Source organism: Eulemur rufifrons, chromosome 16 (assembly GCF_041146395.1).
Source record: "Eulemur rufifrons isolate Redbay chromosome 16, OSU_ERuf_1, whole genome shotgun sequence".
Taxonomy (NCBI): domain Eukaryota; kingdom Metazoa; phylum Chordata; class Mammalia; order Primates; family Lemuridae; genus Eulemur; species Eulemur rufifrons.
In genome coordinates, this window is record NC_090998.1 from 80222803 (window position 1) to 80503233 (window position 280431).

A 280431-nucleotide genomic window follows, 5' to 3' on the forward strand; every position below is an offset into this window, starting at 1 on the left:
TGGTGCACTCTACTTTCCTGCCAGTTGAAACTCACCTTCCCTAGAATCTAAAATTGTGGAGTGTCACAATTGAAGATGGCCTGAGATCACCATGCTCCGTGAGCACAGGTTTCAGAGAGGCCTTGCACACCCTACAACGCCCCTACAAGTAAAGCAGTTCCACTTTTATGTGACTTATATATAGCTTTCTTCTTTAGATTATTAGGGAGCTGGGGGTGGGGAGCAGAGGCCCAGGAATGGCCAAAAACTGTTTGACAACCACTGATCCAACCATACTTTTACCGATGAGATGCTGAGACCCAGAGAAACCGTGCGCAGCCACAGGTGACACTACTGGACGGGATGTGGGTGGCGGAACTCAGCTTCCCTCTCCCTAAGCTCAGCGCTCTCCTTCCTCCCCACAGCCCCTGGCCCAAGGCCCACATCCCTGGCATACATGGATTTTAGCTCTAGATTTCCTTAGGGTGTGAAATTTCGTTTCATTTCTCCCCCTCTCCCAGTGGAAGATCTTTCGCAGTCTCACCATGTTTTTATCAGTTTTCAACAGCCCAAGTTCTGAAAATCTAAAATCTTATTCATTTTGCATTTTTTTTTTTTTTTTTTTTTTTTTTTTTTTTTGGAGACAGAGTCTCACTCTGTTGCCTGGGCTAGAGTGCCGTGGCATCAGCCTAGCTCACAGCAACCTCAAACTCCTGGGCTCAAGCGATCCTCCTGCCTTAACCTCCCAAGTAGCTGGGACTACAGGCATATGCCACCATGCCCAGCTAATTTTTTCTGTATATTTTTAGTTGTCCATATTTCTTTCTAGTTTTAGCAGAGAGGGGGGGGGGGGGTCTCGCTTTTGTTCAGGCTGGTCTCGAACTCCTGAACTCCAGCAATCCTACCACCTCAGCCTCCCAGAGTGCGCGGATTACAGGCATGAGCCACCGCGCTCAGCTGTTTTGCATCGTTTTATTGAAACTCTGGATACAAAACTGTCGTCTGGACTGACAACTTCCTTAGCACCTTTATTCTACACCTGTGAGGGATCAAGCCCACAACTAGAAACAGCTTGTTCCAATTAAAGTGTACAAATAAAATCCAAGTCTTTCAGATGTCAGCGATTGTGGAAGGCAGAGTCCAGGCCGCTGACCTGAATATGCACCCTATGGGACAGCAGATAGGTCGGGGCCTACTCAGAGGAGAATGCAAAAACATCCCAGGGATTTAGCTTTAGGTTGCATCTTTATACAAGGAAAATTACATCAGAACCAACCAAGCCACAGGTTTATAAAGAGAGAACACTCAACAAAGCCTCTTATTCGTGTTGTCCAGACCCTGTTGTGTCCCTTTCTCAGTCAGGCCTATTATTTGCTGGGATCCTAGCCCTGAGGCACAGACAAGAGTCCGGAGGAAGGGGGGGGGGAGGGGAGAGGAGGGGAGGGGAGGGCCCCCCCCCCCCCCCCCCCGCCGCGGTGTGTGTACCTTCTTAGAAATACTTGAGATTTATAATCAGAAAAAATAGATTCAACTGCTGGCTTCCTCACTTCGCAGTTAAGGGAAAACCGTAAACCAACCTCCCAAGGTTGTTAGGACCACATATCAGCTGTATGCAGGCCTTACTGTAGCAATGAGCAAGGACTCAAAAACCCAACTCCAAATTAGCTTACACAGCAATTGGGCTTTGTTGGCTGGTGGGCCTGGAAGACCCAGAGGAGGGAGGTTTCAGGGTTGACTGTTCTGGGGCTCAGTGACACCACCAAAGACCTGGTGTCTTCCCACTCTGCCTTCTGAGGGCTCCAATCAGCCTACAGCAGATTTCCTCAGGGACATAAAGTGGCCTTATCACTCCCACACTTCACACCCACATAGCGCAGGAAATCTCACGTGCCTGGTCCCTGCCTTCAAAATGTCAGAAGTGCCTTTCCCGTCCCTGCGACACCAGTCCACCTCCCACCCACCGGGAAAAGCTGGGCAGGGCAGGTCTCAGACGCCCCTCTCTGCTGCCCTCACAGCCCAAATAACTTCACTCCACATCATCAGGATTTCTGCTGAGCCAAGTCCAAAGTTCTGGAAGCCCCAGAGTGTCTCGTAAGCTCGTTCACTACTCCGAGAAAGAGAAGCAGGCCCTGTTTCTGTCAGAGGAACAGCTTGTTACTTACCCTTGGATGACATCCCATGATGGGAACAATGCCAAATTTCTAGGAAACAGCCCCAAAAAAGAATGTGGGGCAGATCTGATAGTGAGTCCACCAACATCCACCATGACAGGCACAAAAAGGCAAGTGATGAAAAGGAGAAAAAACCAAAATATCCACAGGAGGAGTGAACGAGATAAAGGTATCAGCAAAATGAGATGTCAAGGATTTAAAGATTTTAAACACATACACTTAAAAAAATAAATAAGGTCTTCAAACTATCTATAAGTTTATCCAAAACCCAGTACTGAATTGACTTCATACACTCCTAACTCCGTATTTCCTTTCCTTAAAACATTTCCAGCTTTCCCAGTAATTCGATTACAAACAAACATGTGACCCACAGCTTCTCCTTGTTCTCAAGGAGGGAACTCCCTGTGGTGGTGCATGACGGGTCACCTGCTGCCCACCTGCGGCTGTGCTCACCCCCACCTTCCTTCTGGGCTCAACTACACAGGCTTCAGGCTCCAGAAGCAACGGGGGTGTGCTCGCTGGGGGTGGTGTGCTGAGAACCCATCACCTCTGACCTCTTCTCTCAGCGATATCCTTCTTGGGGTCCATTAGAAATTTTTTTTTTAATCCAAGACTTCCTTAATTCCTTTTAGTAGAAATAACCTCAAGTCCCGGAAAAAAGGCATGTTTAGAAAACAACACTGTGGGTTCATTAGAATTTAACACGGCTTTGCGGCTGACTTAAGCACTCAAAACAGATGACGGATAATGAACCAGATGATACAATTCAAACTTTTATTTGGCAATAAGTTCAATAGCACAGAACACATAAAATCAACAGTTAGAATAAATAGCAAATTCACATTAGAATAAATACTTAAGTCTACCTAATTTGCATGTATTATGCCTGATATCATACAGGCGTAATTTGTCATTCCCTTAAACAATTAGAAAACAGTCTTCTAAGTCAGGGGTCAAGCCTGCAGGACTAGAAAAGTACAGAAGCACTGTCACACATCGGGTTCCCCGAAAGCAGACGCCGAGAGGGAGACTGGCATGCAGGTAAGTTTACCGGGAGTGCTGTGGGCGGGCCAGGCCAGGCAGGGGGCTGCTGGGCTGCAATGCAGCCACAGTGAGGCCTCACTGACCCCACGGGGAGCTCTGGAGCTGGGATGGCCCCACAGCGTTCTCCAGAGTTCAGCTGGGGAGGCCAGGCCTTTGTACCTCCACATGAAGCAGTCAAGGCTTATCAGCAGGAAGGCGGGGGTGGGGGGGGACCCGGGCAGGCGGGGTCTTCAGCAGGAGAAACTCCCAAAGAGGGTAACAGCAGTGAAAGGCCAGCCAGCAGCACCCCCAGCAGTGGGGGAATAAGTCCTTCAGTCCCAAGGGTCATCTGGGCAGCTGAGCCCAGCGCCCAGTACTAGCACACTTACAAAAAAAATGCAGTGCAATCAGAGGTATATTCAATTAGTACTCAAGCCTGCAGCTCGAGTACCCACACTGGCCATACACGTAAATATGCCCAGAAAGCAGCTCGGACGGAACACGGCACACTTACTTGGAGCTTCTTTCTCCTACCTGCAACCCACCTATGAGGTTAGTCACCAGCACGCTCTCTGCAAGGGAATCTTGCCATTGCCACGAACGCGATCCATTAGAACAGGGGCCAGCAAGCCACAGCCTACGGGCCAAATCCAGCCCACGGCCTGTTTTAGTAAATCAGGTTGTAATAGAACACAGCCGGACCGTTCCTCAAGTAGTGGCAACAGCCAATGGCCTGCAAAGCCAAAAACATTTCCTATCTGGCCCTTTATAGGAAAAGCTTGCTTGATCCTGCATCAGAGGAAATTCACTCCCTTCCCTTCCCTTCACCCATTCACTGGTAGCGTCAAAGGTGAGCTGAACTTTGAGCCAAGCTCCAAAAACGCTAAGGCAAAAAATAAATAAACAAACTGGTACAAAAGGAAATCAATATTAAGAAGGCAAAACAGGCTATTAGTTGAACAGAGTAATCAAGGAATCCTGCCTCTGGCCAAATTTAGCCCCAGAGCATTCTAGACAAGGGCCTCAAGTGGGTGTTTGGCAGAAAATAAGCATTTGGAAAAGTGGAATTTCCAATATTGAGCACAACCACTTCTGCATAAAAGGCCTTTTGAGAGGAAGAGAGAGGAAAAGCCATTTCGATCGCCTGAAGCTAAATTAGCTAGGAGGCAAGATTACTTTTCATTTCTCCTTTGCAATAATTAAGAGGCCTAGTGCTCTCAAAGCAACTAGTGATTTCATCTGAGACATGCCCAAATCAGTAGCAGGTGGTTTGTGTTACATGGTACCAACGGTGATAGCAGAAAATGGAGCTAAAGACGAAAAGTTTTTAAAAACTAAAAAGAGAGGGGATATGTTAGGAGGAAAGTGTGAGCTCTAAGCCAAACACCTAAAATATTTTAAAAACCAGGTAAAATCACTTGTGCAAGTCCCTTCCAATGGGACCTACTATGGGCATCGTGAGTCTCGCTGGACTGTCATGGCTGGCATGGACTGCCCCGAACTATGATTTTGTGTTCACATAATTCTTAGAAAATCAGTCTAAGCAATATTTAAAAAAAAAAAAAAAACAGTAATTTTTTAAATGTTCAAACTAAAGTTATTTTGATTGCTTTATAAATTGATTTTTTTTTTTAATGATAGAAAACAGATTCACTTCCTTAGTACCAATATGCTTTCATCAACGTGCACACAAGAGAACTGGAGAGAACGAAATGCCCAGTGCAGCGTGCCAGGTCCCAGCTGAGAGCCACGACGACAGTGACAAGTTAAAATCTACCTCAACTGGGCGGGGACAAGCATCATGACTGAGCGGGCACAAGCATGAATAACGAAGTGCGAAATGCCTATGTCCTTCACGTGGAGATGGCTGTGCTATGTCGCCCCCACGACCTGGGTTTACAGCCCTCCAGGCACACGGCCGGTGGGCTCTGGTGTGACAGATACCAGGCTGCTGCCTGCCACACAGCAGGTCTCAAACTGCCACGCTCAACAGCCCGGAGACCAAAACTCTCATCAATAGGAATAATTGTAAAATTCATCATTCATACCCAGAAAAGGTATTTCTCCTCCAAGGCTTGCGTCACCTAACCTAAATATTCACGAAAGCAGGTTTTAAAAGTAGTTCTACTTCATTCTTGAGTAAACAAAACACCCTGTTACTAGCACCTAGTAAACAGCCAATATCTGATTAGATAAAAACCAAGATTTTTTTTTTTAAACAATAACCTGCTTCCTCACTCTGCTTCTCCAAAGCAGACACTCTAAGCCGAGAGCACCAGCGCATCCTTTTAGGACCCGAAACTGGGCGTCACCTGCACCCTCTGAATGCCAGCCTCTGATCACCCTGAAGGTGACAATGCCTAGGAGCAAACAATAAAGAGAATGCCTACCCCATTCCTAAAAGGAATGGCCCACTGTGCCCTACTGTGCTTATAGTAAAACGTAGAAGAAAGAAATAAAGGAGTCTCATTAGGTCTAGAGGGTCACCTTCACCATTACAGTTAAACATAGCAAAACATCACAAGTAAAATCCCATTATAATAAGCAGCATTACAAAGGATGCTATATAACTCACTTAATTTCTGCAATGTGGCAGAAATAGCCTATGCAATGCCAAGCCAGCATTTCATCAGTCGCTGGTCATGATATATTCACTACAATAAAAATGCAGAGCAAGCAAGCCCTCTCCCCAAGCCCCCTCGTGTTCCTACCATTCTTTAGATTTAAGAATATATGCCACATTACCACAGCTTAAAATGAGTTTTAGCAGTACTAGATTAGCCTAATCTGAACAGAAGTATCTATGCAGCATATGCAACTTAAAATATTATTAGCAGCACCATAACTAATAACAGCAGACATTCCGATAGCACTCAGAGTGCAGTAAATATGCACTTTATATTGAAAGATGTTGTAAATGCAGACATAACAAAGGTTTCTTCCCTCCCCCTGCAAAAACAACTATATATGTGCCACTTTCCCTGCCCTTAGAAACAAACAAGAAAAGCTCAATTAGCTAGGTTATTTCTAACTCTTAGCTTGCTTCAATGTCCTTCATCCTCTCCCACCTTATAGAAAACCACCTAAAGAAAACCACCCAAACTCCCAAATAGCCACGAAAGCGTGGCAGGAAAGAAATCTAGGGGGAGGAGAGAGTTGGAGCTACGGCTGAGCTGCAAAGGCCACCTCCCTCCTCCCAGACCCAGAAATGATCACCGCAGTTGGGAATTCATCAGAGAGAAGCAGGCACCTTGTTTGTTTCTCTCCAGACAAGGACTGCTTCTGGTAATGCTCATGTTTTAACAAGACTCCAATTCAACCTAGTGGGTGGCACCGTAGGCATTTCATCACAAGGACGCTTTATCCTGTTTCATTTTCTTTCCTCCAGCGAGCACATTAAACCAACACTCCGGTGGCGTTTCTGGGTTTAATATGCTCCTTGGAGACCCACCACAGATGCTCTGCCTCTTCCAACCCACTGGTTTCTTGCAGCCTTATCCTACCGAAGACTGTTCAGCTAGAGGAAGGCGATTTTAACCACCCTCCTTCCCTGGGGAAAAGCATGAGCCTGCCCCATTGCTTTTTACACCTTGTGTCCTTCCTCAACCGGGGCAGGACGCAGGAAGCACGCACTGAAGATGAAAAGGCCGAGGGGTTGCAACTTCTCTTATTCTCTCTCATGTAAGTCCTTCCAGGGAGGCTGAGGTGTCCTCGATGCAGTGCACCAAAGACAACTCAGCCTCCCTGGAAGGAGCCAGAGCCCTAGTACCCAATGATTTGGGCACCGGCTGCCATTCAGGGATCATTTCTGCTACTCACGGCGGCGTTTTGCCACATGGAGCTCACTACGTCACCAGCTTTCTGCGAGCAGTTTCTCCATGCACGTCACTGTGCAGCTCCCACTGCGCTGCCCCTGCCACTCAGGACATGTTCCATGGAGGAGTCAAGAATCGTTTCAAAACTTGACCCGCTGGAATACAGAGATGGTGTGAATGTTCTCTCCTATCCAGAAAAACTGACGTCAGTTCCAGGACCTTGGTAAACAAACAGGCGGAATCAGAGGTTCAGTAGGAAGCTTGCCCTCAGCCCTGCGTGGAGAGGGTGCGGACGGGCGGGCTGCCAGCTCCTGTCTTAGCAACCCGGGAGCAGGACTCTCCCTAAGGGATCTTTTCTGAAAGCGACACTCAGACCCACACAAAGTCAAGGCCGTCATGCCCACCCCATCTGGGGGGTGGTCGCTGTTTCTGGCTTCTTCCCTGGGGGCCCTCAGCTACTTGGCCCGGGCCTCCTGCAGGCGGGGGGCTCCGAAGGTGGAGGGCATGTCGGACCAGGCAGGCAGCTCGTGCTGCAGGGGAGTCCTCCGGGGGTAGAAGGTGTGGTTGACGTCGTAGTTCAAGAGGCAGCTCAGAGACGCCATGTAGATGTCGGCGAAGCGCGACAGGCGCCTCAGGAAGTAGGTTGGGTTCTGGTCTGTGCGGAACAAGCTTCCAAACTGGGCGTTGAAGAAACTTTTGGTCATTTCTCTGAAGAAGCAATAAAAAAAACAAATCAACAGAGGATGAGTCAAAAAGGTTGTGAAACCACTCAAATCAAAATCACTTTTATTTCAAAAACAGGATTCATGGGAGAAAAAAAATTAGCCTAGAGCAGACCCAACTTCTAATCCAGAAAAGCCTGTCTATCCATCTAACAAAAGGACTCTGATCACATTTGTCGTTCACGTCAGCGGAGAGAACAGTGTCTCAAGGCTCCACTTTCAATTGCACCCCCCTCCAAATTCGCACACACCCCCTTTCCCAAACCAAAGCCCAGAATGTGGGAGCTGCTTCTCACAGTGCACAGGGAGATGTCAATGTTCTCAGAATGGGATCAAGGCCCTCCCTTTTTTTACAAGATTATCGTGAGAATTGAGTAAAGTAAGAGGATTGTTTTATTAAAGAGATGTTAATCTCCCTCATCCGTCACAGTTTGCAACACCTCCCAGCTCCCGGCAGCCAAGGCTAACCCCACCCAAGGATTAAGCCCATGCATGTGCCACTAAGTCACCATCCCCACCACACACACACAGCACGTGCATGCCCTCTGATGGCTGGGACCCCAACACACAGAATATGCTAGCAAAATTGACACACACCATTTGACTGTTGATAAAACAGTTACAAATGCAGCAAAATATAATCATTTACACTGGGTGATAAAGCTGTGTGATGAAAGCCGCTAGCTGGCAGTAGGTAGAGTAAGACTCAGAGCGCCAACACCCTGAGAGGGAGGAGGAAGGATTGAACTCAGTGCAGCCCTGGCTTCTGCAGAACATGAGGAATGGGCTCATTGTCCCCTCCACACCATCCCCTACACACACACACACACACACACACACACACACGTGCGCTTGAGTCAGGGGCCCTGCTTAGCGGCCAGAACCCGGCAACCACTGTTTCCACACCTCAGAGATGGCTGAGCCAGGGGCTGGGGAAGCCCGTGCCCAAGAGGAGAAATGCTCACGCATCCAGTGTCCACAGGTACAGCATCTTTCTCAGGGAAGCATGATTGTCAACAAAGCCCCTTTGGAGCAGCGGCTCCCTTAAGACACATCTCTGCCAAACATCTCTAACAGCAGGCAGGCTTTCTTTACCAGGAAACACCATTTCCTGACTGTGTGCACATTTCTGAAACAGCCAGGGTTACAAGTAAGCACCAGGCTTGTCGGAGCCCTAAGAATTCACTGTGGGTTCAGAGCTCGGTTCTAACACTGTCCTGACAGCCACACTGTGCTGCCGGCATCACCAGCAACTGGGCCACCAGCTCCCAAATGGGAGGGTCACGCAGGCAGGGAGGGGGAATGAGGAGGAGAAGCTCCCTCTCCCATGGCCTTCTGGCAAGGCCGGAGGAATGACAGAGGTGACGGCTGGTCTCAAGGAAATGTCACCTGTCACTAGTGGCAGGTAGCTGATTCTGGATACTGAGGGAGGATTCATACCTGGGAGCTAAGAAATGATGTTTCGAGAGCATGCCTCGGGCTGGCCCTGGGGAACACGAGAGGGCTGAGCACACCCAGGACAGGGTAGGGGGGTCCACCACATTCAAAACAGGCCGCTCTTACCTCATCTCCTTTCTCTCCTTTTTCCACTCCTGCAAGACCAGCTGCGAGTCAGCATCTCTGTGAACCTGCAGGACACAAGCCAATGACTACAACTGTTTCCGTTTGGAATGAACTCATTAGGTAATGAGAATTTTTTAATGGGCAGCGTTTGTTAGAGAAACTTTATTCCTTTAAGTCTCAGAGGCAGGCACTTGCATGAAATAATACATTTTCAGGCTTCCCAATGGAAATCCTGCCTTCTTCACTTAAAAAAAAAAGTTTTAAATGTCCAACATTGGATATGTGGTTTAACAAATTAAGGTGGAATATTAAATGAAGCTATTAAACTATCAGTAAAGGATATGTATAAACATAATGCATATGTATCCACACAAAATATATATGTATAATGCTTGTGTGTAATATATCTGCTATACATATGTATTACATATATAAATATGTACTTAATACATACTGCCTATTACACACATTCTACATATGTGTATAAATACAATGGCACTAGGTGGAAATAGCATGTATAATTGCAAGCATGAATTTGGAAAATAACATTAAAAAATTTTAGTTTGTGCAAGAGTAGCAGGATTATAAATGGTTTTAATTTCTTCTTTAATATTTTATCTTTTTAAGTGCTTAAGAGAAAAAATAATGATTTTTTTGTAGAAAGCAAGAAGGTAGTGCACCTCAATGAAAAAGAAAAGCAGAGAACCTTCTGTTGGGCCAAAATGTCAGCAAAAGGCAAAAAGAAAATGACAACTGCCCACAACCTAACACGCGGAATCTCACAAGTCTCTTTCCAAGGTTCTTGTGGCTAATGAGAAACACCAAAGCCAGAATTAGAGGTGCACATGATCGCAGAGGACAGGTGGGGCTCCCTGCAATTCATGACCACAGGGGTAACCTTAGAGCCCAGAGGAAAATACCAAACAAGCAAACCATCTGCTTTTGACACGGGAGCCAAGGCCCTTTTGTTTATCACATCTGCTCAGAGCAACAGCTTGGCTACTAATGGTCACCTACTCAGGGTCTCTGCCACTCAGGAAGAAACCCTGTCTCAACTGAGCTTGCAATTTGGATTTACGGCCTAATACCACTGGCTACACCACCAGGGAACAGCTACCACTGAATAACCACTGGCTATGGACCACTGGGCACCAGTCTACCGCTCTAGCCCTGCTGGGAGCTTTGATGTAGGTCTATGAGCTTATTTTTAATTCATTTTCACATTTCAAATCAACAAATTATTCACTACAGAATTTAGGCTCTACAAAATACATAACCAGATCAGAAAAGTCCACATGGGACTGGCCACCTGGGAAGAGTCTACCGATGCCGGCCACCCCTATGAACCACAACCGAATTCTGGAATGCACAGCAAGGCCAGATAACAAAAATTACCTTCTTTTGTTACAGTCACTTCTTTAAAACCAAAAATTAGACTCTTCTAGTGAATTCATTAGGCTGGATTCCAAATGACACTCTGGCTCCAAAAAAATCAAACACAATCTCAAAGGACCAATTTTGCTCCTCAGAAAATAGTTCAAACAATGTGCTACATGCTCTGAAAATAATCCCCAAGGGGGAGTTCTAGAAACATCTGACACGGGCTCAAAGGAATAACTCAGACCTTTCCAGGTGAATGCTGAGGAAGAGGGAGTAGGGAGGGGTAACGGGGAACACATTTGGACGTTTTCTTAAATTATCAGCCACACTCCTGTATGTCCGAGTGAACCCGACAGGACTCTGGGAAAGGCACTAGAGCCCAAGCGTTGGAACAGAGCTCAAGGCTCTAGAGCCAGAGTGCCGGGGTCTGAGTCCCAGCATCACCCTTACTTAAGCGAGTCATTCTCTCTCCTGTGCCGCAGGCTCTACCTCTGTAAAACAGGGGTGTTTCGTCAGTGCCTACTCCAGAGAGCTGCCGTGAAAATGGAGTGAATGTCAAGGCCTTGGTGTCCAGAACACAGGGAGTTCTCATTTTACTTCCAAACAGCTTGATTCTGCTAATCACTAACTTTGTGATTCTGGAAAACTCACTTTTCGGTTTTCTCTTCCAAAAAATGGCATGTAAATGTTAATTCCCTTTTCTTCCTTCCCTCACCCTATACCTCATATAGTTCTACAAGTCAACAGATACATTTTCAGCGCTTCCATTCTCTAAAACACACACTTCTTAATTGTCAACTTTTTATACAGGTCAGAGAAAACAAAAGAAAACAAAAACCTGTTCTCAAAGCTAAAATGTAGTGGCACCATCCACATGCGGTTGTGTTTGGGACCACTCCTGGGGTCACAGAGCGACGTCACCTACGGTAAGTAAAGTCTTCGGCTACACCTGAGACCTCTGAACCAGGAAAGCACTTCAGGGAAGTGCTCGAAAGCACGGCCTCGGTTCAAGTCTTGCACTTCAACTCTATGACCTCAGACACGGGACCGCACCTCTCAAAAACCCAGTTTCCTTATTTTAAGAAGAAAAAACCATGCCTACCCAGTCTGGACAGCTGTGACTATTAAATGTGTATGTATACAGCAAGCACTCAGCACAATGTCTGGCACATCAGGAGTACCTATTAGTATTGTATGACATACACATAGACTCTAAGCTATGTTAATCCAGAACTGATGCCTTGTATTTTTAGAAAATCATCTCACAGGCAAGCATAGTAAGGGAAACAGTAAGTCCTCATCAGAGAAGTGCCAAGAACCAACGGAGCCAACGCATAATGGCCCGGGGGACGTGCGGGGCCCCACGCACTGGAATGCGTGCCCCACGTCCTGCCACTTGTAGCCCTGCCTGAGCTCACTGCCCAGCCTCTCCTGCGAGGCTGCCAGCTGGGGCAGGCAAAGCAGGGCCGTGCCCACTTCCAAAGGCAGTGGGCAGGCGTGGACAACAGGCCAGGGACACAGGCTGCAGGTGTGTGAGCCAGGAGAGCGGGCGTCCGTGCCCTTCCCCTAACAGAGTCACACTCATGCCGCGATGGCCTCAGCGCAGGCAAGCTAGACCAAGGGAGAAAGCAAGGTGCCACGTGAGCCTGTGAAGGAAGGAGGGGCCCGGGGGAGTAAAGGGGTCATGGCTGCAACAGAGGGCAGCTTCCACAGGCCAGGAAATGACCGATAAAAACGACACTCCTCACCAACTGTCCAGAACTTGCTGCCTAACTTACAGAAAACAGTAACTGTCACAGAACTGCAGTTAGCTGGCAAGCTGTAGGTAGTGTCTTCAAAATCAAATGGAGGCTGGACCCAGGGATCTTGACTCTTGCTTTGAGACTCTTTCCAGCAAGCCGTGGTGCCTGGAATGGTATTCATTCCACAGTACCCTTCATTTCACAGATGGGGAAACTGAGGCCCAAAAATGGAGAAGTCCCACAGCAGGTTAAAGGCAGAACCAGGACTAGACCCCAACACTGGCAGAACTTCCCAAATGCCACCTCCCCACCCGAGAGCTCCTCGCGGGGCTTCAGCGTGGAAGTGAGGACACCAGGTTTGCACCAACAGGAGTGTAAACGGACACTACACTTACGCAGACCCCACAGAGACGCTCTGAAGGGCTCCAGTGGGCATTTTTAAAGATCCCTTCAGGGAAAATGGCAAAACTATTTTCGGGGCAAAATAACCCCAGTAGTTACTCTATAGTCTACTGAGGACAACTTAAACCACATACTTTATAACAATTAAACAGAAAGTACCTGAAGTAAACGTTGACCAGAGGACTAACTTTGGGCTTAAAGAACAAATGAGAAAAAAAATCCCAAACCTGCATCTGCTCCAGTAACCCGGTCAAGGTCTGCAGCCAAGTCATGGTTTGAATGTACTGCTCCGTGTTCATGATTTTGAGCTCGGATCTCAACTCCGGGATAATCGCGCCAGTCCTCCAGCCGTGCTTTAGGGTCAAATCCTGATTGCAAAGATCACAGAAAGTCAGCATTAGTCTCAACAGAATCTATACCGGTTCGTTACTTTTCCCGGACACAAGAGGCATTCGTTTAATGACTTTTTAGATTGTAATGGTTAGTTATTAACCAAGCTGAATTCGGTGAATTATATTTAATTAAAACCAGTCTGGCCCCAGGCTTTGACCATTTCACCCCATGAAAGTTTCTGTTCTGGAAATAACTGCTGTGACTCACAAACCCCTGCAGAAACACAGAGTCTGGAATCATTAACCGTGGTCTGTGAAAAAACAATGAGGTCAGGAGCAGAAAGAGGCTCGGCCTAAACACTAGCTAAGGTCTCCATTTATTCGGTTCACCCAACGACCTCCGTGCCAGGTGCTCTGGGTTATGGGGCACCAGGGAATCTCAGACTTGGAATGACCATACGACATAAGCATGCATGATCACATTTTCCATTCCAAATATTGTAACCCCATGATTTGGCAACAGACCAGAATATCTAGTATCAGTTCTGTCTTGGAAAATCTAAGATAAATGGTCGTCATACTAGATGGTCATTCATTTTCTCATTTGACAAATATTTATCAAGCACTACTATTTGCCAGGCCCTGTTCTACACACCAGGGATAAAGCAATGGAGAAAACCTGACAAAGCCCTACCCAGATGGAAAATATAGACAATAAATAAGCAAGTGAATGCACGATGGCAGGTGGTAAGAAACACAATGGACAAAAATCAAGCAGAGTAAGGGGGAAGGAACGGGGGCAGGGAGGTTACCATTTTATCTGGGGTGGTTAGGAAGACCAGGCTAAGACAGGGGCATGTGAGCAGAGATCTGAAGGGAAGGAGGGTGAAAGTACGTAAACATGTGGGTGCAGAAAGACTGTGGCTGAAAGATCGCCAAGTGCAAAGGCCCTGGGGCAGGAATATGCTAGGGCGCAGGGACAAGTCTGGAACCTTGAGCAGTGTAGTAGAGGGACAGAGGCAGGAGGTGCCTTCAGAGAGGTGGGCTGGGGAAGGAGAAACCAAGCAGGAAACTTATAGGAACTCAGGCTTTTACTCTGAGGGAGAAAGGAAGGCTTTAGAGTTTTAAGGAAAGAAGTAGTATCTGGTTTACAGTTTTAAAGATTCAATGAGGCTACTACTCACCTAAAGCTAGACTCTTAAGCCCTACGTAAGGATGTCTGCCTTCTTCACTGGTTCAATTTCTTTACGTCTTTCAATATTTCTTTCTCCTATAATGCATGAAAATCTACAGCACATTCTTTTAAATATTCCCAAAGGTGGCAAACTTTCACAGGTAGATTTTATTTATGTTTTTAATGCATTGATAAAAGGAAAAGGAAAGAATATGGTGTTTATTTCTTATCTAAATGGAAAAAGTGTTCTGATGAACTCTGAGTAGATTACTAATTTCTATTATTTCCCCAAAATTGATCTTTCTCATGACTATTATCCCTCCTGTTCTGTGAAAAATGAGACATAAAAATAATGTGGCCTACTCCTAGTTTTTATGAAAGCATCAAAATGGCCTTAAACAAAAGAGAAATCCCTTCATAAGTTAGACTAACATGTCTGTCCCGCAGCAAAGAAAGAGTAAAAAAAGGCTCCTCACCGCCAGGTCGCTGTATATATGGTCACCGAAATACAACACTTTGGAGCCTCTCCAACCAGTAAGCTTCAAAAACTCATATAAATTACCCTGCAATAAGAAAAAAATATAGATATTGTATCATATGATAGATAGAGAACTGTATAACCCACCGTCCAAAACATCTATTTTTTTTAAAACTTTAAAAAATTTTTTTGGTTTATAACTTATTTTAAATATCAAAATATAAAGATGAAAGTATCTGCATGGGAAATCTTCCAGGCCTTTCTTCTACATCAAATGTACTTTTCAGGAAGTATTCATAGTATATACACCTCTTTGTAACTACCTTTTTATACTACTAAACATGCTGTGACTATCTTCCCATGTTGGTATTAATCTGCCCGGTACTTACAGTAGCTAAGAAGTACTATGATCCATTTTTCCAAACCTGGTGTTGGACATTCACCTGATCTATTTTGTAGTAACTTCATGATAAACATTTTTGTGGCAAAGTTTTATTGGCTATATCTTAACTCTCTTAGGCTAACTTGCTAAAAGTGGAATGGCTGTAACAAAGCTAATTTTTCAAGGCCTAGAAAAATATACTTATTGCCAAATTCACCAAGAATGGATCAGTATTAACTAAAAAAACTAACTTCAGTAACATAATAATGGTCAGCAATTCAATCATTCATTCAAATATTTGAGGGCCTTATACAATACCAAAATATATTAAAACTATACCTAAAACACATATAGTCAGGAAATAATTGCTAACTGGGGAGAATAATATGCCATGATTAAATGTTCTTTAAAGAGAAATATCTAAAGTTTATTACTGATATCTTAAATTTCATATACTATGAAAGTCATGCTTCAAATTTTGTTTTTAAAAACTGTTCAACTTGGAGTTAGTTTAGATATTAGCATATTGAAAATACATTGACTTCAGCCTCAGTTTACCATCAAGTTATCAACAGTCGATTCCAGGGAAGTACTCAGAGCCGTGCCAGGCACAGAGTCAGCCTCAATGAATGGCGACTATTAGCGTTATTACTGGTCGCAAAGCAAAGCAACAAAAAGGATAAACCAGTCATGAGATACCTGCTTGTAAATCTGGCCTTTCTGCAACTTGTGGATCTTATCCCAGAGTAAGACACCTTTCTCATTCATCTTTCGGAAAGGTCTAACAACAGAAATGGGAAACATTATGACATGTGGAGTAGTACTGGCCGTCTGTTCCATGAAATACTACACAGTTACCCACTGATGACAGGAAGTAGCCCCTCCACAAACCTAAAAAACCACTGAAACCAAAACTCCACCACCACATTCCCTGGCCTAGTGCAATACACCCCAGTATCCGAAGGTGTCTCCTGAAGAAAAGAATTCCAGAGTTAAATAAATTTGAAAAAACACCATGCAGTATGCATGCCCCTATTTCAAAGTTACTCAGGGCTCTGAAAAGCCCTTGCTGTAAAGAAACCTTCTTTCGCCCAGATTTCTCAAATTTGTTTGTGCAGAAGACCTCCAAGAAAAGCTTTCGGAAATACTACCTCAGTGCATTTATCCGGCTTTATACCTGAAATTCAGCCACATCAGATAAAAAACAAATCAGAGGGCCAGGAGCACTATTTTGTGATGTTAAAGGGGAAGCAGAGATAAGGCCTCATTCCTCACCTTGAGGGTCTGGGTTTGCCACAAGGTAACAATAACCTGTTACCTTAAAAAAGAAGGTAATTTTTTTATCTGATTGTTTTTCTGATTAAAAAACTATAAACTCACTGTAGAAAATCTGGAAAATGCAGAAAAAATATAAGGAAGAAAAGGAAAGTGACCTATAATTCCAGTACCCAGGTATAAATACTTAATATTACTTGTCTTTCAATCTTTATGTAAAATCTGTTATCTTTCTCTTTTTTATGAACATAAAATGAGGATCACTTTGTGTATAGTGATTTATATCCTTTTTCTCGAATATTGTGAGCAATTTCCCACGTGATTACATATTCCCAAGTATATCTTTTACAGCACTAAAACATGCTCACTGCTTTTTTCCCCAAAAACATCATTTTTCATGGCAGCATATCCCCTCATATGGATGCTCTGAATTCAACTAGTCTCCTACTGTGGGGCCTCTAGGTTGTTTCTGGCCTCTATTATAAATAACACAGGATGAACACAGATGGAGGATTATTCAGCTATTATTTTAGGCTTCCAGAACGAAGGCAAAACAGATGTGTGACCACCCCCTGACACAAGGAGAAGAGTCCAGGACACTGCCCCTCCACTGTGTGCAAACCTAACAAGGGAGAGGACAAAGGGGCCCTTCTCCTACCTCACCCTAGAATCTACTAAGAAAACGCTTGGGAGCATTTTGTCAAGGGCTGCAGTTTCCCCCAGTGCCCCACACCTTCTTTCTCTGTCCTGATGGGCAGTGCCTGGACAGCTCTGTGACCCTGCCAGCTGCATGTTTTCCCCTGCAGGCTTGAACCCAAGCTGGGCCCTATTCCCAGGCACTGATGCGGGTGTTTAGATTGTTTCCCTAAACACCAAAAGAAACTAGCCCCAACCCCGAACCAAATTCCTTAAACCCTCATATAAACTCCACCCCCTGGCCCCTGCAAGGCCGACACACCCGGGAAGAACACCCCTTTCTCTTGTTGTCGGCCCAAGGATACGCCGCAGCCCCCTTGTAAGTTCATTCCCCTAATAAATGATTTGGGCCAATCACCCTGGAGTTTAGGGCTTCTTTCTTTGGAATCCCAACTGACCCCATCCTGGGACAGCATGGGAAACTCCCCCAGCCACTGCTTTTGGGGTGACTCCAGCCACAGCTGTAGCTGGGATGAAACAGTGACAAAGCAGCAAGCCAGTACTTGTAGCTATTTTTGATCATGCTCTAGCTTTTCCCTCATTCCCTTGAATCCCACCAAGTATTTTTCAGTCCCTTCGCACAGTTCCTGGGTTTGCCTCTTCTTCCAGGAGTCACCGTGACCGTGGAGAACTGGAACTTAGCATCACAAAAGGAATTTAACGCATTCAACACTAACTGCAGGGCACCACACTCTGGTGCCTTAAATTACCTAACAGAGAGGAAAAGGCTGTTATCAACTACAGAATAGATAAATGTGGGTGAAAGTGTTTCAAAAATAGGCCATTATTATGAGTTATTTTTAGAAGCCTCATGCACTAATTCTCAGCACAATGGACATTTTGGGGGAAACAACTCTTGGTGAACAGGTCTGTCCCACACATTAAAAGATATTTCAGCATCCCTGCCTCCACTTTCTAAATACTAATGGCAACCCAGTCCCTGTTACAACCCAAAACTTCCCCAATTCCCCATTTCCCAAGGCTACTGTGGCAGGAAGATATTGTATAAGACATGACAGAGATTTTCTCCACCTGACGCAAAAGCTGTGTTGCAGAGAAGCTTTGCAAAATCCAATTGCAATTTTAAATTCACCAATTAGAGCTCTATTTAAAGAGATGCCCACCAGGTAGTTTGCTGTTGCTATTATTTTCTTATGCTTCACAATGCATCTGCATCTAAAGACCTAATTTACTATAGGATATTAAGTTTGGATTTTGCATCGCTGTCAATCATTTTCTTAAAGCCTGACTCATAGGTCTGAAGCAGCCCAATTTGAACTGAAAACCATTTCAACGCATGCAAACTGCTATGTACTCATCTCGCCCTCCTTGTAATTACTTGCTAGAAAGGTTAAAAAGCTAAAGCTATAATCTCAGATGCTCATGATTTTGCAACTGCATTTTACCAAGACACACTACATATGTATTCACGGCAGCAAAGGAATAAAATCTAGTCTCTAAGAAAGAAAGTCACTCACCTCCGCTTATCATTAAAGAAGTTTGGCTTCTCGGCCTGAACAATGACCACATCAAACAGGTCCCTCCAGTCTTTCCCAACAATATAACTCATCCCTTTGTCCCTAGGACAAGAAGTCAGCCAGGTCAGTCCAACATTAAAGGAATTGACTATTTTTTCATCTTTTTCTTTCTAATTTCTAACTGCTAAAATAAATGGAATACAAGAAATGAGCCCGAAGCTAGCAATCAAACACAAAACAACTTACACAAAGCTACTGGGGCTATTGGTGATGAGAAACATCTTCTTGCCATGATCAGCCAGTTTGGCCAACACTGCACGGGTCTGCTCAGCGTAGCAGATGTACTTTTCTAAGAGGAAGAGAAAAATTCACACACAGACTCAGCATGAAATCAGTCAATCTGCAAGCACCTACTTAATGGGGAATATGGGCCCAGCACTGTGTTAGGCACAGCGGGATAATACAAGTCATAAGGGAGCTTGGTTAAAGGCAGTACATGGGCACCCAGTGCATCAGTTACAAAGACCCTGCCTCCTCGGTCCAACTGGAAAAAACTAAGTGGGCTGCCACTGCCAGTTCCTCCTACTCTGAGTCAGAACTATGTCAAGTTCTGGGACAAAGAGATGACATCTGAGATGCCAGGATTCAAGGACCCTACACGGCACTCAGAAGAGAGGCAAGCAGCCCCTGCAGCACCTGGAATGCAAAGTAAAATGCCTGCGTGGTTGCACAAAGGCTGAAACGATCTTCGTGACACTCTGGAGCACATACCAATATCTGCTTCGATCGCTCTGTACATAATTCCTTTGATGTGGACGTCTCGAATTGAATCCTGTTAAAAGATACATTTTTCATCAGTAACAGTGTAACTGAGATAGCCTGAGTAGCAGTACAAGTGAAATGGCAGTCGTGGTGACTTCTGTCTTTAGAAATCTGACAATCCAGGCACTCAACAAAATCTAAACTCTGGTCTAGTTATCACAGGCGGCCCCTCAGGCAAAGCGTAAGTTTCCATGGTGATAGTGGTGGTTTCCAATGCACTTTTCAAAAGGGTCACTTGGAAGAGGTAACTTGTGTGAACAATTCTGAGTAAAGTCCCAGAGGATAAACAGTAATTTATATGCAGTATTGTGAACAAATGATGCCAGTTCATCTAGACAGAGGGAGTGATTGCTCTTCTCATCTTTGCACCCATCTCCATCCCTAGACCCCAGCAGTAGATTCTGTAATCGGGAATGAGAGGCAGAGACAAACAGATACCAGGTTCCTCCTTCTCTCTTTGGTATTACCAATAGGCCAAGAACTGTCAATCAGACTGCAGCTCAGACAGAGATGTGGTCCAACTGGCAGGCACAGGAATGGGGAGGAGAGAAAGAGAAGGAAGAGATGATTAACCCTTTGTAGGCTCAGGGGTGTGGCAGCTTGATGCTTGGTGGGTATCAAGCAGAGTGTCACTTGCAGGTGGCAGGGCACAGGGTCTCTCCGGGGAGGCACTCCTAGAGGAATATGGAAACTTTCTAGAGCCAATAGCAAGAGACTGGACTGCAAGCAAAACTGTGCCTAAGCCTTAGACGATTGGTGGGAGATTTCTGTCAAGAGTGGGCACTTCTGGACTGTAATCTCAACCCCAATTACCTTTCAGCACAGGCCTGTTTCAATTTCACACCAGCAGCAGAAGGCAGTGATTAAATGCAAGGCGCACTGACCGGCTTAAAATCAAGATTCTGCTACTTACTAGCTGTATGACCCCGGACAAGTTACTTAACCTCTCTGTGCCTCAATTTCTTTCTCTATAAAATGGGATGATAATAATAGTACCTACCTCAAGGCATTATTGTGAATATGTCGTGAGTTAACATGCATGAACAGTGTCTGGGACCTAGTAAACTCTACATAAGTGTTGCTATTAATGGTAGTAATACTTGTAGTAAAAACTGAACTTTTAAATAAACATCTTGCCTCATGAATGCAAAGTGTTGCTACAAGTGATTCTTAAAGATTTTTAAAGACAAAGCGTCTGTGTAACGAAAAGAACAGAAGCCAAATATTTACATTTAGTTCAGATAATACCAGACTGATGTTAAGAAACTATAATTCATCCTTTATCTTCCTAAAACCCAGGATTTGGGGCAGTCAAAATTTAAAATTAGTCAATAAACATATAATAAAAATATTTTAGTATATAAACATATATCTTTCTAAAATATAAATATTTTAAATAAATATATATTACATATAAGTATATATTTATAAATATCATGTTATATATATATAACTAACATAAAGATATCTTTTAGTATTGAAAAGTTCATACAGCTTAAAGAACGTATATAAACACATGTCAGTATAAATATAAATTTAAATATTTGAATATATAAATACAAATAATGTGTACTGTAAGTGCTTACTGTTTTTGATAGGTTCTTAGAAAGTGCGACTTTAAGAGAAATGACATATAACAAAACCAATTTTCTTCCCCTCATCCACGTTATAACAAAACGATGTAGAAGAAAACAGCGTTCCTCCAGGACCTGCTGTATGCGGTTTCACTCAAAGTCACAGTTACCAAGAACCTACAGACATTAAGGACTTGCTGTGTATGTGGATATAAATGTTTCCATCTGTCTCTATCCCTCTCAGACCGGATTCTTGCATGGCTTCTGCAGGGCCTCAGAGAGCCACATGGAACCTTTGTGGGCAAGAGAGAAAGGTATCCCCTCTGGGAAACTTCACCCTGGGGCATGAACGTCATCTCTTCTCATGAGGAAGGGACACCCCACGCCGTCCCCCCTCATCTCTTTGGGCGGGTGCGCTGCCCTGGCCTTCTGATTAGAAACCCAGACAGCAGTGTGAGCACCATCTTGTTTTAACAAAAAACTTGACTGATTTCCAATTCTCCTGATGTAACAACATCTTTCTTACAATTTTCAAGGTTAAACCGCAAATAGAGATCCCAGCTCAGAGACTATTCAAAGCACCTAACCTAGAAAGGAGGCTGAAGGCTCAGTTACTTCCCCTGCAAAGCTGAGAGAGACACAGCCCCGTAATCTGACTGTCGATACAACCTTGACATCTTTGTACAGGTGAACGGGCTCATAGTCAATGTTGTTCTTCAGGAAGTATTCGTTCACACAGGACAGGAGGGTCATCTCGGGCAGGGAGAAGATGTCCATGAACTGCTTCATGGTGTTTCCGTGAGAACTCTGCGGACAGGGAGGAGGTGCTTTAGAAATGGGGCACATACCAGTGGCAGAGCCACCTGCAACAAAGCACTGGGGACAAGGAAGACTTCTTAGAAGTCAGGACAAGGAAGACTTCTTAGAAGTCAGAAGTCTGAAATCAGACATCAACATTTAGAAGCCTCTCCATTGAAAAAGGAAAATTCTAAGAAAAAAGTAAAATGTTCCCTTGTTCCAGATGTCTTGCTCTAAGCATGACTACAATGTCCACGGAAACGCCCTGATTTCCAAGAGCCTGACCGCCCTGCCCTCCCACTCTCTCATGCGCTCGTCCAACTTCAAGTTCGTGTTCTTTCAGGAAACATAGAGGAAAGCTGGAAAATAGACTATTGCCCATGTGACAGTGTACAAAGCCACTTAACTCTCCTGAACTGGAGCACACCCTTGCAGTCCATATTTAAGCTTAAAAAACAGCCTTTCTCTGAATGCTTGCAATTTATGCAATAGATGCTCCGCCACTTACGATGGTGTTGTATTCTGATAAACTCGTCACAAGTCAAAAGTGCATTTATAAGTCTAACCTACCAAACATCATTGCTTAGCCAAGCCTACCTTAGACATGCTCAGAATACTTACATTAACCTACAGTTGAGCAAAACCATTTAACACAAAGTCTATTTTATAATACAGTGTTGACTATCTCATGTCACTTACTGAATACTGTCATTGACATCGAAATTGCAATGGTTTCACACCATCGCAAAGTCAAAAAATTGTTAAGTTGAACCATCATCAGTTAGGGGCCGTCTGTACCAAGTTTACTGGCTGACTGTACATCTTCCTTTTCATCTGGACAAGGCGAACAAGTGAGTGCCTCTCATACGACAAGAAGCAAAAATTCCGAGAGCAAAGAGAACCACAAAAGTTAGAAAAGCAGAGGTTTCCCTTCAGGCAAAAAGGGTCGCCGCGTGGCCATCAATCTCTGGCAGTCTGCAGCCATGGCTCAGGGGAAGCGACACCTGGGCACCAACAGCCCCTGGTCCTTGCTGAGCCCCCTCCGAGCAAGCAGGGACACTCCGAATGCGGTGGCAAACAGGGCTAGGCACGAGAGAGGTGACAAGAGCCTCCACCAGGCAGGGAGGAAGGGCTTAAGAAAGGAGAATCATGACATACTGGCCCCTCTCAAAACACAATCTCAAATCTCCCTGTCCCTTCCACACGCGCAGGAGGTGAGACCAGCCGTTCAAGCTCCTGTATCTCCGAGGTCATGTTTTAAGAAGGAGAAAGACGGGCTGCTTTAAATAAATAAAGTGCTTCTCATTACCTTTCCGTAAAAGTCACTCATCTGTTCCAAGGGCACGTGGGACCCCTCGTACATGTCAATCACTTCTTCATCAGGGACAACACTGAGGCCTCTGGAAGAATCAGACGGTGTTGTTAAAGAGCTCACCTGGAGAGCAGCGACTTTCAGACCTCTGTCCACTGCTGGGATTTTACAGCTGGGTGCCAGACACTGCTGTCACCAGTGCCACAAGTGAATGCTACAAATAATAGGCAAGACCACAAATGTGCCACAAGTGAATGCTACAAATAACAGGCCAGACACTACTACTCTTACCACTATTACTGTTCTGTTGGTAACAAGAGCAAGAATAGTAATAGCTAATGCTACATGGCATCTACTATTTGCCAGATGTGAATCACACTTACTCCTCAGTGTTCCTAGAAGGGAGGTACGAATAGTCTTCCCATTGTCCAGCTGAGGTAACTGAGGCACAGAAAGGTCATGTACCTTGGCAGGTCACCGAAGTAGAAAGTAGTGGGTCAGGATTAGAATCCAGGCTTTCCGGCTCTAGGGCCCAGGCTCTTAAACTACTAAGGCACAAGCCTTCCTAATGACTTGCTTTGGGACCACTTTTTAAGTGATTTTAATACATTAGGACAAAGAAAGGGTATTTTTATCTCCATCAACATCCTGCTGCCCCCCAATACTCTCCCCTGAGACAGGTGCTGAGGGTGGAATGTCACACACGTGGCTCAGTGGACTAAACCCCGTGACATGAGGCAGGAAGCCCAGTGGCACCACCATCTTGGACAGGGAAGGACCCCAAATGCTTTGTGGCACTGAAAGCCCATTTCCTTATCTGTAAAAAGCCAAAGTAACATCCACCACCTGTCTGCCTCTGGAATTTGCAAATGAATCCAGCCCCTCCGCATACAGCAAAAAAAAAAAAAAAAAAGAATTTTGGAGTCCGTGGCCAGGGTTTCACCCCTGCTTCTACCATCAGCGATGTGAGCAGGTGCTTTCACCTGCTCACCTGGACTTGCCCACCCCAGAGGGTGATGAGGGGACACATCTGCTCTGCCACCCACCCTGTAGAGGACAGATGCTTGAGAAATAGGCACCAATGAAACGGGTTGCTTAGCATACAAAACCACAGGGCCCTTATTAAAATATGTATACAATGTAGTTTATGTCTTGATGTGTAATGTTAATAAAAATATCACTTCAGCTTGGCCGGGCGCGGTGGCTCACGCCTGTAATCCTAGCACTCTGGGAGGCCGAGGTGGGCGGATCGTTTGAGCTCAGGAGTTCGAGACCAGCCTGAGCAAGAGCAAGACCCCATCTCTACTAAAAATAGAAAGAAATTACATGGACAGCTAAAAACATATATAGAAAAAATTAGCCGGGCATGGTGGCACATGCCTGTAGTCCCAGCTACTCAGGAGGCTGAGACAGGAGGATCCTTTGAGCTCAGGAGTTTGAGGTTGCTGTGAGCTAGGCTGACGCCATGGCACTCACTCTAGCCTGGGCAACAGAGTGAGACTCTGTCTCAAAAAAAAAAAAAAAAATTAAAAATATCACTTCAACCGCTTTCCTCCAATCTCCGTCCCCCATATTACTTCTAAAAGTATCCGAGTACATTCAGTAATATTTTGCCTTTGATCTTGATTAAGTTGCTACAACTACTGGCCTTTGAAAATAAAAGCAGCACTGTACTCCCCTTATCTTTGCTCCAGAAATCAGATAAGCCACTGGCACTAAACCAGATCATTCTAGGCAGTGACCTTGGGAAGAGCTCTCGCTGCGTAGCAACGGGCAGGCGTCCAACACTCCCAAGGCTCTCATGCTCAGAGAGATGATATAAAAAGTGGGGAGATTCTGCCAGGTGAGAGTTATTTCCCTGCCTGACACTCAGGCCCAAGGCATCTGGAAGCCACGGCTGCCACCACACAGGCTGCAATTCCAAGGGCCAGGCATCCAAATGTCAGCTCAGAAGAGGCGGTGAAGGCAGTTGCTCCAGTCAGCTGCGTTCCCCAGGAGGCAGCTGCAGCAAACGCAGAGTCAAGCGGAACCGCGACAGGCATGGGCAGATGGCAGACTGCTCTGCCACGTCTGAATGCTGCCTGCACCAGCGCTGAAATCAAACCGAAAGCCCCTTTCTCCAGCCCCGTGTGGGGTTATGAGAAACGGAGAGGTTAAGAGCACAGATGCGAACAAGCCTGCCCGGGGTTCAAATCCCAGCTCCCATAATTGCTAGGGGTATCACCTTGACAAGTAGTTTACCCTCTTTGGGTCTCAACGTCTTCATCCTTAAAGCAGGGAACAACAAGGGTGCCTACTCTCTGACATCACTGAGCAGATTCAAGCTATGACACACAGAACGGCTGGTTTACAGTAAGCGCTGTCAATTCTGTTAGTGGGACTGTGGTGGGAACACTCTCAGCCTTTCTGGGGTAGGACAGACCCCTGCAGTTCTCGGGAACAAGCGAGGTGGAGGCTGACACTTTCTTCCCACCCTTCTCTCATTCATGACGCTTTCTGGGGGGAAAGAGAAGTGAGATTTCTGCGTGCCCATAAAACTCTGGGCACTGTTCCAAGCATGTTTCATCTTCCCATCTACCCCTCGGGCTGGCACTGGAACCGTGGCTGTTTTACAGAGGAGGGAAGCGAAGCTTTCAGGGGAGCCAGAACTTGCTCAAGACCACACACGTGTGAGCAGCGGAGCTGGGGTTCCCACCCAGGAAGCGTGTGTGACACACGCTCGCTCTGGGGCTCGGCTTGCCACACCCAGGCTCAGCACTGATGCCACAGTGAACTCCCACATCCAAACTCTGATCCTCCTTCCCCCCAAACGCCTCGGCGGGCTCCTCCTGCCATACTCCTCAACCCAAGGGACACTTTCATAAATCAGCAGAAGAAAGATGATGATAAGGAGTCCTAAGGATGGTGTGGACCACAGGAGAGGAGACACAGACCCCTGCAGGCTGGCAAAGTGAGGGGAAGACTCACCACCAGTTGGCCGTGAAGGGTGGGTGGCATTTCAAGAAGCAGAGAGGAGGGAAAACTGCATCATGGTGGAACGATGCCAGCAGGAGCAAGTGCCAAGTGTGAGAAAGGAGAACTCAGAGGAAAAGAATCCATGTGTTGTTTTCGCCTGCCTGGTGTCAATTCCCCCTTCATCATATTGGTTCAGGACCAAGCACATGACCCATTCTGATGAGATTCAGTCCTGAGACTCTGGCTGAACCATAGAGAAGCAAAGCTCCTCTGTCCTCTCAACCTGGTGCTGGGGGGATGAGAGCCTGATATTGCCAGGGGTCCCCACATAGAGGGGCCTGCCTGAGAATGAGCCACACAAGAGAGGAAGACAGCCAGGAGAAGGAAAGAGTTATGACAATCATCATCTGGCCCCTGGAGCCAGCCACTCCTGCAAGGAGTGCTGTCCCTGGGCTGTACAAATAAATGTAAGCCAATATTGTGTTTTTGATTAAGCCAGTTTGAGTTGGGTTTCAGTCACTTGCAACCAAGAGTCTTAACCATTCCAATATGTAAAGGAGCTGTGTCTGGAAGAAGAGGAAGCTGAGAGTTTAGAGTAGGTTGATAAAAATCTCAAACCTCAGCCTGAGCCTAAAGCTTGGACTTCATTCAGCAGACAGTAGCAAGCCATCCAGGGTTTCAGAGGAGGGGGGAGTTGGGGGTAATGATTGAGGGAAATTAGTCTAGGAACAATATCCAGGATGGGCTGCACTGCAGAAAACTCCCAGAGCCCAGGGGAGAAGGGCTAAGTGTCTACACCAGAGGATAACAGAAGAAAGAAATGCAGGGACAGAACCAAAAGATCTGGTGAGGATTTCCATAAACATGGACAACCTTGCCTTCCTTATCCCTCCCCCACCGCCACTGCTAGAATAATTTGGGGCAAACATTGGGAGCTATTAGTAAGGAGTGAACAAGGGAATTGTGAAAATTGTCAGAACCAAAATGGAGTCACTAATAATAAGAAAACCCTGACAAATAGAGCCACGAAAGGCCAGGAAAAGCAGGTTCTCACACTTGCATGCCTTATAAAAACTATCACAAAAGATTGCAAAAACCACAACCTTGCACAAAGGCTATCACAATCTTACACAAAAAATAATTCTGCAAGGACATCCGTCCAGCAACTGCCTGCTCAACCTTGGACTGGTGTCACCCTTGTTACTGATCTTTGTGGCCAAGGATAATTACTGCAAACACAATTACATAATCCTCCTCATTTTTTCCTTTAAAAACCTTTGTCTTCCTTTACCTCCCTGAACACACACATAGTTTACTATGGCATGTGTATTCCTACTGCAGTGCTCTATTCCCAAATAAATATCTTTTCTTTTAGAGAGCCTTTGTGTGCTATTTAGGTTGACAGAATGAATGCATGCATGCATGAGTGAGTATCCATTTAGGTGGTTTAGGAAGAGGAAATTAAAATTTGGAATATGTTAAGTATAGAAACAACTTCAAACTGAAAAGCAAGTCTCTTGGGAGTGGTATAATCTTTCTGCAAGTCATTTAAGCCATTTCAAAAGCCTTAAAATGAATAAGCATGTTCACCCAGAAATTTTACTTCTAGAGATTTTTCCTAAGAAAGTGAGACATGTGCACAAAAGTATTCAGTTATATTTAATATACCTAAGTTACTTACAAAATAAATGGAAAGATTATTTTTAATAGTATAGATTAAAACAGATTCATTACCCCCTGGAAAAAAGATATGCTGAGGGACTCCAATTAGCCCTCACCACAGCATGGTTGGCCAAGAGCACAGACTCTGGAGCCAGACTGCCCAGGTCCAAACTCTAGCCCAGGGCAATTATTTGCTGTGTGACCTTGGGCAAGTTACTTAACATCTCTGGGACTGATAATAGTACCTACTTTATAAGGTTATTTTGAGGATCAAATGAGTGAACTTAGATAAAACCCTTATAACAGTGCCCGTCCTATAGCAAGACTCAATATTTGTTAGTCACTATTTATTATTACTAATATTATTATCATCTCCATCTCCTCCTCTTGAAACACCATTAAAATGAGAAAGGAAATGAGAGCAAAGATGGCAATGGATAAGACATCTCAACAAGACGTAGGAAGACAAATGGTGGATGCAAAGAAGGAAGGAGGAAGATGACTTAACAACACTGAGAACAGAGGCCTGCAAAGGGACACCAGCAAGAACTGATTAACTGCCACAGATCTCCAGAAAGGCTCAGCACCACAAGGCACCAGGAAACTACTAGAGGATATGCTCCAGCAAAATGAGGAAGTAAAGCCAGAAAGAGGAAGAGATGGAAACCAGGAAACAGGGAAAGTGACAAAGGGAAATCCCAGGACAAGCAACCAAACCAGATCAGAACAGGAGGGGGACAGTCAATTAAAAAAAAAAAAAAAAAGTAACATAGATTATTGAAAACATTTGAATTATTGGCAAATAAATACATGCTTGACATTTATGACGGAACATGTGGAAACAATCAGAGATACTCACACAGAAAACTAAGCAAACAAAAAATGAAATTATTATTAAATCTAAGAAAAACCAAACACTATACAAGAAGAAAATAGTCACCTGGCTTAAGAGTGAACAAGATAAGTTACCAAAAAAATGAAAAAATGCCTAGGAAAAATACCTAGGAATACCAAAGAAGTAAAAGAGCTCTAAAATGAAAACTATAAAGTGCTGATGAAAGAAACTGAAGAGTATACACACACACAAAAATAGAAAAATAGCCTATGTTCATGGAGTAGAAGAATTAATATTGTTAAAATGTCTGCAGCACCCAAAGTGATTTGCAGATTCAATGTAATTCTTATCAAAATGCCAATGACAGTCTTCACAGAAATAGAAAAAAACAATCCTAAAGTATACTGAACCACAAAACACCCGGAAGAGCCAAAGCAATTCTGAGCAAAAAGAACAAAGCTGGAGGTATCGCACTACCTGACTTCAAAACATACTACAAAGCTATAGTAACCAAAACAGCCTGGTACTGGTATAAAAACAGACACAAAGACCAATGAAACAGAACAGAGAACTCAGAAATAAATTGCATTTACAGCCATTTACAGCCAACTGATTTTCAACAAAGGCACCAAGAATATACATTGGGGAAAGGACAATCTCTTCAATAACTGCTACTAGGAAAAATGGTAACTATGTGCAGAAGAATGAAACTAGATCCCTGTCTCTCACCATATACAAAAATCAAATCAAAATGGATTAAAGATTTAAATGTAAGGCCGAAAGCATGAGACTACTAGAAGAAAACATTGGGGAAACGCTTCAGGATGATGGTCTGGGCAAAGATTTTTTTGGCTAAGATTTTAAAACCATGATCAAAAAAAAGCAAAAATAGACAAATAGGATTATATCAAGCTAAAAAGTTTCTGCACAGCACAGGAAACAACAGAGTGAAGAGACAACCTACAGAATGGTAAAAAATATTGGCAAACTACCCATCCAAGAAGGAATTAATAATCAGGGTACATAAGGAACTCAACAGAAAAAACAAACAAAAAATAATAATCCCATTAAAAAGTAGGCAAAGGAATTGAACAGACATTCCGCAAAAGAAGACATACAAATGGTCGTGTATATGAAAAAATGCTCAACATCACCAGTCACCAGGTAAATGCAAATCCAAACCACAATGAGATATCTCACCCCAATTACAATGGATATTACCAAAAAGACAAAAAAAAAAAATAACAAATGCTGGCCAAGGATGCGGAGAAAAGGGAACTCATACATTGTTGGTGGGAATGTCAATTAGTATAGCCACTATGGAAAACAGTATGGAGGTTCCCCGTAAAACTAAAAACAGAATTACCACATGATCCCACTGCTGGGTATTTATCCAAAAGAAAGGAAATCAGTATATCAAAGAGATATCTGCACTCTCGTGTTTATTGCAGCACTATTCACAATAGCCAAGGTATGGAATCAACCTAAGTGCTCATCAATGGATAAATGGATAAGGGAAATGTGCATATACACATAATAGAATATTATTCAGTCATTAAAAAGATGAAATCCTGTCATTTGCAACAACATGGATGAACCTAGAGGACAGGATATTAAGTAAAATAAGCCAGGCACAGAAAGACAAATATCACATGTTCTCACTTAGATGTGAGAGCTAAAATAAAAGAAAGTGGATCTCATGGTGGTGGTGAGCAGAACGGTGGTTACCAGAGGCTGGGAAGGGTGGTGGGTCGGGGGCATGAAGAGAGGTTGGTTAATGGGCACAAACATAAAGTTAGATAGAAGGAATAATTTCTAGTGTTTGCTAGCACAGTAGGTGACTACAGCTAACAGTAATATATTGCATATTTCAAAATAGAGAAGAGACGATTTGGAATACTTCCAACACAAAGAAATGATAAATGTTTGAGGTGATGAATAGCCCAATTACCCAGACTTGATCATGACACATTACAAGCCTCTATCAAAACATCACATGTACCCCATAAATATGTATAATTGTGTATCCAAAAATAAATGTTTTAAAAGAGTGTACAACACCTCCAGAGTCATAACGTAAATAACGACTGGTACAACCACCAAATCCTGAGATCTTAATGAGATGAGAAGAATGATGGTGAAGATGGTCGGGCAGGATTGGTGAAGAGTGCCAGAGAGCTAAGCCCTCGTCTATCACAGCAGGGACGGTGTCCGGAATTAATAAATCAGGAAATAGAAGAATGAACACATTATTTAGAAACAGGAAGGAAAAAACACCAGAAAAAAAAAATCTAAAGAGCTTAAAGGGTTTGGGTGGGGACTGGGGGACAGAGGCTGCTGTCCCCTGTGATGACTTTAATACCATTTGATTGTAACTGTACGTATGTTTTACTTTGATGAAAAAATAAATGAGCATTAATTTTAACAGTTTGTGAGAGAAGACTCTAAGCTAAGATATGCACACTTTTTTAAAAGTTCATAACCTAGGAACATAAATACAAATCATACTCCTAAATCCCCTCCCAAATTAGAGAATTAAGAAAGGCAAAACCCTCCATTTTAAAAGTGACAAAGATTTCTGGCTACATGAAGTACTTCTATTAATTCTAATAAACAGAGGGCAAAAAGTCTCAACATCCAAACCATCTGACTCCCATGGTGGCACCAAGAACCCTGCTGCCTCACCCCCACGGCCCTCTCCCCCAAGCCTCACCTGGACCCTCCCTCAGCTCCTCAGCTGTCACCTCCAGGAAGCCAGTCCTTCCCCCAGGGTCCACCAGAGACCCCCAGAGTGCTCCCTAACGGTATGAGCACATTTCTGTCATCACCTTTGTCACTGTAGACAACAGCCATTTACTTGTGTAGCTTCCCACCCACACTCCCAGGTCCCTGAGGGCATCCTTGTAAGCCAAACCCTCCACACCCAGCACGACAGCAGGTCCGAAAAAATGCTCTTGGAAGAGCGAGTGGATGAATGAATGAATCCTAATACACACACTCGAGCCCTCCTCATCACTGAACAGTCAGTGGGTCCTAAAACCCAAAGCCACTTGGTTATTCTGGGTGAAGTAAATTTATCTCCTTTTTACTCTTACCTGTAGACAGTTCCCAGCTGGATGTAATGAAAAGCATCAATCTTCATCAATACTGCCTTTAAAAACACAAACATATGCACATGTAAATAACGCACAACTTGCATATTCAATGAACAATCCAGGAGTCATCATGGATCCTCTCAACATTGGGTTGCCCTAACAAGGAAGCACACTGTATGTTCCTGAAAGGCTTGCTTGTTAATTAAAGTGCTGTACAGCTCTTTAAGGAAATTGCCTATCTACAAAAGCCAAAAAAAAAAAAAAAAAAAAAAAAAAGATATGGCAACTGGCTCCTCCTCAAAACACCAAAATGACTAAATGGTACATCCCAAATAGCTAAATGCATTCAAGCTTTTCTAACACGTAGTCTCTTCAAAAAGATTTTACCCAAAGATATTTGAATAATTTGGTTCTGCAGCCCTACATAACATAATTTAAAACCAATTTACCTGTTCAGCAAAGAAAAGCATCAAGAGTGCATTTTATTTTCAAACACCATTACACTGTAGAAAAAAAACATGAGAAGTAAACTTACCCGCTGTACATCATAATGAAGTCCACGAATTGCAAAACTGGGGTCATACTCATACTTCCTGATTTCCACAGGGTACTAAAAAAGAAGGAATCGGTTTCAGCCAACAGCATATGAAGTTCAGGATGGTGTCCTTATCTGGCCCTTGTACACAGGCCGAGGTAGCTGATGTGCTCTGGTGGGAAGGTGGGCTCAGAAGGACAGACCACAGCTTGCACCTCTGCTTCAAGCCCAAGTACCTCCTGGCAACCACGCCGACCACAGGGCCTCCAACCTGCCCCGAGCACAGCTGATCCGCCCAAGCTGAAGCTGGGCCTCATCCCCTTCCCCCTCAACTGCTCACATCTTAACTCTCCTCTCCCGGCGCACCCCTTCCCTGGGTCCCTAGAACCCCAGAACCCTGAGACCCCAGCAACACATCCGCTCCTCTCTTGAGCCATCACTCCCTCCTCTTGTTTTTAAGGCCACTAAAAGGGAGAAGCTGGAAGGTCCCCTCTATTACTAGAAGCGTAACTTTTCCCAAACACATTGTCAACCACCCATTCAGCTCTTACTTGAGCACCTCAATGCAGCAGCCGCAATGGCCCCAACTTGCACAGAGAGACCCAAGGTGAAAATGTTTCATGGGGGGCCCTCCACATAGCCTTCACCACTTTGCTCATCTGGACATCTGGCAGCTCTCACCCTCCACCATGGCCCCCATAGCTGTTGGGTTTCTCAGCACCTGGCTCCCAGTTGCTGCCCCAACACCCTGTCTCAGAACACTCATGACTTCTGCACTCGTGCCTCCCCTGGTGCTATTAAGCCATTCCTCACACTATGACAAATCCCTGTCTCCTCCCTATCTACTGCACTGCTTCCAAGTCCTGTCTCCCTCCCCAAATCTCAGAATTAGAACACCAGCCACCCAGTTGGCAGCACCAACCTGCAGTCACCACTTCTGCTGCTATGACACAGCAGGCCCTGCCGCCCTCATTTTACAGAGGGGACATCAGAGGAACCAATTGGCCTGGGCCACCCGGGTGAGGCATGGTGGGTGGAGACTCAGGCTCGGTCCTTCACCCCTGCTCTCCCCACGCCCCCTGTGCCCTGAAGCACAGGCCTGCGGGACAGAATATCTATTCCTGAGTCCAGGGAGGCGACATCGCCAGGCTCTCCCAATCATGATGTAAACTGCTTATGTAAAAACCTGACAACTACTAAGACGCCCAGGAAACCTCCCTGCACGGGTGCGCTGCTAACTTTTCATGGCCAGGGTCCCATTTGTGCAAGAACATTTCCTGGGACTACCAGGTTGACCCGCACGCAGCAAGTTCTCAAGTCAAACTGCACAAAGCACTGACTCAAATGTCACATTTGGGCTCGTTTATCTACCACCTGCCACGCGTGCCAAGAAATCACCAAACTGGTATTACCACTCATGGGCGTCTCCAAGAATTCTGAACACTGTGTACGGTCCTGCGTTTTCACTGACATACTTGACACAGCTGCCACGGAACCCAACGCCTGAAACCACAGTTCTGCCTACTGAGGAGGGGCCAAGGGACTTCACCAGCTCTGCAATCTCCTTTCAAACTCAGGGGTGATGAATGAGTAAGAGGACAGATAGGAAAGACATATTTAAAATGTCACTGAGACAGGTGTCTTGACTGAGCATCTGCTATGTGCCATACGCTAGACACTTTCTACGGCTTTACCTTCTTTATTCCTCTCTATACCAACAAGAAGGAGGCCGGGCATCTCATGCCGCTTTTCCTGTTGAATAATCTGAAGATCAGAGTCAAGGGATCTGCCCAGGGTCACACAGCTAGAGAGCGGTCAGGTCAGTATTTGAACCCAGTTCTGTGTCACGCCCAGGTCCCCCCTAACCACCACATAATGCATTCTGAGCCAACTCTGAGCCACCACGCTGGACACTCGTCACCCCCAGGGACAGCAGCACCTGCCACCTCGGAGGGGCTCAGTAAGTTTGCTGAAAGGATTCATGGTATCTTAGCTGAAAGCTGGGGCATGGATAAGAGTGTGTACACTGCTGAGAAGTCCGGCATTTCTTTCTTTTAACAAGGTTCATCTGGGCTCCCCAGAAGGGCACAGCCCCGCACACACTCACAATCCCCCACCTCTCACTCTCGCTGTTTTTCTTGGAGAGCCACCCCTGAGAGATAGGCAACATTTATCAAATGGTCCAAAGTCTATAGTAAATGACCCTGAGGACTGGCAGAAGCAGCTAAAAGAGCCTCAACACAACAATTTCATAACAAAGAGCACAGCTCCGAGGCTGAGAGACCAGGTGTCCCACCACATGCTAGCTGAGTGACCCTGGGCTAGGTCCTCCTGTCTCTCAGAGCCTTGGTTTTCTCATCTACAAAGTAAGGATAACAAGAATCCTACCCTTTTGGAAGCATAGATGATTAAGTCCAAAAATGCATGTGGGGAGTCAGGGCAGTGCCCGGCACATAGCACGTGCTCAGTAAAACTGAGCTGCCTCGCTGGACTGAGAACCAGCAGGCCTGGGGTTTAGGAGCCACTCTACTGGCCTCTGCTACTCTCCTACAGGACTCCAGGCAAGTCGCCTCCAAGGCCTCTTCCTTCATCTGCAAAATGAAATGGCGGGCGGGCGTGATCTCTGTGCACCACTCCTGCCCTCAACTGTGATTTCCCCAAACAACCAGCAAGTCAAAGACACCCTCCCGCTGGGCTGCTTGCCGGCACGCTCACATGCGCACACCTGGGAACAAGTGTCACCTCTGGGAACAAGTGTCACCAGGAACGTCCAGCCCAGGAAGCCAGAGCTGCTCACACCAGCCAGGCGGTTACGTTCCTCCCCCGTAGTTTAGGGCTAGATTTTCAAGACTCTTTTTTTGGATTTTCAGGTCTCCTAATGGTGTAGAAACTTTTTCACCACCCAGAAAAACAAAACTCATCCCATGTAAGGCATCATGGAAATAACTGGTATCCCTAAAACCAATAAGAAATATAAAAGATAAAAGACCTTTATTTGAGATTTTTATTAAAATTCTAATTTCGGCTCAGTCGGGTTTCCTTCGGTGCCTGGATTTGCTTCGATCCCTGGTACCATCTGGGCAGGCTACTGTGTGCTGGTAAAGAAAGAGCAAAGTGTCCCCCTGCAAATGCTACAGAAATGTCCCTATGGCTTCAAGCAAAGTTAATACCAAAATGCAGCAGAGAACCCAGGAATCCTCGTGTGTGTATAATTCCTACAGTCCTGCGGCTGGGCCACGTGCCTCATTCCCCGGCAGTTACAAAATCTCTGGATACAGCTGGTAACCTCTACCTTACAACACCGCCCGTGCCTTCCTGAGGTCCAGAGACCTATAAACATATCCATTTTCCAGAGGTCTCGGTTGATGTTTAAAGTAGCCTAAATTATGAGTTTACTTAGAGGCAGGGCAGAAGAACATGAAAACAAAGCTCTCCGAAAGCCACACAAAACACGAAGCGAGGGAAGAATGACCTCATCGGAGTGCTGGCCTTGCACGAAGCGCAGCTCTCTCACTTCCTGTGGAATTCGTGGATGCGAATGTCAAGTGTTTACTGGACCTGCACTTTGTGCCTGGGGCTGGAAATACGGCAGTGAACAAAACTGACAAAGTCTCCGCCCCTGAGAATTTCCACTCTACCGCAGGGAGGCAGACCACAAATAAATACACACAGACCACAAACAAATACACACGTGCAGAGTATAATGCCTCAGTGCATGTTCTGTGAAGAAAATGCAGTACGAGCGTTTGCAAATCTAAAAAAAAAGAAAAAACAAGGAGCAAGCCTCAGGCTGCCTGGGGCAGGAAGGGTGCTCCAAGGCAGAGGAAGCAGCAATGCCAAAGACAAAAGTAGAAAGGTGTTTGGCAGTTCGAGGAGCAGCAAGGAGGCCAGTGTGGCCAGAGCAGCCGGCAAGGGCAGGTAGGAGGAGGCTGGAGGGGACGCTGGGGCCTGGGGCACAGCACAGACTCTTGCTACGATGGAATGAAAACCATACTCATCTCTGCAGTCTTCCTCCCCAAAACCCATAACCCCGTCTACTCATGAGGAAAATGCACAGAGTATCTGACTGATACTCTTCAAAACTGTCAAGGTCATCAAAAACAAGAAAAGTAGGGGAAACCGTTAAAGCCAAGAGGTGCCTAAGGAGCCACGGCAAGCGAATGTCATATGGTGTCCTGGATGGGAACCTGGAGCAGGAAAGGGACATTAGGTCAAAACTAAAAATATCTGAATAAAGTATGGACGTTAGCTAATGACAATGTACCAATTTTTATTTTATGTTTTATTTTTTTTAATACAGGATCTCACTCTGTCACCCAGGCTGGAACATAATCACGATTATAGCTCAATGCAACCTTGAACTCCTCGGCTCAAGTGTGTGCCACCATGCCTGGCTAAGTTTTTTATTTTTTGTAGAGATGGGGGGGGGGTCTCGCTATGTTGCCCAGGCTGGTCACCCAATTCCTGGCCTCAAGCAACCCTCCCACCTCAGCCTCCCAAAGTGCTAGGATTACAGGTGTGAGCCACTACACCTGGCCAATACTGGTTCTTTAGTTGTGACAAATGTACCACAGTAACGTAAAATGTTAACATTAGGGGAAGCTGGGCATGGGGTATTTATATAGGAACTCAGTGTTATCTTTGCAACTTTTCCATAAGCCTAAAATTTAAAATTTAAAACAGAGAGAGGGCGCACAGCATTTGCTGAGCGATCAGATGTGGGATACAGAGAGTAAGGGCTCACAGCCGATGGTACCCTGGGGATCTGAACAGCCAGGTAATCATCAGCGCCAACCAATGAGAAGAGAATGTGAACAAAGGTGTGATTCTCAGAGCCGAAATCGAGAGTTCTTCTACCTATACCTTTCTGTTCCTTGGTGGACATAGGAAATGAAAATATAGATCCAGTTATTACCCAATTTTTTTATTTCCATTTTTGTAAAAAAAAATTGTTCTTGTGAAAAAAAGGGTAATTACAAAGGAGCTGGAACTTTTACATTTGCTTTTTGGAAAGACGCTAAATAGCAGATTTACTGTTCTGTTACTGTGTGTCTCAAAAGCAGATGTCTTTCCATCTCTCCAAGTACATAAAGTGCATTCAGTCTCAGCAGGAAAAAATGGCACTGAACTCAGTGCATCTTGGAAGAATTATTTTGTTAAATCAGAGCAAGAGAAAAATCTGCATAAGCATAAATGACACTACTAATATGCCTGATGTAATTAGTATTATAACATTTCTTTTATCAAAGCAACAAATAGATGTAATGAGCATGAAATTTCAATAATCTTAAATCTAGAGTCTTTTCTAATCATAATGATTGCACCTTTTATTTTATCCATCTATTTCATCTCTCTTCCCCCTAAATTTCATAAATTTTTTATGTTCATAAATGTTTTACTTTCATGAATATTTCATTTTCATCTGAACAAAAAACCCATAGGATGGAGAGGTGTCATCAACCCTACAAGAGGCAACATGGAATACAGGAGAGCACACAAGTCCCTTGGAAACAGGCAGATCTGAGTTGAAATCCTGGTTCTGCCTCCCATTGGCCTGTGGCCTTGATCTAGCAGCGTAACTCTCTGAGCCTCAGTTTCCTCAACCATAAAACAGGGATGACATATATGTGCGGAGTTGTCGTGCAGATTAAAAATAACAATATTCGTATATAGCTAACATTCATTGAGTGTTTTCTATGTGCCAGGCACTTTACATATTAAGATATTAACTCATTTAGTTATCACAATGACACCATGAAAAAGCACTGTTACTAGTCCATTTTACAAAGGAGAAAACTGAGGCCCAGAGAAACTGGGTGGGTTGATCAAGATTACATAGGAAATAAGTGGTGAAGGCCAGGATTTGAGTCCCAGCAGTCAGGCTTAGAACCTGTGCTTTCAGCACCCAGCAGGCAATCGATCGATAAGCACTGCTGTCAGGATCACGGCCTGCTTTCTGTAAGTGGCATCAAAGTCACAGAAAACACGCAGCTGACCTGGGACTAGAATGCCAGCACCAATGCAACACCCCTTCAGCTCCATCTCCCAGCATCTCCCATGGGGTGATGAAGGACAGCTTGGGGTAGCAGATGGGAAGCAAGGGCAGAATCACCTTGTTCTTCGTCTGCCCCCATCTCACGATCTCGGGAAGGGACCACAGTTTAGACAGGAGGGAAGACAGTCTCTTGAGCAAATGAAGACCTGCTGCTGCTGGATGGCAAGTGGCTGGGGGTCTTAGCTCTAGTAAAGCGGCCATAACTAACGAAAGCTGGCTGTTGGCTTAGTGGCAGAAGAGAAGGGTCTTTTTGGCAAATACCATTTCTAAATTTTAGATAAGGACAAAAGGAGTTGCTTAGATCCACTGATAAGCAAAAGCTGAAGGGGATCAGTAAATACATACTGGATCAAATGGTCAGGATCCAAAACTAATGGAAATGTTGGCTGCATTAACAGAAGTATGATATCCAGAACCAGGGAGGTGATGGTCTCCCTCTATTCCGTGCTAGGCAGACCCCACCTGTGGTAACACCTTCAGTTCAAGGCCTCACATTTGGGAGGGACAAACCAGGGCACACACAAAGGAGAGTGACCAGGATGATGAAAAGAAAAGAGAGAAATGAGAATGGTTAAAACAGCTAATAATGATTAGCCTGGGAAAAGAGAAGATTTGGAGGGCATGATGGGCTGGTCTACGCACCAGCCCATTATATGTCTGGTACGCAGACAGTCAGGAATAAAATATTAGTTTGCATGATTTGCATTTCTAGGTTACTCACACCCATCCACCCCCAGCCCACCTTTGCCAGCGAACTCCTTCATGAGGAGGTTGAAATATACCACCTTCTTATTTGTTTCTCCAGTTCCCTCAGGCAGAGAAGTCATTCCAACCACCCTCTGAGCATCCTTAGCTCTCCATTTGGGTGTCTATAGAGGCCTCCACAAGGAGGCTTCATAATTGATCCACATACACGACCAACTCCCCCACGAAGTTGCTGGTTCTCCATAGGCAATGCCTGTCTCCTACTCACCTTCTTTCATCCTCCCTGCTTTTACCGCAGGTCTTGGCACAGACAAGGCACTTACTAAAGGCTTAAGGAATGGATGAAGGAAGAAAAGAGACCAATGGTGAAAACTATGTGAAGGCGGAATTGTTCAACCCATGGAAGAACTTTCCAGAAACCAGAACAGCCTCCTGGGGTAAGGTGCTCCTGTCAGAGATGGAGATTAGAGCCATACTTCTCAGGCTGCTCTGGGGGGTTCTCAAAGGACACTAGTCACACGACCTCTGAGGTTGCTTCTCATCCTGACTCCTAAAATGTGTACTCCAACCAGACCAAAGAACACTAGCGTTGAATATTTTCTTTTTGTCCTTCCTCATTAAAAGCTCTCAGTGTTACTGTGCTTCAGAAGACATTCCAATATTCTTTACTCTTAGCAATTCAAACCAGTATTGAGGGTAAAACACTGCCTATCATTTGCGGAATTTCTCCTAACCACAATTCAATAGGCTGCCACCCTGTGAAGCTCTGGGAGAAACTGTTACTGCTCTGTGAAAAGTGAGAATGCAGACATCTCCTGCCGCATCTCCACTAGTGTGGACCTGGGGACAGTCTTTGGCCAGAGAGACATCTAAAGATTAAAAAAAAAAAAAAAAACTATCTTCCAGATAAGAGTCATTTGAAAATTCAGAATGGAACAAAATCTACTCATTCATTCAGCAACAATTTACTAAACGACTTCTCTGTGCCGGGCACGGGGCCACGTCAGCTCGAGGTTGTTCTAAGAGGAAAGCGGGAGGGAGGGGACTGGCCCCTGTGATCTTACCCGGTGTTCATTGATGAGAAGGTCCCGAGCAGCATTAAATATCAGCGTGTGGAGGTGCTTTGAATAAAACACCAAGGTGTAATCGTAATCGAAGCCGTAGATTTCAATGTCTGACAGGCTCATTTCATTGTTTGAGAAAATGGCATCTGGATTCAACAAGTTGCTCATAATTGAAGGAACCAATTCTGGAAGGAAAGAAGAAAAATACATTATATCACATAATAAATAAGGGTTAGTATGATTTCTAAAAAAAAAAAAAAAAAAAATGAGTAAACTAGAATATAGGATTGATTTGCTTCACCTTGAAAATACGCGGAGTGAAAGAACCCAGTCACAAAGGACCACGTGTGCCATGATTCCATTTATATGAAAAGTACAGAAATGACAAAGCTATAGACACAGAAAGTAGATTAGTGGTTGCCTAGGACTGGGGGGTTGGGGGTAAGTAGGAAGTGACTGTTAATGGGTATAGAATTTTTAGGAGGGTGATGGAAATATTCTAAAATTATGGTGACAATGATGGTTGAACACCTCTTTTGAATATACTAAAAACCAGTGCATGGGGAGACTTTAAATGGGTGAATTGTATGGTATGTAAATTATATCCTAATAAAACTGTTACTGAAAAAGAATATTTAGGTCAAGCATGAAATCCCAGCACTTTGGGAGGCCAAAGCAGGATGACCATTTGAGACCAGCCTAAGCAACATGGCGAGTCCCCGCCTCTACAAAAAAATCAAGAAATCAGCTGGGCATGGTGGTGCGCACTTGTAGTCCCAGCTGCTCGGGAAGCTGAGATGGGAGGATTGCTTGAGCCCAGGTGTTAGAAGTTACAGTGAGCTACGACTGGCCACTGCACTCCAGCCTGGGCAACAGAGCGAGATCCTCTCTCTAAAAAAAAATAAAGAAAACCCAAACAGTGAAGATTCACCAATACTTGCATTGCTTCATTAGTTTCTTTTATCAAAATCAATGAGACAATAACCACGGCTTTTATTTTTCTTTTGCAAATAAGACAGATCTGAGGATGGTAAACAAACAATAATATTTTGTAAAACTTGGAGGCAGGTAGTTCACAAGAGCTGGTCTTGAGGAAGAGGAGAAGCCGGCAGTCCCAAGCTTCAGTATCTAATACCAAAAATCTTCTGGCCTTCCGTGATCAATGGGCCACTGTGAAGGATGCTATTTTCTGAATATGACCACACGGGATTGTCCATATGATGTCAGTAAGGCGGGATCACTTACACAGCGACCAAAAGCTCCACTTTCACAAATGACCTTTGCAAGGGAGGTTCTAACAGCCTGTTTAATTAGAAGTTTATATTTGGAAGTGGTGTTGGCGAGAAAGTCCATCTCCCTTTCTATTACTTGAGAAGACGATGTGAAGCCCTCAAGGAGAAACTGCTACGATGGAAAATCACAACCAAACGGCACATCTTAAAAGCTGCACGGAATTCCCCTGCTGCAGTGAGCGCCCGAGGTGCATTAGTCACCCGAACAGCATCACCTGAAGGCGTGGATGTTTGTCGTCCTCAAAATAAGCACGAGGAGCAGCATCGGAGGCTTGAAAGGTCTCAGCTCCCTGTGCAGCCGTCACATAAAAAAGTTAAGAACGAACATGAATAATGAAAAGAATCAACCACTCACAAAACGCAAAACAGTCTGTCTGAACTTTAGACTCTAAAGCATAAACTGACTGCCCCCTGACTAATGCATCAGTTATGTATTTTCTCAAAGCAGAAACAAGAGCATAAATGGGTACAAATTTAGAAAGTGAATTCCTTTTGTACATAATGGATGATGACAGCAACACTCTACAGTCAGGACAAAGAAACGGAGAGACAGCCCTGATGCTCTGGCCCAAGCTCTGACCAGAACTGGGCTCCGACGTGGCCCCACCGGGCTGGGCGCTGCGCACCTTCTATCAGACAGTGTGGCGCACTGGGAACCCCAGGCACATCCAACAGCTTCCAGTTTTTCCTCTGCTCATCCCACAGAGCACTGGCAAGTGCGGTGAACAACGCATGGGGAAAACCTGTAAGCTTTTTGTTTTGGTTTGGGTTTCTGTGGTTTTAATTGTGGTAAAATACACATAAAATTTACCATCTTAACCATTTTTAAGTACACAAATCAGTGGCATTAAGTATATTCTCCTTGTTGTGCTACCATCACCACCACCCATCTCTGGAACTCTTGTAATCTTGCAAAACTGAAACTCCATACCCACTAAACTACTCATCCTCCCCCTTCTCCAGTGACCACCATTCTGCTTTCTGTCCTGTGAATGTGACTACTCTCTGTACCGCACAGAAGTGGAGTCACACAGTCTTTCTGCATAATGTCCTCAAGGTGCATCCGTGATGTAGCAAGTGTCAGCATTTCCTTCCTTTTTAAGGCTTAATAATATTCCATCATATGTATGTAGCATCTTTTGTTTATCCATTCATCCATCAATGGGCCCTGGGGTTGCTTCCACCTTTTGGCTGTTGTGAATAATGCTGCTATGAGCATGCTACGCAAATACCTGCTCAAGTCCCTGCTTTCAATCCTTTTGAATAAATACCCAGAAGTGGAATTGCTGAATGATGTGGTGATTCCATTTTTAATTTTTTAAGGAGCTAACCTGCTGTTTTCCATAGCTGCTGCACCATTTTTTATTTTTTTAAGACCACCAGGGTTGGGTACAGTGGCTCACACCTGTAATCCTAACATTCTGGGAGGCTGAGGTGGGAGGACTGCTGGAGGTCAGGAGTTTGAGACCAGCCTCAGCAAGAGCAAGACCCTGTCTCTACTAAAAATAGAAAGAAATTATATGGACAACTAAAAATAGAAAAAATTAGCCGTGCATGGTGGTGCATGCCTGTAGTCCCAGCTACTTGGGAGGCTGAGGCAGGTGGATCCCTTGAGCCCAGGAGTTTGAGGTTGCTGTGAGCTAGGCTGAAGCCACAGTACCCTAGACCAGAAAACAGAGTGAGACTCTGTCTCAGAAAAAAAAAAAGAAAAAACCACCATGGAAGAATACCATTCCTTGCCTAAATTTTATCTTTACTACCCACAGAGAGAAAACATGAAAGAAGACAGAACTTCATTCTGGTAGGGAAGTCAGACACTGTCCACCTCTTCAAGGAAACATATTTAAATTATGAAACGATCTGAGTTTGGGAGATAAAGTTTTTGCCAAGCACTTCCTCTCCTTTGAAGTTCAGGAGAACTAACTGACTCCCCCTGCACAGAGGGCTCAACCCTGGCAGGGCCAGCACTGTCTGTCGGAGAGCAGTGTGTGGAGATAATGCCCAGCAGAAACCCATGGCCTGAGTCGTGTCAACGGACAGTCCAAATGTTTTCAGAAAGGTGCTGTGACTATAAATTAGCTCTTGGGCACACAGCACTAGAGACCTCTATGAGTTTACTGAATACACTACTGCTCTCAGCATTATCCCAGGAACCATCGGATAAGGATGGAAGAGTGTAAGCGATGGGTCTGACAAACCGTGGTCCCATAGGCTGCCTGGGGTAAGTGATGGTCGTGGGCACTAGTTGTCTGTGCCTACCCAGCATGGCTGTGCCATCTCATGTTGGTCCAGCTGGTCCCTCTTCCCAGGTACACGGAGAGGATTACAATCCTCCCCCAACTCCTCACCCCCAGCTCTGGTCAGCTCTAGCCAATAGATCTTGGGCAGCCAGAGTGGGGCACACTCCCTTCTCCTACTGTGCCTACTGTGGATACCTGTGTCTACCACACAAGATAAAGAGGCCTGGAAGGCTAAGCTGCCACATGGAGCTGACTGCCCTGGAGAGTTGCCAAAGTCCCCAGTAGATTCTGCGTGAGTCAGAAACAAACTTTGGTTATAGCCGTCTGTCTGTAGTAAGTCATTTTGGTGTTGCTTGTCACTGCAGCATAACCCAGCCTAACCTGACTAATACACCTTCTGTTCCTCTAATACCCTAAATTTCTTCGGGAAACCTCCCCTCCCCAACATCCAGACTGTCTGGTCTCTGGGGTTTCCATTCCTGACTCCAGGGGGAGGCCATGTGACCCAAGCCTGGCCTAACAGAGCACCTGAATTCCCTTACCAACACTGATTAGTTTGGGGCAGACTAGGCCCCCTTCCAGCCAATCATAATCATACTTTCCCTGAAGCCAAAGTGAACCAATGAGTCCAATCAAGTCAATTTGGGGATTTGCAAAGAAGAGGCGCTCTTTTCTTCCAAACCTGGACTTAAGAGGATATAAATCTGGAGATGTGAGGGGCCACTATGAAGAACTTGAAAAAGATGCCAATGAGGAAGAGAGGAAGGTCAAGAGACAGAGAGAAACCACCCAATAACATCACCAGAACTCCTGGATCAGGTCACGCTTGGAGATAGTACTACCTCTGAATTTTGTAATCACATGAGCCCATACAATTTCTTCTTTTTAAATTATTTTTGCTTAAATTAAATCAGTTTGAGTTAGGTTTTCTATGGCTTGCAGCCAAAGGAGTCCTAACTAAAAGTTTAGCCACTCAAAATTCTGACTACAAATTTTAACTTATAACCTAGTATCAAAGGTATTCCCCATTTATATCTTAACTTATCTTTCCACTCTTAAATTTTTCTTCACATGCCCTATTTTCAACAAGATGGGTGATCCACTATTCTGTGTTCTCCAGTATCTACTATAGTTGAGTTAAATCTGCCTGGACTATTCTTTGTCTAATGTCTGTGTATAAACACTCATCAGTATATGGAAAGAATGTCAAGTAAGATTTTCCTTCATATTATGCTGCAAAACAAACACCATCTGAATCAAAGAGTTAATTTTTTTTAACATTAAAAAGGTAGAAGACACATATAGATCACTATTTCATCTCTGAATAAAACATAACTTTCCAAATGTAAAAAAAAAAGCAATAGAATAAATCATGAAGGAAAGTACTGATAGATTTACAATAAAAAAAATTTTTAACATCTGTGCACCCAAAAATATCAGAAACAATAACTTGGGGGGAGGGGTATATTAGACAAAAAAATTTAAAGACAAACAGCAAAGGACTAATATCCTTAATATAAAAAATCCATACAAAAGGAAATTATATAGCTAAAAAACATAAATGTTCAACCATTCTAATTATCAAAAAAAGCAAATTAAAGCAATTAAACACAGTCAATAGTAGCTCTCTCTGAAAGGCAGAATTACAAATGGCTCTATTGTCTATTTCATTCACATGTATTTCTATAATAAGCATGTGCTACTTGGCTAAGAAATAAAAATAAGGCATCATTTTCCTCCTGTCAGATTGCAGCAGTCTTTTTGTTACTAGTGTTATTTGTGTGTTATGTTTGTGGGTATTCTATTCTTGTTTTATTTATAATGACAGAACCCAGAGCTAGCTGGTGCTGGGACCCAGGCAGCCTCGCTCCTGGCTGTTTAATTATAAATCAGCACAAGCTTTCTGGAAAGCAGCTTGGCAATACGTATTAAGAGTCTTTTTTTTTTTTTTTTTTAATATTCATACCCTTTGACCCAGTAATTCTCTTTCGAGGAAATATGCTAAGGAAATATTCAGAGACGTGGATAAAGATTTATATACAAAGATTTTGTTACAGTGATATTAATCAAGCAAAAACTGGGGAAAACATGCTCCATTTAGAGGCCCAAACATACATTTCAGATATTTGAACCCAGGAACCAAAATGTGTTAACAAGAATGTGATCAAATGAGAAGCTGAAAGACACTTGAAAATCCTTGAAGTTCAATTTTATTGATAATGCAAACCACAATCCCAGAGACATTAAGATAGCATTTTTCTTTAGTTAGTTATGATTTTTCCTTTTGGCATATGCACCAGATTTCAAGCTGTTTTCCTAGGAAAAGAATATACATATTTGAAGTCCTAAAGAAGAAATGGAAGGGGGAAAAAATTTCCTAGATGCTTTTAGGGGTTACAAAAAAAAACAGGGGGAAAGCCTCCATTTCCCTACCCCATTTACCACCAAGTGTTCTGAGCATCTCCCCAGTGCTCAATGGACCAAGTTCTTCCAGTGGGTAATAATTATGTGCATTTACTATGTACCAGCCACTACATAAAGCAATGTAGCTGCCACTTAACGTGAGGCACTAGTTATCACGCCCATTTTACAGAGGAAGAAAATGAAAATGCGGTGAGATTGACAGCTCAAGGTCACATTTCTTTGTCATCCATTTCTATGTTCCTAAATCAACAAATGTTACAGCAGAGTTAAGATATTTGTTTTTCCCCTAATTTGGCCAAATCTCAACTTCTCTTTATATGTCATAATATTCATGTAGTTCATGAATACTCACAAATATTCCACGTATTTTATGAATTATTTCATATTTATTTAACATTACTTGACGTTATCTTTTAAAAGTTCACATGTAGATTGAAAGCAGCAAGGTTTCAAAATTTCTTTTAAAAGTATACATAGAGATTGTAAACATTTTGAAAAGTATAGGTACTTTTTGTTTCTATGTTGAGGCAGTATTTATTAATATTTTTCTAATAATAGAAAAATACACTATAAGTGAACTCAAAGTTCCACCCAAATTGGAAACATTTAAACTCCATATCTGTAATTACCAGTGAAGAGAACAAGAAAAAGACAATCCTACTTTAGGTAATTTTCTCTTAGCAACTTTCGCCATGTGCCACCCAGGCTAGGCATAGGCAGTACAGTTGGTTCTGCTATTCATGGTTGTCTGAAAAATGTGGATTTGTTCTAAATGATACGTTAGGGGACAATTTGACCATAATGCAATTTCACATTTGCTTAAGTTTTGGTATGTTATGTTTAGTGCCAACAAATATCATTTGATATAGTTGTGTCCACTTAATATCCATTCTGCTAATAATGAGTTATAGTAAGAGAAACAGAGTTGAGTAGAAAGTGTGACTTTGAAGGCCAAGGCTCAGATACAGACAATTCATAAGAGTGTGATACTATTAGACCTTAGAGATTTAAATACAACTATTTTTAGCCAGAAATTGTTTTCTCCAGTATCTCCAATAACCACTGGGTTTTTGGTCATTTTTACTTCTGAAAATAGTCCAGTGACAGATACTGAGACGAAACAAAGTGTCCAAGGAGGTATCCTTTTCACAGTGAAGGTGGACATTGATGGGGTTATCTGCCTAGCACACTGCAACCTTTATGTAAGAAATGATGCTTCCTCATCTCTGAACAACAAATTCCAGGTTCTTCCAGGACCTGCCCCTCCAGCCGCAGCTGCTGGTCCAGGGCAGAACAGCTGATTCACACGGGGCCACTCCTAGGGCCCTACCTTCCGGGGTGAGTACAGGCCTCGAGCTAAACCAGAATCCTTCCTTTACTTCCCTGTTTCTATAGCTTTATTGAGCTGCAAATGATGTGCAATAAATCGCACAAAAAATATACAGCTCAATGAGGTTGACATATACCATAGAGACATCTGTGGAGCTATTGCCACAATAAAGATAATGAGCAAATCTAACACCCCCAAACACTTCCTCACGCCCTTTAAATTCCAGCCCACCCTCCCTCCACCCTTGCCCATGACACTACAGATCTTTTGGTCAGATTCAATCATGTTTTCTAGACTGCCATATAAATGGGATCATACAGCATGCAGCATTTTTGCAAACTGGTTTTCCTGCTTACTAGACTTCAAGGAATTTTTTCAATAAACACCTACCACACCTACTATGTGCCAGGCACTGCACAGGGCACCATACAGGCAGTGGGGTCTCACACTGATCCCAGGAGGAGACCGAGCAGTCTCCTTAACAAAGGGTCAGGCATGCCCACAGGGGAAGAGACAATTCAACAGGCATTTTTATTACATCTAATAATCTAAAAAGAAACTTTCATTTTTCCATTAGTTTACATATTTTGCATCGTCTCCAGGGAAAGGCAATCCATGACAAATAGAATTACTCATCTGACTAAATAATAATGCACATGACATTTATACTACTCCCACCAAAAGTTAAAATTATACCTCTTATTACCGTGTATTATCTGTAATTCTGACTACTACATAGAAATTCATCACACTTCCTAAAGTTCCAAAAATAAAACTACATACAACTACATTTGACATAAAACTAAATATAGTAATGGTTTAATGACAGCTTAATCTTAAGATAAGTCATTTAGGCCAGGTGCTGTGGCTCACACCTGTAATCCTAGCACTCTGGGAGGCTGAGGTGGGAGGATCGCTTGAGCTCAGGAATTCGACACTAGCCTAAGCAAGAGTGAGACCCTGTCTCTACAAAAAATAGAAAAAAAGTTAGCCAGGCGTGATGGCGTGTGCCTATAATCCCCGCTACTAGGGAGGCTGAGGCAGGAGGATCGCTTGAACCCTGTGTTCCCCAAACCCAGGCAAATGGTACTTGTCCATGGCCTGTTAGGAACCAGGCCGCACAGCAGGAGGAGAGTGGAGGGCCAGCAAGAGAAGCTTCATCTGTATTTACAGCCATTCCCCATCACTCGCATCACTGCATAAGCTCCACCTCCTGTCAGATCAGCGGCAGCATTAGACTACTGTAAACTGCGCATGGGAGGGATGTAGGTTGCGCGCTCCTTACGATAATCTAATGCCTGATGATCTGAGGTAGAGCTGAGGTGGTGAGTGGCTGCAAATACAGATTATCATTAGCAGAGAGGTTTCCTTGCACAACAAATGTAATGCACTTGAATCATCCCAAAACCATCCCCTGCCCCAGCAGTGGAAAAATTGTCTTCCATGAAACCAGTCCCTGGTGCCAAAAAGGTTGGGAACCACTGCTCGAGTTCAGGAGTCTGAGGTTGCAGTGAGCTACGATGATACCACTGCACACTAACTGGGGCAACAGAGTGAGACCAGCTCCAAAAAAAAAAAAAAAAAAAAAAGGATAAGTCATTTAATAAAAAGCAAACATAATTGCTCAAAAGTACATTGAGCTTCAAGGGGAAAACCTCTTAGAAAATTGAGCCATATCAAAAGATCAAATACTAAGCATTATCAAGACTATTTTACTAGAGTACAGAGGAAATAGAAAAGGAATGAATACCAATGCTTTCCACATGCCATGCCTTGGGCATTTCTCATTCATCATCTCCATTAATGTCACAAGAACCCCGTGAGGTAATTACTGCCATCCCTGATTTGCAGATGAGGAAAATGAGGCTGAGAAGTAAAGTAACTGCCTCAAAGTCTACATCCATTAAACTATACAGTGTAGGTCAAATGCTTGGCACAATGCTTGGCACATAGATGCTTCATAAACGTCAGTCCCTTCTTTTTTCTGTTCATCCATTCCACTAATATTTCTCCTAATCAGTAGTTATCAGCATAATCTAGGAAACCTCCCCCGCTTCAGGGGAACTTTGAGGTCAAAACTATTCTCATCATAACACTAAGGCAATGTAGGCGGAATAATGGCTCTCCAAAGATACCCGTGTCCTTATCCCTAGAACCTGTGAATACCGTTACCTTACTTGGCAAGTGGAAGTTAAGGCTGCAGACGGTTTGAGGCTGTTTATCAACTGACTGTAAAATGAGGCGATTTTCCAGGATTATCCTGGTGGGCCCGATGTAATCACCATAGTCCTTAAGTGTGGAAAACGAAAGCGGAAGATTCAGTGTCAGAGAGTTGAGATTCGAGAAAGCCTCAGAAAGCCACTGCTGACTTTGAAAATGGGAGTGTGAGGAATGTAGGAAGTCTCTAGAAACCAGAAAGGGCAAGAAAACATTTTCCACCAGAGCCTCCAGAAAAGAATGCCATCCTGCCCACACCCTGATTCTAGAACAGTGAGACCTACTTCAGACTTTTGACTTCCAGAACTATAAAGACAATAAATTGTGTTGGTCCCTTTAAGCCACTAAATTTGGGGTATTTTGTTACTGGAACAATAAGAATTTAATACAGATCTGCCTTTTTCACTCTTGTTCTCTCAAAAATGTACCCTGGAGTTTGCCAGAGGCCATGTGATATCTGTCTGATATTGCAATAGCCTGAATGCAGAATCAGATCCGAGAATTCATCTGTCTTCTCTGAACCCAGACATCACAGAAATCTGCAAAAATCTGAAACCATAACCTTCTTCTAAACTTATTTTAGAAAATATTTTTCATAAAAAGTATGCCACTTATGTTAACAGGTAAAGGAGATGATTACTTTAAATGAATCAATAAATATATATCTTAAAAACCTCTTAGTTTTAATTTCTAATATAGTCATTATCAATATAATCTATACACAAAAACTCTAGGACCTTCAATAATTTTAAGTGTATAAAACAGTTCTGAGGGCAAAAAGTTTGAAAATTGCTACCATAGCTATGGTTGATATTCTGATATTAGTGGTGTTTCTTAAGTAGATTTTCCTGTTCAAATGAGAACAAAAGAAATATTCCAATCTATTTGGAGATTTACACCTCTACATACAAATTAAAATTGTGTTCAGGTTTATATATCAATAGCTCATCAATTTACTTAGCATGAAACAGTTCCTCAAAACCCTGTAAAGTGAAAAAGATAAGTTACTCAAAGTTAAGGACCAACCCATTAAAGTATAGAAATGTTCTACAAAACCCAGCCTAATCAATCAGCTTCTCTCTGCACTGTCTTAACTATAACATGTAGTAATTAACTTTAAAAAATAAAATAAAAATAAAATGCTATCATTTTCTTCTAAGCACTTCTTAGAAGTTTTTTAAAAAAATTTTTTTTTCTGTTTTCCTTCTCTAAAATATATCTTGTCAATATAGGAAGGACACAGTCAGGATTTAGCTGACCACAAGTTGAACATGAATTAACCCCACGCTCAACTCTTAAGGTGTTCTCACAGGAGTCTGGTGCCCATCACGCAAGAGCCAGTTGATTCCCTCCACTTTCAACCAGTTAGACCACAGGTAGCATCCTATGGCCAGGAACAAATGGGTCACTTTCAAAGGGATACTGACAAATCAGAGTGAAAACAAAGATGAGCTTCTAAAATGAAGTCAAAGGGATGGTGCATTATTGCCATCTCCACGTTTAAGCAGCATCGTATGGAAGGGGAATCAGAATTACTCTCTGTGACTCAGCCATCCAAAATAAAATGGGCAGCCTTGTGATCACACGACAAACTCAGGCACATGCCAGATGGCCACTCACAAGGGCTATGGAAAAAGGGATTCCTTCTCCCAGCAGAGGACTGGATTCCAGGACCTCCAGAGGCCTCTGCACTTGCCAGTCTAAGGTTTTCCTATTCCAGGCATTTCTTTCCTGCCTGAAAATGTGAAAATTACTATTTGGCATGTTTCTCCCTTAAACCTTTTTACTATTTTTATATGGCCACAGCATCATCAACATCATACACCTAAACAAAAGATGACTTTTAAAGAATGCATGACCCTATTTTTAAGACATAAAGAAAAATAAGAAGGTAATATAAAGAATGCCCACACCCCACCATCCAGGTGGGAAATAAAACCTTCAGCCCTCACCTGTGTGCTCCTCTCGTCTCCAACATAACCACAACCCTGATTTTGGTGCTTAGCACTCTCCTGCATTTCTTTTTTTTACCACTTACACGTGTATCCCTACTATTATTATGTGTTTGCAAATGTCTGCAACTTGCTTATTTTTTTTTTTTTTTACTTGACATTTTTCTTGTGAGAGTCCAGATGTTGGTATAAACATGTAGTTCTGGTTCAGGAGTCAACACACATTTTCTATGAAGGGCGGTTCATAAATATTTGGTGTTGTGCATACAGTCTCTGCTGCAACTGCTCAACTCTGATGTCATAGCACAAAAGGAGCACCCCTGCCCCCAAATGGAAACAATGGGTGTGGCTGTGTTCCAATAGAATTTAATGTACAAACAGACATCAGGCTAGAATTAGCCCATGAATTGTAGTTTGCAACCTTTCCTCCAGTTAAAAGTATTTCCTTTTAATACCATTTCAATATTTGTCTGATATTCATAATCTGCCAATTTTCTTTGGTTGGCATTTACCCAAGATATCCTTTCCCATAATCTCAACTTTTCTATATCTTTGTTTTGGGATGTATCTCTTATAAACAGCATCCAGCTGGACTGTGTTTTTTATATCCAATCTGACGATCTTTTAATCTGAGTTTATCATGATTGTTGATATATTTAGAATTATTTCCCCATCGTATTTTATGCTATTTCTTGCATTTTCTGTTTCTTTTACCTTCTCTCCTGCCGATTTTCGACTGATTTCTACATTGTCCATATTTGTTTAGATTTATTCACACCTCTACCAATTTCTTTGTTCTCCATTTTCACTTGCATCTTAGATTTCCCTTGGAAATCTTTTTTTTTCCCCTGATATATATATATATATATATATATCCTTTAGAAATTCGTTTAGTGAGTTGTTTTGGTGGTAAACTCTTGGTTTTTATCTAAAAATGTCTTTACTCTCATTCTTAAATGACGATTTAGCTGGGTATACGATTCTAAATTCACATTTTTCTCCCAGCACTTTGAAGTGATTCTACTGTCTTCAAGCTTCCACTGTCACTGTTCTAAAGTCTATCAGTCTCCCATTCCCTTGTGGTAGTGATAACAACATCGATAATCGCAGTTGATACTTAACGGGGCTTACTATGTGTCAGGCCCTATTTTAAGAACTCGACATGTATTAATTCATTTAAACCTACCAATCTTAGGAGATAGGTATTATTGGTATCCCCCTTTCACATATGAGGAAAGTGAGGCACATAGAAGTCATCTGCCCAAGGTCACATAGCTTCTAAGTAATGAAGTTAGGATTTGAACCCAGATATGCTTGTTCCACAGTCTCTGGGTCTGAATTTTTAATTTTAAGAATTAAAATTTTAATTTCTAGAATTTCTGTTTGGTTCCTTTTAAAATCTGCCTGATCATTTCAATATGATCATAATCCTTGCTCCACATTTTCAGTATCTTTTATTTCTCTAAAAAGTTTTAACACACTGATGGCCACACTAGAGAAAAAAATTTTTTCCTTGGGGCCATGGTGTTTTATTACAAAAATAGAATAAAAACTTCGAAAACAATCCTTTCTAATTTATTAAAAAATTCATATTTTATTGTTTTCTGGGCATGAGTTATATGCAACTTGAAAAGCAGTTCACGTGGCGCCCAGGGTGAAGAGCCATGAGTTACATATGCTTCATGAGGCCCCAGGCTCAAAACTAGCATGAGTTAAATACAACTCACATGGCAGTTAATGTGTTAAACATTCTCAGATGCCACTACGAATATTCTTTACCTAATAATTCCAATACCTAAAGTTCTATTCATACTAATTCCTCTGTCTGCTGATTCTGTTGGTTCTCACCTATGGTGGCTTAAGTGTCTAATTTTTAATTTTGGGTTGTGAGCTCAGATCTGAATGATCTAATCTGGAGAGTCCTGGGAGGCCTGGGTTTAAGGTCTATTCATCCAGGGAGAGTTTGCATTTGCTTCTATCAGGAGTCCCAGGCCACTATCACACATTTTCAGTTAATTTCTCAGCTTGGGATCACCAGATCACACAAGCAGAATAAATTCAAACCCAAACTCACGTAAGGACTAGCCTGTGATTACAAGGTCACAGGAGACTTCCACAAACTACCCCCAACACGCACAGAAAAAAATATCTGGAGCAAACCAAGACAGACAAGCTTCCCTATTGTCTCCATGCAGGAAAGGAAGCACTTTGTGGCCACCAGATGTATAGGAGAGTCTCAGACAACGTGCATGTGTGTGCCCAAAACCTACTCTTCTCTCCTAGCTGGCACAGCCAATCTAAGACCAACAAATGCTGCCAGGACAGTAGCACCTTCAGGGCTGGTCACCGTTCTGGTTTCAGCTTCTTCTTCATTATTAATCCTTGGGATGTCTCCAATTTCTCACAGTTCCATTGTGAATTCCAAAGAAGGTCCTTTGTATTTTATTTCAGCATGTGAGTATTCTGTACAAACAGATTGTTGGACTACCTACCTAGTCTGCCAGATTGCCGGAAGCCAAAGTCCAAAAGAAGTTTTGAAGGATACAAGATATCTGTTTCTACAGGTCTTTAATAGTTCAATAAAGGATTGGTTTCCAAACCCAGCCTGTAAAAATACAAATTCCCAGACCCTCCCTCCATACTTTACAAATAAGAATCTCCAGGGTTAGGGCCCCGGAATCTCCACTTTTAAACAAGCTTCCCAGGTGATTCTGATGTGCCACCAAGTTTGAGAACTACTAAAATTTTTTTTTTTTTAAATTCTACTTGCCTTCAAAGGCTGGCAACAAAATTATCATGTAATCTCCTTTTTACATTTTATCTCCTTTCACTTCCTCTTTACCATACCGGAGATTTACACCCTAATGAAAGAGGAAAATGAATTCTAGATTCCAACTGGTAGATCACCCAGCCAACTCCACAGTAGTTACAGAAAACCTTAACACTCAGCAGCAAAATTCAGGCCCAAAATGCATTATTATTCCAGGCAGGTTTCTCAATCTCAGGTACAAATTTAAATCTAGAAAACAGTCCCCATGCTGAGCTGTGCCTCCATAAGCATCCCATCACATCTCAATGCTTCACCCTTTCTTAAAGGATAATGGAGCAAGTAAATGAGCAATGGGTCGCCAGAAGAGATTGAGATGCTCCAGGAACCCCCCGAAATTACACAGAAAATAGTTTGTGTGTGTGCAAGTGGTATGTGTAATGGGAAAAATGTTTCTACAGACAGAATACACAGCTTTCTCCAGATTCCCAGATGGTCCCTGACTCTATTATTCTACATCCCTGTTGCATAGAAAAAGCACATCTGGTTATACAATTAAGCATCTTTCAGTATTAACATACATTCTTGTTAGACATATTATTAGAACTTCCCATGTATATGCTTTAGAATCTCAAGATAGAGTTATTGCCTCAAAAAAAGAGGCTCCAAAGTCAAATTTGAGGAGCACTAAACCTACTTCCTCCCTCTTGGGGATTTATGCATTTTAAAGGCTCTAATTCACTAACTCTGAAAAGCCCAGCTATAAAGAAGCTTCTTTAATATATATTTTCTATAGTTCTTTAACCACACCTCTCAGAAGATTGTGGAACACAATCTGAGAAATATTGGTCTACTTTTAAGGTCGTCTCAAGAGTCTCTAACCCACTACAGTTCCTTGAGGAACTTATGCTTACTGATATTTATTATCTTAATATTATATATATGATTATTGTCCTTGTGTCTTATGCCTATCTTATACATGTTAAACTTACATCATAATGCTATATACAGTCCCGACTAAATGCAGTACATCATTTTTTATTATTAAGTGCTCTCCACCCAGAACTTTGAATAAACCTTTCAACACTCTATACAAGTTTCTACCACTTCCCACTAATCCCTGTACTTCTTTCTACAACTTAATATATAATAGTTGGTAGCCCCAGCCAAGCAGCCAAACATTCTAAATAGACCAGGCTCCGACATTAATTCTAAAGAACAAAGCAACCACTAGACTATCCAAATAGAAGGCTCGAGAACCCCTCTTGGAGGAGCAGGAATGCTTCCCTTCCGCACCTAACAGGACAGGCCAAGTCTCCAATGAGCACATCTGGAAGGCCAGGGATTGAGTTCAAAGACGACACACACAGCACAACAAAAAGAAAAGATCATACAAATATATCCAGCCCTTAAAATCAATATCACACAATGAGTTCTTAGAACTCAATTTAGGACAAGGTTTCTCCACCTTGGTACTGTTGACATTAGGGGCCGTGTAATTCTTTGTTACGGAATATTGTTCTGTGCACTGTAGGATGTTCAGCAGCATCCCCAGCCTCTACCCACTAAAGGCCAACAGCACCTGTCACCCCCAGCTGTGACAAAAAGATCTTCAGGTCTCCAGATGCTGCCTAACTCCAAACTGCCCCCTCCAACTCCTGTTGAGAACCACTGCTCTAGCAGAAAATTATGGCATCTAACATTTTTGCTAGGGGTTATAAACCAATCATTTCTTTTCTTAAAAATACAAAGATTTTTTTTTCTTTTTTGAGCTGAGTTTGAAACAGGATACATAAACATTATACTTCCAAAAGTCTCAAGTTAAAAAACAGGTAAACATTTCAACTGGGGGACATTCTACAAAGTATGTGACCAGTACCCCCCAAGACTGTCACAGTCATCAAAAACAGAAAAGTCTGAGAAACTGTTAGAGCCTAAAGGAGCCTGACGAGATAGGACAGCTAAATGTGTGCTGTGCTGTCCTGAGTGGCATCCTGGAACAGAAAAAGGACATTAGGTAAAAACTAAGGAAATTTGAGTAAACTATGGATAACATATCAATATTGCCTCAAAAGTTGTGACAAATATACCACAGTAATGTGAGAGGTTAACAACAGGGGAGGGGTGTCAGGTTTATAGAAACTATAAGATTTCCCAGTAAATCTAAAACTGATCTAAAAAATACATTTTTTAAATGTTTTTTTTTTTTTTTTTTTTTTTTTGTTGAGACAGAGTCTCACTTTGTTGCCCAGGCTAGAGTGAGTGCCGTGGCGTCAGCTTAGCTCACAGCAACCTCAGACTCCTCGGCTTAAGCGATCCTACTGCCTCAGCCTCCCGAGTAGCTGGGACTACAGACATGCGCCACTATGCCCGGCTAATTTTTTTTCTATATAGATTTTTAGTTGTCCATATAATGTCTTTCTATTTTTTTAGTAGAGACGGGGTCTCGCTCAGGCTGGTCTCGAACTCCTGACCTTGAGCAATCCACCCGCCTCGGCCTCCCAGAGTGCTAGGATTACAGGCGTGAGCCACCGCGCCCGGCTAAATGTTTTAATTAAAATGGGAAAAAAAAAAAAAAAGGATGGGAGAGAAAGGGTAAAACAAAGAATAAAAAGCATCCCTCCCCTGTGCAGATTTCACTCTGGGAGCGCTTAGAAAGGGAAGATACTGGAACAGATTGTTTGGATTAAGGAAAGAGATCAAATGGCTAGAGAAAGAAAGAAAGAGAAAATAAAATTCTTTTGTCCACTTCCAACTTAGGAGGAAAAAGGATCTATATTTTTATATGAATATCAGTACTTCTTCTGACCTCTCCTTCCTACCAGACACAGCTCAGGGGTCAGCCTTGGCAAAGCATTTCCTGCATCTCTGAGCAGTTACATGCTCTGATGTCAGAGCCCCTGGGGCCCACTGTTTATCCCCCCCCAAGGTGACTGTCACTTATCTCTTTGCCAGACTCCCCATCCATGCAACACTGGTCCACTGCTTGGTACAGGCTGGTCCTCAGCCGCTGTGGGCCCCTCCCTGTCAGACTCATCCATCTGTGAATCAGCAGCCTTCAAACCCACAGCTGGGTGCTTAATAAGTATGTGTTGAATGAACAGAAGTTGGGCACACACATTCATACAGACTTCAGCTAGAGGGGCCAGGAATGGTGCAGTCACAGAATGGGCAAAGAAGGAAAAGTCTGATTGAAGTCCTCACATTTCAGGGTGACAGGGACCATGTGCATCTGTGCTGGGGACATGAGGAGGAGATAGGGTGCACTGAATCCTGCACCTGTAGCACTTGAATACTTACTTACAACACTTAAAAAGACTTAGCCATTATTTAGTGCAGTGGCCTCATTTTACACAGGGAGAAACCAAAGGGATTAGGTGACTTGTTCAAGGCCACACAGCTAGTGATGGCACTGCCCTAAGCAGAAGACCCAGATCCAAGAGCTAAATAACCCATCTCCATCTTTTACTAAGTATGTGTCTAAGAGTGACAGCTATTCAATAACTATTAATAACAGCTACTATCTACTGGGCATCTGCTGGGTGCCAATCCCGTGCTAAAAATCTCCACATTATCCCCATATTATGACTGAGGAAACTAAAGTCAGAGAGGAAAGTAAAGCAGAAATGTCCCCCAGACTGTCCCACACCAAAGCCCAAACTCTGGGCCAATGTTGATCTTCATCACCAGACACTTTAGCCACCTCACATACCAGGCACCGTTCTAAACACCTTTCATGGATGGACTCCTCTATTCTTCACCAGAACCCTATGATGCTGGTACTACTGATGCTGGTACATGCCAATTTTACAGATGAAGAAACTCAAGCTTCATGATCTTCCCAGTTCTCACAGGCAACAAGCGGCAAACCTGGACCATGAAACTGGAATGGCAAAAATTTTGCCTGCAGTTTCTTATAAAACTAAGCATGAAATTACCATTGAACCCAGCCACACTACTCTTGGGCAATGAAAATATATGTTCACACAAAAACCTGGACACAAATGTTTAGAGCAGCTTTATTTGTAATAAGCAAAGACTGGGTGCATCCCAGATGTTCTTTGAAAGTGAACTATGGGTAAATGGTTCAATGTGGTCAAACAGATGGTTAAACTGTGGTACACGCATACCATGGAATATTACTCAGCAAAAAGGAAGGAACACACTATTGATACAATATGTGCACCAACTTGGATAAAACTCTAGGGAATTATATTCAGTGAAAAAAGCCAATCCCAAAAGGTTACATACTGTATGATTGTATCTATATAACATTTTTTGAAATGACAAAATTTCAGAAATGGAGAACAGATAACGCTCCAGGGGTGGGGAAGCAGAGAGAGCATCAGGAGGCAGGTGGGTGTGGTTATAAAGACAGTGTGAGGCATCCCTGTGATGGACTGTTCAGTACTTTGTGATGGTGGACACACAAACCTACGTGTGATAAAACTGTGCAGAACTACACGCATGCACACACAGAAGTACAATAAAACAAGGGGACTCTGATTGTATCAATCTGCACTGGTTGTGATGCTCTACTACTGTTTTGCAAAATGTTAGCACTGGAACGAACTGGGTAAAGGATATGCCGATCTCCCTGTATTAGTTCTTACAACTGCATGTACATATACAATTATCTCAATAAAAATTTCAATTAAAAAAATCTGCCCAAAATCTGGGCTAGATAATCTTTTACAATTTGGTTCATCTCTCAAGATCTGCAGTTCCCAGTGCCTCCAAAGCCAGTCTTCTCTCCACCATACCACACAACAGCTTCAAAAGCCAAAGAAATTAAACTCTTGGCAAAGGGAAACTAAGAAAATAAGCAGCTATTGCATAGAATTCTGCATTGCTGGCCATTTTAAGTTCCTCTGAAAATTACTCCAATTTGGTTTTATTTCATGAAACTGACTTCTAGTCAAAAGATGGAAAATGTGATCAGACAAAATGTTTTCTCTCACCAAATATTCTCTCCCTATCTCTATGTGCCACCTCCAACAACAACAAAAAGAAATCAGTATCAGAATTTTGATTCTGGATCTTCCCTGAACGCAAGCAGCGGCGCCCGTGGATTACCAGTGCCCACATGGAAAGCAGCGTGACACAGGACACAGGACGGCAGGTTAGGGGCTGACCCAGACCTAGGTCAAGGCCTGACTTGAGTCTTGCCTTTCCCGTCTGTAGAACGGGGATGTGGCAGCTCCTTCCCGGCTATTTATTGCAAGAATGCTAACAGACAATCGTGTGCCTGGCCTTAGTATTTACTAGTTCCTCTTTCCGGCTCTCCCGTTTCCCTTGGTAACAAAGGAACTAAGCTCATTTTCTGTTCACCTGGCCACAAAGTACTCGTTCACTCCCCCTGGATCCCCTCCTCACTGAGGATAGCAGATAAGGCAGAACACTCCCGACCTGGGTCTCTCCGATTTCAAACTGCACATCCCACCCCGCCCCACGGAAATCAGATTGGCCTCCGGATACGGCCACCTGCCCGGCAGCCCCGCTCCAGGGGGACTGGGCACCGGTGACTCCGGCTGTTCTGTCATTACTGCAGGTTAGTAACAACACCTAACGGTGCGTGGGGGTGACCGCCTCCCAACGGATGTCTGCGGAACCCCCGGGGCAGCCCGAAGCGCTTTCGATGCAGATTTCGGGCTAAAAATCTCAAGAATGTATAAAACAGCTATCCCAACAGGAAAGACGGGAGTTGTGAAGTTTTGGAGTCGCTCGGCAGAGGCGATGCTGCCTGCGGCTGGGGCCTGGGGGGCCGAGGGTCGCCGGAGCTCCTTGGAGGTCAGCAGCGGGACTGGCCCGGGTCCGAGGGTGCCCGCTTCCCGCCGACCGCGCGGGAGGAGACCTGCCGCCCCAGCGGGAGCGGAGGGGTCCCCAGGTGCTGGGGGCAGGGGGGACCCGCACTCACCTTCCGTGCTTCTCCTCGCCTCCCGGTAGCGCTCCCACAGGTAGCGCTTCATGTCCGGGGCGGTCCCGGGTGCCGTGCACAAGGGCCGAGCTGGGCCCGTGCACGGCCTCCCCGGTGCCGCGGTCCTGCAGCTGCCCCGCAGGGCCAAAGCCGCCGCCCTCGCCCCGGCCCCGCGGGCCACCACCGCCACTGCCGCCGTGGTCATGCCTGCCGCCACCACGCTGCCTGTGGCGCCGCGGGGCCAGTCCTCTGCCCGCGCTCAGCTCCGCAGGCGGGCGGCTCCCTGCGTCGGAACACGTGGCGCTGTGGCCCGGCCTTCGGACCGCTGCGGGGCGGGGCCGGGGCCGGGGACGGGGCGGGACAGGGCGGAGCAGGGGAGGAGTCCGGGGCGGGGCTGCCGCCGGGGCCTGGAGGCTGGGGTCTGACGCCAGCCTGCTGCGGTCACTTTCCGACCCTGATGCGCGCAGGAGCGACCGCGTGGTGGTGCGTAGGCCACATGGAACGACAAGACGCGACGCCGGCGCCACCCGCCGAGCTCCGCCGCACCTTCCTCCTGCCTTCTGTGGCCAGTGGCCTCTTGATCTGGTTTGGCCTGGCTCTGGAAGGTGACCTCTTCTCATTAATGGCCTCTGCAGTCTAGACTTCCCCTGGATCGTGGGGACTGGTCTGGGACATCCCCCAATCCTCACTTTGGATCCGTGAGGGCCCGAGAGGCCCGGCCCTGAGGGGATGGCTGGACCGAGGCCCCCACATGTGGACTGATGTTGGCTGGAGGACCCCAGCCCCTTAACTCCAATAAGTTTAAAGGGCACCTGCATTGCACAGCCTGGAAGACCCAGTACCCCACCCTAGATTCCCATCCCCCAAGAGAGGTCCTCGGGACACGGTCACCCAGCTCCTGTCCCTGCCCAAGTTCCTGGAGAACAGGTTTTTCAGACCTGCTAGGCTGCATCTGTTCTGTGCCATGCGGTTCCACTAAAGCCAAATGAACAGTAACCTCCTCACCGGGAAGCATTTGTGTGTGGACTCAGACACGGCTCCTGCAGGAAAGACTGATGTGGCCCACCCAGAACCCTGCTGAGAATCACTGGACTGCGAGGACTTCCCAAGCTGCCCTGTGGTTACTGCTGAGCAGGGTGCTAAGTGGAATAGGGGGAATAACTCAAGGCTGGCACTCTTCGAGGGAGACCATACTGCCCTGCATGAAATAAGTGGGGCACGACCAACGCAAAGCATTAGTGTATGTTCAAGTTGTGGCCTGGAGGGGTCGGGAGATGTTTCATGGAAAAAGGTGGCACCTGGGTTAGACTACCATTTATTGAAGGCTTCTGTGCACATTATCTGATGCAGTCTTCTCAGTAATCCTGAAAACTGCCATAATTTCTCCCATTTTACAAATACAGTACTCCCTTGGTATCTGCCAGGGATTGGTTCCAGAACACCCCTCTCCCCACAGACTGAAATCCATGGATGCTCAAGTCCCTCATATAAAACAGCACAGTATTTGCATATAGCCTACTCCCATCCTCCTGTATACCTTCAATCATCTCTAGGTTACTTATAATACCTAATACAAAGTAAATGTTATGTAAATAATTGTTATACTGTATTTTCTATTTGTATTATTTTTTATTCTTATGTTGGGTTTTTTCCTAGAATTTTCAGTCCACAGTTGGTTGAATTCAAGAGTGCAGAACCTGTGGATGGAGAGGGCTGACTGTAATAACACTGAGGCTCAGAGAGGTTAAATAACTTTCCTAAAGTCACACAGCTGAGCCCATTCTTCCATTTGGCTTCCTAACATAGTATGTAAGATTTAGTTGGGTGATAGGGAAGAAGGTAGCCAACAAGTAATCCTTAACACTCAATGGTCAATGTTTTATAAATCACTGATAAAATGAGATAATAAAATGCTTAAAACAGCTGCTATCAAATCCACAGGCTCAGGTACTTTAAATTTACTTTATGGTTTTAATTTATTCTAATTTATATCTTATTCATGTTTCAAAAAAAAAGGTTCTGTGGTAATAGTTGTAAATTTTGCTTACATATTAAATGAATTCATAAACTCAAAATAGATAAACTATAGCAATGTAAAAATAACACAATTAGAACTTTAATAACATTATTTCTAGATATTTTTCGATATGAAACACTGTGAGATCAATGAAACCTAGCATAGAAATGTGAATCACTTAAAAATTATTCTTTTTTAACTAAAATCAGTTACAATATTTTAAGGAGCTGAAAAATCAAACCCTCAGATCTTGATTATCACTCCTAAGTGGTTTAGAAGAAAATATCCAATCAAAGAGTTCTAATTAAAGACAAGTGGAAAAAACTTGACACCAAAGAGCCTACTATAATTTTTATTCCTTATCTGTATCATTTGAGGTCTTCAACAATTTTGTTTTGATTTGAGATCTTCTCTTCAAAAAAACACTTCTAAGTTGAACTATAACCTGGGCTATGAAAAAGCCACTTTTCTGATATGAGCTCAGATAAGGATTTCCAAGGTTTATTTGTGCTAAGTGGCGACAACAGGGGATGGCAGTAAATAGTGGTGATCTGGCCTTCTCCACTCTTGCTTTTAGCTAACAAAATCCTTTGCCTTGAAAGCTTTACTAAACCATTCGTTTTACCAAAAGATAAAATCTTAGGGGAATAGTTCTTCTTTTTCTTTGCTGCTTCTTTTCCTGGGCTAGTCCGTATTTCAGCATTATTTGGTGTCTTCCGTTGGGCCTTTTCCTCAGCAGAAATGGAAAGAATGGGTTTCAAGATCTTTTTCCCTTTTGCACGTTTTGACTTCTCCGAAATTGTGTGAGGCGCCAAGTCCGTCGTGCTTTTAGTTCTTTGTAACTTATCCGCGCTCATGCACATTGCAGAGCTCACTGTTTTAGAACTCTGAGCACTGTGGTAGTTTAATTTAAGCAAGTGCTCCCATAATGATGAGCCATTCCTAGAACCCTCAGTATATTGTTGGCTCATACCTTGAGGCCAATACCTCTTGCTCCGAATCTGCTTGATTTCCCCTAGAAGGCTGCAAAAGATCAAAAGTGATCAAGAGGTCATACATATAACATGAAGAACCAGAAGCATGTTTCTTTGGCAGTCATAAAACAGAAACTCACTGTAGGATCCCATGGATTGATGAATGAGAAGATCCCAGGTAGGCTGCCCTTAAATCAAGTGATCTGTACAAATAGCCTACTGCCTCAATCACGATGTGGTGACAAGAGTCATTTGTCAGTAACTGACCTGCTGGATATTTGAAAATAAGAATATTAGAATTTTTAAAAATTACTCCTGACTTCACACATTTAAAAGAGAAGGACAAGAAGGTGGCATTGGAACATTACCTATTGTAATATTCCGCCAAGAACATTGAACCTGAGTCTAATCATAAAGAAACAACCAGACAGAAACAAATTGAAGGACACTGGGGCAAAGAAGGTAGGGCAGAAACTGACTTCGACTCAACAATGTCAATGTCATGAAAGACAAAACAAGGCAACTTAAATGTTCTAGACTAAAAGAAATGCAATACAAGATCTTCAATAGGATTCTGTATTAAAAACTAAACAGCAGGCCGGGCGCGGTGGCTCACGCCTGTAATCCTAGCACTCTGGGAGGCCGAGGCGGGTGGATTGCTCAAGGTCAGGAGTTCGAGACCAGCCTGAGCGAGACCCCGTCTCTACTAAAAATAGAAAGACATTATATGGACACCTAAAAATCTATATAGAAAAAATTAGCCGGGCTTAGTGGCGCATGCCTGTAGTCCCAGCTACTCGGGAGGCTGAGGCAGTAGGATCGCTTAAGCCCAGGAGTTTGAGGTTGCTGTGAGCTAAGCTGACACCACGGCACTCACTCTAGCCTGGGCAACAAAGTGAGACTCTGTCTCAACAAAAAAAAAAAAAAAAAAAAAAAAAAACCTAAACAGCTACACAGGACAGTACGAGAATGCTTGAGGAAATTTGAATTTGGATTCTACATTAGATAATAGTCTAATGTAAAAGTTAAATATCTTGGGCTCGATTATTGTATTGTGGTTATGTAGGGGAATGTCCTGTACGCAGAAGACACATGAAGTAGTACAGTATTTAGAGATAAGTGTCAAGTTTGCAACTAACTTTCAAATGGTTCAGAAAAATATGTGTGTATGTGCCTTTATATATAAGAGAGAAAGAGAACCCGGATGTGTAAAAATGTTAACAATTGGTGAACATCAGTGAAGAGTATACGGTTGTTCATTATACTATTCTTGAAATTTCACTGTAGGTTTAAAAGTTTTCAAAATAAAAAATAGAGAAAAACTTTTGCCAAGTGCTATTGTCAATAACTAAATTATCCAAAATTTGTTAAAAGTAAACATATAATACATTTTGCAGTCTAATTTGCACATGTTACTCATTTATTCATTTTACCCATTTATAAGACTGCTTTTAAGGGGCTGAATTTATACCATTGATTATGACCCTAATGTAAGACAGGTGTGTGTAGGGCATTGCTCTGGATAGTGATGAAGAGACTACTGGGTACATAAGAGCTAAAAACACTGACAGATGACCCAGCCAGTGCCCCTGCATTAATAATAACAGCAGCAAATGTATGTGAGTAATTACCATCTGTCAAAACTGTGTAATCCTATAAGGTATAAACTTCCATCACTTGTCCTTTTTTTCATTTATTCTTTTTAATAGGACCACACATCCACCTGGTTTGAAAATGAAAATGTATCAAAATATAAAGTGAAAAGTGTCTTTCTCTTCTCTGTCCCCATCTGTGCAGTCTTCTAAAATGGAACCACTGACGTTTGAATTTCTAGTGTATCCTTCCAGAGAATTTTTAGTGCATGTTCATTTTACTTGTCTTTTAAAGATGAAAAAACTGAAAGAGGTTAAGTAAGTCGTTCCTGTTCATGGTAGAACAGTCCTGGAACTGCCTCATCCCCAAGTCTGTGCCCTTGACTGCTAGACTAGGCTGCCTCTTCCCCATTCTGGATTGTCCTTCTGAGTACCAGCTGTGGCTTCTGCTTGCAGAGATGTTCTCTCTGCAGCCTTGCTTCATGGGTCACAGCCTGTGTCTCATATTGCCTGCAGCTTTTTCTAGAAATCTGACAGGGCGTTTCAGTTGTTGTCTCTGCTTAGCAATCTGCAGCTATGTTTCTTCTTTCTGAATTATTTTCATGATGTTCTATGTTCTCAGATGCCCCAATCTAGCTCAGCAAAAGGCAATTGTGAATCACCCTGTTCGTGATGACCAACTTGCATTGGCATTAACTGGCCTTAAAAAAGAAAAATGGAGAAAAACAGCATGTGTCATATGGTAGCAAAGACAGAACCCATTCTCAGAGATTCTCTGGCCACCAATAACCAGATTTGCAGGTGTCTGCAAGGCCCTTTAAGAACTTCTGACGCTGAGGGATAGAGATTTTTCACACTGGCCAGTTTCCAGTGCTGTTTGCACACAGTACTTCATGCTTTCTGTCCCCAGGCTCCCTTTTGGCCACACACTTCGACTCCTCAGGCCCCTTTTTCCTGGTGACCCATTCTGGACCTATTCTATAGCCTTGACCTCAGAACTTTCTTGGACACAATCAGACTCTTTCCTTCTGGCAACAAGCAGATGCCAGAAAAAGGCATCCTTGCCTCCGCCCCCACCCTGCCCGACCTTTCCTCAGCTGGTAGCAGCTGGGCCAGCCTGCTCAGTCCTCCCAACTCAGGGAAGAAGAAAGACCAGAATAGGTTAATTTAAATTGCAGAGAAGTCATTGACCCTCCTCCCACTTCAAACCTATGCTCTAGATGGGGAGGGAACTTAACATTTTATTTTGCATTCTGTTCATTGTTTTGTGTACAATATCTCATTAAATCTTCAGACTAACCCCATAGGCAGACTTTATTATACCCTCTCGGTTGGTAAAAAAAAAAAAAAAAAAATTGAGACTCAGAGAGGTTATGTCCACAAGCCCAGAAAATAGTACAACTGGGATTCCAACCCAGATCCCTGGGATGCAAGACCGTAACTTCTAGAAGTAAGAAAAGAGAACACTATTCTCCTTGTCACATTGGTTCTGTGGGAGATTTTCCATAAAAATACCTCTAGGAAAGAACCACCAGTTACATTTTCCATGTTGTACTTGTGGATGGAGCAACACCCTGCTTATTTCCAACGGAGTATAAGTTGGGGGTGAGGCTGGGGGAAAAGTCCCACCAACACTCTTGAAAACCTGTTCTTAGATTTTAAGTAGTAGTTTTCCTAGTCTTACTCCATTATTTTCAGTGCTTAACATTAAAAAGAAAGTGGTATATTTGTTATTTCCTCTGGAAAAAGAAAGGAAGATATTTTATCCAAAGACACACCTCTGTCCTTTTAAGTAATCTTCTAAAGCACACCTTTTCCTAGTCTTTATTCTACTGAAATTGAAATTAAGTCCTGTTTTCTCTTGCTTCATATTATATTTGCTGTCACCTAATAGGTGGATTTTTGCAATGCCATCCTGTGTGAGAGATGTTTACTTTCTCCTGGGCCCACAGCAGCAATTCAGGCAGTTGTTGCCAGGTAACAGTGAAATCTCAGGTGTTGGTGGCGGTCCTCAGGAAGTTTCCCTGAATGAGTCCGAGACTCAGTGGATGCTGCCCAACAATGAACTTCCCCTCTGTGCTGGGAGCAAATAGGATTAAGAAGCAAGGACAATCATAGCCCATTATTCTCTGACCAGAAGACAGGCTGCAAATTTGTAATAAAGAAGGAGAATTCAGCAGTATCTAAAGGCTCTTTGTTGAAAGTTTCCTTTTGTTTGATAGCCAGGCTATGTCTAAAGTTTCTTTGTTAGAGTCTTAAATTCAGTTTGAGAAATTAAGTTCATTTGCTCATTCTTTCAATAAACTCTTGTGTCTATAAACAGATTAGGGAGAAAGCTGTTTACCATTGGTCCCAAATAAAGTAAAAGGTTGCAACTGGATGTCTCCATGGACCCACAATTTCTGCCCTAAAGAAAACAATAAAAGACTTTAGGGTGTCCTCCTCCACCCACCTCCACTGAGTCCATGGCCTAGGCTGGCTCAGATGGACCTGGTTGCAGACAGCAAGTAGCACCCTCTGTTGTCTTCTTCTCCCAGTACCCACAAACTCACTGTGCCAATTAAAAAGGCTGGGCCTGTGCAGACCCCTACCTTTGGGTAGACGAAACAGATTCATTGTTCTCTCTTAGACAGGCTTTTGTCCCTACCACCAAAGTTGAAGGTTCCCTGTGAACTTTGTGTTGCTAAACATAATGGTCTGTTCTCAATCTGGTGGTCAGTTCTCAACACTCTTCTTTTTGGCTTCCATGATTTTACTGATTCTCAGCCTACCTCTGGCGCCATTCTTCTTCTTTTGCTACAAGCCTTTCCTCTGCCCACCTCTCCTTCTTCATTACAAAATTCTCCCAAGTTCTATCTCTTGCCACTATCTTGTCTTGTATTCTTCTTGGTTCTTTGAACCATTCTACTGGGTTGAGCCACCAAGTATATGCTAAGGATTCCCAAATGTTTTCTCTGGCTCAGTCTTCTAGCTCCTAACCACCAGATTCATATATTCTACTGCCTACTGAATGTCTCCCCTTGGATAGGAAATTCAGACTCAACATGCCCAAAATTAGTTCACTGTGGTTCCCACCCCTCCCCACAAACTGTGCTCTCTCTCCTGCAATGGCAACAGCATCATCCACCCAGTTTCACTGGCCTATGGCATAGCCATAAACTAGGAGATGTCTTCGACTGTTCCCTTTGCCTCACCTCCCACATTCAATCAAGCACTAAGCCCTATTGGGTTTACCTACTAAATCTCAAATTCAACTCTTTCTCTCCATTTCTACTATCCCTGTCTTAGTTTACCAATTCCATCCCCCATTTGGCCACAAAAGTATTATATCTAAAACACAAATCTACCTCATGTCTTTAGTGCTGGAAATCCTACAGAAGCTCGCCTGCCAAACCCTTGAGCATGGTAGAAAATATTTTCTTTGCCCTAAACATTACTGATTACTCCAACATCATTTCCCAACCCTCCCCATTCCAGAGTTTCACACCATCCTGATTCACCTTTCCTTGCTTTGTTCATGCTGATCCTTCTTACTTAAAATGCTCTGCCTGAACTTCTTCACCAGATATCTGTCAGCACTCATGGCCTAAATCACTTTCTCTAGAAAGTCTTCCTTGTTGCCTGTGTCATGTGCTTCCCCATGTCCTCTCCAATGTCTGTCACAGTACACAACATATTGCATTGCAGTTATCCTTATGTGCTTGTCTCCTCAAGACCACAAACTCCTAGAGCCCACGAACAGTGGGAAGGCCTTGGGATTTGGGGACAGAGGACAAGATTCCAAGTCCTAAATCTATTACTTATTAGCTGAGAGGTTTTGGAATGTCACTTGGTCTTTGTGAGCCTCAATGATTATAATATCTAATTCATAGGATTCTCTGATCAAATGTACTGGAGCAAGTCATATGACACATCTGCTATTTCCTCAACTTTAAAATTGGCTCAGCAATCTCTACAGTCCCTTCCATATTTAAAAGTTTTCTAAGCTTATGAGGTCCACTTGCCCTTTTCTTGCAACCAATGGCATTCACCAATTTATAACCCATTAAAAATGATTAAACCTACACAACAAATAAAAAGTATTCTCTGTTAACACATACAAACTGGCTTGCTGGATTAACCAGGGCCCTACCCTTCCTCTACAAAACATACTCCCTGATGCCCAGAGCACACTAGATGCCTGCAGCTAGTAAGTAGGTCATCGTTACTCTGCTGACATTCTTCTGTCTCCCACAGCTCAGTTCTAGAATGGCCCAGAGTCGATTGGGTTTGTCAGTCTAATTAGGTATAATTAAGTAATTATAATTATATCTAATTAAGTATAATACAAACTAATAACATATGAGTGTGAAATGAAAAAGAGTTGTTTTCTATGAAAACCAGACTGAATGTTTTGGAAAGACTCAATACCATGAGCTGCTAAAAAAAAAATAAATTCAAATGATGAGTGGACAAGACAACTGCACAAGATTGAAGGGAGGAAAAGGTAGCAATTTAGAAGGATCCTGCATACAGACTGCGTCACAATTGTTCTAAAAGCCAAAACTAGAAATGGTGGGTGATGCATTTTGAGAAAGATGATATCTAATTCCAATCTGAAGACTCATTAAAAAAAGAAAGGGAGACGTTAATCTACATTAAAAAGTTTGTGAAAAGAATGGACATTTATGTTTAAGTTAAAATTAAAGTGTAAGGTGTATCTCTATCACTTACTTGATTTTTAGATTAAGGACCAACTGCTACAGAGAAGAGGGTTCTCCCTGAGCTGAGCATTTTTAAATTAAGAGAAGAGAAGAGAAGGGACTGACTGCCCCTTCTGAGGGTCACCCACGAGAGCCTTTGTTTAATATCTTCCTTCTAAATTTGACTAAGAGGGTTGGCATTTCTTTTTCAAGAGAATCCCAGGGAGAGAGAAGTAACATGATGTTCACCTACCACACTTCATCCAAAATAAACAATTCAGTACAGAACACTCAGCTTGATATAATGGAGTCTGAAAAGCCACGTTTCTATTATTTTCTCCCACAGAAATGGTTTCTCAGGAGGCAAACGTAAAACACTCATCAAAGAAGAGCAATAAGATGGCTCTGTGTCAGAGGTAGCTCGGGACGTAACTCACAAAAACCCTCATTTCATAGTCAGGGTTCCTGCTAAAATCTCTGGAATTGACGTTTTTATTAGGTTAAGGTTTGTACTTGAAATTGGATCAAACTTGAAAGGAGATGAACTATAAAGGATATAATAAACAAAAAGAGATTTCATTTATGAATAAGTGCCTCAGAAAGCTGTGATCAGAAGCAGAAACAAAATTTTTGGATTTGTCACCTCACAAATTGATCATTTTAATATATGATTATGACAGTCTCATGCATAAAATGTGATTATAATTAATATGTGAATTATCGAAAATTGCTGGAAGTCCACTATTTTCATATCCCTTGAAAGATCTATACTGTATTCTACATGTTGATCAAATATAATGATAAAAGATTAAGGAAGGTACCAAGACATTCAAGCTAGCAATTATGACTGTTAATCTGTAACCTAAAATGAGATCTGAAAAGTCAACTAAAGATTATTGTTTTCACCAAGTAAAATTACAATTGGATTGTTTTTCTCAATGTCGTTAGCCTGGAGCAGAGCCATCATTTCTGTTGAATAACCCTGGGTAAATCTTGTAAATACCCAGAAAGAACCTGTTTATCCACTTGGCAGCCTTCCTGCAGCGACAGAGCACTTGTGTACAGCTAGTGTTGTTTCTACTGCTTTGAGGATACAAAGTAAATGGTAAGGCCCCTGCCCCTGGGAGTTGAGTCTGTCTGAGAGGTCAAAATATACACCTTGGAAAGGAATAGAAAATGAGTGTTGTAAAAGTGTCCTTTGTGCTCCTTCGTGACTCTGGATTCATAACATTATTTTAGAATATGATATTAGAAATATCTTGTGAAGACTATGCTAGAAGAATGACTCTAGGGTCCTGCCACCTACCTACTTTGCAAAAACCTTGCACTGGCTTTCAGCTGCTCATATGGTAACATCCCAAATCCTTGACTGGGCCTGGGAGGCCTGTGACCCAGCCCCCCACCCCTCTCTAACATCCTCCTCGTGCACCGTCCCCCCAAATTTGCTCTCTGTACGCCAGCCATGAAAATTCTGTTCCCGCTGCCTGAATGACTCTTCTTCTCCCCCTGCTTTACTTAGTGAGCAACTTCTCACCCTGCAGATTCCATTTCCACATCCCTCCTGAGATGTACCCAATGTATCCCCCTCCATCTGACAGCTCAAAGTCCCCTGTTAGTACTTGTATTTTCCCATGATAGCACTTGCCCCAATTGTAGTCAAGCCATTGTGTGTTTAGTCATCTAACTGCCATCTCCACAGTAACACTTTCCACAGTCACAGTTAAACAAGTGTGTATTTAGTTGTCTGACAGCCTTCTCTCCCAGTGTGGGTTCAGTGAAGGCAGTGTTGGTCTCTATCCATCCTGTTTACTGCTATACCCCCAGGAACTAATTAGAGATTGTCACATAATAGGTACAGTAAATATTTGTTGAATGAATTAATGAATGATCAATTGAATTAATTATAAGAATACAAGTAATTAACATTCAAATGCCCGTAGTAATCAATGCTTGCTTTTCTAAAGCAGGAGGATAAATCTGAATTGGCTAAGGCATTTCCTCCACCACACATTCATTTACTCGGCAAATGTTTATTGAACACCTACTAGGTGCTAGCCACTGTTCTAAGAGTAGGGTGTACAATGGTAGAGAAGACAGATCAAGTCTCTTCTTTTTAGCAAGGGAGACAGACAAAAAAAAAAAAAGCCTAGTGAACAAATAAATATATAATTTTAGACAGTAAAGCACAGGATGAGTATCCCTTATCTAAAACACTTGAGACCCCAGTGTTTTAGATTTCAGATTTTTTCAGATTTTGGAATATTTGCATTATGCTTATTGGTAGAACATCCCTAATCCAAAAAGCCAAAATGCTCCAATGAGTATTTCCTTTGAGCATCACATTGACACTAAAAAAGTTTTAGATTTTGGAGCATTTTGGATTTTGGATTTTTAGATTAAGGATATTCAACCTGTTTAGTACCTTAGGTGGTAATGGGGTAATGGGGTGGGGGTTAAATTACATAAGGTGGAAAAGAAATTCTTCACTGTGCACCTATAGACAGTCTTGATGAGATCTAAATCATTCTGAAGAATTTCCAAAACAGTCTCCTAGATAGAATGAGCCCTTTAGAGGATCACTGGCCCCCAAGGCTTCTTCAGTCTTAAATCCCCACGTGTCTGCGGCACAGGACTTCCTTCAAGCCAGTGCACTGCCTCAACTCTCCCACCACTGCCTGTTTTCCTTCTTCTTCACCCTCTCCCACCCCACCTCCCACCGCCCCCTCTTTCTGGGCACTTTCTCATAAGCCCCTCCTGACAGCTCTCACTGGTCCCCTCCACATTTTGTTTGTTTCTACCTTTGTGCATGCAGTTTCTCCACCCAGAAGTGCCCCCTTTCTTGGACGACTTATGCCCTCCACTTCCTCTAGGGTCCCTCCCAAGAGGTCTTCAAATCTCTTGCTACGGATCACTGTCTTTCTTTATGTTTAAGCATAGGGTATTAACTCTGTTGAGGATCTTTAGGAACTCAACACTTATTTTACAGGTGGGGCCCAGGGACAGACCCAGGCCAGAGAGGTTGTGACTTGCCAAAGGTCACATGGCTGATTATGGCCAAGCTAAAACCAAAATCTAGTTCAGTCCCCTCCAGCCAGGCTATGTTTTAAATCCTTAATGTGTTGTATTTTTTTTTTATTATAGGTTTTGTTTTGTGTCCTAACAAAATGGTAAGTTACTTGAAGGCAGAAGTTACCTTCTTTTTTTTCTGAATCCTTCAAAGCATTTAGTATAGTCCTTTGAGCACAGGGAACCTAGTGTCCATCTATTTGTCTGTCTGTCTGTTACTGCATTTAGAAAAGACCAAAACAGATTTTCACCAATTTAGAAAGTATGTTTGGGATGATATTAACTAATATAGGCCATATGGCATTCATAAAAACCACACTGGGGGACCTAGTGGACCATTTAAAAGTAATAGGCTGCCTCCCTGCAGAGCACCCCAGGATCCTTCCCGGAAGGGAGATAAGCTACAGACAAAGGAAACAAACAGTAGTTTCATACATGAGCCCCCAAGCCAAAGTCACAAAGGCAGATGCAAGCAATGATTTGCAGCGGAGCTGCCATTCACAGGGGCAGCTTCATGCTGTGTGCACCAAGAGGGGGAGGCATGTTGTTTTTCTTTACAGGGTGAATGATTCTCCCAAACCACCCCAAAGCCACAAACTAATCAGGTAAGATAAAATACAGCCTTCCAACGCTGATATGCATTACAATGTATAAAGCACTTAAACTAAAGTCTGGCTGCACAAATACAGTGTAACCATCTGTATACCATAGTTCTCTTATTTCCCCCTCCTCAATGAAAGAATACATATCTGTGACTTCCAAGAGAACTGCTTTGGCAACATTCAGTAACACTTTTACTACAGAGGGCCCAAGACGTCTTTAAAAATGATTAATGGTGAGGAGTCCCAACTATATGTGGCGCTGGCTTATTTCTTATTTTATGGAGTCCACTCAGCCACATTTCTATTTAGATAGAAAATTTCCACTAAAGGTAGGAAACCTAAAAATACTTCTTATATTATTATATTAAAGGACAACTGACTCAGAGGTCTCCATAAACAGTCTACTTTCCCTCCCAACACTCCTGTCTTTCTGAAGTGATAATATTGGTCTGCTCTCACTGTCACCGATTGAAACAAAAGCACACGGTTCTTGCTTTAACAGCTGAATTAACCATCTGCAATGCCCCTGTGAGCCAGAAGTGGGCCTCATGTTAAATGAATCAACTTCAATCAACAGCAGGAGATAGTGGTGGCAAGAAATGGTGGCAGGAAATGACTCCTTAACCACACTGAAAATTGACTGCAAAATTGAAAAATATTATAAAGACCTGTTTAAGAAGTCATAAAAACACTGCGATGGCTACTATTACAGATGCCTTCTCATCTGAAAGTAAACAAATATATTATGCTTCCATCACAGACCAGACACCAAATCTGTTACATAACAGAGTATTATAAGAAGCAAGCAGATTAGATACACTAGTTCCTTTTCCATAAATTTTCTCTAGATTTGCATCTGCATTTTCTGTGTGTAAACAAAATGCTTCATGCACTCAGCCTGGAAACGCTAAAAAAAATGCACAAACATACACTCCTAAATCTATACACTGAAAATACTCTTTCACTACAGATATCAGGCATTTTAAGGCTTTTTCTGCCTCAGCAAGTGATTAGGCTGAAAGCAATCATGTTTTATTGTAGAATGAATGGCAAGCACATGTCATAGAAAGTGGCTGGTTTAGGTCACAGTCTCTCAACCTCAGCATTACTGACATTTGGGGCTGGATCATTTTTTGTTGTGGGGGCTGTTCTGGGCACTGTAAAATGTTCAGCCACATCCTTGGCCACAACCCACAAAATGAGAGCAGTGTTTCCATCCCACCTCCCACCCTAGTTGTGACAATCAAAAATTTCCCCAGACTTTTGTCCTGGCGGGGCAAAATCACCCTTACTTAAAAACCACTTATGTAGGTTGAAATACAGATTGCCCTGTGGCAATGAGATGTGAGGACCCCCAACAGTGTTTTAAAATTTTTCTAGTTGTGGCAATTATGGAAAATGAGAATTCCTGTATAGCCTACTAAAATCAACAAATCTACTCAAGGCTGGAGATGACCAGTCTAGAGGCTCCATCCCTGCCCAGCTGTCCAAGGGCTGCGAGCTGCAGTTTGGCACAGGTCAGTAACCCACTCATCCAAGACACAAAAGCTGCGAAGCTCTGTTCTGTGGGACTCAGACCCTCATCTACCTCTGCTCTCCTCACCCCCTTCCCACGGTGCATGGCCCCTCTCCAGCTTACTGTCCAAGCTTTGTCTGCAGCCTCCAACTCAACTCTCTGTTCTCCTCAATTTCCGAGTTTGCAGCAACAAGCTAATAGGTTACTGGGCCAAATAAGTACCAAGGCAGTAAAACATGAGGTCCCTGGCAAACCCTGGAGAGTAGAGCCCTTCTCCCGTGAGGCCTCTGAGGTGTTCTTCAACAGTGACCCTGGGAATAAATCTCGCTTAACTGAGCCAGGACCAGTGAAGAAGAAACTCAATAGTCACCATAAACTACAAGTAATAATATCAACATTTTGGTCAAAGAAACTCCAAAACAAATTTGGAACTCCTCCCATAAAGGGGAACAAAACAGTAATAACAGAGTCAACAAGTAGCAAGAGGAATAAATGAACAGAACCCCCACCCCTCCTGGTGAAATTGAAAGCCAAATTTTTAAATTTCATTTGAAGTTTTTAATCTTTTATCTTTAAGTAGCTCTGGCCTTCAAACTTCTGGGCCAGGTCTGAGGAACTGAGACCTACATCATAATGCTAAAATTAAGGGTGGTTCCCATGAAAAGCCATCTTGTTATTTCTGGTCACATGTTAACTTTAGCATCACATCATGAACAGGTATGAAAAGGCTATGCCTGTCCAGAACAAACAATTTCTTAAGACAGAATTTGAAGAAAGGGGGCAGAAGGGTGTGGTTGGGCATGGTGCTTAGCCTATAAAAAAATGAGAAATGGGATGGAAAAGATTTTTAAAAGATATCTTCCCTAATAAGGGAAGGTAAATAGGTAGCAAAAAAATAGTTGAAAGTTAATGAAACAGGAGTTGCTTTCTTCAAAAATGGACACTTTTTAAAAAATAAAGTATGCAGGTGAAACAAAGGAAAAGTCACCTGCTTATAAGAGAACTAGATCAGAGCAATTACCTAATTTACACAAGGTATCGCTGAGGCTGACGCTCAGCTGCTTCCTGATGAGCGATGAGTTGGCCAGAGTGTCTGCATTTTCCTTTATTTTTATCACTTGTTTATAATAGTCAATTACTTCCTTCCTCTCGGATCTAGAAAAGAGAAATTTAATTCAAGTTTTGCATGGCTTTCATTCATTCATTCACTCAACAAACTCTCACTGAATGTTGGTGCTAGGACTGGGGAGCAAATATGCGTAAAACTAACCCTTGCCCTCGGGAACTTCCTGAGGTAGGAGGGGAGATGGGAGGGTGAAGCAGGGGTCCACCCAGGAAGGACCTTGAATGCAAACCTAAGGGTTTGGGCATTTAATGATTGAAGAGTTTTCATTAAGAGAATAATGTGACCAAATTTCCATTTGAGAAAAATCTGCCAGCATAGAAGTGTGGAGGATAAACTGAAGTAGGTGAGGCTATAGCAGGGGACCAGTTAGTCCAGAGAAGAACAAACGATGACAGTCTGAGCTGATGCAGTGGCCACAGATGTGAAGAGAGACCTGCTAAAACTTGGCACCTCATTGGATGGGTGGCGCTGATGCTGGGAATGTTGCACAGAGTGACATGAGTAAGCGCTCAAGCTCCAACGCTGGGCAGATGTGGTAGTGGGCACAGAGGGTTTTCAATCAGACTTCCCGGGTGTTAACCCCAGCTCTGCCACTTAAAAGCTGGGCAAGCGTCTTAACTTCCTAAGCCTCAACTTTCTCATGTTCAAAATGGGGCAATAGGCCCGGTGTGGTGGCTCACACCTATAATCCCAGCACTTTGGGAGGCCAAGGCGAGAGGATCTCAAGGCCAGGAATTCAAGACCAGCCTGGAAAACATAGTGAGAATCCATCTCTACAAAAAATTAAAATATTAGTCAGGTGTGGTGGCACACACCTGCAGTCTCAGCTACTCAGGAGGCTGAGGCAGGAGGATTGCTTGAGCCCAGGAGTTCAAAGCTGCAGTGAGCTATGATGGTACCACTGCACTCCAGCCTGGGCGAAAGAACAAGACCCTATCTCAAAAAAAAAAAAAAACAGAAAGAAAGAAAGAAAGAAAGAAAGAAAAAAGGCCGGGCGCGGTGGCTCACGCCTGTAATCCTAGCACTCTGGGAGGCCGAGGCGGGTGGATCGCTCGAGGTCAGGAGTTCGAGACCAGCCTGAGCAAGAGTGAGACCCCGTCTCTACTAAAAATAGAAAGAAATTATATGGACAACTAAAATATATATATACAAAAAATTAGCCGGGCATGGTGGCGCATGCCTGTAGTCCCAGCTACTCGGGAGACTGAGGCAGTAGGATCGCTTAAGCCCAGGAGTTCAAAGCTGCAGTGAGCTATGATGGTACCACTGCACTCTAGCCTGGGCGAAAGAACAAGACCCTATCTCAAAAAAAAAAAAAAGAAAGAAAGAAAGAAAAAAAAAATGAGGACAAGAGAGTTGTGAGGATTAAATGAGAAAATGGATGGGATGTGTTTAGCACAGTGACTGATAATAAATCTGGTTAAGATGTATCATTAAGATGATGCGATGGTGTCTGCACTGGGTGAGATGAGAGGAGCATTTAGTCAGGCAGTGAGTGGGGGGTGTGTCCGGTCTTAAGCACATTGACCCTGGAATGCCAGCGGAATATCCAAATGGAGGTGTCCAATAGGCAGGTGGAGGCGCGTGTCTGTAGCCAACAATAAATACAGACCCAAGAAGGAGATGGAGACAAGAAAACCTCACCTATGGACCAACAGCTGAAGCCCTGGGCACGGGAGGGCCTGAGGTGCTCAGACTGAGACGAGCATAGAGCCCAAAAGGCAAGCTCAAGAGGACGCCAGTATTTGGGCAAGAGGCAGGGAGAGAAAGAGGAGCCCACACAAGAAACCAGGACAGCATAATCAGAGAGGATATCCACGAGGGAGGGCACCTCAGAACACAGCACAGTCTAGTTTCAGGAAGGACCCACACTGTCAAACCCTTCAGAGGGGAGAGACAAGATAAAAATGCAAAGGGACACTTTGGAGACATTCCTGATGGCTTTCACAAGAGCAGACAAAGTGGAGCTGGGTGGGGGAGGAAGTCCAAGGCCAGTAAGTGGGAAGTGAGGAAGTAAAGAAGCTCGACTGTGAGGAGACACTAACGACAGGATGGCCACTGACGGCCAAAAAGTTAAGAAAGAGTAGACGATAATCCTTTCACTGAGAATGTTCCTCTTAAGACATTTTGTTCAATCCTCTCTGTCCTGTTCTTATAACTTTTAATTTTTTAATTTGACCTCATCTGCCCAGCCCTACCCACCCCCCTTCTACAGGGCCCCCAAGTCCCATGGGTCATTTCTGCAGTGCGTGAGCACGGCCTCAGGAGCCCCAGCCACCAAGGCAAAGGATCTACACAGGTCTGAGAGGTGGGTCGAGTTACACAGCACAGTCTCTCCTGGTTTTGACCAGTGAGAAAGAGACAGTCCACTAATGACAACTTTCAACAAGGAGAAAGACTTCTCCATTGTTTCAGAAGGTCCACCGTTGATGAGGCCTGGGGGGAAGGCAACCATGTATGGTCGGGTCCTCCGTCCCTGTGGACCGTCCCAGCAGCACTCAGTGTCCCGTGATTCATGCCCCACCAGCTCTGGATCTGGGGTGGGGCTGCCAGGCGGGAGAGATGACTCAGTGAGTTTGCTACATGTTTAGATTTTTCTTTTGCGAGGCAATCGGTTCTACGGTCAAGCTTTTTGCTTCTCTAAAGAAAGTCCTGTTCTCTGCTCACAGTGCTGGTCTTAAGATGAGAAAGAGGAGGCCTATGTGGTGTCAGGTGCCTCAAGAATCACCTGCTGGGGAGCCAAATAATTCTAACGACTCAATTTCCTGAACTCCTTTGCAGTGTGCCAGGCATTCTGCTAAACTCTTTACACAGAGCATCTGTTAATCCTCATGATAATCTGGTGAGGAAGATGCCGCTATTATTACTGCATTTTACCAATGAGCAAGTGAATGAGATACCCAGATGTTAAGCACTTGCCCAGCTTCTCACTGTTACTAAGTGGCAGGAACAAAATGTGGTCCCGGGCAATCAACCCTCAGAGCCCGCCGTCTCCCCACCACTGCCCGGTGCCTGCTGTTTTACCCTTAGATCCTCCCTGATTTGGGCCACTCTTTAAAAGGTATTTATCTTTTGAATACTTTTTAGCAAGGGTGAATACTGATTTGCACGTAAGTGTTAGGGACCACCAATATTACATTCTTCCTGCAAAAGCCGAAGAGGTCACCTCCCTGGTGAGAGGAAGATGATCTCAGGGAAAGCGGGAAACTGAAATGGAAAAGCAAGCCAGGGAACGTGGAAGGGAGGGAAGAAGAGCTACAACAAAAGCTAACAACGTCACAATTTAACCTGGAGCATCTCTGACCATTCAGTCAGCGGAATCTGCTATGAAAGGGTGGAAGCTGGGCCAAAGGAAGGCTGTGCACGGCTCCCTGTGGACTCACAAAGAACCTTCTCCCATCCCAACCCGTCAAGAGGAGAAGTGGTCAGACTTGGCAGGTGCTCACACTAAGCGGATCCAGAGGGTAATACCTACAATCCTCTTTTAAACTGAGATGCCTCACGTGGGGAGCTGAGGAGAACCCCACACATCACAAGAGAATAAGAGGACTCCTTGAGCAAGGAGGGGCAGCGGGTGAGCACGACCTGAGGCATTGCAGGCTCCGGCCTAAGTCTTGCGAAGAGACAGACCAGGGCAATGTGGGACCAGAAACAACGGCCGTGGCCAAGGCCTGCATAGAGCCCTAAAGCAAGTACGTCTTCCTCGCAAGGCCTGTGAGTGATACTGGGAACATTCATGATAACATCATGCTCCTTTATTCTTTCCCTACTGCCAAAATCTCTACACCACTTGTGGGCCAAGAGCTCCTTCTGAATACATCATGGCCAGTGTCCTGACAAACAGATGGGGACAGAAGTTTCAGGCAGGGAGAGTCCCCCAGGTCTCTGAGCCAGGCTGGGGCCAGAGAAGTATTACCAGAGTTACCCCTATAACCCCAGACCTCCCTGCTACTGGTAGGGTTTTTTTTTGGGGGGGGGCGGGGAGGAGGAGACACATTTCTTGAAATATTTCATAAAAACTTACATTTCACTATCTCCTGGATGGAAAAATAGTAAATCTGCTAAAAATTCCATAATTTCTCCAACTAGCATGTTTTTCTCACCAAACAAGCCTCTCCTGATATTTAAGCTCTCTTGAAGTTTCGTTTTTGCAAGAGAAATGTCTCCAGCAACGAACCTGAAAATAAAGCACGTGTGTTATTTATGGAGCATATTGGCTACATTCATTGTGCTATCAAAAATAGTTCTTATAAAACATCCTTTATTTTGTGTAAAAATCTGTCCTGGAAGCTATAAAAAAGAGCAATTTATAATAGGAAAGACGAAAGAACTTTGCTGTGATTTACAAGAAGACAGTGTATACATCTTTATAAAGCAACTATAGCACTCTTGACAGTTGGGCTGGATAATTCTTTGTTGTGGGGGCCATCCTGTGCATTGTGTAATGTTTAGCAGCATCCCTGGCCTCTACCTACTAGATGCCAATAACAATTCCTCCAGTTATGACAACAACAATGTCCCCAGACATTGCCAAAAGTCCCCTGGATGAGGAGGGATCCAAAACTGTCCCTGATTGAGAACCACTAAGCAATAGAATGGAAATGCAAAAGGTGACCATTTTTTAACCAAATCAGTTAGGTGGGCAGTAGATTAATAGGTGTGGGTTAAGCATATTAAGTATAATAATAAAAGCTAGTACAGAAAATTTTAAAAAGTTAAAAAATTCATATGTTTACATCAGTACACCTTCGACGTATTTCACAGTAGCTTGATCACGGGGATTGTTGCCCAATAACTTGGAAACTTCAGTAGCATGTCCCAAAATGTCATTTCCTTTTAAGAATTCCTCAGACGCTGACTTGGCCAGGTTATACAGCACTCTGACTGCAGGGAATAAATTTTGGCAAAGAATAGGACACTTAAGGTTATTTCCACGAAAGAGTTAAGATGTCAATATACATAGCTTTAGTATCATTTCTTCATCACTGCCTGTAGCCAGGATTTTTCTTAATAAATCAACTCTTGACCTACACTGCATGGGGGTTGGTTTTCATATAAAGCATTTGTGTGTGCACAGCAGTTATAGGCCCAAGGAGCCAAGACAATAGATTGAAACTGAATTCTGAGTCTGTTTTGCAAATAAACAGGTCAGAAATTGAGTGAGGATACGGATGTGGTGAAGCCGGTCATCACCGTGGCAACTGAGTTCTCCAGAAGGCAGCCAGTGGGTCCTGTAATAAGATACAATAAAATGATGCAGCCTTATAACAAGAACACTTCGGTAAGTCCCACAAGCCCAATTAATAAATAATGGACTGTGGCCAGGTGCAATGGCTCACGTCTGCAATCCTAGCGCTCTGGGAGTCCGAGGAGGGAGGACTTGAGCTTACAAGTTCAAGACCAGCCTGAGCAAGAGTGGGACCCCCATCTCTACTAAAAACACAGAAAAATTAGCCAGGTGTGGTGGCACATGCCTGTAGTCCCAGCTGCTTGGGAGGCTGAGGCAGGAGGATTGCTGGTGCCCAGGAGTATGAGGTTGCAGTGAGCTATGATGATGCCACTGCACTCTAGCCCGGGCAACAGAGCAATATTCTGTTTTAATCAATCAGTCAATAACGGGTCGTACCTAGACACACCACACTGCCTTGGGGATTTACTATGCAAAAGCCAAGTAATTTTGCTCCTTTATTGAGAGTTATATATTTTGACAATAATACAGACTCCTAAAAAGTAAAAAGCGTTTCTTAAACCATACTCTGTTATGGGAAGAGAAAAAAGCATGAAAATTGTTTGGGCTGAATTGAGGTCCCTCAAAATTTATATGTTGAAGCCCTCAATGCCTGTACCTCAGAAGGTGACTGTATTTGCAGACAGGGTCTTTAAAGAGGTGATTAGGTTAAAATGAGGTCATTAAGGTGGACTCTAACCCCAAATGACTGGTGTCCTTTTAAGCTAAGGAGATTAGGGGACACACACACACATACACACACACACACACACACACACACACGCACAGAAAAGACCATGTGACGACACAGGGAGAAGGCAGCCATCTGCAAGCCAAGGAGAGAGGTCTCAGGAGAAACCAAACCTGCTGACACCTTGACCTTGGACTTCTGGCCTCCAAAAGTGCAAGAAATAAGTTTCTATTGTTTAAGCCCCTGGTCTGTGGCACATTGTTATGGCAGCTCTAGCAGACTAACACAATAACGTTCCGAGAAGGTGTTATCAGAGCACTGCTAGCAGCACAGAAAAGCAGAGTTAATGCCCTGTGCTATGAAATTCAGGCTTAATTAGGAAGGATTGCCATTAAGTTATCAACAAGCAACTCTTACCATCATTAATGTCCCTAATTCACTGCCCAGGGCCCCTGCACCCTTCCCTGCCCCACACCCAGGGCCTCATGCCTTGTGCTTGGACATAACTGGGCTCCCTGTGTCCCCTCTTACCCGCCATGTAATCCATTCTCCAGACAGTAGCAAAAGTGATCCTAAAACAGACATCAAAGGGTGTCCTCCCCACCCTGACTCCCTGCGATGGCTTCTCCTCACACTTAGAATAAAATCCAAATGCCTGCCTGAGGCCCGAGGCCCTGCACGATCAGGGTCTGGCTGCCTCCTGCCTTTGCTCCCTGAGGGTTCTTTCCATTCCCAGGACAGGCTCAGCCCTCCCCCACCTCTGCACATGCTCTTCCCTCTGCCGGGCCTGCCCCCTCCCTCGCCACAGTGGCTCCTGCAGTCCGTTAGGTCTCAACTTAAATGTCCTCTCCCCAAAGAGGCATACTGACCACTCTTTCACGAGTGCCCCCTCACACACGGACACTCCAACTCCATCTCTTGTTTGCATTTATGAAAGCGTGTAATCATCTCATGGGTTGGCTCACTTGGGTTTTGTGTGTAACCTCCCCTGGAGGGCAGAATTGGTGTTTCTGTCTTGATCGCTGTTCTGGACTCAGCACAGTGCCTGGTGCGTAGCAGGTGCTCAGTAAACACATCTCGAATGTCTGAACCCAGGCTGGAATCCTCACTTCCTCCCCTTCATCTTCTTGCTCAGGCCCTGAATCCCCACGTGACCCTTTCAGGAGACTAGAACCATAGTATGTTCCCACCAAGACTATTGCTAATGACATTGATCCTTCCCAGCGTCCCATTTCACCAGGACCCCTGCCCCACACCGCTGTTGATTTGGCCTCCTTGGGCTTAGCCCGCTTGTCTGTACCACGCCAGTTTGCCTGGTTCCTTGGAACTCTACACTGTGGCCTGTCCAGCTGCCTCTGGAGGGCGAGGCCCAGGTCCCACAGAAGTGGCTCTGGTTCCACCCTGGATTCCCCTGCCCACGAAGGCCCCTCCATGTCTGGGACCAGGCCTGCCTGCATCAGGACAACAACTTGGCAGCTAGACTCCGTATAACAAGGATTAGAGCTTCACAAATGACTAGAAGAGAATCTGTGCAGCAAGGAGTTACCCGGACAGGCTCTGGGGTCAGAGAGGCCTGGCTTGGACTCCCAGCTTCAGATTGACTAGCTGCAGGAGCTAACGTGGTTTAAGTTATTTAATCTCTGACCTTCAGCTTCCTCATCTGTAAAAGAGGGGTAACAACACATACCGCATGGGTACATTTGAGGATAAAAGAGATCATCAGCATAAAGTGCCTTGGACATAGTAAGCATTCAACAAATAACTATCACTATAAAAGTGAATTTACAGATGAGAACTCTAGAGAGGGTCAGTAGCTTGCCCAAGGTGATCTTTGAGCTTCTAGCCATGGTAGCAGATTACAAAACCAGCTTCAAGTCTCCACACCAGCCATACCCAACTCCCCTGTGCGATGCTACTCTGTACCTCTCCCCATCGGGAGGTAAATAAAGCCTGGGGACTTGCTTTGACCAATCGAATGCAGTGGAAGGGGGTATTGTCCCAGTTGTGAGCCTAGGCCCAGACTTCTCCTCTCCCTCTTGGAATCCTGTGAGCTGCCGAGTGAACAGGCCTGGGCCATCCTCCTACAGGATGAGGAACACGTGGCCCACCACCCCTGTCATCTAAGTGCGGCCTTCTTAGGCCAGCCAGCCTCCCTTGCCCTGCCAGCTGATCTCAGACACCTGCCTGAGCCAAGCCCAAATCTGCTGAGCCCACCCCAGACCAGGATAACCCCTCAGCTGACCCACGGATTCATGGGCAAAAATGAACGTTGCTTTAACCCACAGAGTTTTAGAATGGTTTGTTATGCAAAAAAGCCAACTGATACAGCCATGTTAAGCATGACAAAGTCTAGAGTCCTCAGTCTAACTGTAAATCAATAGGTCAGAATTGCTCAATACCTTAGTTTACTGAAAATTTTTTGCCTCTGTCAGTGGTACCACAGCAGTCTCAGGCATCAAATGCTGGAGAATAAAATAGTGGCCACCATTTATCAGTGAGTACTTACCTACCCACCGGGCACCACTCAGTGTGCTTTCCCTTGTCACAACAATATGTGATGGAGATTTATTTCGTCCCCACCTTACCAATATGAAAACTGTGACCCAGAAAGTATAAGTAATGTGTCCAAAGGCACAGAGAGCTAATAAGTGGAGACACGGGATTTGAACTCAGAAAGGCTGGCTTCAGAGTCAAGCTCTGATGTCCCTCCCTTACCACCTAAAGCCTCCTTCTCTGAAGCTCAACCTCACAGGCTATGACATTATAAAAGGGTGGACCAACAGAATGAGGAGCGATTCATGTTCAACACTCATACCCCACCAGCCCTCCAAACACAGCAAGCCAACAAAGCACACGTGTCCATTTCCCTTTTCTCACAGATGGGAATAGCCCAGGAGGAGTCCAGCTGTGTGCAACCCAAGAGGTCATCCCCTCTGCGTGTGTCGCCCTACCTTTCTGCTTCACCAAGTTCTGGCTGTCTTTTAAGTCACTGAGTGAAAAACACCGCAGGTTGGACCATGCTTTCTGGAAATACTGGAACCCTTCTTGAGTCAACCCAATTTCAAGGTACAGCTCTCCAAGAGCATTCTGTACTTTGAGAAGCATCTCCGTCGTGGATCGGCTCTGCACAAAAGGAAGAGGAAACCACTCCTGAGGGGAAACAGCATCAGCACAGGTACAGCCCCCAGACACCCGCCCAAGAAAGGCTCACGCCATGATGAACTTGCGAAAGACTGTAGGCATTACATCATTTCTCAGGGAATTTTAAATATTTATAAAATAATGCTCACGGTGAAATATTTATTGGAAGGCATTGCAAACTGAAAACATTTTTGGAAAATGATTTCACAGGTTGTTAGTCAACGCTAATAAACATTGTTGAAGATGCACATGACGATGTCTTGCGTGTGTTAAAGGTCGCAGAGGAGGGGGAGGATCCTGAATGCAAATGAACAGCTGAACATGCTGCTTGAATTCAAATGTGACCAGAAAGCCACTAACTTTATGTTGGACACATTTTTGCTTAGAGACTTGAATATAAATTCCCCTTACTGGTCTAGCATGTTTATTTCAGGGTGTAGGAGCCAAGAAAAACTTCCCCTTTGCCCTCTGAAGTTCTGTTGAAAAATCAACTGACAAAAGGCAGATTAATAGAAGGTCCAGACTTTAGGCAGATAAGGGAACTTCAAAGAACAACTTTATCCTCTGCTTTGGGAGGCAAGGACGGCCAGGGAGACCTTGAGGCCTCTCCTTCAGTTCAGCATGTCAAAGCACGGTATCTCGGGCATTGTGTCTCTGAGCCCCAAACGAGGGTTACTTAACTTCATTAATTTAAATCACTCCTCTCTCAAAACCTTATCAAGCCATAGGAATATACCAATTGATTATACTCTTTTAAATGCCCAGCACAAGAAATGAGTTAGTGCTGAGTTTTCTTACTGTTAATATCTCACTTCAGAAAACTTAATATTAACAAGGACATGTGGGAGGGAATGTGTTTGGTAACCAGTGAGGCCCTACACAGTGGGTGGCAGTATCATTGTTATTGCTTATGTGATACTTTATGCTATACCACAATGTTAGCCCAGGAAAGGATTGACTGAGCCTGGCTCCCTGGTGTGAATTTAAAGACTTTGACTCTTTCTACTCTCCTGCACCTACTGAAAGTGTTCTTCCACGTCAAACTGACCTTCTGTAGCTTGACCCAGAGTTTTCTCACAAGGGTCCTGCAAACAGGTAATGTCTGCTCTGAGATACCACTCAGCTCTGAAGGCAGCCAGGCACGGTGTGGAACTCCTAGGTCTGCGGTTCTTCCGCACATCCCTCAGGTGTATCTTTAAAAGCACCCCCTCTCCACAGCTATTCTAGATCTCAGCCCTGTGCTCATCCTCCCATTCCTCCACTGCACAGATGGCCTCCATTCTGACTTTACAGAGACCAAATCTACCCTGAAAGATTGCCATCAAATCTACCCTGAAAGATAGCCCAGGGCTATAGACATTCCACAGTGTCAAAGATTCCCTCTTCTTATTTCATTGCTTGACCTTGCCTGATCTCTAGGTATTCTCCAGGATGCCACTTGGTCTAGAATGGCTGTTCCATCTCCAGCCATCATATTCACAATTCAACTAGCAGGAAGGAGGAGAGCCATCATGGACTGAACGTTTGAGTCCGCCCCACCCCACCCAAAGTTCATGTTGAAATTCTAGCCCCCAATGTTATGTTATTAGGAGGTGGGGCTTTAGGACTTGATTCAGTCATGAGGGTGGAGCCCTCGTAAGTGGAATTAGTGCCCTTATTAGAGATCCCAGAGAACTAGCTAGCTCCTTCCAGCTAGTGAGAAGGCACTATGTACCAGGAAGCTCTCGTGGCTAACCAGTAGGAGAGCAAGGGGGTCCAACCCAATCTGCCTGTCCCCAAAACACTGCTCTGTGTTTTCTTGACAAGTGAGACTGTGATGCCTAAGCAGAGGACTCTTCACAAACATATCATTTGGTCTTCCTGCTTCCTGGTATACGTGCTGTGAAATACTGAGGGGAGAGTAATGAGATCACTTTTTAATAAACATCCAAATCAGGGATTCTCCAGCTTAGCACTATTGCATTTGAGGCAGGATAACCTTGTGCTGTGGGGGCTGTCCTGTGCACTATAGGATTTTAGCAGCACCCTTGGCCTCTACCCACCAGATGCCAGCAGCAACTCTCCCCCAAATTGTGGCAACCCACAATGTCTCCAGCATTGCCAGATGTTCTCTAGGGGACAAAATTAGCCTCCAGTTGAAAACCACTTCATTAAATTTTAAAACTACTTCATCTGAAGAAATTATAAAACCATATACAGAATGTGTACGTCACAAATAACAAGATCTTCCCCCTTAAGAATGTTAGGCACATATTTCAAAGACGTTGTTACTGCCCAAAATAGTTATAAAACTTCTCTTTTGGAAGTGTCTTCAGAGACTGAAAACATTCTTTTAATAGTCTTCATGGTGGCTAGTCCCAAAGAACTGTTGCAAAAAATATTTTGAGGCTAGAATCATAAGACTGATGCCTCTGGAAGGAGTCCTCTGAAGTGGGAAATTCTCTTTGGATGCCTCAACTTCGGCACGCCTCCTTCCAAGCCAGCCTCATCCCTTCATGACCACGTATTTCAGGGGGTTGCTTCATGACTGAAGAGCCGCAGAAGGTGGCAGGGACTTCCAGCTGGACTGGGAGCTCCCCCAGGCCAGAAACCGGCCAGCTCATTTGCTGCTACCACTCCAGCTCCCTGCACAGTGCTCGGGCCAGACAAGGCCCTCAGTGAATGCTAGCTGAGTGAATGAATGACACGACTGAGCGAATGACTGAATGACGGAGTGAGTGACTGCAATCAGGCATTTAATGATTACCTAATAAAATAACTGGTGCTTTCCAGACACGTGAATGTCAGCAACAGAAAATGTGGACCTCACGGGGGAAAAACTGGTGCAGGGGAAAACTCCACAAAGTAGGAAACCACAGAATCAGTGGACTCTACTCCCTGAATGATGAGAGAGTGGACAAAAGAGCTTAAATCAGACTCATATTTCTAAGCTACGCCTCACTTACTTTGTAACCCAAGGACAGGAATGACAAAATAGCTACCAGCACTTAAGATCTCACTATGTACCAGATATTGCGTGAAGTGCTTTTTATGGACTTTTTTTCTTGACCCTGTTAACAGCCCCATGAGATAGATTCTAGAATCCTCGAAAATGAGAACTCACAGAGGCACAGATTAAAATCCTCACCAAGATCCCGCAAGCAGAATGTGGGAAAGCAGAATCTGTGTCAGTCCGAAAACAGCCCATCCCCTCTTCACTGCTGCGTGCTACCTTGTCAGGACATGGAGGAATTTCCGAGTTCAAACTGATTTACTGACTTATTTGTCTCATTTGTTAAGCACCCACAGGCTATAATATGCCAAGGAGGAACAAAAATGGGCAAATAAACATGGTCTCTGCCATACAGGGACTTGCAATATTGAGTCTCATAAATCTCTTTAGATAGAACTCCTTCCATAAAGATGTATGTTGATGGGGGCAGGGGCAGTGTTTTACGAAAATCTGAAGGTCTTTGTTTTAAAATAAAAACAGCTTTGTTTTGGTTATACTACCCTAAGTCCATAAATTCTACCGAAATCAGTGAAAATTTATAATGTTTTCTTAAAAAATAGCAGTTATATGTCATCACAAGCATACGTATGTTACAAGTGAACCCTTTCATTGTGTTCAACAAAGCCAAAAGTTCATGTTTCAGAAAAGCAGATCAATATAGGGACAAGATAATCAATCAACCTTCCCCAACATTTTAATGAAAGTTATAACCAAGTCTCTGGCCAGTCTTTTATTAATTCATTTCAATCTATGTATTTCCCTTTTTGCTTTATGAACATTTCTTTTCCCCCCTAAAGTGACACTTCTCAGTATTTGTTCATCCTATAATGATTCCTATCTATTTACTGCTTGTTGTCATTAATGTATAATTTGGGGCATAGGTTAAAATCATAGCTGCCTCACTGATGAAAATAATCAATTGATTCCTCTACTGGACTAATTTATAAAGGAACAAAGGTAAATGGTAGCTGAAAAATATTAATATCTAACACAAAAGGAAAAAAGTTTGAAGGATTTAAAATTTATTCTCACTTTACCTGCACTAACATGTCCTCAGCAATCAAGAACAACTCTTCTGCTTCACTGGTCTTGCCCATAAGTTTCAAAAAACTTCCGATAAAGAATATTAATCGGCATTTGTCAGCGGCAGTACCCTCAAAAGGTCTGCATTCCAGCACTAGAGTGGAAGGAAAAGTAAATAATCCTAAAGCGTATGTGGAAAGGAACAAAAAGTACCCACTGCTTAATCTTGATACAGAGGTTAAATACATTACCCATAGTTCAGTTTCTCTCTCAAGGGATCAACACTTTGCTTTTATTAAGATTTACATATAATGCCAAGTATTTTAAACTAACATGAAAACCAACTAAAATGCTTTTAAATAATCTTTGCATGTAAATTTTGAAAACTAGAGAGTTAAAAAAGAGTATTTATATAGCTCGATCCATGTATTGCTGTAATTTGTATTTTGGAGTTGTTTTCAGGCAGGAAGAAAAAGGTATTTAAATTTCTTACACCATTCTGCCCTCTGTTGCAACTGTCTTGAACTGCTGGCTTTAACAGAAAGAAAATGTTAAAAGAGCAAAACAGAGAGTCATACCTGGTGTGTGTGTGTATATATAGTTATACCTTATACACAAATGAAAACTTAGAATTTTTTTTTAGAGACAGGGTTTAATTCTGTTGCCCAGGCTGGAGTGCAGTGTTGGCATCATAGCTCACTGCAGCCTCAAACTCCACTGCGCAAGCTATTCTCCTGCCTCAGCCTCCTAAGTAGCTAGGACTACAGGTGCACCCCACCATGCCTGGCTAACTTTTTTATTTTTTGTAGAGATGGGGTTTCCCTATGTTGCCCAGGCTGGTCTCAAACTCCTAAGCTCAAGCAGTCCTCCCACCTTGGCCTCCCAGAGTGCTAGGATTATAGGCATGAGCCACTGCACTCGGCCCTGAGAAAGCAATTTTCTCATTATAAAACAAATGTGTATATTATACAAAAACTAGACAATATAGAAAAGTACAAAGAAAAATAAAAACCACCCATAATTGCATCAAAGATAATTTCAGTTAACATATTGCTGTATTGACTCCTGATCTTTTGTATGTACCCATACATACACACACACACACACACACACACTTTGTAAAATTAAAATTGGAATCATCCTACACATAATGTTTAATATTTATTTTACTTATTTATTTTGAAACAGGGTCTTGCTCTGTCACCCAAGCTAGAGGGCAATGGTGCTATCATGGCTCACTGTAACCTTGAGGTCCCAAGCTCAAGCAATCCTCCTGCCTCAGCCTCCCAAGTAGCTAGGACTACAGGCATGTGCCACCATGCCTCGCTGATTTTTATAGCTATAGGGGTCTTGCTATGTTGCCCAGGCTGGTTTTGAATTCCTGGCCTTAAGCAATCCTCCCACCTCAGCCTCCCAGAGTGCTAGTGTTACAGGCATGAGCCACTGCACCTGGCCTCATATTTTTGTTTTTGGCTGGATCCCTGGGCCACATCAAGGTGGAAAAAAATCCATTTCTGGTGCTTACTATGCCCAGGAAATGGTTGTTGGAGAAATGAATTTACTAAAGAAGAAATACCAGATTTCATTGGTTCTAAGATGCATACATTCTCAAAACTTAACATGTCTGAAATAGGGGTGCATCTTGCAGTTGATGGCATCTTAGAGTTTATGAAAAACAGTATAAATTGTTAATAAATGTTCCAATATTCTGTTTCACTAGCTACGCAAAGAAATACAAATTAAAACGACAGTAGGATGCTATTTTTTCAGGTGCCAAATTGGCAGTGATTTATTTTGGTGATGATTTTGAAAAATAACAATATTGGTCAAGATGTGAGGAAATAAGTACTTTTACATGCTACAGGTAAGAATTGATATCTTTCTGAGGAGCTATTTGGCAATATATATCAAAGCTTTAAAGATATTAATATATTGTGGTTTTTAATTTCTAAAAATCATTCTAAGGAAATAATCAGGATGTTTAAAAAGATTTCTGCCAATAATCCTCATTTTATAATAGTGAAAAACTGACTAACTAAATGGTAATCTATAAAATGGAATATAATCCAGTCATAAATACATAAATTCTCAAAGAATACTTAAGGATATGGGAAAATATTCACATTACATTTTTGATAGATTTTAAGTTCCGTGAGAGTAGGAAGGTTATATATTGTGTTTGATATATATCCAACACCTGGCACTGATACATAAATATTTGTTGAATATGGAAGGAAAAAAGTAAATTTCGGCTGGGCCCGGTGGCTCACGCCCGTAATCCCAGCGCTTTGGAGGGCTGAGGCAGGAGGCTCGCCTAAGCAATCCAAGTTCTATAGGCTTGGAATAACTGCGGGTCATGCTATAGGAAGAAATCCATGCTCAGAGAGGCCAAGAAGAATCTAGACAGACTGGCCTTGCTGGGTTTCCCTGCTCAGTCAATCATATTTCTACATGGCTGTCTATGCTTCGTTGAACCTAAGCAGCAAAATGGGCCATTTCCCCTGTATCTCTGGGTTTTCAGTCTGAAGACTCCCATGTGCGTGTGTATTAATGAAATTTGTATGTCTCTTCTCCAATTAATCTGCCTCTTGTCAGTGATTTTCAGTGAACCTTCAGAGGGCAAAGGGGAAGCTTTCTCTTGGCCCCTACAGGGTATATACGTAGCCTGGTCTCGAACAACATAGCAAGACCCCATCTAGAGAGAGAGAGAGAGAGAGAGAGGGAGGGAGGGAGAGAGAGAGAGAGAGAGAGAGAGGGAGGGAGGGAGGGAGAGAGAGAGAGAGAGAGAGAATACCATGCCACAGAGAATCTATAAAGAAGTTGTCTTCGAGGCTCAAAGCCCTCTCTACTGGTCATCTATCAGAGATGCAACTTCCTCAGATGCGTGCCACAGGGAGAGGCAAACCCGGGCTCCAGGCGGAGCCGACAAGAAGCAACCAAGGAGAAGCAAGTTCAAGACCCCAACTGCACATCATTTCCTGTGAACCCAAGAAGTCAGGCTTGTTATTCTCCCTGAGCCACCAGGGGGAGCCAAACTCCGCGGTCCAGCGGGAGGAGCGCGCGCTGGCGCCCAATGCATCCCCAGCGGCAGCGGCGGCAGCGGCGGCAACGCGCAGGGGGAGACGTCAGACAGGCTTCCACTCCCCCATCCAACTGGCCGGACTGAGCCACCCTTGGAAAACGCTCATTTTTAAAGGAATTTTCCCAAAGCAGGCAGCAGTCAAAACTGTAAGTAGCCTAGTTATCTCACCGAACGGAAGGGGATGATGAAGAATGAGACCCGAAAAGGAAATTCTCAATTCTTTCCCACATGTGGGAAATGATGTTCCCATTGAGCCCATGAACCCCGCTCTCTTTCTACTTTGAAGCGAGCCTGCCTGAAAAGTTCCTCTCCGTCCAACAGCAGGATATAGCCCATCCTTCCTCAAACTTCTTCTTGCTGGTTGATTTGGGGGAAAGGAATTTTTGTACTACATTCCCTTCCCCATCAGCCCGGCTTCTCTGATGATGCCTGGCTCACCCTAAACTGCTGCCCCTGCTTCAGCCCCAAGTCCCAGCAGTGCTTGCACTTCCTGTGGCGGCTTCCTGAGGCCACTTGCTGGCCCCTCTCTGATCCACATCCTTTAAGCGGAACACTATGGATTTTCCTTTATTCCCCCAAACCATGTGTTCGTAACAGACTTTTATTAAAAACATAGGATATCAGAGTAGGGCTTCAACACAGCACAGAGAAGAAAGCAACTCACAATGGAATATTAGACATTTAATAATATTAATTTAGTTGGCATCCATCCTCAATTTGGGAATGTCTAACTCTTACCCCTGGTTTTCCTCCTAGCTCTCTAACCCTTCCTTCCTGTCCCCAGCTGCATCCTCTTCCTCTGTTCACCCTTGGAAGTTCTGTCCCAGGCCCACCTCACCTCTTCCTCTCCCTGATGACCTCATTCCCTCTCCTGGGCCCATCTTCCTAATACAGATGTATCTCTGGCCTGGCTCTCTTTCTCTGAGCCCTGTGACTATCTCCCCCTGGCTTTCAACAGTCACTCCAAACACCATGTGGCTTCTGTCCCCCAAACCCACCCCCTTAGGAGGGTTTCATGTTTTGGTCAATGGCAGCGTCATCTGCCGGTCATTCAAGTCAACTTGGGATTCATCTTGACTCCTCTGTCTCCTGCACCCAACTGATGATCAAGTCCTGTGGATTCTATGTGCAAAGCTTCCACCTCCTCTTCTAAGCCAACAGTGCCTGTCACCTGGGTTGTTACCACTAGCAGGTCTCCTTGGAGCCATGCTTGTCCCTTTCCATTTCATTGTTTACATGACACCCAAAGTGACCTTTTAAAACCAACCTGTTACCATCTTGCTTGAATCCCTGATGGCTTCCCACTGCTCTCAGGATAAGGGCTGAACCCTTAGCATGACCTAGGGCCTTGGGCACCTGCCTCTGCAGCCTCAGGACACCCCTTCACTGTCCACCCTTTCTTACCCACGCGGGACTTGTTCAGTTCTTCAGATTCACTATTCTCCCTCTACCTCAACCCTGTGGGTCTCTCTTTCTGGAATTCTTTCTCTCCATCTCTGTGTCAGATTTCAGACAAGGTTACATCTCCCTGCTCTAAGCTCCATGCCACCACTTGGAATCACTCCTCGTGGGCCGAATTGCTTTTTAATGTATATCATTTACACTTGACTATAAGCTTCACTAAGGCAGGAACCACGTCTGCCTTACCATTGCTCTATCCTCGGCAACTAACACCATGTTTGGCACAAGCAGGTACTCAGTTAATATTGTTGAATTAATCTGGGGGAGTGACAGTATTTGCTCAGATCGCTTTAATTAGAAAAGAGGGCAGGGATGAACTGACAGGCAACTTGCAGGATTGCACACTATAAAACAGGATTTCTCCCAAAATTCTTTGGAAGAGTAGTTCCAGTTAAGGGCCTGTCCTCCAGCAGCACCCCAGGAGGGCAGACTGATTCGGGGCCAAGTGTGGCTACATAATCGTGGTAGAAAAAAATGAGGAGGCTCAGAAAGCTACCCAGACCACTGTAGTAACTCCTATGGATATTATACAGGATTCCTGATGTAATTAGATCTTATTCTGATGAATCTAATATATTTTTCTATTGCTTTGGTAACAGTACTTGACCCTGTGACTTCTACTTTCAGCAACCCACCAAGAGAGAAAAGTGAGCTCACATAGTCCTGGAGGAACTTCAGAGAGTCTCCCCAAATGGTCATGGGCAGAGTCTGCCAGCCAGGGTAGGAGGGGAGGCACAGAGGTAAACAGCTACCATATGCAGAGTGACTGGATCACAGGCTCGCTTTATGAAGACTCTTCCAGAGAGAGGAAAGGAGGGCCCAGTAGAGATGAGAGAATGGATGTGAGAAGCTTTATGGAGGTAAAATCTATAGGACTTGGCCATGATTAAACATGAGGGGTGTCAGAGGCAATTATGGAGGTCAGGACTCCCCAGTGAGAGGCCCTTGGCAGCCCAGAGTAACACGGAGACTGACCAGCAGGATCTTAGAAGTTTATCTAGGTGATATCATGCTTACAGCATCACCAGAGAGCCCTATGGATGTTGCCCGTGTAATTTAAAGGGATGCATTCTGAACTAGGCTCATTTACATCCAGAAAATCTTTACACACTGAAATATTAGATGACTTCCTACCAGTTTCAACTCTCAGCCCCCAACGTCTTCCATCACCATAACAACCATGTTATGATAAGCAGTGTGGCATTATCTGGAAGGCCTTTTTTTACCCGCCCCCACCCTTGGAGATCTAATCTCCCTCTGGTTAGCATTCGGCTTCCTAATAACACACAGAACCACCCCCTTCCTCTCCCCTCCCCTCCCCCACATCCTAAGCAAGAACACATTTCCAGATGGGTCCTGGCTGTATTCAACACACCTGTATCCTTATGAGTATTGACTGATTACTGGATCAGACAAATTCCAAAATTGCACATATCCTCACAGCAGTAAGAATAAAGGTAAAGGCAAGATGTTTAAAGACCAAAATGGATACAGGTAAGGTAAAGCCCAAATCTATTCCTCGCTCTCTGGGAGACCTCAGGAAATTTAGCTCTCTGAGACTCAGTTTCCTTAATTTCATTCAAGATATTACTAGTATTATAGCAGCCTTATGAAAATTAAACAAACGGATTCATAAAAAGTACTTAACTTAGAGTCTGTCATGTAACAAATGCTCAAAATCTATTATGGTCACTAGACTGTAAACCCCACGAGGGCAGGGACTCCATTTGCCTCAGTCTTTGCTGTGTCAGGGAGTCCCTCAGTTCATGGCCCAGGGAGAGGCTCAGTTAGTATTTGTTGAAAGAATGAATAAAGGTTATTGCTATGCTTTATAAGCCAAGAAAATAGGGTGAAAGGAGGGGCAGGCAAAAGGACCTACCTATGGAGAACGAAGGGAAGAAATATTAACCAAAGAGCTATCCAAAGCCAAGTCACGTAAGCAGAAAGTCAAAGCACGGTTGTCCCCACTTGGGTTGAGGCCACCCTCAACAGTACTATTTTCAGTATTGAATGAGAGAAAGTTAGTGCTGCCATCAGTAGGCAGAGGGAACATAGAAAGAACAAATTTGGGGGAAACACCCTGTAATAATTTAGGTTTTCACCTATTTAATTTGAAATGTCAACCAGTCACCCAGAAAGCTATTGATCAGGCAAGAATACTATTAGTAGCTCTCATGAAATGGGCTCCGAAAGGAGTCAAGGCTGGAAGTACAGATGAAGAAGGAAGGTGTGAGGGCTGTAGTTGAAGCCAGGAGAAAGTACAGAGAGAAACAGAGGTTAAGGAGAAAGCCCTGGAAAACAGCCACTGCAAGCGGATAAAGAGAAGCCATTTCAAATTAACAGTTGGTCCCAATTTCTTGTCTTCAGAAATTGTTGGCTTCAGTTGGAGGGAAGAGAAATCAGAGATGGTCTGTTCGATTGATCAGAATTATGTGAGGAAACAGGAGAATAGTAACTTTCAGCCACTCTGTATCCCAGCAAAATGAACCACTGAAACATCGTCGCTCACTGTACCTGACAGTGTAAATCTCTTCGTCATTTTATGGCACTGATCTTCTTTAATCTTGGCCACCGAGAGTAAATAGGCCCCAGAAGCGTCACATCCGGCTTCCGATAAGATGTTCCAGTAGTGAGTGAGGTGCAACCTTGTCCAGAAGCTTGGGCTTTGGATTCTTGATATAAAGTCTGTGATACTTGTGACACAATGTATTAATACACAGAATCTTACTACTTCATGCCTTGAAGGAAGATCTTCTTCTATTAACCACATTTCATTAGCCTATTGCATAAACTTCTTACCTAACAAGACTTTGGTGGGTCATCAGGTAAGTATGAGCCTTTCCCTCTTCGGCAGTCAAAGCCAATTCTGCCCATCTGTGCAGGCGCCCCCTCCTCTGGGCAGGCTCCCCGGATCTACCAGGCAGAGCTGGACCCTCCCTTGCCTGTGCCGCACAGCTCACTGTGTCACTGCTCTAGTGAGGCGTTTACCACCACGTATAGAAATTCTCTGGCTGGCTTGGCATCTTCCCCCACTAGAAGGAAAGCACCTAAGGGCTTGGGGCTGTGTCTATCCACTTTTGCACCCTCAGGGCCTGGCACGGTGTGGGAGATAGAGTGGGTCATAAGGAGATGTTTGCTGAGTTAATGCACAGGAGAGAAAGAAGGAAGAGGCAGGGAAGGAAAGAGGGGGGAGGTGGAGGGAAGAGAGTTGTATAGGAGAAAGAAGGGGATGGAAGGGAAGAAGATAGAGGGGTTTAGCAGGAGAACATAGCCAGTCCTTTACCCTTTTCCAACTCTCCAGAATGCCACTTAACTCTGAGAGGAATCCACGTGGCATGAAGAGAGGACACCAACACTCTACAGAGCCAGACAGATCCAATGGAGCAACCCCGGGGATCCGCCAACCACAGAAGTCGACGCAAGCTGATGTCGCATCCAAATGAATGAGTGGGTGGTTGAATGAATAAATGAATGAATACATCTTGCTCAGTGGAACCATGGGTATCTACACAGCACCGGGAAAAGGAAAAGCTAAATCTGCCTACATGCAATGATGGAAAAATGGCGAGACTTACCTAGGGCTTGAGAGAAAGCTGCACAACCCCCTCCAGCACCCGCTCATTTTCAAATGCCACGGCAATTCTTGGTACACTCTCCAGAAGGTGGTTTGCTGCTGGAAGTATCTCATCAAGATTTGGTGAAAATGTGTTTTCTTGTGATTTGCTGGGTTCTGAAATGCGTTTGGACTGCTTTCTCTGACAGGAGTGACTACACCTATTTAAAAATCAATTACAGTTTAATGCATCTGGCTTTTTAGTATCTGAAAATGCTATAGCAAAAATGTGACTGCTCTGTGGCCATCATGAATGAAATAAAAGTCAAGGTTGCTGGAAAAAATTTATCTTACACATCAGTCTGAATTTACCAAAGAATTAGTTAGAGTTATATGATCACTGACCTAGAATTTGAGGAGTTTGTGACCATATTGATTTTTCCTTTCCCAAGGAAATAGCTGTAACCTATTTTTCTGTTTTCGTTTTTGTTTGTTTTTTTAGCAACCTGAAATGCTCCAAAATTCTATTTTAAATATACGCTATGGTTGCTGCTTAAGCAAGCACTTTCAAACATCGAGGACGTATGTTTTGGAGAAGTTAATCCATTGCCTGGATCTTATACAGGCCAAGGGGTAGCTGAGCAAACAAATGGCAAATCTGATGTTGGAGCCAGGATTACTATATCTTCATTTCCAAAGAGAAATGGTCCCAATAGATCTCACTACGCAGACATAAGCTTCTCAAAGACAGACAGGTTTTGTTTAATTAAAACCTGGTGATATGTATCCTTGAAAACTAAACTATTAATAGAAGTATTTTAAAATCTGCAAAATGAATTGGAGCACATGCTAGATGGCGCCCCAAGCCCAGCTCTTCATAAGAACTGTACTAAAAGGGATGCCCACTGTTTAAACAACCATTCTGCATTTCCACTGAAATGATTTCCAGGTCACCCACCCATTCAGACAGACTCCGGGCTATCTGGTCTAAAGCGTGCAGATATGCCCAGGCAGCAAGTGCAGTGCTTAAAAGACCCATGGAAGAAAAAGAAAACTCCTCCTCCACTGTGTGTAGCAAAGGTATGCTTGTGGGCAGTAAATTGGGAAAGTGGGGGTGCAGAATAGGGGAGAAAAAGAACTGGGACAAATATTACCCTGAGTCCAAGATTTGAAGTGTTAAAGTGTATGAAACATTTTCATAGGCCGGGCATGGTGGCTCACACCTGTAATCCTAGCACTTTGGGAGGCCGAGGCAGGAGGATCGCTTGACGTCAGGAGTTAGAGACCAGCCTGGGCAAGAGCAAGACCCCATCTCTACAAAAAACAGAAAACTTAGCCAGGTGTGGTGGCACACACCGGTAGTCCCAGGCACTTGGGAGGCTGAGGCAGGAGGATCGCTTGAGCCCAGGAGTTTGAGGTTACAGTAAGGTATGATTGTGCCACTGCACTCTAGCCTGGGTGACAGAGCAAGATCCAGTCTCCAAAAAAAAAAAAAAAAAAAAAAAAATTCGTAGAAAATACTGCATTTAATTTTGTCTTTTTATAAAATAAGCTCAAGAGGAGGACATGGATATGAATCCCCATATGACCAATGAAGCTACTTAAAATCAGAGAAGCCACGTGACTTTCCCACAGTCAGCATGTGACCAGTAACTGGAGAAGCAGCATTCAACCCTTCTGCTCTGACTCCAGTGCTCCTCCAACTACACACGGGATGTGAGGAATGGTTTGGCCCCAGCATCATCTTTGCACTCATAGCGCAGCACGGTCCTCATCGACAGACTTACTGGCTGACGCTTCTGTAGTGTTGTTGTGACACTTGGTGGGCTAAATTATGCTGCACTGACAAACAACCCCAAAATCCCACTGCCCTAAAAGAGCAAAGGTTGATTATGTCCACCACAGGACTGGAGACCGGGAACTCCAGTCCAGGCCTCCTGAAGGCAGGACTCACAGAGCAGCTGCCATCCTGAACGTTTCCAGTGGTCGCTTAGTCACAAGGCCCCACCTGACAAGGGGGCCGGGAAGTGTTTCCCATGGTGAAGGAGGCATTTGGCTCAAAGGGCCACCACAAGTGCTTATCATAGTGCCAGATGCTATACCTTACATGAACTAGCATTTTTAATACTCTCAAGATAAGTGGTGTTATAATATTATTCCTATTTTGCAGGTGAGAAACTGAGTCTTAGGGAGGTAAGCATCTTGCACAAGATCACACCTTGTGTAAAGTGTAACACAGTTCTGTCAGACTCCAAAGCCATCACTCTTAACAATAAATCATTTCTAGTAGATTCCATGGTGATTTCTGGGAGGAGGGAAGGCAGACTCTGTTTGCCAAACAGCACACAGACCTGAGAGTGAGATGAGGACAGGGCAAAATGAGGCCACTCCTGTTCCATGACCATGACGTCATATGCAGGTGGCTTGTGCCTGCTCTCCTCTGCTCAGCCCCCCAGTTCCTGATTCTATTGCAGGCAGATGATAAAAGCTGAGGTTCGGTACTGACTCTCAAAGCAATAGAGATGGAGGTCTCGAGAAATGGCAGACCCAAAAAGCCAGCAGCCAGAAATAGCTGTGCATTCATTCAGCAAACATCTATTGAGTGAAACTGGAGTGGGTCCCAGGGAACTCAGACCTGCCTGAGGGTGTCTGATGAATAATCTTTAGGCTGACAGAATTCAACATCACCAGATGATCTGCATGGGCCATCCTGGGAAAGGTGGTGGGTAGAAGGCCCCAGGGAAGAAAGTGAGGAAAATGAAGAGGATGTTGATAGTAGCTGACATTTCTTGAGACTTTACTATGGGCCAGGCACTGTTTTAAGTGCTTTATATGGAACTACCTCATTGAATGCGCACAATGCTCACAATGCCATGAGGTTGGTATACTTATTTTATAAATGAGGGATCTGGGACACAGAGTGGTAGAATAATGTGGCCAAAGTCACTGCCTAGCAAGTGGGAAAGCCAGGGCTCACCCTGGTCTGGCATCAGGATCCCACTTTTAACCATCATGCTATATTGACTCCTTCCACTCAACAGAGATGGAAAAAAAGGGGACTTCACTGGATTTTCGGGGAGCTTTTATGGGTTGTAGGGTTACAAAAAGAAATGGAAAGGGCTCCCTGACAGCCTGAGAAGGGTGGGGTTTGGGGGAAAAGGGAATGCAGTGGTGTTCAGATCTCCCAGGAGATGCTTTCCCCTCGCTTCTGATGGAACCAGCACAACTCCACCACCTCGAGGTCTGGCTGCTTTGTGACGAAGGAGAGGAAGGGACCCTTGGCATGAAGTCTGGTTTTCTCTCAGCAAACACCAGCAGCGGGGGCAGCTGGGAGGCACCCACATTGGTAATAAGAAACCAGAAGAGACTCTGGTGACTACAGCCAACAAACAGATGGGTGAGCAAATATGACACTGTCAGGGACTCCCAGGAACACCTGGAGTAGGCGAGGATATTCCAAGGAGCTGGTGGGAAATGACCTACCCTAGTCTGAGGATGTTCTGGTTGCATGAGAAGTAAGAGAAATAATTTATATGAAGTGCCTGACACAGTGAAATCACTGAAAAGAAAATGTGGCTATCATGACCAGTGGACACATAAAGAATATAAGACCAAACAATTCTTAGTTTAAGTAACAAAAAGGTGAAAGAGACTGTTCCATCACAATGCACAATCCTTCTAGTCAGCCAATTTTTGGTAGGAGTAATCTAGGTTACAAATTGAATATAATACTAGACATTTCAAATGCAAGAAGCATGCAGATCGATGTCACTAAGAAAGACCAGCTTGCCTCACTGTGATTGATTGGTATGACATTTGGACAAAAGAGTCAAAAAATAGCCGTTTATAAAAAAAATCATAATGCACTCAAGGACGATAGCCCTGGTTTTTAGACCTTGTTCATCCTTGTGGGATGGGCTTCTCATGCCCGGGGCACACGGAAGTGAATTACTGCTATTACAATTCCTCATGCCTCTAGCAAAGACTAGTATTCACAGCCTCATTCTGCAGCATACAACTTTTTTTTTCCCTGACAAATATTGTCAATAGTGCTTTTTGGGGGGCTCACAGTGCAGCGAAGGGATGTAATGTGTACCCACAATTTTAACAGCCACACCATGACCCGTTAGTAGGAAATGGAGATATTGAATACATTGCAAACCATCATACAGCAAGTGAATAGAAAAACTACATTAAATCTAAGGCATCCTCATTCCTAGGCCTGCTCTCTCCTTCACACCACGTAACTTAAGAGAGAGTGGGAATTATTACAGTGTAGGAAAGAAATAGCAAAAAGGATTTATCCTTTTAAAAATGAAAATAAAAGAGAACATAGTAAGGAGAAATTTGCACAGAGCTTAGAATCTTCCCAGAGGCTATTTAAAGATATTCTGAGTCCTTAGACCTGAAGTGCTCTGTGTAATTGCTGAGTGCTCTGCTTCCAGGTCTGGTGTTTGTGATTTCCGAGGTCTCTAGGATGCAGACCTGCAGTCCTTTTCAGAAAGGGATAAGAATTTGATTTCAGAATTCGGGTAGAGACCTCTAACTCCTACCCAGTATCCGCTTAGGGAAGTTCTGTCATTCTTATTTGTTAGTGACAGAATCCCACCTTGGTTTAGGGTAGCAGTGTACCCAGTTGAAACCTCTATTCCCAGCTTCCCTTGTGTCTAGCTGTGGCCAAGTAATGAGGCCCTGAGTCAAAGAGACATAAGAAGAAATGTTGCTGGGAAAGTTCCTTAAACGGAATCGGTAAGCTCTTCTTCCTTCTTGTGGCCTGAAATGTGATGGCTGGAGCTCCAGCAGCCATAAGCCTGGGTGACCTTGAGAATGCAAGCCAGTGTAGTGAATCAGGGACACAGAAGGAGCTGGGTCCCAGGTGACTTTGGGGAGCCAACAGAGCAGCCCAGAAGTCTGTTATAGGAGAGAATAAACCCTGGGGAATTCAGCCAGTGAAGTCAGGTTTCAGTTACTCACAGTCAAGTACAAGTCCTAACATATAACCATTTGCATACGTGTTTATGGCTTTACTCCTACGTGAGCAATCCCAGCTGCGAGCTTTCCCTTGTGCGTGGCTCCTCCCCGCCCCTGATTGGCAGGTGTGCTCGCAGAGTCAAGCCTTGCTTACCAAGGAGCTTGTGCTCCACAGCGTTTCGCAGGGACTGGTGCCGGAAGTACAGGAGCCCATTCGGCTTCTCCTGGACCCACTGTTTGGTGGCGTTGCGGAAGGCAGCCCAGTGCAGCGTGGTCACTTTGTAATGATTCCTGTAGCCCACCATGTCCAAAAGCTGGAGGAGCTCATCCTCGGCCAACCCACAATGCGAGACACACAATAAGCACAGAGCATCGGCCACCCAGCCGTCCAGCCCTGCATAGACAACATGATGGTGACAAAAATAGGAGCTAACATGAGCCAGGTATCATTCTGAATGTTTCATATGATTAAACAATTTATTGCTTTCAGTGTTTATAGGTAAACACTGCAACTGCCCCTGTCTCACAAATGAGGAAAGTGGAACATGGAGAAGTTAAGTAACTTACCTATGGTCACATTGAAGTAGACGCAGAACTGGGATTTGACCCCAGACAGCCCAGCTCCACAGCCCACACTGTTAGCCATTAAGTTACCATCCATATTGTCACGACTGCATCCAGAGCTATGGCTACACCCTGGCAAGCTTGCTGATTATTACACTGAAGATTTCTGTTGCATAGTCTTTCCTGAGGTTTTCAAATGCCTAATTTGCATTTAGCTGTGAGTGGTTTTTGTGTGTGATTGTTCTCCTGCCACACATCACAGACACCACTTGAGCCAGCTCTTCATTGCTCACCTGACCCCTCTTAGATTTCCTACCACAGCTGGGTTTCCCGCTGGCTCCATGATTAACCTACTATAAAAAGATCCTTCAGACCATTAGAGAAATGACAACACAGTCTACTATTCTAAATTTATATCCTGTGCTGGGATTGGGGGACGAGCCCAAATTACCTGCTATCTTTAAGCACAGGCAGAGCTGTTCTGCCCCAGCTGTGTACGAGTCCTCTGAGGTTGATCTCAGCTTAACCAACCTCTTCCTGTGCCTGTGGCTGAGCTCCCCCGGGCCCCAGAGGGGAGTCTGGGCAGTGCTGGGGGTAGAGCTGTCTCTGGGGGAAGGAGGTGGAGAGTAGCACAGCCACGGGCCACTGTGCCTGAGTGACTCTTCCAGGGGCACAGGGACCTTGTTTCCAACTCCTTGAAGGTGGGGGAGGGCACGCTAATTTTGAAGTCAGTTTTCTTTACATAAATGCAAACTCCAGAGTGAAAAATGGGGCAGGACAACATGTTGTAGTACAAATCCATGTGGCTGTCCTTCAGGTATTCTCCACTTCCCTCTCCTCACCCCCATTTCCCCAGCGCTGCCCCATTCCAATCCAGTGCCTTCAAGAGAAGACTGGTATAGAAGAAACAGAGAAAAACTCAAGTTTCAAAATAGACATTTGAAGCTCAGAGCAGAGACAATGGCTTGAGAGAACAAACTGTGACTCAAAAGCCTAATGGCTGAATGTCATAAAATAAATTGCTGACCAACTCATGGGATATATTTTTTACCATAAACAATGGACTCAGACAATTACAGGATGGACTAAAGAGGACTTCTTTCCCCCACCAAGGAAGAAAGGAGATTTTGCTGAACTGAGAATGGTATCAGAGAGTTAGAGAAGAGAACAAGACTCAAGAAAAGCACAGAAGTTGGCTGAAGAGAAAGGCCCCCCCACAGGTAGGATGAGAAACTGAGTCAGCAGGTGGCAGCAAAGATTGTGCAACCCGAGAACAAATAGGAACTTGGGCATCCTAGAGAAAGCCAAATGGAGAGACGTCAATATCTGTGGACTGGCCAGGCATGGACTGTAATCCCAGCATTTTCAGAGGCCAAGACGGGAGGATCGCTTGAGGCCAGGAGTTCAAGACCAGCCTGAGAAACACAGGAAGACTCCATCTCTACAAAAAATAAAAAAGAATAAAAAATAAAATAAATATCTGTGGACCATCTGGGACTATGTCACCTTGGCAGAAGACAGCAGGGACAGATGACAAGCAAGGACACTCAGCCCTCAGGCCCTCGGATCTAAGTGCAACCAATGGAGACATGGGAAAGACACAAATCCCCACTTGACTAAAAAAGTCCTGAGTTGACTGAATTAGGTTTCTGCCATCGGTCGCACTGTAAAGTCAAAAGAGAGATGAAACTGAGTTATAGAAATAATAAAGGTCCATTTCTTAGATTCCTGAAAAATGTGAACTGACATTTGTGTCTAACACAGTTCTTCAGTCAACACACAGAGCTCTCTAGGTAGAGCTGTCAAATTAGCAAACTAGTGCAACCTCTGTGGAAAGCAATATGGAGATACAAGTAGACCTACCATTCGATCCAGCAATCCCATTACTGGGCATCTACCCAAAAGAACAAAAGACATTCTATGAAAAAGACATCTGCACCTGAATGTTTATAGCAGCACAATTCACAATTGCAAAGATGTGGAAACAACCCAAGTGCCCATCAATACATGAGTGGATTACTAAAATGTGGTGTATGTATACCATGGTGTATGTATACCATACTACTCAGCCACAAAAAACAATGGTGATATAGCACCTCTTATATTATCCTGGATAGATCTGGAACCCATTCTACTAAGTGAAATATCCCAAAAATAGAAAAACAAGCATCACATGTACTCCCCATCAAATTGGTTTCACTGATCAACACTTAAGAGCATATATAGAAATAACGTTAATCGGGTGTCGGGCAGATGGGAGGCAGGGGAGGGGATGGGTGTATACATACATAATGAGTGTGATGCGCACCATCTGGGGGATGGACACGCTTGAAGCTCTGACTCGGGGCCGGGGGACAGGGGCAATATACGTAACCTAAACTTTTGTACCCCCATAATATGCTGAAATAAAAAAAACAAAATCAAATCAAATCAAATACAGGACACCCAGTTAAGTTTGAATTTCTGATAAACAACTAATTAATTTTTAGTATGAATATACCCTGTACAATATTTGGGATATACTTATATTGAGAATTATTTGTTGTTTATCTGCAATTCAAATAATTTTTAGTATAAGTATGTCCCATACAATAACTAGGACATAATTCTGCTAAAAGATTATTTGTTGTTTGTCTGAAATTCAAATTTAACTGGGCATCCCGTGTTTCCTGAGACAGCTCTATCCCTAGAGCCTCCTCCCCCGGGTGGGAGTCTACCACACATCTTTCTCCCTGTAGACCCCTGCCAAGCTGTCAACACTGGCCAAGACCTACCTTCCCCTGAAGACACAGTTCCAGAATTTGACTCTTTTGGTTTAAGAGTCCAACTATAGTCTTCAATCCAGCGTTTCAGGATCAATTCCCAGAGCTCCTGAATAGAGGCCACCTCCAAGTACTCCCTCATACACTGAAACTCATTTCGGTAGATCCTGCATTCTTTCCATTCACCGGCTAGGATTGTGAGTTTTAAAGGACTCAGGTTTTGTTTCTTCCTTAAAGCTTGTCTGGTCTGTTGGAAGCAGTCTGTGCTGGCAATGGAAAGATGCTGTCTAAAGATGTTCAGTTTTGTCTCTTCATCCCCTGTGCCAATGAGTTCCACCGTCCTCACATCTGGCCGGGCGCATAGCAACTTGCAGGACAGGCTGGAGGAGACAGTGCTCATGATAAATTTGCAATGAGGAGAGAGGGAGTGCGGCAGCCAGGAAAAATCTTTGGCCTGATGGAAAGATCCAAAGACATTTGTAAACCTTAAAGACTTTAAAATTGCTTTACTGATGGTTTTCAGGTTTACGGTAGGTGGAATACAGAGGATAAGTATAAGGTAAGAGTTGGGGTTATGGTTGTCACTAGTAATTTGGACAGTAAGCATTAAGGTGGTAATAAAATACCAATTCACACTCGATAGAACCATATTTGACTGACTCTATCTATTATGAACTTGATCATATAAATGTGAACTCTTAAAAAGAGAGATCCTATGAGCAAGTTACTTAATAAAAACACATACTTCTGAAAAATGACCCACAGTGACAACCAGAGGAGATGTAAAACAGTGCAAATGGAACCATTCAGTTGAGAAATAAGGTATTATTTTATGCTGAAAATTTCTCACTCTATGCAGCAATACTATCATGAGCTAAATGATATTATTCAGGGATAAAATATATACCTAAGATCCTTTCTCAATGCCTTTAGCAGCCTTTCCTATCCCTCCTTGTCTGATATTAATAATAGCAACTATCACATAGTATCTGCTTACTCTGAGCCAGGAATCGTGTTGAGTGTGTCTGCAAGTACTAACTATTAATATACTGTATTTTTTATTTTCTGTATCTTAGGATATTTTGACATCTCTCAGGACCTTCCAGACCCAGGGAGAGACTGCCCTTCCCAAGGCTAGCTAACTCCTGGGCATGTGGACAGCTTGTCTAGAACACGCCTTTCTTGTGCAGACTGGCCAATCCCAAGCTGTGCCCCAACCCACCTTCTTCTCTATCTCACACACCAAGCTAATATTTCCTCTGCCTTCAATCAACCCAGGGCCAGGTACCAGACAATTAGGGGCAGCCTCTATGCCCTAAAAGTCACCAGAATTATTCAAACGAACCCATCCTGTCTCGCCTGCCCTGCCCTGCCTTTTCTGCAGAAACTCCAGTAAAGGCTCTGGCCTTGGTTTCCCCTTGCTCCTGTCTTCTGCCTTCTGGCCACCCTGGCACTTCCCCTGGGTCCCTGCATGGCATGTCCTCTTCTCTCAGGAAACATAAGTAATAAATTCTTCTTTCAATGGCATTAGCCTTTGCATGTGGTTGCCCAACCATACTTATATAAATTAAATCATGGGTATAATTTTAATACACTAACTCATTCAATCCTCATAACAACCCTCTAGAAGGGCAGAGGAGGAAACAGAAGCATACAGGGGCTAAATATCTCATTTCATTCATTCTGCTAGTGATCAGCAGAGCTGGGATTTGAACCAAGGGTCTGGCTCTAGAGCAGGCTCCTAAGCACCACTGAACTGCTTAAGGCAACTGCCTGGCCAGTCCCTCCTCCTGCAGAGTGCTGCCTCAGGCCCTTCCTCCAGGAAGCCATCTCTGAAAGCCAAGTCCCTTCATTAGAGACTCTCACAACACAATATGCAGCACTTGTTGCAGCTGCAATTTTATACTTATTTTGAGTGGTAAGATTTCATTAATGTCTGCCATTCCCCACTAGAGTGAAGACTCCATTTCTGGGCAGGGACCATGTCTGTTTTTGCTCACACTGCTCTGCCAATAGTAAGTGCTCAATAATTATTTGTTGAATGTACTATGGTTGTCATGTATTAAATCAAAAAGCAGGTTATAAAACAATATGGTATGCAACTTCATTTACATAAACATGCATATGTATATAGAGAGAGACATCAATAGGAAAAGGGCTATATACAAACAAAATGGTTAACAGTGGTAAGACTGTGAGTATATTTAATTTTTGATTTTCTTCTTTTTTGTTTATATTTCCTATCAGAAACATATATATTACTTACATAATTTATTGATTACATATATTTTTAAGTTTTAAAGAAACTGCTTTCTAAAGTAATGACTGGTACTAAGAAATAATACAGGCTCCATTGATCCAATATTATTTCAAACAGGAAAAAAGCTAAAGATGGCAACCAGTGAATGGAATTTGGTATGTGCCAAATAAGTATAGATGAGGTAGACCAAACTATAAAGCATAAAGAACATAGTAGGGGCCCAATAAGACTGATCAAAATATAGAATAGGGGCCAGGCATGGTGGCTCATGCCTGTAATCCCAGCACTTTTGGGAGGCCGAGGCAGGAGGATCATTTGAGGCCAGGAGTTCGAGACCAGCCTGGGCAACATATTGAGACCTCATCTCTATAAAAAATTAAAAAATAGCCAGGTGTGGTGGTACCTGGCTATAGTCCCAGCCTCTCAGGAGCCTGAGGCAGGAGGATTACTTGAGCCTAGGAGTTCAAGCCTGCAGTGAGCTATGATTGTGCCATGGCACTCCAGCCTGGGCAACAGAGTGAGACCCTGTCCTAAAAAAAAAAAAAAAAGGTATCAAATAAGGGGCAGGGCAGACCCATGAGATCCATGCAGGGGGAAAGACCACAGTTTCTGGAACCAGACTGAATTCTGAGTCTACCACCTATCTTAGGACCTTAGACAAACCACCTAACATCTCTGTGCTCAGTCCCCTCTTTGTAAATAGGGATGACAAGCACCGTCTCTTCTTGTGGTTGTTACAATGGTGCCTGGCCCATTGTAAATGCATTATATAAATATTTGTTCAATAAAAATATAAAGCAGTAACTAAAAGTGATGTTGGTTATAACCAGAGATAAGCAATGCAATCAAAAAGTGTTATGTACATTCTAAATAATAGAGTTTTCTTTTTACAGAAAAATAATAAAATAGGGGTTATTTAAAAAAGTTGTTACCTTCTGACCTGAAATCCCATAAATTCCAATCAATTCTTCAATTCCATCTAGTACAAGTATACATGGCTTTAAACTGATAGAAGCAATGAACGCTTCTACAAGAAGTGAAAAGACCAAGACATTTGAGTCTTCATTAAGAATATCCGTTTCGAGCTGAGTACCTACAGCATAGAAATTTGCTCAAATTAGGTGAAAATGTTTCCATCATTGCTAAAATATGTTAATGGACTGAGGAGGCAGAAGAGGTTGGGAAAAACAAGTGCTACTCACAGCTGTATAGATGACACATACATGTCTACATGTGATTCGCATCCTCAATATAGTCAACTCAAAAGGGATAATGATATTTACCACCAGATGTCTCCAGTACATTTTCATGATTTTATATAAAAAATGTTTTTGTATAATCAAAAACATTACTCTCATTTTCCAGGATGCAAAAATAGATCATGTTACAAAGAGTTTGAATGGGAAGAAAGAGAAGTCCTGTGATCTGTGAAGTTTTCGCAGCTCCTTAACGTTGGGTGCTGTTTGGGGTCACAGCCACCACCCTGGGCTCTTCCAGTAATGCACACGTACAAGCAGCTCTCACCTACTGCCTAGTCTATTTGGTCCTAGCCCATCTTAAACCTTGTGGAAACAATCCTAATCCTCACCCATCATATTAGACCCCAGCCCTTGCATTCTGGGAGTTACAAGTTCTTAGGGAGAACTAAGCTATGAACCAGCAAAAGGGCAAAAGTAATTTGAGAGGACCAATTTTCAGATTGTGATTAAGTGCCCTCGGAGCAGCAAGCCCAAATTGTAATCACCTACTTAATATCGTAAAATCACCCACCTAATATCCTAAAATCATCTACCTAATATCCTAAAAGTATTTTACTACATAACAACTTCTATCTTGCTTTTATTTTTCAAAAGCAATATTTTCCATAGAAATCCAGGCACATCAAGGTCTAGAAAATCAAGTCATGTGTAGAAGCCTTAATGGATTAAGTCTCTCAGATACACTGAGATTCTGCTAGCGTCATTGAGAGTAATGTTTAGCAAATACTTATTGTTGCCTGTTATGTGAACATTCTGTGCTAGCTGCCAAGAGGAGATAAAATGGCCTGTGATATAAAGTCAAGCACTTAAGGCATTGGAAATGGGTTCTGTACACAAACAGCCACATTTCAAGGCAGAATATGAGTCTTAATAAAGCTTAATGCATCATCATCCTTTGAGGTTTTTATAAAAAAAAAATGCTCAACATCTCTAATTATTAGAGAAATGCAAATCAAAACCACAATGAGATATCACCTCAGCCCAGTGAGATTGGCCTCTATCAAAAAAATCTCAAAACAAAAAATGCTGGCAAGGATGTGGAGAGATAGGAACACTCTTACACTGCTGGTGGGACTGCAAATTAGTGCAACCTCTGTGGAAAAGAATTTGGAGATACCTCAAAGAGCTAAAAATAGAAATACCATTCAATCCAGCAATAGCACTATTAGGCATCTACCCAAGAGAGCAAAAGACATTCTATAATAAAGACATCTGCACCCGGATGTTTATGGCAGCACAATTCACTATTGCAAGGATGTGGAAACAACCCAAGTGCCCGTCAATCCATGAGTGGATTATTAAAATTTGGTATATGTATACAATGGAATATTACTCAATTATAAGAAACAATGATGATCTAGCACTTCTTATATTTTCCTAGATAGAGCTTGAGCCCATTATCCGAAGTGAGGTATCACAAGATCGGAAGAATAGGCTCCACATGTACTCGCCAAATGGCACTGACTGATCAACACTGTGGTGCTCACACTGTAGTAATATCCTCCAGGGATTAGGGGGCTGGGGGTGGGTAAACTCACAACTAATGGACGCAATGAGCATGGTAGAGGGGAAGGGCATGCCTCTAATCCTCGCTTGGGTGAGGCAAAGACATAAAATGTGACCAAAATGTTTGTACCCTCATAATATCCTAAAATAAAAATAAATATAAAAAAAGATGTGAAACAATAAAGAACCACTCAAGTCACTAAAAAAAAAAATCTTTAAAATTATGGACACTGCTGAAATTTCAGACCCTAAATGACAGAATTTTAGAGCAGGGAGGTTCTTAGAAATCATCTAGTCTAGTCCAGACCCCTCATTTTGTAGATGAGGAAACTGAGGCCTGGGAAGGCGAAGGGACGTGAACACATAGATCATCAGGAGCTTTTAAAGCACTTATTTTTCTAACAGTTTGTCTTCAAGCTGTGCAGCCACCATTTCATGGTGTGGATGGCTCCTCAGCAGTCACTGCAGAGCCACAGACGATGGACTGCCTTTCCCACAAAGCTGGCATCGCCGCTAAGTGACAAAGCAGACTGAATGAACCTCGAGAAATATGGCCTGACAATTATTAAGCACAGCCTCACTAATATAATCAGCAAAAAATAATCTTAGGCAAAAAATATATATATATACTCAGTGATGATGCTTATGGATATATATCCTGGCATATAGAGAAAGGCATTATGTTTGATGTTTTTAAAATCACATTTTGAGGCCGGGCGCGGTGGCTCACGCCTGTAATCCTAGCACTCTGGGAGGCCGAGGCGGGTGGATTGCTCAAGGTCAGGAGTTCGAGACCAGCCTGAGCGAGACCCCGTCTCTACTAAAAATAGAAAGACATTATATGGACAACTAAAAATCTATATAGAAAAAATTAGCCGGGCATAGTGGCGCATGTCTGTAGTCCCAGCTACTCGGGAGGCTGAGGCAGTAGGATCGCTTAAGCCGAGGAGTCTGAGGTTGCTGTGAGCTAAGCTGACGCCACGGCACTCACTCTAGCCTGGGCAACAAAGTGAGACTCTGTCTCAACAAAAAAAAAAAAAAAAAAAAAAAATCACATTTTGGGTGATTATAATTACTTTTCCTCAAAATGATGTTGAAGATAAAGTCAGCATTACTGGTATTGGAAAATATTCCTAAACATTTCTCTTATATTCTGTCAGGACCAATCTGTGTCTACTAAATGACAATGGCCCATTGCCTAATTTAAATAGTAATATCTCCAGTGTTGAAAGACCCACTCGATGACTTGGGGATTGACGAACGCATGCATTTTTTATCAGTATTGTCTCTCCTCATTCAACGTAGATTTACTGAGACGCTTCTATGTCTGCGCCAGGCACTGGGTATGACAATAGCCAATAAAATAGACATGATCCCTGCATTCACAGAACTCATACAAGAAGACAATAATAAAACATGTAATGACCAGACTATTTGTAAGTTACCTAAGACAGTGGTCCTCAACCTTTTTGGCACTAGGGACCGGTTTCATGGAAGATGATTTTTCCACAGACAGGGGTTGGGAGGGGATGGTTTGGGGATGATTCGAGTATATTTCATTTATTGTGCAATCAACCTCTCTGCTAATGATAATCTGTATTTGCAGCCACTCCCCAGTGCTAGCATCACCACTTCAGCTCCAACTCAGATCATCAGGCATTAGATTCTCATAAGGAGCCCGCAACCTAGATCCCTCGCATACACCATTTATGGTACGGTTCAAGCTCCTATGAGAATCTAATGCCACTGCTGATCTGACAGGAGGCGGAGCTTACACAGCGATGGGAGCGATGGGGAGGGCTGTAAATACAGATGAAGCTCACCCACTGCTCACCTCCTGCTGTGTGGCCAGGCTCCTAACAGGCCATAGACTGGTACTGGTCCAAGGCCTGGGGGTTGGGGACCAAGGGAGGTAAGCACACAGTATTTGGTAGGAAACAACCAGGAAAACCAAAATGCAATTGGACCAGGGCTACACTTGCTGCCTGGTCAAAGTTAGGGGTGAGGGAGAGAGGCACCCACCCATCAGCCCTTCTTATGGAAGGGGCAACTTTTGAATAGACCCTTAAAGGATGAGAAGGGGCCGGGCACAGTGGCTCACACCTGTAATCCTAGCACTCCGGGAGGCCAAGACGGGAGAGTCACTGGAGCTCAGGAGTTTGAGACCAGCCTGAGCAACAGCGAGACCCCCATCTCTACTAAAAATAGAAAAAATTAGCTGGGCACAGTGGTGCACGCCTGTAGTCCCAGCTACTGAGGAGGCTGAGGCAGGAGGATCACTTGAGCCCAGGAGTCTGAGGTTGCTGTGAGCCACGAGCCACTGCACTCTAGCTGGGGCCATGGAGTCCCAGCTGTTTCTCCCCACCCCACCCCCCAAAAAAAGGGAAGAGAAGGATTTCACTGCCCTGAGAAGAGGGAGGGGCATCCAGGAGAAGGGAACTAAATCGACGAAGACATGGAGGGATGGAAGGGATGGGTGTGCTCCAAGGAGACCAAACACGTGGGGCAAGGGGCTAGGGACCGGGCTAAGAAGTTAGCCCTGCCGAGGATTTCTGCCCATTCCATGTCACCAATTTGAATGCAGACTCTTCTGAAATCCGATGCTGGGAGAGGACCCTGATGGAAATCATCCAAAACAATGAAATTTTCCTCTGTTGTCTCAAGGAGGCAAGACCATGCAGCAATGACTGGAGCTCCACAGACCTGGGTTTGCACTCCCTACCCTGCCCATGTATAGCTGTATGACCCTGCCATTTGGAGCCTCAGTTTCCCTCTCTGGGATGATAATGCCATGGATGAATCGATCATTGAGAGCATTAAATGAGATGCTGATAAAGCCCTCAGCACAGTGCCTGGTACTCAGAAAGCCGTCAATAAATGGAACTTACTGTTACTCAGGGCTGCCACTGGGTTCCGTGGGATAACATGGAGAGGAAACATGCAAATAAGAGAGTCAGTGACTCTACTCTGACCTGCGAAGCGTGTCTTCTGTGACACCAGCTGCCTGCAAGGCAGGCAAAGGGCATGGGAGACGGAGAGCTGGCTACAGGTAGCTCTTGTCCACAAGGTTCCTTGATTCAGGCAAGCAGGGGTGGAGAACAGAGGAGCAGAAATGTGAGCGTCACAGGGAGGCGTTTTGGGGTCCCCAAGAGGGAGGGTCCCTGGCTCACAGCCACGCAGGAGCTGCAGCTGCAGACAGCCGTGGCAACAGGAAAATGCTCTCTGCAGAGAAGCTGAATCCACTCCGAGCACCTGGCCTCTGCGGCTGCAGAGTTCTCAGCAGCAGCTCCGCCTCCTCTGCCCACAGCCCCCACGCCAGGTGAAACCCAGCTTCGTGGCAAAGGCTGCTGAGCTAAACGAGCTAAACAACCCCAGGGGCCAGCCTTCCACACTCACCCTCCAGCCTCTCTGGGTGACAGCTGCAAACTCTTGTAGAGAAGTCCTCCCTCTCGTTAATCCAGCTAAGGAATAGGACCGCCTTGTGTCCCTCAGCAGCCCCCGCTCCCTGCTTCTTTCTCTAGCCAAGGTGACACAGCTAGCAAGTAGCAGAGCCAGAATTGTGGGCCAAGTCGGGAACCACAGCGCTTCCCTTCAGCCTCCCACCGTTAATGGAGAAGGGTGTTCTTTCAGGGACAGAAGGTGCCAAGTATTCCTAAACTGTTCCTGAATTTATTCTACAGTCGTCAGCCTGAAGATCTGTTTGCTTGAAAGATAGCAGCTGTTTTTATTAGGAGCTTTCTGCACCCAAAACCACACTCATTAAAATAACAATTTGCTTTGGGAATAAAATCATAATTGGGCATGAACAACTGAGTTTACATCATCAGCCTGGCCAGACTGAGCACCTTTGGGATGTGCCGGAATAGGATTAGTCATTGTATAAACACAGTCACACCTGCTTCAACTGATTTTGATTTTGCCCACTTTATATGCCCTGAGAACTGCAATCACAGAGACCTCATCCACATGTTCACCCCTGTTTACTCACAGACACCCACCACATGCACAGAAGAGACTCAAGTCCCCTCATACAGAGATAAGATACATACATCAAAACTCACCCTGGGGCACCCACATACTCACTCAAAGCCCAGAGGCACACGTGGGTACATGCCCCTGCATGAGAAGAGATGTACTCCCAAAAGCAGGCAAAGTCAGACGCAAACATGTAAATACACAGCAGTGTACTGATCCCTAACAATAGCCAATATGTATCAGTGCATACTAGATGCCAAGCACTAAGTGCCTTTGTCTTTCATACAACATCTTAGTAGTTAATTCTCTCAACTACATGTAGGCACTTTTAAAAATATTACTGTACACATTTTACAAAGAGGAAATTTGAGTCACAGAGGGCTAAAATAACTACGGTCACACAGCTAATAAGTAGTGGCACACGGTTTGGATGCAGGAGACCAGGCTCCCCAACCGCTCCTGGCACAGTTAGGCACGATGCAGATCCGCACGACTGGTAGCACGCACTGGTGCACGCCCTGCATGTTAAATATCACGTGTCCGAGGCAGAACACTTGATTTCTCTCAAAACCTGCTTCCCCTCCCACATCCCACCAATGTTGGCCCATCTCAGTCAACAGCCCTCCCCGTCTGTCTAGTTTCCTAAAGCCTAAAGCTAGGAATTCCTCCCTTCCTCCTCAATTCCTCCCTTTCCTCCAACCTGCACGTTCCATTCCTCAGCAAATCCTCAATCCCCCCAAAGCCCTCCACGTCCACTGCTATTGTCCTCTCCGAGCCACCATCATCTCTTGCATGGACCATTGCAGTAGCCTCTAACAAGTGTCCCTGCCTCATGCTTGTGTCCCTATATCCATTTCCCACATATCAGACTGATTTTGATCTGTTTAAAATAATCAAATCATGTCACTCTCCTGCTTAGAACCCTCCACTGGCCTCCCATTGCACTTAATAGAATCCAAACCTAATATTCTGATCTACAAACCCAGATAAAAAGCGGCCCAGCCTTCTCCTGCTTCATCTGGTGGGAACCTCCAATGGTCCCCACTGCCCCCCACTGTCCGGCCTCACTGGCCCTCTTTCCCTTTCTAATTCATTCAACTGTTTCCAGCTGCGGAGCTGTATTACCTTAGCTGTTGGCTTTGCCAGAAATGTTTTTTCCTGGTCTCCACGTGGCTGGCTCCTTGCCACCGAGATCTCCCCACAGAGTGTGACAGAAAGGATGGCTCCTGTCCCACAGAGGTTTATGCTCCCCCTTCCTTAGGGTGTGGTTAGTTTTCTGTCCCCACTCAATTCCTGGTGTAGCCATGTGGACCCAGTGTGGCCAAGTGCTTGCCAAAAGAATGGGCCAAGACTTTTAAGGAACAAGTGTGCCTTTTCCACTCTTGCCCCCTTCCTCTAGCCAAAAGCAGAGGACTCTGCGGCTGTAGCGGATGACACAGCCTCAAGAAAGAACCTGTGTCCCTAAATCACCACATGGAAGAAAGCAACTTGTTACCTGACTAGCAACATGAGTAAGAAATGAGCTTCCATTTGAGAAGCCACCGAAATGGGATTTAGTTGATACAGCAGCTCAAGTTACCCTAACTAATACAGACACATGGTTCCTGACTACTCAAATAGCCACCCTGTCACCATATCACATCACTCTGCGTGGCAATTATCATTATTGGATGTTTATTTATTTGTTATCTACCTTTCTCAACTAGAACATGGTATCGATGAGCCAGTTCCTGTGCACACACTGCCTACCTTCTTTCTCTGCCTTCTCTTCATAGAACTTCCCACCATCCTCCCCGTCCCCAGTAACATGAAAACTACATAAAGACTTTTGTCCATTTTGTGCACTGCTGTATCCCCACTGCCTGGAATAGTGCTCTGGCACATAAAGGTACTCAATTAATATATGGTAAAAGAAGAAATAAAGAAAAGGAAGGAAGGAAGGAAGGGAGGGAAGGAGGGAGGAAGAGAGAGAGAGATAAAAGAAAAGATAAGATAAGATAAGATAGGAGGGAGGGAAGGAAGGAGAGAGTGAGTTTTTCTGTGTGAGGGGAAGAGGTGGGTAGAAATGTAAGCGAGAGAACACGGGGTTTGGAGCAGAACAAGACAACAATGGCCGGCCGCATGAGCAGAAGAGAGAGCCATTCCTTTCTAACCCACCAGACATTTTCTGAATGAATGGGAAAGTTGAATTCTGTTACCGTAGTTTTTGTGCTGTAATTCCGTGATGAAGTAATGGATCACAGACATGATGTCACTGCTTTCACAGGTGCTTCCCACAAAGTGAGGGATCATCAGCGTGCTCGGATATTTACTTTTGAAATAATTCACCCAGTTGGCAATCAGAGTGGATTTCCCACAACCACGTTCTCCAGACAAGAGCAAAATAGACTTGTAAGTTGGAAGAGAATTTATTCTGAAAAATAAAGGGGTGAAAGGTAGTCAAGATTATTTACCAAGGAAGGAAGGCAGGCAGGTGGGGAGAGAGAATGGGAGGGAAGGAGGGTAGGAGAGAGGAAGGAAGGAAGAGAAAATTTCCCTGAATACATTTTGCTTCTAGCTCTAGTCTCAAATTTGTCCTCAATTGGCTTCAGATAAGTGGTTCACCCTCTGGGTTTTAGCTTGGTTCTATGTAAAATTAGGAGAGTAGACAGTAAACTTGGAAGGCCCTTCCAGCTACACAGATGCTAGGGTTGTCCAATAAGACCCAAGGTTACGTAGAGGGTCCAGGCCCTGGGCAGGGAAACTGTATCACACCTGTTCACTGCCTGCTCATTCCTTCCTTGGGTTACCACCACCATCACCAGACTGATCCATGGTTTAACATCATATTGAAACAGAATCAAAAATTGAAGCACTCATATGCCAAGAATTCCCATCAGTCCTGATGACCACAAAATTAGAAGTTAAACTAAAAAAAAAAAATCATCGGGTAATGACTTGCCAAGAAATAGCCTGTTCTTCCACCAGGGTGTGTTAGCTGTTAATATTGCATAAGTATGATTTCTTTGAACTGACAGGAGAATAACAGTAATATAACTTGTTGCTTTATTTTTTAGTGCAAAGCTTCTGGACAGGCAGAGGATTCTCAGGGTCACGAATATCACTACATATAGACTCTAGCCTTGAGCCTTACACAGTTATGACTCAATAAATACGTGTCTAGTGATTTTTCATTGATGTAAGTTCCATAAGGAGGGCAGATATCGGGCTTACCTTACTCACTGCTGGATATTTAGTGACTAGCACAGCACCTGACCATAAACTGTTAAATGAGTGAATGAAATAAAATGAATTGGGATTCAGCAAAGCAAGAAGATCAGCCTGAAAACTGATCAAAATGGAAAACTTAAAGCAGTGTCATTAGAAATTACTTCATAAGAATTCCATAGCCATTAATGAGACTTAGGAATCTATGCTCTATTGTGGAAATTATTTCACCAGCAAATTTGAATGGTCGGATTAGATTTCATGCTCGGCTTCCACCTGTGCCCTCATTCACTCTATCCTCAACCAAGCAGTGAGAGTGAGCTCTTCAAAATATGTCACATGGGTAGGTCATCGCTCTGCTCAAATGTAGCAAACACCCAAGTCCCTACAATGAACTGTTAGACCAGACAAGACTCACACCCTCCCACCACCCAATATCTCTCCGACCTCCGTCCCTCCCTACAGCTCTGATTTCCTTCCAGCTGCCTGGTCTCCCTGCTATTTCCCCAGCCTCAGGGCCTCTGTGTTTGCTGTGACCTCCCTCAGGAAGGCTCTTCCTATCCATATTTGCATAGCTTCCTCCCACACCTATTTTTAGTAGCTACCCAAATATCACCTTCTCAGTGAGGGCTTCCCTCACCCTACCAGATGGTCTATTCCCTTTCAAAGTTTCATTTTGCTCCATAGCGCTTGAAGGCATCTAGCATCCTGCATATTTTACATATTTATTATGTTTATTGCCTGTCTCTACAATGCAAGCTCCACGGATGCAGGGATTTTTGTCTCTTTTATTCATTGCCATATACCCTGTGTCTAGAACAGTTCTTGGCACCTCACAGATAAAATCAAGGAAGGAAAAATACAAATATGACACATCAACATGATTAGGGCTAGAATCTTAAAGATTCCTTCTCAAGAACAAATAGAAAATGAAAACATTGAAAGCAATCTGCAGCTCCTTTCAAAGCGAGGTAAAAAAAAGAATGCTATTGATGCATATGGTTGGTTATTAAAACAATGCTTTGAAACGTGAAAAGAACACTCCTTTTCTGTTGACCTTACACTGTATTCAGGAACTTATAGTACAGAGCATTGTTTCCAAATGGCAAAGCAAACAAAGCCCTGAATGTTTTCAAATAGCTAATCTAAAAAGACTTATTTAATTTTTGTATTTTCATTGAGCACAATAATTTGAGTTGTTCAAATGCAATAAAATTTATTAAACTTCTCATCCACTCTGAAATACTCAATTATAATCTAAATGAGAAATAATTCACATACCAAACAATTCAGGTTTAAAGTATACAATTCAATGGTTTTCATTATGTTTACAAGGTTGTACAAACATTGTCACAATTTAATCCCAGAACATTTGCATCACCCCAGATAAGAAACTCTGAACCCATAAGAGTCATTCTCCATTTCCCCACTACCCTCATCCCCCAGGAGCCACTAACTATAACTTTCTGCCTCTACGAATTTGCCTACTCAAACCTAACAATTTTAACACATGACCTATATGCTTCTCCTGTACTCATAAAAATATTGACTAAGCACCATATTGCATTAACCAAATAAACTGTTTCCTCTCAGCGTGGGTTCTCAGAACCATAATAATGTTGGTAGCTCTGCGCCTGAGTGGACTGAACTGGTGGATGCTGAGCCTGGGACAGCGGTGGTGGAGGACAGCCCTGAGCCATCGCAGCCACTGAGGGTTTATTCCAAACCACAAAACTCTCACAGGATAAAGGAGATTCATGGTAACAGCTGGAAGATGAGGATGGAAGAAATAAAACTATCCTAAGACCCTCCCCATTCCTAGGGATGAGACTGGGAAGGGCGACTTAGACAATCTCAGCTTCCTTACTGCAGGCCTCAGCAAGGTGGTAAACAGGGCATGTCACCACCCAGGGTGGGAAAGATATAGAAGTTTTATTGTAGGGGACACTAAATAAAGCAATGAAGGATTGCACACATTGGATAAGATAACTCAACCCCTTACGTACAAACACAAAGAATGATATGGCCCATATTGTTTTAGTAAGTGCTGGCTTAATATCTGAATGTAATTAATAATGAGCTGATGATATATGTAGAAGCTCTTTGTAAACTATACAATACTATGCAGATGTGTTATTCATATTTCCTAATACAATTTCATCTCTTTAAAGTCATTCCGTCATTCTTGGGAACTACTTAGACCAACTTTGACGTACGGGAGAAAAAAGGCGGCAGATTGATTCCCTGCCCTCTGGGAGTTTATAATCTTCTTGAGGACACTGGAAGAAAGTGTGTGAAATACAAGAAGAGCTTTGCAAGTGGACAGTGATATCTGATAAGGAAATTCTAACACAGAGGTGGCTTTTAGGGGGTCTCTCTTGCAGGAAGGGATGGGCAGAGAACAGGGGAAGTGAGGAAAGACATCCCAAATTTAGGGGATCACATTTACCAAAGTCAGGCTATTTTGTGTGAGCCCCATGCAAAGGCTTGGAATTTCTTGACTTCTTACCTGAGAACAGAGTCTAAACTGGAACCTGCCGCTGCATTGTTAAAATCAAGTTCCACATCCTTTAAGGCAAATCTTTCCAAGATTTCAAAGGTCCTGTTTGACTCCTTGGAAATAACAAACACTTGCTTGCACTTCTCAGTAAGCGCTTCATGATAGAAACGTTCAAAGCGGTGCTTGTAGTCTTGATAGTCAAAAAGATAAGTTTTAATATCTTATATTTGTAGTTTCACATTTCCAATTGTACACTGGTTATTTATTATAAATGCCCAGGACAGTATCTGCCTCTTATATCGATATTACCTTCTTTCTATTTGGGCTCCATATTTCACAGTTCATTCCATATGCCAGTGAAAGAAAACTATAGGCAAACCATTTAACCATTCTCATGCTATTTATACATGGAATCCTACTTACAATTCCAAGTTATTTCATGACCTCAGAATGACAAGGGCAAAAAACATTAGCGTTGCTATATACATTCATTCTGTCATTTTATAAATTGTTAGCTAAATATGAAGTTATCTAATTCTTTTTTTTTTTTTTTTTTTTTTTTTTTTTTTTGAGACAGAGTCTCACTCTGTTGCCCAGGCTAGAGTGAGTGCCGTGGCGTCAGCCTAGCTCACAGCAACCTCAAACTCCTGAGCTCAAGCGATCCTCCTGTCTCAGCCTCCCGAGTAGCTGGGACTACAGGCATGCACCACCATGCCCGGCTAATTTTTTCTATATATATTTTTAGCTGTCCATATAATTTCTTTCTATTTTTAGTAGAGGTGGGGTCTCGCTCTTGCTCAGGCTGGTCTCGAACTCCTGAGCTCAAACGATCCGCCCACCTCGGCCTCCCAGAGTGCTAGGATTACAGGCGTGAGCCACCGCGCCCGGCCAAGTTATCTAATTCAATCTTGTGGGGTATCTGTGTGCATCTGTCCATGGCAGAGATTGGGGGAGTGGGGTATATTTTTAGGATGATGCCAAGGGTTGGATGCAGTGGTTCACACCTGTAATCCTAGCACTTTGGGAGGCCAAGATGGGAGAATTGCTTGAGGCCAGGAGTTTGAGACCAGCCCGGGCAACATATTGAGACCCCCATCTCTACAAAAAAATTAAAAAAAAAAAATTAGCCAGGGCCGGGTGAGGTGGCTCACGCCTGTAATCCTAGCACTCTGGGAGGCCGAGACGGGTGGATCGCTCGAGGTCAGGAGTTCGAGACCAGCCTGAGCAAGAGCGAGACCCCGTCTCTACTAAAAATAGAAAGACATTATATGGACAACTAAAAATCTATATAGAAAAAATTAGCCGGGCATAGTGGCGCATGCCTGTAGTCCCAGCTACTCGGGAGGCTGAGGCAGTAGGATCACTTAAGCCGAGGAGTCTGAGGTTGCTGTGAGCTAAGCTGACGCCACGGCACTCACTCTAGCCTGGGCAACAAAGTGAGACTCTGTCTCAACAAAAAAAAAAAATTAGCCAGGGCACGGTGGCATGTGCCTATAGTAACAGCCACTTGGGAGGCTGAGGCAGGAGGATCACTTGAGCCCAGGAGTTTGAGGCTGCAGTGAACTATGATGGGGCTACTGCATTCCAGCCTGCGTGACAGAGTGAGACCTCGTCTCAAAAAAACAAACAAAAAACAACAAAATCAAAAAAACCCAATGCCCTAATAAAGATGACAACTATGCATACGGTTGTAGCTCTGCCACTGGGCAAGTCCCTTAAAGTCTCTAGTAAAATAAAGGGGAGGGCCAGACATTTGGATGATCTCTGGAGTTTCTGCCAGTTTCAATTTACTGAAATTCTAAACTGATTGCCTAATTAAAGTTCAGGTGTTCTAAACTGCCAAAATGCTTTGTTGTCTCTGGAGACATCCATATTCCCCAAGTTTGTTTTTTTTTTGAGAGGTAGAGGCTGTTATCAACATATGCAGGAAAAGGAACAGCAGATAGGTTAGACTGGTGGGTTCCCAAGATACTCACCCTGTATCTTCATAGTTAACTGGGCTGCCCTGTGGTTCAGGTTAAGGCCAGAACAGACCTGGAGGACCTATAGTCTGGCCAAGGTCAGCTTCATGTTTCAAGATCTTAGAATTTGGGACGACCTTACAATCCAACAGGCCTCTTGTGCTAACCTTAAACCTCACCCACTGTTCTCAGGTATCTTCAAGGACCTCAAAAGTACTTCTAAGAGTCAAGAGTATAAACTGATAGCTCTACGTTATCTCTTACATTAACAACCAGCTCGCCAAATGGCCTATTGCTACCCTAGCTATGGACTTGGAGATTTTGGAGCTAACTGGGTGATAAAAGAGTATCAAAGATCCAAAAGAAAAAGAATTTAGCACTTCCTTCTAAAGCTTTTTTTTAAATAATCCATCCATTCTGGATCTTCTAATTTAGACATTTACACCACATATATACATTCAAGAATAAAGTCTAAAACAAGCTAATCTTTCAACAATATCCAAAACCAAAGCCTAAGGAGAATATTATGAAGAAATAATCTGACCCTAACCTAAATACATAGAAAGGCTTGATTCCTGAACACATTAGTGAATGTTAATCAATGAATGCGATTCAGATTGAGATTAGTAAAAGAATATTAATATTAACCACATTTCTGACTTTACCCAATTGTACATATTCTTCCAGGACCCATTTGGTATTATTCATTCTCATTACTTATTTACTCTGTGCCTAATATGAGCCAGCTGCTGTTTTTAGATGTTTTATTAATACATACTTTACCACTCTCAAAGTAGTTAATGTTAACCCATTTTGCAGAAGGAAAAAACTAAGGCTTACCAATAGTAAGTAATTTGCTCAAGGTCACACAACTAAGAACTAAAAATATAGGATCTGAGGACACGTATGTCAGATTCTAAAACCCCAAGCTTGTGGTAAACATTTGGGATACTTTTTGGCTGCCCAATATCAGTTTACCCTACCCTAGTTTCAGTAACAGCCCTAGATTTTCATTTGGGATCCACCCATCCCAACTCTTAGTTCTTATTACTCCAGTGAGTCTGACTCCACTTCTAGCTCCAGAGGTGGCCTATGACCCAGGATTCACCAATCAGAGCATCACCTTCTCTTGGCACCAGTGATTGAGTCAGATACAAGCATATAGCCCAGGTCAGGCTAATCAGAGACAGAAAGACTCAATGCTGGGACTTGGAGCCACTTCTGCTGGACTTGAACTGGAGCTGCTACAGCTGTCTTCCTCCATAACAGAGGATCCAAGGAGCTAAGCCAACATCCATCAGGACAGCAGAGCCAAGCTGAGAAATAGTAAAAGACAAGGGTCTGGTAACATCATTTCACCATTTCAGCCACTGGATGAACGCTGAGCTGAACCAGACCTAATCCTGGGTTTTGCAGTTATATAAGCAAATAAGTTCCCTTTTTGTTGAAGCTAGTTTGAGCTACTTGCAACCAAAAGAGTTGTGACTGATACAATGTTCTTTTCCAGGGTCCAAAATGATTTGTCTTGTAGGCAGAGTTTTGTTTGGCCAGCACAGGTTGGTCTTCACCACCACCCCTAGACTGAATTCAAATGACTTTAAGTGGGTCAACACTCCCCTGTTCACTGCAGATCCATCTGCTCACTCTCATGTTACAAGGACAATTGTCTGCCTGGTCCCTGAAAGCATTTGAGAGTGTACTACCTGCCACCATTTTGCAGCCCACGTTAATCGGGCCCTTTCATCAGTGATTCATAATCTTTTTGGGGTCATTAAGCCTTTTGAGAATCTAACCAAAGCCACAGGTCATTTTCCTACCTCCCCCCCCAAACACATATATGCATATGAACGTTCTATTTTTCATATAATTTTCATATAATCTAATTTTCATATAATCATCACAGATCCCTCCTGAAATCTGGTCTAGGGAAGAAAATGCCTGCCATACTCTTCTCTTTTTAATCTGGTACATGTCCACAAGACACTATTTCCAAAACTAAAGGTAATCCTTTCACTTAGAGGCAGTGTTTCTCAAACTTTAATGTGCATGCAAATCTCCTGGTCACCTTATTAAAATGCAAATTTTAATTCAGTAGACCTTGAATGGGGACCAATATTCCACATTTTTAATAAGCTCCCAGGTGCTGCTGAGGTCACCAGTCCAAGGATTACACTCCAATAGTAAAGGTGAAGGAGAACAGGCATGGATTTTAGAGTCAGAGGGCCCCAGGTTCAAATCCTGAATTGGTCTCTCACTAGTTATGTAACATTGATAACTCACTTAATTGCTATACAGTAGTTTTCATTTGCTCACACACAAATCCAAAATTATAGTATCTACCTTGCAGGACTAAATTTTGAAGATTAAATGTGATACATACACCAAGCACCAGACAATTAATACAAGTTAGTTCTTTTCACTTTAGCCCAGGATTTCTCAACCTCAACACTATTCACATTTTGGGCTACATAGTTCTCTATCATAAGGGCTGTCCTGTGCACTGTAGGATGTTTAGCAGTATCCCTAACCTCTCCCCTCTAGATGCCAGTAGCTCTCCCCAATTGTGACAACCAAAAATGTCTTCAGACATGGCCAAATGTCCCTTGAGGGGGCAAAATTGGCTCTGGTTAAGAACCACTCCCTAGATCCACATGTTAACTGCTAGGTATCTGGAGTCTTCCCTGAGCTCCTTAACTTCCTAGATAATCTTCCATGACCCATTATTTACCCTTATTTTCAGTTTCAAAAATCTTCAAAATGGAGAAATACATGTTACACATATACAGTAACAATTTTAACTGCTTAAGGAATATTTCCAATTATTTAAAAACTCCTTTTACAAGCAAGACCTACAAAACATTAACCTTATGTTGGTAATAGACTTAGCGATCTCTATATTTACTAACCTATATTTTCCATCATTAGAGCGGCTGGGTAAAGTTTTTCTATCACAACCGACCAGTCCTTGAAAAGCAGCTCACCCAACTCACGGAGACTTTTATAAAATCTGACGGGGAGCCCTTTACTAATAATCTTGGCCTTAAGCTTTCCAATCCTCAATTTTTCCTCATCATTCACTGCAGAATCTGAGGGCAGCCTCTCCTCCTTTTCCCCACCTAAAGTCTTCAGCAGTGTGTCTTCAGTCCTAAAGTAAAAATACTGAAATTGAGACTCATTCATAAATGCTGCCTGAATGACCTCAAACTCCGTCAGACTGCAGTTGGGATTCTCCAGGACCCAAGGATAACCGTTTCTCGCCGCAACATAGAGATTCTGTTCTAATTTGGATAAACTTGACAAGTCGGTTGCTTTGGAGAACACGAAAGGTGAGTAGTCAGGGAGAAAGTCTCCATACGTCTGACCCAGCATGCAGATGAAAAAGGGAAGGCAGCTGTTCACATAGTCCAGACAGAGCTTCAGATGCTGGGAGTGGAGACAAGAATATTGTCGAAACAGGTTGGCCGGTAGGGATCTGGGGGCCCCCAACGGTGACCAACTCAGGTCCACAGCTTTGAAATAGGTGCCCCGGGAATTGCAGAGTTCATTAAGCTGGGGGAAGATGCTGTTTGCCAGAAAGTCTCTCTCTTCTTGAAAATCATTCAGAGTCGAGCAGATGTAAGGCTGAATGGGTTTGTGGGGCTTTAAAACAGATTTGGCATACATTTCTACATTCTTGTTTGTCTGCTGGCTCATTTCACCTTGCTCAGAGGCGACACCGCACTTAAAATATAACAATTTTCATCCTGGTGCAGCCACTGTCCTCCACTGCTTCTAAGTCTTCCTCCTATTTATGTTTGCTATGAACAGATGGAAATCTTGCCCCCAAATTGTTTCTTTCTTATTGAAATTGGAAGGTGAGAGATGCCAACCAATGGATGGATCAAAGTTGAAAAACAATCTAGTTCAAATTAAAACTGAAAAGGAAAAGACACATTCATTTTAGGATTATAGGCAGTTCATATCTCCCCTGCTCTCCCAAAGCTTTCGCTGGAGAACGGAGAACCACGAGGTGAGTGGGCACTAGAAGTCAGGCGTCCCCTCTGCCTCCCGTTCCACCTTCCCAGCGTTCCTGCGGCCAGCTGCTATTTCTGCCCCCTGTGAATTTGGAAATTGTGAAAGGGCACTTGTGTGAAAAGGAAAACAAGTCCACAAAAGGAGCCCAACGTCTTTAGGAGCAGAACAAGCCAAGGAAGACCCGTGACTTTGACCAGAAGCAAGAATGAAATCAGGTATGAAGTTGAGGTCAGGAAAGGAGGAACAAATCAAAGTGTCGGAAGGCCCAAGACCAGGAATGCAGCTGACAGATTAGAGGCAGGGAAGTCTGAGTCTAACAACATGATGGAGTTCAGTGATTTTTTTTTTTTTTTTTTTTTTTTTTTTTTAGTCTTAGATTGTGCAGGCGCATACAACATTCCACTCATCACCATGTGCTGGGAATTAAATTCCACTGAGCTAATGGAAAAACACACACCCTCTAACAATGACATAACTATGCTTGCAAGAGCTCAGAAAAAAAAAATATGGAAATAACCTAGTTTTCTGAGCTTTTTCTTGAAACAACTCATTTCCATAGCAAATGTTGCTTTTTTGGTTTTGTTGCTTTCACTTGTGAAAAAATATATCACGTTATCAAGTCTAAAGCAATTTTTCATCAAGATCATCCAACAACAATAATGCGGTTCCTTTTTAGAAAGCCTTAACTCTTTTGCATTGAATTGTCCAAGAATCGTATGATAGATAAGATTATCACCCTACTTTACAGACAGGATAATTAATGTCCAGAATTAATGTCCAGTAATTTAGCTAGTAAGTAGAGAGCAAGGATCTAAACACAGGTCAGCCTGACTCTAGAACACATAAATTGTAATGCCTCCATATTATAAAAATAAGAACCTAGGTGATGAAGATACCATAAATCAGTGGGCAGGAAACACCTATGCAATAAACAGTACTGTAATAAACAGGTGGCAATTTAGAAAAAAATAATTTAAACCACAATTTCACACTATTTTACAAAAAAAAAAAAAATTCTAAAAGATAGCAGAATACTGGCTGGGCGCGGTGGCTAACGCCTGTAATCCTAACACTCTGGGAGGCCCAGGCGGGCGGATCGTTTGAGCTCAGGAGTTCAAGACCAGCCTGAGCGAGAGCGAGACCCCGTCTCTACTAAAAAAAAAATAAAAAGAAATTAGCTGGACAACTAAAACCATATAGAAAAAATTAGTTGGGCATGGTGGTGGTCCCAGCTACTCGGGAGACTGAGGCAGAAGGATTGCTTGAGTCCCAGAGTTGGAGGTTGCTGTGAGCTAGGCTGATGCCATGGCACTCTAGCCCAGGCAAAAGAGCGAGACTCTGTCTCAAAAAAAAAAAAAAAAAAAAAGATACCAGAATACAACCCAGGGTGGGGGTGTTAATTATTAGACTTCTCACCAGTCATGTAGGAGGCTTGAGACAGACTACTGGCCCTTGCAAATATCTACCTTCTCCTACTCCCCTGTGATCAAAGTATCATTCCTATTTTATTCACTACCATGTCCCCAACACCTAGTATACTGATGAGCTCAGAGTAGGTGCTAGGGAAATACTTGCTGAATGAATGAATTTAATGTGATTTTTTTAAATGAAAAGAAAACATAAATATTTAGCAAACCTGAAGCAGACTTCCAAAATATAAGCTATAAAAGAAATCACAAAAGATAGATAGATGAAATTACATTTTAAGAAAGACTTAAAAGGTAAACAATGGACTGTAATAATATTTGCCACAGATTTTATCTTTATTCTAAGAAAAATACTAATATCCCAGTAGAGACATAAGTGAAAGATACAGACAAAAAAGAAAAACAATATAAGAATGCATATAAAAGAATATTCAACTTTTCTAGAATTTAAAGAAATTTAAAAATAAGCAATGAGCAATGATTTTTTTTAAATTATAGCTATCAAAATATTGATGAAACTTATATCTCATATATAACTATGGAATTGAAAATTAGTAATCTTGGAAAGCTATTTGGCAATACATTTCAAAATATATTAAAGCATATATAATCTTCGACTCAATGATTCTACTTCCTGGGAATCACTCCCAAGGAATTAATCCAAATAGTAGAAAACTGTAGATATTAAGATGTTCATTGCATGTTTACTGGAGAAAAAAAACAATAAAAGAAGTAAAGCAAACTAGATGGTCTTTGCTAAGAGAATAACTAAGAGGAGTAAAAGTATAGCCACTCGTAGCAGGTTCTGCATCTACTAAAAAGACTGTTATGGATTTCTGCTTCCAGCCATGATAGATTAAACAGGGACAACTTACCTACCCTCTGCAAAAAATTAGAAAACTGGACAAAATATATGAAACAGCTGTTTTCAGACAGTAGACATCAGGCAGTACAGGAGTGTGATCCCTGAGAGAAGGCAAACAAATGAGATGTACCTCTTGATCATTCCACCTTTCAGCTTGGGGCACATCCCAGATGATGCTGCCAGGAGGGGGATCCAGAGTAGAGCATGGTGCATCTTGCTGATTTGAGGAGACAGAGATTGTAGCGCAGGGAACCTGAGGAAGCTGTAAATTTGGGGGCAGAGTTCCAGAGAAAAAGGAGCCATGCAGGAAAAGAATTCCAATAATCTGCGTAGGGGTCCCCGTGAGTCTTGTCTGAATACCGTGCTGCACGTGTCCAAGGTGAAGCTCCATAATGTCTGGCAAAGAATGACTATGGAACTCTAAACTTAACAATTCCCAGTGCTCACACGGAGCAGAGAAAATTTCAAGTATCAATCAGCTAGAGTGGAGAGGGTTCACTGATCACCAGGGTATTTTATGTACAGACTCCATAAAAGTAACTCCTTACTAGTAGCAGTCAATTATCCCTTTAGTAAAGGCTATTCTAGACCTTCCCTAAAAAAGTGTACACCAAACCTTGAAAGAATTGAGCTGATCTGGAAGTAATTTAACTACCCATCAGAGCAAAACCCAACACTCTTTAAGGATGACAACAAAATCCAAACCTTAACAATATGAAATTCATTAAACATACAAAGACACAAAAAAACATGACCCATAGTCAGGAGAAAAATCAATCAATACGAACAGACTTGGAAATGTAGAGAAGATGAAATTTGACCAGACAAGGACTTTAAAACAATATTACGCTCTTTATGCCAAAGATCTAAAGGAAAACATGAATTTAGTAAGAAAAAAGGGAAGATTTTTTAAAAATAAAACAGAACCTTTACAGACAAAAAACATAATATCTGAAATGGAAAATTCACTGCATGGACTCACAGCAAGCAGATAAGACATCAGGAAAAAAAATTAGTCAATTTGAAAATATAACAATGAACACATCTTGCAAAAAAGACAAAAAAAAACTAAACAGAGCCTCAATAATTGTGGAACAGTATCAAGTGGTTCTCACCTGACCCAGAAGAAAAGGAGAAAGGGAGGAAGGAACAGAAAAAAATATGAAGCAATAATTGCTGAAAAATGTCCAAATATGATGAAAGCTATACACCCACAGATCTAAGAAGCTCAATACTAAGCAGAATAAACACAAAGAAAGCTATGCAAACGCTGAAAAATAGCGATTTAAAAAAATCTTAAAAGCAACAAGAGAAAAAAGGCACATTACAAAGATAAGCCATGCTATGCAGGCCTTCTGGATGCAGGCTGACGATGAAAAACTCTTAACAATGTCATAGAAGAGTAACAGGCCTTTGGCCTCAGCAGTGAAGAAATAGTCAGGCTCCATCTTGCCCTTCCCATGCATGAATATGGTTTAGCTTGAGCCCTGAAAATTCTGGGATAGTCTTTCGAAAACTCTGGACATTCCTTTGAGAAGGCCTGAGATAGAGTTCCCTGAGGAAAGCCAGATAACCTGCTACTCCCTTCCCTGCCTGTGGTCCCCATCCCATGCCCTAGGCCTGCTGTTTTGGGGATCTTTAGCATAAAGGAATAATGAATTGAAAAGAAAATTTTTTAATCAAAAGTCTTCTGGGTGTTTCCTTTCCTGCTTGGGGTGTAGAAATATAAAAGATTGTCTCAACCATCCAAACAATGAGAAAAAATCTAGAAAAACTATACAATTAAAATTTTCTTAAACTGATCAGAAAGCTGAGGTCTCAAGGCAAATACGTAACCTGGATTCTAAAGAGGGACAAGTCCCTTTGAGGAGAGATGGGACATACAAACTGACACACTTGTGGCAGAGCATGGGAGGTAGCAGCAAGTAAGACATCAACTAAAATTTTAATGAATTTTTAAAGGCCAAGAGTGGGCCAGGACAAGAGTCTTGAATAGCTGAGGGTTCCATACCTAAGAATTTGCACTCATTCAAAGCTCTTTTCCATGGGCTTCTGCACAGGTACTCAGGAGAAAAGATTAGGGACAGGGAAGGAGATCAGAGAGGCTCTTCTTGGTGAAGGAGGCCTGTAGGAGGAGACTGGCAGGTGCTTGGGGGAAAGGCATACAGCCTTACTTACTTCCCCAGATCCTTCTCTCATACAAAGCAAAGGCTTTAAGCCAATGAGAGAAGAGAAATAACCCCCATCAGCCTCAGGTCAGAGACAAAAAACCATTGCTAGTTGTAGCTAGGGAAAGAGAGAAGAAAATCCTCTAACGCTTGGGAAGGAACAGAAAACTATCTTGGGCCCAGAATGCTATACTAATACCAAGCAGAGGTCTACTACAGCTTGGGAGAGGGACAGGAAACTATTGCCTAAGAACAACCACACATACAAAAGACTTTGGATGGCAGAGGGAGGAGGGGCAGGAACATTGAAAAAGCTCCACCCCCAATGCGGAGGCACATATGGTCAATCTAAGACAGAGACTCCAGCAAGACAATAGAGAACTCCCCTCCAACTCTATGAGCCTGTAACCAAGTAACAATAAACAGTCTACCACTGAGGGAGGAGCAAGAATATAGACAGACACACACCCTAAAGGATGAGCATGCAGGGTCAGTTGAAAGTGGAGGGTTGACATGCATACTGAGAAAAACTCTTTGGCAGCTGAGCTCCCACCCTATATACAAGGCGACAGCAGCCCAGAACCAAAGGAATTTAAATTCTCTATTGCACTGAAGGTAACAATAGCAACAACAAAAGCTAAACTCAGCTCAATTCATGACCACCTTGACTAAACCCTCACACTAACACGTTAGTGGAAAAGAGGTATGCCATTTCCAGGGGTAAATACTATCTATCTTAGCTTCAACTGTTCTTCATATGATGTCTGAATTTCACTTTAAAAGTTATGAGACCCAAAAATGCTAGGAAAAAAAACACACCATTGTCAATAGAGATACCAATCAACAGAACCGCACCCAGAGATGACCCAGATATTGGAACTTTCAGATACGTTTTAAGTAGCTATGATTAATAGGTTAAAAAATCTAGTGGCAAAGGTGTAAAACATACATAAATAGATGTAAAATTTCAGCAAAGAGATGGAAACTCTGAGAAAGAATCAAATGGAAACACTAGAAAGAAAAAAACATGGTATCAGAAATGAAGAATTCCTTCATTAGGCTTACCAAAAAACTAAAGAATCAGTGAACATGAAGCTAGGACAATAGAAATCCAAATTAAGAGACAAAGAGAAAGAAGGGGAAAAAAACCCAGCAAGCATCCCAGACCTGTGGCAATAACTTCACCCAGTCTAGATACATGTCATTGTAGTATGAGAAGGAGAAGAGAGTGAAATAATGGGTCAGAAGAAATAATTGGGAAAAAAATGGCTAGGAATGTTCAGAAATAATGAAAGGCATTCCAAGAATCTCAGAAAAACCCAGGAATCTCAGATAAACCCAAGCAGCATAAAAACAAAACAAAGAAAAAAGAAGAGAGAAAAAAAAAAAACACCCAAACACATCACACAGAGAAACAAAGATAAGAATCATAGCAGATTTCTTGCAAGAAACTACACAAGCCAGAAGAAAATTGAGTGATTTCTTTAAAATAGTGACAGGGAAAAAAAATGGTCACCCTAGAATTCTATACCTTGTGAAAATATCTATCAAAAATGAAGGAAAACTGAAGACTTTTTCAGACAAATAAAAGCTGAGAAAATTGACTGCCAGCAGGCCTGTATAATAAGAAATATTAAAGGAAGGTCTTCGCACATAAGGCTTATGATACAAAGAGAAACTTGGATCTACACACACAGAAAATAAAGAGTACTAAAATGGTAAAAATGAAAGAAATTTTTCTTATATTAATCACTCTAAAAATAACTGTTTAAGAAAAATCAGTAACAGCGCTCTGTGGGGTTTATAACACACGTAAAAGTAAAATGTATGATAATAGCACAAAGAATGGGAGGAAGGAATTAGAAGTGTGCTTTTGTAAGGTTCTTACACTACATGTAAAATGATATAATATTTGAAGGTAGACTGTAATACATTAAAGGTAGACTGTAATACATTAACCCTGGGGCAATTAATAAAAATTTTAAGAAGAGACAGAACTAATAAGTCAGTAGGAGAGATTAACTGGAATCACTCAAAATAATCAACTGATTTAAGTCCAATAATATCAATAATTAAATTAGATATAAATGTGTGAAACATTTTAATTCAAAGAGAGAGCTTATCAGATAAGATAAAAAAGCAAGACTCCACTATATGCTGCCTAGAAGAAATTCACTCTCAATATAGAGAGACAGATGGGATAAAAAGAAAAGGTTAGAAAGAGATATACCAAGCAAGCACTATTCAAAAGTCAACTAGAGGAGCTACATTATTGTCCAGAGAAAAGAAGACTTCAGAACAAGGAATATTACTAGGAACAGAGAGGGACATTATATAATGATAACTCATACAAAAATGGTAACACGTAGGTCACAGGGGAAGTAAAAAAATAGAATGGTGACAGAAGGCAGCTCATTTGTTACCTGTTAAAGGTTTGAGGGAGGAAATACTGTAAATTGGAAGAAGCACAAGGAAACTGACTCTTTAGGATGCTGGAAATTTCTATATCCTAATTACAGTGGCGGTTACACAGATGTAGGCATTCATTAACGCTTATGAGCTGAAAACTTAAAAGGGGCACATTTTATTTAATGCAAAATATACCAAAATAAAGTTGATTCTTTAAAAATCTTAGAACTGCAGAGGAAGTGGAAAATGTTTATAAGTGTTACATGAAAAGGAAAAATAATAAGTATAGACCATAATAATAGCAGTGTTAATAAAACACTGCTAAATATGGGAGACAGCACAGCATAGAGGTTAAAGGTCCAAGCTAAGAAGATTCCCGGGATTCACATCCTTACAGTAAGTTCCCTAAATTCACTGTCCTTCAGCGAAGTAAAACAGGAATAAAGGTATCTATCTCATCGAGTGTTGAGAAGATTAAACAAGCTGATAAACATCAAACGTTTAGAACAGTGCCTAGAAACAAATACTCAAGAAATGTCAATTATTATTAAAATGAATGCACACAAGGAAAAAAAAGGAAAGAAAACAATACAGCAGCTCTCTTAAAATGGTAAGATTATGGCAAAATTGTTTCTCTTATCAAAACTACCATAAATGATAGTTATATAATTTTATAATTAAACTTTTAAAATAAAAAATAATCATCTCCGTACCCTGCTTCACAACTGCTGATAAAAAAATATTCCCAGTTTTATCAGAAGGAGGGCATTAACTAAGGGGGAAAAAAAGGCAGAGAAGAAGACCTAAATGAAGGAAGGAGTTATTTTTGAGTGGACAGAAGATATAGACAAGTAGGGTGTGACTTTTTATTTTTCTTTAAAACAATTAAGGTCATAAAGATTTTACTAGAAACTTTTCATTGCTACCATAACTGGAAAACCCTTATTATATGGCACAAATTAGACAGTAGCCATAAAAATAAATGCATTAAAAAGAAAACAATGTGATTAAATTCTAGTTAGAGCTCTTTTTGTCAAAAAGGGAGATTAACATGTACTTATTAGGGACACGTTTAAAACAAACTTGTACCAAACTGACTTTCTCTTTGCATAATCAGTAACACCAAAACATAATTGAAAGGGTTCAACTTTTGCACTAGGAAGTCAATGTTATTTAATACTGTGTCCCTGGCCTACCTGATAGCAGCAGCTGGCATCACGGTGGCACCTCCTATATTGTCTGGTACACTACCAGAGATCGAGGCTTCAGAGTCATTATAAGCCCTGCCTCAGTGTTGGACACTGACACTAATTTCTGCAGCTGTAAATCTGGAATAATGGCCATACCCATGTGGCAGGATTAAATCAAGTCTTGCATAATAAGCACCTCATAAACCTTTTCTTTTTTGATTTTTCTTTTAACACTGCTAAGGAGAACATCTCATTAAGAAATATCCTTCCCAACAGATTTCTTAATCAAGTTATCACTGTTTAACATATATTTTACAATCTGCAAGGTACATACTAAGCCTTCAATAAATGTTTGCTAGTCCCACTATCCTTAATGTTAATATTACTTCTACTGTGAATGGTTGACTTCATATTTTGCAATAAAGCCGCCTCAATATCACTATTTATCACTGCACGTTATAATTAAAAGTTATAAGAACACCCATTAACTGGTCAAAAGTTCCCCTGACGTTTTTCAGAAATTTCTCTCAACATTTTAAGGCTTAGAAATTTCTATATTCAAATGCCACCTCACCCTCACCCTCACCCTCACCCTCTAATAACTGCAGCATATCACTTTAGTAATTTTACCCCTGACAGCCCCAGGTTGTATTTTTTCCTTTTTTAAAGCATCTTATGCTTAAAATAGAAATTAATGGGAATGTAAATTGGTACAATTTTCTTAGAGGGGAATTTGTCAGTGTATATTCAAAATCTCTTAAAACAAATCACGTATTTTTTACCAAGGATTCTAATTTTAGAAAGTGATTCTATTTGTCTGTAAGGACTTACCCCTAAGGATTTTCATTGCATTAATATTTACAATGGTTTAAAAATTGGTAACAAACTAAAGGTCTAACAATACTAAATTGGATATCTTACAGAAATATTTACATGGGAAAATGTTTTCCGTATATTGGCAAGTGAAAAAGAGAGTTACAAACAGTATTATTGTATGATCCCAATTTTAACTTAAAATATATGTTACGTATTAGTAAAGACACCAAGATGCCAATAGTGATATAACTACTTAAGGCACATGGGTTATTTTAATTTTATTCCATGACCTTTTTTATAATTTCCAATTTTTCTATAATAAAGATTTCTGACTTTTGTGATCATAAAAAATAAACTTTCTTTCAAATTCTTTCAAGTGAGTAGTTAAGAGGTATGCAGTAGCTAGAACACCGGAGGCAATTTTTAAAATATGAGCTGCAGCTTGTTCTGCCATTACCTAACCCTCATTAATTTCTCTGGAATTCAAATTTTCTAAGCTTTAAAGAAAGGTGGGGGAGGCTTGAGATGGGAACATAAATTGATAAAGCCTTTTTTTTATAGGAGAATTGGTAAATATCCATGAAAATTTTAATGTGCATACTCTTTGACCTGTTTTAAAACTAATAATTTATTCTCCAGATAAATTTGCACAAATATGAAAATCTGTGTGTATTAAAACATTCTCTGTAGCATTGGCTATAATAGCAACAAACTGGAAACCATCCAAATGCCTATTAAATAGGGGAGTGATAAAAAGGAACAAGACATCTAAGATCTATTAAATGAAAGAAACTAGTATGTATTCTATTTAATCTTTAAAAAATTAAAAATCTGATTTTTAATTTTATTACACATATATGCACACAGACACACAAACACCCCCCCACACACACACACGCATACACACACAAAAATTTCTGGAAGCATGAATAATAAACTGCTATCACTGGTAACCTCTAGAAAATAGGAACAGAAGAGTTGGGGGAGCCTGGAACTTTTACCTTTGATCTTACACTTTTCTGTACCAAATCTATTAGTTTATTTTTTACAAAATAGTTTTATAATGTAAAACTGAAAGTGGGAATTATAGAACTATTAATACATGATTCCTAAGATTCCTTCCTGCTCTAAAACTTTAGTAAGTCCCTAATGTAAATTATTATTAACATGGCTGATTTGATCTCTCAAAATAACGTCTTTATTTACCACATTTTTTAGTTTAACAAATCTCTATTTGAAATTCAGGTCCCCTGTGTTCTGCTAGAGTCTAAAGTTGATAGGGGACAACTGGATAGATATTTTTAAATTGACCTGTTTTTCTAAAGCAGACTCTCATGAGATGTTTGTTTTTAATTAATAGAAAATAAAATGTAAACTACAAGACTATGGGCAAATTTAATCTGTGACAGGTTAAAACTTTCTGGTTGCATGTAAGAGAGTCAGAGCACTAGAGATTTTATTAGCAGTTCCAGGTAACCATTTTTAAATCCAAAGTCAATTTTCAAGCAGGGTAATACGGTGTGAGTTGGAATGAAGGAGAAAGGTATGGGGGAAGATCACAAGTAACTCAAAATTGCTCTTTAAAAACCAGTCAAAAAGAGGATATAATGTAAACCATAGTTATAATTACATCCAACATTTAGAAACACATTTATTGCTCTATAGCCAAAAAATATAAGTTCCCTAGTTTTGGAAACATTGAACATAATATAAATTGCTTGATGAAAAACAACCAAAAGGTTAATATGATGTAGAGCAGGAAGGAAAACAGGAGTGACTCCATGACAGACTGGACCTCCTAAGCTAGGCCTAAGTTTCGGTTTCCCGGACGCGGGCCCTCCCCTTCCCCGGAATGCCACTGGTAACAACTGAAAGCCCCCGGCTTGGAAACCGGCCAATCAGGAGCCAAGCCCCCCAGCTTGGAAACTGGCCAATCAGGAGCCAAACCCCCAGCTTGGAAACCGGCCAATCAGGAGCCAACACTATCAGCCACTTTTGAAGGAGCAAATGAACTAAAGGGGGCTGGGGGGATGGTGTGCCCAGTACATGTAACCTACTGATGAATATAAAAGCTTAGTTCCCACCCTAGAGCAGGGTCCTGGCTCGTAGAGAGGCCACTGCGTTGGCGCTCTGGGCCTTGGACCCTAGCTCGAGCTAGAGAATAAACTCCTTTGCCTGTTGCAGCCTTGGTGACTCTGCCTATCTGTTCCTGGGGCTAAAAAACCCGGTTCTAACAATGAGAAAATAATTATGGTTGTTTAATGTCTTGGCTGAAATCTGGTCTTTTGAAAACATCTATTATGTAGATCTCCATCTAATTCTGCATTCGACTATGATGGACAATTTGAAGCAGACCAACCCTCCCACCAGAGCCACTAGAGAAGCTGGATAAGATACTTGAGAAACAGTTTATTTTAAAGGCACCAATTGCTACCCAGGCGACCAGGATTTGAGGAGATAAGATTCCAGAGAAAAGGGAACTTTCAGGAAGTGAGCCTACCTTCTCTGTTGCTTTTCTCCTCTAAGTATTTGCTGATTCTTATGCCCCACGGAACCAATGTTCTTAGAAGGCACAAAGTTGATAAGCTAAGCCAAGCTCAGCAGCCTCATGGTGCTTGCTGGTGCTAGAAAGACAAAATTGGAGTTCAGGCCCACCAAGGAGGAGAAAGCATGGTGAACCCCCTAGGCTTTCTGTTACATTTTCCACATGCTCAGCCTTAGTTAAGAAGGTCTATCCCATCCCCATCTTGTACTCACGGGCTCTCTTATTTTCTTGTAAGCTAGAAATTTATTTATTTTTAATATTTTGTTTATTTTTAATTTTTATTTTTATAAAATAAAAATTCATTTTTTATATAGTGCAAGACAGGAGTTCAACTTTATTTTGCTTGAGATAGATAACCAGTCAAGGCTAGCATCATTTATGAAATAAACTATCCTTTCCCCTCTGAATTGAAATATTACTTTTGTCATGTCTTAAATTGAAACAATCTATTTCTGGAATTTCTCTTTTGTGGCACTGATTTTTTTGTATATTCAAATATGTACTGGACATTTATCATTCTTTTTGACTCTGCAGCACCTGAATCACCCTCCTATATTTGGGGAAACCTCCACCTTATGCTTCTGAGCCGATTTCTCACTACAGAAGCTGAAAATGCCACGTATAACCTTTCTCACCTTCCCTTGCAACTAGAATGTGGTAGCAGCCAGCCTCCAAATCGGCACCAGTGATCTCTGACTGCTGGTATTCACACTCTCACATAATCCTCTCTCATTGAGTAGGGTTATTTCAGAAATGATTGTGTGATTTCTGAGGTTGGTGATGAGTCACTGTGGCTCCTCCTTTGTTCTCTGTCCTGGATCACTCACTCCAGGGGAAGCCAGCTGCCCAGCTGTGAGCACACAGGAGCAGCCCTAGGGAGAGGTGCATGTGCTGAGGAACTGAGGCCTCCAGCCAACAGTGATGTGAGTGAGCCACCATGGAAACAGATCCTCCAGCCCGTCAAGCCCCTGGACCACTTCAGCCTTGGCCAACATCTTGACTGCAAGCTCATGAGAGAGACTCTGAACTAGAACTACCCAGCTAAGTGCTTCTAGATTCCTGACAGACAGATACTGTGTGAGCTAATAAATATTTATTGTTTTAAACTGCTACATTTTGGGGTAATTTGCTATATAGAAATAGATAATACAAGGGGTATGGGACTTGACCCAAGTTCTTCATTTGTTTTATATTCTTCAATATTTTATAGTTTTCTCCATGTGGGAGCTATGTCTTTCTTAAGTTTATTCCTAAGTATTTTATGGTAATATGAATACAATTTTTTAAAATTTCCATTTCTATGAGTTTTTGCACATTTAGAGCATGACTATTGATTTTTATATATTTATCTTACAGACAATACTTTATGAGATTCTCATATTCATTCTATACTTTTATTTTTTAAACTAGAGTCTCTTGGGTTCCTGGGATACGCAATCATGTCACTAGTAAGAAGGTATTTCAAAATAAAGGACTTCAACTTTTCTAAAATTTATGCCAATTATTTCATTTTTCTTGTCTTGTTGGTAAACCCTCCTAAACAGTGTGGGACAATACTGACAATAGTGGGCGTCTCTGTCTGGTTCCTGATTCTTACTGAAATGGTTTTTAGCATTTTGTTGCTTAGAATCACAGTTGCTGTTCATTTTCTTTAATTGAAGTATAAATTATATATGACAAAGTTCACCCTTTTAAAGTGTACAGTTTCGTGAGTTTTAATCACCACCAACATCAAGATCAAGAGCATTTCCATTCCAGGAGACAAGTTCCCTGGTACTCCTCCGCAGTCATTCCTGTATATCTTTCTTTCAGTGTAAGTAAGATACTTGCACTTCGAGGCAGGAGGATCACTTGAGCTCAGGAGTTTGAGACCAGCCTGAGCAAAAGTGAGACCCCATCTTTACTAAAAATAGAAAAAAAATTAGCCAGGCAACTAAAAATAGAAGAAAAAAAATTGGCCGGGCATTGTGGCGCACACTTGTAGTCCAAGCTACTTGGGAGGCTGAGGCAGGAGGATCACTTGAGCCCAGGAGTTTGAGGTTGCTGTGAATGAGGCTGATTCCACAGCACCCTAGCCCAGGCAACAGAGCAAGACTCTGTCTCAAAAAAAAAAAAAAAAAAAAAAACAACTTGCACTTATGATGCAACTCCAGTTAAGTTCTATATGAATAGAGACCCTACCTATATTGCTCATCCCTGTATTTCCAGCACCTAGCGTACCTGGGACATACCAGGTCCTCAACATTTGCTGAATTAAATTAATAAATAAATGAATGAATGAATAAACTGATCAACGAAGCAACCAATTCACCATGGTGCTTGGCCCCATTCCTTAATGCTCCTTGATGCCAACTGCTTTCCTGCCTTGGTCTCCCCAGTCTGCATTCTCCTTGACTCCCCACTGCTGGACTATACCTGCTGACCAGGAGAGCTATCCACTGCCTCTAACTGCATCTCTTTGCCTATATGGTTTTTCTTTCCAAGTTTAACTACAAGGTAGGGTGCTATATAGTGGGCTCAATGCTCAACAAGAAGCTTAACAACAACAAAAGTAGCTGCTTCCAGTAGTGTCCATGGACATACAGTGTCAAAGAGAAAAACTAAAATTGGGAAGCAAGAGAATCAGACACAAAGGTGTGTAGCTTAATAACCACCTGGAGCGTTAACTCTAGAGCAGCAGGCCAAGATGGGAACTGGGGATCACTAATGAGTCACAAATTAGAAGAGGTGAAGAGACACCGGGGAGAGACAACAAAGCTGGGAACTGAGTAAGCTACCCATTCCCTTTACAGAGTACTCAGCCAGAGATGCTTGCTATTTTAAAGGGGTATAGCTGAGTCAGACCAATAGCCAGCCACTTTGTGCCAGCCGTCTGATGCTCTGCCTGCCTCATGAATTCTCAGTCAGCTGCAGAAACATCTACTCACAAGCAGCTGCTCTATTTTGGAGGGCATGTCTCATTCTCAGTTCCCTCCAGGTGCAGCACAAACTCCCCACGACTGACCAGATAAGATGGCATTTGCAGTTTCAGAACTGGTTGCTTATTTGTTCATACCTAGAGAAAAGGGTGAAGAATGAGCTGTGAAATGAAAAAAAGTGAAGGAACTCATTTTTTTCTTTAAAAAAAAAAGAGTAAAACATACAAAAATGCAACTGAGATTTCTGAATGTAATTCACACCCTAGTATATTCCACAAAGAAACAAAAAGGTGCAATCACAGAAGCATAAAGAAAACATGCTTTGTAAACTACCCTTTGCTTACTAATAACAAATGTAGGCAAATTGGGCAGATGTAAATGATACCACAAAGTAGAAACACCAACCACAGAATCAAGATTGGCAAACCTAAATAAGGGAAGTTGTAAAAGACTATGACAGACTATCACTGAGAAGTTTGTCTTCAGGAATTTGGACGATTGAAAACAAATTCAAAGTTCAGTTTTGCTGGAGGAAGCAAGAAGGGAGTATATATTGCAGATGGGCACGGGTGCAGACAGAAGGTAGGTAAAGGCTAGGTTAAAGGGACGCAGATAATATATCCCAAAGCACAAGCTTAGTGAGTGTGACAGACTTCTCTCACAAGAAAGACACCTGGCGTTTTACGCGTCCTCCTGAACGCCTACAGGGTACTTCTAAGAAGCTACAAAGCTGCAATCCCGTTCTCATTTGCAGCACCACGGGTTTTTGCTTTCAAATATCTGCAGGTGTATCCTCCTGAAACCGTTAAACTAAGGGTTTTCCTTTTCTGTACTAGAGTGGACTCTACCACCAGGCTCTCCACCTGACTTACAGCAGGGAGGTCTTAGACTGCCAGGTCACCGCTTTTGTACTTTATTAGGGAGTCGAAGGCATTAATAACTGGTCTGTAAACCCAATCAGGGAGACCTGGGGATTCTGGCCGCGGAACGCGCGGAGGAGCTGAAGATTCAGGGTTCCCAACTGACTCACAAGCTAGATTCGGAAACGCGTGTTCCCGACCGGAGGCGGAGCCGAGACTCAGGCCGATCCCAGAACACAGGGCGGCCTTGGCCAAGGCATGGAGGTTTTCTAGGCCGCTTCTAAAAGCTATGTACACTGAAGAGTCCTGGAATAGGCAAAGATCTCTACTGCAATCAGAACACAATGTGAATTCGAAAACACGCAGAACAAGAGTTCCCTCAAAAACACGCTGCGAGAATGTAAAAGAAAGAGCCAAACTGCGCAGCTGGTCCGGAGGCCAAAGACTACGATCCCCAGCATTCAATACAGTAGTTCCTCCTAGCACGTTGCATGCCGGGAACTGTAGTTTCTCACCACCCCTATCCGAAGCTGCTCCGGGGGATTTTCAACCTCTCAGGTGTTTCTCTTTCCCGAGAAGCACGTCCAAACAGAAAGGTGACTGCGAAAGTCGTGCTGGACTCACTCCCAACGTTACCCCATGCGTAAATGGGAAAGGGTGAAGAACGAGTTGCCATGGCTACCGTTTCCCCTGGTCACGGAATAAACGCTCTCTAGGATCCGGAAGTGGTTCGGCCGCGACCTCTCGAAAAGGATGGTTACGTTCATTGGACGGTTTCCCTTAGAGGCCAAGGCTGCCCAGGCAAAGGGGCGGTCCCGTATGTGAGGGGCCCGCGGAGCCATTTGATTGGAGAAAACCTGCTAGGCCTGACCAATCGGAAGGAGACACGCTTCGGGCATCGGGCACCGCACCTGGACAGCTCTGATTGGTGGACTGGGGTCCCCCCCACGAGTTCCCATTGGATACAGTGGGTGCGTGGTGCGGCACGATTGGTGGGTTCGTGTTTCCCGTCCCCCGCCCTCGAGAAGTGGGGGTGAAAAGCGGCCAGACCTGCTTGGGGTGTAGTGGGCGGACCGCGCGGCTTGAGGTGTGAGGCTCGCAGCCCACGAGTGGGGGGGTGGAGGCGGCTCCAGCGATCAAAGGGGATTTGAGACTCACCGGCCGCACGCCATGAGGGCCCTGTGGGTGCTAGGTCTCTGCTGCGTCCTCCTGACCTTTGGTGAGTGATCCTGGAGGAGTGGACGCCCCCCCTCCTCAAGCGCGGCGGCTTCTCGAAGGTTCTGGGGGTGTTGAGCCTGGGAGGGGGATACCAGGGCCTGCGGTGGGCCAAGAGGGGGGCATGGCCTTTCCTCGAAAGAGGTTTGGGGGATTATGTTTATTCTCGTCTTGTTCTAGAAAGAAAAAAAAAGAGAGCAAAGTCATTTAAGTCCCCGGCTGATCTAATAGTATTGAGCCCGGAGGTCTCAGCGACCTCGGGGTGGGGCTTCTCTTGGGCTCTGGCTCCCCCGGGAGCTTGCGGGTGCTCCTGCCGGAGGACTTTTGTCAGCCTCCGCAACCCTTGGCTTGAGGACCCCCGCCCCCAGTCTTCCGACGACTCGTGTGCGCGTTTCCTCTCTTAGATGCCGGTCTCAGGAACGTGAGGCCCTGGACCAGCAGAATGGCAGTGTCAGCGTGTTTGATTCAGCTTGCTCGAGCTCGGTCCTTAATTAATATCTCTTCCCCTTCTCAGGACTCTGGGCCCAATTTCAGTTCCCCTCGCCAGAGGTTGCACAAACTCTATTTGTGTTCTGACTTGTGATAACGAAGGTCCAAGTTTTGGCTTGGTCAGTTGGGACGCCGTGTCTCGGAGCCTGTGCGCAACACGTGTGGGTGTAAAAGAGGCCTGGTATCTGTCTGCTAAGCGTTATTTATAACGGATAGGAGGGGCACTGTTTAGAAGTGATGGCTGTCTCCGTATTTCGGAATCTACTGGGGGCCTCAGCATCTGAACTTAAGTAGGAAATGTGCTGTGTTGGGTTTACATTGAGTCTTTAAGCCAGTGAGTCCATTCTTCCATCCCCACCTCCCATATTTACCAACTGAATTCTGCAACCCTTAACCTTACCCTATTAGATCATATTCCTTCGAAGTAACAATGTTTAAGAGTTTTCTGGTGTTAAATTTCCTTCAGGGTCTGTCAGAGCTGATGATGAAGTCGATGTGGATGGTACAGTGGAAGAGGATCTGGGTAAAAGTAGAGAAGGCTCAAGGACGGATGATGAAGTAGTGCAGAGGTTGGTGTTCGTTTGAAACTATGCAGATTAACTCTGTGAGTTACGATAGCTTATTTTATATCTCTTCTCCAAAGGTCCAGGTAAAGTGTAACACTCTGTATTTAAATACCTAACAAATGGTCAGAGAAAAATGGTAGGGGGAGTTAGTTATGTGCATACATAAGTAGCTTCTAATTTGCCCCTAGGAATCACTGATCATAATTGAATGAATTCCTTTTAAAACTATTTTGATATCTATATTGCAGAGTACTAGCGCTGTAAACTTGCTTAAGACCTTTAAGTTGGTTTTGTGTTCCTTAAGTGTGTACACTTAGTAACTTTAAAAAGGAGATTTCTGTCAGTTGAACAGTATTTTAAAATTTGGCCTCTTAGAACTTACAATTTTGAAGTCCTTACCATGGAGCATAAATAAGTGTGACTTTGGTTTTTAGTGGGTTTATTTTTCTGGCCATTTAAGAACCAAGTATTTCCAACTCTGGGTTGATATGTTAGTAATATTTTGTAAAGATTTCCATTTTAACCCTCAAGACAGTCGTCAGAGGCCACTTGTGCTCTCATCACACTTTCATCACAACCCTCTATTTTTGAAGAGGACTAAGCAAGTGCTCGCTTCGGCAGCACATATACTAAAAATTGGAACAATACAGAGAAGATTAACATGGCCCCTGAAAGAATAAAAATTTGAAATTAAAAAAAAAAGAGAGAGAGAGAACAAAGCAATACAGTATCTGCTTATCTAACTGATTTCCTTAGAGAGGAAGAAGCTATTCAATTGGATGGATTAAATGCATCGCAAATAAGAGAACTTAGAGAGAAATCTGAAAAGTTTGCCTTCCAAGCTGAAGTTAACAGGATGATGAAACTTATCATCAATTCGTTGTATAAAAATAAAGAGGTAAGCAACATGTGGTTAGGATAATATTTTGTCTATGTATGGTGGCATACTTGTTTACTTTCATAGTAAAATAAGTAAAATAAAGTAACTTAGTAATTCCAAGTAAGAAGTTAACTAAAGTTTAAATACTCAATTGTGTAAGAATTGCTATTAGATGCTTATGGCGGGAGGGACGTTAGACATTTTCCCCTCTCTTTCCTTTTCCCTCCACATAGTCTATGGCCTGCTAGATAGTTGTGAATCTTAAGCAGTGGTCCCCAACCTTTCTGGCACTGGGGACCAGTTTCATGGAAGACAATTTTCTCTTGAGGGTGGCGGAGGGTGAGGGTGGAATGGCGAGTGATGGGGAGCAGCTGTAAATACAGATGAAGCTTCATGGGATTGGGAAACGAAGGTCTTAAGGACAGTCACATAAACTATGATAAACTAAGCTTCATGTATTGCATGCCTAAAGATCACTGATAGAAGAATGGATTAGTATTGCCACTCTTAACAGTTCAGGTATCCCTGATAGTTGCTGCAGTACTTTGTGTAAGGCACTATGCTTCCTTTACCAAGAGAGCAAAGTTACTCCTTTACCATAAGAAGTCTTATTCCTTAAAGAGTGCTTTTTCCAGGTATAGAGGAGAAATAATATGGGGTTGACAGTAAATTCAGTGTCTTATGTATTTTGAGGATAATCCAAGTGTATTAACTCTGGCTTGCATTTAGATTTTCCTGAGAGAACTGATTTCAAATGCTTCTGATGCTTTAGATAAGATAAGGCTAATATCACTCACTGATGAAAATGCTCTTTCTGGAAATGAGGAACTAACGGTCAAAATTAAGGTAAGTGTAAAATAAATTTTCTTTTAAAGAAGAAGAACCCTAAAAGATAGGGAATCCATCAGTCAAGATAGGTTAGGTTATACTGCAGTAACCATGTAACTCCCAGTGAGACTTGGGAGTCAGCAAACTGTGGCCTGTGGGCCAAATCTGACTTTGCCTGTTTTATAAATACACAGCCATGCCCATTTGTTTGTATAGTATCTGTGACTGCTTTTATGCTACAATGGCAGAGTTGAGTCGTTGTGACAGATCCTATGGCTCAGAAAGCCTAAAAAATTTACTATCTGGTCCTTTAAAGAAAAAGTTTGCCAGCCGCTGGCTTAAATCAATCACAGGTTGCCTGCGGCCTTTGCTCTGCCTCATCTTCATGCCAGGACACAGGCATGAGCAGCCATCTGGAGTGTAGCTGGTTGCCATGGTGCAGAGAGAGCTTGGAGGGTCTCACACCAGTTAAGGGCTCAGCCTAAAAGCTGCACTCATGGCTCCCACTTGTGACTCCTTGGCCAGAACTAGTCACATGGCCTCACCCACCCATACGTGGAAGAAGTATAAGGTGTTCCTGGAGGGTGGAGAGCCAGGAGTATTCAATGAAGAACGTTAATGATCATCACCAGTTCCAAATACAGGAATCATTCAAGTGCTTTTGTTTTTAATCAAAGAAATAGGGAAGACATAAAATTTTATTTTTCTTGAATTTTTTCTTTAAAAATTACTTGTTTTATTTATATCAGTCTGTACTTTTTGACATTTAGACCAGTCTGCCATTTGGTATTGATACTTTCTCAAATACACCAAATACTTTAAGATGTGCACTTTCTGAAAAGGCCATGAAATACTATATAGAGGAAAACATCTCAGTTTAGTTTTCGATATTCAAATTGATGGGGCCCAAAGCTGGTAGTTTCTTTGTATATAGCTCAGTATTTGCTTGACATAGTGTGAGTATCAAACAAATATAATTATCTGGTTCTTGTCTTTTAGTGTGACAAGGAGAAGAATCTGCTGCATGTTACAGACACTGGTGTAGGAATGACCAGGGAAGAGTTGGTGAAAAACCTTGGTACCATAGCCAAATCTGGGACAAGCGAGTTTTTAAACAAAATGACTGAAGCGCAAGAAGATGGCCAGTCAACTTCTGAATTGATTGGCCAGTTTGGTGTTGGTTTCTATTCGGCCTTCCTTGTAGCAGATAAGGTTATTGTCACATCAAAACACAACAATGATACCCAGCACATCTGGGAATCCGACTCCAATGAATTTTCTGTAATTGCTGACCCAAGAGGAAACACTCTAGGACGGGGAACAACAATTACGTGAGTATTACTGGTTTTTAATAAGAATTAATAGCTCTAGTGAGGATCTTGACTCTCCAGTTCTGGTTCGCTCGAGCAAATGACTTATTCTGGGCCTTAATTGTCTTGGCTACAAAATGAGGAAACAACTGTTATCACTTGAAGAAATATTTGAGGACCTGCAAAGGACCAGGCACAAAGATTTGTGATTGCTGCTGTACGTGGAGGGCATAAAGCGGGAAGTGTTAGCTCTCCCAGGGGAGAAGGCAAATTGGAGGCCTCAGAGGAGAGAGGGGGCTTGGTCAGTTTTCTAGGTTAGAAAAGCACTTCAAGTCTCCGGAGCACCCTGGATAAGGCATGGAGGCGCAGCATGTTTGCAGGACTAAAGGAATTCTCCCTTGGTGGCAGTTGATAGAATTTGAACTTTTTAAAATATTTCTGAAGGTGACGTGTAGGGTGGCAGGACTGTATGAGAAGAGACTTCGGGTGACTATTCAAAATCTTTGAATAGTCAGCAACCAGGGCTGGGGTGGCTTGGAGAGAACAAGGTAGAGAGACAAAGGGCTTAAAAAAAAGTTAATGAAAGTTATGAAAGCTCTTTGGTAGAAAATATCTCATTTGAGAATAGTTTAAAACTATTGAATTTGTACTGGAATTCCTTTTAAGCCAAAAACTGTTTGTATAGACAGATCTTATATCCTACAGTAGCTCTTGGTGCTTTTCATACTGTGAAGTAGACTGGGCAGCTTTTTGCCTTTTTCAAAAATATTGCCATCTTGGAGATAAGGACATTCCATTTCAGAGGTCAAATGACTTGCCATGTCAGTACGAAAATGTGCCTACAGCTTTGATTTTTTTTTTTTCCCCTTAAAAAAATTTTCTCAATATACAATGTTTTAAATCTTCATGTATGAAAGAAGCATATCTATCATTTTGACCAATTTTCTTCATTCTAGAAGGTGACATTTCCTGTCTTCATTGTCACAGATGTTTTTTAAATGAAGACTAATTAGATGACTGCATTTTAGTACTTTTGCTAACTTATTGTTCCCAGTTTACCTTTTTCTGCCTTTGTTAATAACATTCACATCTCCAGGTCTCATTTGGAGGCATCACTAAGTTATACTTAGGTGTTCTCTTTTTAAGACACTGTGCTAGGTGTTGGGGGGGATAGGTAAATTATTCTTACAGAAACAGATTGAAAATGATGTCCCACGAGGTGTTAATGTCTTAGGGTGCTAAGAGACAAGTGCAATTACCTGGATATAAGCTCCGTGAAGATGAACGTTCTATTGGCAGCTCCATTCTCAGAGCCTGACACTTAAATAGCAGATATTTATGTGAATGAATAAGGATAATGGGGACAATTTCATGCAGGTAGCATGGGTAGTTGATCATAAATGAAACTTTACAACAGGTTCTGCTTTCCTTGAGCAAATTTGCCCTTTTTCTTCAAGTCCTTCTACCCCACATTGGCTCGTCAGATACTCATGTGAGTGCCTATTATGTGCTAGGGTCAGGACTACGGTGGAGAATAAGACGGATGTAGCCCCCTCTCACACAGGGCTCATTCTAGTGAGGAAGAAACACAGGAAGTAATTTCAGAGTGACAAGTGCTAGAAAGGAAGCTAAGGCACACCTCCCTACTTGTTCGAGGAAAGGGCATCAGAAGGCCTTTCTAAAATAGTGATGTTGGGTTCAGATATCCTAGGCAGCAAGCACAGTGTATACGAAGATCCAGAAGCGAGAGGGTATGGCCCATTGGAGGAACTGAAAGTCAAGCATGACCAAAGGAAAAGGAAAGGAGAGAAGGCAGGGAAGTGACAAGGTCAAGATCCTGCTTTATTATTTGACTTCATCCTATATTTGACCAATAAAATAGAAGCATCAGACAGTTCAGTTTCATACTTCTGTTCCTAACCCTCAATTAGCTACTGCTTTACCCTTATAAGAGATTTTATGAGGATTAAATGAGATCATGAAATTGGCATCTGATAAGTGTTAACTGATATAATTATGTCTGTCCTCCTACTACAGTGAAGAGGTGTCCTACGTTTTTTCACTAAAGCTGATCTCTCGGCTTCTGCTCTGTTGTGTGGCTCTACTCCTCAGAGGCTGAGCATAAATTAGTTCCTTTCCCCATCTTTCAGCCTTTCCCTCACACCTCACTCTCCCCTCCCTCGATGTGTCAGTGTTCAAGTCCCTGGCGCGGAGGAAAGAAAGGCAGGTAGTGCCATGCCCCCTTCCACTGTCTGGCCCACACTTTCTCTTTCTTGCCCCTCTTACAGTTGAACTTGAAAAACTATGCTTGCCTTTTCTCTGCTACTTCACCTTCTGTTCACACTTCAGCCCAGCTCAGTCTATTTTTTAATTTATCCACCTTTCTCTCTTTTTTAAATTTTTTAAAATTTCTTGTAGAGGTGAGGTCTCACTATGTTGCCCAGGCTGGTCTCGAACTCTTATCCTTAAGCAATCCTCCAACTCAACCTCACAGAGTGCTAGGATTACAGGCCTGAGCCACTGCACTCGGCCATATCCACCTTTCCATTGAAATAACTCACCAGTAAACTTTGTTGCTGAGTCCAGTGGATTCAGGTTTTTTAAAAAATTGACATTGCTCCCAGCAGTAGATTTTTTCTTTCTTTAGTTTTTCTACAAAATTTGCTTTCTGCTGCTCACTCCTTAAAACAATCTACCCAGTACCTGGCTTCCATGAGCATGCATGTCTTTTTTATTTATTTATTTATTTTTTTTTTTTTTGAAACAGTCTTGCTCTGTTGGCCCAGACTAGAGTGCCGTGGTATCAGCATAGTTCACAGCAACCTCAAACCCTGGGCTCAAGCAATCCTCCTGCCTCAGCCTCCTGAGTAGCTGGGACTACAGGCGCATGCCATCTTGCCTTACTAATTTTTTCTACTTTTAGCAGAGATAGGGTCTCACTCTTGCTCAGGCTGGTCTCAACTCCTGACGTCAAGTGATCCTCCCACCTCGGCCTCCCAGAGTGCTAGGATTACAGGCGTGAACCTTTGCCCATTTCTTAAATGTTGATATTCTCGTTCTCTAAAAGTTAATTTTCAGCCCTTTTCTCATCCGTGTGTTCCTCGTGCATTCTTATCCACTGCCATGGCCTCAGGTTCCATCTCTGTTTCTTGAATGTATATTCTTAGTCTAGATCAAGAGTCAGCAAACTTTTTCTTAAAGGGCCAGCTAGTAAATACTTTCAACTTGTGGGCTATATGATTTGTCCCAACACTGTTTTAGCTTGAAAGCAGCCATAGATAATAAAAGAAGATGTATCTCAGTAAAATTTCCAATGAGTGCCAGCTATAGTTTGTTGACCCTTGTCTAGATCTCTCTACTGGGCTCTATACTCATGGATCTAATTGCCTTTTAAATACCTCTACCTAATATGTCTAACCGTACTTATCGGGGACCCAAACATCAAGGTAGGGACTACCTGCTGTGCTTAAGAGTAGGTTGTGATTTGCTATTTTTGATGGGTGGAGGAGAGGTTTGCAGAGGGGCAGTAGGAAAGAAGGGTAAGCAGTGCTACCATTCTCAGAGTTGAGACTGTGTACGCTGGCACTGTCCAGTGTGGCAGCCACATGCGACTATTGAATACTTGGAATGTGGCAGTGCAACTGTGAAGCTGAACTGTAAATTTTATTAAATGGTCCTAAGTGCCTGGTAGCTACCATTTTGGATAGTACAGATATAAACACTAATTCAGATTAATTTCCTTTTTTTTTAAGGAACATGTTTCTATTAGGGATAGTTAGCTACAATAATCACTAGATTTCTAGAATAACAATAAAAGCTGTGAAAGTACATATAATTTCATTTTACTCCAGAATGTTTCAGTGCTTTTCTCACCTTGAGAAATGAAAAACCCCAACATACTCAGAAGGCTGGGAGCATTTTCTGTGTCTACTTTAAACTAAGGATATGCTCTACTTGAGGGAATGCAAGGAAGATTCTTCCCTTTACCATATCTATATGTGGTATATTTAGCTCAGAGACCTTTTTTGGTGATGGAGAGTTCTTAACATGACTAGTGGGAACATATTGTGTTACACAACTGCTGGCTATTATCATCAAGGTATTTACAATTCATAATCAAGTCTTCTAATGTTGAGTGTCTCTAAACATCTTATTTTCCTTGCAGGCTTGTCTTAAAAGAAGAAGCATCTGATTACCTTGAGTTGGATACAATTAAAAATCTCGTCAAAAAATATTCACAGTTCATAAATTTTCCTATTTATGTATGGAGCAGCAAGGTAAATCTGTGTTGATAGGAACTTACATGTATTACCTTGGTCCATATTTAAACGTTTAACATTAACAGAATAAAAGCTCAATGTGGTTCTTTCACTTGAGGATACTTTCAGGGTTTTCTCTCAAAGACGTATTTTTTTTGAGCTGTAATATTATTTCATAGTCTATAGACAAAATCAGAATTGTTAAATAAATGAGTTTAATGGTGATTTTACTTTCTACTTTAACAGACTGAAACTGTCGAGGAGCCCATGGAAGAAGAAGAAGCAGCAAAAGAAGAAAAAGAAGACTCTGATGATGAAGCTGCAGTAGAAGAAGAAGAAGAAGAAAAGAAACCAAAAACTAAAAAAGTAAGTCTGGGTCACCTTATTGCTTAAATGTTGTTTAAGATACATGGGGAAAAAAAACAGGAAAAACCAAGTATGCACAGGCTGATCTTCGGTTCTTAAAGTTTTACTTTTTCCAGGTAGTAAGTCCGTAGGACCAGCTTTTGAAAACAAGACCTTCGTTTGTATGTTGTCCTCCTCTAGAAACATTTAATTAAGTAGCAAACCCAGGTTATTTTTATGAAGAGTCTCCTGACTTCTAAATATTGCCTAGGACTGGTGGCTTATGTGTTTTGAATTGTAAGATCTTAAAAAGCTTTCTGAATCCTCTTTTGTCCTTTTATCATGTAGAGATGAACTATAAAAATAGTTCTCTGGCTTGCTCAGGTAGATAAGAAGTATTGAGGTGGTTGTTAGAAATATTTTGGATTTAAGTCGTGAAATATGAATATGTATATCTTTCTAACCTCAAAACTATTATTTTCAAGAGATATTTTAGCTAGTTAAATAACAATGAAGAAAAACTTAAGTGGCTTTTTACCAGTTTTAATTTTAACCATGGTTAAAATTTTCTTGTATGAAATATTGAGAGAAACACTTTGCTTTTAAATTTTTGATCCAATTAGCAGGAACCATACTAGATAACAGGTATCCTTTGGTGCTTTTCACATTCTTGTGAAATCCACTGAAGCTATGGTTACTGCTAGGAACTATGGATGAATGCTGGCTGAGAAAGACTAATCAAATACTATAACTTCAGGTTGAAAAAACTGTCTGGGATTGGGAACTTATGAACGATATCAAACCAATATGGCAGAGACCATCAAAAGAAGTAGAAGAAGATGAATACAAAGCTTTCTACAAATCATTTTCAAAGGTAAATATTATTTTAGAATTCCCTAGCTTCCAGGTTATTAATGAGTAGACAAAATATCACCCTATTAGTTTAGTAGAATATGGTATGTAACCGTGAATGATATGGTCCATCTTCATTTTTTTCCCACTGAGAACATTGAAAAAAAGACCTTTAGGCCAACTATAATATGTCTGCTTTTAAGAATATAGATAAAATAGTCATGTATCAAATTAAAATATAATTTATTGACTTAATCAAAATTAAAATCCCATTTAAATTTCATATGAACTTTTGAGATTAGCATCTCACTAGAAGATGGTCTTTGAGAATAATTGGTTTCCAGAACACATCATTTTTACTTCAGTTGAATTATTACACTGAACTATTTTAAAATTGTAGTGGTTATTAGAATTGATGCTAGCTCTTAGTTAATATGATAATGAAACATTACAAAATAAAAATGTTTAAAACAGTTTTATGACTGTTTAAACACACTTGGTTTCCTTTTTAATTTTTTATATTTTGTAATATGTATATGTATTTTTTTAATTATTCTGAGGAGTCTGTAGGCTTTACCAGATTGCCAAGGCATTTGTGTTACAAAAAAAGATTAAGAACCACCTACATAGGTAGATGTTTGATTTCCCCCACAAAACCCATAAAACACGAAATCAAGTTACTTAATGGCTTTAATCTTTAAAGAACTTACTAACAACATTAAACATTCATTGTGAGATCCTGTGCCTAAGAATAATTTCTAAATCTGTGTTTCCTTGCCTTTTTGGCAGGGAGGAGGGTTTCGGTTGTATTTATTTTTTTTTACTGATCCCTTCTTTAACTTTGTAACTCTTAAGAATCTAAAACTGGCATTGATTAAGGTTGTTTCGAGTTAATGTTTTCCCAAACAGCATTTTATACAAGTAATAGAATACTTTAATGGATTTAGCATAGCTAGATAAAACTTAAGATTCTATGACTATATTTATTCTTTACTCTTTATTCCATATCCTTTAAATGTCAACTCTTGAAACTCCCTTGTTTCTGTCTGCACTTTTACTTCTGTGAACTCTAAAGCCTAGTGTATAAACTTATTTTCATATAAATAAGGTAGCTGTATTTATTAGAACTGTAATGTGAGCCACATATGTGATCTAAAATTTTGTAGAAGTCATATTAAAAATTAGAAGAGGTGAAATCAATTTTAATAATGTAATCATTTAACCTAACATACCCAAAATGGTATTATTTCAGTATGTAATCAATATAAAAATGAATAATGAAACATTTTACTTTTCTTTCCTTTTTTTTAATTTGTACTATGTCTTCAAAATGTATTTTACACTTAACAGCACATCTCAGTTTGGACTAGCCACATTTCAAGTGCTCAGTAGCCATGTGCGGATATAGTAATAGATAATGCAGATCTAGGGAATTTCTGACTTTCATGCTTCATAGGTATTTACATACCTTTTTATATCCATGGAAGAAATGTGTTAAGTATTTTTTGTAGTTCAGCAGTGTACTCATGAAGTATTGCATATAATTTTGTCATTTAGGCAGGGTGGTGGTTTAGGAAAACCTATTGTCTCACACATGTGGAACTTAATCCATCCTTTCCCGAGTTTAGGATAGAGTAATGTTATTGGCAGTCATCAAAACAACCATATCTAGCTGATCATGGTCATTTCTTCTCTCCATGCCACCCTACTCTTCTTGCTTCTCTTCTTTTTTTTGTAAGGGAAATTTTTTTTGTTAGTTAAACTTAATATGTACCACATAAGAAATTGCTTAGCCTTTATACTGCCTTTTTCCTGTGCCATTTGAGTGACTAAAAAAATACCAACTTTCCATAGGAAAGTGAAGACCCCATGGCTTATATTCACTTTACTGCTGAAGGGGAGGTTACCTTCAAATCAATTTTATTTGTACCGACGTCTGCTCCACGTGGTCTATTTGATGAATATGGATCTAAGAAGAGCGATTACATTAAGGTGGGTTTTTAAGTAGTATAAACTGCATTTAAAATTTGAGAGTACAATTTCCAGAAAGTGACTGGATTTTTTTGGTCTCTCTTTAGCTGTATGTGCGCCGGGTATTCATCACAGATGATTTCCATGATATGATGCCCAAGTACCTTAATTTTGTCAAGGGTGTTGTAAGTATCTGAAGATTGAGAGAAGAGGGGCCTTGGAGTGGAGGTCTGGCAGTGTTAGGGCTTTTTTGTTTGGCTTTGCTTTTTTCCAGTGTTTTTGTTGCTCACTGATTTTTCTTTTGCCATCTGAAGGTGGACTCCGATGATCTCCCCTTGAATGTTTCCCGTGAGACTCTTCAGCAACATAAACTGCTTAAGGTAAGTGTCTCCAGAAAGACTGGCCACTTTGCTCTTTGGGGTTCAGAGGACAGGCTCCATTTGTGGAGGTACCAGATTTCGAGTCTAGTGCTTGACTCTTCAGATGAAGAACTTTCTTTCCCTCTGGGATTATCAGATCCTGAAAATCTGATTCTTTTTCCCCCCAACATTTAATAAAATGTAAAACATTATTAAATGTTGGAGGGGGAAGAATCAGAGAAAGAACTGTACAGTGAACACTCGTATAGAGCCACTGCCTGGTCCACAAGTAACAGGTTGTCATTTAGACTTTATCACATAGCCACCCATTTTTCATTAAACCTTTTTCCCCCCAGTGCCTCCGTAATAAGACTCATTAGTTTTTTAATTTTAAATTAGCCTATTTATTCACTTAATTTAAATCCTAGAAAGAGTATCAGTGAGTTCTAAGGTTAGAATATAAACATTAAAGTAATCTTTTGGCTATTTCCACTGACAGTTTCAGCTCAGTCTGACATACAAGTGCTTGCTTCACCATTCCCTGCCCCCTCATAAATGGCAATGACAGCACCCTCTGTTTGCATCTTTCATCACTACTCCCCAGGTACCTTACATTCTCAAAAGTGAGATGAACTTCTCTAATCAGTTATTCTTTAATTTTGTTTAGGTGATTAGGAAGAAGCTTGTCCGTAAAACTCTGGACATGATCAAGAAGATTGCTGATGAGAAATACAATGATACTTTTTGGAAAGAGTTTGGTACTAACATCAAGCTCGGTGTGATTGAAGACCACTCGAATCGAACACGTCTTGCTAAACTTCTTAGATTCCAGTCTTCTCATCATCCCACTGACATCACTAGTCTAGATCAATATGTGGAAAGAATGAAGGAAAAACAGGACAAAATTTACTTCATGGCTGGGTCCAGCAGAAAAGAGGTGAGATGAATTCCAACTATCAGGAATCCTGGCATACAGCTGGGAACTTACAGCCAACTCTTCAGCGGAAGAAAAAGAAAACTTAATTGTATAACACATTAACTGCCATATGAGTTGTATTTAACTCACGCTAGTTTTGAGCCTGGGGCCTTGTGAAGCATATGTAACTCACACGCCTCTTTACCATGGGAGCCATGGGAGCTAATTTTCAAGTTGCATATAACTCATACACAGAAAACAATTAAAAATAACAAATTTTTCATTAAACTAGAAAGGATTGTTTTGTTTTTGAAGTTTTCATTCTATTTTCACAATAAAACACTGTGGCCCCAAGAAAAAAAATTTTTTCTAGTGTGGCAGTCAGTGTGATAACTGGAGTAGTTATGAGGCCTAGTCAGTCATGGACAGGAAAGTCACTTATATTTGCTGCACCTATTAATTCTTCACCTATAAAATGGCATAGTTAATACTATATAAACATAGCTGCTAAGATGAGCAACCATGCCAATGCTAGGCTTGGAAAACTGTTACTTCTTTTTATTTCATAGGCTGAATCTTCTCCATTTGTTGAGCGACTTCTGAAAAAGGGCTATGAAGTTATTTACCTCACAGAACCTGTGGATGAATACTGCATTCAGGCCCTTCCTGAGTTTGATGGGAAGAGGTTTCAGAATGTTGCCAAGGAAGGAGTGAAATTTGATGAAAGTGAGAAAAGTAAGGAGAGTCGTGAAGCAATTGAGAAAGAATTTGAGCCTCTGCTCAACTGGATGAAAGATAAAGCTCTTAAGGACAAGGTATTCTTCTGGAAATTACAAATTGTGAAAATTTTAGCACCTGCATTTAAGAAAAAAAATTGTGTTGTCAGCAAATTGAACTGCAGCTTGTTATTTTGTAACCATTAAAATTGTGAAGAACAATGTTTAACGATGTAATTAAGTTATTGAGAGGAAGAATTTAAAATGTATGAAAGTGTTCTCTAGTTTAATAGTGTTTTTATAATAACTTTAGTTTTTACAGGTTAGATTTAAGTTTTATGTTTTTAAAAGTTGGTGTTTAAGTATTTCTAACTGAAAAATTCAGATTATTAAACGACAGTATCTCCTAAGAATTCCGAAACCTGAATGAAAGCCATTTTTCTGACTTGAACCTGTGTTTATGATCTTCAGTGACAAAGTCTTAGCTGAAATAGAATTACCCAATGACCTTACCTGTTGATACTCATTTACGCCTAACTTTTGATTTCTCATCCTAAGATTGAAAAGGCTGTGGTCTCTCAGCGCCTGACGGAGTCTCCGTGTGCTCTCGTGGCCAGCCAGTACGGATGGTCTGGCAACATGGAGAGAATCATGAAGGCTCAAGCTTACCAAACCGGCAAGGACATCTCCACAAAGTAAGCGTCCTCTGGAACGTCCCTGCCAGTGTGTTAGCTCTTGTGCGTCTTTTGGAGATAATGCCAGCTTCTATATGGAGACTAATGTTGTTTTTAAATGTCCATCACTGTCTACTATAAGGTAGACAACTTGACAAAAGGATTTCTCCTACATTAGATTGATAAAGATAAGGTTTTCAACTCATGATTTATTGTTTTATAGTATTTTATGTATAAATGGAAATTTTCTTAATTTGTTATACATATTTCTTTTGTATTAGATCATATACCTGGCCTGGCATCTGAACAGTTTACATTTTTAAATATAATGGTTACATAGGTAAATGACAATAACATTTCTCAAATGAGTTAAGTCTATTTTAAATCACAGTGCCCCCTGTGCATTAAATTACAGGTACCCAAACAGAATGTCCCACAAAGTAAAGGTTTGTAAAGGCCTTGGGAGTTAAGTATTTTAACTCAAGGGCCAAGTATTATAGGTACAGGGGGTTTGGGTACCCTTTAAGAAATGAAATATTTTATGTCTTAATGTCACAGCAGTCGCCTTGAAAAGACTTCTTCCCTGCTGTTATTCTCTCTTCCACTTGGAATATCTTCTTTCTGATATGCTACCTAGTCATCTTTTTTTCCCCAAGGCTTAGCTTAAGGATTTTTTTTTTCCTTCTTAAAGCCCTCACAAGTATAGTCTCCATTCTTGTCATAATTCCAAAACTCCATATATAGAATGATGTCAGAATTGGCATTATCGCTCATCAATGTATAATGCATTTTAATATAAAATGCTAAAATGCTGCCTGTGTATATCTTGTCTCTTGACTAGACTATAAATTCCAAGTGGAGAATAGTGTTCTGTGTATCTGGTATCCCATTGCCACAATACAATAGCCATTCAAAACATATCTACTTATTTACTTCAATATATTATCAACAGGAAGTTACCTTCCATTCAGCAAACATTGGAGCACTTACTGTGTCTATACCCTGGTGGTCAAAAGTAGACACAGCTCCTGTCTCTGACATTCAGAGTAGTCAAGACGACAAAGTCTCTAGTCCTAACTACTCGGGAGGCTGAGACGGGGATTGCTTGAGCCCAAGAGTTTGAGGCTGTAATGCACTATGACTACATAAGTACAGTCGTCCCTAGATATATACAGGGCATTGGTTCTAGGTCCTCAAACCAAATTCTGTGTATACTCAAATCCCATAGTCTGCTGTACACAACCCACGTATACAAAAAGTCAGCCCTCTTGTATGTGTGATACTCCTGAGAGTACTTTATTTTCAATCTGAGTTTGGTTTTGGGTGGAGAACCAGCAGATATGGAGGGCCAACATTTTTTTTTGGAAAAAATTTACATATAAGTGGACTCTCAGAGTTCCAACCTGTTCAAGAGTCAGCTTGAACGTCTTGATTTTTTTTTCCCAAGTGTTATTCTCTGTAATTATGAAAGAATAGGGGAAATGTATGAACCCTAAAATTTGTTAATGTTTATTTTTATCCCTTAACAGTTACTATGCCAGTCAGAAGAAAACATTTGAGATTAATCCCAGACACCCACTGATCAGAGACATGCTTCGACGAATTAAGGTGAGTTAATAAATACTACAGCAACCTTCTTAGTTGTCTTTGAATTTGAGTACTTTGTATCTTTTAATGTTAATCAAGTGCATCTTCTTCCCTCTCAGGAAGATGAAGATGACAAAACCGTTTTGGACCTTGCCGTGGTTTTGTTTGAAACAGCAACACTTCGGTCAGGGTATCTCTTACCAGACACTAAAGCATATGGAGATAGAATAGAAAGAATGCTTCGCCTCAGTTTAAACATTGACCCTGATGCAAAGGTTTGTATCCCTAACCTTCCCACATAGGTTGGCTGGCTTTCTTTGTTTCTTTCTGTTCTTTCAGAATAGGCTTCTCATGATTAAGTGATGTAGCTTTGCCTGATTTCTATTTTTGAAATAATTTTCTTAGATGTTTGAATCCCCATAGTGTTAGGCATTGCACTAAAAATTAATACGAAGTTTCCCTTTCCTATCCTCTTTCACTTTTGCCTTTCTCCTTTTGTTAGCTTGAACTTCCAACTCTACTTAGAGGATTTGCTCTGTAGTTCTGAATAAACAGGACTGATGTTAAGTATGATTTTACACAAGTAAATGAGCAAAGTGAAAGTAGATCCAGGGCATTAATAGGCCCATAAATGTTGCCCTTAGGTGGAAGAAGAACCCGAAGAAGAACCTGAAGAAACAACAGAAGACACAACAGAAGACGCAGAGCAAGACGACGAAGAAGAAATGGATGCAGGAACTGATGAAGAAGAACAAGAAACAGCAAAGGTATGTTAAATCAAGAATTAGACTTGCATTTTTAGTTCTTAAAAAGTTAGGCAGAGTTTTGGTTCTGGCGAAGGTAGGACTGTGTAACTTAGAGAAGTTAGACTGTGAGCCTTAAACAAATCTGCCTTAAAATAGGTATCTATCTAAAATCAAATTCAAAAGCTTGAGCAAATCACTTTTTCTCTTTAAAAAGTGTGTAATCTTTATCACTTCCTTTATTCCTCTATTTTAACCAGCCATTATTGTGTTGTTTTTAAACATTTTTCCTTTTCTTGGCCCACAGTGTTACTATATTCTTTGCAACTTGCTTCTGTGTTACTATATAGCAACATTAGGCTAATTTAAATTTTTTATTTCCATATTCAAGGACCATTGATCTTGTTGGTGGGTTCTAACTTATTTTTGCAGATAAGCAAGATGAAGTTGGCCTACACCCAAAATATTAGAAATAGGCTGGGCCCATTTTAAATTGTTTTTTCCATACATAAAGCTTCTATAAGCTAGGGTTTTTTCCTGCTGGTTTTTAATGTCTTCCGGTCTTTCTACTTTTGCAGGAATCTACAGTTGAAAAAGATGAATTGTAAATTATACTCTCACCATTTGGATCCTGTGTGGAGAGAGAATGTGAAATTTAAGTCATTTCTTTTGGGAGAGACTTGTTCTGGATGCTCCCCCAGTCCCCTTCTCCCCTGCACTGTAAAATGTTGGGATTGTGGGTCACAGGAAGAAGTGGGTTTTTTAGTTGAATTTTTTTTAACATTCCTCATGAATGTAAATTTGTACTATTTAACTGACTATTCTTGGTGTAAAATCTTGTCATGTGTATAAAAATAAAAAAGATCCCAAATACTCAGTGTTTTGGCTATATTTTCATAATATATTGCCTAGAACTACCTGATAGTTTGCTGCTTTTTTTTTTTTTTTTTTAATATGTCTTAGGTTCTTTCTTTTCCTTACAAAAGTGACTCATACTTATTGAAGAAAAGTTTTTTTAAAAATCAAAGGTTGAGCTGAGCACGGTGGCTGGTAGCTGTAGTCCCAGCTACTTGGAAGGCTGGGACAGGAGGATGGTTTGAGCCCAAGAGTTCAAGGCTGTAGTGTGCTATGATTGTGTTGCATTCCAGCCTGGGTTACAGTGAGACCTCAAAAAAACAAATGTTTCAGTTTAAAAATCAAAGATTTAAGAAATCTCCCATAGGGAGGAGAAGCTTTCTTACAGAAGAATTACAAATAACACATAGTCCTCCACTCCATTTTGAGTGTGGCTAGACTTAGTGACTCACTGATAAAGAATAGAAAAGGAAAAACGGTAACTTTTGCAGTGGAGAAACCTGGCAGACACTACCTTAACCAAGTGATCAAGCTTAATACCAGAAGTAATGAGGACCCATGATAGGATGTGATGAGAAGGGTGCTTCACTTTTGTGGTATTCAAAAACCCATAATATCAACCTAATGGGAAAAATATCAGGCAAATTTAGGCTATGTCAATAGTACTCTTTAAGTTTCAAGATCGTGAAAAAGGAAGAAAGGCAGAAATACTAAAGTTGGAGGGAGACTAAGGTATGTGATAACTAAATGTAGTGCAATACCCTAGACTGGATCCTGGAAACAAGGCATTAAATGGAAAAACAAATAAAGTCTAGAGGACAGTTGAGAGTAATGTACCAATATTGGTTTCTTTGATGTACCGTGGTAATTTAAGATGACAATGTTCATAGAAATAGTAGGGAGTATACAGGACCTCTACCATCTAGTTTTTTTTATAAATCTAAATGCCAATTTTTTTTTAAGCTTTGAAAAAAGTCACCCAAAATTCTACCACAGAGATAATTATAAGGCATTGAGTGCAGATCCACATTGAGATATTTTATTCTTTTGAAATGCAGTCTTGTTTATGGGAGAAACAATTTCTAACTTCACTATTATAACCATATGAAATGGCAGTCTTTTTTTTTTTTTCTTTTCTTTTTTTTTTTTTTTTTTTTTGAGAGAAGGGTCTCCTTCTGTTTCCTGGGCTAGAGTGCAATAGCACAATCAGCTCACTATAACCTCAAGGTCTTGCTTTGTTGCCCAGGCTGGTCTCCAAACTCTTGGCCTCAGGTAATCCACCTTGGCCTACCAAAGTGCTGGGATTACAGGCATCAGCCACCATGCCCAGCCTATCTTGGACTTTTTCATGATTTAAAAAATCTTCATTATAAAGAAATAACTTAGCACTACTTATAATTTTTGATGTTTGTATATATATCACAGATGTGGTTCCCCAAGAAACAATGACACGGAGTTTAAGATACAGAGTGTTTATTGAGGAGTGCCCTCAGATGAACACCTGTGGAAGGACAGGAAATGGGATTGAGCAGGAGAAATTAAGCTGCAATGCAGGCCCAGAGTGTCAGTAAACCCCTCGGGGAGTTGTGGAACTATGCCCATCCCTCATGGTGTGCTGAAATGGCCAGGCCTTTCTACTCACTTCCATCAGTGATTGGGTATGGGCCCCTTCAGGAGGCGTGGCTTTGAGCAAGAAACTAGCTGAGGCAATCCCTGCAGAAGCTGACAACGTAAAGCCGCCCGCTGACAGCACGCCTAGTGCTGGGGGGACAAGCCTCCCTTAGAAAATCTAGACACATTTCCACACCCACCACGATGTACATTTTTCACAGTGGAGGTCAATTTCAAAAGAGGAGGCAAATACGTACCTTGGCAGAAGTCACTTAGAACCAGTACTTACTGAAATAAAGATGGCATTTTTACTAGGCAAATCTTTATTTTAGTAACTAAAATTAATTTTTGGCTTAAGTCATTGTCTTGTAGGCGATGGGTTCAAATCATGATTCTGTCAGTAGCCAGACCATTTACTCTGTACCTGTAAAATGAAGGTTATGGGGAGCCTCTTACGTGTGGCCCACTGCATTCATCTGAGGCAGGATCCTCCCCCTGCACACAAACTGGCCCTAAAGGTCAGGTCCTTCCTTGGTGCAAAACGTGAGCAATGCCCCCAGCCCTTCATTCCAGAAAGTGATGAGGGCTCCTCACTGGTTATCTACAAAGTACATTAACAAAGCTCTCCAATTTGCCGTTCATATACTAAAGTCAGCAGAAAACTATTAATACAATTTGAAAATATCAGTTTAACAATAAGAAATAAAAGCTCCATTTAGCAAATTAAATTGATGAAACTAGTTTATGGTTTTAAAATGATTTTATTGTTGATTTACATTCAAGAAAACCCACATAGTATCCTTGCAAATACTTTATCTCACATGATATTCAAGACTAAGTATGTTCCAAATCACATTCAAGTAGATGATACACACCTTTGGCAGTTTTCAAGAAATATTGGTCAAACCATAATTAAATTTCAATGTACTGAGCACCTCCTCTTGCACTTAGCATTGGACTAGGTGCTTACGTATCAATAGTTCGACTCAATAAATGTTTAAAAAATGCTTACTTAAGATATAATATTATTCACAGAATTCTTGGCATAGTTGTATTTAAGTGTCTACTGCTGAGAAATTTGAGGTTCGTGTTGTCTCTCTTTCAGTCCCAAAAGCTCTGTTTTGAGTTCTCCAGGCTTCGGTGGAATTTCAGGTATTGTCTATAAAAAACAAAAACCATAGATGTCAATGCTTTCTTAGACTGTAATTTAATGTGACCTGAAAGACTTTAAAGAGTAAAAAAAAAAAAAAACCAAAAAGTCGCCTGCTTGCCACTCAATGATAAATATTATGAGAATCTGTGAGATCCCTCCTAACCTTATATTTATAGGATTCCATCACCCTGGCAATGTCTTAAGTACTACAGGCCTCACAGAGGGATGGTTTGCCACATTTGGAAAATTCATTCCTGCACTATCTACTGACTTCACCATGTACCTGGCACAGAAAATAGGTATTAGGAATTAATATATTTATTCAAAAATATTAAGCATCTATTATGTGCAAAGCATAAGGCAGTGAGGAAAAAAACACAAAATCCTTGCCTTCAAGGAAGGTGGTCCAAGAAGGCATGAGAAGGTGACTTTTTTAAATAATAGCTTTACTGAGAGAGAATTTACATACCATACCATTCACAGATTTAAAGTGTACAATTCAATGGCTTCTGGTATATTCAGAGTTATACATCTACCACAATTAGTGATAAAATTAGTTGTGCACCTAATTTTAGAACATTTTCATTGCCCCCAAAAGAAACTCCATACCCACTAGCAGTCACTCCCATTTCCATACAACTATTTCCAAACAACTATTAATCTTTCTGACTATATAGATTTACCTATTCTGTTCATTTCGTATAAATAGAATCATATGTGGTCCTTTGTTTCTGGTTTCTTTCATGTAGCAAAATGTTATCAAGGTTCATCCATGTGGTAGCATGTTATCAGTATTTCATTTCTGTTTATTGCTGAATACTCCTCCAATGTATGGATATACCATATATTTACCCATTCATCAGCTCATGTGCATTTAGATTGTTTCCACATTTTGGCTAATACAAATAATACTGCTATGGGCCGGGTGGGGTGGCTCATGCCTGTAATCCTAGCACTCTGGGAGGCTGAGGCGGGTGGATCATTCGAGCTCAGGAGTTCGAGACCAGCCTGAGCAAGAGCAAGACCCCATCTCTACTAAAAATAGAAAGAAATTATATGGACAACTAAAAATATATATAGAAAAAATTAGCCAGGCTTGGTGGTGCATGCCTGTAGTCCCAGCTACTTGGGAGGCTGAGGCAGGAGAATTGCTTGAGCCCAGGAGTTTGAGGTTGCTGTGAGCTAGGCTAATGCCACGGCACTCTAGCCCAGGCAACAGAGTGAGACTCTGTCTCAAAAATAATAATAATAATACTGCTCTGAACATTCACGTACAAGTTTTTGTGTGAACGTATGTTTTCATGTCTGCTGGGTATAAACCTAGAAGTGGAAATGCTGGGTCACATGGTAACTCCACGTTTAACTGTTTGAGGAACGGTCAGACTGTTTTCCAAAGGAGCTGCACCATTTTACATTCCCATCAGCAGTACATGAGGTTTCCAATTTCTCCACATCCTTGACAACATTTGTTATCTGTTTTATTATAACAATCATAGTGGGTATGAAGTGGTATCCCACTGTGGCTTTGATTCGCATTTCTCTGATGGCTCAAGATGCTGAGAATCTTTTCATGTGCTTACTGGCTGAGAAGGTGACTTCTGAACAAAGACATGAAGGAGGATGAGGGAACCAGCCATGCAGTTATCTAGGAGTGTTTCAGGCAGATGGGACCACAAGTGCAGAGGACCTAAGGCAAGCGTGTGCCTTCGTGTTCAAGGAAAAGCAAGGCCGTCAGTATAGCTGGTACAAAATATTTAGGGAAAGGATAAGAGGAGACAAGGGCAGAGGGAAAAAAGAGGGTTGTAAGTGGGCTGTTTCAGTCTTTACACACTGGAATTCAATTGGAATGTCTTACAATAGTATTGTATTATTTTATGAATAGGAACAAAAAAAGAGAAACACCAAACAGAAAGCTTAGGCTTCAGATCCTTAATTACATGCCTCAATAAGCTATATGACTTTGAGAAACCACCTTCACTCTTCTGAACCTCAGTTTTCTCACCTGAAAACAGGGATAAACACCTCCAAAACTGTAGTGACAATTAACTAATATTTAGAAACACAAATGGTTGATTCTCTGTGTTACCTGTCCAGGCAGAGTCCAAGAAGAAATGACTGCTCCCTACACGGTGCTTCAAACCACTATTCATGTCTGTAGTGTAACAGCACACTCTTGTAATTAAGTGCACTATATTTTCTCACCTCCAACTCCCCAAGACTGTAATTCCTAAAAAGCACCTTGAATTCCCAGTTCCTAATTCAATGAATGCTTACTACAGTTAATTTAAATGTCTCCATCTTTTGAATGCCTATATTCATCCATGCTTCACTCAGTAAGTATTTACTGAGCATCTACTACATTCCAAGTTCTTTTCTAGGTGACTGAGATCCAAGAATGAACCAGATAGACACAGTCCCTTCCTGGAGCTTATATTCTAGTAGAGCAAACTGATAAAGAACAAATAAACAGACAAATGAACACAATAATTGCAAATCACCACAAGTGCTCTATGGAAACAAAGAACCGAGAAGGAACAGCAGAGGATTCCTTTGGGAGCTGGCCAAAGGACCCTCATTGCTGGAGGGGATAATTTGAGCAAAGATTTGAAGTTTTGAAGAATGGAACCAAGCCAAATTCTGAGAGGACAAAGCATGCCAAGGAGAAGGAAAAGAATGGCCGTGAGATAGGGATAGGTTTGATGAGTTTGAGATACAGCAAACAAGCAGGTTTAACTGCAACAGAGGGAACAAGGGGGAAACGGTAGGAGATGGGCCAGTGGTAGGCAGCGGCCAGACTGTGTAATACCTCACAGGCCATGCGTTGTTCTAGATGCAATGGGAGGCCATCAGAAGCTTTTAGGCCCACTCACGGCAGACGTGATCCTAATTTCATTTAGAATCACTTCTGCTGTTGTGAGAATGGAGTGGTCCAGGAGCAAGGACTAAGGGACCCTGCTGCACTCACCAGGTCCGGCCGATAGTACCTGTGCACCACTTCGGCCCCCGCGCACATGGCTAGGAGGCTGGCTGCAAACATTTTCAGGTAGGTGGCCAAGGGCACGCCCGCGGGCATGGTCGGCGGGCTGGACGGGGAGGGAAAGGGCAGTGTGAGAAGGTTCTCCGCTCACGACGAAGCTAAGCCCGGGATTGAGGGGCTCCAGGTAGCACTGGCAACAAGTCCCACAGCAGCGAGGGTGCGGAGTCCAGAACAGCGGGGTTCTTCCCCATCCCCGCGCCTCGGCTTCCTCCTTTAAGACACGAGGACTCTGAAGGGACAAACTCCCCTACCAGGCTAATGCCCAGCCTTCAATCGTTCATCAGTGTGGGTGGCCTGAGCAGCTCTTGCTGAGCAAGCGGAAGCCCGACATCGGTGGCTCCCCCGCGCCTCTCCTATCTCTAAGAGAGGAACTGCGGAAGGCACCCGGCACTGTTACACGCACCCAGAGAAACACTGTACCGCGAGGTGCACAGGTGTGTATTGAGGGTCAAGGTCAGAGGGCGGGCGGAAGTGCGTTCAGGAGCTGGAGCAGACTGTGAGCGGGCCGGACGGAAAGTACAGGAGCCTGGGGGCCGAGCCGGACTGGAAAGCGGAGGGACGCCGGCGCGGCACGTGACTCCGGCGGAAGTGGGGCGCTGGGGGAAAGCCAGGGTTTTTTGTTTTTTTTTTTTTTTTTGCCTTCTAGTTCCCACATTTCCCAGCCCCGGGTACCCGGTACCTGAGCCTATAGTTGAATTGCCCTGCCAGATGTAGTGTCTCAGGCTTGGCTCAGGATTATTCCATCATTCGTTCTTTCGCACACTCAAAGGAAAGTGCACGCGTTTATCGCCTTTTATGAGGGGTGGAGAATCACACATCGAGCCAATTGCGTGCTTTATGTGCGGTCACTGTAAAGTCAGTGAAGTTAAAAGCTCTCACTGCCCTTGTTCCTTGTCGTCTTTTGATGCCTGAAATAGAACCACACCCAGACACCTATGCCCTTATGTTATCTGTGGTGCTGCTGGGAAAAAAGGAAACCTGAAATTGACAGTATTTAATCCAGGTATTTTTACATTGTTTTGATTATGGACTGATTTTTTTTTTTTAAGCAAAAAGCGCATGACTGGATTCTGAAGAATTCAGTTGTGTGTATAACATGAGTCAATATACTCATTAAACAATTTTTAGGTATATTTGACATACAGTAAACTGCACGTATTTAAAGTATACAGTTTGATGGGTTTTGACATGTGAACCCATTACTACAATTAAGATAACATATCCATCAACCTCAAAAGTTTCTTTGTGCATCTTTCTACTCCCTTCCACACTGCCTCATTCCCTGGGTAATCACTGATCTGCTCTCTGTCATTATAGATTAGTTTGCATTTTCTAGAATGTTATATAAGTGGAATCATACAGTATGTACTATTTTTTGTCTGGCTTATTCCAGGCCGCAAAGTTATTTTGAGATTCACTGCATTGCTGCATGTATCAGCTGTTCACTCCTTTTTATTGCTGGGTCTGTTTATATCGCAGTTGGTTTATCCATATACTTTATCCATTTTGATTGCTTCCAGTTGTTGGTGTGAAAATAAATAAAATTTAAAAGCTGTTGGAACACCTAAAAACATTTCAAGCCTTGAAAGAGGCATGACTGTAATCTTACAACTTCCATTCTCAGATTATAGATTAACTCGCTTTTTTATTTTTCCTGGTCTGTACAGTGACTAGAGAGAATTAACCAATGTCAGGGACAAAAACCTTTTCCTGCCTTCTTAATGTATCACCCTTGTTATAGATTAATTTCCCCTTTGTTATCCTGCTTTGTTTAGACCAGATGACAGAAAACCCATGATTATTACACCATCTGTAAAAAAAAAAAAAAAAAAAGTTAAATGTACCCTTCCCTAAAATCAATCAGATTGCTGTAACTATGTGCCAACCCTGTATGAATAATATTGTAATCCTGCTATAACTCCTCTGTCTCTGTCTATATAAATGAAATCTTAACTTCCCTACTTCAGAACTCTGACGCCATTCCTTTGGAGTTGGTTTTTCCAGGTGGTCCTTCCTCACATTGCGCCTGAATATATTCTCTTTAAATTAGATTCTGACCCTTTTGATTATTTTAGGTTGACATTGACTAATAGAAATAAAGCTGCTATGAACAGTAAAGTATAGGAGAAAGACTGGTATACAAGTCTTTCTGCGAACATATGCTTCCATTTCTGTTAGGTACTGGAACATATGGTAGGTGTATATTTAACTCTTTAAGAAATTGCCAAACTGTTTTCCAGAGAAGTACAATTTTACATTCCCACCAGCAGTGTATGAGAGTTCCAGTTCCTTCACAATCTCTACAACAGAGAGATTGTCTATAGCTTGCCTTTTCTTTTCCTTAATAGTCTTTTGAAGAGCAGAAGTTTTTAATTTTAATGAAGTCCAATTTACCAATGTTTTTATCGATAATGTCTTTTGTATTGGATTGAAGAAATATAACTCTGGGTCATAAATATTTTTCTTTTGTATTTTCTTCAAGACATTTTATAGTTTTAGCCTTTACATTTAAGTCGCTGATCCATTTTAACTTTTTAATATGGTGTAGGGTATGGGTTCAAGTTTTTTGTTTTGTTTTGTTTTGGTTTTGCATATGGATCTCTGAATTTGCCTTTGCAGCTTTGTTGAAAATCAGTTGATCAGTTGTCCATGTATGTGTGTGTCTATTTCTGGACTCTATTCTGTTTCACTGACATATTTATCTCCCTAATACCAATACCATACTGTCTTGATCACTGTAACTTATAACTCTTGAATCATGCAGGGTTAGCTCTCCAATTTTGTTCTTTCTAAGAGTTGTTTTGGCTATTCTAGATCTTTCCATTTCCATATGAATTTTAGAATCATCTTGTCAATTTCTACTCAAAAAAGCTTACCTGGATTTTGATTGTCATCATATTGAATCTTTAGACATTTTCACAATATTGGTCTTCTGATCCATGAACATAGTGTATCTCCCCACTTATTTCGTCCTTAATTTCTCTCAGCAATGTTTTTCCATTTTTAGGATACAGGTCTTGTACATATTTTGTCAGCTTTATCGCTAGGTATTTCTTTTTCTTTCTTTCTTTTTTTTTTTTTTTTTTTTTGAGACAGAGTCTCGGTTTGTTGCTAGGGCTAGAGTGAGTGCCGTGGCATCAGCCTAGCTCACAGCAACCTCAAACTCCTGGGCTTAAGCGATCCTACTGCCTCAGCCTCCTGAGTAGCTGGGACTACAGGCATGCGCCACCATGCCCGGCTAATTTTTTCCACATATATTTTTAGTTGACCAGATAATTTCTTTCTATTTTTAGTAGAGACAGGGTCTCGCTCTTGCTCAGGCTGGTCTCGAACTCCTGACCTCGAGTGATCCACCCGCCTCAGCCTCCCAGAATGCTAGGATTACAGGCGTGAGCCACCGCGTCCAGCTGGTATTTCATATTTTTTGAAGCTATTCTGAATGGTATTTTTGTAATTGTTTGCTATTAGTATTTAGACTACAATTGATCTTCCTATGTTAATGTTTTATTTTGCAAACTTGCTAATCTCAGCTATTAGTTGTAGCTTTTTTGTAGGTTCCATAGGATTTTCTACATAAACCAGCTCATGAGCTATGAATAAAGATGGTTTTTTTTTATAGATATCATTTATCAATCTTGAGGAAGTTTCCAAGGAAGTTCCCTTCTGTTCCTAGATTGCTGAAAGTTTTTATTAGAAGTGAATGTTATTTTGTCAAATGCTTAATCTGCATCTATCGAGATGATCATACACTTTTCTTAAAAAATGTGTTAATACAATGAATTGTATTGATTGATTTTCAAATATTAAACCAATCTTATATTACTCAGATAAACTCCACTTGGTTATGGTCCTTTTTATATACTGTTGGATTCAATTTGCTAAATTTTATTCAAGATTCTTTTCATCTATGTTCATGATAGATATTGCTGTCAATTTGTCTGGACCATGGTGTGCAGATATGTGGTCAAACATTATTCTAGGTGTTTCCGTGAGGGTGTTTTGGGGTGAGATTTAACACCTTAAATGAGTAAACTCTGAGTAAAACAGATTGACCTCCATCATATGAGTGGGCCTCATACAATCAGTTAAAGGCATGAATAGAACAAAAGACTGACTTCCCTGAAGCAAGAGGGAATTCTCCAGTAGATGGCCTTCAGATATGAACTACATGCAATGAACTGAATGTTTATGTCCTCCCAAAAATCATATGTTTTTTTTTTTGTTTGTTTGTTTGTTTTTTTTGAGACAGAGTCTCACTCTGTTGCCCAGGCTAGAGTGAGTGCCGTGGCGTTAGCCTAGCTCACAGCAACCTCAAACTCCTGAGCTCAAGCGATCCTCCTATCTCAGCCTCCCGAGTAGCTGGGACTACAGGCATGCACCACCATGCCCGGCTAATTTTTTCTATATATATTTTTAGCTGTCCATATAATTTCTTTCTATTTTTAGTAGAGGTGGGGTCTCGCTCTTGCTCAGCTGGTCTCAAACTCCTGAGCTCAAACGATCCGCCCACCTCGGCCTCCCAGAGTGCTAGGATTACAGGCGTGAGCCACCGCGCCCGGCCTACCAAAAATCATATGTTGAAACCTAATCACCAATGTGATGGAACTGGGTGAGGCCTTTGGGAGGTAGTTAGGTAATGAGGGCAAAGCCCTGATGAATGGGATTAGTCCTTATAAAAGAGGCTCCAGAGAGCCGTCTCTTGCCTTCCACCATGTGAGGACACAGCTAGAAAGCACCATCTAGGAACCAGAAAGTGGACCCTCACCAGACACTAAATCTGCAGGCACCTTGATCTTGAACTTCCCAGCCTCCAGAACTGTGAGAAATAAATTTCTGTTGTTTCTAAGCCACCCAGTTTATGGTATTTTGTTATAGCAGCCCAAGTGGACTAAGACACAACAACACTGGCTCATAGGGTTATCCTGAGGATTAAATGGATTAATACATGCAAAGTACTTACAGCAGTCCATTGCACTATCAAACAGTAAATGTTGGATGCTATAATTACCACCATAATCATCATCATTTTTCTGTACATAACTGCTGTCTTTAGCACCCATTCTGCTTGTTGCTGTGAGATATGGGTCTCAAAATCCTTCATATTCAGTAGGAACAGTAGCACCCATTTGTGGATGAAAACCTTCAGTTGGAAAAACCCTGCCCAGTATCAAATCTTGTTGACTGTAAGATGTAACTGATTGGCATAATATTAGCTAAGAAGGAAACAAGCTCACTAGGTTTCTGAAAGGGAGAGGTGGCATTAAGAGGAAGAGAAAGGGAAACAAGGTGAAGTGACTCGGCCCTTCTTTTGTTATTGTCTTATCATTTGTCCAATCATACAAAGTCTCTCTGAAGTAGAGGCATATTTGGCAAAGAAACAGGAAAGCAGCACTTCTCCCAGGCCTTTGCAAGCTCTGGGGGGCCAAGCTCACAAGCAGAACAAGTTTGTCTTCCAGACTCAGATTCAAGGTAGTGAGAAAGACACTAATGGGAGAGAAGTCACTTTGCTGCAATTGCTTCACCACTTTCAGGTTCAATGTCCTACTCCCCAACAACTCTTTCCATAAACTTCCTTTTGCAATGCAGGACTGAGCAGAGGACCCTCCTCTCCTGAGGTTATGAATGGAACTGGCAGGACCAGAAGCACAGCCTCCACAGTGAGAGAAATCCTTGCTGCCGAAGGATAATTGCTCCTGAGTGAAAATGTCCTAAAGAAAGTTTGCAGCTCTCCACACACTTTCAGTTACCAGAATTTTCTCTCTGAAATAACTGAGGCAAGCCACGCACTTTAGAACGTTTCTGTCCTGAGTCATTAGCTAAATCAGACAGCAAGGATGGGGATGAGTTTTTGTTCATCCATTCATCGTTCACTAAATACTTACCATGTGCCAGTTTCTGATTACTACCTACGAATGGACAGGGTATTCATAAAAGTTTTGTAATGTTTTAAAATATTAAAAGTTTTTGTTCTCTGTCAAAAAAAGTTTTACTTAAAAACTTTAAGCCATTGATACAATACAAACTAATCTTTCTATACTTACTCATGAAAACTCTTTTTCTGGATCCTAGAATGAAGAAGACACATGGAACACAGAGCCACAGCCACCTCCCAGCTCACGTCACGTTAGTGAGAAATAAGCCTTTGCTGTAAGCCATTGAAGGTTTGGAGTTATGTTACAAACTCAAGAAAGCTAATGAATACAACAGCCATGTCTTTTTCATCATGCCAAGTAGAGAAACAGAAAAGCCTATCTCCATTGAGTTAATGACGTCCTTGTTCAAACACTAGTGACAGAAGTTGAAAACTAATCAAACAAAAACCAGGGGAAGAACCATAGAGAAATAAGAGGGGTCATAGTCTGTAAGCTTATAAGGAGGTGATGATGCTTCATATGGTATCTAGTATGGTAGACTTCAAACGTTAGTATTTTCACATATCCAAAATAAAGCAGAGGATGATTTATGTAGAGAGACAAGTAGTTTTACATTCACCCTCATTTCACAGATTAGGAAATTGAGGCCCAAGGTGGTACTGTGCCCTTGATTCCCACGTTTTCCCTATCATATTACCTGATAATTAATGCAACACACCGTTTTATTTTTATTTATTTGTTTATTTTTTGAGACAGAGTCTCACTCTGTTGCCTGGGCTAGAGTGCCGTGGCATCAGCCTGGCTCACAGAAACCTCAAACTCCTGGGGGCTCAAGCGATCCTTCTGCCTCAGCCTCCCGAGTAGCTGGGACTACAGGCATGCGCCACCATGCCCGGCTAATTTTTTCTGTATATTTTTAGTTGTCCAGCTAATTTTTCTTTCTATTTTTAGTAGAGACGGGGGTCTCGCTCTTGCTCGGGCAGGTCTCGAACTCCTGAACTCAAACGATCCACCCGCCTCGGCCTCCCAGAGTGCTAGGATTACAGGCGTGAGCCACCACGCCCGGCCAACACACTGTTTTAAATTGAGATAAAATTTGGGGTGATAAGGACTGGATAATGCTGAGAAGCACAAACGCCCCATCTACACAGCGCCCCTAAAGAACATGACTCCTTCAAAGTCCTTCACCCACGCTTCCACGCACCCCTGCAAATTCAGGGTGGACAAAAGTTGACGTCAGCCGAGCGCCCCCACCTTTTTTTGGCCTCCACCCTTCCCGGTAGGCCAAGCGGCGGAGCTGGGAAGCCCAATGAGAAGGGGACGAGCGCGGTTGGGCTGCCCTGCGTCACGTGATGCTCACTAAGCATGGGATTTGGCTCCTGGGAGGCGGAAGTGCCGCTCAGAAGGGGGGCCTTTTGAGGGGTGTGCGGCAGCGGTCTGGGGGAGGAGCTTGAGGCCAGCTGCTATCCGGGTCTTGCCAGCAATCGGGTCCAAGTCTGTGGTATTGTCGTATCGCCGTGTGTACGCCGCCTACTACAGAGACCGGTGGCCCGTTTGCCTGGCAGGAGAAGCCGCACGCGCGAGCGGCCTCGAGGAATGGAAGCGGAGAACGCGGGCAGGTAAAGCCGGGGCGGAGCGCCGCCCTCTCCCCCTCCCCCTTCCGCCCCTTCCCCGCGCCCCTCGCGGCGGCGCTGGCCGGCGGGCGAGCGCGCGCACGCAGGGGTCTTTAAGCGCCGTGGCCGAGTACAAAGGCCGGGGCCGCGCGTGCGCACTGCGTCTAGCTCGGCCGGATTTCTGTGGCTGGTGGCCTAGGCCACCGCGAGGCGGTTCTTGGTACAGCTGGACCGGTCTGCGGTCGCCCCCGATAAGCAGCTGGGCTAGTTAATATTTCTTTCCCGATGCCATCTTTGGCGACGTTTCCCTTCACCCTTCATTACCACGCATAGAGCTGTGAGGCTCGAGCATCATACGTTCTCAGCTCCGGGAGTTTTCATTTTAAAGTTAGTAGATTTATTGTGACTTCCTCCCGAAAGGCTTACTAAAATCAACGTTAAGGGTCACGGATTAGATAGTATTGCTATGGGAATATGTGTAACACTCTCAAGAAGTCAATCTAAAAATTGTCTTTGAGTTTTCCATTGGTCTTGGGATGGTCTTAAGAATCTGTTTTTAAAATGTCCTTTGGAGGAGTGGGAGGTACTACAGGACGTTTTGCAAAAGCAGAGATTTAGAGATTTGAACTCCTGGCAGAAAGCTAAATTTAAAAGTATAAATATGTCAGGGTCTTTTAAAAGATAAAGAAGATTTACATTGAAATGAAATACTATTAGACCTAATGAAGACTTATCCTGACTCTCAGTGGCTCATGGGAGCTGAGACACTTCTGTGGTTCTCTGTTGTTGTCTGTAAAATAGACATTTCTGGGATCTGGTTCTGACATACTGTGAATGGGTATTATATAGAATTGTCACACTAAAGTAACTAAAATAAATTGTCTTAGAGTTAGGAAAAGAGATACATGTAAAGTGTGGACTTTATCCTGACTTTATGGATCAAACCGTGGAATAAATTACTCCAGTTCTTTCCCAGAAGAACTTTACAAATGAATAAGAGAATTCATCAGAACTTGTGGAAAGCACTCTCACCTATGTGATCTTACTTCAGAACAGAATTGAAACTTGGGCAAAGCCTACCATCAAATAAATTGTATATTATAAGGCCTTATCAATATAATGGGACTCCAGTACACTGTTTAGCTCAAAGCCATGACTTATATTGTCTTAACTTCATCCAAAAGGCTATAGACGGCCGGGCGTGCTGGCTCACGCCTGTAATCCTAGCACTCTGGGAGGCTGAGGTGGGAGAATCGCTCGAGGTCAGGAGTTTGAGACCAGCCTGAGCAAGAGCAAGACCCCGGTCTCTACTAAAAATAGAAAGAAATGATTTGGACAGCTAAAAATATATATAGAAAAAAAAATCAGCTGGGCATAGTGGCGCATGCCTGTAGTCCCAGCTACTTGGGAGGCTGAGGCAGAAGGATTGCTTAAGCCCAGGAGTTTGAGGTTGGTGTGAGCTAGGCTGATGCCACGGCACCTAGCCCAGGTAACAGAACAAGACTCTGTCTCAAAAAAAAAAAAAAAAAAGGCTATAGACCATTTTTTTATTTTGGCTTGCAAAGCTTTCACCTTCAGGAAATATGGAAAATTCTGTGTAATACTCTAAAGAGTTTATCCTTGGAGGTTCTGAAATAGCTCAGCCCCCAGGTAATCCTTAAAGAGTGATTCTCTGTCATCCTTTGTGCTAATCAAGAAAAGGAATGCTGGATATAATGAATATACTTTTTGTTTTGGAAGATTAATTGCAAATATTCAAAGAAAAAGATTCCATGAATATAGATTTTTTAAAAAGGGAAAATAGTTCAAAAGTCTTAAAAAGTGCTGAACATCAAATCAACCAGAGAGGAGAAAAGAAGGAATTTTATAAGGAGACTAGTGTGTTTCCAGTGACCTCACGCATGAAAAGGACATTTACCAAAGATGGAAAATAGGGTGCCAAATCAAAAGTGCCTGGAAAAGAATGAAATGGACCACTAAGAACACAGACAGGAAAGATTAACCCTCAAATGAGGATAGGTTTTCTAGAAATGTTAAGGAGACCAAGAAGGACTGTTTTTTTTAATAGTTAGATGTGGATAATGAGGACAAAAAAGATTTGGGTTTTCTGTCCAGTCCACTGGCATGGTGGTAGTAGATGAAAGGAAGTGTAAGTACTTAGTTCTGATTTGGATTTTCATCTCCTATGTTAAGGAAAATGATTGTCAGACTGGAAATGGCAAAATGAATGTCTGTAAGATTTAAATCTCAAGATCAATGAGGGCATGTAAGAGAACTTTTAGGTGCGCTAACAGAAATCACGTGTCCTGGCTTGGATGTGTTTTATTTCAAGGGTGAGGCCAGAATACAGCAGTCTTTGAGTTCTTACAGACAACAGGTGAGGGACCTGAAGCTGGAAATAAACACATGGGTACCTATTTCTTCCAGAGGAGGAGCTGTCCTCTATTGACACTGATTCTGAATAAAATTTTTATTTAGCAGTATTTACTAAGCATTTTTAAAAGAAACTGGTGACTACTGGACTACAGTATAAATCCAGAAAATTGCAAGACCTATATTAGCATTGGGGGGATGCTGACAGGAGGTGCCTACAGTAGACATTATTATTATAGCAAATTTACTATATACCAGGTACCATTTTAAGTGTCTTACATATGCTAACTAACTTAATCCTCATAACCAATGAATTAGGTGCTATTATATCCCATTTTGCAAATGTGGAAGCTGAGACATGAAAAAGTTAAGGAACTTGTCCATACTGCCAGTAAATGGCAGAGCCAAGATTTGAATCCGGGCAGTCTGGTTTTAAAGTCTGCTTCTGGGTAGTGCAGTACTGCTTCTCCTTGTGGGCAAGATTAAGCAGGCAGTCCAGTTAGGTAAAATAAACAACTGGTTTACTACTGAAAGAATCAAGGGCAGACGGAAGAGAGTGCTATACTCATATGCCATGTGACTCTATCCCCAACTTTGTTCCTTTCAACAACTTAATTTCAAGGTGCTGATGGCATGCTGATAAAATTTGTGAGTGACCCAACTCTGGGAAGCTTTCGTGGGATTGATAGATTGAATCAGAGTCCAGATAAATTCTGACTGACTGGAATGATGAATCATCTTTTGTAAAAAAAAGGCACAATCCTGTACTTGGGTGCAGAAAAATCAATGATAAAGTGTGGAATGAGGAGAAGGGCAGTTGTTACTGATGGCAAACTCAGTATGAATCAACAGTATAGTGTGGGTGCCAGAAAAGCTAAAGTATTGGGTTCTCTAGTTTGTCTCCAGAATGAGGATGTTGATAGCGCTGCTCAGTTTCAGGCTGATGAGTGTTCTATTTGATTCTGAGCACCAAAACATGGCCCGATAGTGAAGAAACATGAAATCTTACTGTATGATGACTATTTAGGTGAACTCTAGACTCTGGCTTATTCTAAATCTTAGTGTTCACAGTTTCTAGTAGACTGTACACATGACGAATACATATACTTCTACTCAGCAGTATCAAATGCAGTCTTGTAATGGTTATGGTGCTATTTCACCATAGTTTACATAACTGGACCCCTTTAGTTGAGCATTTGGATTAGTTAGCACTGATCATTACAGTATTGTATACGCTTAAGTGAAGATAATAAAATATATTTAGGAAATAGCAACTTAATTCCTTAAAATAGTGTAAAATAACAGAAGATTAAAGAAGTTGGAGTCATTAATTTTAGAGAAAACCTTAAAGATTTAGTTTTTTAAAGTACAGCAAATCCAAGTTAACTAGACTTCTTAATCAACTCTGCATGGGGTGTATGTGCGTGTGTGTGTGTGTGTGTGTGTGTGTGTGTTTTGAGAAAGACTTTCAGAAAATACAGTTGGCCCTCCATATCTCTGGGTTCCACATCCAAGAATTCAACCAACTGAATCAAAACTATTTGAAAAAAAAATCAATGAAAATAACAATACAACAATAAAAAATAATACAAATTAAAAAAACAATACAGGATAACAACTACTTACCTAGCATTTACATTGTATTAGGTATTTTTTTTTTTTTTTTTTTTTTTTTTTTTTGAGACAGAGTCTCACTCTGTTGCCCGGGCTAGAGTGAGTGCCGTGGCGTCAGCCTAGCTCACAGCAACCTCAGACTCCTGGGCTCAAGCGATCCTACTGCCTCAGCCTCCCGAGTAGCTGGGACTACAGGCATGTGCCACCATGCCCGGCTAATTTTTTTGTATATATATATTTTAGTTGTCCATATAATTTCTTTCTATTTTTAGTAGAGACGGGGTCTCGCTCTTGCTCAGGCTGGTCTCGAACTCCTGACCTCCAGCGATCCACCCGCCTCGGCCTCCCAGAGTGCTAGGATTACAGGCGTGAGCCACCGCGCCCGGCCTGTATTAGGTATTATAAGTAATCTAGAGATGATTTAAAGTAGACAGGTGGTTGTGCATAGGTTATATACAAATGCTATACCATTTTATGTCAAGGACTAGCATCCGTGGATACTGGTATCCTTGAGGAGTCCTGGAACCAGTCCCTGTGTATACAGAGGGATGACTTTACACCGTTCATCAATTTCAGGCAGCTATAAAAACCAATCCAATGACCCCTGTAGTTCAATAGAAGGGGAGTACAAATGGAGGCTAAGAGAGAAAAAGGGGTAAACAACAGGAAACTGTGAGAGGAAAGGTAGCGAAGAACAGTTGGGACAAATGTAAATGAGGAGGGAAGAAAAGCAAGCAAAGGGAAATAAAAGAATTCGTCATGCTTGCAAGTTTGATATCAGAGTTATAGAAAATAAAAAGTCTTTGGGGTCTGTTCTGAGTCTAGACAGATTGAATCCTATTTCCTATACAGTCTCCATATTTGTAGAAATCACTGAATCTAATCCCCTATTTTCATGGTGAAGAGATGCAGGCCTTGAGAGTATGAATGACCTAAATGCTCTCTGTTGCTGTCTCCCTTATAGAAACATTGCAGAATTCTGAATTCTGAAGCAGCAATTATCATATATACATGCAACAAATGTATTTAAGAAATATTTTCACACTGAGGTTGAAACAAGTTTATGCTGCTTATAAATTTAGCTATTATTAAGTAATAGAAGATTCCATTTTTCAGAACACTTTAGTTAACTAGCATTCATATTCGTGAAGGTTTTTATGTAGATGTAATGCTTCTGCCAATAATCCACCCTCTTTCTTTTTGTTCTGGCTGTTGGGAAACTGTTGAGATAATCAGACTAAATTTTTTAATGCTCAAAGATAGTATATTACCTCAGAACTAACACATTTTATTTGCCATAGCTTTATTTTTTCTTTTTGTATTCTAATTTAACCTATTATAAAGTGCCACAGATCATTTTTAGAAAGATTAAGGGATATATCATTACTATAGATAAGTTTCTGGATTTCTTTCAGAATTGATATATATATATCTAATATAAGAGTTCAGTCTTTTTCTTCCTGGTTTTTCACTTTTTATTCAGCCAACTGTGATTTCTAGAATTTTAATTTTCAGTTTCTGAGCCCCACAATTTCTAAAGATGCATAACAACCCGTAACTATACTAAGGGAGGCACATTTTGGAAATTTCTTTTTTTTTTTTTTTTTTTTTTTTTTGAGACAGAGTCTCACTCTGTTGCCCCGGCTAGAGTGAGTGCCGTGGCGTTAGCCTAGCTCACAGCAACCTCAAACTCCTGAGCTCAAGCGATCCTCCTGTCTCAGCCTCCCGAGTAGCTGGGACTACAGGCATGTGCCACCATGCCCGGCTAATTTTTTCTATATATATTTTTAGCTGTCCATATAATTTCTTTCTATTTTTAGTAGAGATGGGGTCTCGCTCTTGCTCAGGCTGGTCTCGAACTCCTGAGCTCAAACGATCCGCCCACCTCGGCCTCCCAGAGTGCTAGGATTACAGGCGTGAGCCACCGCGCCCGGCCTGGAAATTTCTTAAGTGAAGAATTCTTTTGTAATATGAATAGTGACTCCCTAATTTATGTATTGTAAGTTTGGATTTTTGTGAAGTGTTCAAAATGTCGGAGAAACTCTGAGAGCAGTAAAGAAACGTAGGGGAAAAGTGGTAGGTAGGTTGCCTTCCTGACCATGTGACAGGCTAAGAGCAGACCTTGTGCATTCTTTTGGCCACTCATTTATTGTGACTTTGTATCTTTTATATATTCAAGCATCTCAGGAAGCTGCCACTGGCCACAATCTAAAGTTGCAATTCATTATGTTAGAATTTCCCTACGGTAGCTGCTCAAGATCTCTTGATCTAACCTAGCTGTATCAGTCTCCTCATTAGAATATTTAAATCATAAATACTGCACAACCAATATTTTAACAATTTATTGGAAAGAGCTACTAATAGTATTAAGAAAAGTCTGAAAAGAGAAGACATTTTACTTTGTGCCGAGCACCATTCTAAGCACTTCACTTCTCTTCATTTTCGTATTTTACCTTCTAGTCCCTGTCTACATCTATGCAGCCTAGAAAAGAATTTCTTTTCTACTTTAAAATATATATTAAACTTTTCCTGTGCTTTTACATAATAGCAATATATTTAATTTTTACTGGCTGCATAATATTTTCTCATGTTATTGTACTATAGTTTATTAAATCATTGTTATCTTTTTTAATATAATTTGAGAATAATATATTTAAAGAAAGAAAAGTCTTAAGATACAGTTTAGTATTTCTCATGCATGGGTTTTGTGTGTGTCTTTGTTTGTTTGGTGGTTTTTGTTTTTGTTTTTGTTTTGACAAAGTCTCGCTCTGTTGCCCGGGCTAGAGTGCCATGGCATCAGCCTAGCTCACAGCAACCTCAAACTCCTGGGCTTAAGCAATCCTCCTGCCTCAGCCTCCCCAGTAGCTGAGACTACAGGCATGTGCCACCATGCCCAGTTAATTTTTTTTTCTATATATATTTTTAGCTGTCCAGATCATTTCTTTCTATTTTTAGTAGAGACAGGGTCTTCCTCTTGCTCAGGCTAGTCTTGAACTCCCTGACCTTGAGCAATCCTCCCCCCTCAGCCTCCCAGAGTGGTAGGATTACAGGCGTGAGCCACCACACCCGGCCTCTCATGCATTGTTAATCTTTTCTTTACCAATTTACCCATAAAGGTAGCTTGAAGTTGGATTCCAATGATTTGTTCATTGGGACTGGGCCTCTGTTTATCTTTTTTTGTTTGGAGAGATAGATTCTCACTGTTGCTCTGGCTAGAGTGCTGTGACATCAGCCTAGCTCACAGTACCCTCCAACTCCTAAGCTCAAGCCATCCTCCTCCTCAGCCTACCAAGTAGTTGGGACTGCAGGCATGGTACCACACCTGGCTATTTCTTTCTTTCTTTTTTTTTTTTTTTGGTAGAGACAGGGTCTTGATCTTGTTCAGGCTAGTCTTGAACTCCTGAGCTCAAGTGATCCTCCCGCCTTGGCTTCCCAGAGTGCTAGGATCACAGGCGTGAGCTACTGTGCCCAGCCGGCCTCTATTTATCTTTGAGCTTCCAACATTCTAGCCCTGCCACCCATGGGTAGTCTGTTACCTTGTGTCTTGCTAGGCCATGTAAGCTTGTTCGGGGAATGCTTTAGTTTGCTTTCCCCCCTCCTTAACCATTTTATTGAGATATGATTTACGTACTACAGAATTCACCCATTTAAAGTGTACTCGTTTGCCATTTTAATCTCTGCTTTCTGAGCTTCCTATTCTCTTTCTCCACATGTCACAGGGAAAGAAAACTGATTACTAGGGTACCTTGCTGTAGAAAACATGACTTTTATCTCCAAATGGTAAATGATACTTTTCCATTTTATTTCCATTTTTCTTCCTCCTGTATATGTAATGGCATTATTTGGCATTAGCTATAACTTGAATTTCATCAAAAATGTGTTTACTTCCCTAGCTTTGTGCTGATATTAATAGCAACAGCTTGAGATAGTAGTTTAAGGTCATCAGAAATGAATTTTTGAAGTTGTTTTCTTTGAAGGCCTACATTCTTTATTTTGAACAGAATACTTTGAAGAAAGTTTGTTTTTTGTTTTTTGGTTTTTTTTGTTTTTTTTTTTTCCAGAAATGGGGTCTTGCTCTGTCACTCAGACTAGAGTCCAGTGGCATGGTCATTGCTCACTGCAGGCTTGGACTACTGGGTACTCAATCAATCCTGTCGCTTTAGCCTCCTGAGCAGCTAGGACTAGAAGTGTGCAACACCATGCCCGGCTAATTTTTTAAAAAATTTTTTGTAGAGATGGGATCTTACCATATTGCTCAGGCTGGTTTCGAACTCTGGGCTTCAAGTGATCCTCCTGCCTCAGCCTCCCAAAGTGTTGGGATTATAGGCATGAGCTACCATGCCCGGTCCAAAGTTTAAATCAGGTTCAGAGGAGAGGTTTAGAGGGTTTTTTTCTTTGTTAAATTTAACACATATTTCCAAAATATCCATGTCTAGTTGCTATTTAATGACTGTCTTAGTCTATTTTTTGGTGCTGTAACAGAATAACACAGACTGAGTAACTTATAAACAACAGAAATTTTTTTGGCTCACAGTTCTTGAGGCTGGGAAGTCCAACATCAAGGAGCTACATATGGTGAGGCCCTTCTTGCTGTATCATAACATGGCAGAAGGTATCACATGACCAGAGAGGAGGAGATGGGAAGGGGGTTGAATTCATCCTTTTATCAGGAATCCACTCCTGAGATAATCCATTAATCCATTCATGGAGACGGAGCCTTCATGGCTCTCAACACTGTTGCATCAAGGATTAAATTTTCAACATATGCACTTTGGAGGACACATTGAAACCATACCAGTGGCAACAAAACAAAACGAAAACCACCAAGATAAAAAACAAATCTAAAGAATAAATAAGTAAACAGGCAAATAAACCAAAAGAGAACCTTAAGTTAGACTGGAGATCTCTGTGAGAAGGTGATTAAATACTGAAGGTAGGCACAGAAATTGTTATTTGTGGACATTTTAACCCCGTATGGATTGACAGGCCTTTCAAGTCTGCCTACTAGAAAATTCCCATGATCTCATTTCAGAGAAAGTACAGACTGACTTGACAGGACTGGTAAGTTTTATTGGTGACACATCTAGTCATTAAACAGTGTGAGAGTTAGTGCTTGGTTAGTAAGTACTCAGTAAAGGTTGAGTGAATGTGTACATACAGGAATAGATCTTCCTCCTCTCTCGCCTCCCTATTATCTATTCTAAATAAATACTGCAATCTGGTCACAAAGTATTTGGATCCTGAAGGTTTTTTTATACCTGATCTCTTAAGCTTACATTTGGGTTTAATTTTATCACCATTATATCTTATTCTTCATTGTTCTTTCAGCTATTCCCTTCAGCCAGCTCCAGCTTTTTATACCTTTCCGTTTCAACAAATGATGGCTGAAGCTCCCAGTGTGGCAGTTCTGAGTGAACAGCAAATGCCAGCGGAAGTTCCAGCCCCAGCTCCTGCTGAAGAACCTGTACAAGGTACTTTTCACCATGATAGTTTAGAAAATTAGATACTGGATCGACCAATTTATTTAAGAAAGGGTTTAATGATGAATTAAAATTTCCAGCTCTATTTTAGTGTTAAAAAATTTAATCTATTTTTTTAAGTACTTAGTATGTGCTAAGCACTCTGATACATTCTAGGGAATAAAAGAACATGGATTCTGCCCTCGAATATCTCCTAATCTAGTAGAGGAAAGTAATAAGTAAACACACATTCCACCTTAGCACACTACGTGGTGAAGAGGAGCACGGGATGGGTGCTCTGAGAGCTCCCAGGGTTGGCACCTAACTCGGACTGAGGCCTCAGAGGCTGGTTCCCAGAGCAGAGAGGTCTGAATAACACCAGAGCTCTGGAACTCCACGGGTGAAGGGACTTCAGCCCCGTGAAGAATGGAGCAGGAAAGAGTCCAGGCTGAAGGAGCAGCACGCGCCAAGGCACAGACATGCAGAAGTGTGGCAGAGTCAAAACGCTGAGGGATTCTGTGTCCTTGAAGTCTGGGGTGTAGCAAGGAAATGGTGAGAGGTGAGGCTGGATAAGGGGCAGTTGAGGCTTGTTTTTTATCCTAAAGAGGTATATTCTATCATGAAGGCAACAGGGAGCTGTTAAGAGAATACAAGCAAAGGGATGGTTTAAATGGATTTGCATTTTAAAAAATTAGCTTGGAAATATTATCAAGGATAGAGCGGAAAGTAGAGAGCAAGGCAGAACTTGGGGACACGGAGTAGACTAGAAACTGAAAAATATGGGGAAGAAACAAGGACTTGAAAGGGTGGAGAAAGACAGAGTTAGGAAATACTCAGGAGGTAGAATTACTTACCTGTGGTTAATGGCCTTCACGTGGGGGATGAGGGAGAAGTTGGAGTCCAGAATTAACTTCCAGGTTTCTGGCAATAGGCAGTTGGTTAAAGGAGATGCCACTCACCAAGATAGAGAGTTAGAAGAAACAGAGAATAGATTTAGGGGGTGGGAGAGTAGGTGGAGAGAAGGTAATGATTTTCTCCAGTATAACAGTATTTGTATGAGAATCATGCTCAGAGTTTTGGTTTACAATTCCAAAAACACATCTAACTACGTTTCTGAACTAGGACTTGCCCAGGTACAAGCCAGTGATGGTGGATCACTTGGTATAGGGGGTATGCTAAGGCAGAAGAGAGGAAGAACTGCCTTGATTCTGCTAGGCTTGGTTGGGGAAATGTCAAATAGGGGTAGAATGGGTTAGAGGCCCGAGAAATTAGGAGAGATGCTAAAGAACTAAGGCTAAGAAAACCAAGGTTTCCTGTTGGGTAACTTTAGGTCAGTGGTTTTCAACCAAGGATGATTTTGCCCCGCAAAGGACATTTGGTATTGATCAGATACACTTTTGATTGTCAGGACTAGCAGGATGCTACTGGCTACTAGTGGATAAAGGTCAGCGTGCTGTTAAACATTCTATAATGTGCAAGACAGCCATCCACAACAAAAAATTATTTAGCCTAGATGTTAATGTTGTGGAAGTTGAGAAACTCTGCTTAAGGCCCTGAGATCAGATCCCTAGTCTTGCCTTTTAAAAAATATTGCCAGCCCAGAGATTTTATTCTCAGCACCTCTAAATTCACCTCTTTGACTGTGTGTGGAACAGAGTATTACCTTGTAATCTCTAAAACAAGCCCGCAAACCATTTGAGGTTTTCTACTTCTGGAAATTATGGGGAAATTGAGTTAAAATGTTTTCCTTCCTTCCTGTTTTTCTATTTATCCTTATATTTGTTTACTTAATTATTTATGTATTTATAATTAGAATTCCTATAAAATGGTACCTAGATACTTTGTATCCCTGGGAAGGCCAAGATGCTAAGTAAGATGGTATAGAAAATCAGTCTATGATTATCACAGGTGTTTCTTCCCAAGCTAGCAGGGGAAGGAGGGTGGGGTTGGGGCCTGCATGAACGCAGTTCTAGGGTGAAAGAAGGGGAAGATATTGCAGAAGAAACAACTTATGGGAATATAAGAGCTCATTTTGGGGGAAATGAGTAAAACGGGTGTTGATAGAGTAACTTTTCTGGGAAAGCAGTCAAAATTTTTAAGTTAAGATTTTCTGCATTTGCATTCTGGAAATCATTGTGTTTCAGAGCCTCCAAAAGGAAGGAAAAGAAAATCCAGAACAACAGAACCAAAAAAACCAGCGGAACCCAAAAAACCTGCTGAGTCAAAAAAATCTGGCAAATCCACAAAATCAAAAGACAAGCAAGAAAAAATTACAGACACGTTTAAAGTGAAAAGAAAAGTGGACCGTTTTAATGGTGTTTCAGAAGCTGAACTTTTAACCAAGACTCTTCCTGATATTTTGACCTTCAATCTGGACATTGTCATTGTAAGGATTTTTGCCCTTGATTGTTATTTTTATTTATTTTTTTAATTTTTGATATATTTTTAAATTTAAAAATTGTTTCGTCATAGTTGAGTTGGTTTCCCCCATTTCTTGGTGACAAGAACCCCTTGTTTGATTTTATAAATAGCATGGGGGATTAGCTTTACTTAACAGTTGTTTTTGTAAATAGCATTTTGCTGAAAAGAACCATTTCTAAGAATCCTTTTGGTGATAAACAGTGTCACCTTCATGAGATTGTGTTATATGGGGGATAAGCATCACATTGGGACTGTCTGGGTTCAAATCCTGTTTCAAGTATGACCTTGGACAAGCATTAACCTTTCTAAACACCAGTTTCCTCATTGATATGCCAGGGGTGATAAAAATACCTCCCTTATAGGGTTGCAATTAAATGAAATAATCCATGTGGATTATTTAGATTGCATGATATGTGTGAGAACTCCATAAATGATAGCACTGATTTTGGACTTTTATTTTTGTCAGTAACTGTAAGACACATCGGCATGTACACAACTGTGTAGGTGATATGGAGTAAGCTACTTGCTCGGAGTTAAAAACCAGACTTGTGGCAGGCCGTGAGCTCAGATTGATTGAGTAGGACCTCTCTGTTTTCAGACTGAAGGCAGCCCAGTCAGTGAGGATAAGGGGCCTAGGATCACGAGGGAGTCAAACCGGTTTTTAAAAACAACAGCAAAACTTTTAATATAAAGGAAATTGCTTTCCTCTATGTGGAATACTTTGTTCAAACCAAGAGTAGTAATTGATAAATGATATTGCTTATGATGCTAGATTACATTTGTGTTTTGATCAATTCAGTTTTGTTTACCATTGCTCCATAGAAGCCCTAAGGCTTAAGTCCTACCTTTTAAGACTAAAATGTATAATTATTTTGTTTTATAGATTGGCATAAACCCAGGACTCATGGCTGCTTACAAAGGGCATCATTACCCTGGACCTGGAAACCATTTCTGTAAGTGGTTACTTTTTTTATTAATTTACTTTTAAGTTAAGTTATATGTCTTTGTTAATGGGGTTTTTTTTTTAACTGTATTTTTAAAAAGAAAGAGACTGTGTAAATATGTATTCATGTTTCATATTCTCTGTGTTTGTATGTACATGAAAACAAAGAGTTTGAAGTGATATGTCACCATTAACATTTTGGTACACAAGAGTAGAAGGACATGAAAAAGTACTTTCCCTTTTGTTTGAATTGTTTTTAATGAGTTTTACTACTTTTTATAATTTTTTTTTTTTTTTTCAGAGACAGGGTCTCACTCTGTCTCCCAGGCTGGATTGCAGTAGCGTGATCATAGCTTACTGTAACCTCAAGCTTCTGGCTCAGGCAATCCTCCCTCCTCAGCCTCCCAATTGCAGGCACTCGCCACAACACCGGCTAAAATTTTCACAGAGACGAGGTCTTGCTGTGTTTTCCAGACTGGTCTGAAATTCCTGGCCTCAGCTGGTCTCCCTGCCTCTACCTCCCAAAGTGCTGGGTTTACAGGAGTGAGCCACTGTGCCTGGCCTAAATGATTTTTTAAAAATTGTTATCATAGACCTAGTAATAATAGCACATTTTTGTGGGAACGCAGACAGAAAACTCACTTTTCTAGATTTTTGTGGATTTCCTAGGAAAACAGAAAATAGTCATAAGGACTCACTTTTAAAGTGAGCTTTACAACCAAGTATAACTACTGTTGCATTGCCCTGTATATGTGTCGGTTGTCTTACGTGACACTGCCTGCTAGAACAGTGCGTGTAGTGGGCCCTCAGGAAATACTAACTGATTATCTAATAGTAATATTAAAAACATATAGGGAAAATGATAGTTTTTGGAACTATTAACATATTGTCTCTATAATTTTAAAAGAGTTTTTCCCTAGGGAAGTTTTTTCTAGAGAAGTCTAGTTTTTTTCTAGGGAGCTTTTAATTTTCTCCACTGTCAAGGTGTTTCCGTGTTTTTAGTCTATTGGTGTACATGTTTATCTGTGAGTTATTCCAGGAACAGGTGGTGGTATCGTCAGTTATCGAAAAGGAAAACAAATAATTTTAAAGTTTCCTACACTAACTAGCTATTTATTCTCAGATAGGCATTTACCATAACCCCCTGTGCAAAAGAGATGATAATAGTATTTCGTAAGATAATTATGATGACTAAATGAGATAATCCATGAGAAGGGCTTAGCATATTACCCAGCACATAGTAATTGCTCAGTATGGTATGTAGCCTTTAATTTTAAATATCCTAGATCTTTTTTTTAAATATCAAGAATAAGAATGTAGACTACCACATCAGTTCTTTGAACAAACGCCTTTGACCTTCTGCAGAAATAAACTGAACTCTCTTTTCACAGGGAAGTGTTTGTTTATGTCAGGGCTGAGTGAGGTCCAACTGAGTCATATGGATGACCACACTTTACCAGGAAAGTATGGTATTGGGTTTACCAATATGGTGGAAAGGACAACACCAGGCAGCAAAGATCTTTCTAGGTAATTACACAGCATTTATTTTTATGGGTTGCAGTCTTGACCATGCTGATGCCTGGATACTCTAGGAACAGCGTGTGTCTCTTGTTCAAGCTGAGCATAACAAATGTGTGATGTGATCTTTTATTGAAAGCTGCCTGGATTCAGCATATTATAAATATTGCCATATTTATATATTTTTACTACTTTTTAATTCAATTTTAGTAAAGAATTTCGTGAAGGAGGACGTATTCTAGTACAGAAATTACAGAAATATCAGCCACGAATAGCAGTGTTTAATGGAAAATGTAAGATTTACTTTTAAATTTCATCTTTTTTCTTTGCTAACACTATGGGCAATGTAAATATCTTTGTATTTCATTTTAGGTATTTATGAAATTTTTAGTAAAGAAGTTTTTGGAGTAAAGGTTAAGAACTTGGAATTTGGGCTTCAGCCCCATAAGATCCCAGACACAGAAACTGTAAGTCTTTAAAATTACACTTGTAAATCAGCTAAATATGAATTTTTTTCTAGCTAATTTACCTTTTGTGTCTATCCATTATAATTTATGCCATGAAAAAACCACACTATATTTTGCTGACTAATAATTGCAAATGAATTCATATACTGTTAAGAGTTTTATTAAAAAGAAAAACATTTGTCAGCTAAGTGTCTTAATGATGTTATGTTATTCAGCTAAAATATTGAGAGGAATTGGCTCACATACTGCATTCAAAATATATTTAATGACTTATAGTTGTGAAATTCAAATGGTTTAACCCTTGTAGTCAGTTGTGAAACAAACATGTAAACACAGACATGTTCCTGATTAGTCAAACTAATTGCCTCATTTATATATCTTAGCCCAACTTCATTTTATTTTTTTTATTTTTATTTATTTATTTATTTTTGAGACAAGGTCTCTTTCTGTCACCTGGGCTAGAGTGCAGCGGCATCATCATAGCTCATTGCAAATTCAAATTCCTGGGCTCAAGCAATTCTCCTGCCTAAGCCTCCAGAATAGCTGGGACTGGAGGTATACACCACCACGCCTAGCTAATTTTTCCATATTTTTTGTAGAGACGGGATCTCGTTCAGTCTGGTCTCAAACTCTTAGCCTAAAGCAAATCTCTGGACTTGGCCTCCCGAAGTGTTAGGATTACAGGCATGAGCCACAGCACCCAGCCCCACCTTCATTTTGGAGCCATATAAATAATACAGCCCAGACAAACATCTAACCAACCTAATTGGCATTTGATACTGTTGTCTTTTATATAAAACCATCATGAAATAACACAGTAGTTTTCAAACTATCATTTCTGCACAGCTTCTACAGACATTTGGTTCCAATTTTTGCTTCTTAAATACAGTTTTAAGTTTTGTTTACACTTTTAAAAAAAACACAGTGCACAGACTTACATGCTGTATATATAACATTTTAAATCATGGAGAACCAATGTGCTTTGTGGAGACCTCAGAATGTTTTTGCCACCTACATTCATCTGAACTTCTCCTTTTAAATTTTTTGTTTCTAATTTCTTATAAATATGCAATTGATGAGTTAGGTTGTAACACCAGTTTTTATTTAAATGGAGGCCCACCTTTGTCTACTTGATTAAAATTGAACAAGTGAGTTCACTTCTCTCTGTAGGTACTACATCATTGTCTGTTGAATGCCAGGCAAGGCTCTTAGATATATGTGATCACAGAAGTACAATAATAAGTGAACTTGGATCATATCATGATAGGTAGTTTTAGCTCTTATAATGAGCTTTGAGTGCATTTATCTTTTTTTTTTTTTTTTTTTTTTTTTGAGACAGAGTCTCACTCTGTTGCCCAGGCTAGAGTGAGTGCCGTGGCGTCAGCCTAGCTCACAGCAACCTCAGACTCCTGAGCTCAAGCGATCCTCCTGCCTCAGCCTCCCGAGTAGCTGGGACTACAGGCATGCACCACCATGCCCGGCTCATTTTTTTCTATATATATTTTTAGCTGTCCATATAATTTCTTTCTATTTTTAGTAGAGGTGGGGTCTCGCTCTTGCTCAGGCTGGTCTCGAACTCCTGAGCTCAAACGATCCGCCCACCTCGGCCTCCCAGAGTGCTAGGATTACAGGCGTGAGCCACCGCGCCCGGCCTGAGTGCATTTATCTTTTAAAATGTATTCTTAGGCCGGGCGCGGTGGCTCACGCCTGTACTCCTAGCACTCTGGGAGGCCGAGGTGGGTGGATCGTTTGAGCTCAGGAGTTCGAGACCAGCCTGAGCAAGAGCGAGACCCCACCTCTACTAAAAATAGAAAGAAATTATATGGACAGCTAAAAATATATATGGGAAAAAAAAAAAAATTAGCCGGGCATGGTGGCGCATGCCTGTAGTCCCAGCTACTCGGGAGGCTGAGACAGGAGGATCGCTTGAGCTCAGGAGTCTGAGGTTGCTGTGAGCTAGGCTGACGCCACGGCACTCACTCTAGCCTGGGCAACAGAGTGAGACTCTGTCTCAAAAAAAAAAAAAAAAGTATAAAATGTATTCTTTATCATGAAATATTAAGTTATTGATGTTAGTGATTAAACTTTAAAAATTTAATTTGTCAAGTTTCTAAATTGTTTTAATTGAATATCATCTTGAGATTGGACAATATGCTGTTAAAAAACCTTGTAACATTTACACCTACATACCCTTATGAATCAGGATTTTCTAAATGCCGCATAACCAAAACAAAATAAACAAATAGTATGTTTTTTCCTGTGGTACGTGATATGGAGGCCAATTTAAAAATAGCAATGAATGTCAACAATTCATCAGCCTCATTCATATATATATATATATATATACACACACACATACACACACACGCATATATATATAAAAAAAGAGTTGTGTTCTTTCAAGGACAATTTGTCACCATCAACCAAAATGATAAATGGAATTGTCTTTTTAGCAATTCCACTTCTAGGAATTTATCTAACAGATATACTCACATGTATTTGAAATTAAATATGTATAAGGTTTTTCACTACAGCTTATAATAGCGAAAGATTGGAAACAACCTAAATGTCCACAGTTAGACTCTGGTTAGATAAATTATGAAAGTACTACACAGCAAAAAGGAAGCTCTTTTTACTTTGATTTTTGATACAGAATTTCTCTCTGAAACACACTGTTGAGTAAAAAAAGCAACGAGTAGAGCACGTTACCATCTGTGTGTTTTTTAAAAAGGAATAGACACCTTTGGTTGTATATTCATGGAATACTTCTGGCAATATTGATTGCCCTTTGGGAAGGGAACTAGGTGGATAGAGACAGTTGGGTAGGAAGACTCCTTCATATGCTCAGGCCCTTTTGTCCTTTCTGAATTTACTTGCTGTTAAAAAGAGGAGACTATTAATTCATAGATGAACATTGTGGGGGGAGCCTCATTATTTTCTATTTATTGACTTGGTAATAAATAAATATTACAGATTTAAACTTAAACACAACTATTTTTATTGATCTTATATATATTTATATGTGGTTAAGTATCAAGTTATTAACCCAAGTAAAGATATGTTTTCTAATCTCAATATGAATGGATTCAGTAGAATTGTAAGATTTCTGAAACTGTAAAATCTTATGATTCTAGCTCTGTTATGTTATGCCATCATCCAGTGCAAGATGTGCTCAGTTTCCTCGAGCCCAGGACAAAGTTCATTACTACATTAAGCTGAAGGACTTACGAGATCAGTTGAAAGGCATTGAACGAAACACAGACGTTCAAGAGGTGCAATATACATTTGACCTACAGCTTGCCCAAGGTATGTTGCTGTTAGCACTCCTTTTATTCATACCACGTATATATGCATTGTAGAAAGTATGTTTGGATTTAAAACCAGAGCAGAGAGAACAATTATATTTGCAGCCAGAGTGTTCCTGATAATAGATACTGGTTATTGTTTTCCTTTCATCAAGATCTTCTGTCTGCTCTGGGTACTCCTATAGACATTGAGCATCTAAGAAACATTGTACCCCACCTAAAATTAAATGTAGTAGGTTTTTACAGTTCCTATGAGTTAATTTACTATATGCTACAAAGAGTTGAAAAGATTGTAGTGAAGGATGTATCTCAGTATCTATGAACATTCAAGAAAAAGAATCGTTCATGATTTCTGAATAAAAGGTATTTTCAAAATTGTGGCACAAAATCAGTTTTAAATCCTTTTCACCCCTCCTCACAGAGGATGCAAAGAAGATGGCCGTTAAGGAAGAAAAATATGATCCAGGTTACGAAGCAGCATACGGTGGTGCTTATAATGAAAATCCATGCAATAGTGAACCCTGCAGCTTCTCTTCAAATGGGCTAAGTATGTTCCCCTCCATATGTGAATTCCTTTCAAAGACTTGCTTTTGTCAGCATGGGGGGAAAATTTAATAGAAAGAGAGTGAAGTATTAAAGAATGGCGCTAAACGACGGGTATACTCAGTCATACATTGGTGTAAAGGACATTGGCAACTAAGCAGCGGGGAGGATGGGAAGGGGCTGAGGGGTAAAAACGTACCTATCAGGTACAACGTGCACTACTCTGGCGACAGGTGCACTAAAAGCCCTGACTTTGGCACGATACAATTCGCCCATGTAACAAAAACACTTGTATCCCTTAATATTTTGAAATTAAAAAAATAATAAAGAGTGGGAATAGTAATATAAAAATTTATTTAGTTACTAAGAATGAAAATGTGATGGTTATTTGATGTTTAACTACACAAAATTTTATAGCTCATTTTCAAGTCATGGATTCTAAGCCATTCTAGTTGCATTTTCCTTTAATAACAAATGGGATTTATCATTCCTGCATCTGAAAATAGAACAGAAACTTAGAATTGCATTCAGGAAGCTTGCTTAACTATTATAATAATTCTCCTTCACCAGACTGTTGAGTCTCCTAATTTGATCATTTAAAACTTCTCAGTAGCATAAACTAACATCCTTTTCCCTTCTTAGCAGCTGACAGTGCTGAGTTAAGAGGAGAATCAGCTCTCCATAACATTCCAAATGGGCAGTGGATGACCCAGTCCTTCACAGACCAGATTCCTTCCTTTCATAATCATTGTGGAACTCAAGAACAGGAAGAAGGAAATCATGCTTAAAAATGGCGTTGCTCAGCTCTGCTTCAATGCTGCAGTTTTAATGCAGTTGTCAAGAAGTAGAACCTCAGTTTGCTAACTGAAGTACTTTATTAGTATTTTACTCTAGTGGTGTAATTATAGTACAGAACAATTGTGTGGTAGTATGAACTCTGTGAACCTAAGTAGCTTGAAGGAAAAAAGTAGGGTTTTTGTATATGAGTTTTTGTATCATTCCAGCTTTTTATATACTATATTTCATTTATGAAGAAATTCATAATTTCTTTCGGGAGTCACTTTTGTTCTGTAATTTTAAAATACAACAGTCTGAATATTTATAGTTGAGTCTTAACTGTGCGTACACCCAGATATACCGTTAGCCCTTTTATGTCTAAGAAGGGGGTGCTAATAACAATTACCACAGGTAAAGAGGCAAAGGTGCTGATTTTCGTATATGAAGTTAACCTTCAGTGGAGTCTCATTTGTTACTTTTTAGTGGTAACCAAGGGTAAACTCAGAGCTCCTTGAATCAGATGCACACTCTGACCTCTTTGCTTTACTGTTGGTGAGTGTTGGTGAGAGTTGCTTAGTAGTAGAAATGTAGAGTATGGCCTTGCAGTAGCAAAGCTAACCTGCCCTTACCTGACAGGGCACTGGGCCCTGGCTTTGGCCTCCTCACTCCTGTGCGTTAATCCTCGAATAGGCAGTAACTATTCTGGAATGATAGGTTCCAGAGATTGCATAGACCTTTTACATTTTGTTACTCATGTCTGTTTTACTTGAGACACATAAATTTGATAGGGAAGGAACTGAATTTCTCTGTCAGTATTTATTACCATTTTAATTTTATCCTCCTTGGCTTTAAGGATGTGACATGGAAAGAGATAAGAAATGAACTTTTCAGGCTGAGCAAGAAGATACTGGAGGTGTTTGATAATCTTATTTAAACTGGTGCTTTATATATAAAGTACATGAGATGTACTAAAATAGATAATAATACAGAATTTTTCTTGCTAGGTAAATCTAATAAGCCAATAATTTAAAAAATTTTTTCTATTTGCTGTTTGTTACTGTGGACTAAGTGAACCTCATGGAAAGTTGGTTTGAATTATGTACCTTTGTGATTTTCTAATGCATTTTCCATGGTGCTACAATAGTCCAGACTACTAAGTCTGATAGGTATTAAAGCTGGGTATTCAGAAATGCCATTTGCATTTACTCCTAATCACTCTTAAATATTCAGATTTCATATATACCCAGGGAGCATGCTGTTTTTTCAATATAAAATATTCATGAGGTTTTTATCCACCGGGAGGTTATATAGCTTGTTCTTCTCTTAATAGTAAGAGAAAAAAATTGTTGTGAATTTTAACATGCTTTTTAGCTGTAGCTATGATGGATTTTATGTTTCCTAAGGTCTAGGTCAAGCTGTGTAAAAGTCATTTATGTTATTTAAATGATGTACTGTACTGCTGTTTACATGGACCTTTTGTGCGGGTGCTTTGAAGTGCCTTGCATCAGGGATTAGGAGCAATTGAATTATTTTTTCATGGGACTATGTAAAGCATGTAACTGGGTATTGCTTTGGTATATAACTATGGTAGTTTTACATAGACTTTTTTATGTGAATGAGGAAAATACCCTTTAAATTATGGCAGACACTCACTTGAGAATGTGTTGGAGGATTTTCCAAGCATACAATAATGGTGTTTTTCATTAAACATGACAGATTAGTAGTAAATGTTGATATATCCTGTACATGACAGTATGAGACATTTTCATTAAATAATATTGAAAGGTTTTAAAGTTCATTTGAAAGTCTGATGGTTTTTACAATAAAAAATAGTAAGAATGGTTATCCTTAAGTTTTAAGTGTTTTCTATAGCAAGACTTAATGATGATATTCTTCCCTCCTTTAAACCTGAGAACAGTTAACCTCTTACAGTTAACAGGTAGAATAATATATATGATGAAAATCATAAAAATGTATGAATTTTTATTTTTCAGACATCCATATTTTAAATGTACTAGTTCTACAAAAGACAAGATTGGCAACCTGTTAAAAAATATCTGTGTGTGAAAAATATTAATATATTTAGAAAGTTTTAAAATTTATGTATATAATTGTCATTCAGTATTAAGCAAATTGCTGATAAACTAAATGGGTTTAATTCTTTCCAACAGTGTTTTTCAGTCACATAACCTTGATTTCCATAATTACCACTTGTACTTAAAGAATTCAATGCCTATCTGGGCCAAGGGACAATTTGCACACAGTACTTTTTGTTTTGTAAATTGTAGATCATAGGTATCAAAGGTACTGTTCATAAGAACAATGTTGTCTATATAGTAGGCTACAAAGGGATCATTCCACATTTTTACACAGGGAATATTTTAAATGTTGAGTTATATCAGCTGTTGTGATTGAGTTTAAATATCCCTGCAGGGTCAGGAACAAACCAGCTTTCCCATAAGTGGTTGTGAACACTAGGGAAGTCCCAGGGTTTGTGTCTTCCATTCCAGTGGAGTAATTTAGCTTCCTGCAGAAAATGCTCCGAATATCTGGCATCTGGATTCCAGCCTTCATTGTGTTCAGAGAAAAATAATAGACTTGTTAGAGAATAAAATTTTTATATTAAAAATTGAATTCAAGTACATGGTAAAAAAAAAAATTAAAAGGTTATGTAATGAACTTTCTACCCACCCCAAATCTCCAAAGCAACCACTGTTAAAGAGTTTCTCATGAATCCTTCTGGTAATGTTCTACCTGTACACCTATATGGATATATGTTTTTTGAAAGACAGAAGACAAAATATGACATACTGCTACCTTGCCTTTGGTTTTTTGTTTCATTTATTTATTGATTTATACTTTGCCTTTTTAAGTTACTGTCTTTGAAACATTCCACAGCAGTACATGTAGATTTACTGAATTATTTTTAATGACTACATAGAATGGATACATGATTATTTATTGACTGAGTTCCTTACTAAGGACACTTAAATGGTTTCTGTCCCATCACTAGCATAAATAACACAGCAGTGAATAGTCCTCTATATATATGTACAGTGTAGGTGTGCAAATGTATCTGTAGGCTAAAATCTTGTAGGTGGGATTGCTAGATTGAAGGGTGTGTGTCTGTTAAATTTTGATAAATTGCCAAATTGTCGCCAAAGAAGTTGTGTCAGTTTCCTTCCCACCCAGGGTCACAGGAGTTCTTATTCTCTACATTACACCCCCTTACTATGGCAACATGTTCTTTTGAACAGTCTCGTTTTTAACCATATAAAATGTGACTAAAAATAAGATCGACTTTTTTAACAAACAGCGGTCTCCATTTTAATATGATTCCCCTCATAAGTGATCACTTAAAGAGACCGTCCTCTTACCCTAATGCTGCCATGGCTAAGAACGTTTTTAGAATACCCATTCTAGAAGTACGTTAAGATAGTATGAAGATAAAAATTTTTTAAAAAATCCTCTATGGTGTTAATGTTTCTTTCCATGAAAATAAATTTGATATTTTTTAAAGACAACTGAAAATCCATTGGATAGAGAGTGATTAGGGTTATGTTATTCTGGTTTATGCTAACAACAAAAGAACCTAGCTTATGTTATTCATAAGCATAGCCACGAAGGCAGCTGCAGAAGGGGAGCTAGTTGCTTCAAGCTGTAGTAGCCTAATTTGAATAATTATCAACTTCCAGGGTCTATACAAAGGAAATGCTTATTTGGGAAGAGGCACCTTCATATGAAAAGTCACTACTAAGTAGGGCATCCTGATCTCTCAGCCTCATGCCTGAAGGGCTGTAGAACTACCTCAGAGGGGCTTGCAATTTTGGTGATGAAACTGCTTTTGGCTAAATATGTTTCATAAATTTAAAAAATCTTAAGGCTACTTGTTTAGAACCAAAATCAATACCCATTAGTGTTATGTTACTCTCTGCATCTAAAATACTCTAAAGCCAGATCATTTTTCAAATGATTTCTGTGTAGATTTACTTTGTACACCATCTCTGATTCCAAAACCTTCAGCACAGGTGTAGGCTCTGTTCTACAAAGAACAATGCCTTCTTTCCCTTGGGAAGATTATGTCCTTTCCTGCTTGTCAGCAAGTTAGATATTTCACAAAATGTAATTCTGAGGCTCTGTTCCTGGATCGTAAAACGCTCTAACCTTATTGATCTAAGATCCTCGTAAGATCCACATTTTTTTTAAAGACCTTCTACTTTGATGGGATTTTCTGCACATGGAAATGTTGATATTTGACCTAAGAGTGAACCTAACATTATTATAAACCAAAACAGATAACTTCCCTATGTTACTTTATGTGCATAACCTTTGCTAAGGGAAATCAGGGAGGATTCTGGTAATGCTGTGGAAGCAACCTACGCAGGATCACTAAGAGGAGATGGGAACTCAGTTTCCACTATTATGTCTATTCTGCTAAAAAGGAGATTAAGGGACATAACACCTTGCAGGGTTTTTGTGAGAATTAGAAATAATATTCACCTTTCTCACCAGAACCTAGTCCAGCTCTTGGCAATGTAATGGGTACTTGGTAAATACAAGTCCGTATCTGTTGCCTCCAATTCTGAAATAATCCCCAAAGGTCTGAAAACAAAAGGTTTTCCTTTGGCAATGAAACCTAGATCCCACTCAGTACCACATTACCTTTAAAAAAAGGTTTTTTCTAAATTTCTAAAAAGGTCTGGCCTAGTGGTTTTAGATAAGAGGTTGTGGCCATGTGTTAGAATGAACTTGAATGTGTCCTCTGTGCTAGGCTCTGTTCTAAGCAATTTACATGTATTCAGTAACTTGTTCCTTATAAAACTTTAGAAGAGCCTATTAGCTTTGGTTTACAAATGAGGAACTGAGGCACAGAGAAACTGAGTAACCTGCCAAAGATCATATAATAGCAGAGTTGGGATTCCAATCCATACCCTAAAGCCTGCGCTTGTGTACTGAATAAAAGACTGTTAAGGGATGCACATAGTACACATTCAATAAATGACTGCTTTTTAAAAGATACATTTTAATGCCAGCTATCTAAATTTGTCATAAGCCATTATGTTATTTCATGTGGTGGTGTTCACTATAGACCACTGCAAGAGGGCAATAAAGTCATACGAAAAATTTTGACAGTGAAAGTTCCATCTTAACAAGAGTTAATGTTTATTGAGCACATAAAATATGCTAAGCATTAATGCAATAGCTTTTCGTGAATTCCAGGAAACACACCCCTCAAGCAGCTAAGAATATCAGCTGCATTTGCAGACTCTGAGCACTAAGGGTTAAATAACTTGTCCAAGGGGACCTAGAGGATCTAAACTGAAGAACCTGGTGCGATAGCACTCTCTCAACCATGGTGCTCCCTGGGTTTATAAAATACACATTTGTGGGTACAGTGCTCACCGTCTAGGGAATGGACACACTTGAAGCCCTGACTCGGGCGGGGCAAAGGCAATATATGTAACCTAAACATCTGTACCCCCGTAATATGGTGAAATTAGAAAAAAGTAAAATAAAATATACATTTGTGTTTTTCTAAAATACTTACCCAGGTGCCTTATGTGCCACAGGGGGTTGATTGTGGAATATTTCCCATGAAACACAATCAGCATTGGGGAGGTGGCCACCCCTCCTCCCAGGGAGCTGCTATAGAGGTTTTCCCTAAGAAATGAAATAGAAAAGCAATATTTGGACTGGAGCCACCACAAACTCAGATATAGTAGAATATAATACTTTTAAAAGATGTAAGACATTCTCTCACTATGTAACAAGATTTATGGCCTTTCATTTTTCCCCAACTTTTTATTTTGAAAATTACACAAAATTGTAAGAACACCATGAACTCCCATGTATATTGCCCAGTACATTCACAGTGTCAATATTTTGCCATTTTAACTCAGTCTTTTTTATGGTAGACAGAAGATCAGATTCTGATCCTACATTATTTAGAATAACTTTACTCACACATTCAAGGTTACAATGGTACCAAAATGTCCAGATAAAAAAGACTGACAGGAAATACAATGGCATGATGATAGTGGTTGTGTTGGTTACTTCTATTTTCTCTAAACTTCAATAATGAAAAATTATAAATTAAAAACAATCAACCTTAAAAAGCAAAGTTGACTTTATAAAATAATCCTTAACAAGCAATTTATGTAAGAAGGAGAAACTCAACTAAGATAAAGATTTTCAGTGAAGGCCGGGCGCGGTGGCTCACGCCTATAATCCTAGCACTCTGGGAGGCCGAGGTGGGCGGATCGTTTGAGCTCAGGAGTTCGAGACCAGCCTGAGCAAGAGCGAGACCCCACCTCTACTAAAAATAGAAAGAAATTATATGGACAGCTAAAAATATATATAGAAAAAATTAGCCGGGCATGGTGGCGCATGCCTGTAGTCTCAGCTACTCGGGAGACTGAGACAGGAGGATCTCTTGAGCTCAGGAGTCTGAGGTTGCTGTGAGCTAGGCTGACGCCACGGCACTCACTCTAGCCTGGGCAACAGAGTGAGACTCTGTCTCAAAAAAAAAAAAAAAGATTTTCAGTGAAAAAGATTCAAGTCACATTATTAAACAACTGATTAGGAAAATGTGTAATAAAAGACTCCTTATTCCACAGGGTCTGGATTCCTCTGATTTGTACCATTGGGGGAAAGATTTTAACCTGCTGCCCCCTCTTCTTTCTCAACAGTGCCTCTAAGAAAATCTGGCCTAACAAGACTGAACCCCTGAGCTATGCACAGAAAATTAATTGAATAATTTTGTTCTCAAACATGGAAAATATGGTAGAGAGGTCAACACGCACTCCACATTTTTTTGCATCCACTTTTCCAATTGTTTGGTGATGCGCTGGTGTTTCCATTCCGTCATGTTGGCAACAATCACACCAGGATTGAAAGAGCAGGTGCTGGGGCTGATGCCAAGGTCTTTTATGGTCTTCTTCCGGTAGTCCAGATAGCCCATATATGTATTCTGTAAGGGAACAGGGGATGCATGCGTTTGGCCAATGAATCTTTCGTTTCTGAGAAATGATCATTTTCTTGAAGCCCTTGTGCAGTGTCTCTGGGTTTCCTCCTGTGTCACTGGCCACTTCCTAGCGTTTTGCTTTTTGTTTTGTTTTGTTTTTGCTGGTTCCCCCTCATTTCTCCAACCTCTAAATGCTGAACGCCCAGGTCTCAGTCCAGCACCTGTTCCTTTCTCTGGCAGTAACTCCACAGACATCCTCATCCAGCCTCATGGCTCTAAACACCGTCCATCTGGCAGCCCTGACCTCTCCTCTGGACTTCTGACTCCTGTACCTGCCAACTAAATGTCTCCTTTTGGACAGTTAGCAAGGTAGCTCCAACTTACATCCAAAAATTGATCCCAATCCTGTCCAAAACCTGCTTCCCTATAACCTGCCTCATCTCAGCCAGTGGCATCTTTATCCTGGTTACTTGGGCAGAAAACCCGGGTCATTAGATCATCCTTGACTCCTTTCTCACTCACTCCTCATCCGAGTCTGTCAGCAAATCCTGTTGGTCCCATCTTCTCTCTCTCTCTCTCTCTCTCTCTCTTTTTTTTTTTTGAGACAGAGTCTCACTCTGTTGCCCGGGCTAGAGTGCCGTGGTGTCAGCCTTGCTCACAGCAACCTCAAACTCCTGGGCTCAAGTGATCCTCCTGCCTCAGCCTCCCGAGTACCTGGGACTACAGGCATGCGCCACCATGCCCAGCTAATTTTATATATATATATATATTTTTAGCTGTCCATATAATGTCTTTCTATTTTTAGTAGAGACGGGGTCTCGCTCTTGCTCAGGCTGGTCTCGAACTCCTGAGTTCAAACAATCCGCCCGCCTCGGCCTCCCAGAGTGCTAGGATTACAGGCGTGACCCACCATGCCCAGCTGGTCCCATCTTCAAAATGCCAGAAGCCCACCACTTCTCTAGCCTCTAGTGCTCCCTTCCTGTTCCAGCCTATAGTTGCTTCTCACTGGATTTCTCCAAGTTCCTCCTAACCAGTGTCTGTGCTTCCATCATTCAACCCCACTCTGTCTCTAGTTACTCGTATCATCAACCACCCCCAATGGCTTCCCATCTCATTCAGAGTAAAAACCAGAGCGCCTGAGATGCCTGCCAGGCCCTACACCATCTGCCCCCCATCATCTCTCTGACTTCTGTTATTTTCCCCTTGGTCTCTCTGCCACACGGACCACCTTTCATACACCAGGCACACCTCTGCCTCGAGACTTCTGCGCTTGCTCCTGCCTCTTCCTGGAATGTTTTCCCCAAGTGTCTGCACAGGTGGTTCCCTCAATTCTTCCAGGTGCGGCTCAAAACAACATCATGCCAGTGGAGCCTTCCCTGATCACCCTACATAAACTACAAACCCACCTCCACCCTGATCCTCTGTTAAATATTTTACTTGTTTACTGTCCGTCTTTTCATAGTAGAATGTAAGCTACACAAACGGTGGAATTTTAATTTTGTTCGCTGTATTATTGGCACCTAGGACAGTGTCAGGCACACAGTAAGCACTCAATAAGTAGGCGTTCAATCAATGTAGTATGAGGCAGGACATATTCTTTCCCCTACATAGACTGTCATAATCTCCTTCAATGTGATGCTCTCAGATAGGAGACAGGAGTAATGGAAATACTTGAGCACTTTGTATGTGCCAGGCACTCTGTTCTAAGAACTTCACACGCATGACCTCATTAATTGCATGTAATAACTTTATATGTACTAACTGATCTAATTCTCACAATAACTCTACAAAGGAAGTACTATTATTACCTCTATTTGACAAATGTGGGAAAAACAATTGACTAAGTAACCTGCCCAAGATCATAAATCTACTGAGCAATAGCACCAAGATTTTGGCAAAGTCGAGCCTGGCCCCAGAGGCTATGCCTTAAAAGTGCTTTAAATGTCACACATATAAAATTATTTGCTAGAACTTTTTTTTGAAGAACAGCACTCAATTCTTACTAGCACCTCACATTTCAAAGCTACTTTTTGGTTTCCACATTACATATAGATTCAACTTTCCTCATTTCCACGAGGGTAAGGAAAGCTTTACCCTTGAACAAAATCAATATTTTCTTCTATTGAAAAGAGGAACAACAACAACAACAACAACAACAACAACAAAACCAATGGTCTAAACTCTTAAAATAGCACCAATAGTTCAGGGAGTCTCTTTGTAGAAAACACCATCTCTGACATAGAGTGTGGGTTATGAGGAACCTAGATAACAACTATCATTTCTGGAGCATTTCTTAATACTATATGCTGGACACTTTGACATGTTATTTCATTACAGCTCATAAAACACAACAAAATAGACATTATCGTTGCCATGTTTCAGATAAGGAAGGTGGGACTTGGCAGGGTTAAAGTAACTCGCCTCGGAGTTGAGAAGGAACGGAGCTGGGATGTGAACTCAAAGCCCAGATACCTGCGCTGTTCCGCCTCCCGCAGCCCAGACTGGCTGTGAGGGTTTTCAAGGTAGAGATTACACTTAGATGGAATTGAGGGGAAGAGAAGGGCCCAGAACAGCAGGGCAAGGGTGGGATTTCCGAAACAGTGTGCCCACCTGCAGCCCCACCAGTCTGTGTATGTCCTGAGTGGAGGGCAAGTCGCAGTCATCGGAAAAAGCTGCCGCGTGGCCCAGGGCCAGGGTGGTGTCATACAGTTCTTGGATGTCACCTGCATTTAGAAACGCCAGCGGTTAAAATGTTATAGCATGTGTTTAGGAGCTTCAGCAATTCCTGATTTTGCTATGGAAGAAGAGTATCAGATCCCTAACTTCAAGTGGCTTGGCAATTGACTTAATAAGAATAGTTCGTACCAATTTAGAAAGCCACTCGATGACTAGTTCAGTTTATTTCTGTTGCTACGTAGATGCCACACCAATGCTTATCCTGTTTGTATGTGGAAGAGAGAACACAACATTTAACCACCAAACCTTAGCTCACTCCTAAGAGTGCCATCGGTGAGACGTTATTTCTATACATTTTAGCGCTGCACAGGAAGGAAAGGCTACCAAGCTATTTATTCCAGACTCTGATAATCAGGGAGTCAACTGGATAGTTCAGGGGAGTATCAACCCGTTTTCAAAATATTTCCAAATTTACAACCATACTGTACTCACAACTTTAATAAGCAGTCAAAAATCACTAGGCATCTAGCTATTTGGAAAATGAAGAAAGTCATTCTACTTATCAGTTGCTCCTTTTCCAAGTGTTCTTGGCAGTCAGCGAGTGTACCTTGTACAATTACATCATCGTCCAAATAGATGACTTTCTCGTGTTGGTGGATAAGGAGAGGGAGATAAAATCGAACAAAGTTCAGCTGTTAACAAAAGAAATGATGGTGGGGAAGAGGCATATGGCTCAATGTCTTCTGGGGGTACTGGAAAGTCGGCTTTGATCATGGCCTCAGCTCAGCTCTAGGTTTGTTTTTCCTTATTTATTTATTTATTGAGACAGAGTCTCACTTTTTTGCCCAGGTGAGTGCTGTGGCATCAGCCTAGCTCACAGCAACCTCAAACTCCTGGGCTCAAGTGATCCTCCTGCCTCAGCCTCCCAAGTAGCTGGTCTACAGGCACATGCCACCACGCCCGGCTAATTTTTTCTATCTTTAGTAGAGATGGGGGGGTCTCACTCTTGCTCAGGCTGGTCTCGAACTCCTGACCTCAAGCCATCCTCCCACCTCGGCCTCCCAGAGTGCTAGGATTACAGGCATGAGCCACCGCACTCAGCCAGCTCCAGGTGTGGAACAGAATAAAACAGGGGCTACAGAGATGTCTCACCTGAGCTTCCTTGTACCCAACTTATCTGAGCCCTGGAGCTGATACCAGTGCTGGCAGATCAGCAACTCTCCTAGATCCAAATCCCCTGCTGCTGAGGCTGTTGCCACTTTCACCTCTGTGAACTGCTGCAGTGGGAGTCACAGAGGCTTCCTAGACAATCTTTTAGGGCACAAGTTGCCGGCCTTCCTCTACATTCAGTCAGCTAAATCAGCCTTAAAGACATGCACGTGCGCACACACACACATACACACACACGTGTCATTCCAACAGCAACCTTTTAGCTCTTTGAACCAGAAAAAGGTCAGAGAAGCATGAGCTGTGGGTATGAGTTTCAGAGTTTCATTGGTAACAACACCATTTAATATGAAGTCCCAACTCAGCTTGCACTCCGACAATATCTGGAATTGAGGAGAAAGATCATATCCTACACAGAGGGCTTTACAGAATTTAGTAAATTTTCAAGGATGGATTTAAGTAACAATCCTATGTAGAAGGTGGCTGCAGTCTCTGTAAAACTGCCAGCATCACTCTATGCAGCAGAGGGTCCCTTTCGTAAGAACTCTTGCAGTAAAATACCTTAGGATTTCCAATGTCAGGAAAAAAGGTGGTGTCTCCTGAAAATTATCATCTTAGTCAATGCTATGAAGTGTATAATCCATCCTGTGGCTGTTTTTTTCTTAGCTGCTGGGACACTCGGAGCTAAATTTAATGCACAATCCCAGTACACATAACAGCCTATGGGCTTGGGGTATTTTTCCCTGGCCTCTCTACCTGGCCCACCTTCAGCTCCCACCCCTGCACACCATATTCACACACGCAAATGCATTCTACATTTTTTTATGCTTCATTTCTTCTGTAATGGCTTCGTTGCGTTTATGTAAACCATCTTAAATCCTTTCTGGAGTAGGTGGCTTATCAATTATAAATAAGCAGAGTTTGGTGGAGATCTAACACCCTGAGGCTTCAAAAATATTCCAGCTGCATCCCAATGGCTAGTGCTCCATGTGGAAGGAGGTCTCCCAAGGACTGTCCCCAACACATGCAGGATCCCACTCACAGGCTGGAGCAATTCAGGCCTCGAGGCGTCTGGTCTGATCTTCCCTTTAAGGACCGTAGGGTTGAATTCCACGACTTTAAAGTTTATTTCTCTCAGTTTAGAATGTTCAATCCATTTTCTAAAGAAACGACAAAAAAACATCTAGCACACACTTCAAATCTTTCCTCAATTTGTTTATTGCCTCAGGGTCAATCTGTTGCCTCCTTAGAAAGTTAAAAATAAAATGCATGTAAACTTAGTAGAGTTTAGTCTATAAATTCTGATTCTAATTTTTTTCCCTCATCTGGTCTAGCTTTAAATCTTTCCCTTTTTCCTCCCCCTTAATCACATAACTCTTTCTGCAAAGGAAATGAAGCAAAATTGTAATAAACAAGTATCTCCCCAGATGCAAATAATTTCCCCCGGAAACAGAAAGAACAAAAATGCTCTTTCTTTCTTATAAAGCTGCGTCATGTCAGTTTTCCTGCACTGGATAGTGTTGTTCTCATTAATATTTGCCTACCTGATGAGTGAAAAATTATATGTCACTCATTTGACATATGTTTTGATTTGCATTTTTAAATAATGCAAATATGTTTTAATTCCCATTTTCCTGTTAGCAACATAGAACATCTTTTCATGTTTGTTTGCCATTTGTATGTTTTTTTCTTCTGTGAATTGCCTATTCATACTCCATGCCCATTTTTTTACTATACACTTGTGATTTTAAATTTTTTAGAACAATTCTTTATTTTGAATAGTAATCCTTTATCTATAATACATGTGGAAAATATTTCCTGCTAATTTATTATGTGACTAATTTCACTTATTGCATTCTTCATCATTCAAAAGTTTTTAAATGTTATACAGTCAAATCTGTCAGATTTTCCTTACAATTCTTGGGCTCAGGGAGGCAATCTCTAACCAAGATTATATAATTATCCTACATTTTTATAATACATTTAAATTTTGATTTCTGTTTATTTCTTCTTAATCTAACTCCACTTTATTTTTTAATATAATGATAGGGAAAAGATCAGTTCAAAACTATATTATAATATATAAGTTCTAAGTTTATAGTTCAAAAATTATAATTAGTTACAATTCAGGGCCATATTAAAATGGTTATGTTAATATTCTCTTAGGTTAAGAAAACAGACAAAAGAGAGGCCATTTTAGAAAGACTTTCATATAATCTGCTTAAGCATTGGGGTTCTTTAGTTCATTAGACAATTCACTTCTGCAGAAATGATGCATTGCAGATTAATAAGGCTTTGCTGAAATTTCCTTAGCGAGACAACACAATTGTCAGGTTGCCAAGTAAACTTCAGGATATTCCCTCATTAATTCTAATGACATCATTCCAAAAAGGAAGGGAATCCATTTAAAGAAAGATGAAGAAGATTAAAAGAAAGTCAAAAGCTCCGAAGTCTGTAGTGCACAAATTACCGTATTCGAGACAGAGTGTTCCGGAGTCCGACTACATAGAACAAAATGTTGGCGTCAGTGTTGCTGTAGATGCTATTGATGGCAGCCATGGCAGCACCCATTCTCCCTGCTGCTGCACAAATCACCACGGGAATCTCCTCTTCCAGTTCTTCAGGGGTCTCGGATTCAACATCTGGAAACATCAAAATCAGTGTCTCGGAACATGAAGGAATTTCACAGTAGAGCCAGATTAACTAGTCTTCCACCCTCCAGGGGGAAGACAGTGTAGTGTGGAAGAGACTGCTGATTGTTCTCCAACAGCCAGTCTCTCCTTGCCTTGGAAAAGAACTTTGGGATTTTAGTGGGCACGTAGCCAACCACTAAGACTATTTTACCCAGACTCCCTTTCAGCCCTGTGTGATCAAGTTCTGACCTTCAAGCAATGTGTGCAACTACTGGGTCTGCCCTTCAAAGGAATGCTTACCCTCCCCTTTGCCTTTTCCCCTTCCCCTGGCTGGAACGTTGATATGATGGCAGGAGTTAGAGCAGCCATGTTAGACCACAAGATGGAAGCTACCTGTTGAGCACACCAAAACCGTAAGATAGAAGGAATCTTGATCTGGATTATCGTGGAACTGATACATTAGGCTTACACTTAAGAGAGAAAATAAACTTCTATATTGTTTAAGTCACTATTACTTTGGACCTCTCTTAAGGAAGCCAATTGGGTAGCTGAACGTACACATGGTTGAAAAACATATGAAGAACTGAAAAGCCTCATTTGTTCAACATTCCTCAACTCTTCCCTAAATTGGGATATTGACCTTGCCCACACTGCTGTAAGATGTACTGCTTGGGATTTTCCTTCTCCTATCCACCCTCTAGTCAAGTTTCCCAAATGCTGACAGCAAGAAAAAGGAGGTAAATGAAAGAGCATGACTGATACGTAAGAAGAATAATTGATTCTTCTTCTGAGCATTGGCTATGATGTAAAATGTCAATGCCATAACATCATACTTTGGTACCACAATACACCTTCCAGGCATGAAGAATAATAATCACGGCATTCAGGGTATCCGCCATCAAATGTCCATCTGATTTTTACTTAAAGCTCTCTCCTCTCTCTTCACAGATATATTTCTGCAAAACCTCTTATCATTCAGGCCCAGGGTAGTTCTACAAGCATTTATTGAAACTAACCACCAGGTACTGTGCTTTGTGTAATTTAAGAAACATCATATGTTCTGATGCTGTGAACAAAAAAAAAAAAAAAGAAAGAAAGAAACATCAAATGGCCTCCACTTTCTCCTTCTACATCTTTTCCACCAGCATGCAACTGCATCTGAAATTTCCACCCCCAGAATAATTTTGTTTTCATGATATATTCACTGACATGAGAAAATGCTCATAATATACCATTAAGGGGGAGAAAATCACAAAATCCTCTCTAGTGTTTGATCTCAATTTGATATATACATATTTACAAATGGACCTATGTCTATTTATGGAATAATACGTGATTTTAATTGTATTAGTGTTCTTACATTTTCCAAATAGTTTAAAGTAACCATGAGTTATTTTTATAAACAAACAAGAAAAATGTTTCTTAAAGATTGTTCCTTTTGAACTAAGTTGTCATCTTGGGAAGGTCCCCTGATCATGTGGTTGTTACCTGGCAAGCAGTGAAGTGATCTGCCTCAGATGCAAATTTGACTTTTCTTTATTTTTTTTAATTGTTTTCCCCATATAGCCAATGGAAAAATTTGACTTTTTCTTCATTGCTGAAAGTTCTTCAGTGGTTCCTAAAAGGTGAAGCCACATTCCTTCACCTGGCACCCAGGCCTCACAGTCCAGCTCCTGCTCACGTCTCCAGCCTCGCCTCCTTCTGCTCCAGCGATACCAAACTCCCCGTGGTCCCCTGAATACTCCACCACGTTGGCTCTTATCTCAGTGCCTTTACACATGCTGTTCCCAATGCCCGGAATGCTTTTTCCATCGTTTTGTGCATGGCTAACTCTTACATACTCATTCCAACTGCAGCACAGACATCAGATCCTTTGGAAAGTCTTTAAGAGCTCCCTGCACAAATTAGCATACCCTTCGCCTGTGCTATGTCCCCGCTTGTGGCTGGCTTTATCAGCTGCATTGCAACTTATTTGGCTGCATGTCTTTCCTTTTTCTCCTATTACACTAGGAGCTCTGCGAGGGCAAGGATGGTTTCTTGTTCATCTCTGTATCCTCTGCAGCTATCCTAGTGCCTGGCACATGGTAGATTCTCAATAAAATTTGGATGGATGGGTGAGTTTATTAGATACCTCTATTTGAGCACTTGTCACAATGCACTGTAAGAATCTGTCTGTCTCCTCCACTAGACTGTAAGCTCATTATCCTAACCCCACTGAGTCTGGCACCTTGGAAGTGCTTAATGAAAGTCTGCTGAAGTGAACTAAACTGAATTGATGGATTACCCTTAGAGAATAGGGCCCTGGAGGAACGGTTCATGGGCTATTCCTAGGGCCAAAGAGAGGGAAGTGTTGGAAAGCCAGTGCGGTGCCCGGCTGCCAGGCTCAGGCAGAGGCCTTCAGCAGACAGCAGGCAGCACGAGGTGGGAGGAAGGGGTGAGAGGGGAGAGCCCACGAGAAGGTCAAACATCTTTGAGTGTCAGCTCTGCTGCAGACACGTCACACCACCCCACTTCTTCAGGGCCTCTGCCAGTCACAGAAGCTGGGGGCTAACCTAAGCCCAAAACACTGCTGTCTGCCAAAAACTCTCCCCCAGACAGAGTGAGGGATGAAGGCACGTGGGAGAAATGTAATGGAAAGGCTCATCCACCGTGAATTCTTCATCAATGCTCCATCCTGGCAGTTCCTTTGAGAACTCTCTGCTGTACTGCTCAGATCCATTTTGCCAACGGGTGCCTGAGCCAACGCATTAAAAGGGTCGGCTGTGGGGAAGCCATTTGGTGCCTAACAACACGAGAAAGCATCATAAGGATGGCAGAATGGACTAAAAAGACAAGCAGCTCTTATCAAACCATGTCTATTTCTAGAAGAAGTAAAAAATCTGCTTTCCCAATGCCAAAACTCAGAATCCCATTTCAAGTAAGGATTGTTTTAGGCAAACTTATCAACTTGGCTCACCCTAAGTGGGACAGGAGTCAGTGACCAGCACACTAATCACAAGGAAATTATCAGGAGATTACATGGAATGTCATTATCAGGAGATTACACAGAACGGCATCATGTTTTTTGTTTTTTTCTTCAGCGTATGACTTCACAGGGCCTCTGGACATTAACTTTTAAAACTAGTTCTTTGAATGTTAATGTTTAATGTTTTTTAAATTATCAATTTTTTTTTTTTTTTTTTTTTTTGAGACAGAGTCTTACTCTGTTGCCCAGGCTAGAGTGCCGTGGCATCAGCCTAGCTCACAGCAACCTCAAACTCCTGGGCTCAAGCGATCCTCCTGCCTTAGCCTCCCGAGTAGCTGGGACTACAGGCATGCGCCACCATGCTCGGCTAATTTTTCTATATATATTTTTAGGTGTCCATATAATTTCTTTCTATTTTTTCAGTAGAGACGGGGTCTGGCTCTTGCTCAGGCTGGTCTCGAACTCCTGACTCGAACCATCCACCCGCCTCGGCCTCCCAGAGTGCTAGGATTACAGGCGTGAGCCACCGCGCCCGGCCTAAATTATCAATATTAATATGCACTTCTTGAAGAAAAATGCCAGCCCAAACAGAAGAGTATCTGGTACACTGCGACTGTTTTCTGCAGAACTTTCACTCCCATTCCAGAAGGAGACCTCTGTTACTTCTCACGCAAATACTAAAGGATACACACCACACACATACATTATTTCAGAGCCAAAATACTTTTCATGCTCTTCTGCAACTTGCTTTTCCTGCTTAACATACCATGGACATCTTTCCATGTCAGCACTACATTCTTTTGAGTAGTATTTTATAACATAGATTCCTTTTTAACACCGAATGGGATGACATTGGATTCATTCGTGCAGTGCAAATGCTCTGTTTATCTGTATATAGCTGATTAATCAGTCAGAATGTGCATTTTGTTACAGTTGTTTTAACAGCTGTTATAAAACTTACCCGTTTCTTTCCGTGGACAAAGGAGCCCACAGTGGGATCAGCTGACCGAATGTGTTGGTTTATGGGCGGGGAGTGAAGGGTGAGGAGGACAGAGCCAGAAGTTCAGATGACATTTGACCTTGTGTGACTTCCCTTCTTGCTCTCTTTTAAAACAGTGTAGTGAGGTATAATTTAGATTACAGCTATTGTGTCCCCCCAAAGTTCATATGTTGAAGTCTTGACCCCCCAAAGCTCAGGACCTGACTGTATTTGGAGACAGAGTTTTTAAAGAGGCAATTAAGTTAAAATGAGGCCATTTGGTGAGACCCTAACCCAATAGGGCTGGTATCCTACTAAGAAGAGGAAGGGGCACCAGGGATGCCACACAGAGGAAAGGCCACGTGAGGACGTGGTGAGAAGGCGGCTGAGGCCGAGAAGAGAGGTCTAAGGACAAACCAACCCTGCTGGCACTTTGGTCTTGGACTCCCAGCCTCCAGAAATATGAGCAAATATATTTCTGTTCATTTAGCCACTTATTGCAGCCCTAGCAAACTAATACAGATTTCTTAAAATTTACGCATTGTAAGTGTACAGTTTAACGATTTTTAGCCCATTTATAGACTTGCACAGCCATCACCACAATCCAGTTTTAGAACATTCCGTCACCCCAAAAAGTTCCCTTAAGCTGATTTGCAGTCGATCCACTCTCACTCCCAGCTCAGGAGGCCACAGATCTGTCTCCATAGATCTATCTGCCTTTTCTAGAAGTCTCGTGTAGATGGAATCGTACAAAATGTGTGTGGTCTTTTGGGTCTGGCTTCTTTCATTTAGCACCACGTGTTTGAGGTTCATCCATGCCGTAGCTTGTATCAGTAGCTTGTTCCTTTTCACTGTTGCAAAGCACCCCGCTGTGTGAACACACTAAATTTCATTTATCTGTTCCCTAGTTGACGTACATGCGGATTGTTTCCAGTTTGGAGCTGCTATGAGTAATGCCCTATGAACATCTGTATATATGTCTTTGTGTGAAAATTATGCTCTTTCCAGATGCTCTTGATGTTCATTAAGACCAAGTTATACATGTTTTTAATTATTTTTTAAATGAATTTTAATATATATTTTTAGTTGTCCGTATAATTTCTTTCTATTTTTAGTAGAGACGAGGTCTCGCTCTTGCTCAGGCTGGTCTCGAACTCCTGAGCTCAAACGATCCGCCCGCCTCGGCCTCCCAGAGTGCTAGGATTACAGGTGTGAGCCACCGCGCCCGGCCTTAAATGAATTTTTTAAATTAAAAGAAAAACAGCTTCACAGGAACAGGGGCATTGCTTTGCTCAATGTGTTTCCAGTTCTGAAATGTCTGGGCTCAAAAAAAAAAAAAGTGGAATATCCAGCATGAAACTGGAGGTGAAAAGATAAAAAATAAAAAAAAAGAAGAAAAAAAGATGTGGAATAAATGTATGTAACACACCAAAATACTAACTGTATTTGTCTTTGGCTGACACAGCTGTAGGTAATATTTTTTCTTCTGTACTTTCCACAAATGAATATATTTGCTTGACTAATATAAAAAGTAAATAAATTAAAAATATAATAAACACAGTGCTGCTTAATTTTTGTGGGGGTTGACGTTGTGTGTGTTTGGGGGTCATGAAGGTGTCATCCCATGCAATTCACCCCCAGTTCCAGTGCAGCTGGGACAACACATGGGTCCTCTTCCCCATCGATCATTTTGAAGTTGAGCATTCTGAGGCTGTTTGTGCACTGACAGGAATGAATCAGCAGGGAGAAGAGAGGGAGGGCGATTTTCATAAGCAAAACTATTGAGAGACTCCAAAGGGATGGGATGTAGAACAGTCCACCCAAAGTGTGGTCCAAGAACCCACCGCATCAACCTGGAGCTTATCAGAAATGCAAATCCTCAGGCCCCAGCCCACACCTGCTGATTCTAAACTTCTTAGTGGAGCCAGTACTGTGTTTGTTTGTTTTTTCTTTATTTTTTTTTTCTTTTTCAGTAAAATTTTTTATTTTATTCTTTTCTTTAAAAAAAAACTTTTTTCCTCCTCTTTCTTTAAGATTTTGTCTTGATGTAATAGTACTGTGCTTTAACAAGCCTTCCATGTGAATCTTACATACCACAAAGTTTGAATAGCATCGATCATTCTATAATAACAGACTAGCACCTGTCACCCTAGAGCACAATGAAAAGGTGGCCTAAGGTGGATATTCTGCCAGCAGGTCCTTGGGAGCTGACCAAATTATCACTTGCCCATGAACCCAGCTACTGAAAAGACCTTAAGGAAGGCATTCAAACTTCGTTCCTGGGTATCCAATTTCAATGGATCCCCTGCCCGCTTACCTGTCTCATTCTTGATCACAGTCCTCTTATGAACTTTCTTATACAGAATCACACAGAGGGTCACAATCAGCAGGAAGAGCAACACCTGGTTTACTGAAATAAAAATGGAAACACGTTAACGTTTTACCTAACAACCTGAAATCACATGGAAAATTTTAGGATGGCAATATGTGTAGCTGGTGGCCTGGGACTTTTCTTTTAGCAGATGACATATGGAGTGAAGAATTAACCAGGGTCCCTGGTGTTGTTCAAGGACACGCAGTGTAAGGAAGGCCCAGAGCCAAACCCAGGCAGTCTGATGGCAGAAGCTGTGACCTTAAGCATTGTAAGATGCTTCTTTTGGAGCCACTTTCTGTGCATGAATATTTTGTTTCAAATAATCACCAACACTTATATAATGCTTATTATGATCTAGTAGTAATCATGAGCACATGTTCTTAGCTGTTATAACACAGTTGTTTCTCAATTAATTCAACTACTGGTCAAGGATGACATGCAGAGAATTTCTGCCCAGCGTAAAAGGTTAGAAGACTCCAGTACGTCTTCCAGTTCTATGTCTCCAGGACCACCTGTTCCAGATCAGTGATACCTGCCCCTGGGATCCACTGAGAAGTAGAAGTGGTGTAGGACAGTGCTTTCTTGAGTGTGGAACACATACCACTGGATGTGCAGGAAATGACCGAGGAATTTCATATTTGTAGCATTAAGTTGTGTTAAGTCGCAGTGTGAGAAAGTCAGTCTTTCTGACTTCATGTATAGGCAAGCGACAAAAGCTACCCAGAACTAAATAATATTCTTCTAATTGTATATATTTTTGCAACCACCTTCTTTTTATGATAGGAGATGATTCTTTTTTCATTTACAGTAAGGATAAAAACTTTATATTATAAAGTACATGCAAATTTTAAAAACGAGTCAATTTAAAGAAAATATTAAGTGACATATAGGACAGAAGGAACACAAATGATGAAAAGTTGAGAAGATGGGATGTTGCTGTATGTGGTGCACACACATGCCTGAAGGATGAAAAATGTTGCTGGAAGAGGAAAGGGTGGGGATGTGAAGTCAGACTGAAACCTCGTTTCTACCACCTCCTCGCTGTGTGGCCTCAGACAGGTCCCTCGACCTTTCTGAGCCTCTGATGTGCTTGTCTGCTAAAGGGGAATTGTTATAATAAGCGTTATCTCACACTGTTGTGTTGAGAGTTAACAGAGGCAATGAAAGCCCAATAAAGACTTTATCATTGTTATATATTATTATTTTTATGCATCAAGATACTTAATCTATTGGCCTCATACTGATCTATTTTCTAGCCCCTAAGCCTTTGTCTTTTCATTTTGTAAAACAACAGAGTTGGAGACTCCCCAGGGATGCCTTCCAAAACTATTTGAAACGCAATGATTCTACCTTCCCGACACCCAGCTCCTCCCTTTCTGGGTTACCAGATTCAGCCATAAACTAGACTCAGTTTAAAACAATACTATAGGGAGGCAGAAGACAAGGGACAAAGTTCTATAGTTTATCAACAGGTCTGATTAATATTCACCTGCCACAGCCAATCTGGGGAGATGGCCCAATGTCTGCCACCATGTGACCCTTTCAACCGTGGCTGTTACCACTGACATAGGGTTGTCATGCAATATTTGGGACATATTATACTAAAAAATTATTTGTTTCCTATCTGAAGTTCAAATGTCACTGGCTATCCTGTTTTTTTATTTGCTAAATCAGGCAACTCTACCATGAGGGTAACAGTCAGACAATTAGGTTACTGTTTCCCCCCAAATTCACAAACCACTAACTCTAAAACCAGGAGCAAATCCAGGTTTTGATGGGTCTGAAGATTTGAAGTGACTCTTTAAGAATAAGAATACGAAATTACGAATGCCAAATTAGACATGAACATGAATATTTAGAATGAGAAAATAAGTTATATTTGTAAGCTTTATAGAAATATATGAGCCCTCTCATGATAAGTCCACTTTAACCAAAATACTTAACAACTTTCCGTGGGAATTATCCTGAAATGATGATGCCAAAAATTGCCCACAGGAAAACTATTCATCAAAATCAAAGAAGGTGAAAAAAAAAAAGACAAGCTTTGGCATCCAAACAGTCCTCCCAGGTTCGCAGCGGAGCCCTGGTCACTTTCTAACACCAGCGCCAGGAAGCAAGTGGCCACAAAAGCCCCTCGCAAGGGTGCGCCCTCCAGTGGAGGGATGAAGAAACCTCACCGCTACAGGCTAGTCCACAGGCACTCCGTGAAATTAGACGTTATCAGAATCCACTGAACTTCTGATTCGCAAACTTCCTTTCCAGCATCTGGTGCAGCAATTGCTCAGGACGTCAAAACAGATCTGCGCTTCCAGAGCGCAGCTATTGGTGCTTTGCAGGAGGCAAGTGAGGCCTGTCTGGTTGGCCTTTCTGAACACACCAATCTATGTGCTCTCCATGCCAAATGGGTAACAAGCCAAAAGACATCCAGCTAACACGCCGCATACGTGGAGAACGTGCTTAAGAATCCATCATGATGGGAAAACATTTCATTCTCAAAAAAAAAAAAAAATTCTATTCTTGTTATTGGTAGTTCTGGACGTTAGATATTTTTTTTTCCTCCATGGGGTCAAAAGGTACCTAAGTACATGATTTTTTTTTTTTTTTTTTTTTTTTTTGAGACAGAGTCTCACTTTGTTGCCCGGGCTAGAGTGAGTGCCATGGCGTCAGCCTAGCTCACAGCAGCCTCAAACTCCTGGGCTCAAGCAATCCTACTGCCTCGGCCTCCCGAGTAGCTGGGACTACAGGCATGTGCCACCATGCCCGGCTAATTTTTTCTATATATATTTTAGTTGTCCATATAATTTCTTTCTATTTTTAGTAGAGACGGGGTCTCGCTCTTGCTCAGGCTGGTCTCGAACTCCTGACCTTGAGCGATCCACCCGCCTCGGCCTCCCAGAGTGCTAGGATTACAGGCGTGAGCCACCGCGCCCGGCCCTAAGTACATGATTGCAAAGTAGAAAAAACAGGGAACAGAAATCAGGTATTGGCAGTTTTTCCATTTTCACTTGTGTATGAATTTTTAATATAAATGCGGAATGTGAAGCATTAATACAAGTCAAAATGTTTCAGTGAACAAGTTTTAGCAGCAGTTCAACTTTATAACAACTATAAATAAACCTGTTAAATTTTTAAAACAAGTAAATTTCTTACTGACAGCAAACAAAAAAACCGTCCTCCCAAATATCTATTTTTATAATCATTATTTTCAAAAGTTGTAACCTTACTTTTTCGTAACAGAGCCATGTGTGTTCACGTGGGAAAGAACCGTGACCTGTGGATTAAAGAATAAAATTTTGTTTAAAAGAGAATCAATTCAAAAGTCATCCAAAGTGTTAAGGACTGTGCCTTCTTTGAAAGTCTGATATACTCGTGAAGTGTGTGATCATTCTTTATTGCTCTAAATCTAAACTTTTGGAAACAAAATAAATATAGCCCACCTCCTCAAAAGTGATTCCTCTGGCTGAACAAACCTTACTAAGCATCCCCAAGAGCTAATCTTTTGTATTCAGGGTTTTTTAAATCTTTTCCAAAAAGAGCTCTGTCAGCCTTCTGGGTGAGCAGAGCAGATGGCACCAACTGGAAAAAGAATCACACAAGAAGGTCTCCTTGATCTGAGATATCAACCCCGATGCTGTCTAGCTTCTGTATTTTCAGGAATCCCTCAGAAGGGCATACTTCGTACTCCATTCATTCAGGCAGTATTTATATACTGAGATTCTACTCAAAGTCCAGCACTGAGCTACATACTGGAGATGCACCATGAACAAAATAGCCCTGGTCCTGATGCTCCTGGAGCTTTTAGACCAGTGGGGGAAACATATCAAAACATAACAAATAAAATGATTAGATTATAGTAAGTGTTACGAAGGAAACAATGGAGGTGTTGGGATAAAGACTAATGAGGTGGAGAGTGCATTTGGAAGAGAAACCAGGAAAAGCCTCACGGAGGAGGTGGCATTTGGTGGGAAGGAAGAGCAGGAGCCATCAAGTGGAGAACATGCAGAGGAGCACTCCATGCAGACGGAACAGCAAATGCAAAGGCCCTGTGGCCAGAAAGAGCTCTGAGTATTCTAGGAATAGCAAGAAGGTCAACGTGGCTGGAACATAGTGTGCCAAGGGAGAGACTGGGGCCGAAAGAGGCTGGGGAGGTAACCAAAGGGCTTGATACTACAGTGCCTGGAGAGAAGTTTGGATTTTATTTAAAATCCATTTAACCCGCTCCATCAGTCTTTGACTTCATTAAAGCCCTAAAGCTCTGTTTTTCAAACATTCCCACGGAAATTCTGATGATAAAGGAGAGTGAATACTCAACATCATCCACACTGAGCCCAAAATATCTTTTAAATTTCTTGTTTTACCTTCAAATTCATGTGAACTCTGCAAGAATGTAGTGGAAAAAGAATCCCTTCTTTAATTGCTGGCAGAGTTCCCATCAGGGAGAAAACTGTCTTTGTTATGAAAGCAAAGTCTTTTGTGCTGAGGTGGGTTGGCAGGGTGAGAGCAGGAGAAAGATAAACAGGTGTGAATAAAGGAAGGGTGAACGGGAATCCTGGGGTTGGCTGCACCCCGAAAAGAAATGTTATTAGGGGAGAAGAAAGAGTCCAAGAGAACTTATTTCCCTACAGCAGGCAGATGGGCCCTAGGGACTTTTCAAAACTGGGATGTCCACAGTCCTCTGCCATGCTCTGCACCTTCTAACCCCCAGCCCACCTCCATGCTGCTCTTCCCAATAGACCCAGACATGTGTCCATGTTGGACGTGCAGGACAGGGGCCAGATGCAACTGAAACAGAAAGTTCCAAGGGCACTGGAAGTGAGAATGTAAGCCATCAGGAATTTGCAGAATTTTTGAGGGGACATTGGGGATGGGGGAAACATAAACCAATTATATATGAATCTCCATATCTATGGCAGATGGCAAGGGTCTTAACCTTTTTTGTGTCCTGAGTCTCCTGGCAGTCTGGTAAAGCCCACAGACCCCTTCTCAGAATAATATTTTTAAAAGCTTTTAAAAAATACATTGTATTATAAAGAAAACCAATGACAGAATTTTAAGGAAAAGAAAGCCATCAGAATATTGGGGCGGGGGCAGGGGGGCGGTGCTGGGAAAGATTTGTGATATAGCAGTATAAGTACTTCTTTATTAAGTAAAAAGACCTATTAGCAGGTATAATAAATACTGTAATTTGAAGTAGTGATGAACTTAAAAAATTGTGAGATATCTATAACTGTAATGTAATGTGAAAATATCTGATTTCTACTATAACAAAGGTATAGAAAGCGCAGTTATGACTGTTACTACTGTGGTTTGTTGTCTACAATTTTTTTTTTTTTTTTTTGAGACAGAGTCTCACTCTGTTGCCCAGGCTAGAATGAGTGCCGTGGCGTCAGCCTAGCTCACAGCAACCTCAAACTCCTGAGCTCAAGCGATCCTCCTGTCTCAGCCTCCCGAGTAGCTGGGACTACAGACATGCACCACCATGCCCAGCTAATTTTTTCTATATATATATTTTTAGCTGTCCATATAATTTCTTTCTATTTTTTTAGTAGAGATGGGGGTCTCGCTCTTGCTCAGGCTGGTCTCGAACTTCTGAGCTCAAACGATCCACCCACCTCGGCCTCCCAGAGTGCTAGGATTACAGGCGTGAGCCACCACGCCCGGCCCTGTTGTCTACAATTACAATAGAAGAGAACACTCAATTCCAATTAGAGGTTAGTGAAAATAAAGATGTAATTTTTTCTTATCTATGAACATGAACCCTTTGAAATTTATCCTTGCACCTTTGAGGGTCTGTGCACTCCAGGTTAAAGGTTAGAACTCCTGAGATGGGTTGACTCAACTGATACAGCGTTTAAGATGCCACAGAAGAGTGATGTTTTAAATGTTTTACCCTCTAGAAAAACCGCTCCTCTGGGAAGATTTTCCAGATTCGTCCTGTGGCTTTTTGTAGCCCCAGGCTCACCACAATGATACTCTAGGGCTGCGGTCCCCACCCCCTCGCCCCCGCCCCGCCCCGTGGACGCATAGGGTCATGGTCTGCTAGGGACCGACTACAGAGCTCCGTCCCGGCCACTCCTTCCCACCCCGCGCCATGCCACCCCGCATTGCCCCATCCATGGAAAAACTGTCTTCCATGAAACCAGTCCCTGGTGCCAAAAACTCTGGGGACCTCTGCTAGGGGACATGCACTGCAGGATGAGAAACTGGTCCCAGGCAAACGTCAGGAGAGGGCAGACTGACTTCAAGGGATAGGGCACACAAATGGAAAGAAAGGGAGCCCTCAAGGGAAGGCTGAGATAGATCTGGGATAAGATGTGCCCGTTTTGCGTTGCTGTACTATTTGAAGTAATTAAAATACCCATCTTCTTGCAACTTCATCTAGCCCAATATTGAAAAGCCCTTCTGCCTCTGTATTGAAGATTACAGAAAATAAAGGGAGAGGCCAGGACACAGAAATGTGGGGACTTTTCAGTCGATATTCTTACTGGGCTTATATTGAACATATTTAATAACCAATATGGCCCTTGATGCCAGTCAGTCAAATGGGTACTAGCTATAAACGGCTGGAACAGATTCACAGGTGTATTCTGACAAACAAACAGCAGTTCTGGCATCTACAGAGCGTCAAATCATGCAAACGTATTATCTATTCAAACAAATAAGTACAAGAGATTCTACACACACACACACACACACACACACACACACACGATGCATTATGTTCTGGTAAGCAACAAGAGCCATAACTGTTATATCATCAACCATTCTCATATTCTATCAGGCCAAATTTTTTACATGAAGTCCTTGGCTTCGCATGAGACAAATTCAGGACAAATTCTAAGAGGGCTATCAACCACATGTATTCTAGGAATGACTTCTTTTAACAAAAGAGCCCAACTGCTTCTTCAGAGAATAAAGAATTGGCCTAGGAGAACTATTTTTCTGCCAAGGGATTTGAGACATGCTGACAAGGTAATTTCTTTGTGAACTTCTGGATTTCCACAGATTTTCTACTGTGAACTTCCATAATTAGAAGGAATGCTTCACTCAGGAAAACATAAATGGTGCTGTCTGATAAACACTCCGTATACCTGATTTGATTTTTGTTTTAAATAGACTTCCTTCCTGTGACACGTTTACTAAAAGCATATTAGTAAGTCAGCTTCCAGATTTGACTTACTGATTTTTAAGTTTTTAAAAATTTATGTATATTAGAATTTACTTTTTGGTTATATAGTTTTATGAATTTTAACACTCGCTTAGAGTCTTATAACCACCACCGTAAATGGGATAGAGAACAATTTCAACGGTCTCAAAGAATTCCCTTGTGCTGCCCTTTTGTATAAGAGTTAGACCCTGCCCGACACCTAGCCCTGGGCAACCACTGACCTGTTCTCTGTCTCTACAGTTTTGCTTTTTCCAGAACGTCATTAAATGAAATTATACAGAACGTAATCTTTTGAGCCTCTCTTCTTTCACTTAGCATGATGCATTTGAGATTCATGCTTGCTGTTGCCTGAATCAACAGTTTGTACCTTTTTATTGCTGAATAGTATTCCATTACATAGATATACTACAATTTATTTATCCATTCACCCACTGAAGGACATTTGGGTTGTTCTCAGTGTTCTGTGATTATAATGTTTCTGTAAACACTTGTTTACAGGCTTTTGTGTGAATATAGGGAAAATATCCAAAAGTAGCATTGCTAGGTCATTTGGTAGATATATGTTTAACTCTATAAGAAACTGTCAATCTGTTTTCCTGAGTGGAAAAATAAGATTTTCATCTTGCAAACCTACCAGCAAGGCAAGAGAGTTCCAGTTGTTCTGCATTCCTGCCAGCACTTGGCATTGTCAGTATTTTTGATTTTAGCTATTCTAACAAGTGTATTGCATTGTGATTTTAATTTGCATTTTCCTAATGACTACTCATGTTGAACATCTTTTTACGTGTTTGTCATCCATATATGGTAAAGTATCTTTTTAAATCTTTTGCCTATTTTTATAGGATTATTGTTTTCTTATTTTTGAGTTTTGAGAGCTATTTATACCTTCTAGATACAAGTTCTTTGTTGGATATGTGATTTGCAAATGCTTTCCCCCAGTATGTGGCTTGTCTTTTCATTCTCTTAACAAAGAATTTTGCAAAGCAAAAGTTTTTAATTTTGATTATGTCAAATTCATCAATTTTTTTCTTTTATGGATCATGCTTTTGGTGTCATATCTAAGAACTTTTGGCCTAACTCAAAGTCACAATGAGTTTCTCCTATGTTTTCTTCTGAAAATTTTATAGTTTTGAGTTTTACATTTACATTTTGAATTAATTTTTGCATATGGTATGATGTATAGATTAAACTTTATCTTTTAGCATATGGATATACAGTTGTTCCAGGACCATTTGTTGAAGACTGTCATTTCCATGGAATTGATTTTTTTTTTTCTTTACTATTTTGTTCCAATTTCAGAGTGTCCAGAGAGGACTTAGAATCTGGCAAGGAGTTTGAATCCAGAGGATGAATAGTATCCCAAAGAAGAGAAAGAGGGAGCAACACAGGTTTGGGATTCTCTCCTACACTTTCTACAAAAATGAACGTAGATCTGGGTAGCCATCAGTGGTTAAAAAGTGAGCTATATCATCAACTAAATATTCAATAATGTTTTCACAGAGTAATACCAGGATCAAGGAGGCAAGAAAAGGGCTGATCCCTCATGAAAAAGTTTCAACCAAACATTTTCCCATATTCAAATCCTATCTTTTCACTATATTCTGAAGTATTTTATTTGTGCTCTTAAATCAAGAAAGCTAACAAACTCTGCACTCAAAATACACTTGTTATGACTCTGCTACCTGGTTTTCCTAGTTTATAATTTATTAATATCTATCTATATGCTTATGACAATACCTTCGATTTTCATTAGGAGAGGCAGTGAGCATTAAGAGAAGCAAAGGATAGCAGGGCAGATATGGTGAAAAAATAAAGTTTAACCATAATTAATTCTAAATGAGGCGGGGCATGGTGGCTCACACCTATAATCCTAGCACTTTGGGAGGCCGAGGCAGGAGGATGGCTTGAGGCCAGGAGTTAGTGTGAGAACAGCCTGAGTAACATAGTAAGACCTCATAGAAAGAAAAGAGAGAAAGAAAGAAAGAAGGAAGGAAAGGAAGGAAAAGAAAGAAAGGAAGGAAATTAGCTGGACATTGTTGTGAGTGCCTATAGTCCCAGCTATTTGGGAAGCTGAGGCAGGATTCCTTGAGCCCAGGAGTTTGAGGTTGCAGTGAGCTATGATGATGCCACTGCACTCTAGCCTGAGCAACAAAGCAAGAGATCCTGTCTCCGAAAAAAAAAAAGAAAAGAAAAAAGAAAAAATTCTAAATGACAAAATTCATTTTGGTCTAAAATGTAAACTTAAATTTTGTCCACATTTGTATATTCATTCACTTGTTTGTGACATTTGCCAATCACCCCATGAGCTGGAAACTGATTTCCTTTATCTTAAAAAAAAAAAAAAAAAGTTAATTTGCCATAAAAAAATAATTTGTCTTGAAAATTCGAAGTTTACTTTGAAATTAAGTCGATCCTTCTTAATTATGGTCCTTCAAAGGAACTTTTGAATTTCAAGTTTGACTGGAGGCTGCAGACAGCAAACCAGGAACAATAAGCTTTAGAAACTAGCAACACGACAGAGACAGCCAGCGGGAAGCAATCAAGAAAAGCAGGATATCATAGTACCCCAGGGTTTAGTGAACCGAAGTGTAGTGAGAATGTGTTGGCAGTGATCTAGGAAAACTCTTCAACAGAGATTGTATTCAAGTCTTTAATGCACTGTACACAACCTGCTACAATATTCCTTTTCCTTTCCAAGGATATGGACTACACACCCAGAAGCTCTGAGTGCATTTGCAGCAGCCCGTCTCTTCCCCTCTATTTGGGAGAGAATTGGGTCAAAACAGCACCTTATTTAGGATTCTTCTGAGATAGAATTTCAGGTAATTTTTTAATCCATTTACGATTTTAGGTGATATGCATTTATCTAACTTTTGGGGATGATGGAAGCCTAGAATGGTCTTTGGCCATATGTCCCTCCTCCCTTTCCGTGAAGGAAGCCATCTGGTACCAGGGGAGAGAAACAGGTGAAGACCAGAGGAAAGCTGAGCTCTGAGCTTGAGTCCCTGAGGCCAGCCCCTCCCTGGGTGTTCCAGTTACTCAAGCCAATAACATCTCCTTTTTTTCCTTGAACTGCTTTGATATGAGGTTCAGTTTCTTGCAAACAAGAGTCCTTACAAATAAGTTTGCTGTGGCCAGAATGGTGTGGATAAACGGGGAGAAGTCTGCAGGGGCCAGATAATAATAATAGCTACCATATATTAAAAGGTTAATTTTTACCCAGCTCTAGGCTGGCCATTTAGGTACATCATCTCCTTTAAATCTTACACAATAGCTTTCAGGTGGATATGTTACTATCTCCACATTTCAAATGAGGAAATTGTGGCTCAGAGATCTCTGTTTTAGTAATTGGCTCAAAATCACATAGCTAATAAATGGTGGAGCAGGGATTGGAAATCAGAGCTCCTGAAAGCCCTTTAACCACAAGATTTTGGAGTTTTTAAAGGGCCGTTGTGGCTACACCAGGGACTAGGTGAGTTGGGCTCCAGGTGACAGATCTCACTGTGTGTTGATGAAGTTTCAAAGCTCACAGGCCAGGTTGATCTTCTCTCCCCTGCATGCTCAAGTTACTATAACTGCGAGACCATGCCAGAGGCAGGGAAATGGTAAGACTCATCTGAAACGGGGCTCTTCTTTCCCTGTCCAGCACATTACCAACTCTGAAATCTCTTAAAGATGAAACAAGAGGCTCCAGAAAACTGATAATGGCTCATCTAATTGGCAAGGCACAGCAGTGGTAAGCCAAGGAGGGAAGTTTCTGAAGCAGATTGTTGTAGGAAATCCTAAGCCACATGGCAAGAATGGAGTCCTTGAGAAGCATGTAGTTCCAAAAGAAAGGCTGCTTAAAAATAAATTAATTAACATATATGTATAATATATGTGTGTGTATCTAAATAATTGCATAGAGATTCAGCATGCCTGAATTGCATCCTCCTCTCCCTCTTTACAATTTCATTTCATCTCTGCTGGTGGCACTTTCTGGGTTTCAAGAGAAATCCCAAATGGGGAAAAGATAAAAACTGACTCAAGGCACCAGAATCTAGTGGAAATCCTTTTCTAACATCGTGGAGTACTGCTTGGAACACGGGCTTTGGAATCAGACATACCTGGGTTCAAATCCTAGCTCCACTGTATATGGAAACTTAAGAATCCTCACTTATAAAATGACTGTAATGCCATTTTGCAACCACTATGTTAATAACTAATTCAGGCAAAACAGGTCAATGAATGCTAAAATGATTTGAAGGCAGTCATAGAGAAAAGGGAACCCTTATACGTATGTTGCTGATGGGAATGTAAATTAGTACAGCCATTATGGAAAACAGTGGGGAGGTTTTTCAAAAAATTAAAAATACAGCCACCATATGATCCAGCAATTTCACTTCTGGGGATACATACACAGGAAATAAAATCAGTGTCTCCAGGAGATACTGCACTCCCATGTTCGCTGCAGCATTGTTCACAGTATGCACGGCAGTAAGACATACACACACAATGAAATATTGTTCAGCCTTAAAAAAGAAGGAAATCCTGCCATTTGTGACAACATGGGTGAAAATGTAGGACATTATGCTACATGAAATCAACCAGGCATAGAAAGACAAATACTGCATGATGTCATATACGGAATGTAAAAAAGTCAAGCTCATAATAGAAGGGTGGCTCCAAGGGATGGGATGGGCGGGGGCTGGGGAAATGTTGGTCCAAGGGTACAAACTTGCAGTTATAAAATCAGCAAGTTCCGCAGACCTAATGTACAGCATAGTACAGGTAAATAATAATGTATTGTATACTTTAAAAATTGTATATGTTCAAAGAATACAATGTGACGTTTTGATATACACATTATGAAATGATTACCGCAACAAGCTAATTAACAGATCTATCACCCTCACATAGTTACCTTTTGTGTGCGTGTGGTGTGTATGTGTGGTGAGAATATTTAAGATATACTCTCTTGGCAGATTTCATTTGTCAGTTATACCTCAGTAAAGTTTAAGAAAACAAAAAACAAAAAAAACCTTTATTTTAAGAACTAAAATTCTATTAAAATGTTCTTAGCAATCACTTTCTACCATTTTAATTATTTTACAAATATTTATGAGAATATTATTGCTTCCTTGAAAATTATTTATGCCTGTACAATTGCTATCTTTGAGAACAGGATCTACATTTCACTCACTCCAAATGAGTCAGATTAACTATACATCTCCTTGAAATAAAAAAACAACAGACTGAAAAACTAAGCATCCATTTTCCAAGTACTATGAGACTTGAGAGCCCAGGGTACTTTTTAGCTTTTTAGATGCTGTATTGTAACTTTACTGGCTATAAATTTGGAAGTGCAGAATTCTTTTATTGAATATGAGAGGAGATATTTTATTTTTTAAATATACAAAAGTGGCGAATCAGCACTGTTTCCTGGCAAGGAGTTAGAAATGTTGCTATTAGAATGTAAATATGGAGGTAACTAGTTAAAAATGCTAAGAGGGGATAAGGGCTCAACTCAGTACAAGAAAGTAATTAGGATGGCTCCGTTGGCATTTCATTCATTCATTCAACAAACTTTTACTGAGCCTCTACTAATATACCAGGCAAGAGAGAGTCAACTGTAAGTCCCCAGTTAGTCCACATTTGGGGGAAGGGAGGGGAGGACACAGGTAAATATGCAACAACAGTGCAGTGTGCTTAGATGTCTTGGAAGATGTAAGCACAGGGTACTGTTTGAGCATCAATGAGGGGCACCTGACCCAGATTGTGGGGCTCAGGGAAGGGCCCTGGTCTCTATCAAACTGTACCAAAATACTTCATTTGTGCTTGTGTTTCCTTATTAGAAGGCAAACTCCTTGAGGACAGGGACTACATCTTAATCATTTCTGTATTTCCAGTTCTTAGCAAATATTTGGCACTTGGTATTGTGGCAGCCTGGATGGCTGGCTGATCCAACAGCTCTTCCCGTCCTTTTTCCCTTGCCCATTTCCGCAAGGCAGACAGGAAAATGTAAATATAGACTTTACCCACCTCCTTTGCAGCTAGTAGTAGCCGTGTGATACAGATCTGCTCAGAGACCTAAGTGAAAGTCTGCTGGGGACATCTGGGAAAGATTTTGCTTTCTGGATAAAGTGACAACTCCTCCTCCTTCCTGCCTTGCATGGGGTCATAATAGCTGGAGCTGGGCAGCCACCTTGAGACTATGAGGGAGAGGTCAAGAGCTGCACAGAATGGCCAGCCCTGACGTCACCAAACTGCTGAATCAATGCCATCAATACCCACCTCCTCCAGACTTTTTGTCATGTGGGAAAAAATCAATCCGTGTGTGTTTAAGCTGCTGCAAATTTATTTCTGGTACTCAAGGTCAAAAGCACTCTAGTAGATTAAGTAGGTGCTCAAGAAATGTTTGCAGAACCAAACTCCTGGATGTGAGTAAGCTGACTGTGTGGAGTTGCCAGAGGGGTCAGACCAGGTTGTGAAGACGTAGAAACCGATAAGGAAAGTTAGGGATGAAGAGCCAGGGAGCTGAGGGAATGATGTGGACATCTTAAGAATGTGTACAGTAGGAGGCAGAGACCTGGAGCCAAGAGAAACTGGAATGTCTGGAGCAGAGTCTGGGAGAGAATCTTCTGGGTTAACAAGGTTCTGGCACATGAGGAAATCAGGGCCGAGGTGTGGGGCTGGCTCAGACCACCTGGCCACTCTCTCCTCCCTCACTCACTTCCCATAGTGGCCGGGGGACTCCACGCCTGCCCCCCTTTCCTCCGCCTGACAGCTCACCCAGTCTCTCCCTCTGGCTGCTCCTACCTCCAGAACTTCTCAATGTTGGAACACCTCAGCGCTCAGGCCCTCATTTCTTCTCTTCTCTCTAAACTCCCTCCTTAGACTTGATTCTGCCTCATGGCTTTAAATACTATCTATATATTGACAACTCCCAAATTTCTGTCTCCAGCCCAGGCCTCTTACATGGACTCCAGACCCCTGAACCCACAGGCCACTTGGCATCTCCACTTGAAGGCATCCACATGTTCAAATCCGAGCTCCTGGTATTCCCCCAAAATACCTCCCATAATCTTCCTTGTTAAATGACTCCGTTTTTCTAACTGTTCCAACAAAAAATAAACTTAGCGTTATCCCTGATGCCTCTCTGGTTCTCATTCCCCACATACGAACTGACAACAAATCCTGTCGGTTCTGCTTTCAAAATATATCCAGAATTTTCACCACCTCCAATGCCTCCACCCTGGCACCACGCTCCTTTGGCTTATTATTCTGCCTTTGTCTCCCTTAAGTTGATTTTCAACAAAACAGCCAGAGTGAGCCTATTAAAATATGAGTCAGATTGTGCTGTGTTCAAAACCCTCTAAGGCCTTCCTGTCTCTCTCAGAGTAAAAGCCGAAGTCCCTATGGCGCCCAATCATATGACCTCGCATGATCACACTGGCCTCCTTGCCAGACAGACTCCTGCCTCAGAGCCTTGCCACGTGCTGCTCCCTCCATCTGGAATGCTCTGTGCGGATATCCACGTGGCTTGCCCCCTGGCTTCCCTCAGACTCTTAGTCAAAAGCGCCCAACCCCAGCCATTCACATACGGCCTCTCCTCGGCAATCGCCATCGTCAACACACTGCCTGCCTTATCACTGGCTTACACCTGCCCTCCGAATAACAGATCATAAACTCCAGGAAGGCAGGGCATTTTGTCTGTTTTGTTCATTGCCAGATACCCAGCCCCTAGACAAGTGCCTGGCAATATAAGCCCTCAAAAAATATTTATGGACTGAAGGGATGAACGTACAACCTTCTCCTCTAGGATGCTGCACAAGTATCTCAAACCTCCTATGTTCACAACTAAAATCAGCACCTCCCCTACAGAAACTCCTCCTCCGGGTTCTCTGATCATCCTCTTCAACTTCTCCCTTCTGCTTCCTCATTCAACCAATCGCTGAGTTCTACTAATTACACCTCCCACCTGGCCTTGCAGCCTCTGGAATTTTTGCCCCCTTCCCCCACCCCTTCTCCCTCCCCTCCCCCCCCCTTTCCCCAATCCATCATTGGCATAACTGCCATAGTGGCTCTTTTTGTTGTTCAATAGTTATATCAAGTTAATTTGAAACACATATAAGGTTGAGTAACCTTAATTTTTTGCTCAATTTTCCTTTTCCTCTTTTCCTTGAAACATTTCAAATCTACTGAGAAGTTGAAAGAATATCCCCTTCACCAGATTCATCAATTGCTAACACGTTGCCATATTTGCATAAGTGCTCTCCATATATGCATACTTTTTTGAAGTTGCAGACATTGTGACACTTCACCCCTAAATATTTTAGCATCTCTCTCTTAAAAGCAAGGACATCCTCCTATATAACCACAGTGCCATTATCACACCTAAGAAAAATAACATCAATAACATCATCCAATGAGCAGTCCATATTCAAGTTTCCCCTATTATTCCAGTTTCCCCTATTATTCCAGTATTGTCTTTTATAGTTTGGTTTTATATTTTTAGGCTTTTATGCTCTTGACCAGGCCCACCCCAAACCTCTGCCTTTTTATTTTTCAAGATATTGATTTTTTTTGAAGAATATACACCACTTGTTTTGTAGAATTGCATTAAATGATTTAAAACACAACTCTGAGTGTCCCTTTCTTGCCTAAAGTCCCTTACTAGAATCCCACTACCTAAAGGTGAAGGTCTAAACTTCTTAAGATGACCATTGGTCCTCCAAGCCATGCCCCTGTCCATACTGAACTGCTTCATGGTCAATCTCCAGCCTTCCACTGTCCTTCATACCCAAGTCTATGCTTTTCTTGCCTCTGGATTTTGGCCATGCAGTCCCCTCTGCCTGGAATGCCCTTTCCTCTCCTTCTTCCCCAGGAAGCTGTTACTTGTGCATTAAAGAGGCACCACCTCCTCCAGGAAGCCTCTCCTGATTACCCTGCCTAGGTTCTCCCCTGATGTCCATTCTTATCCCTGCACTCAGTAAACTGTTTTCTCCCATCCAAGTATTAACCAGGCTCCACCCTACTTTGCTTCTGAGATCAGACGAGATCTGGCGCGTTCAAGGTGGCATGGCCATAGACCACAGTTTTCTAGTATCGTGGTGTGCCTGTCTCCTCCACTAGACCAGGAGACCATCAGGAACAGGGACTGTGGCTTACGCACCTCCACCTGCCCCAAGGTGAGAACTCAATAATGTGTGTAGGATCAATGAGAAATAGGAGAGGGAAAGAAAAGGGAGGGGCTCTTGTTGCTCTACTCTTCAATCCCAGAGACTAAGTGGTCAGCATACCCTTCGCTGAGGAAGAAGCCAGAAGGAAGGGAGCTGGTGATGGTAGTGCCATTCCATGAATAAAAGCAGAGGGCTCTGGTCTTCTTATCAGCCTTTCTGTTACCATAATGACAAGGAGCCCCAGAACTGTGCCCCTTGCACCTTTGTAAGCTTTCCTAGGCTGAGTGACTTCCGTGTTGTGGTTTTCCTGTGGTGATAAATAGTTAAGCCGGTAGCATGCAAGAGCTGTAGTACTGTCTCAGGATAGCACAGAGGTGGAGCTGGGAATCACTGCATGCCAGTGGTGGAAGAGGAATTTCCCAGGCAAGAAACTGGATAACAGCAGCTTCAAAAAGCAGAGGGCGGGGGAGGAAGGCTGAGGCTGTAGACCTGCAACTAGGAAGAAAAGCTGAGCTCAGAGAGTTGGTCTGGACCTGAGAAGAGACCAGCAAGTTTAAAAATATGCCCCTGAAAACCTTGCATGGGAAGCTGTTTCAACAGATGCCAAAGAGTTTGGGCCTGTGGCCAAACTTGGAAAGAATGTTTTGAGACCTGGCAGTGATTCAGGGGATTAGCTCTGCCTTAGAAGAAAAGGCAAAAATGGAAAGAGCTCTTCAGAAAAAATACTCCAAAAATAAGAGCCCCTAAGTTCATTTTACATGCCAGCTCTGATCAGTTGGTAGGGGCTTTCAGGACTGCTGAATTGAGAAGAAAGCTAAAGCTATCACCAGATTCAGTTAAAAAGAAAGAAGGAAGGAAAGAAAGAAAGAAGGAAGGAAGGAAGGAAGGAAGGAAGATGAGTGCTATGATTGATTAATCATGTCTGCCATGGGTACAGGTATGCAGTAATAGAAAATGGCCTGGGAATCTAAAGGGAAGATAGGCTGGTACGCTTGTAATCCTAGGACTCTGGGAGGCCGAGGCAGGAGGATTGCTTGAAGTCAGGAGTTCCAGATTGGCCTGAGCAAGAGCAAGACCCTGTCTCTACTAAAAAAAAAAAAAATAGAAATAATTAGCCAGAACTACTCAAAATAGAAAAAGTAGCCAGGTGTGGTGGTGCACGCCTGTAGTCCCAGCTACTCGGGAGGCTGAGGCAGGAGGATGACTTAAGCCCAGGAGTTTGAGGTTTCTGTGAGCTAGGCTGATGCCACCACACTCTAACCCAGGCAACAGAGGAAGACTCTGTCTCAAAAAAAAAAAAAAAAACTAAAAAAAAAAAAAAAAAAAAAAAACGAGGGGAGACAAAAGGGGAGATCCTAAAAGGTACTGTTCAATGACTTAAATATGAAAGGCTGTGTACATTAGTGGAAATATTATAGGCTTTGTCATTAGAGCTGACTTTGAATCCTGGTTCTGCCCAATGTATTAGCTGTGTAATGTTGGGTAATTTACAAAATCCTATCTGAAAAATGGGATCATTCTGCAGATTACATAGAAATTGCCATGCAAGTATTACCTATAATTATTATAACACTCACATAACAATTCTAGGTGCCAGGCATTGTTCTAAGAACTTTGAAAATATTAATTCATTTTATTATCACAATGACCCTACATGGTTATTATCCCCAAAACACTGACAAGGAAACTGAGGCTTACAAAGGTTAAGAGACCTGTCAACAGTCACACGACCAATGAGTGGCAGAGCTAAGATTCAAACCCAGGCAGTCTGGCTCTGAGTACATATTCTTAACCACTTTACTAGTTACTAGAGCCAACCACTTTCCACTGCTGTGACTGCTATCCCTGTGTCAAGCAACTGACATAAGCTCTGTGATTTAACTTAACTCCATAAGACTTGTACCCTGACATTCTCACACACGTAAAACATGTTTAATAGAGCACTTCATCTCACACCAGGTGAGCTAAAGAGTCATGAACAGGACAAGAGTAAGGGGTTGTTCACCTGAAGCAAAGAGAAAGGACAAAATCAGGACTCAGGAGTTTGGCCTCTACCAAAACATGTCTTGCCTTTTTACTTTTTACTCTTTGCTATATAGCATGAAAGGTTTACTCAAAAATCCACCAAAATTCACAGGACAGGTGTACTCCATTCAAGCAGCTACAACAAAATACCATTAACTGGGTGACTTCTAAACAGCAAGCTTTTCATTCTCATAGGTCTGTAAGCTGAGAAGTCCAAGATCAAGGTGTTGGTAAATTCAATGTCTGGTGAGGGCCCACTTTCTGGTTTATAGACGGCACCTTCTAGTTATGTCCTCACATGGTAGAAGGGGTGAACAAGCCCCCTTGGGCCTATTTTATAAGGGCCCTAATCCCATTAGTGATGGCACTACCTTCATGATCTAAAATCACCTCTTCCAAAGCCCCACTTCCTAATACCATCACCTTGGGAATTAGAATTTCAAATTTCAATATGAATTTTTGGGGGGTATGCAAACATTCAGACCATAACAATACAGAAGCAGGACAAGGGAGTCTTTGGTTTGTAAAGAACTTGTTTTGCTTTCTCCTACACTGGAAGGAGGCATTCTTTCACAGAAAGGCTCTAGACCGGGGGTCAGCAATGGCCCCTGGGTCATATCCTGCCTTTCATCAATTTTTGTAAATAAAGTTTTGTTGGGACATAGCCATACTTATTTTTTGTTTTGTCTATGGCTGTTTTACATTACAACAGCACTCCAGCATGAAACTGGAGGTGAAATAGAAAAAGAAACGAAAAAAAACAAAACAAAACATTACAACAGTGCACTCGAATAGTTGCAAGAGAAATCGTATGGCCTATTATCTGGCCCATTGCAGAAAAAGTTTGCTGATTCCTGATCTCTACTTTAGGCCAGATTTTCCATATAACAATAAGGCACACGTGATCAATCTTATGTCCTTAACAAGGAAGAAAAAACAAAGCATCCCTTTGGATATTCTCCAGGGATGTGTAAAGTAGCACGTCCATAAGAGGAACCAAAATGAAAACAAATGTGGTCAGAATAGGATATCCCAGAGTGTGTGCCAAGAAATGTTAATTGACATTATGTGACAAACGGTTCAGGGATCAACTGTTTGGGAACCACTGTGTTAAACAATCTTAGGAGGAGTTCTCTACTGTGAGATTTCTCAGGACCTTTAAAATGCTATTATCCCCTGAGATCTTTAAGAGGGTGTTATAGTTCACACAGCATATTTTTTCCCATGGGACTATGTTCTTCAAAACATTCTTTGGAAAATGTTGAAATAAAACAAGCATTTAGAAGCATGTTCCTTGGGAACTAGAAATGAAAATTATGAGGGCCGTGGCTTAATGAACATGTCTTTCTCTTAACAAGGAAAGAGGAAAAACAAAGAAGAAATAAGGATAGCCAGAGTGGCAGAAAAGAGAGATGTTTAGAGGGAGGAAGGAAGAAAGCATGGCCCTAGAGAGATGACATGTGAGGATATGAGGGACACTTGGATGACCAGTGTGGGAGGGAGCAATGCAGAGGTGTTGCCCAATGCAGGACATGTGGTCCACTCACTGCCGTCATCAGCACCAACAGAGAAAGTAACTTTCCTGAGGTCTCACCACTTTGCAGACCCTGTATTATGTCCTTTATAGACATTACGCCACTTAAATCCCATATTGCAAATGAGGAAATAGAGGTACATGCAAGTTAAGCAATTCACTCAGAGTCAAGCTTATAACACTTCTTAGTGGCAGCACATAGATTCAATCCAGCGAACTTGACCCCAGAGCCCATGTACTCACTACTACATTGCATAAGTCTACTTCTAGCTGCGTTAGAGGGAGAACCAGAATTCCGTTATGTAATACAAAAGGATATTGTACAGAAGTGCAACACCAAAACATCTGGAGAAAAAGGAAAAGACAAAAACCAACCAACCAATATCACTTTGGATATTTGGCTGCACAGGGCAAAACAGCTAGAGGACTCATGTGTTCCCACAGCTCATCCAGATGTTCAGATACCATCATGTTTTCTTTCTCTCTCTCTTTTCACTCTTGTGTTAACTATCCCTTCTTAAGTCATAAGTTATGTATCAGGGTATATCAACTGTAGGGATCGTCCCTGAGCAAGAATTGGCTTGAGCTCAGAGTCAGCGAAGCTGGACGTGCTTCTTGGGTCCAAAGGTCAATGGGGTCCAGACCGCTCCTTGAGGCCAGAAATCAGTGGGTCCAGACAGGGCCCATTGACTGCTGAATGCTTCTTGGAGCTAAAGGTCAATGGCCTATTGAAATAGACAAACTGTTTCCTGTGGCAAATAGCCAAGGTGTGTCTCATTGCCCTGCACGTGGGTAATGAGGTCCAAAGGTTAAGATGCAAACCTTTGCCTTCCCTTGAGCAATTTCCATAAGAAATGGAACATGTCGCCTCCGGGCTCTAAAGAGAGTCACATACCAGGAAGTAGCTGCTGGACAAAAGTTGTATAAAAATAAAGCGACTGCTGCTTTCCATACTGTACTGCAGTCTTTACCGTCTGTGTGTGTCCGTGTGTTTATTTCTGTGTGTCTGTAGGTATGTTTATGTGTTCATCCCCCGTTCTCTAATCGGGCCGCAACATCAACCTTATTCAGTGTATTACACTCGGCTCATACAGTGAAAATAAGACTTTTTTTGAATGTTAAAAAGCATTTTGCAACCCGAGGACTATGACTACTGTATTTACAATAAGCCTCACATAGGTTTCCACAACTGCCAGTTCTTGGGGGGCGGGGGGCGGGGGGTGAGGTGGGGAGGCCCTTAGAACAGCTTCCTAGGACAGATTCTGAAAACATGAATCACAGCTCAATTAAATCATCTGTGGCTCAGAACATATCTGCATTAAAACACTAGCATTTTAGCCACGTCCTAACTGCTGATTTCTATGCTTAAAATCTGATGCAAATAGTAAATCACACTATTTCGCGGGGAGAAGTCGGAATAAACTCAGGTCTGGAAAAGCAGTCCAGGATGTGAAAACCTTGCACGCTGGATTCGTTGCAGATGGCAAGAAAACGGTTCCGCTGGAATGCTACAAATGCGGACTGGGGCAGTTTGTGCGCGACAGTCTGACACCTCTGATTTACTTTCTTGGGTCTGTAGCAAAATAAAGGGCTGCTGCAGGCAGACCAGAGTCAGATGGAAAGACTGCAGGCTGCTCGTAAATTTCGCTATTTACCTGGTGAATGGTGAGGGTAGGGCTTTGGGCTCCTCCGTCCAGAAGAGCTGCAGGGCAGAGCGCTCCAGTCGCGGCCGGCCTTGGGCTGCTGCCCTCACGCTGCTTCGGCTGCTTCTAAGATCCCACTGGAAGTCCCGGAGGGCTGGAGAGAGAGCCTCGAGGCCAATATTACGTTTCCAAAAGAATATTCCTTCCCCCACCCACACCCCGCTTTGCCTGCGTTGACTGCGGAGCGCTCGGGTTTCCTCCACCGCTGCGCAAAGCAGCTGGGAACCCAGGCGTCGCGCTGGCAGAGCGAGGCGGGCCCCAAACCACTTCCAGATGTGCTCGGCTGGCGGCTGGAATCCGCCAACTTCCTCTCGCAGCCTGGTCCAGCAGTCTGCGCGCAAAGCGTTTCGAAAACAAGGCTGTTCTGGAGGAAAGGATTCAAAACCAGAGAAGAGCAAATGCTTAGAGGGGGAATTTCTACCACACGTTGGGTCTAAGGTAGACTTTGAGAGAACAGAAGTGAAAAATAAATTCACACTGAATTTGAAAATCTTCCTGACCACTAGTTTGCGAAATCCCGTAGTCATTAAAATGCTGTTGCCCTCATATTAAAACCCAGATAACAACCACGGTCTCATTCTACCAAGGCAATGATAATGACAAAAGTTTCAAGCTGGAGTGTTTTGTGCCTGAACATAGGGAGGAGTCAGGCAGGGAGCTGACCTCCACAGCAATCTGGGCTGTTCCGTATTTCTGCCACGAATTCTCAGAAACCTGAGAAGTAGTGCCAGCACTGTGCCTGGGATCTGGAATTCATTTCTGCAATGGCCCATCTTCCTAGTTCCCATAAGGAGGACTCCCCCTGCTCGCTGTTTCCTTCTACAGTGGCGCTCTCAGACAGAAATACAATGCAAACTGCACTGTTATTTTCAATTTTCTAGCAGCCACATTGAGAAAAATACAAAGAGGTACAATTTATTTTAATAATTTATTTTATCCAACAAAATATCATTTCAACACACCATCAATATAAAACATCCTCAACAAGACATTTTATGTTCTTTTTTTTAACTAAATCTTTGAAATTTCATGGGTATTTTACATTTGAAGCACATCTCAATCCCAACACTAAATTTCATCAGAAACACTTAAGATATATTTAGATTTCAGAAAATTTACAATTTAAAAAGTAGATAATTAGCCGGGTGTGGTTGGTGCATGCCTGTAGTTCCAGCTACTTGGAAGGCTGAGGCAGGAGGATTGCTTGAGCCCAGGAGTTTGAGGTTGCTGTGAGCTATGATGATGCCACTGCACTCCAGCTCAGGTGACAGAGACACACTGATTTGATCTTTACAAATTATATGAATGTATTAAATTATCGAATGTACCCTGAAAATATGTACCTCTGTTATGTATCAATATAAATAAATAAATAAAAAACACTGGGGAAAAAAATAGATTCACATATCCAGGTTCTTCCAAATGTACTTAAACGTTTTTGTAAGGTTTTTGGATGGTCGGCGCCAGAGAAAGAAAGACGAGCAGAGTTGAAAGGGGTAAGCAACAAGGCTTTATTTGAGCGCTCCCGGGCGAGGGTAATGGGCCCTAAGAGAGGGGTCTGGGCGAGGTTCACGGGTCCCAGGAGAGAGGGGCCTGAGAAGTCGCATCGCCCAGAAGTCTGGGTTTGTATATGTTTTTAGGGCTAAAGGATGGGGGCTTCTTCGGCGGGAAGAGTTTTGGCGCGAAGAGTTAGGAATTTTCCGTTACGGTTTTAGGGGTGGGTATTGAGAACTAGAAGGGGCTGGTGGCATGTATGGATTCCAGGAACCAAGACCCTTATTACGGTAACCATCCAGGTATGGCTATTCTTTAACTTAGCTGGGCCTTGCAGGCATTGTTTTCGGCAGGTCTCGTGGGCTGCTTCTTTTTTTCATTAGGGAGGGGAGGGGTGCCTGCCACCAGCCTTACAGTTTTCTGATAACTAAATTGAGTATCAGTTTTTCAATTTAAATTAATATTAAGTAAAATTGAGAATTCAGTTTCTCAGTTGCACTAGTCAGATTTAAGTACTCACTAGCCAAGGTGGTTAGTGGCTACTGTATTTAACAATGCAGTTCCAAAGGATTTAGTGGGGTGTTTGTCAGACTTGAACTTGGAGAGTGGAAGTATCCTGAATATCTTCCATTTGTATGGAACTTGAATGTTGCCAAAGCATTTTCACATCTCCTATTTAATTTTATGCACACATTTCTGGTAGGTAAGTTGAGCCAATGTTATTTGTCCCAATTTACAAATGAGCAAACCAAGGATTTGAGCAAGTTAAAGTCCAAGTTCCCAAAGCAAGTTAGTGGTGAAGCCAGGACTGGAATTCCTATTCAGCACTTCTCAACTGTTTCCTTCTTGAGGCATGTTTCAAATACTAGGATTTGATGCTGCAACAGTAGGATTAAACTGCATCCACAGTCTTCAGTTGGTCATCCTTCTGCATTGAGTGCTGTTTGTGTAGAATTATGGACTACTCTGACAGTGTTCCCTTATGTACTCCCACCCTGGGCCCTCACACAATCCAGCAAGTGTGTTCTTTCTCTTGGTAGCAGGCTTGACATTATGCCATTCCTCTTCTCTCTTTACTCCCTGAAAAGTATCTTATTTTATTTTATTATTTTTTTTTTTTAGAGATGGGGTCTTGCTAGGTTGCCCAGGCTGGACTTGAACTCCTGGGCTTAAGTGATCCTCCCACCTCAGTCTTCTGAGTAGCTGGGACTAGAAGTGCGATCCACCACATCTGGCAAGTTGTACCTTATTTTAAAGCACAACTCCACTCAATGTTTTAGCTAACAAACACAGTTGTAAGGTATTTATCTTTGGTCGTGGCAAAGATACATCTTAGACATTGATAACCTCTGGGAAGACAGAAGGTTCAACACAGAGTACTATGCTCTTAGTACTCCTGTTCCAGTCTTCATTGCATACACATGACCAAAAATAAAATTAACACTTCCTGTTTCAGGGTTTTCCACTGCCCTTCTAGAATTATGTGCTGTCAGGTGCAGCAGGGAAATCCCTCAGACATGTCCTAAAGCATCATGGTTAACAGCATCCTGAGCTGACACCTGCCCAATCCAACTTCCTCCAAAGATTGTGTCATCTTCTCCTTTGCACCTCTCATTCACTTAGCAGAATGTTGTACACTTTCTCCCTGACCCCTACCATCTTTGACTCCAGCTTCTTTCTCCTTTATTCCTGCTGGACCATGCTCTGAGGATGTAAGACGATTGTTATCTATGAACTAGATTTCCATATTATATGTACACACTCCTCCCTGGGAAAAAAACGAGAAAAGAAAGGAGACACAGGACGTAAGTGACACTCTGATAGCATAGCCCTACCAGCATGGGCTTTGGAGACGGACAGACCTAGTGTGTTATCTCAGCCATTATATTTTACAAGTTACTGCAGGTCTTACCTCCAGTTTCCTCATCTATTATGTGGAAGGCTAATAGGACTCTTTTTTTTTATTTATTTTTTATTTTTGAGACAGAGTCTCACTCTGTTGCCCAGGCGAGTGCCGTGGCATCAGCCTAGCTCACAGCAACCTCAAACTCCTGGGCTCAAGTGATCCTCTTGCCTCAGCCTCCTGAGTAGCTGGGACTACAGGCACGTGCCACCATACCCAGCTAATTTATTCTATTTTTAGTAGAGACAGGGTCTCGCTCCTGCTCAGGCTGGTCTTGAACCCCTGAACTCAAGCAATCTTCCCACCTCAGCCTCCCAGAGTGCTAGGATTATGGGCATGAGCCACCTCGCCTGGCCCTAATAGGCCTCTTGTGCAGGTTAAAAGACATCATGCATGTAAAGCACTCAGTAAGGGCTCAAAAAATGGAAGTTATTATTGCTGTTGTTTTTTTAAAAAAATAATATTTAATTGAAATTTCATTGTAATATTTAATTGAATTTAATATTTAAATTTAAATAATTAGCTAACAATTGATTCTATTCAAGGTAAACAAAGTGATGATTTGATATATGCATACCTTGTATAATGATTATCACAATCAAATTAATTAACACATCTCTCACTACCCATGTTTTACATTAGATCCCCAGAACTTGCTCATCTTATAATTAAAAGTTTATACCCTTTGACCAACATCTACCCACTTTGCCTACTCCCCAGTCCCTGGCAACACCATTATACCTACTCTGTTTCTATGAGTGAAACTTTCTTAGATGCCACATATAAGATCGTACAGTATTTGACTTTCTGTGTCTGCCTTATTTCACTTAGCATAATGCCCTCACATTTCATTCATGTTGTTGCAAATGGCAGGATTTCCTTTTCTATGGCTGAGTAATATTCCATTGTATTAATATATGTGTACCACAATATCTTAACCCATTAATGGACACTTATGTTCTTTCCATATCTTGGCTATTGTGAATAATCCTGCAATGAACATGGGGGTGCACATAACCCTTACAAATACTGATTTCATTTCCTTTGGATAGATACCCAGAATTGAGGTTGCTGGATCCTGTAGAAATTCTATTTTTAATTTTTTGAGGAGACTCCAGACTATTTTCCACAATGGCTGTACTATTTTTATTATTGTTTAATAAAGAAGCCCCAAGGTGTGAACTAGAGAAAATAATTGCAACAGTACGTTATTTGCAATTTTTTTTTTTTTAAAGTTTAAATGTGCTAGGTGGTGTAGGAAACACTGCTGGTGGCCTATGTAATAACTTTCCTCCGCTTCTTCCCTTCTAACAGAAGCCCTACTTCATTCGGGGCAGCAATGTGCACAGTTGAAAACATTCTCCTCCTTGGATGTCCTGCAGCTGGAGTGGCATGTGAGCAAAAGTCTGCTATCTGGGACTTCCTTAAAAGCTATTGTTTTCCTGGCAAAGAGCTGTTTGGTGTCTTTTGCGTTTTCTTCCTGTCTGAAATCCAACCTTGATGTCTAGAGGTGAAGTAGCCACCTTGCAGCTCTGAGAATAAAAGGCCCACACTGCTCACTATGGCCATGCTGATTATTCACAACTACAGAGGCAAATCAGTCAGAGTCCTGGAAGGACACAGATGGCTCTCTTCAGTAGAATAATGGTGGAGACTTTTTTAAAAAAATGCACTAATTGAAAAGGGGTAGTCAATGTTAGGTAAACACAGCTAAGAGATGGTGCAGTATTTTGGGGTCAGCAATAGCAGGGAGTCATTACCACCCCTAGCCCTGAAGGGCAAGGGGAGAGACTGGTTTCCAGAACTGAGAGAGAGTATATGTTGGGGTACAGACAACCTGGGATGATCTACACAAAAGGGACCCAACCTCACAGTCTCTTGTTGGTCTGCGGAACTGGAAGCCAGAGGGCACGGGAGCTCAAGTGACATAATCCATTTAGGTCAGCCTCTCAGGACACTGAACAGGTTGAAGAACGGTAGACATTAGATCTGTAGAAGCAAATGGAAAATATCTATCTTTGCATAATGTGATAGGGTCCCCATCATTGTGTCATTCAGCAGCTTGGCACACACTAAAGATGGCACAGAGTAAGAACACAGGAGGAACCTAAGTCCTGAGAATCACCATAGCTGCCCTGAACTAGTTACTTAAGGAATATCTTGCTTTGTGAGGAAAATGAACCCTTATGTGGTTAGGCCACTTTGGTCAGGGTTAGTTATATGCCTGAGTGCAATCCAATATGATATATATGCATTTCACATGCATTTTAAATTTATGGTATCATTTGTCAACAAAATGTGTATCTGAGTCATTATCACTCCATGTTTATATCTTAATAGTTACAAGTAAATGTTCATCATTTCTTCTTGCCAACTGGGCCTGTGCTAGCTGAGTGTAATGCTTTGAGATAAGGTCTTAGATAAAAATCTATTAAGGTTGATAAAGGTGGCTGAGAGGAAAGGACAAAGTGTTCTGTAGTAGTAGATGAATCACTACACTGGGTCAGGCTGACAATCCTCTTTATCACCCTTATCTCCAACAGCGGAGCACCAAGATCACACACATAGGGCAGGAATGACCACAGCAGCCTCAATTCCCTCTTTTGCCTGGTAAGGTTCAGTTGTGGGTCATTTCCTTCTTGGCCCGGGCACTGGTGCTCTAGGCTCTTCCTTGCTACCCACTGAGCTGCAGCAATTGCTCCTGCACCTGCCTCTTTGCACCTGGGTTCTCTCTCTCTCACACATGTTATCACCATTTTTCTTTCTTGGCTCTTGTGCCCAACTCCCTGTTCTGGTAACTATGTTAGGTTCTACCCAGCCTAGAGCCCTGCCTTGCTCTTGCCAGCTTCCCTCTTTATGCCTTGGCTGCAGCTCCAGCCAAAACCCATGGCTGGAACCCTGCAGTCTGTGAACAGACCTCTCAGACACCATCTGCTTCCCTCATCTCGGAACAGTCCCTGCCCAGCCTCTCTGCTATTGAGTTCTGCCCACTTACTCTCACTCCCCAGAATCTCTTCTCAAACCTTTGCCAATAAGCCCTTGGCCTGAGTCCTCAACTGAGATCAAGGACATTGCAGTTTACACTCTTGGCTGAAAACACAGGACTGTCTGCCACCTCCAGCACCAGCCCCTCACTCTAGGGCTAACTCCTTAGTGGCCTGTAGCTCAGAAAGAGGAGTAGAAACAGTAGAAATATAATGAAAATAATGATGGTGATGGAAAAAAAAAACAATCTACTGCTTACTAAATGCTAACTACTTTGGGTAAGTACAGCACAGTCCTTGCTTTGCATGGCAACAGACAGATTTCAATTACCACAGTTTAAATAATTTAATTCCCCAATATACAGTTCAAATTTCAGTTAGTATGACATATTAACTGTAGTAACTGCATAAGTACAAGGCAGCTTTTCAGTCCACAAAATGACTATGCAAATAACAGATGTACACCATGACCAGTGACCAAACACATCACTTCTTTTGCATTCTGTCAGTGGTGGGTCATTGGACATGTTATTCAGTTTATGTACAGACAATAAAAGATGTATTAATAGTTATGTTATCTCCTTATCTCTATGTGACGTTTACAAAAATGGATAATAGGATTTTCCAATAAAGATAAAAGTGAAGCAAAGAAACAAAAAGTGATAATGGTGGGAGTGAAGTTCAAATCAAAGGTCAGTGGAGTTCTGGAAGAAATGGTTGGCTGTGTGACCATTGACACCGCCACTGTTCAACTCCAGATGGGCAGCCAGAGGGACTTTGTAAAGGTTTTTATGAGCCTAAGAACTTATTAACACAAATGGGGAAGGAAGTTGTGATGAAAGGGATGAAGATGTTCTTGAGGAAGTGACATGGGCAAGAAATTCACATTAAAGAAACTTTCAAAGATATTTCATGACATTGAAAACACAAAGGATAAAATATGGGAAGCTGATCCAAACTTGGAAAGGGGGATGACAATTTGCCACAGCATGGAAAAGATGCTCACTCCTTATAGCAAGTTATATGACAAGCAGGTGGTAAGCACTGTTCAAACTACTCGTAAGTTTTGTACAAAGAAATAGAACACTTTAACTGTCAACGTTTTTGTTTTAAATTATGGCATGATAAATATTTGGTTTACTGATTTTTAAATTTCTTTATACATTTATAAACAACAGTAAAAGTTTTTAATATTTTGACTAAAGTTTTTAAAGATCACAAAACAACTGTATTTTTTCCCATTGATAATTAAGATCACTTTGCAGGGGTTAGCCTGCATGGTTATTTTTACAGAACTGCACCATCATGCAAAGTGAGGATTGCCGTATTTTACATGTGTAATCTCATTTACCTCTTGATTTTCTTTCTTTTTTTTCTCCAGCAAAGTTGCTGCCTCGTTTTCAGCACTAGATGGTACTTTAAGCCAAGGTTTGTCTCATTTCTAGTAAACAGAGTGCCACCCTTCCTGAATGGGGGAGGTCCCAAAGGGGATATCCTCGTAGTGTGGGACGGCTGGCTCCAGGGGACCTGTGGCACAACCCTCCTACAGTGTGGTGCTGCCGATAATGATTTGGCATCTCCTTTGGCTGAGTTACAGAGCCGAGTTTCCAGGGCTGAGGATGGTAGTCCCACCTCCCTTCCTTGTCTCTGGCTGTTGTAGGGGAGCCAGAGATCATCTCCCCTGCCACCCACTGCCCTTAGCTCTTAAGTGGGCTCTTTGGCTGGTTCTAGAAACCAAATTCACACCAGGCAGATTAACAGGAGAAAAGCATACAAATTTTATTCATTTTACATGAACATGAGGGTCTTCATAAGAGAATGAAGTCTAAAGAAGTGGCCAAATCAAGATGCTTTTATACTTTTTAGACAAAGAACAATAAATCTGAAAAGAAATGATGGACAAAGGGGATCTGGCTAGAAGTAGTAAATTTCTAGAAGAGTCACAAGGAGATATATGGGGAGATGTAAAACTGGTGGAAGATAAAGTTTATTTGGGTAAAGATATTTATTCAAGTCCATGGCAGCCCTCAGTTCCCAGTCTCTGCTGATAAGGGCTATTTTCTCACCCTGGTATGGGGAGGGTGCCCCTTCCAGAGGAATCTTTATGGCTTTATACATGCAGGAAGAGACAGGTCAGCTAGCCCCCTTTCTGAAGCTACAATTTCTCCAATATTTTCAACTTGAAATAATCAATATACCAGTTTGGCATATCTTGGGATGGCACATCCTTTCCTCCTTCATTGTCCTGTGAAGCAGTGGTCCTTAACCTTTTTGGCACCAGAGACCAGTTTCATGGAAGACAATTTTTCCATGGACCAGGGCAAGAAGCGGGGAGATGGTTTTGGGATGATTCAAGAGCATTATATCTTTTGTGCAATCAAACCTCTCTGCTAATGATAATCTATCTGTATTTGCAGCTGGTCCCCAGCACTAGCATCACTGCCTCAGCTCCACCTCAGATCATCAGGCATTAGATTCTCATAAGGAGCGAGCAACCTAGATCCCTCCCATGTGCCGTTTGCAGTAGGGTTCGAGTTCCTATGAGAATCTAATGCCACTGCTGATCTGACAGGAGGTGGAGCTCAGGTGGTTATGTGAGTGATGGAGAGTGGCTGCAAATACAGATGAAGGTTTGCCTGCAGCTCACCTCCTGCTGTGTGGCTTGGTTCCTAACAGGCCATGGACTGGAACCAGTGGGCCCAGAGGTTGGGGACCGTAGCTGTGAAGGACTCACCCTTCAGACACTTTTGATATTCCTGTGGGTTGAGGTAGAGAGACATGTCTCCTGCCAGGGTATCCAAGATGGTGGAGAAGCTGGTTGTCCAACTTGATCTCACTTTTTCCAGTGTAGAAACCATGAGCTGGAGGAAAATTTTTCTACACATGCTTGGTGCAATGCAGGTTGTGGGGAGAGAAAGTCTAATTCTCTTACCATCTACTTGGTTTTTTCACTTCTCTGCGGCACTGGGAACTATCTCATCCTCATATTTGAGTTCACCTACTCCGAATTTCTTGTGCAAGATAAGAGCCTTATCATTTAGCCACTGTGGATGAAATATTCTACTACTTGTGGCAGAAAGCATTTCCAGATGACATATTTTGTATTGCTCCTCCACTCTTGTTTTCAATTGGATCCTTCTTCTGGTCTCAGGCTTTCAAATATCACAGACCAGTTTTTTTTGTTTTTTTTTAATTTGAAGATCAACATTAGGTTTTTGACTTGTAATTTTTCCCTTAATCTTATGCTGTAGAGGCATTAGGAAAAAAACTACCATCTAAGCACTAAACGCTCACAATAAAGTATAGTTCTTTAAATTAAATACTTTGGGTTTTATGAAAAACTCACTGCTTTGTTCCAACTTTTCCAGTTTTGTTTAGGATCCATAAAAACTTTATAACAGAAACATAAAAGAGTCCATGTTATATATGACAAATAAAAATATTAATACATAAATATTCCTGGCCTCTTTTCTGTTCCCAGACATCTTCCCCTCCCTTTCCAAATTTTCTTTGGACCTATTATGAAATTAGGGTAATAATCAGCGAGGGGAAGAATTTAAGAAGCAGAAGCTAGGAAAAATAGTGAGATTTTTCTCTTTTTTTTCCCCCCTTATTTTTAAAATTTTTTGTAGAGATGGGTCTCAAACTCCTGACCTCAAGCAATCCTTCCACCTTGGCCTCCCAAAGTGCTGGGATTACAGGCATGAGCCACCATACCTGGTGAGAATTTCTTTTAAAAACGTAGAGAATTATCTCTTTCAGTAAAGCTTAGATGGAGGAGAAGGTGGAGAGGCATGCATAGGATTAAAGGAGTTGGGATACAAGGCATATGAGATAAATTGAAAATGATAAAAGATGAGGAAAAAGGAGTTTTAGGAAATTTCATGTACATTGTGTGTTTCTCCTACAGTACCTTCTTGAGAATCTGAAATAGGGATTTAAATCTTTCAATTATTTTTTCCTCCTGGACTTGTATCTCTTATTTCTTAAAAATAAATTTCATTGTGCACATTTACAGTCTACAACATGATGCTTTGGGATACATACAGGCAGTAACAAGGTTACTATAGTGAAACAAATTAGCATATTCATCATCTCACATAGTTTACCACCACCACCACCCGCCCCCCGCCTTTTTTTGTGGCAAGAGCAGCTAAAATCTACTCATTTGGTCTGAATCCCACATACAGAAAAAATGTATTGCTGATGGACTTGTATCTCTTCTAGTGTGATTCTGTGTAGGACCAAATCACAAGGCAGCTGGGCCTTATTAAGGGTTGCATATGACTGCTATGCAAATCAGAGAGACAGAGGCAGTATGGTATAATGGTTAGAGCTTGGGGGGCGGGGTTCTGGAGTAATAAGCCCTTTGTTTGAATCCTGGCCCCAGTCTTTTCCCCAATCCTTTTTCTGTGTGTCCATCAAAAAATTACTTTACTGCTCTGTGCCTCATTTCTCTATCCATGAAAGGGAGATAACAGTACCCAACTCACTGGACTGTTGGAAGGATTATATGACTTAATACATATAAAGTATTTAGGACTGTGCCTGGCTATGGAAAGCTCTCAGTTGTTAGCTAGTAATAAAACAGAAATCTACACATCTCTCACCTGCTTAAACCAAACAAACTAAAAACACCTCTCGTGGCTCACCGTTCCTAAACTTCTTGGCATGGCACCCCCCAAACCTGACTTCGATTGGCCCGGCAGGCTTAGCAGCGGCCTTCCCTCGGATGGCCGGAGTTCCAGCCCACGCGCTCCTGGCGCTTCGCCGCAGCTGGCTCGCGGTGCAGGCTCCCTCCCTCGTTCTCAGCATCCTCCTCTGCGAATACAGACCTTCCCAGGCCCCTCCCAGCGCTCCCGGCTCTTCGAACCTCCACTTGAGCTGTTCTCAGGTTGGGTGTTGTAACTGCCTCTACGATCTGACTCGCCAGCGCGTCCTAGATGCTAAAGTGGACATAAAGGAAAATGCTGTACCTTCTCCCGAAAATACTAAACGGGAGGCTCTGAGGGGAAGGAGACTTGGTCGGCAGGTAATGTCCTTCCACCCTAAGACGCCTTGCCCCGGTGCCCGGCTGGCCACGCCGCCGGGGCGTGGGGCGGAGTTCCTCTGCCAGGACCCCGCAGGCTTCCAGCCTGGCCCCCGGCACCCGCGGTCACGTGACGCCTCCGGCACAGCTGGAGGCGGGTCCCCGCTCACCCTCGGGAGCCCATCGCTGGGGAGGGCGCGGTGCATTGTGGGCAGAGGGGCGGGGGTTGGGAAGATGGCGGCTCCCAGCCTCCTCAACTGGAGGCGGGTTTCTTCCTTCACGGGGCCGGTCCCCCGCGCCCGGCACGGACACCGGGCCGTGGCCATCCGGGAGCTGATGATCATCTTTGGAGGGGGCAACGAGGGCATCGCGGATGAGCTGCACGTCTACAACACCGGTAGGCGCGGCGGCGGCTCGTCGGCCCCGCCTGCGGGAGCCGCGGAGGGGGAGGGGAGGCGAGGCGGCGGCCGCGGCCCTGACAGCTGTCACCGCCCGGTCATTGCTTTCTCTGGCGGCGGGGAGCGCGGCTTGGCAGGACGGCACCCCGGGACCTGCGGGGCAGAACGGACCCCGAGCGGGGCGCCCTGGTCCTCAGGCGGGCGGTCCCAGACGCCCCGGCCCCAGTCCTGCTGGCGGACGTAGCAAGAGAGACACTGTTTCCACCCGCCTGGTCTAGTCCCCCGAAGTCTCCTCAGTCCGAGGTCCCAAGATCCCTCCTCTGTCAAAAAACAAAACCCGTTCCAAACCAAAGCTCCTTCGGGCCTTCCCGTCTTTGCCTGCCTTCCTTCCTTCCTTTCTTTTCCTTAGGAGGAAAAGAATCTAGAGGGGCGAGGAGGGAAAACGAGAGGCCTTCTCATATTTTCACCCCAAATACAGCCCATATCGAGCAGGTAGCGATCGACATTTCCCCCATTGGTAGCCCTCTAAACTGGCGGGGAAGCGTGTGAGACCGGCCTTGTTTCTGCATAGTTGGTGCGTGTGCCGACGCTCAGCCGTGCAGCGCTCTTCTGGACTGGTCCTCGGAAAGAGGAGTGTCATAACTTGAGCACCACTACAAATCTCAAGTGCCTCTGGCCACGGAGCTCTGCCTTTTAATACCTCCGTGGAACAGAAAGGAGACAGGAATTTCATTTTTCCCACTTGTAAATAAACACTCCAGCTGTAACAAGAAATCTCTTTCCTTGTTGTAAGGCTAATTACCGAACTTTGGGTCTACTTCATGACCACTAACTTCTGTTTGACCAAACAGCTCCATCACAGTCATCATATAAAGGTTAACAAAATAGTGGAATCGGAAACTTTTATTTTTTCACCCTCTCCTCCTCCCAGTGCCCCAGAATATGAAGCTAAAAAGTTATCGACAGTTTAACATAGTGTAAAAGCCCTGGCTGTGGAACACATTAGACTTGGTTTGAATCTTGCTCTGCCAGTTGCCCAGGATCAGCGCTAAAGTTACCAAACCTTTTTAAGTCTCAGATTTTTCAGTTGTAAAATGGAGATGATGATATCTGGTAGGATTTTTGTAAAAATTGAGTGATATGCATCAGGGTATTTCAACAGCAGCACTATTGACATTTTGGGCCATGTAATTCTTTGTTGGAGTGGGGGAGAGCTGAGTTTCTCCTTATTGCCCTATACATTGTAAGATGTTTGGCAGCAACCCTGGCCTTTACTCACTAGATGCCAGCTAACCTCCCTCCCATCCCCTGCCTCCTCCTCCCTGCCCGTTGTGACAATTAAAAATGTCACCGGACATTGCCAAATGTCCTCTGGAGGGCATAATCATCCCCAGTTGAAAACCACTGATACCGATGATACGTATAAAGTATATACTCATGATATATGATAACCATTGTTTGCTATAATTGGTTTTAATTTTATTTTGGCAACTAGCTACAAATCAGTGGTTCCTACCAGCTGTTAGAGGAGATATCCCTCCAGGCTGTGCTGCCCATGGATTTGTCTGTGATGGTACCAGAATTTTAGTATTTGGGGGAATGGTTGAATATGGAAGATACAGCAATGAGTTATATGAATTACAAGTAAGTGTATTTAAATTTTATTATTTCAACCTGAGGCTTTAATAATGATATTGCTCATAATTCTTCAAAAGATTACAAAATATTTCATTAGCATAGGTAAAATAGCATGAGCTTCACATTTTATAGCTTCAAAGAAAATGTTTCCATTTTCTTCATTTAAAAGCCAAAGTTTCTAATGGGAGTCTTTTTCCCCTACCCGGTAACATTTGTAACATTAGGATATCTGTTACTTAGCATCAATTGTACATGTTATATGTTTAGTTTTTTGTGTCCTAGTGCAGTAGTTCTTCAGCTTTAGCTTGCAACAGAAGCAGTTGGAGGACTTGTGAAAAGAGTGCTGGGGCCTGCTGTCAGAGTTTCTGAGTCAGTATTGTCTGCAGTGGGGACATGAGCATTTGCATTTCTACCAAGTTCCCAGCTGATGCTGCTGGTTCCCAGACTATACTTTGAAAACCACTGCTTTAGTGTATAGAAATTGTTGCCCTCATGCTAATAATTACTTGCCCCCCCCCCCGCCCCCCGCTGGCAATACCTACAAAAGAAGTATAACAGTTTCATATAACCTTTCTAAATTTGACTCGTATTAAACCAGACTCATATCCCTAGTTGACTCTTCTTCCTGATTGGTGCATATTTCCCCAGGGCAGAGATCATGAGGGTATCTGCTAACTGGCAGATGTGGATGTGTTACACCTATTTACAAGCAACTCATTTCAAAAATAGTTTCAGCTAAAGAAAACATCCATGGCTAGAGAGTAAGTTTTAGAGATTGATTTGTTAAATGAGTTTTATGTTTATTTAAAGGTTAACATATTTGGCATTCATGAATTAACTAATTTCAGAAAGAGAATATATTAATTACATTTAATATTAAAATTATGTATGATACTTAATTTTTCATTTGGACAATACTTTAAAACTGTTAGCATTTATTATTATAAGCTTAGTCTGCCATTGTTGAAATCTATGAGTATAGAAGACTAACCTGAATTTCTAATGGAACATATATTTCAATTCCAGAAGTTAGTTGCTTACTTGTCATTTGTCCCCAGAGTTGTTTATTAGAACCTTCTGATAGGATTCAGATTAAAATATACTGATATGATATTCAATTATTGACAATACAGGAATGTTTTCCTGATCTTGTCTGAGTATATTTATGTTCTTTTTTAGGCAAGTCGTTGGTTATGGAAAAAAGTGAAGCCCCATCCCCCTTGTTCTGGTTTACCTCCTTGTCCTCGTCTGGGTCATAGCTTCTCTTTATATGGTAACAAATGCTATCTGTTTGGTGGCTTGGCAAATGAAAGTGAAGATTCAAACAATAATGTTCCCAGGTATGCTAACTTTTTCAGACCGAATCCTTATCTTATGATTTAGATTAGAAACATTTTATTTCTTCCATCTTTAGTTATTAAAAGAGATGAAGCATAGCCTTCTTCATTTAAACCTAACAATGAACATATTTGTGTGTGTTTGTGTTTTCCTTAGTCTCTAGAGTAGACTATTTTCAAAACTATGCCTTTTCTAATTAGATATCAATATTAAATTCATATTAATATAACTGCTTGTATCAATATATTTGCATATATTGAGCCATAAGGTATTTTAGCTAAGTCATAAATGGCAATGAAAAGTAACAGATGAATTTTTTTTTTTTTTTGAGACAGAGTCTTGCTTTGTTGCCCAAGCTAGAGTGCAGTGGCACCATCATAACTCACTGCAGCCTCAAACTCCTGAGCTCATGCATACTCCTGCCTCATCCTCCAGGGTAGCTGGGACTACAGGCATGCACCACCACACCTGGCTAATTTTTCTATTTTTTGTAGATATGGGGTCTTGCTCTTGCTCAGGCTGTTCTTGAACTCTTGAGCTTAAGTGATCCTCCCGCCTCAGTCTCCTAGAGTGTTTGAATTACAGTTGTTAGCCACCAGATGGATTTTGTTGTTAGCCACCGGCCAACAGATGGATTTTTTAAAATTAGGTTTCTCTGGGAATTTGGTGACAAAAATCTGACTATAAAATGAAGACTATCATTTCCACGCTTTGTACAAGAAGCTGTTAGAGTATTTTACATTACCAAATATTTTTAGAATAAATTCCTTCCTCCTTTTTCCAAACAGAATTAACCCACTACGTGTTTTCTTCACATAGTGGATTTTTTGTTTGTTTATTTTTATTTTTATTTTGAGTTCTAATAAACCTTTACAAAACAACCATTAGGCAGATTTGATTCACAGGGTGTAGTTTGCTGACACAGGTTATAGATAATGGGGATATCTACATTGCTGACCCCTATTATAGATAATATTGGTTTTGTTTGCAAAGAACCCCTCATTCCTTTGGGGAATTGTCCTGTGCAGTTATTTTTTTAAAATAAATTTTAGTGTGTATATTTAAAGTATATAGGATGATGTCATAAGATACATATGTAGTAAAATAGTTACTGTAGTGGTAACATAGCCATCATTTCACATAGTTACTTATTCCTACCCCAATTCCCTATGAGCAGCTACAGTCTACTCTTTTAATAAAAATCCTGAATACAGTGCACTGTTATTAACTATAGTCCTCATGTTGCACATTAGATCTTTCAATTTGTTTATACTACTTACTTGCTACTTTGCATCCTTTGACCTACATTTCTCTCCCTCCACCCCAACCCTGGTAACCACTGTTTTATTCTCTATTTCTATATAATATTCACATAGTGTTTTGATCACATTGTGATTATAGCACTCAGGCTTTGGAGATTTGGAGTCCAAAGTGCTGTTTTCTGATTCAAGGCTTACCATGTTTATCCTTTAAAGCAAGTTATCTAAGCCTGTTTCCTTCACTTTGAAATGGGAGTGGTTAAATATCTATCTTACAGCATCATTGTGATAGTAAGATCATTGGTATAATTTTTAAAGGACTTTCAAGTTGCTATAGCATATATAAAACATCATAGAAAATTTGGAAACTGGAGAAAGGGAAAAAAAAATTATCCCACCACAGTAATTCAGATACTTTTGCTTTTAGCATGTGTATTTTTAAAATGTTCCAATTAAAGAGGTTTTTAAAATAATACTTGTAAAAATTCAAGAAATTAGAAAGTATACAATGTTTTTACAACATCACTGTCCCCCATCATAGGCAAATACACATAATTCAATTTGATGTGCATCTTTTGGGACCTTTCTGATGTAACATATTGCATTTGTCAGCTTTTGTTAGGTTATTGTGTGTAATGGGACAAGTTTCTCAAGGTTATGCTGCTTGAGGGGGCAAGTATGTTCATACGAATGCCTTTTTTTTCAAAGCTAGTTCTGGTCACATTCCATTGGTCAAAGCAAGCCATATGGCCAAGGACAGAGTCATTCATTGCTCCAGAGATACATACTCTTCTTACTGTGAGAGAAAAGTTGGAAACTTTCATCCGATCCTCCACACAAACATATCTATTTTCTTTTCTTTCTTTTTTTTTTTTTGAGACAGAATTTCACTCTGTCACCTGGGGCTAGGGTACCATGGCATCAGCCTAGCTCACAGCAACCTCAAACTCCTGGGCTCAAGCGATCCTACTGCCTCAGCCTCCCGAGTAGCTGGGACTACAGGCATGCACCACCATGCCCGGCTAATTTTCTCTCTATATATTTTTAGTTGTTTGGCTAATTTCTTTCTATTTTTAGTAGAGACAGGGTCTCGCTCTTGCTCAGGCCGGTCTCGAACTCCTGACCTCGAGGGATCCTCCCGTCTCAGCCTCCCTCTCCTAGGATTACAGGCGTGAACCACCATGCTCAGCCCCATTAACTACGCTTATTGGACATTTACAGTGTCCTTTCTGAAATTGCCTGTTCATGTCCTTGTTCATTTTTCTTTTATAAAAAATAGAAGTATAAATTATATATCATAAAATTCCTTTTTATATGTATAAATTCAGTGATTTTTTTAGTAACTTTACATTGTTGTGCAACCCATCACCACAATCCAGTTTTAGAACATTTCCGTCACTCCAAAAAGAAACTTTTTGTCCATTTGTAGTCAGTCTGCATTTCCATCCTGATCCCCAGGCAACCACTAATCTACTTTCTATCTCCATAGATTAGCTCCTTCTGGACATTTCATATAAAAGTGGTCTTGGCCGGGCGCGGTGGCTCACGCCTGTAATCCTAGCACTCTGGGAGGCCGAGGTGGGCGGATCGTTTGAGCTCAGGAGTTCGAGACCAGCCTGAGCAAGAGCGAGACCCCACCTCTACTAAAAATAGAAAGAAATTATATGGACAGCTAAAAATATATATAGAAAAAATTAGCCGGGCATGGTAGCGCATGCCTGTAGTCCCAGCTACTCGGGAGGCTGAGACAGGAGGATCGCTTGAGCTCAGGAGTTTGAGGTTGCTGTGAGCTAGGCTGACGCCACGGCACTCACTCTAGCCTGGGCAACAGAGTGAGACTCTGTCTCAAAAAAAAATAAAAATAAAAATAAAAAAAAATAAAAAAATAAAAAAAAATAAAAGTGATCTTTTGCATCTGGCTTCTTCCACTTAGCATGTTTTTGAAGTTCATACGTGTTGTAGCATATATCAGATATTTCTTCCTTTTTATTGCTAAAAATATTCATAGTATGGATATACCACATTTTGTTTATTCATTCATCTGTTGATGGACATTTGGATTATTTTCAGTTTTTGGCTTTTATAAATAAAACTGCTGTGAACATTTGTATACAAGTCTTTGGACATGTTTTCATGTCTTTTTTTTTTTTTTTTTTTTTTGTTGAGACAGAGTCTCACTTTGTTGCCCAGGCTAGAGTGAGTGCCGTGGCGTCAGCTTAGCTCACAGCAACCTCAGACTCCTCGGCTTAAGCGATCCTACTGCCTCAGCCTCCCGAGTAGCTGGGACTACAGGCATGCGCCACCATGCCCGGCTAATTTTTTCTATATAGATTTTTAGTTGTCCATATAATGTCTTTCTATTTTTAGTAGAGATGGGGTCTCGCTCAGGCTGGTCTCGAACTCCTGACCTTGAGCGATCCACCCGCCTCGGCCTCCCAGAGTGCTAGGATTACAGGCGTGAGCCACCACGCCCGGCCATGTTTTCATGTCTTGTTTAGCTAGTTAGCAGTGTAACTGTTTGGTTATATGGTAAATTTATGTTTAACTTCTCAAGAAACTACCAAACTGTTTTCCAAAGTGACTATACCGTTTTACATTCCTACCAGCAATGTATGAGAGTTTTAATTTCTCCACATCCTGGCCAATGATTGGTATTGTCTGTCTTTTTGAGTGTAGCCATCCTAGTGAGTGTAAACTGGTATCTCATTGTGGTTTTAATTTGTGTTTCCCTATCTTTGGTGAAATTTCTATTCAAATCTCGTGTCCATTTTAAAATTGTTTTCTTATTACTGAGTTATAATAGTTTTTTATATATTTATATATTCTGGGTATAAGTTTGTGTTTTACTTCTTAATCAGAAATGATTTGCAAATGCTTTCTTCCAGTCTGTGACTTGTCTTTTTATTTTCTTAACGTTATCTTTTGAAGTGTGAAAGTTTTTAATTTTCATAAGTATAATTTATCAATTTTTTCTTTTATGGATCATGCTTTTAGTGCCATGTTTAAGAACTCTTTGCCTAACTCAAGGTGAAGATTTTTTTCTCTGTTTTCTTCCAAAAGCTTTATAGTTTTTGCTCTTATATTTATATCTGTGGTTCATTTTGAGTTAATTTTTGTATATGGGGTAAAACAAGTGTTTATCTTTTTATGTGTGGATATGCAGATGTCCCAACACAATTGATCTTCATTGAATTCTGTTGACGTCTTTGTTGAAAATCAATTGACCATAAATGTTAGGGTTTATTTCTGGACTCTCAATTCTATCTAATCTATTGTTCTTAAACAACAAAATAAAGTGCTAATAATTTTATTTCGGTGAGTAACTCTTAAAAGACTCACCCAGTTTAGGTAAGAAAATGAACTGGTACATCTCCATTCACAATCATGAGGTGAAGTCTCAATATTTTCCCACTTATGTGGAACCCATCCACCAAAAATGTACATCCTGAACAACAACAAAAAAAACAAGAATATGAAGTAGCTGATTTAATTTTACTTTTTGGATTTGAAATGCTAAGAAGAGTAGGCTTAAATTTCTTATTTGTTGGCTCAAAGTTTCAGAACTATTCACTCACTTATCACTGTCAAGGTAATGGGAATAAGAAGATGAATAAAATAGTCTTCTTTTAAGAATTTACAATTTTATAAAGCAATAGATAATCAAAGGGTTACTCCCATGTCTGATGCCTCAACTGAGATGGCCTTAGGACAGACTCAACTGGCTCTGTACCCTATGTGACTACATACGGCCTCTCCAGAGGGTGGTTTTGTGGGAGTTGAATTTCTTACATGGTGGTTCAGAATTTCAGGAGTGTTCTAGTGAAGCAGTATCGGCCTTCTATGACCCAGCCTCAGAAGTCACATAGTGTCATTTCACCATACACCATTAATTGAAGCAATCACAGACCAGCCCAAAATCTGGGGAAGGAGACATAGACCCAACCTCCTGATAGGAAGAGTGTCAGTGGATTTGCTGCTATGTTTTAAAACCACCATGGTTGTCATTGATAAGTGTGTTGGATTAATGATGGCAGGATTTTTTTTTTAATCTCTTCTGTTTACTATTAATCCCCAGAACAGTGCCTGGTACACAGTAGTGTTTGATAAGTATGTGTTGAATGAATGAGGTCTGGGGTTTCTCTTTCCTAATGCCTTTCTGTATTATATGAATTTTTCACAGTGAGCACACATTATCTTTAAAAATAGAAACAAAATGCAAGTAAAGGGTATATATTATCTGAATGTTTTAATTTCTTTCATGATATCCTAGATATTTAAATGATTTCTATGAGTTGGAGCTACAGCATGGTTCAGGTGTTGTGGGTTGGAGCATTCCCGTGACTAAAGGGGTTGTGCCTTCTCCAAGAGAATCCCACACAGCTGTTATATATTGCAAAAAAGATTCTGGAAGTCCTAAGATGTATGTTTTTGGCGGAATGTGTGGTGCTCGCCTGGATGACCTATGGCAACTTGACTTAGGTAAGCTTAACTTGATTCAGGCTCAGGAACTGGTTATGACTAATAAGGCAAATTAAAAAAATGCTCTGAAAAATATTTTTGATTGTAATATTTATTTAGTTGTACTTAGATTTATAACCAGCACTTGTAGCCATAGGGGCCCCTTAGATGTGTTGTGAATAGTTGCTGATAAATACAGAACAAATGAATAATTAATTTATAACAGTAACTCTCCTGTGTTTCCTATAAGTAGGGTTACCATATATTTTAGTTTGCCTGGGTTAGTCCTGGTTTATGCTTATTGTCCCATGTAATTGTCAATATTACAGTACCTTTGCACATTGAAAAGTGTCCTGTTGGGGATGATAACTTCATAAGGTTATGCTATCTATAGGAAATGTATCATTACCAATATATTATTGCTGGTCAGTAAAATACCTGTAGATGATTCTTTCTAAAGGGATCCTAGGAATGAATGATTGGAGGGTAGCGTGCACCTCTCACCTTTGACTATCTTCTACACAATGTGCTCTTATTTAACACATTAACTGCCATGTGAATTTTATTTAACTCATGCTAGTTTTGAGCCTGGGCCTCATGACGCATATCTAACTCACATGTCTCTTCACCTTGGGAGCCATAAGAGCTAATTTTCAGGTTGCATGTAACTCATGCACAGAAAACAATAAAAAATAACAAATTTTTCATTAAATTAAGAAGAATCATTTTGTTTTTGAAATTTTTATTCTATTTTCATAATAAAACACGATGGCCCCAAGGAAAAATTTTTTTCTAGTGTGGCAGTCAATGTATTAAAATGGTAAGATCCCAGCCAGGTGCAGTTGCTCATGCCTGTAATCCTAGCACTCTGGGAGGCCGAGGCAGGAGGATTGCTTGAACTCAGGAGTTCCAGACCAGCCTGAGCAAGAGCAAGATCCCATATTTACTAAAAATAGAAAAATTAGCCAGGCATGGTAGCGTGTGCCTTGTAGTCCCAGCTACTTGGGAGGATTGCTTGAGCCAGGAGTTCGAGGTTGCAGTGAGCTATGATCACGCCACTATACTCTAACCAGGGCGACAGAGCGAGACTCTGTCTCAAAATAAATAAATAGATAGATAGATAGATAGATAGATAGTAAAATCCCTAATATTGTTCTTAATTCAAAATTAGTGGCACCTTAAGTGCACTTCTCCATTAGAAATAAAGTCATCTCTAAGTATTCATGGAGGATTGGTTCCAGAACCTCCCCTCAGTACCAAAATCCATGGATGCTCAAGTCCCTAATATAAAATAGCATAGTTATTTGCACATCCTCCTGTATTCTTTAAACCATGTCTAGATTACTTACAATAGCTAATACAATGTAAATACCATGTAAATGGTTGTTATACTGTATTGTTTAGGGAATGATGACAGGAAAAAAAGTCTGTACATGTCCAGTACAGACTCGATTTTTTTTTCCTGAATATTTTCGATCCATGGTAGGTTGAATCTACAGACAAGGGAACCACCAATACAGAGAGTTAACTGTACCAATATTCAAGTGTAAGTAGATTTCTGATTGGCAATTTATGTCAGCTGGAAATATTTATTTTAAGATGAAGTTCAAATAACTGTTAAAATATTTTTCCTTCATTTTGACAAGTCTTTGATTTATTTTTAAAAATTATGAAGTTATAATTTGCTGTTGTTAAATTGCTAATATGATTATTTTTACTTTTAGAAACCATGTCATGGTCAAAACCAGAAACCAAAGGGACAGTGCCACTTCCACGAAGCCTTCATACGGCTAGTCTTATAGGAAACAAGTATGGTATTTTTTGTATTTTGCTTTTGCTTTTTGAAAACCAACTTGAGAGAGATGCACACAAAGAAAAGTCATGCTACTAGTTTCTTGGGAATAGATTATTAAACTTAACAAAGTTTGGTTGTGCTTATTGAAGCTAAAATATGTGTCTACGGAAGCTAAAATACTTAGTGTGCCATTTTCACACTATCTTTTTACTTTACCTTCCTCACAATACTAGTTTCTTGGAAATATATTATTAAACTTAGCAAAGTTTGTGCTTACTAAAGCTAAAATAATTTGTCTATGAAAGCTAAAATACTTAGTGTGCCATTTTCCTTTCATACTATCTCTTTTACTTCTTTACATTCCTCACAATGCCTTGTACAAAGTAGGCATTACATAAATGTAAGGCACGGTGTTGTCAAACTGATCTGTCGTCTGTCAACAGGTTTGGCATACCCACCTCACTGTTTCTTTCTACATATATTTGATAGTGCTTGATTTGTATCAGGCACATACTTGTAATGATTACACTTTAGATGGCAATATAGAGTTATGGTTAGAGTACAGACTCTGTAACCAGATAACTTGGATTCAGGTCTCAGCTTTGGTGCTTGTCCTATATGACCTGGGGCAAGTAAACTTAATTTTTCTGTACCTCAGTTTTCTCAAGTATACAGTGGGGATTAAAGTAAAACATTACAAAGTTGTAATGAAGAGTAAATGGATTAGTACATATAAAATGCTTAGAACAGTTCCCGGTACATACAGAGTACACCATAAAGGTTAGCAACTACTACCATCAACAAATTCCCTTATTTGTGCAACACTTTGCCACAATTAGGAGTACTGTTTAAGTAGAATTTAATGAAGTATTTACTAGTGTAGGGATTTAACCTTAAATGTAATGTTTTAGGAAACTATGATTGTAATTTAGAACCTCATTAGTTCTTTCTTAAAAGTATCCTCAAAACCAAACAGAATAGTCTTTACGTTTAAACAGAATCTTATACATTTTTTTGTGTGACAGCAGAACCCTTTTATAAAATGAAATTTTCCACTGGAACCCCAATATAAAAAATAGATTTTAAAAAAAGAGCTCTGGTTGGCATGAGGTCACATGGGCCCTAAGCTCTGCCTGATGAGCCTTTCTCCTCCAGCAGCCATTAGGCTTGTCTTAAGAACTTCTAGGGGATTGCTTGAGCCCAGGAGTTTGAGGTTGCATTGAGCTATGATGATGCCACTGAACTCTAGCCCAGGTAACAGAGCGAGACCCTGGCACCAAAAAAATAAAAATAAAAATAAAAGAACTAGGGCACTAGGGCCCTGAGAAACACAGTTTAAAGTTTTTAAAAGTGATATCAGTGACCAAAGTTATATGAAATTTAATCCTCTTTGGTTGCTATGTGCATACAATTCTATATTTGGCTTTGGATATCATAGATCATTTGGGTATATTTCTGACTAGGTACTCTTAGTATATTATAGACAGTTTTGATTTTCAAATGTATTGTAATTGAATTATTCCTCACTTTAAGTAACTTGCCAGAGAGAAATAATTTTGATTATCTATTGCTTTATAAAATTGTAAATTCTTAAAAGAAGACTGTTTTATTTATCTTCTTATTCCTATTACCGTGACAGTGATGAGTGAATAGTTCTGAAGATTTGAGTCAACAAATAAGAAATTTAAGCCTACTCTTCTTAGCATTTCAAATCCAAAAAGTAAAATTAAATCAGCTACTTTATGTTCTTGTTTTTTTGTTGTTGTTCAGGATGTACATTTTTGGTGGATGGGTTCCACATAAGGGGGAAAATATTGAGACTTCATCTCATGATTGTGAATGGAGATGTACCAGTTCATTTTCTTACCTAAACCTGGGTGAGTCTTTTAAGAGTTACTCATTGAAATAAAATTATTAGCAAAAAAACCTTTATTTTGTTGTTTAAGAGCAATAGATTAGTCATGGATATTTCTGTCTTTTTAGATACAGCAGAATGGACCACGCTAGTATCAGATTCTCAGGAAGATAAAAAAAATTCAAGACCAAGACCAAGAGCTGGACACTGTGCTGTTGCAATTGGCACACGTTTGTATTTTTGGAGTGGAAGAGATGGTTACAAAAAAGCACTGAATAGTCAAGTTTGCTGCAAGGATCTTTGGTATCTTGATACTGGTAGGTAAGAGTATTTAACAAATAAAACTGTTTTTTTTTTTTTCTTTTAGGTAAATCCTCAAATAATGTCTGTCTTTTGAGACTTATAGTAAATGCCACTGCCTGTCTTTCCCATAATTAAAAATGAATGGAAGAAATGATATATGTAGATACTCCCCACTCCAGAAGAGTATATTAATTCCCTTCTCCTTGAGTGTAGACTGGATTTAGTGTAGACTGCAAACAGTAGAATATGGAAAAGGAAAAATAGTAGCCTTACAGTCGAGAAACCTGGCAAGAACCACCTTAATCAAGTGATCAAGGTTAATGTCACTAGTGATGCCATGTTGATATCATTTATCCCCCTGATATCATGTAATAAGTCCGTACTTCACTTCTGTGGTACTCTTCTCAAAAATCCATAACCCCAGTTTAATCATGAGAAAATATCATACAAACCCACATGGAGGGACATTCTAGATATTATACAGAATATGTGAGCAGTACTCTTCAAAAATTTCAAAGTGATGAAAAACAAGAAAAAACTAAGAAATAATCACAAATTAGAGGAGACTAAGGGGACATGAAGACTAAATGCAATGTGGATTCTGGATTAGATACTAGAAAAAAAATAACCATTAATTAAAAACTGGTGAAATCTGAGTAGTCTGTAGTTTAGTTAATAGTATTGTACCAATGGTAATTTCTTAGTTTTAATGAATTAGTTAATGTTGGGGGGAAGCTGGGGAAGAGAGAAAGCTAGGGTTATGTATTATGGCAGCACTGTACTGTCTTTGCAACTTTTCTGCAAATCTGAAATTATTCCAAAATAAAAAGTTTTTTTTTAAAAAGTACTAGAGCGCCAGAAATTTTTTAATGTGAAATTCACACCCATTTTCAATAAATATTTATTGATTGACAACTGTGTAGCAGGAATTGTTCTAAATGCTGAGAATATAGCAATGAACAAGACTGATAATGTCCCTACTCTCAAGGAACTTACATTCTGAGAGGGCAGGGAGATAACAAGCAGTAATCAAACAAACGAACAAAATAAGTTGAGTTTCTGGTAAGCACGTGAAGACGTGAGATAGTGATGGGAGGTACTGGGAATGGGGGGTGGTGGCTGCTTCAGAGTAGGTAGTCAGAAAAGGCCTCTGTGATGAAGTGACATATGGGATATGATCCAAATGGTGAGCAGGAGCTACCCATGTAAAAGACTGGGGAAACCACTGCAGGAAGAGCAAACAAGTACGAGTATTTGCTGAGATGGGAATACTTGGCATGTTTGGGAGCAGATTTGAGCTGAGTAAACAAAGAGGAGAGTGTAGGAATGCAGGTTAGAGAGGTGACCGCAAGTCAGATCATGAGGGCCTTGAACATCATGGTAGAGTTTAAATTAGTATTATTATTTTTTTTTGAGACAGAGTCTCACTCTGTTACCCCGGCTAGAGTGCCGTGGCATCAGCCTAGCTCACAGCAACCTCAAACTCCTGGGCTCAGGCTATCCTCCTGCATCAGCCTCCCGAGTAGCTGGGACTACAGGCATGCGCCACCATGCCTGGCTAATTTTTTCTACATATTTTTAGTTGTCCAGCTAATTTCTTTCTATTTTTTTAGTAGAGACGGGGTCTCACTCTTGCTCAGGCTGGTCTCGAACTCCTGAGCTCAAACGATCCTCCTGCCTTGGCCTCTCAGAATGCTAGGATTATAGGCGTGAGCCACCATGCTCAGCCGAGTTTAAATTATTTTTAAAGTACAGTAGTAAGTTATGTGTAAGTTTGAAGGAGAGATGTTACATGATCTGATGTACTTTTGGAATGGTCACTGGCAGTTGTGTGGAAAATAAATTGTATACAGGTAGTCAAGTTAGAGGCTCTTGCAGTAGTAAGAGAAGTGTCTTAGACTACAGTGGTGACAATGGAGAAGAGGGGGAATGGGTAAATTCAGGATATATTTTGGAGTTCTTGTTGGCAGAACTGGCTGGTAAATTGAGTGTGGCAGGGGACAGAAAGGGAAGAAAAGAGAGTGAAATTTTTAGCATGAATAATTTACTGAGATGGGGAAGACTAAGGGAAAACAGCCTTGTGGAGAGAATTAAGAGTTCCATTTACACCATACTAAGTTTGAAATAAGATCAAGTAGGCAGTTGAATGAATAAACAAATCTGGAGGCCAGTAGAGAAATTAGATCTGGAGATGTAATATGTGATGTTATATGAGAAAAGCAGATTATAAAACATACCTATGACTCTAGTTTTTTTTTAAGTTATAAATAGAAAAGTTGGAAGGTACATACCAAAGTATTATCTCAGAGCTGAGATTAGATATTTTCTTCAAAGCTTTTCTCTCTTTCCTTACCTGTATTTTCTACAGTAGCATGTATTACTTTTATAAAGTAAAAATAGTTTAATATTAAAATTAAGGCCAGGCATAGTGGCTCATGCCTGTAATTCCAGCACTTTGGGGAGGCTGAGGCGGGAGGATCGCTTGAGGCCAGGAGTTTGAGACCACCGTGGGCAACATAGTGAGACCTCTACAAAAAATAAGAAAATTAGCCAAGTGTGGTGGTATGACCTGTAGTCCCAGCTACTCGGGAAGTTAAGGCAGGCGGATTGCTTGAGCCCAGGAGTTTGAGGCTGCAGTGAGCTCTGATCACACCACTACACTTTAGCCAGCGCAAAAGAGTGAGACCCTATCTCAGTTTAAAAAAATGTAAAAAAAAAAAAAAAAAAAAAAATGTATAAAATAAAATTAAGATAGGTGAAAGAAATAATGGAACAATTAAGTTAGAGACTAAATGCTTTCTGTGGAAGAAGCACATATTAGCAAGTGGGAAAGAAATATAGAAAATTCAACTTACTGATTCATCTTTGAAATTGGAAATTATTAACTGAAGTCTGAGGATAAGCTTCAGTTCTCTGAAATTGGATGAAAAATGTATATGAGTGAATTTTTCTTTGTAGGAATTATATCACTTTAACCGGGTTCTCTAAAGAGTCTGTGACTTAAAAGGGTAAAAAACTATTGGACCTGAATGGCCAGTTTTTCCATGAACATTTTCATAAAAGGCTTCAGACACCAATATCCATCTAAAAGTAATAGTGGCCACTATGCGTAAGGGCAAAAGTTAGATAAGTTAGCATCAATTTTGAGGGGAGGCAGAGGCTCTTCATTTTGCCTTTTTTTCACTTTTAGTTAAACTTTGTGCATTTCGTAGCATTTAAAAGAATAACAGAATTCTATGAGGCTTTTAATGAAAGATAGCAGTCCTTTGTTTTCTTGCTTTGTAAGCATCTGTTCTTAACTCTGTTAAATGATTCTTTGGGTATTTATTTCTATATCCGTATATCACATGCCTATATTGTTATTTGGATTTTTTTTTCCAATTTAGGCATATTATGCTCACTTTCTACTCTGAAAGTTAAGGATTTAGCTCTTCTTCCTACCTTTCTTTACCTGTTTCCCATATACCTTCCCTACCCACCATTCTCTCAATATGATTATACCATAATTTCATTAGATGGGTATTCAGTGTTTACATTATGACTATATAAATACTATTCACAATTGAACCTTCCTTCCACAATTTTTTATTTACCATGGAGTAATAATTGTCAATTTTATTTATTTGTTTTAGATCTGTATGTATTTACGACTAATTGAGTCCATACACTATTTGTTTAAATCTTTTCTGATATGGTTAGAAGCATCAGATACTCTGTCAAATTTTATCATCTTAAAGAAAGCTCTCCTGCTCTAATCTGGGATGGTTGCCGTTTACAAATTGAGCACAACTATCATCCTAGAGTCTCCATCATCATCCTGGGGATATCTTTTGCTTCTCACCTATGCCAGATTCCCTGTTTCCTGGATCCCATATTTTTCCTTTTTTTAGCTTACCTCCTCATTTTTTTGTGGAAAACATCCCAGGAAGAGGGTGCACAGCTGATAACTTTTTTGAGATCTTGCATTGTTTGAAAATGTGTTCAGTCTTCCTTCCCACTTAATTGGCACTTTGAATGGAAATGAAATTTTACATTGAAAATCATTATCCTTCAGAATTTCGGAAGCATCGTTCTGTTGTATTTAAGCTTTCAGTGTTTTTGTTGGGAAATCCAAACCACTTCTGATTTTTGGTGCTTTTAAATGTGATCTTTTTTCCTCCCCTTTCTCTAGAAGTTTTTAGGATTTTTCTCTTGTCCCCACTGTTTTTAAATTTCATAATGACTTGCTTTGTTATATGTACTTTGTATCCATTGTGCTGAGTACTCAGTGAATACTTTCAGTCTGAAAACTCATGTTCTTCAGTTCTGGGGAATTTATTTTATTGATTTTCACCCTTCTGTTTTCCCTATTCTTTCTTCATGTAACTTCTATTATGTGGGGGGTGTACCTCCTGGATTTATCTTCTTACTGTCTGCTTTTGTTCAGGTCTGGGTTGCCTTACTTTGAGAAACATAAATAAACTGGATTGTGAGTAGGATCATGGAGAAATTTACATGGGAATAGTTGAAGGAACTAGTCTTAATTATCCTCTAAAACAGAGTCATCAATTTTTTTTTCTGTAAAGGAGCAGAATGTAACTATGTTAGGCTTTGTAGGTCCTGAGGTTTCTGTTGTAATTACTCAGCTCTGCTGTTTTAGCATGGAAACAGCCATAGACAATACATAAACAAATGAGCTTAGCTGTTGTTTCAATAAGACTATTTACAAAAACAGGCCTGGGCTAAATCTGGCACACGGCCCATAGTTTCCTGACCCCTACTCTAAAGATACATATTTAAAAATGAGATAGATATTAGATTTGTTCTATAAGGATGAATTTATAGGCTTATCGATTTCAGTTCATTAGAAGAATACATTTTCTTATGTCACTGCCCAAATAGGAATGTACTGCCTCTGAGTTACGAGTTCCCTGATATGGTAGGTATACAAAGAAAAAGAATACAAGGATATTGTAGAAGTAATTTCAGATCCTTTTTTCCAGCTGTAAGAGTCTATAATTGTTACTTGTCTTGGAAATGTTGGTGATATTGGAAATGTTGGTATATTTCAAGGTAATTACGTGTTTTGTGTAGTTTAAGTCTTGATAAGAGGGTATTAACTGAAGAGAAATTATGTTTTTCCAAAATATCATGTTCAAGTCATCTTTGCTCACATTAACAGAATTTCTAGCATGTATGCTGTTAGCTGAGAATTGGCTCATAAAATTAAAAATATTAGAATTTCTAAGGAAGGTAAAATAATGTAGCTATAATCATATAATACTTGGCTCCCCCCCCAACTCCTATTAGGATTAAACACTTTTCTGAATCTGATGACTCAAGTATTTTGGTACTGGATTATTTTGTTTGTAGATTTATTTGTATAAGGAATTAAATAAATAAATGGAATCAGAACCCTAAACTTTTTATTTGACCTACTGTAGCTGTGTTTATCTGAGTAAATTTTCCCTTTCTTGATAAACAGATGAAATATTCACTGCTAATGTTTTCAAAACTCCAGTTTACACAAACTGTATAGGCAAACTCTTGATACAAAGTGAGACTTAAATGTATAATATCAATATTGTTCTTTAGAAAAACCACCAGCACCATCACAAGTACAGCTGATCAAAGCCACTACCAACTCTTTTCATGTCAAATGGGATGAAGTGCCCACTGTGGAGGGCTATCTTTTGCAGTTGAACACAGACTTGCCGTATCAAACTACGTCGTCAGATTCTTCAGCGGCACCAAATATGCAAGGTACCATAATTTTCACACTTTATGAAAGTATGTATGCTCATATGCTTTTGAGAAAAGATACTGCAGAGAAGTCTGTGATTAGGCTTGCTTTAAGAAATTTTATTATATTATGGCTCATGCCTGGTGAATTACATATATTGAGTTTCAACTCTGAAATTTGGCTGTCTTACCATTATGATGTAGTAGAACACAGAGACATGTAGAATAGGATATTTTTTCTGAAGTTCAGTCTGATATACTTTCTTGATTTGACATATTACTTCAGCAAATGGTTTTAATTCACTTCCGTAAACATCTCAGCTTTTTTTCTTTTTCTTTTTTTTTTCCAGCTTTTTTTAAAAAGTATTTTTAACTAAACAGACACTTGGAAAGTAAAAGCAAGTTTAATTTTACACATTTTTCCAGAGAGGATTTCAGTCAACTTAAGCAAACTTTTAAGAACTTTGATAAAAATACTACTTTTTTATCCTTAATATGTAACTTTAAAAAATATTTGATTATAATATATTTTCTTGACGCTAAATAAGAGCATATCAGTCTGAACTTTTTTCATTCCCACAGGAGTCAGGACGGACCCTCACAGACAAGGCAGTAATAGCATCGTTCCTAACAGTGTAAGTTAAAAAGTTTATGATGGTATGAATGTTTGTGGTTACAGAATTTTCGTTGAGTGTTAGCATATTACTCTAGGAAAGGGGTCCTTAACTGTGACTGCACATCAGAATCATCTCTGAGAGAAACAAACACACAGATTCCCAGGTCCTTCCCCAGATCTAGTGAAGCAGAATCTTTAGGATAGTACCCAGGAAGCTCCGTTTTTAAAGAAAGCTACGTAGAGCATTGTGACAGAAGCCTAAATTGAGAACCCCTGGTTGAGAGAAGCCTATCCTCATTACATAGATCAGACTAATTCATTATAATTTATACTTATGTCTATATTTTGCCATTTCTAAATGTCACACGCATACATTTTAAACTTCTAAAGAGGTACTTTACAAATATGTATGAAATATATTTTTTATTATTTTGTTTATCAAAAATATCAGTTGCTAAATTGAGCACCTGCGTATATGAGGTTATTTCTTATTTATGAAGTGCTTCGCAGTTGGCCTTTGTGGAGACTAATGAATAAGCTTACTAAGATGCATTATTTTTTTCTGGGAAATTGCTATCTATATCAGTAGACTCTTTTCAAGGAAAGTGATGTAGGTGTAGGCTGACATGTTCTGAGCCTGACTCAGGACCAGTAATATTCAGAAAGGGCGTGTGTCAGGAAGTATGTCATGCCATACTTATAGTATGTCAGGAAGGGGGTGTTGCAAGTAAATCTTATACAGTTTATTTGTGAGCAGACTGTTATATTAGACATTTATATGTATACATATGTTATATGTTGATTATATATTATACATGTGTATTGTGTGTGTATATCACAAATTTAGATGGTACTATAAGGCTTATGATGAAGAGCAGTAGTTTCCTACCCAGTCCCTGCCTGCTGCTAGTTCCTGCTCCTTAGAAGCAACTACTTTCAACTATCGTAGCTTTCAGTATCTAACTATGTACAGTCATGCCTTGGTATCTGGGGGGGGATTGGTTCCAGGACATTCAACAAATACCAAAATCTAAGCATACTCTAGTCCTACAGTTGGCCTTGTGTACCTGTGGATATAAAAACTCAGCCCTCCGTGTCCTTGGTTTTTGCATCCCATGAATACTGTATATTCCATCTGTGTTTGGCTGAAGATGCAGAACCCATGGATATGGGTGACCAACTGTATTTATTGAAAAAAAATCTGCACAGAAGTGGACCCATGAAGTTCAAACCTATGTTGTTGAAGGGCCTACTGTACTTCTAAATATCTTGGTGTTCTACTTTTAGATCAGCTATCTTCAATAATGGAAGATGAAAATTTGATGATCTCTTAAAATATTACCTCATCCTCTCCTTTCCCCTTCCCACACCCTTCACATAGTTTTAGTTGAATTATGATTTGATGTTTACATTATGAATGTGACGTATTCACAGGTAAGCCATGTAGTGTTCTATGAGCATCGTTCCTTTCTCATACAATTTTTTTTTTCTGGCATTAACTGCCTCACTTTTTCACTTGCTTAGTTTTCTTCTTGTCTATTATTAATTCATACTCAAATTCTCCAACAAAATTATAAAACTTCTCAAAATATCAGACATATAAGGTAGTTCCTTTTTTGCCCCCTTGGAACCACCCCTCCTGGACCCCTCTGTTCTCATGCTCTGGTCTGTACTTGTTCTTTTTTAGACTTGCTGTGCAGCACTCATCTTAGAACTTTCATTAGTTTCATATTAGGAATTTCTTTTATCTCTTTCTTGTGTTAGAACCTATGTTTCTTGACCTCATTTATTCCTCTTTCTTGATATTTTCCCTTATTTGTTGCAACCCTCCCTCTAGTAGTTTCCTGAGAAACAGCTTATGAAAGGTAAACTTTTTGCAATCTTACATATCGGAAAATGTCTTTAGTCTATTCACATTTAACTGATAGTTTGGCTGGATTATCAAATTCCATATTGGAAGCTTTTCTCTCAGAAATTTGTAACATTTTTCTAGAGCCTTTTAGCATTCAGTGTTGCTATTTAGAAGTCTCATCCACTTCGGTTCCTGATCCTTTGTATGTAACCTAATTTTTTTGTTTTTATCTCCAGTATTCTGACATTTCAATAATCATGTGCCTTACAGTGTATGTCTTCATTTGTTGTGCTACATACTCAGTGGAACCATTGTCCTGGAAACTCAAGGCTTTCATTATTGATTATTTCTTTCCCCTTTTTCTCTCTCTTAATTTTGTAACACTTCTGTTGAATGATCATCCTCCTGAACTATCCTCTAATTTTCCTTTTTGTCTTCTATTTTCTCTGTCTATTCTACTTTCTGAAAAATTTCTTCATTTTATATTATAAATCTTCTTGCCAATTTTTAAATATATTCAACCACAGTTTTAACTTCCAAAAGCCTGATCTTATTCTTTATTTGTGTTATAGCATCTTATTTTTGGTTCAGAAATATACTATCTTCCCTATCTCTTCAAGAATTGTGCTTTTTTGGAATTTGGAGTTTTATTCTGCTCTCTGCAGTATTTCTTTTTTTCAAGCTCCTTTTTATTTTTTAATTTGTTTGATCATGGACTTTCACATTAGAGGCTGGTGATGGTTGGCTGTCATTTCATATTTAAAGTGAGGCTTTAAAAAGGAGCTTGGAAGGGCTATGCATGTGGGCATGGCTTGTTGATGAGTAGACCTTATGGAAGGTAATTGGTTGAGGCCCCACAAATATCAATATCTGTGGGTCTTTTTTCTTAGACCAATTAGTTTCCCCTGAGAATTCTCCAGCCTCTTGCTGGAGGGTTATAAAGCGTGACTGTCAGTATTTTTGGAGCCTATCATAGGAATTGGAGGGGGGACATCTGTCTGTTCAACATGTAGACTTTTACTTAATTCCTGTTTTCAGTATGGGTGCCTCTCCCTATATTTTTTTGCGTCACTTGAGAGATACTGTACTGAAATGAGAGTCTAGAGCCTCTCCTTTCAACCTTTCTACCTATTTCCTCTCTTCAGAATAGGGGAGAGGAATTTCTCTGGCTTTGTGTGCTGGGAGAGCAGAGCTAGGGCCTCAGCACTTCTTATCCAGGCTTCTGTGTGACAATCCCCCAGAGTTTTCTTGCACTGTTCACCTCTGCCACCACAGTAGTGGATGCCTTCCTGGGCTCTGTGGCACAAATGGGTCGTATCTGGTGACTTTGCAGTTAGGAGAAGGCTCTCAGCTTCTACTTTTTTCTAATTTACATCTTATCTACTATTGTCTCTTCTCCCATTCTCTTTTTCCTTACAAATTTGTATCTTCATATTTTTTAAAAATTCCTTTCTGATCATTTGCATTGAGTTTTTAGAGAAATCTTCTGAAACAAATGTGTTTAATCTACCATGTTTAACCAAAAATATCAGGATTTATTTATTCTTATTTTATAAAATTTTCGTTAGAGTATCTGATTTTTAAGCAAAGAGTACATTAGAGACACTATAATATGGAGACTTTAGAATGAAATAAACCTAGATTCAAATTCTAGCTCTGTTTCTGGAGCAATTATTTTGCTTGTGTTTTACATGTATTTCTATTTTATTTTCTTCATCTATAAAACAGGGGTCATATTATCCAATTTATAGGATTCTTGTGAAAATTAAGGAAGATACAGAGTTTATGAATATGTACATACTGCCTAGCATAATGCCTCACATAATGGTTGTGGCTATTATCATCATCATCACTTATTAATAGTAGCATCAGCAATTAAGGGCAAGTACAGGGTATGTCTAGGGGACAAGTATCTTTAGAGCCATGAGAAATTATAAAAGTTTATGATAAAAATAGAAAAGTAACAAAAAATAGGTAAATAAAAAGGAGCAGCAATATTGGGGTATTTGAATGAAACCAGGTCACTTTTATGGGTCAGTAGACCTATATGTATTGCTATACAATAACTGATGTTCACATTGATGACCTGAATTAACAAAAAGTTTAAATGTGTTCATTATAGTGTATTTAAGAAGGCAGAGAAAAATGTATTAGGAACATTCTTATCCAAAATGTTTAACAGTAAAGAATAATGATATGTATATATATTTAATCTTTATATATATGTGGAAAACTCAGTCATATAGAATAATTTATTTGCATGAAGGTTCCATGTAACTGCGCTTTTACTTTTAGGAGTCATCAGATGTTAAGTATACCTGTCTGACCTTTAAGGAAATTTGGCCAGAATGTTAAACTCAGTAGCTTTGGTGTTTTATCCTGTTACCTACCTACATATTTACTTTTTTTTTTTTTTTTTGAGACAGAGTCTCACTCTGTTGCCCGGGCTAGAGTGAGTGCCGTGGCGTCAGTCTAGCTCACAGCAACCTCAAACTCCTGGGCTCAAGCGATCCTCCTGTCTCAGCCTCCCGAGTAGCTGGGACTACAGGCACGCGCCACCATGCCCGGCTAATTTTTTGTATATATATATTTTTAGTTGTTCATATAATTTCTTTCTATTTTTAGTAGAGACGGGGTCTCACTCTTGCTCAGGCTGGTCTCGAACTCCTGAGCTCGAGCGATCCACCCGCCTCGGCCTCCCAGAGTGCTAGGATTACAGGCGTGAGCCACCACGCCCGGCCTCTTGTAATGCTAGCTACCATTTATGAAGATGTAGATTTTTTTTCCCCCTCAAAATACACCCTCCCTTTTCCCTTCAAAACTAGTCTTTTTGAAGATTAAGTGAAAAGTAATTGTTTTCTTAAAAAACCATTGTATAATTTAAGAATGATCCTATAGAAATTAAGGATATAATTTTTAAATGTTTTATATTTTGGTAAACTTAAATTGCAAAGTATTTTGTTTGTTTTTTACATGTATTTCTAGTTTATTGAATATTGCTTGCTACAATAAACTATTTTATTTCTTGTAGATCAGTGATACAGTAAACAGTGCAAAGATTGAACATACAGCCATGAAAGGAACTTCAGTGAAAAACAAACCAGACTTTAAAGCATTGACGGACTCTAATGCCATTTTACATTCGTCTTTGTCATCTAATGCTTCTAATCATAATAGTTGTGTGGTGGATATGCTAAGGAAAAATGAAGGTATAAGGATGGGATTTTAAATAAAACTAAAGCTTTTTGTAAAATTGGTAGGGAATTTTAGCGTCATTGAAAAAGTAAATGTTACACAGTTGGGGTTTTGTTTGTTTTTGTGACAAGAGTCTTGCTCTGTCACCAAGCCCAGAGTGCAGTGGCATGATCATAGCTCACTGTAATCTTGAATTCCTGGGCTCAAGCAATCCTCCTGCCTCAGCCTCCCAAGTAGCTAGGACTACTGGTACATGCCACTACACCTGGCTAATTTTTTTATTTTTTGTAGAGATGGGGATCTTGCTATGCTGCCCAGGTTGGTCTCAAACTTCTGGCCTCAAGCAGTCCTCCTACCTCGGCCTCCCAAAGTGCTGGATTACAGACATGAGCCACTGTGCCTGACCGTTACACAATTTTGATCCATTTTCTCAATAATAAATTATGTACCATATTGAACCTAGTTAGAATGATGTCAAAATACCAAAGTAAACACTTACCTGAACAGTAATTGGTTATGAGCTATAGAATTTACATGAGGCAAGTTCTTATATGACATTTGAGGTTCGACAATATATTCAGTGTTACTATTCCATTACACTGTTTTATTTCTTAGCACTTAACATTATCTGAAATTATTTATTCTGAACAGGGATTTTTTTTCTTCTTGTTATCTCTGTTTCCCTAGCACCCAGATCTGTGCCTAGTAATACTAGTCATTTAGTAAATATTTGTTTAGCAGAGACAAGAACAAAGGTTCAATGTTTAGAATGAAAGAGGGAGCTGAGAAATTGGGTATATTAATACATTATGGATATAATGTATTTTTCTAAATACTTTATGCCTAATGGTTAATTCATACACATGAGCACCACAGTGCCATCTGTGGTGCTCATGTATGATTTTAAAACTGAAAGGACCAATAATTTTATGACAGAACTATATGAGACAACCATTGTCTGCAGGTATTATGTTAATAATAATATAGTATAATAACTTGATGTTTTTCTTTTTCTTTTAGGTCCTCACACTTCAGCAAATGTAGGTGTTCTAAGTAGTTGCCTGGACGTAAGAACAGTAATCCCTGAAACTTCTGCATCCAGTACTGTTTCCGGCGCACAAACTATGGTAACCCAGCAGGCCATTAAAACTGAATCATCCAGTACAAATGGGGCTGTTGTTAAAGATGAAACTTCACTAACAACATTCAGTACCAAATCTGAAGGTTTGAAATGTGTTTCACATACTGTATTTTGAACCATTTTTGTATATAAATTCATCAAACTTACTTGTCTTATATGGGAATTGTATTTCATTTTGGATTGATTCATGTATAAGCAGATAAAGTATTTCATTAAAACAATTTTAGAAAATACTCTCTGCCGCCTTACATAAAATATTTAGATTAGCACACACTGTTGAAATATAGTCAGAATGTATCTTCCCCACCATAAATAAATTTAGCAAAGTTTTCTTTAAGACAAGATTAGTTCTCGACTGTGGATTAACAATTTTTCCAGCTTAATTGATTTCTAACTTTGTAAATTCTTATTCTTTAGCAGTAGGAATTGTGTTTCATCTTTGGTAAACATTCTTTGAAGTTTTAGCTAGTCATCAAACTTGAGTTAAAGGTCCATATCACTAATTTTTGTGAATAATAATATAATGCCCTCTGGCTAATTTTTTATTGTGGAAAATACACCTAAAGTTTACTGTTTAACCATTTTTAAATGTACAGTTTGGTGGTATTAAGTATTTGTATATTTATAAATTATATTTTAATATATCTGTTTGATAAGATTATATAAATCTTATCTGATGAATTGTTTAATTTTTAGTTGATGAAACATGTGCACTGCCTGCAACTAAGATTAGCCGTGTAGAGACCCAACCTGCAGCAATGCCATTTTCTGTAAGTATCTGACCTGGTGGTGATGCATGTTTACAGATGATTATGTGTGTCTAAATACTGAGCAACTTCAATAAATTCATAAAAATATTCTCACTTCTCATTTAGTAATGAATTGACATAAATTTAGAAATAAATAATTGAATAGGAAAATGTTCACAGTATAGTGTTTAGTGAAAAAAGCTGGGTAAAAAATAACATATGCTGTGTTCCCGATTTTTTAAAAAAATACATGCAATACATACCTTTATACTCCCACATACATCTACACATATTCACACTAAAATGCTAGATGACTCTCTCCAGGTGTAGAGCCAGAGATAATTTTAACTTTCTTCTTTATGCTTCGTATGTTTTTCTATAATGAAATGTTACTTTTGTAATCAGAAATGTGTGTGTATGTATATATACATATATACACTGTAATCAGAAATGTGTGTGTATGTATATATACATACATACAAACATAAGTGTATGTATATATGTAAATTACATTAATGGTTAAAAGATAGGATGTGTTATGGAACATAAAACTCGGATCGCTCTATTGCTAGCTACTTAACAGAAGCACAACAGAATATTGCAATATTGGGTTGACCTACATGTAGGGTAGCCCAATAATCTCTGATATTGGGTCATTTTATGAAAGGCCAAAATCGGTCTGCATGGCACCAAACTTAAAATGCCAGGAAAGTGCCTTACAAATACACCAACATTGTCTTAATTAGATAAATATAACCATAATATATACATATATATACTTTTTGAGTTCTTTTTTTATTATTGGTCATTCAATGTTATTGCTATGAGCAAGAGTTTTTATCTGACCTGATATTTACTTTTTAGAATCTTTAAGAATTGTGTATAGTTTTAGTTTTCTTTCAATCAGGATTTTATGGATTTTGATCATATGTTTACTTTTATCAGCTTTCATCTTTCTAAAATATTAAGTCCTAGTGTTCTTAGACTCTTCTCAGGGAAGGATTATTAAAACAAACCTTTTTTCTCTTGAATCTGTTTTGCAATGCATCAGCCAGAATCATACTTGTTATTTAAGTTTGAGCCAGTTGTTTTATAAAAGTTGTTGAAGAGAGTTTTTACAACTTTAAAAAATGAAACAAGTTTAAAGCTATTACTTTTTTTAACTTAAAAAATTCTTCTAGTTAGCTCACTTTGTCATATGTGATAGCCTAAATAACAAAAAATGTGAATTATAAGCATGTACCTCTGCTGTTATATATTTAAGACAGAAATAAATAACTGAAGTGCACATTTGTTTTGAGCTTCTGGAAACAGTGTCTCATTTATAAAGAAGATGGCTTTAAAAGGTTAGTTCCAGGGATAAGTATAATTCACTTATCACTAAAAGTAGCTTAAGGTAGAGGAAGTTTATTTGTTTTAAAGCAAGGTAAAAAATGTAAAACTGTTTAATCTACTCCTCTTTAGTGTATAGTACAGTCTATTCAAATTGCATTTTAGTTTTGAATATTTTTTCTCCTTTTAGGTTTGGAGAATCACAGGTATTTCAAGTGCAAAGATCACTGAATTTCTGCTAGTTGTTTTTGAATCTAGAAATGAGCCAGCTTGGAATGAATTTTTCTTTACTTGCTCCTTTTAGAGCAAGTTGTAATGTCACACTAAAGGAATTACATTTTCTGAGAGAGTCTCTGAAATGACAATGTTCTATAAAACAGCTGGCAATTTAACATATCACTGATTGGAAAGCATGCTAACTCCAGCTAGGTTGATAGTACAGAGCTACTGACTTGGAGAATGCCTGTCACTCCTGTGTTTGAATTGGCATCCCTGTTTCACTGTCAGTTGACCTAATCTGTTAAGACTTTATATACTTATGAGCTATTAATGTTGTGGTGTTTATCCATATACCTACTTGTAGATCACTGCATGGACTTATCAAATCTTGAAATTTTTCATATGCTCAGTAAGAGTCTTCATAAATTTTTCTTTCTCTGAAATTAGAAAGAGACTCCTTCAAATCCAGTGGCCACGGTGAAAGCAGTAGAACGACAGTGGTGTGATGTGGGAATTTTTAAAAATAATACAGCTTTGGTGAGCCAGTTTTATTTGCTGCCAAAAGGGAAACAAAGCATCTCAAAGGTAGCTATTGATATATTTTCTACACTGTGAGTTATAAACTTCAAGAATGAGATTTTTTTTCTATAACCCTGATTCATGTCACTTGAATGAGTGAAATTGAGATCCATCCACAATCTATAAAGGAGAGTCCTGGAAACCAAGTTATCTTGTATTCTTTGTTAAGAATCTTTTTATGGAATATATCACAAGCACATCATTTAAAAAATCTTAGAGGTGGGTGTGGTGGCATGTGCCTGTAATCCCTACTATTTGGAAGGTTGAGGCAGGAGGATCTCTTGAGCCCAGGAATTTGAGACTGTAGTGTGCTATGAACATGCCTGTGAATAGCCACTGCATTCCTGCCTGGGTAATATAGCCAAGACCCCATCTCCCCCCCAAAAAATCTTATACAGTCACTAAGCTGGGTTTTGAGTCATAAATAATCTATTCTGACCAACACAGATAAGAATTTTTTTTAAATATTTCTAATTTTGTTAACCAGTGTGTTTAGAGGATGGAACATTTTTTTTCCTATTGAGATTTTTTTTGATTCCTGATTTTACAACTAAAAAAAATCTAAAAGCCCCCCTATATGCTATTGAATACAATCTAATTTTCCCTGGATTCTGAAGCCCCTTAAAGAGGACTTCATATATATATGTGATTGTGTGTGTGTGTGTGTGTGTGTGTGTGTAAGTGTGTATAGAAATGACATAGATATGTAAATGAGATGTTAACCCTCTAAGAATTATGAAATGGACAATAACTCCAAAGCCAGTATGCTTTGAAATAGTTTTTTCTGAGATGGAGAATTTCTGAGAGAGAATTACCAAGGAAATAGAAACTATATCATTTATCATTCTGTTTTAGTATCTCTACTATTACTTCTGGTGTCCCTCTTTTTCATATTGAATTTTTCTAATTCTTGACAAAAGTAGAAATTCTGGTTAATAATGTGTTAGTATTATGTCTAGTGAAATTTCTTACTATAGTTGGATTTCATATACGAGGACATGTCCATATCTGAAGGCCTAGTAGCTACCTGATTTTTCCTAAAAGAAAAAAAGAGCATAAAACTTAGATTCAGTAAATTTGGGTCTGAATCACCAGCTCCAATACTCAGCAATGTGACGTTGGCAAGTCACTTGTTTAACCTCTCATCTGTTTCCTCATCTATAAAATGGGGACGACATACATAGCTCCCTTAAAGTAGGATGACACATTGAAACTCCCTGTCTCACTGTGAAAGTTAGGGAAAATACGTAAGAATTGTTTGAAAGTTGTAAATGTTATTATCTTCCTTCTTGGAGTATATAATCTATTATTCAATTTAGCATTTATTCAGTGTCTACTGAATATTAATTTTTTACATTTGATCTTAGCCAAAAGGCCAAGAAGTGATGAATATTAATTTTTTAAAATGCTCTATACTACATGCTAGTCACTCCTTTTCTGTCAAGTTTGCTTGCCTATCTCTAAAGGATGTTGTTCCTGGCCAGACTATAAATCTCACAGTAAATCTTCTGAGTTTTCTGCTCCAAGTTAAGTTTACATGAAGGTGGACTAGTTGTTACTTTGTTTATAGTGGTTGTCAGTTTTTTTCTACCCGATGTTCTTCATGTGCAGAATACTCTTACTTTTCTCTTTATAATTAGTGATCTTTCAACTGGAAAGGGTACTTTTCCTCTGGATAAAAATCACTGATTTATGGGCTTAATTGCTTCTGTATTAGAAGCTTCATTCCATGTGCGAGAGAGGGAAATAAATGTGAACTAGAACCTTAAAATGTAGTTCATTCTTTAAAAGTTTTGTTTAATGAAAATTAAATAATTTTAAAAACTTTAATTATAGTAATAAATTAATTGCACCTTTTCTTTGACTTTTGTATATATTACATTTTAGGTAGGAAATGCAGACGTACCTGACTACAGTTTACTTAAGAAACAAGATCTTGTTCCAGGCACAGGGTACAGATTCAGGGTTGCTGCAATCAATGGTTGTGGAATAGGCCCTTTCAGCAAAATCAGTGAATTTAAAACTTGTATTCCTGGTTTTCCTGGAGCTCCTTCTGCAGTCAGAATTTCAAAGGTGAGACATCAGGTCAAGACTTGTTGGTGACTTAAATTATTTGAAACTTTGTACATAAAGTAAACTTTCACTTTAGAAATTCTTGTTAGCATCTAATGAAATGAGAGATATCTAAAAGGAATGGATTGAAAGTTTAAAAAATTTTTTTGCTAATCACTTGTTATATTTTTGAGTACCAAATTTTAAGCAGAATTACAGCATTCAAATCACAGAAAGGCAGGGAAATCTGGTATGCTTGTTTATTTGTTCTTGTTATGGAACCAGAAAGTTTGTGCTGGAAAATTTTAATAGAATGCATAAAATTGGATTGTATTTTATCCTAAGGTCTTGCCCCTCCTTAGAGAAGAAAAGATTTGCTTTTAGGGAGGAAAAGTTCCCTTTTTGGAATATTATAGGCAGATATGTAAGCCTAGTTGTTTTTGAAAACTGAGCATGAATTATAGATCCAATTAAGTTGGGTTTTAAAAAAATCAACAATAAAAGATCTAACATTTAATGTAATTACTTTAGTGAAAATGAACATTTTGTGTTCTAAAGATAGACTCAACATAATAAAAATAGAGAAAACTTAAGAATCTTTTTCTGTTTTTTATCCCCCTCTTCAAGAATGTTGAAGGTATACATCTTTCCTGGGAACCTCCAACTTCACCTTCTGGAAATATTTTGGAATATTCAGCCTACTTGGCTATCCGCACAGCACAGATACAAGATAATCCAAGTCAACTTGTGTTTATGAGGATTTATTGTGGTCTTAAAACATCATGTATAGTAACTGCTGGGCAACTTGCAAATGCACATATTGATTATACATCCAGGCCTGCTATTGTGTTCAGGATATCAGCAAAGAATGAAAAGGGATATGGACCAGCTACACAAGTTCGATGGCTTCAAGGTAACAATAAGAAAGCATCTTTAAGTTGAATTGTTTTTTTACTGAAGCTGTTGTGGTGATGATTATTTATTAGTAACTGGTTATGAAGATTTGTCATTTAAAGGAGTATTCTCTGACTGTATTTCTAGCAGTTATGAATTTGAGTTTGTAAGTTGTTCTTAAAATGTATTTGCTCAATTCTAGATCCAAATAAAAATAGAAAAGAAGCAAAGACTCTCTGAAAATTAGTACATTGGTTCTTCCTTACAGGTATAGCTCTTTTATAAAGAAAAATAGTAAAATTAAGATAAAAGCTAGAAAGCTTTATTACCCCAATATCTTTTATAAAGCCCATGTAACCCAGTCATCCTAGAGTTACTGAGATGATTCTAGTAACTGGCTATTGTATACTATGCTGTCGTATATAGTATATGTTCTCTACATTGTAAATGCCGTATCTTTGAGTATTCCCTATATCTTTATTCTATATGAGCAGTGGTCCTCTAACAACTATCCTCTATTGGATAATATTTGTGATACTAATTTTAGCAGCCATTTGATTCTTCTGTTTGTTTACAGTTAGCACAAAGCTTAAGAAATTAAAAAAGAAAGAGACAAGTTTAGAAACTCTGCTTTTGAAGTTTTTATTATTTTCCCAGAATCATGGTAAAATACAAAAAGAATAATGAGTTTTCTTGATTCTTACAAGGGCGATGTATTTGAATGCATTTTTGGCCAAAGTGCTTAAACTTATTTGGCTTTCTTTTTTGTTCATTGACAGATGAAGGAGTTAAAATAGTTTACCTTTAAAGTCCCTTTCGCCACTAAGATTTTATATTTTCATTAGAAGTGAAGTATATCCGTGAACATTTTAATCTGTCTTAATGGCTCTAACTTTGCTTTTGCTAAAATTAAAACCTTCATAATTTAAAATTCAAAATTAAAGTATATGTCCTCCTATTGCAGAAATAAATAAGCACCTTAACAGGACACAAATTTTGAAATAGTGTTTTAAACATTTGTAAGATTTTTGTAAATGCTCTAAATATGTTTTATTTTTGCATTGTTTTTACCTCGAAATTGTATAAACTTTTTTACAATGGAAATATAAGCATTAGACAGCTAACTCAGGTTCCATTACAACCTTAAAGATACAGATAGGCATTATGAACACTCTGCTACAGGTAACTTGTATTGAACCTTTTAGGATTTTCATGGTTCCACTGCCTATTCAAATCTGGAATGAATATACAGAGCAATAATTGCAGAGAAGATATTTCAAACGAAGAGCTGCATACTGCAAGGGCACAAGTCTATCTTTTTATATACCACATAACCTTATGCCAGTTTAGGTTGACTGAGTAGCTATGTCCTCAAATTTCCTGTATAGTACCCCCAGCAAAGATGGATTTAATTGTGCGGAATTGATATATATGTGTGTTCCAGTTACTAATTTAAAGTGTATAGAATATTTTAATATATAATTTTTGTAAAGAACTGGGATTTTTATACTACAGTATTTGTAATTAATGTGTCTCACTAATTTTCTCTTGAAGAAAATATGCAAACTGTTAGACACATAATGAGTGGTTTCTGAACTCTAAAGATAAAATAAATGCACTACTATGGTGTTGTTAGAATACCTTTTTTGTGGCTGTATGAATCTTTAATCTCTAAATGTGTACTTTACGATGTTTACAAGGAGCTTCTCTGGTTTGTTATCCCAGCAACGCCCTTGGTGAGAGCTTCATTCTGCATTTGTTTAACTCATATGCTTTGCTTTTGGCATATGCTTGCTTTTTGCACTAGTAGAATTTTAACTTACCTCATTGTTATGTTTGTAATCATTTGTCTAGCTTCTGTAATGTGTCTCATATAGGCTAAACAAATACTTAACCAAAGTTAAAATACATGGTAAGCAATTTTGCACATATTAAATGCTAGGGTTTGTTGTGTATATGTGTATGCTTAGTTATAAAAAGAATAAGAATGGAAAGTTTTAGTAGGCATATGTTTCAAGTCCAATTATTTTAATGATCCATTTGCTTTAACAGAAAAAGTCTGGCTTTTAACCCCTTCTTCTCTGTATTAATTAACAGTTTGCATCTTGAATTACTTCTCTTAATGACAAAGAATATGTTCATTTTAAGCAAAGGATAGAATATTTGAGTGTGCACATTTATACCTATTTTAGTATTTGATTTAGTTTACTTTGCTTAAATGCCTCTGTTGTTCTAGACCAGGAGTGAATATGAATCTGTGGTTCTAACATATGACTCTTTAGAGGGAAGGGCAGTCTTTCTGTACCAAGGGATTTGTTAAAATAATAAATGTAAAAGTAAAAAACTTTGAGAATTAGCCCAGATTCTGATTTTTTCGGCCATTTGTACCTTAAGTACCAGTCATGTTATCTCCCTGATAAGGGATTGGTGACTGAAAAATGCCATTAAGAAATCTTTGTGGCTTTGACGTTAATAGTTAATATGAGGTCTTAGAGCTGTGTGTTCGTGAATAGAATGGATTGGGGTAAATAACAAGGGAAATGCATTTTGCTTCTTATGATTTGCACATTTTCTAAGTGACGATCCCTTTCTGTAGCAGTGAACTATATCATACAGCTATTTTTTATAGGAGGATTTACAGTGAGTTAAATTGCTTTTTTTACTCTTCCCAGTTGGATAAGCAGTTCAGATGTAACAAGTCTTTGAGCCACAATCCTCTTCCTGTGCTCTGCAATTTTGGTTCACATAAATAGTAAAAGTATTTTTGATGTTGCATGCTCTTAGAATTATGTTTTCTAAATATTGTATTGACTTCATTTTAGTTTAGTAAACTTTTTTGGCAACTTAATTAGAAATGGAATATATATAAACTCAATTTTATCTGCATTTTTTAAAAAATTGAAATAATCTGATTGCATGTATGAGGCACTTGTCCCATTACCCAGATACATAAATATAATCATCTATAGGAAGGTGAAACTGTTGATCTATTATTTCAAAAACCTGTAGCCCAGCAAAGATTCATTCTGATTAGAGATATGGTCTACTATAACTGAAGATATTTTTATTTAAAAAAATTACAGCACTTGTAACATAAAAATCATTTGTAACATTGGATATGAAGAGATTATTAATATTTAAAATTATTGTAGTCATCTGATCATAAATGAAGTAGATTGCAAAATAGACTTGGTCTTTGACCATTTAAGGTGTAACTGTTGTGTTTTCCAAGACTGATTTTAGGCAGTTTTATGTATCGTGTACCAATGATGTGTAAAATAAAGCACCTTTTCTACTATAAACAATTACAGGTGTTATTTATTTTGAATGATGTGAAAGAAAAGTTAGTGATGGCAGAGTAAATCTGTAGAAATGTTGATTTTACATTATTCATCTAAAATAACTTAGGCAGTCTTTAAAAATGGATTGTGTTAAAAAAAAAAAAAAAACAAACTTGTTTTTAAGATAGTGGATTGTGGTTGGGAGTCATTTTCTCCTAGAAATGTAAACCCTACCTAACCTTTATTGTACCTGAACTAATATGCTTGAAAGTAAAAAGGCAAATGGCTCCAAGAAATAGTCTAAACTTTTTGCCACCTTTTTTTTGTGTGTGTGTGTTTCATTTACTTTGAAATATTTTTCTTCATGCTTTCACTCTTTTTTAATTCATAGCACCAGGCTTCTAACCCGCTACTCCATTGAAATGGCTCCAGCAAAGGTCAAGGATAACCTCCCATTTCCCAAATCCAATGAACGTTTTCATTGTATTTAATCTCGTCATGTGAAACTTTACCTGCTCCCTGGGCACTTCCACATTTCCGTAGTGTCTGTGATACCCTGCCTTCTGTCTTTGTGCACCTCCTCCTGTCTGCAGTCCCCTTTTCCCACTCCCATCTGGCTCCCTTTTTTTTTTTTTTTTTT

General features: G+C 41.1%; 6 protein-coding genes and 1 non-coding gene across 9 annotated transcripts; 4 read left to right on the top strand and 3 right to left on the bottom strand.

The window, feature by feature from the left end:
- Window positions 1-4793: 4793 nt before the first annotated feature.
- On the bottom strand, window positions 4794-60431 carry NT5DC3 (5'-nucleotidase domain containing 3). Its single transcript, XM_069489632.1, has 14 exons — window positions 60164-60431; window positions 40025-40209; window positions 32201-32275; window positions 31666-31721; window positions 23116-23206; window positions 21678-21815; window positions 19384-19444; window positions 18859-18961; window positions 18613-18714; window positions 15863-15944; window positions 14780-14866; window positions 13025-13165; window positions 9274-9338; window positions 4794-7696 (listed from the first exon to the last, which is right to left on the bottom strand). The coding sequence occupies exons 1-14, from the start codon at window positions 60366-60368 to the stop codon at window positions 7444-7446; spliced, it is 1644 nt and encodes a 547-aa protein (XP_069345733.1). The 5' UTR covers window positions 60369-60431; the 3' UTR covers window positions 4794-7443.
- Window positions 60432-62608: 2177 nt separating this feature from the next.
- LOC138396923 (putative tetratricopeptide repeat protein 41) lies at window positions 62609-125670 on the bottom strand. Its single transcript, XM_069490709.1, has 15 exons — window positions 124780-125670; window positions 119922-120102; window positions 116404-116618; window positions 108398-108558; window positions 105218-105659; window positions 102034-102273; window positions 96931-97129; window positions 95870-96048; window positions 88827-88966; window positions 84608-84779; window positions 80475-80622; window positions 79763-79915; window positions 75634-75767; window positions 63295-63424; window positions 62609-63203 (listed from the first exon to the last, which is right to left on the bottom strand). The coding sequence occupies exons 1-15, from the start codon at window positions 125564-125566 to the stop codon at window positions 62609-62611; spliced, it is 3876 nt and encodes a 1291-aa protein (XP_069346810.1). The 5' UTR covers window positions 125567-125670.
- A 16470-nt stretch (window positions 125671-142140) lies between these two features.
- HSP90B1 (heat shock protein 90 beta family member 1) lies at window positions 142141-159666 on the top strand. The gene is made up of 18 exons (XM_069491403.1): window positions 142141-142304; window positions 143256-143358; window positions 144112-144253; window positions 144965-145081; window positions 146063-146394; window positions 150539-150650; window positions 150879-150998; window positions 151735-151851; window positions 153684-153821; window positions 153908-153985; window positions 154115-154180; window positions 154827-155096; window positions 155645-155890; window positions 156350-156486; window positions 157995-158073; window positions 158172-158327; window positions 158697-158819; window positions 159374-159666. The coding sequence occupies exons 1-18, from the start codon at window positions 142256-142258 to the stop codon at window positions 159401-159403; spliced, it is 2415 nt and encodes an 804-aa protein (XP_069347504.1). The 5' UTR covers window positions 142141-142255; the 3' UTR covers window positions 159404-159666.
- LOC138397741 (U6 spliceosomal RNA) lies at window positions 143961-144066 on the top strand. Its single transcript, XR_011235857.1, has one exon. It is a non-coding gene; the product is annotated as a U6 spliceosomal RNA (small nuclear RNA).
- A 13088-nt stretch (window positions 159667-172754) lies between the features above and the next one.
- TDG (thymine DNA glycosylase) lies at window positions 172755-192614 on the top strand. Of its 2 annotated transcripts, none has more exons than XM_069490354.1 (10): window positions 172755-172943; window positions 182253-182395; window positions 184528-184769; window positions 185688-185757; window positions 187139-187274; window positions 187476-187558; window positions 187638-187732; window positions 190867-191038; window positions 191459-191584; window positions 192223-192614. In XM_069490354.1, exons 1-10 carry the CDS (start codon window positions 172921-172923, stop codon window positions 192366-192368), a joined length of 1236 nt encoding a protein of 411 aa, XP_069346455.1. In that variant the 5' UTR covers window positions 172755-172920; the 3' UTR covers window positions 192369-192614. The 2 variants fall into 2 exon arrangements, with proteins under 2 accessions (XP_069346455.1, XP_069346456.1); XM_069490355.1 differs by having other exon boundaries at window positions 192226-192614.
- A 1709-nt stretch (window positions 192615-194323) lies between these two features.
- On the bottom strand, window positions 194324-234335 carry GLT8D2 (glycosyltransferase 8 domain containing 2). Of its 2 annotated transcripts, XM_069490763.1 has the most exons (10): window positions 233659-234335; window positions 215340-215386; window positions 212059-212151; window positions 205635-205806; window positions 204207-204324; window positions 202605-202689; window positions 201932-202044; window positions 199161-199327; window positions 197906-198018; window positions 194324-194925 (listed from the first exon to the last, which is right to left on the bottom strand). In XM_069490763.1, the coding sequence occupies exons 2-10, from the start codon at window positions 215356-215358 to the stop codon at window positions 194756-194758; spliced, it is 1050 nt and encodes a 349-aa protein (XP_069346864.1). In that variant the 5' UTR covers window positions 215359-215386; window positions 233659-234335; the 3' UTR covers window positions 194324-194755. The 2 variants fall into 2 exon arrangements, with proteins under 2 accessions (XP_069346864.1, XP_069346865.1); XM_069490764.1 differs by lacking the exon at window positions 233659-234335 and having other exon boundaries at window positions 194756-194925; window positions 205635-205821; window positions 215340-215385.
- Window positions 234336-245320: 10985 nt separating this feature from the next.
- HCFC2 (host cell factor C2) lies at window positions 245321-279815 on the top strand. The gene is made up of 15 exons (XM_069489676.1): window positions 245321-245513; window positions 247010-247158; window positions 248332-248492; window positions 254020-254228; window positions 255932-256016; window positions 257773-257879; window positions 257986-258174; window positions 263735-263902; window positions 264464-264516; window positions 269381-269558; window positions 270565-270768; window positions 271382-271455; window positions 273433-273570; window positions 275452-275637; window positions 276244-279815. Exons 1-15 carry the CDS (start codon window positions 245351-245353, stop codon window positions 276556-276558), a joined length of 2379 nt encoding a protein of 792 aa, XP_069345777.1. The 5' UTR covers window positions 245321-245350; the 3' UTR covers window positions 276559-279815.
- Window positions 279816-280431: the final 616 nt, after the last annotated feature.

Coding starts and splice junctions, on each gene's coding strand:
- NT5DC3 (XM_069489632.1), bottom strand. CDS start 60,368: ATGACCACGGCGGCAGTGGCGGTGGTGGCCCGCGGGGCCGGGGCGAGG. Junction 40,210..60,163: donor GGCGAGGAGAAGCACGGAAG/GTGAGTGCGGGT, acceptor CTTTCCTTCCAG/AATTGGTTCCTTCAATTATG. Junction 18,715..18,858: donor AATAGCCCCAGTAGCTTTGT/GTAAGTTGTTTT, acceptor TTCTTGTCCTAG/GGACAAAGGGATGAGTTATA.
- LOC138396923 (XM_069490709.1), bottom strand. CDS start 125,566: ATGAGCCAGCAGACAAACAAGAATGTAGAAATGTATGCCAAATCTGTT. Junction 96,049..96,930: donor AGCTTTCTCTCAAGCCCTAG/GTAAGTCTCGCC, acceptor TTGTGTCACAAG/TATCACAGACTTTATATCAA. Junction 80,623..84,607: donor GAACTTGGTGAAGCAGAAAG/GTAGGGCGACAC, acceptor TATTCCCTGCAG/TCAGAGTGCTGTATAACCTG.
- HSP90B1 (XM_069491403.1), top strand. CDS start 142,256: ATGAGGGCCCTGTGGGTGCTAGGTCTCTGCTGCGTCCTCCTGACCTTT. Junction 151,852..153,683: donor TCTACAAATCATTTTCAAAG/GTAAATATTATT, acceptor AACTTTCCATAG/GAAAGTGAAGACCCCATGGC. Junction 155,097..155,644: donor CTGGGTCCAGCAGAAAAGAG/GTGAGATGAATT, acceptor TTTATTTCATAG/GCTGAATCTTCTCCATTTGT.
- TDG (XM_069490354.1), top strand. CDS start 172,921: ATGGAAGCGGAGAACGCGGGCAG. Junction 184,770..185,687: donor TCAATCTGGACATTGTCATT/GTAAGGATTTTT, acceptor TTTGTTTTATAG/ATTGGCATAAACCCAGGACT. Junction 185,758..187,138: donor TGGACCTGGAAACCATTTCT/GTAAGTGGTTAC, acceptor CTCTTTTCACAG/GGAAGTGTTTGTTTATGTCA.
- GLT8D2 (XM_069490764.1), bottom strand. Junction 199,328..201,931: donor ACAGACTGGTGGGGCTGCAG/GTGGGCACACTG, acceptor GTTCCCTTACAG/AATACATATATGGGCTATCT. Junction 198,019..199,160: donor TGGATGCAAAAAAATGTGGA/GTGCGTGTTGAC, acceptor TTCATTTCTTAG/GGAAAACCTCTATAGCAGCT.
- HCFC2 (XM_069489676.1), top strand. CDS start 245,351: ATGGCGGCTCCCAGCCTCCTCAACTGGAGGCGGGTTTCTTCCTTCACG. Junction 257,880..257,985: donor ATTTTCTTACCTAAACCTGG/GTGAGTCTTTTA, acceptor CTGTCTTTTTAG/ATACAGCAGAATGGACCACG. Junction 269,559..270,564: donor TATGCTAAGGAAAAATGAAG/GTATAAGGATGG, acceptor TTTTTCTTTTAG/GTCCTCACACTTCAGCAAAT.